Consider the following 243,793-nt stretch of genomic DNA (forward strand, 5'->3'; position numbering starts at 1 on the left):
CAGAGGAAGGGGAGAGGATCTTCCAACTGGCTCCAGAGAGTAGTTTCAAGGTCACCTCCCACCCCCTTGAAACATTCAGAATAACAAGAGCAGTCCAGCTGCTGCCTTGCAACCCAAGAACCCCTGAAAAGTGGGCTGTTTGGGGGTTCTGGGCGGGCTGCTTGTTGAATCCCTAGCCCCTTGTTCTCTCACCTCCAAAGGCAATCAGACTTTGAGGGAGCTCTTCACACCTTACCCATCCCGGGGATGATCTTTGGTTCCCTCTCCGCCTGGACAGAGTGCAGTACAGTCTCTGGCTACCTCCCAGCTCAGACGCTGCTGTCTCTGGGCTGAAACCTTGAAAGGAATCCCAGCTCTGGCCAAGGAAAACAGGAGTCGGGTCCGACTAAGCCAGGTGGCTTCTTTCTCCCCACCTTCTACCCTCCCCCACCACTACCACCTTCTGTAGCCAGTGAGCTGTTTGGGTAACCCCAAGACCCCTCTCCCACATGGCCTGCAGCCAGCACCGGTATTCTGACCAGATTCCAGAACCATGGCCTGCCTGTGGGTCACTGCCTTTGAAAGGATGAGAAGTGTGGGGCTCCAGCTCCCAGGAGCAAACCGGCCTGCCTTCTGCACACCTGGCCTTCCCTCAGCAGGAACCCCTTTTGTGGAGGGGCGGTTGTCCTCCAAGGAGGAGTCCACCCCCTGCCCCCAGGCCCTTGCCTGGTACAGCATCAGGCTCCTGTTCTACAGCTAAAAGAAGACATTTCCTGAACTCTCTTGCCATCCATCCAAGGCCCTCCATGTTTCTCCAGGCCTAACTTCACACTGAAAAGCTGACACATCCTCATCTGCTGGGTTTTGTGAAAAAAAAACTTTCCTACCTTTGTGGCTTCCAGATCCCAAGCTTCGTCACTTCCTCTTCTCCAGATGAAGAACTCCAGTGTCTCACACAGTGTTTCATTCACTGTAGAACAGCGCTGTCCAACAGAAATAAAATGCAGGCCATCAATGAGAGCTGTATCTGTAATTTAATATTTTCTAACAACTGCAATTTTTAAAAAGTCACATTCATTTTAATAATGTTCTCTTTAACTCAATATATTTATATTAACCCAAATGAATATCATCATTTCAACCTTTAATTAACATAAAAAATTATCGATGAGCTACTTCACATTTCTTTTTCATGCTAAGTATATTAGTTTCCTAGGGCAACTATAACAAATGATTACAAACAGGGCGGCTTAAAATAATTGAAATTTATTCTCCTGCAATTCTGGAGGTTAGAAGTCTAAAATCAAGATGTCAGCAGGGCCACACTCCTGCTGAAGGCTCTGGAAGACTCCCTCCTTGCCTCTTAACTCCCGTTGGCTGGTTAGTCCTTGTTATTCCTCGGTGTACAGCTGCGTCCCTCAGTCTCTGCCGTTCTCTCCACACAGCCTCCTCTCTTCCTGTCTCCATCTCCACGGGCCTCCTTTAATGATACCAGCCCCTGGATTGAGGGCTCGCCTTAATCCAGTAAAATCTCATTTTTACTTAACCAATTACATCTGCAAAGACTTTCCAAAAGGTCACATTCTGAGGTTCTGGGTGGACATGAATTTTAGGGGGATGCCATTCAACCCAGTGCAATGTCATATTCAATGTCATCTGGTCCGTAAAGTCTGTGACCCTCTCCCAGATCTGATTTTTGGCTTCTTAGTTCCTGTCACTGCTGTCAGTTCTGTTGTCTTTGGCCCTTTATTTTCATCTCAGTGGCCCTTGGAGTAGGAACGCAGGTAAAAAGAAACAGGTGAGATTAATTTTAATGAGATTCATTTTAATTAACGTTATTGAACCCAATATATCCAAAATACTGTCATTTCAACCTCAAATCAATATAGAAAATGATCGAGATATTTTACATTCTTTTCTTCATACTAAGTCTTCAGAATCCCATCTGTACGTGATCCTTACAGCACATCTCAATCCAGATGAGCCACGTTTCAGGTGTTCCCCAGTTGCATGTGACTAGTGGGTACTTTATTGGACAGCACAGCTAGAGAAGTTAGGAGAAAAGAGTAAGGCCCATGGTGATGCGGGGGACACCCCCAGGGAAGTCGGGGGATTCTCAGAGTGGCATTTCCCTGCCGGCTTCACCACGCGGACAGTCTCTCCTGATTATCTCTCATCTGTGTCCCCCAGTAGTGGAGGGAGGCGATGAAGAATCTCTGAAGTTAATTCAGAGTTACTGCCAGTCTCTTAAACCTGCAAATGACATCTCTGGCACGCACGCTCTTTCTCTCTCTCTCTCTCTCACGCGCACACGCGTGCACGCATGCACACACACACACACATCTTGAGAGCCTTCCAATTTTCTTCTGCTATGCACGGACCTCACAAAAAGTGACTCAACCTTACATAAGAATCTGAGGGGGGCCCAGGAGTATGACTCACTGCCTTGAAATTTCCAGTGGGTTACACATGTCTTCTTAGATGATTTTTTTAAAAATTTATCTTTAATTGTTGTCAAAAGGAAAAAATTTGGTTTGGGAGGCAGATTGGGATGAGAATTGTGCCTCAGGGCAGGCAGGAATAGTTGTGATGGCCGGGAGGGGACTGGCACTGAGGACAAAGCCCTCTCAGTGTCAGGCCTCAGAAGCTTCTAGTGAGAAAGGCGAACTCTTCCTCTCAGGACCCCAGGGCATTTCAAGATACTGAGTGTTACAATTACCTCAAACAGCAAGAATCAGCCCCTGGGGTCTCCAGGAAGCACTTTGATTTGGGGAGGTTTTGTCGATTTCAGTGTCACTCCTGACTAAAGGGCTGCAGTACACTGTAGGGCGGGGGTTCCCAGCTCCGGTCACGCACTAGAATCCTCTGCGGAGCTTTTTAAAATCCCTATGCCCGGTTACACCCCCAACCAACTCAATCAGAACCCCCAGAGATGGGGCTCAGGCATCAGTACTTTCTATAGGTTTCCCAGGTGATGCAATGGTGCAGCCAACAAGGAGATCCTGCCTCTTGCGGTCAGAGAGCCTGGGGCCTTTTACACCAGGTGGATAATTATGGGTAGTAATGCCTCCCTGACTCTTGAGGGTGATTAGCCATTCCCTCAAATTCCAGAGCCAAACAGATGCGGTTCTCCATGGTACTTAAGAGTCTCCTCTTTTCAGTCATGTTGCAAAAAACTCAAAAGAAAGCAGTTCCCTGCAGGGAAGATTGGTGGTCCCCAAGAGCTGGCAGGTAGGCAGCTCAGGGCAGGTGGGCCAGCCTTTGGGAGGGACAGGGCCATCAGACTCTTTAACAGGCAGCTCCCGGGTTAGCCCAGATCTCCCCATCTCTCCCACCCCACCGCAGGCCGGGGGTCCCAGGCCTGCAGCCAAGCCTGCACCAGTGCTTCTCTGGCAGGTCAGCCCAGCCTAAACCTCTGATGGCTCCCTTGGACACAGGATAAACTCAGGGCCTCTTGCTGACACTTCAAAGCCTGCTCACCTTCCCCTGATGTTCCTCTCTCCGGTGTCCATGGACTCTGTCCCACCAGCTGTTCCTTTCTGTCCCAGATGCCCTGCCCCCTCCCACATCAAGACTTCAGTTCACACCCAAGATGTACCAGGTCTTCAGGCATCTCCTACAGAAAGCAAATGACCTCGGCAAGAAAACCCCTTGTCAGCCCACAGTCCAGTGAGGATCTCTGACCTGCGCTTGTGCTGTGCAGAGAACAGGTCCCTGGCTCCGAGATAGGCAATGGGGCAGAAAGAGCCCTGGACACAATCCAACGCACCAGGCTTACCTGCAGGTTCCTAGTGCCTGGGTCTGGCAACCCGCGTGTGACTTGCATAGCCCTGCCGGGACAATCACACACCCCCTGCACCTCCACAGGCAGTCTGTCCTCCTCACCGTTGTGTCAGACTGAGCCTCCGCTCCCAGAACTATAGAAAGGCGGTTGATAACTCAGGTCCCTCCCTCTCCATGTCCAGTTATATACCTATGTCTGAAGTCGTGGGGTTTCATCTTTCGGTGAGTCCATTTCTTCATCTGGAAAGTGGGATAATCACACTTGCCACATAGATTTGTTGTAAGGATGAGGTGAGACAGGTAGAGAACAGTGCTTGCTTGGTACCTAGTCAGCGCTCCCCTAAACACTGCCATAATCTCCATGTGATTATGTGTTTGTAAGCTCTCTTGATTCCACGTTGGATGTAAATGCCATGAGGACAAGGACTTGTCTGCTTCTATGCTGGGTGGCGAGCACATGCCTGGCAGTCAGGAAGGACTCTGAATATCAGTTGACTGGATAAGGCATGAAGTGCTACCTTCCTGTTGTTGTGACTGTTCTCATTATGGCTGATATTATTATTCTTATAAGGTTCTTTTAATAACACTGTTAGGTCTGAAGAAATGGTGCCCCGTCCCTGGCTCTCTCCCTAAGCCACGTGGCCCTGGCCCTCTGCATAGTCCCAGCTGGCTGTGAGCCCCTTTTCCCCTCTAATTTCTTTGCAACCCTCCTCTTTGGGATCACTGCTGTCCTCTGTCACTTGGAAGCATGAACAGGGACAGCGGTTCATCCCTGCAATTCTGCACCCAAGTGGATAGTTTCACAAGGAAGCCCGTTTGCGCAGTCTCGTGAGGGAGGAGCCCCACTAGATGACTCAAAACTGTCCCTGAGCTCCCACTGCCAGCAGCTTTTCCGTGTGAGGGCTGCATCACCACTGCTGTGGGAAGCTGAGGCCAAGAAGGACCAAGTTTGTGCTCCACTCAGCTGGACCTCCCTGGAAATGCACAAGGTGGGCACTCACATCAGCCACACAAGGACCTTTTTTAAAAAATTTAGGTATAGTTGATTTATATTATAATGGTTTCACATGCACAATGACCTTTTTTAAAAAAACATTATTTTTTTTTTATTATTTTTTTAATGGAGATACTGGGGATTGAACCCAGGACCTCGTGCATACTAAGTATGGGCTGTACTGCTGAGATATACCACACCCTGACAATGACCTTTGTGACCCTTTCTTTTCCCACCTCAAATCTCACCTATGCCCTCTCTTTTCCCTCTATCTCCCTGGGGAGCAGGAGTGCAGAGGGGGGGAGACCCCAGGAAAAGACAGTGGAAAGGTGGCCATCTGCACGCCAAGGAGAGAGGCCTCAGAAGAAACCCAACCTGCTGACACCTTGAGCTTGGACTTCTAGCCTCCAGAACTATGAGAAAGAAATTTCTGTTGTTTATGCTACCCAGCCTGTGGTCTTCCATTACGGCAGCCCTAGCAAAGGAACGTAATGAATACCCAACTTTACCCTCCTCCTTCTTGATAAGCTCTAGCTGGTGCACCGACCCCCTCCGCCCCACAAATTGGCCAAACCCCACTGAAAGCCAGAGGATGTGAGAGCAAGTGGGCGTGGTCCATACAGGTCAGCCCCCAGGGAGGAGAGGTGGAACTTGAACCTGGAGGGGCAGGCAGAGGGTATCCCCGACCTGGGAGGGGGGCTTGATTAAATGTACCACAAGGATGGGCAGCCTGGCTTTTGCCACCAGTTTTACAGGTAGGACACAGGATGGTATGGTAAAAGTAGGCCACCTCTTGGACCAAGATTGGGAGAAAATAGAAAAAATAACAATGTTTGGCAAGATGGTAGCTGATTTTTTTTTTTCAAACTTTTCTTTATCACCATGTTTAGGTTGTTTTAGACTAAAACGAGACAATCCAGAGGCAGACTTTTCAGAAGAAACAGCTTAATGTATCTCAGGGAACAGATGTTGGGGGCAGGGAGACCCCAGGGGAATACAGTGGATGAGGGCAGGTGGCTCCCTTGAGATATTATAACCACCATCGAAAGAGAGGGGTCCAAGTGTGCTGTGCACACTAGCCTCCTTCTTGCATATGACAGCCCTGGACTCCATCTCCACATGGGGCACACACAGGGAACAGTTCAGAGGGGAGCTGCCTTAAATGGCCCTCACCCGTCACTACTACCCCAGAGTCCCTGTGGAGCTGCCATTCTTGGCTTGATGAGGTGAGGACAATCAAGTCTGCCTCTGGATTGTCTCCCAGGTGGGGCAGTTTTGACATTGTCCCTTATTAGAAAGCCAGAGATCTCCAGCAGACATCTGTGGAGTTTTCAGTCCTCATCTCATACACACTCAGAAAGCACAAGACATTCCGATACTAATACTAGACAGTAGATACTTAATAATTCACCAGGATTGCCCAACACAAGCTTGCATGTAAAATATCTCATAATTTTAATTCATAGTACATATTCCATGAGGGACAATCACGGGACAGGCACTTCCTAAGATCGCTTTATAGCTGCCTGAGAGAACGCACCTGCCGTTAATGAGCCTCGTCCAGGAAAATGGCTTGAGTTGGAGGGGCAAAGTGGTTGTTACTTGAACATCCTGGGGATGAGTTTGCACCTGAGGGAGTGACTTGCTATACAAAAAGTTAAGAGAATGACATCACAGGGACCGAGCAACCCAGCGAGGGGACCCTCCAACATGGGGAAAAGAACGTAATTCTACTCATTTTTCAGTGAAGCCGGAAAGTGGTGGGGACAATTAACTACTGTTAACAGAAAACCCAACGCAGAGTGGCTTAAACAATCTCATGTAACAAGAAACCACAAGGTAGGCGGGCTTCAGCAAGGGTTAACTTAGCAGCTCAGTGACATCACTGAGGCCGCAGATTCTTTCCACCTATCAGCTATCCTTAGTACTGTTGTCAGCCTCAGGCTGGTAACTAGATCCTTACAGTGGGTCTAGGCACAATATCCAGAGGTACAGGTGAGATCTCCTCCTGTGAGAATGAGATGAGAAATCTTCTTCTGAAACACCCCTAGTAGACTTCCCCCTTATATCTCATTGGCCAGAATTAGGTCACATGTCCATGCCTAAGCCAATCACAGGCAAGAGGAATGGAACCACCTTGATTGGCTTGAACCAATCAGGACCCACCTTGAGCCAAGGATGGGCCCAGCCTGTGCTGAGGAACAAGGCTGCCTGGGGGAAAGCGGACACTTTAAGTGTTAAGTCAGGTTCTGTTAGTGAGGAAAGAAGCTACACTCCAGTGGAAGCCAACTCAAGGAGCTGGCACATAGCAGGCACCAAATCTGTGTAGTCATTTCCCTTTAAACTTCTTGCCAAAGGGCACAGAGCTGTATGTGGCCTGGCCGGAACTCAGATCCACAGAGAGGAGAACAAGAGGGCTAAAGATAAGCTGGGCTTGTTCCCAGTTGTCCCCCAGGACAGCCCCTATGCTGAAAGGCCTCCTTCTCTGGGGAACTGGCTGTTTTGTCATCCCAAAAGTGCAGGCCACAGCAATAGCTTCCTGGAGCAAGGGCTCCCCCCTCCACTCCATGGTGACCCCCTGAGTCCCATCTCTGCCAGCCCAGCTCTCACACCACAGCTGCGTTTTTCCACCTCTTCTGTACAAAATAACTCCCCAAAGTCTGACAGTTTGTCTTCTGTCTGCACTTGATTTATGGCTACAATTACAAGCTTTCCTTCACATGGACCGCATGCCAACAGATACGCTTTGCAAGTCAGCTGCACTGCCATCCCAGCTTCCGGCTCAGATCCCCAGCATGAGTGCTGCAAAGGACCCTTCCCCCCACATTCTGAGATCCCAGGCCCTGCTCCCCACCTCACCACCCAGCCCCCTAGTTGGCTGGGTCTTGGGCTGCCTGGGATGCATCAGAGTTGGGCGAGAAGTTAGGTGATCTCTTTCCACAGAAACTCTAAGACAGGAGAGGTGGCTCTCCCCACCCAATACCCAGCAAGGATGGCTCAGCCAGCAGTGTCTGCAGTCAAGGGGACTGCCTCCCTCACGAGATCTTTACTAGATGTTTCAGAGGGTTCCCATCTTTAAGAACAGGTAAACCTCTGAGCCATGTTTGATTGGTACCCCAGCTTCACTTCTGCCCCTCTTTGCTGCCCCTTCCTAAAGTAACCACTCTGAAGTCCAGGTCTCTGGGTTTGAATCCTGGCTCTGCTTCTTGAGCAATTTACTTATCTCTCTGTATCCCAAGTTCCTTCTCTAAAATGGGGATAATGATAGTACTTACCCCATAGAGCTATTCTTGGATTAAATAGGATTGGACTTAAGTCCATAGCATAGGGTCTGGCGTGTAGTAGGCATTCTCTAAATGTTCACTTGCATCACTATCATCACGGGTGTTTTCTAGTCTAGAGTGACTATTGGGTACCGCTCACGGAGCATCTCAATGCCAGGCATGATGCAGGTTGTCTCGGAGAAGAATCGTAGTGATCCTCACAGCCACCCTGGAAGGTAGCACCCACGTCCTGCAGATGAGCAAAACCAGGCCCAAGGAGCTAGGAACTTGGTCCAAGATCTCACAGCCAGGAAGTTGGAGAACAGAGATTGCAACCCATATCTGGCTGGGCCCACTTTTTCGCTATACCAACTGTCTTGCAACTCCATTTTACCTGAGTAATTTGTGGGGTAGGTGTTTGGGGCAACTGGAGAAATCTGAGATGTGGGAAAGGGACATCACCCAATAAGGACACAATGCCACAGTGCCAGAGGTCAGCAGGCCTCCTGGGGCTCGTGAGGGAAAAAGGCACGGTCTGCAGAACCTTCACGACCTCCCGTGTCTGTGGCTTTTGCTGTCTGTCACCTGGTGCTCCACAGTGATCCTGGGAAACTTGGTAAAAGGAAAACAGTCTCCAGGGGCACCCCGAGGAAGCAGGTTGGGGGCGAGGGCAGCCAGTCAGGGCAGGGTGGGGAGGTGCAGGTGTGGCCCTCAGCCTGGAGAGGAAAAAAGCTCTCTCTGTCCCTTCCCCCTGCCCTCCTGGGCCAATTCAAGGATGTCAGTGGGCTCGAGCACTAGCGGGTGGGCTCCCTCTGCCTGTTTAAAGGACTCGGGGCACCAGGGTGCGGGGCCTTGCGGGCCAGGCCACAGTGGTGCCCAGCGGAGGGCTGAGTCCAGGGAGGAGAGACCCGGGGCCGCGTGCCCTCAGGGCAGAGCTTTCTCCCACTTGCTGCAAGGAGCCCCAGGGGGCTCTTCTTCCCCCACCCCACTCCCCCCAAAGCCTGCTCCTTGCAGACAAGGTGAGTCTGAGTCTGTTCCCGGGAAGGCCACCTGGGCCACACTGGCCCGCACATCCGTCACACCCCCGCTACTTCCGTGCCGGCCTCTGCTTCCCTGAGACTCGCACGTGGCCTTGGGAGAAAGAGGCTCTCTGGCCTACGGCTCTGGGGCCTGACTGAGGAAAAAGATGGTCCTGTGTTGGTTCCTAGGTTTGGGGTCAAAGCTCCAGCCAGCAACACAGAATCCTGTTACTTTTCTTGACCTCTTTCTGTGAGGGGCTGGGAGGTGGGGAAATACTTGAGTACTTCTGGGTCCTCTGAACTGACATCCATCTTCTGGCCATCTCAGTCTCACTGTGACATCGAGAGTGGGTGGTGGCAGCTATACTGGGGGAAAAAAAGAAAAAAAAAACAAGGAGGAAAAGGAAGGTGGCCTGTGACCTTGGTCCTTTGCAGATAGAAAAGGTATGTCTTTGACCCTTGGGAGTGTGCCACCGAAAAGCCCATACACTTCCCTGACATGTGACCCCCCCCAACCCCAACAGCATTTAACTTAATAAGGGGACAAGTCCAAGAAAAATGGAGACACCAGGGGTCAGAGGACAGACTATGGGGAGAGGGGGAGCAGCGGTGATGGAGAAGGGGAGGGAGCATGTGTCTTGCACCCTGTGGAGCTTTTAACAAAACACCTGGACTTAGATCAGATGCTTCCCTGTCCTGTAGTACAAGCTCTGATGACACCGAGGCAGCTCTGACAGGTCGCCGTGTGCCACTCAGAAGACCAGAGGAGATTTCAGGCCTTTGGTCTTTGGGGTGACGATGTGACAGCCAAGGCCAAGGTCCAGCTGGCCAGTGGGAATGCGGGGCGGGTCCTCAGCAGGGGGGATGCGGCTGGGATGCTGGTTTTGAAGTAGAGGCTGAACCTGCAGTAATAGGTGACCATGTGGGGTGGTGTTGGGGCGGGTGGGGCTCTGAAGAGAGAGGAGGGGAGGCCTCCAGGAACACAGTGTTCTCAGGAAACAGCAGTTCCTGTTGTAAATCCTGGCTCCTCTCTCCTCTGACAAACTTCCTGACTCTCAACTGCCTGGCCTCAGTGCTGGCACCTTCTCCGCACAGAGCAGGAGGGGTCCTGGCCACTGTGGGGATCTGCTTTCGGACACTCTGACTCCCTTTAGGCCTAGTGGATGGCCTAAAGACATCAGTCTTTATCCTGAGGGCCATAGGGAGCCATTGAAGGGTTTCAGGCAGGAGAATATGATATAAACGTCTGTTTCTAGAAACAAAAAACAACAACAAAAAAACACTGTAGTGTGGAGGACAGATCAGGTTAGAGCAGGGTAGAGGTGGACGGGTGAGAGAATGGAGGCAGGGAAAGCTATTGGGAGCTATTGCAACAGCCCAGTTAAGAAGCAAGGAGGACTGGACACCATATGATGGGTGGGAAATCAACAGCCACCCCGGGGAGCGGAAACATCAGAAATGGCTGGGAGGAAGGTCGGCCAAGATGCCAGAAACTGGTTAGCTGTGTTTCATGCCACAGGAGGCATCACTTCTGCACACCCAGTGAAGCTGTTCTCAAAGGAAACAAACCTGGGCTTCCCAACACCTTCCCTGCCCACGAGCCTCCCTCCTAGTGCTCTCCTGGAGGGAGAGTCTGTGACCCCAGCCTGCCCAACCCAAGTTAAAACAGCTTTTTGGGTCTCAAACAACCTCTCTCCTTCCTCTGTCTCCAGGCCCAGAGTTCTGGCTCCCGTGACAAGAGGCGGAAAGTCAAGGACCTGGGGAGAGATGAACGGACCCACCCAAAGTCCTGCCAGTCCAGCAACTGCTCATCCCTAGGCTCCTCTGGACCTCAGTCCTCCCCTTAGACCTGTGGTTCTCAACAATGACAATTTGTCAAAGTCCTGAGACATTTTGGGTCGTTGTGACAGGGGTGCTAGTGGCATCTAAGGGGTAGAAGGCGGGGATGCTGCTACACACCCTGAAATGCACCAGATGAGTCCCCACAACACTGAATTCTTCAGCCCCCAAAAGTCAGTGATGCTGAGGCTGAGAAATCCCCGTTTATAACATGGGTGTCAGGGGTGCTCCTGCCCACGGAAGCCAGCAGGAGGCTAGTGCTCAAGCAGGTCTCCCAGGAAGGTGTCCCAGGGATAAAAGCAGTCCTGCCAAGAGCAGGAGCTGGAGTCTGTGCACCCAGGGCGCTGCTGCGCTCAGAGGGGCTGCGACCTGCCGAGGTCCCCCCAGGGCAGGGGCAGGGCCAGGCCTGGAGCCCACCTCTCCAGCCTCTTTGGCCAACCCTCAGAAGACCCCCTGAGTCCCCTCTGAAGGGCTGCACCTGCCTGAGCTTAAGGGGCTCCTTCCCTTCCCCTGCCAGCGCCCCTACTCCAGTGGGCTAGGTGAATTTTTTTCTACTTTGGAACTCACAGCGTGTTCAGCCGTCTCTGACACTGGGCCATGGGGGCCCGGGTAGGCATCCGTCAGGAGCAGCCCAGAGCCCACCCTCCTCTGGCCTGGTTCAGGGTGTTGTGGCAACTTACTCAAAACACATATCCCCCCCCAAAAAAGCAAAGCAGGGCTGTCTCCTGGATATGTGTCTGTCCCACTGTGGCTCACTGTTATTTGTTTATAGACCAAACTGGCCTGCATTTGCTTTCAGTTTAACCCTGCCCACCCCATTCCCCACCCCACCCTACCCCCACCCTTGGGCCCAGGCCCTGTCCAGCCCTCAGACTCCGGAGACCCCTCTGCCCGGCTAACCTCTCCCCCTCTGAGCCCAGGACGCAGATCCCAGAGCCCCACCACAGTGCCTGGCCTGAGTTTGGCAGCATCTGCTGCAAGTTAAGGATACTCAATGGGAAAATGTTCCATCAGATCGGTCGGGCTTGGAGCACAGGCTGGAAGGAGCAGGACTGTCAGGCTTGGAATCTAGCTGCCTGCCTTCTGCCCTGTGACATTGGGCAAGTTCCTTTACCTCTCTGTGCCTGCCTTCGCATCTGTAAAATGGGGATGGTAATAGCAGGGCTGTGGTGAGGACTTCCAGCCACAATGTACTTAGAGCAGAGTCAAGCACTAGGTAACAGTGAAAAGCTATTATTATTATCATGGGCTTTGGTTCTCCTTTGTGAAGCCTGAGCACTGGAGTCCTGGTCTTTGGCTCACCAGGGGGTCTACACAGGGGTGAAGACCACCCCCCTTCCTGGCCAGATCCAAGGCCAGCCTCCCCTACCCCCCCACTGATGCTTACTGGGTGAGCCATTGCTGAAAACGTACAGTTTGTTGGCAAGGTAGGAGTAGGGGGTGGGAGCAAAGACTGACCCTTGTGTCTGGTCCACAGAGTGACTATGAACCTCATTTCCAAAGCCTGGATCCCCCTCTCTGTTTCTCAGGCCAACCCCTCTTCCCACCTCAGCCCCACCTTCCCAATTGCCACATCCGCAGCCCCCCTATGACATTTGTGAGCTTGTCTCCAGGCAGGGAGGAGGGAGCACCCCTGGTCTTGAGGCTGGGGAGGTCAGCCTTCTGCCCCAGGCTTTCATGTTCACCATTTCTTTTCTTCGTCTGCCCCTGTGGATCTGAAATGCACACGTTTCTATGCAAGTTCCGTCTCCTGCCACGGTCCTCAGGGTCAATATACAAGATTTCTGCCTCCTGGTACTATAACTTTGTTCCATCACTTCCCACCCAAGGACGTGTTACTGGACCGCCTTCCATCGACTTCATCCCAGGAAGTGCTGTGCCCTTTTCTCTTTCCCAGTTCCCAGGATTCCTCTCCATCCCCTCCCACTCTCCCCAACCCCAGCACAGCAGTCCTGAGGCCTTTCTTTTATTCCTCACCTTTGTCCTGTGGGCCTGCATCCTCCCCGAAGCTGGCCCTGCTCCCAGAGGTAGGCCTGCTACGATGACCACCTGTCGGGGAGGGAGAGGGCCAGTCTTTAGAACACCCTGAGGACCTTGACGTCAAACCAAGCAATCTGTAGGCCCTGATTTTTAAATGATCTATCATTAATGTTGTTTTTGTTATTTAGCATTTTCTCATCAAGGGGCTCATTTATTCCTTGCAACAATCTGACAGATAAGGCTTCTCTTGTGAGTGGCCGCAGTGGGAGGGGTGAAGTCCAGAGGCTCCTCTATCCACCTTGGGTTCCCAAGGTTTATTAATTGCTATGAAGGATAGGAAACAGGACGGGGAGAAATTCCATCTTCCCTTTCAGAGCAGGGATGCTCCAAAGGCACTGCCTATGGCTATCTTAAAGGTAAAGGCCACATCTCCAGACAAGGAATTCCGCAAGCAAGGCCCTGTCTTCCCTTCTCTCCATATCCCTCAGGTTTGCTATTCACTACATAGAATTATACAGAAAGCCTCTCAGTCACTATTTTTCCTGGCTGACTGACCAGCAGAGCAACCTAGGACCCACCGCTCCCTCTGTCTCTTTCTCTAGTAAGTTCTTTTCTTTGGTTCTGGGAATGACCTGACCATGGGGCCCTGCGGCCCATTGGCCAGAGGAGAATCAGCAAGGCACAGATGGGGCAGCCACAAATCTAGCCCAACACCCACTCTCTGGCAACTCCCCTGCCCTGGATAGAAGCGCGGGTGTGGCAGGGCCCACCCAGTGGTGGGCATTGAGGCCTGTGACTGAGGACAAGGTAGAGGGAACTCCGCCTGTCTCTTCTCCTGATCTCCTCTTCATGTCTGCTCCACCCCAGCCCAGCCCTTTTCTTCCCTCCCCATTGTGAGTCCTGGAGCTTGGAGAGACCAGGTGTGGAAGGTGATGTGGGTATAGGACCCTATATCCACCAGAACTGGTCTCCTTCCAAATCTACCATCCCAGGCCACTGCCTCTGATCTCGTCCTCCTTCTGTCCCTATCAGTAGGGCCAAAGCTAAGCTGTCCTTCAGGACTAACCTTGGATCACAACTCCTCCAGGAAGACTTCCCTGAATCCAGCCATGGTGCTGCCTCCCTTCTCAGAATTCCTAAGGCAAACAGAGTCTGCACCAGAAAACTCCTACCTGCTGTGCGCTCTGGTTATGTATGGAAGACACATGGGGGCTATTCACAAATCTGACTCTCTCTTCTTCTAGACTCCTGGAAGAGGTGAATTCAGGTGGGCCATGTGGAGTCTCACTGCGTTCATCCCCTTTGCCCCTGATGATATTTATCTCTGAGATACCACAGCCCTTCCATGCCCTTGGGCCTCTGTCCCAGGACTACCTGGTACCAGCATCTCCTGTTTTCTGAAAGTTCACTTGGGCCCTTTCAGTTTTATAAGCCATAAAGGTGAAATGGGTGTCTTGTTATTCATAAGAAGTTCTTTGCACCACAACTGGGTTTCTACTAATGAGGTGACTTTTGGGAAGCACCTAAAGATGAGGGATGGTTGCCATGGAAACCAACATGGAGGGAGAGGGAAAGGGAGAATTTTCAGTCCCACCCCGTCTTCCAGGGAGGGAGAGGGGCTGGAGGTTGAATCAATCACCAGTGGCCAGTGACTTAATCATGCCTTTCTAATGAAGCCTCCATAAAAATCCAAAAAAGGACTGCATTCGGGGAGCTTCCAGGTTGGGGAAAAAAAATCACTTCCACTGAGCCAGGCCCTCAACTCTGTGAGGACAGAAGTTCCTTTCTTCAAGACCGCACTCTGTGTATCTCTTCATCTGACTGTTGATTGGTATTCTTTGATGTTCCTTGTAATAAATCAGTAATCTAGTGAGTGAACACGTATCCTGAGTTCTGTGAGCCATTTTAGCAAATAAATCGAGCCTACAGAAATGGGCTCAATTCTAATTTATATCTAGTCGCTCAGAAGCACAAGTAACAACCTAGGCTTGCAACTGGCATCTGAAGCTGGGGCAGTCTCGTAGGGCTGAGCCCTTAACTCATGGGCTCTGACACTGTTCCCAGGTAGACAGTGTCAGAATTGGGTTGAATTGTAGGACAATGGGCTGGTGTCAGAGCACTGCTTGGTGGTGTGGTGAAATACACACACACACACACACACACACACACACACACACACGGTGGAACTGAGTGCTCAGACCCTTGGTAGTAACAGAGCTCCATGTGCCAAAGGGCTGGAGCCCAGGCCCAGATGGACGAGAACATGCAGCCACCTTCCCGCAGAATCACGGGTAGCTACCGACCTACTGACTTAGGTACCTTGTTGCCCAGCGCTGGGGAAGCCCGCTATAGAATGCAGCAGCGTCTGCTCGGAACTGAAGCTTGGCCCCCACGCGGCAGTCTTTCCAGATGCCTCCACCCCAGGATAAAAACTGAAAGCCCCCCTTCCCATGAGACATCTTGACTCCTGGCCAGACAGCTGGTCTCTTGCATCCCGCCCCCCCCACCAATACCCTAGAACATCGCAGATCTGCGGTGAATGCCTGATAAACACTGGTGGCAGGGGAAGGAACCTGATCCTCTGGAAGCGTTCTCAGGAGCAGCTGAACAGAATAAAGCTGCCAGCAAGGACCGGGGCTGCCTCTCCCCTCACTCTCCAGCTCATAGTACAGGGCCAGATGAGAAGGAAGGAGAGGGGGGGAGTTGGAGGTGGGTAAAGGTGATGACAGGGGATGGGTAAGTCACTGGGCCCCAGGTGGTGGGAGGAAGTGGCCACAATTGTTCAAGACCCTGTCTGACTTCTCAGCTGGGAATTTCTGCTCCCTGCCCCTCGATATTTCTCACCCTCAACCCTCCAACCTCACTTTGCACAATCAACAGATTCCTGAAAAGATGCCAGGAAGTCAGGGTTTGGGGGAAATTATACCCTGTTCTGAATGCCCAGTGGGGAATGCTGTGTTGAAATACATCTTCCGTAAATCCTTTTGTAAAGTAACACCTCCTCCCATCACCCTCACTGCCCAGATCAGGTGACTTTCTCTCGGACGCTCCTCTACTTCCTACATTAATGAGCTGCCCCTTTCCAGGCTCACCTTGTTTGGAGACGGAGGCCAGGTTGGGGGGCCCCTCCATCTCTGAGAACGAAAGGGCAAATAATGAGATGCTTGCCCTGAGCTGGCAGGACCTCAGCCCTGCAGCGTGGTGAGTCACAGGCAGTGAGTCACCCCTGCATTGTTTGTGTTGGTCATCCTTGAAGGAATCAGACTGCAGAAGCTGACTTTTCTCATTTTGCTCTGGGCTTGTGAGTTTGCATGTGTGCGTGCCTTTGTGTGTGTGTGTGTGTGTGTGTGTGTGTCCATGCCTGCTTGGACCCCCTTGAGTGCACCTGGGGCAGCATGTATGTGGAAAATCACTATTTCCTAACACATCTGTGGTAAAAATGACTGTCCACCAATCATAAGCGTGTGTCTTAAGGATAACAGGGCCAAGGCTGTACAACATCAGCCTCTGGAAGGATCCCTTAGTGGTGCAGTGGGGAAGTACTACTCCTTGCTCCCCCAAGCAGGGCACCCCTTTCTCCTCTGGGTCACCTCCTCTTACCAGTCACATAAAGTTCGTTTTTGTCCCCCGCCTCCCTCAGACTGAGCTCCTTAAGAGCAACAGCTGTGGCATTTTCATCTTGTACACCTGGCACAGTGCGTTGCATGTAGAGACTGCTCCTTAAATACTTTTGGGCCAATGTCCCAAGGCCAGGGTTGACCTTGACCCTCTCTGTTCCCTACACAGTAAATGAACAGAGCCTTTCCTGCCCTGCATGGACGCCTGAATTCCCCTCTACCAGCAGGCAGGGCTGAGAGATGCTGGTCTCCACATGCGTCCCCAACCCTATCCTGGGAAACGGAGGCAGGAATGTGTCTGTTTTCTGATCTGGGCAGCATTCTAAAGAACGCAAATGTCTTGGGCCTTAGAAATCTCCACAAACATTTTCTATACAAATGTGGGTACATATAAGTTTTTATAAACATGAAATCAAACTGTATGTCCACTCTTCATTGTTTTCACTCAAAAATATATTACATTTTTTCGTGTTAATAAACCTAGATTTATTTTTTCCCCCTTAACAGAGGCACTGGGGATTGAACCCAGGACCTCATGCATGCCAATCATGTGCTCTACCACTGACCTATACCCTCCACCAACTCCAATAAGCCTAGATTTAAAATTTCATTCATTCCTGGTAGTGTTTCCGTTGTGGGGATGCGTCAGGGTTAGATGCATGGGCCCTGTGGTTTGACAGTTAGCTTATCTGTCCTTTTTACATGGAAAACAACACTATGAAGGAGGACCATTCTACCTGCATCTTGACCGATCATTTCCATCAGGCCCTTGTTTATAGTTGCATTGCTGGAGTACATGGTAGGCATTGGGATTTTCAAGTGTTTTGATGCAAACCCTTAATTTCTCTCCCAGAAAAGACTGTACCAATGAAAACCCCTTTCCAGCAGCCTGTGAGAGGCTACATCCCTCACATCTCACCAGCGCTGGGTCCTATGAGCCTGCAAAGGATTTTCAAAGAGTCGATCATTCATAAATCAATTTTCCCCTCCCTTGCTGAAAATATAGTTTCACAGGACAACTCAAACTCCCCAGGGAGGGACTGATATTATTGAAAAGCTTCTACCACGTGCCAGGCACGAGACACGTTCACTCTCATTTAATCCCATGAGGCAGATACTATTGTTCCCATCTTACAGACGAGCAAGGAAAGGTTCAGAGAAGTTGAGTAACTTGTCCAAGGTCACACAACTAGGAAATGGCCAGCGTTAGGCTCTGACCCCAGATCCAAGGACAAGGCCCATGACCTCTCTCTGTATGGCTCCTGGAGACACAAAATAATCTGGCCTTAATCCACGACTTCCAGCCTTGTGCCCTCCTTGACCCAGCCAAGCCACACTTTAGCCATGCTAGTCGCCTTCAAACAGTGGGCACCCTGTATTAGCATAGCCACTGCTTGAGGGTAGAATCAGAAATGATTTTTTTATTGTTTCTCTGTACTTTCTACCATAGCAATATTTTACTTCTTTAACAAAGAAACAGAGAGGATTTTTAATTTAAAAAAAAAAAAACCTCATTGTCAAGATTCTCTTGTACAAAAAAGAGTCCCACACAGTGTTTCCCAATGTCCCCAAATACATGCGCGTGCGCGCCCGCGCGCACACACACACAGTGTGACAACCTGGTGTCGGTGGGCCACAGGCTACAGAGGGGAGGGAGCAGAGCATCTCAGAAACATCCTGTGACTTTCTAAGGCTCTGAGGGAAGGCTGGGGCCAAGCTCACCCACAGTCAATTCTCCCACAACAGGCCACTGGCCTTTGAGGATGTCTCAGAGCTACTGCTGGCCTCTCTCTCCCCCAGGGACCTGACCTCCCCCAACTCAGGCCGGCTGTCTCCAGAACAGACCCTCAACCAGCCAGGCCCTGGGGAAACAGCTGGAACCAAATGACTCCAGCAGCTACAGTTAAATGGCCAGACTTTCCAAAATAAGCAAAGGGAGACTGAGGGAGCCAAGACTGCCAGCATCATCGAGGGAGTCAGCTGAGGGCAGCGAAAGGGGGTGGGGGTGTAGAGGCAGAGCCTGGGAACATGGTGTTCAGGGCAATGGTCTAAGGAAAGGGTAGAAGCTAGGGTATAGGGTGGAGGGCAGGGCAGAGGCTTCCCCCACTATGCTCACATCCACATGCATCTACCAGAATGCACGCTCATGTGGGACTTCTGCAATATATTTAAGGCTTAGAGGAAATGCAGTGTACACTGGTTGGCTGGCTGGCTGGCTGGCTGGCTGGCTGGGTGGATAGATGGATGGATGGATGTATAGCTGGCTAAACAAAGCAAGGAATGCATACATTGATGAACAGTGAATAAATAGGCCTGCGTCCTTTGGAGGTCAATGATACCAAGGTGAATTGAGAGTCATAAAAATGTTCACGCTCATTGAGTCCTTAATTCCATTCTTGTGAATTTGCTCTACGGAAGTAATTTCGAGTCAGACAATTGTTCTGGCCCCAAAAGGTTGTTGCAGCATTGCTTCTAATACAGCAACACCAGAATGGTTTAAATGAGCGATGACCTGGGGCTGATGAGTAAATTATGGTAAAATGTTATATTATGCAGCCATTCAAATGATAACCAGCATGACAGTATGAGGGGAAAAAAGTAATGCTATTTCTGAAATACGTTAAGAAAAGAATCGAAAATATGAAAGTCTATAGAGCTATGTTAAAAATCAGGTGGGAAGGGTATAGCTCAGTGGTAGAGTGCATGCTTAGCATGCACAAGGTCCTGGGTTCAATCCCCACTACCTCCATTAACAAAAATTAAATTAAATTAAGAAAATAAAAAATGAGGTGTTATAAGTATTTTTGGCAGCAAGAACATTCCAGGCTTGGACATTAGATCCATATTTAAAACAACAAAATGTCCTACACAGGAAACTGTATTCAATATCTCATAATAACCTATAATGAAAAAGAATGTATATGTGTGTATAATTGAATCACTGTGCTGTACACCAGAAACTAACACAACATTGTAAATCAACTATACTTCAATTTTAAAAAAAAGGAGAAGATCCGTATTCAAGCCCACTTGCATCTCGGACTCGTCACTCCATGTCTTTAGCTTCAGTTTCCATAGCCCTGCACTCAGGACAACGAGCAAACTCCAACTCCTGGTTGGGAGGCCTGCGTTAGCTCTTCTGGGAGGGCGCTTTGTAAACTTTAAAGTGCAAGTCGCACACCAGTCAATCTCTGGGTTGAGATTAGTAGGAAAGTGAAATACAGTGGTCAGTTTAGAACTGGTACTCAGAGAAGTGCAAATTAAAACAAAAATAATGCATTATTTCACCCATATCAGATTGGCCAAACACCACCAAAGCACAAAAGAAACAAACAAAAAGCACACACAGAACGTCAAGTCCTAGGTACATTGAACCTGAACCCTAGTCGGGCTGCCCAACCTGACCAAGCAGAGCTGGGTAGTGGACATGCAAAGTGGAGCTGTGGGGAGTTATCCTGAGACAGAGGGCTCTGCTGTCCCCTGCTCCCTGGAAAAGGAGCAATAAATTCAGATTCCCTGAGTTTGGAGTACCTGACATGTGTTGGCAACTTCATGGATGTGCACGGATGATAGCAGGTACATATGTAGTGTTCGCTCTGGGCCAGGAAATTTCCAAGAGCTTTCTTATGTGTTACCTTAATTAATCCTCATAACAGCACACTGAGATAGATACTACTACCACACTTCAGCAAGATGAGCACCAAGGCATGCAAGACAGTTCAGCTCGGCCCAAGACCACCAGCTGGTGGCTAGCAGAACCAGTATTAGGAACGCTCACCACCTCTCACACACTCTCCGGGACACACCAGCTTCAGACTCCGGAGATCACCATCCCAACCATTGCAGACCTGGAGGCCCAACGCAGGCATCTCTAGCTCCACTGCAAGGCTCTTTCCAGAGGACGAAACCCCCTGGTTAGTCAGCAGTTGGCCGTTTTTCCCCGGTGCATTGGTGCCTTTGCTGCTCAGGAGCAGCGGACCCATCCTGGACCAACCCCAGGTCCTCGTACCCCCATCCTTTCTCTTCCCAGGCACCCTGGTTCCCCATCTCCAGTCTTTGGATTTCTCAGTTCTATACCCTGATCCTGAGGAGGGAAGCTCCCAACGCCAAGGTTCCCTCCTCGCAAGACTCCACTCCCAGGAGGACTCTTCAGGGGGCAGTCTCATTCCTGAGTCCAGCGGGCCTGGGGCACAGGGTCATCACGGGACACCACGCCTGGGAAAATGACTGGTACGGAGGAACTAGCTCTGTGCCCTGGACAAATAGCTTAGCTTCTCTTACTGTTTCCCCATCTGTCAGGAGAAAGAATGGTATCTGTTTTATTCTGGGGTCTAAGTACCTCACAGGGTTGCAGATGAGGTGAGGAGGCAGCCTGAGGAGTAACAAGGGCCCGACAGCCTGCCACTAGGGGGCTCCCATCTCAGGGAGTGGGGAGCCCTTCTCTGGACTATGGGCTCTCAAGAGAGGACAGGGCTTCTTGGCAGGTAAGGGGAACAGGCCTAAAATACCCCAACAGTATTCTCACTGGCCCTAACCCACAGCTGTTTGGAACTCAGTTCACAAGTATTTCTCAGCTCCTGCTGCAGGTAAAATGGTGTTTGTGTGTTCGGGGCCCTGTGGGGAAAGAGAGAGACCGTGGGCGCTAAAGCAGCAGTCAGTGAACCATCGCCCGCTATGCTGCGCACCAGATTTTTCATATTCACTGCACCCTTTAACCCTCACAGTTGCCCCAAGAAGTAAATATAGTCACCCCCTTTTACAGGCGAGGAAGCACAAGCCATTCCAGATTTTTCCACCCTCCTTCACTATAGTCTGAGCAAACTGAGGGATGGGAACAGGAAGAGATGCTCTCCAGGGACTCGGGTCCCAGCTGAGTCACCTGGCCTGGATGTCCATTTCATACTGCTTCTCTGTTACTCACTGACCAAGAGTATGACTTAATTCCCCGTGGGCGATACCACCAGGCACATAAAGAAATGCGTGATGACTGTGACACAGAAGCTAAAAGCCTCAATTACCCTTCGTGACAGGAACATGGGACATTTTTATGAAGAGAGAAATTTTTACCTTGTAAATTGCACTTGTGAGAAATCAGCCCACGCTACTGGCGAGCCTGTTACATCTTCCACAGCCAGAGGCAGCCTCGCAGATGGCAGGGATCACCCCAGCCTCACCCCTGCTCATTAAGCCCCAGATATATGTTTTGAGAGAGCGCTTAGGGGTCAGCCAGGGCCAGGATCACGCCAGGATAAGCAGCCGGAATGCAGGTACAGTCCTGGCTCTCAGCTGGCCCTGCTGGTTGGTATTGATTGTGGGGGATGGGCATAGGGGAGCGTCTTTAAAAGGTCTTCTTGACGGGTCCCACCCCCAGAGAGTCTGATGTAATTGGTCCAGGGTGGAGCCTGGGCCCTGGTTGCTTTAAAAGCTGCCCAGGTGACTCTGATGTACAGCCAAGTTGAGCGCTAAATAGACCTTATCCCGCCCTGCCAGTTGGTGAATCAAACAGTGTGCTCTTAGCAAGTGCAAGCTGGTGAGGAGGGACCAGAAGTAGGACACGGTTTCTGCCCAGGCTCATTTACATGAAGCCATATTGCTGACCCCCGTCAAACCCTGTGGGCAACAGAGACCCTGCGAGGAGGCCTGGGTGCAGGATATGGTAACTTGGAAAGCAGCAGCTGCACCTGATCCAAGCCCAGAAGCTGAATCTGTTTGGCTCCTACCAACGCACACCGCCACTGTCCCCCACCTTGTTGACACACATGCATGTGTCCTCTCGGTCTTGCTTTCTTGCTCCACCAAGTTTCACCAAATGTCCCAAGTGCAGCAGACCCAGCTGCCTGAGGATCCCCTCTCATTCCACTTACAAACATGTGCTGACTTCCTTGGACATGTACTGAGTACCAGGGCTGCACATTACAGTGGACCTGAAGGAACAGGGACACAGGTGACAAGGCTCCTTTAAGGATACAGAAGTTCTTTTCTTATTTTATTTTGTTTTCATTTTTAATTTTTATTATTATTTTTTTAAATTGTAGTGTAGTCAGTTACAATGAAGGACACAGCAGTTCTTATCACTGACAAGTGCAATCCATTCACGTGATGGTCTGCCTGAGGAGGGGGCCAGCAGAGACTCAAAAGGGTTTCCAGCAACTCATGTCCTTCCAATGAAATCACAGGCAGGTTCCATAGCTTTCCAGTTACTCTTGGGTATAAATAAAGATTCCCATTTTGTATAATAAAAACAGTTCATCTGACAATCAACACCTCAAACTCTAACCCAATTTCAACATCCCCCCTCCCCTTGGTCAGCAAATCAGCCCCGAGGTGGCTCAGGTGTCTCAGGAGATCGTCACTGACTCTCTGGAGGAGGCTCTGTGTGCTCTTCAGACACTCCCCACAGCTGGGAGTCCCTGGACTTCACGATGTCTCCTCCCGAAGCTGACACAACAGCAGAAGCCCTGTTCAACATTTGTTTACTTACCCAATATTCAAACTTCTATAAGTTGTTGATGTTGTTTGTTTTCTAATGAAGGCATTTAAGGATATGAATTTTCATCAGAGTACATCTTATTTTTGTACATTAAAATTTATTGCTCTCCCAACCCTTTAATAATGATAAAAATATTATATGTTCATTGCACAGAAAAGCACTCATTAATTCATTCAACAAATATTTAGCTCTTGGCTCCTGTATCCCTGAAATGGCCACAATGGACACATCAAGAAATACATTAGCACAGACCCTGCACTTGGAGAGCTTACAGTTCACCTGGGCCTCAAAGAGAAATTAACACTTAGGATGTCATCCGATGCAGAAAGATTAAAAAACCCAGAGTCATCCTTTGAGATCCTTCATCTCAAAGCCCAGAGAATTCCAGAGTTCCCATTTCAGAACGTGACTTCTAAAACCAGCATTATCATTGTTACACGTAGCATTACCTTGTGAATATTTTCCCATATCAACAAATATTTTTCAACAAAATGATTCTTAGTATTTCAAGATGTGGACGAATCACAAGTATCTTAAGCATGAAATCTTTAAAGCTGAGAGAGTCCTTACCAGGCTCCCATTCTGTGGGTGTGTGAAGTGGGTGTAAAAACCAGGAAACAGTGAGAAGTATGAATTGTAGAATTCCCCTCCTGACAGCACACATATTTTGGGAAGGGAAGAAAAGTTAAAACCCTGCATTGACCAGACACATCTGTACAAGATCCAGCCCCAGCACTCCATCTGTAGCCCTTTAAGAAGCCACTCCTTCACTAAGCCACAGACGAGGGCTCAGGGGCCCAGCGGGCTTGTGTGACCAGGTGGCCTGGAGGTGATGTGATCAGGACAGCTGATGGTGGCCATCTCCAGACACTAGGTGGCCGGGTCCCCCTTGCTCCTCTGGGTTACCTGAATTATTTGAATAATTACCTCATCTTCTCAGCAAAGCCCAAAGTGGAGGCAGCTAACTTTCTCCTTGTCTAAGGGAAGACAGTGTACTCCTTGGAGCCACAGGGCTGGATCCTTGAATACCTTCTTAATGCAAAGAGTTAATCTGGCTCAAATTCCGTTTCCTCAACTACAGCCAAACTGCTGCTGAAATTCTGGTGTGCATCTTTAATTGGGAGAAGGTATTTTCCCCCTTCCTTTTAATCAGCTCGTAAGTCAATAAGCAACTTGGGCAATAAAGTTCATACTTGGAGAAACCAAAGACTAAATCACCATCCTCATTCACACCCATGGTGGACGGCCTCAGCTTTCAAGAATTTGGTGTTTGTCTTGGAGAAAATGGAAAGTTTAACTGCAACCAAGGGAAAAAGAAGGAAGAGCCGCCTCAGCCCTGAGCTCAGCTTCCCCTGCAGACACCAAAGCGAAGGTAGCAGGACTGCGACACAATCGAGAAACACAGTCCAGGGGAACATAAGTGCAGATGTGTTAGTCTGAAGGTTCTGTGCCATCTTGCATTGCCCCACCGTGTTTGTGTAAGTGAATTCATGGAACCGCCCGCAGATGGCGGCCTCTGCAACTCTGCTCTGTCATCCTTCCCAAGTGATGGCCTCGCGGGTGTTTTAAGCTTTCCAACCAAACTTTAAGCTTCGGGCAGCAACCTTGTGGGTCCTGGGCATTTAGTGTGTTTTACCACCCCCCTACCTACTATCCACCCCCACCCGGGCTCTTCACACAAGCTTTGCTGTGATGAGATGGGGAAGAAAATAAATACATCAAAAATTGTGGTTCCTGCCTTACTTACCAGCCACATAACACAGAGTAAGTCACTTCTCTGAGGCTTGGTTTGCTCATCTGCAGAATGGGGATAGCAGTGTCTATCACGTGAGGTTGTGCCACCTTAAATACAGTTAGTCAAACTGTCAAAGGTTCTGTAAATTTCGTTGCTATTATCCTTACAGTTTAAATGCTAATTAGCCACATGAAGACTTGTACTGTCTCATGGAGAATGTTCATGTCATTCCATTCTCTCTCTGGCAAGTTCCCAAGGAGGAGACATTATAGAAACCTTCTAAAGTAAAAGAATAAACTGCAAATTGATGGAGGCTGGCCCTGGGCTAGGTGCTTTCTCATGAACTTACTTATTACCCCACAACCCCATGAGGTGAGAAATATAATGATCCCCTTTCAGATGGAAAGACAGAGTCTCACTCAGAGTGCTTTTCCATGACATCCTCCCACAAGGTCACCCAGCTACGGAGAAGTCACAGGATGTACTGGTAAACTGATTCTCTCAAGGAGGGGAAAGCATTGGTTGGTAGGGTTTGCCCATTGCTGTGGTGTAAATGCCCCCACCGTGGCTGATTTCACACTAACCAGCGTGCGACAGCTTCAGTGGGCTCCTGGACAAGCAGCATTTGGGAGCAAACTGAGGTTTACTGGTAACGATCCTTTCCCGAGCCCACAGCTAAGATGCTACCCTCAGGCAAAGAATCCCCTGGCCAAGGAAGGACCGAGCTGGCTGAAGTCCCCCTACACATACCCAACTACCTTCTCTGGGGCGGGACCTGTCTGTGCACTGGGGTTTGGGTACTGCTCCGCTCAGCCGCCAAGAAGGAGATGAGTCCAGTCACCCAGGGCCCCTCCCACTCCCATTCCCCAAAGGCAGCGGGGGAGCTGACATACCCGAGGAGAGAAGACAGCATCCTGGGTCACCTGTACTGGAATTACTGGATTAGTAATTGATCCTGAGCTGATGGCTCTGTCTTTATAATTATTACTGTTTTTCACCAACTCTAAGATTTCACTGATTGTAAGCCACACCATTATTTCATTTTCATTCACCACCAAGAAAGAGTGTTGTCAAATTAAAGATGTGAAAATATGAAAAAGTACATTTTAGAATCAGTGAAATATATGTGGGTGTGTATATATATATATATATATATATATATATTCATACAGCTCCCAGCTTCACAGTAGCTCATTAAATATTCTATTCTTTGAAGGCTGAGACTGGGTCTCATTCCTCTTTATGTCCTCAGAGATCCAACAGATTTGATTGAATAAATCCATGCCTACAAGCATATTGATATATACAAGTTATTGAACAGTTACCAGTAAATGTGCCAGACATTTGACATTTAGTTTCCACAGCAGTCCTATGAAATAGGCACCAGGTTATCCACGCTTTACAGAGGAGGTAACTGAAGCTATGAGAGACCACCTAATTCCTGGAATCTTCACTAGAGTTTAAACCCCAGGTCTGAGACTCTGGACCCCACTCAGTACTGGCTCCTGACAGATGCTCAAAAATGCTCTCTGAACTGAACTGCAGAGTGCTGCCCTCCAGGCTGGATGATAAATAAACCAATTTGAGTTCTCTTTAGTGCTCATGTTGCAAAAGGATGAAAATTTCTAAAAGCAAGCTTTTCTCGTGTCTGTTAGGGTTTCAGCTTTCTGTGACTTTTTGAGGAGAAATGAGGGCAGGAGGATTTTCTCAGCTTCGGCAACATCTGGAGGGCTTGCTGGAATCAAGCATTAAGGATTAAGGTTAGGATGTAGACTCCAGAGTGTGGGGCGCTGACAGAGTCGCCCCAACCCCGGTCTTTCCCTCAGAGTTTGGCTCTTTGGAGCTACCCCATTTTCCCAATGAGGGTTGCATCCCATCAATTCCCGTGCCTCTCCGCCCCCATCCCCACACCGCGGCACCCTGTGGGGTGGACTTGCTCCCCTGGAGAGCCGTCCTGATGAAGGGGGTGGGGGCAGGAATCCCTCTTCTCCTGACTCTAACTGCCACAGGGTGGAGAGCTTTCAGAAGGCATTTGTTTGGGGGTTTTTTGGGGGCAGGGGTGTTATTTGTTTTTTAATGGAAGTACTGGGGATTGAATCCAGGACCTCATGCATGCTAAGCACGTATTCTACTGGTGAGCTGCATCCTCCTCCCTTCAGAAGGCATTCGTGTTAGGAAAAGAGAACAAAGTGACACAGAGGTTGATAGAGCCTAGATTTCATACACTGCTCTGGCCCATTCAGAGTTTCCTGGGCCCACAGCAGCACCACCGCCTTGTCCCATCAAGTCACCACTTTCATTGTTTGGGGAAAGGTTAATACAGCCTTTCCCCTGGGGGAGGGATAAATTAGGAGTTTGGGATTAACAGACACACATTACTACATATAAAATAGATAGAGAAACAATAAGGACCTACTGTAATAGCATAGGGAACGATATTCAGTTTCTTATAATATATAATGGAAAAGAATCTGAAAAGAAAAAATGTGTATCTGTATATGTATGACTGAATTGCTTCACTGTATACCTGAAACTAACACTACAAATCAACCACACTTCAATAAAAAAATTTTAAAAAAATACTGCCTTTCCCCAAAGTAGTTCAGTCTGAGCAGTTTTATTCTCTTCAAATTCTTACTTTTTGTTTTTAATGATTTTGTTGTTTTTATTGTGTATTTGTGTGTATGTGTTGGAAAGTGGTTTCTGGTGGCCATTTGATACAGGGGGATTTGAAGAGGAGTCAGCTTTTCATCTTGCTCATGTAAATGATCGTGTGGAAGGGAGGGCAAGTCACATCCAATTAAAAAGACCGTGTGATTCAGCTCTGCCGCTCAGAAATACGCAGAAGCATTTGATGTCAACCTGCCCGCCTCTTGGATTTGAAAATTAAAAGGCTTTTATGCCACCTTGAAGCAAACAAAGCCACCAACCCCACATGGAAGTGTTCTGTGTTTCTGTCAAGTTCAGTGACTCGAACACAATCTACAGTGAGGTCTGTCACCAAACCCGGTTCATCCAAGTATAGCATATGTAATAGGTCTGGGGCGAGTTTAGGGTCTACTTCTTACTAGCTTCATCCATTGTATGCTTTTTAATGTTTTTTATTTTAAAAATTATATTATGGCAATGGGACAGAATTGTTTGTATGGAGAACATTCCATATCGACCATCATTCTTCGGTTGCATCCATCTACTGACTTCATGTTTACATGTCACCTTCAAGGCTTCATCCACACACATATTTTAGTTTCATTGCAATCAGAGTCTGTTGTCACTTAAATTTTCCAAGTGGAGTGAACAGCCCAGTTAGGGCAGCACCACTCACACCAGCACTGGCTCCGCACTGCAACTCCAAACCATTCTCCATCTCCAAAGACCACAGCTACTCTTTCCCTTCATTCTCAGTACCTGACCACACATCTGTGACAGGGACAGTGTATCCTTTAAGTGAAGCGTAGCATTAGGTCTGACACATAGAAGGTACTCGGTAAATGCTGGGAGGAATTGAATTTCCCATTCAGACCTGTCAGATCATTTTGTACGTGACCTTAGACAGTCAACCCACCTACCCACACTCTTCCACTCTTCCTCACCACCTTCCCACTGGAGGAGCAAAATAATGCAGTGATGACTCTGTCTGGGAAATCCACTCAGGTGGAGGGAAATGGGGAGGGGGAGTGAGCTTGAATTTTCCAGGAGGGAAAATAGAACTGACTCAAAAGATAAATAGCCCTTGGATGTGATACCAAAAGCTAGGAAAGGACATTCTGTGAGACACTGCTGCCATCCAGTGGTGCACATGCAAATGACAAGTTTTGTGTCAAGAGACCTTAGGGGATCAATAGGGAAGATAATAAAAAATCTCAGAATCTTAAAATAGACATTCAAAGATCATCAGGGGCAGAGAGTCAATAAATGCTGATTGAGTGGTCCTTCCGGGCCCAGCCCCGGCAGGCACTCAAGTCAGGGTGGTGGTCCGGGGGACAAGAGAAAACAGACTTAGGTCTGTGGAACCCAGGACTCCTTCAAAACAATGCCACGTAGAAGAGGAGCAGACCCCAGTGGAGGGCAGGCAGGCAGACTGATGGGGACTGGAATCTTACTTTAAACCATATCTATCTGGCATTTTAAAAAATACATTATTTCGAATCAATTACACTTCAGTAAATAATAAGAATTAAAAAAAAAAAAAAAAAAAAAAACCCCAAGCACAGGACAGCATGCAACTTCTCATATGACTTGGATATTCGGTTATAACTTGATTAACAGTGAGTAATTTAAGAGCAATTATACTCCTGGGTATTAGAGGAGAAATGGTTACCCCATTCCCATCTCACAACCCACAGAGCTCATAGAATTTATTCACGGGCGCCAGAGCCTGCCCCATGAATGACACCCCCACGATTGCCTGAACTGATTCCCTGACATCCATGAGGCTCCAGGTCTCTTCCCAAGATCTCAGTGTGGACACCTGTTGGGTCTCTCCTCTCAGATTCACCACATCCCCGCTCCACTCCTCTTTGGCTGTACCTCCAGCCAGGGGGAAGGGACACTCAGTTTTTTGGGTCCTGTGGGAGTCCAGCCCCTTAGGCCAGCCCCACAGACCTCCTCCACTGAAGTGCAAGGACTTCCTCACCACCCCCTCTCCCACCCTGGGCAGCAGGGCCTCTTAGCCTTGGCAAGCGTGACCTGTATGTTCTTCCCCAGCCACCCAGTGGGAGGCAATTAAACATTCACGGACAGAAAATGCCCAGTGCAGTATTTCTGGCAACGTAAAGCAAATTCTCTGAAAGTCTCTGAAAGAAGGCTCTAATTGTGAGCACTGCCAGGGCAGCCCCTCAGGCTCTAACACCAAGCAACAGGCCTGTTCTAACACAGTCCCAGAGGTCCCAAGTTTAAAATTGCCATTGTGGTGTTGAAAAGCCTATGTCTTTCAACACCGTTTTTTTTTAAATTAAACTTTGTATTTTGAGATAATTGTAGATAATTCACACGGAGTTGTAAGAAATCATAGGGAGATCCTGTGTACCCTTGACCCCGTTACCCTCAATGGTAGCACCTTCCAAAACTACAATGCAATACCTCCACTGGGATATTGATTCCTGTTACAAGGATCCCTCTGGTGGCCCTTGTACAGCCACGCCCACTCCTCTCCTGCTCCCACCCCCTCCTTAATTCTTGGCAACCACAAATCTGTTTTCCATGTCTGTAATTTTGTTATTTCCGGAACCCTATATAAATGGAGTCATGCAGCGTGTAACCCTTGGGGACTGGCTTTTCTTCACTCAGCATAATGCTCTATTATGAGATCCAGGCTGCTGCCCTTATCAACACTTTGCTCCTTTTGGCTGCTGAGGAGGGTCCCGTGGTATGGACGTGCTATAGCTTCTTTAGTCACCTGTGGAGGGACTTTTCAGTTGTTTCCACTTTTTGCCTGTTACAAATAAAGTCGCTGTGAACATTCATGGGCAGGTTTTCATGCAAACATAAATGTCCAAGAATTTAACTGCTGAATCATATGGTCGTTACAGTCTTAGTTTTTAAGAAACTGCCACATTGTGTTTCAGGGTGGCTGTACCACTTCACTTTCATCATTTCCCCAGTCCGAGTGAAGTAAAGAAAACTCACCTTTGCATTATCTTACCCTCCCGCATTTGCAGTATAACTACCTTACATATTTCCTTGACAAACATTTAGAACCACTTCAGACTGTTATAATCTCTGCTCCAACATAATTTAGAAAATTTGAGAGAAGGAAAGTCTGTTTTATTTACCTATATTTTTATTTACCATGTTCTTCCTTCCTGCTGTTCTAAGTTTCCTTCTTTTATTGTTTCCTTTGTGTTTAAAGAACTTCCTTTAGCCGTTTTTTTTTGTTTTGTTTTGTTTTGTTTTGTTTTTGTTTTTTTTTAAGAGTAGATCTGCCGGTGACAAAGTCTCTTTATTTTTCTTTGTCTGAGAATATCTTGATTTCCCCATCACTCAGAGAGGATCTTCTCACTAGACAAGATTCTGGACTGAGGGTTCTTTTCTTTGGTACTTGAAAACTGTGCCTGCGCTTTCTGGTTTCCATGGTTTCTGATGAGTAAAGTTCTTTTCTTCAAGTTGTCTTTCCCTTATAGGTAAGGTGTTTCTGTCTCGCTACATTTAAGATTTTTTCCTTTGTCTTTGGTTCTCAGAAGTTGGACTCTAATGAGTTTTGGTGTAGTTTCTCTGGGTTTAGTCTCTTTGGGGTTTACTCAGCTTCTTGAATTGGTAGACTCGTGTCTTTTGTCAAATCTCCAAAGTTTTCAGCCATATTTCTTTGAGGATTTTTTTTTTTTTTTTTTTGCCCCAATCTTCTTTTCCTCTTCTTCTGGGACTCTGATGAAAGGAGGAATGTTGGATCTTTTGTGACAGTCCCATGGGTCCCTGAGTCTACCTTCTCTCTGATGGTCAGACTGGGTAAAAATTGATTGCCCTATCTTCCAGTTCACTGAGTCTTTCCTCTGTCGCGTCCATTCAGCTGCTGAGCCTATACACTGAGGTTCTATTTCAGTTTATTTTCCAGTTCCTACATTTCCATTTGGTTCTTCTTTATAATATCCATCTCTTCACAGAGACTTGGGTTTTTAAAAATGTATTCCATACATGTTTGTGATTGTTTGAAGTATTTTTTTATCACGACTGCTTTAAAATCTTCGTCAGATAGTTTTAAACCATCTAATTACCTAAAAGCTAATACAGATATCTGACAGATAGCGTCTGCTTCCTCAGTATCAGCAGCTTTTTCCCTTCAGTTTGAGATCTTGTCTCTTGGTAAGATAAGTGATTTTTTTTAAACTGACACCTGGACATTTTCCTGTTATGCAATGAGACTGGATTTTTAAACAATTATTGATTTATTTATTTATTGGAGGTACCGGGGATTGAACCCAGGACCTCGTGCATGTTAAGCGTACACTCTACCACTGAGCTATACCCACCCACCAAAACTGGATCTTACTCAAGCTCATTTTATCTGGTTTTCTATGACATCACTCCAGCAGGGGAAGGGCAGGGTATTGCATTACTGACAAGTGGAGTAGAAGTCTAGACTCCCCACTTGGCCTCCACTGAAACACAAGTCCAGTAGCTCCTCATTACTGCCAGGTTGGGGTGGGAGTTTGGGTTCACCATGTGGTCTCTACTGACACTGTGGTGGGGGTAGCCTTGTTATCACCAGGCAGTGGGGAAAATCCTGACCCTCCACTAGGCCTCCTCTGACACACCCAGAAGGAAGGGGAAGAGGACTCAGGTGAGGGTGGAACTCCAGATCCAGGTTCCCTGTGTGTTCTCCACAGATCCTATGGGCAGGAGGGTGGCCTTGGTACTGCCCAGGGGGTGGGAAGAATGAAAGTCCCAGCACCCTACTTGGCCTCCTCTGGCATCACTTCAAATATAGGGAGGAGAGTCACCTCATTACAGGCTGGCAAGGACGGAAGTCTCTGCTGGCAGGGCCACAGTTTTCCCAGTGGTGTTTGGCTAGAGTAGAGTAGTTATTGTCTAAAAGTGTTCTGCCTTGTGAAGCTGCCCCTTTCTTCATCGTTGGCTAGAGAGCAGGTTTTCATTGGGGCTTTTTTATGTCTGTGCCTTTTGGCATTTCTGGGTTGCCAGCTTCCTTAGCTCCAAGTCTGGGATATATGAGGCAAAAGACAAACAAACAAAAAAACCCAGAAAGACAGGGAACTCACCACCATGTTGTTGCTTAGGTCCCAAGGCTTCTGTCCAGTCTGCCTTTTTCTCTCCACCTTTCAGAGTCTCCTATGTTTGTTTTGTGCCTCATGCCCTGGGGTTTTGTTGTGCTTGGTTGGAGGAATAGAGAAGTGTGTCTACTCCATTTTCCCAAAAGCAAAAGTCCTGTATTTTTTTTTTTTTTTGATGTCCAAAAAGTTCAGACATAATGTCTCATAATAGTTTCTGCTAATTCCCTGGTGAAATGCTAGATATTTGGTTGAGTCCTTGATATAATGGATTCCCTCTTAAAGTTGAAATGTAATTTAGCTTTTATTTTTATTGGAGATGCTGTGCAAAAATATTTCTGTGTTCCCCTCAGCATCTTCAAGAGAAGCCTGGCCTATGATGAAAGGCTTTTCTCTTTTTCCTCTCTTCCAGGAGGTACTGAAATCCAAAAACTAGACCAGAGAGGTTAGATGACAAACACATAACTAATACCCAAGAAATGAATCCGCAAATGAACAAATGGTAGGTAGATATATAACACTGGTGTGGATTGTGCTATTCTAAGCAAAAATTAAAAAGCACTGATGTCTGGTTGCTCTAGGTTTAGGGAAACTTGTTGGGATATGCTATGGGTCTAGCTAAAGGAAACAGCTCTTTATATACAATGGTGATGAGTATTAATTAGCCCAACTTCCCGAGAACAGCAATTTAGCAGTACTTACCATGGCTTAAAATTAGTCAAACCTCAGTAATTGTTTCCTCAGGAAATAACAGTAAAGATAGAAAAGGCTTTAGACACAGAGACACCACAATGTAATTTTTAACACCACAAACTAGAACATTCTCACTTGTTATCTAAGTTCCTCTGGATGAGAAGGGTCAGCGCAAGATCCAGGGTCTTGGTCAGGGCTCGGGGTCGGGAGGAAGGCAATGGGAATTTCTTCCCTTGCTCACTTTGCAACTGGCAGAACAAAGTGTCACTTCCAAAAAGCCAGAGGAGACTGCGCTTTTTGCTTGGGCCTGGGACACTTTCAGTAATGCTATCTAATTAAATTTTCTGGCAAAGGAAAAATAGTCACCAGACTCAAGGAGAAAACACTGTATTTTCCTAAGCTGGAGAATGCCGTCATAATCTGAACTTGGCCGGAGAAGAAAGGTCCAAAAAGTGATTTCATTCAGAGGGAAAAAAGATGCCTAAAGGGAGAAAGTGACTTTGAATACTGGGAATCTGCCCCTGCAGAGAGGAACAAGGTAGAGCTGGGGGAGGTCACAGCACCTGGGATGGAGAAGGCACATGTAAACATCTGCATTAAGCCAACCAACCCTTCATGTGGTAGGAGAAGCAGCCTCTGTGGACAATATCAACTGCTCTTCCTTTTGTTTCTTCAGTTTTATTGGTCATATATCCAGAATTCATTATATAAATCTTTCAAAATAACTCGATATTACAAGAATAGTTTACAACTCAGCTTTGATTGCACAAATACTTGCCACAGGAAACCATTTTTACAAATACTTATATGTTTTCTTATAAGAATATTTTAAGAAAGAAAATAAGTCTCTATATATCTTACAGCAAATTTTATGCAGTTTTTTTTTCCCCATTCAACCATCATTTCAGGTTTCTTATCACAGCCTTTCCGTTACAGCCAATAAACCTGTTGCTGCTTCTCATTTCAATTACTATTGAGATTCACACTGTTAAGAGTTTTTTGGCTTCTTTTTCTAATCTTTCCTGATCTGAAAGAATTCATGTATTCAGGCTAGATGAGGTCATTTAAACATTACTTCTCAATCTAATGTGTATCAGGTTGATCACTGTGCCTGGTAAAGAATCTCTTCACTTCTCACTTAGGCTAGACCGGCTACTAGTTCATCCCTGCTGTATCAAGCAGAAGGGATAAAGTCCTTACATTTCCTAATAGTTTCTAAACTGCAAAAACAAAACCCTAGAAACGAGAGTTAAATATAAATATTTAGAAAGCTAAAACGTTTGCTAATGATTAGAAGTAGAGAACACTTTTAGATTTGAGGTCTCTCCTAGGTTGAAAGAGACATGAAAGAAAGAAAGTCTAAGATTGTGGCAGTAGTTTTATAAGATATTGAAAAACTGAAAAAGGTTAATGACTTAGGTCAGTGGTGTGTCATTTCCAAAGTGCCCAGAGCAAGTTATTCTTTAGGCCAAGAGCACTTTACAGGCTACTGACCATGTTTACCTGAAGAAACAGGACCCAGTAGGGGAAACATTTGGCATTCACTCCACTCCTTCACTGTTACTGAAAAGTGTGTCCAGTTAGCAAAGCTCATCTTACTTTTCAAGTAGCATGAATTAAAACCAAGAGCCTGGAAGTACTCTTCCGTCAAGTTCCTGAGTGCTCAGCTCCAATAGCCAATATTCTTAAAAGGATTCTTTAATCAAGCCCTTGTCGAATAAGAGATTTAACAGTTCTTGGGGACCACAACATGTCCCATTTTTCCTCTTTTATTTCTCTTGATTCCTCTTTCTCACCCCAGTGTTAACAAATTGCTACAGATTTTTCCCAAAATACCGTAGCAGTGCTTTGGAAATGAGTTATTTTGCATTACCAGAAGTGTCCAGTCACATTACAGTGGGTCACATTCGCATATAACCAGGAGGTGGCCAAATCCCATCTACTGCAGTGACTTTGCAAACTCGGCATAGTCGATGTATCCGTCGTTGTTCTTGTCGTCGTCTCTCAAAACACCATCTATTAACTTGATCAGTTCATCTTCGCTCATTTGTCCCTGTTCACTCCCTTCCTACAAGTTACAAATTTGACAATGATGAGCTGCACCTTTTACTGGAAGTACTTGGTTAATGTCCAAAACAAAATGTCCATAAACTCCTTCAAATGTAGTATGTGGCTACTTCTAGGAATCCACAAACTATCAGATACAGAGTCAATTCACAATAACCCAATTTAGAAATGATATTTGCCACTTAAAAGGCTGATGTAATCAATGGAGGCCCTTGATCATTCCTTTTAAAAATTACTTTTCATCCTTTTCTCATTACAAAAGTAATACATGTTCATTGCAGAAAGCTGAGTCCGGCTTATACAGAATTCTGAGCTTCACAGGTTCCAAGGACCCACAACCCATCTTAAGGAAAAGCTCACAGCCCAGCCCTTCCCTGGGTCAGCTCTGCTAAAGTGGAAACAGTCCACGCTGAACAACATCTCAGGGTCAGAACAAGAGGAAGAAGGCACTGCCCACTAGTAGACCCCATTATGCTCTTAGAGGTGAAGGCATTTCTGCTCCAGAAGCAGGTGTGGCAGGGCTCATGGTGCCCACCACTGAGCTAACGCTGTTCATGTCCTTGGCTGATTCCTCTTCTGCCACTTCTGCGTGCCCCCTTTCCTCTATTGCCACTGCCATCCTTGCCTACCAGGGCTGCTAAACCCCAGTTCCTCTCCCTGACGCCAGTCTCTCCTCGCACCCAACAGTCTGCCTCCCACGGCAAACGCTAGTCATGCCTGCCTCCTGCCCAGAGCTGTCTGCACTCCCCACCGCCTTCAAAGCCAACTCAGATCGGTTCTCCTGGTGGCCAGAGTGAACACATGCACCTCCCCAGTTTTGCCTCTCCTCCCCTCTCGAAGCTGTGTGTGCCAGAGAGGGACAGACATCAGATTTGGAGACGTTTTGGAGACATCTGGATTTCAGTTTTCTCACCTCTAAAATGAAGGTAATAACAAGGCTGGTCCCAGCCTTCTCCCAGGCTGTTGCAAAGATCAAAGGAGATCTCTACCCTACCGGAAAATGCTTTGTAAACTACAAGCACTGCACAGGGTCACCCAGACCCTCAATTATCACCAAGTTCCTCGATCCCTTGGTTCTGATTCACCATTCTTCTCAAATGATACACCTTCTCCCCTGCTCTGCATTTTGAATGTGGCCTGCCTTACAGGTTCTGGTCCTCATCCTCTGATGTGCAACAGAAATGCCTGAGAAACTTGCTAAAGATACAGGGCTCTGGGGCTTTTGCCTCAGCCGGTCACCCTTTGTGAGGACAGCCGAACAGGAAAAGAGGCAGAGCAGAGGGTGAGCAGAAGAAGGAGAAGCAGCAATATTGCTGCACAAGACAGAGGAAGTCATCAGGATAGGGGACTGAATTACCAAAGGGAAGCCCTTCCAAGACGCTGCCCACTGAGTGGCTGCCTGACCTACCTCCTTATGGACATGAGTGATGGCTGTAGAGAGTTCTAGGCCGTCAAGCAAATTATTGCCGTCATAATCATGCATTTTGAAATAATGGAGCTGCAGTTCTTGTGGAGACATCTCCGCCTCTGGTTTGTTGATGACGCCTTCTAGATGCTCCATGATATGCCTAAAAACCAACAGTGAGACTCAGACCACTTGGCAGCTATGCTGGGATCATACCAGTCCTTACCAAATTATAAGGACTCTGCAAAGTTCAAGATCTTAAAGTTTATTCATCCCCCAAAAAACAAACAGAAACAGTGGCAGACCACACTCAAAGATGACAGATAAAGGCAAGGCCATGAAAGGACCAGGGAAGAAAAATTAAACAGTTCATCTGTTCTGCTGGTAAAATTATGGGTGTTTTTTCCTTTTTATTATTAGAGTGTTGTTACAACACTTTGGGGAGCTATTAAATTTGTTTTTTCTTAAAGCAATTCAAGGATAACAAAGTATAGGGGAGGGTATAGCTCAAGAGGTAGAGTGCATGCTTAGCATGCATGAGGTCCTGGGTTCAATCCTCAGTACCTCCTCTAAAAATAAATAAATGAAAGGATAACAAAGTATAATATGTGAGGTTAACTGACCCAGGGCAAAAGTTGCAACAAATGATTCAATGTTTGAATGTACCAATAAAAAGAAGAAAAAGGTCTTGTCAGAGGCAAGAAAACTTAGTTCTATTCTGGACTCTGCCACTACCACTGGCCGTGTGTGTGTGTGTGTGTGTGGGTGTGTGTGTGTGTCTGTCTGTCTGTCTATAATGAAAGAGAGAGAGAATGAATTCAGGCAAGTCACCTACCCTTTTTGGGCCTCAAGATCCTCCATCTGTGATATGATGATGAAAAAAGAATACTTGACTTACAGATGACGATAAGGAATAAATACCATCCTTGAAAAATATCAAGAGGTCATACAAATAGCAGAAAGAAAAAGCTGCAGACAGGGAGGCCGCTGGACCACAGCCCTGGCTGATACGTACTCTTGGTCGTGCACTGTGTTCTTATCCAGGCCCATGCTGCCGGGGTGGGAGAAGCTGGCCCCAGGCTCCTCAGCCCTGGCACCTGGGGCACAAAAGGCCCAGAGCAGGCAGCACAGGAAGGAGGTTCTGAGCAGCCGCAGAGCTCTCATGGTCACCGGTACCTGGGAGGTGGGGAACACAGAAGATGAAGGCAAGAACACCAGAGCTGAGGTTCTCTCAAGGCTTGACACTGTCTGCTCCTGGGGACCCTGGTGAAGGGACAAGGCTGGAGAAGAAGAGGACTGGGCCCAGGCCAGCTCTGCCACCAGACTGCGGGTGACCTTGGGCACTCCAGGTCCCCATCACTCAAACGAGTAGGTCCAAGACATTTCCTGAAGCACCTTCAGAATGCCAAGCAACCCACTGAGCGTTTACAGGGATTTGAAGATTATTTCTGCCTACAAGTAGCTTGCAGTATGGTGAGAGAAATACTTCCTACCAAGAACACTAATAAAGGTGGAAAATGAGGTGTACTAAAGAAAGACAAAACCCTCTAAGGGGTCAGAGAAAGAAATTTCCTTTGGGCGAGGGAAAATCAGAGAAGGTGGGGACACCTCAGCTGGCCCGGGTGGATGAGCGCGCAGAGGACGTGCAAGACTGAAGGACTGAGGGGAGGTGCGAGCAGAGGGGTCCGTGCAGACACGTGGCAAAGAAACTCCAAGTGGTCCAGTCGGGCAGAAGCCTAGAGGGTCTGAAGCAGATGGAACAGCGGGCAGCAGGCTGCAAAGGCTGACTGGGCCGTTCTGGATGTGGCTTTGCACACTAGGCCAAGGGGGCTGACGTTTCCCGAGATAAACGGGAGCTGCTGAGGATGCATGAACGGGAGCTTGGTTTCAGAATGGCTCATCTGACAGCGTGGCGGGGAAGGTATTTCACGGAGCAAGACCAGAGACAGGAGTTGAGGGAGGAGATGAGGCAGGTTAGATCAAGGCCTGCGGCAGTGGACTTGGAATAGAGGACATTAATCCCTGCCTTGGCCATCTTCCGGGGCTGTGACAGAGGCAAGTGACTGAACCGCAGTGAAAGAGCCCTGGAGAGGAGAGTTCCATAGAAATTAGGTTCCATCAAGTACTTGCGGGGTTTGGCCAGACTTGGAATTGTGGTCAACAAGAAGACATGGTCAGCTACACTGCAAGCTCCCCGAGGCAGGAGTGCTTGGTCCCCATCCGTACCCCACCAGGGCGCAGGCAGGCCTTTATTAACTCCTGTTCAACTGAAAGTCCTGGTCCTTCCAGGGGCTTACAGACTGACCTCAAAAAGGAAGGTGAAGACAGCCAGGAGACCTCCACACAACACAAAGAAAAGACCTCACTGACACATTCACTTCCCTGGATAACAAGGACCAGTCGTTTCTAATGGGCCAACGGCAGCCACAAAACCCACAGCAGTGAGAAAGCATGAGGTACTGGTCACGCCCTCGCATACGCCTCATAGAGCTCTGTTCTGAAGCTGCCGCCATCTCGGCTCTGTTCCTGGGGCTGAGGAGGATGGGTGCTGCAGGCCCTCTCACCACCCCAAAAGGCTCTGCGGGGTAGGACCCCAGAAGAATGCCATCCCCACAATGTTTAAGAAAATTTCTCAAACCCACTTGACCTGTCAGCAGTATCTTCCCTAAGGAGACAACAGTCACTTCTAGGGTGCAAAAAAGGAGCACCTAAGCAGCACTGTTACAACAGCCAATACATGGAAACAACCTAAATGTCCATCGACAGATGACTAGATAAAGAAGATGTGGTGTATACATACACTGGAATACAACTCAGCCATGAAGAATAACAAAATAATGCCATTTGCAGCAACATGGATGGCCATGGAGATCATAATTCTTAGTGCAGTAAGTCAGAAAGAGAAAGAAAAATACCATATGATATCACTTATATGTGGAATCTAAAAAATAAAGGCACAAATGAACTTATTTACAAAACAGAAACAGACTCACAGACAGAGAACAAACATGGTTACCAGGAGGGAAAGAGGGTGGGAAAGGATAAATTGGGAGTTTGAGATTTGTAGATACTAACTACTATATATAAAATAGATAAACAACAAGTTTATGTTGTATAGTACAGGGAACTATATTCAATATCTTATAGTAATGTATAATGAAAAAGAATATGAAAAGGAATATATGTATGTATATGTACGACTGAAACATTGTGCTGTACATCAGAAATTGACACAATATTGTAAACTGACTATACATCAATAAAAATAAATTAATTTTTTTCAAAAATGAGTAATCTTACTAATGAATAGGGACATCATAATGCAATCTATCATAGTTAATAATAGAAAAAGATGTTCAGTATATATCAAGAGAAAGAGTAGGCTACAAAATTCTGTAAAGAATAATTCATTGCAATAGTAAACAAAACAATGTATGTATCTTCCTCATACACAAAACAATGATTAAAAGCTATTAACAAAGATTATTTTCTGAATTATGAGATTAGGAGAGATTTTGATTTTTCTTCTCTTTACTTTTCTATTACTTCTAAAATTTCTACTATAAACATGTTTTTTCTTTACAAATATTTACTTAATTTTCAATTCATGCCATAATTTTGTTCCAGTACTATATGGATGGAATAAAAAAGGGCATTCCAATTAACTCTCATCTCTAGAAAATAATTAAGGAACAGCCAGAAACTATACTCCAATTTTACTAAATAAAAGTGTCCGGACTCTGATGAGGCCACTGCCACTCTACCTGGTACCAGAAAACAAGGTCTCAAGTTACTCTCAACAGAGACTGCCCTGATCAGAGCAGAATGACTTGTTCTGAGCACATTCCATAGAGTTCTGGGTCAGGAGGCACCAGAAGGGGAAGCCAGTTCCAACCAAGCCTTTCAGATTCATATGTGTTAATGTCTCCTTCCCCAGCAAGCCTTCTTCAGTTCCCAGTCTGGTTCAGGCATCCTTCCCATATGCTCCTAAGTGTTTCCCTCAGAAGGGTCCTGTCCATCACTTACAACAGCTCTGCATGCATCCTTGACCTTGCTGATTACCTGTTAGTGCCCCCAGCTGGACGGGGCTCTGTGGCATGGGGACCAGATCCACATTCCCAGCATGGGGCACAGTGCCTGGCACAGAGGCTAGTGGTTCTCAGCCTGTGTGCCATGGTCCTTGGGGGTTAGGGGGGATTACCACCTTCACAGATATGTTGCCAAGTTTTGATGTCATTGTAATTGAGGATAAAACATTTTTTGGAGATATTTATCAGATAGTAGAGGTAGGTGGTCACTGGACTCATGGCACCATTTCCTGTAACTATGTGGTTGGATGCTTAGAATATCAGATGGGGAGAGGGGCAGGGAGAGGAAAGAGGTTCTATTCAAATAACACCAAAAAGCAACCAAGTGACTGGCAATACAGTAACTTTGGCTCCAAATCATCCCCTCTTCAAGAGAGGCAGGATAAAGGCCAAGGATCATCCTTTTTGGACTTATCCCATTTTTGTTTGCTGTCACAGTTTTCTAACCATCAGAAGACAACAAAAGCTAAATCTACAAATACAGAAAAGAAACTCCCCCCTACGAGTGCTACAATGAGAACGGGGAATCTGACTGCCACCTAACAAATTAAACTGCTCACATTGAAAAGGAAATATAAGCAACTCCCTTCCGCCAAACACAAGTTGCATCATCTGCAGTCCAACTATTTAGCTCAAGGCCACAACAGAGTTTGGCAGATAAGCCCCAGGAGTTCTGGGCTCACAGGCCTTTGAGAAATTATAAAGGCCAGGCTGGAAGAAAATCCAAAGGAAGAGAGATTTCTGAAAAAGACTTCTGAACACAACCCTCACTTTGAGATCCTTCACAAGGAGAAGCGTCAGGCCGTCCTGGGAGGGAAGCACAGAACAGGGTCAGCAGTGGGCTCCCGCAGTGCCCTGACTTAGCAGGGCTTCCCTCACCGCTCCAGCAGCCTCTTCCAAGCCCAGAGCATTTGCTCCCATTGGTTCCATCTCTCAGTCCTCTCTATTCCTCCCAGGCCCAATTCAAATGTCATCTCGGGGTTCTTCCTGCCAAGACCAACTGTTTCCTCCTCTGACCTCAGTCTGCAGTCTCTCACACTCGCTTGGCCTTAACATATGCTCATATATTGTTCTCCTTTTGTTTTTCTCTTTTCCTCCTCCTGTGAGAGACAGGAACCCATTTTCCGTCTCTCCTTTAGCCTACTGAATTTATCAGCAAGTACTGAGCTGACCTGGGCATAGCACACGTTCATGTCTGAATTAGGGTGGTGGGTCCTGGCACCTTGGTATGTTGTTCCCTATCATAGAGGATCTGACCTAAGCTAGAAAAATAACTTCCCTTCGGAGCCCTCCCACCAGTGGTTTGGCCTGGCCCACCCTCCCTCTCATTGTGTCCTTAGTCCTACTATCATGGAAGAGTTTGGAATCAGCCTTCCTCCCGAAGAAATCACAGCTGCTGTTCGCAACTTCTCTCTCATGCTGGGGCCCTCAGTTAAGAATTCAAACTCAAGGTAGCCATGCTCACCAACATCCAGACATCCTGTACTTGGAGTCAAAGCCAAAGAAAAACTCTGACTGGTACTTCCCCAATTAAAACAGCTATAGTCCTGGACTGAAGGCAAGAAAAGAACCAAGTTCCTAGGCCAAAGAAACCTCTACACAGGTTGGGGATTGAGAACTGGTTCTCAAAAAACGAGCATTTAATAACTTCATCTATTTGTTCATTTGGAGAGCCCAAGGAGCTGCCATGCTTCATTTATACATTTAACTAATTCTTCGCGAACAGCTTGGTACTGAGCTAGGTACTGAGATTAGGACTGTGACAGAGAGTCTCCTATCACACATATTACCACGTCATGGAAAAGAGAGATGAGTAAATAAGACAACTATCGGGTATCACAAAGCCCCAACCCATTCCTGTCTTAACACATGAAGGATTATTCTTGCAATTAAAGGATAGCACCTCAGGCAGAGGAAACATAATGTAACAAACACCTAAGCCTAGAAGTAACTTGGTAGAATTCAGGAACTAAAAAGGGTTCAATATAATTGAAGACAGTATAGTGATGGACAAGTTAGAGTAAAGGAAAAAGAGGGCAGGTGGTGAAGGGCCTTGTAAAGCCCTGTTCAAGAACTTGGATGAGCAATGGGAATCCACGGAAGGGCAGTAAGGCAACGGGGAGAGGGGTCTGGTGACCTGTTCGGATTTGTGTTTCAAGACCATCGCTCTGGCTTTCCATACATAAACTATAGAGGATGGGGAAGGGATACAGGTGACCAGTCCGGAGGCTACTGAGATAGTCCAGGAGAGAGATGACGACGGCCTGAACTAGCGAGAGCAGAGGGACCGGGCGTGGAGAAGTGGGTGTCCCAAGAGAGATTTGTGATGGATTCGATGTGAGTGGGTAAAGAGTGCAGAGGGTGAGAACGACGCCCAGGTTTCTGGCTTGGGCAACTGGGTAGATGGTGGATGCCCAGACAGGGAATACAAGAGGGGAATGCAAGCTGCCCCCGCCCCCGCACAGCCTGGCCAGGCTCACTGGCAGACAGGACGAGTCTGTCGTCTCCCCAGAGGGAGACGGGGTACTAGCGGCAGACGGAGAGTAAGGGCTCAGGGCCGTGCGCAGGTCCGCCGCAGGTCCTCCGAGAGGGCAGAGGTCGGTCCCGGCCGGGCCCACCACGCATTTTAAAACCCCTGCGGCTTTTGCCCCGGGAGAGAGGCTCGGCTGCTAGTCGGCTAGCTTCCCAAGGCTGCTGGGGACCAAGTCCACTTACCCCGGCCGCTCCTGCCTCCAACCTGAGCCCGAAGCCCCGAGCCCCACGAAGGCACTCTGGGATCCCACCCCGCTGAAAGCCACCCCGCAGACCCCCTCCTCCAACGTTGGGTCACAGACCTCACAGGCCGCAGGCCCACCGCGGCTGCTCCCTGGTTCACTCACCCTCGCTGCTACGGGACACTAAACAGCTTTCTCCAGACGCGAAGCCCTCCGGCGTGAGCCTCGCCAGCCCCCGTCCTCAGAAGGCCTTTTCTCGGCCCCGCCCCCTCCCCACCCGCTATGCGCACGCGCGCTCCCTTCTGCCCGCCCATTGGCGCCACGGAGCCCCGCCCCTGCTCGGCGCCTGGCAGTGTGGGCAGCTGGGGTGATTCCACGTGTAACGGGCTCAGGCCCAGGAGGGGCCGGTTGGAGGCTTTTTTTCTGCCTACCTTCCCAAGGGCGACAGTGGGCTGGAGCTGAATTCGGCTACCTGAACCCCCAGGGTCTCGGCAGGTTGCTAGGCAACCCCAGAATCCCCCAGGAAGGGCGAGGAGGTAGGATGCCGAATGTGGTTGGGGCGGGCGCCAAAGCTGGCTTACAGCTCCACCTCTGCCTCCACATTTACAGGTTCCTGGGTTCCTCTGACTGACTGCAAATTGGGAAGATAATAGTGTAAAGAAAAAAATGTTGCTTGCCATTCCAGTTCTATAAGGATCTATAGCCACTGCAGTTGTCCACCCTGAGGCGAATTCAGGGTGGAGAAAAACAGGAAATACTCTGTGCTTTGGGTATATTGGCCCTTAGACAGTTAAGAGCCATATCTAATGGAAAATTTCAAATAACCCCAGGTTCTTGCACCTTCTTATACATAGAAGAGCGCTAAAATCATTAACTTGAGGTATGTATTCTTTGTGACTAGCAGTAATCTTTTGATGCTTGACTACGTTTTTACCCTCAAGAGTTCATATATATCCTGGCTCCTCCGTTACCTCTTTAGAGCAATTCCTCAAAGCTATCTGAGAAGCTGTCTCCTTAGCTGTAGTTCTCAGTAAGTCCCCTAAATAAAGCTTAACTCACAACTTTTATGTTGTGCTTTTTTCTTTCAGTCAGCAATAGGAATCTTAATTCCTCTCCTAATGAAAAGGTCAGAAATGCTGTAGCTGGCCTTGGATCCCACATTTCCAAGGTTGGCCTTTCTGCAGCTTCTGCTTGCTCTATGCAAAAAGCTGCATCATCTGCATACACATTTACTCATATCTGAGTCCCACCAAGACTTTATGGGCAGCCCAGTTCAAACACCATCTTACTTGTGCAGTTTGCGAAATCAGCTATCATTCAAGAGAGGACAAAGCTCTTCAAAAAAAAAAGACCCATTAACAAAAGAAAAAAATTGATAAGCCCTGCATAACTCTGCCCTTATGCTTTTCCTCCTATACAAGACTGTCATTCAGTGAATGTCTATTGACCATATGAATAAATGAATTTGGGACTGTCATTTTCAAAATCCGTTCTCCCATCTGTGTCCATAAAGATACATAATTATTTTTCATATGAGCCTGAACTCAGAAAGGGAGAGACAGGGAAAGAAAGGAAGTGGTTAAGTTAGTAGATGATCCCAGAACCCTCCCTGCAGTCTGCTCTAGTAGATCAGGGCCTCACAAGTTGACCAAGGCCACTGCCATTGACAGTGACACATTCCTCCTCCCACCTTCATCTGAGTTTGAAATCTGTCAACCCTATCCCAGAGAGAAATCCCAGGACCCCAAAGTTCCTGAAGAAAGCCTATTCAAGACTCCTCCTTTCCTTACTCTGAAGTTTGAGTTAGTTTGAGTTAGTTCATTTTCAAGCCCTGCATCTGCCATCCATCCATACTTCCATTTGCTCATTTATTCATTAATTCAGTAACATTTCTTGAATACCTACTATGTACTAGGCACTGTGCTGGGAGTTACCAGAGACATAAATACAAATAAGACACGGTTTCTTCCTTTAACAAGCTCAGTGTCTGATAGATGGATAACACGTTCTCATTCTGTTTAACCAATGCTCCCACTTTTTCTGTGGCTCTTACCCTGTGTCATTTCTCTCTTGAATCACCAATTGCTACTTCTCTAATAGACTATTCCCATTCATTTGTATAATCTTGCTTTCTGGTTTCTTCCCCACAATGCTACTAAAACTGTAATCTCCATGCAATTTCCGTTGTACCTTCTTGTTCTCTGTTACTTGCCTTCTCAGTACTATTTATCACAGTTGGCCATTACTACTTTGAAACATTTTCTTCTCTTGTTTTCTGCTGCCAGGCACTCTTGGTCCTTTTCCCACCTTACTGGCTATTCTTTCTTGGGTTCTTTCACTGACTTCTCATCTTCTAGTCAACCTAGACTTATGGTTTTAGGTATCATTTACAAGCAGTTGACTCCAAAAGTTATATCTCTAACAATGACCTCTGCCTATAAAGTTCTAACTCCTCTAAACAACTTGACATCTCCACATGAATGTCTAACTGGCATCTCAAACTTAACTTGCCCCCCCAATTAATTTTCAACCCCAAACATATACCTCTTTGTTCTGTCCATTTTAGTGAATGTCACCGCCATCCATTTAGTTGTTCAAGCCAAGTTCTAGGAGCTATTCTTCCCCTCTGCAACTTTATTAAGGTATAATTGACATCCAAGAGACCATTGGCTGCTACCTAGACTACTGTGAGAACTTCCTAATTGACCTCCCTGCCTCCATCCTTGCCCCATTCTAGTTTCTGAGAGATAAATTTGTTCAAGCCACTTATAGGTGTTTTATAACTTGTAGCTGAATGCATTTGTAACAGGCAGATAATTTGGTGCCAGATTTAGGACACGAAGAACAGACACTAAAATGTGGAATTGGCTAACTGAAGGTTAAGGTAGCCAGAGGTGAAGACTGTTCCAAATTGGGAAGTTGGTGACCAATTTGTTAAGCAGTAGTGACACTGTCCAACTGCTGTCACTTGCCGGACCTTGGAAAAAACCTACATGCCAACCAAAGTTGTATTGCAGGAGAACTCTCAGGAACAATATAGACCATTTGTGAATGTTGGGGTTTTGTTCTGTGTTTTTTTTTAAAGTAGCTTTCAGCCAAGTCCTTCAAGAGAGTGGCAAGTCCAGATTACAGATAACTGATTTGAAAGCTGAGATTAAAGAAAATAAGGCCTTGGTAAGAGAAGAACATCTTACCTGCAGCTTACAACCTAAGTGGCCAGAGTCCTACAATTTAGAGCCTTGCCGGGTTGAAATAAACAATTTTCTTTGATTATCCAAGCTAAACCCAGCACAAATGGAGACAGTGAAGAGGCAGCTTTATCAGCAGATAAGGTAGAGGCCCCAGGTAGCAAAGATGGACTACAGGTGGCATCTCTATCCACCTGCTTTGTTTTGAATTGCCTCCACTGTGTCAGTTTACTCCAGCAAGAGCATATGGTTGTTTTATTGTTCCCCATTCTCTCCAACACTTCTATCTTTCTCGTTTCACCAGAAAGTGAATCTGTCCTGTAGTTTAAATCACCAGACCATGAGAAGCTACATCTGGACCAGAAAGAGGGACCTGCCGAGTACACAGAGTTCCTGGACTCCAAGCTGTATGTAGGAGCTGGTTGAGTGAGTGCCCCACCGTGTCATATGTGTCTGTGGGAAAGAGGGGTGTGGATGGGTTTGAGGTAACCAAGGAGCTACACCAGGCCAACGCTGGTGAGTGAAAGTGAATAATAGCTCAGTTTCCATTTTCAACACCCTTATCTCCTGTCTGTCTCCACAATAAAGACTGAAAAATGTTAAACACTCACTTCCCCATTTTTTTTTTCAGCTAGATGGACAGGTGACACAGTTCTTGGCAATGAGACATAAGGGGAACTTGGGAAATCTTTTGATTCTCTGATAAAAGAGACAAGGGGTGGGTGCAGACCTTTCCCCTTCCTCCAGCCCCGAATGGGGACATAGCCCCTCAGCTGTCATCCTCAGCCATGAAGGGGAGTGGGGGAGTATTTCAGAAAGGTTGCTCCAGTGCTGTGGGGCCACTGAACTAGCACCAGCAGCTGCTTACTTCCAGGTACCCTGTTATGTGCAGAGAACTTCTATTTGTTTCAGCCACTCTAAGAGAGTTAACTTGCAGTCCAAAGCATTCCTAAGTGATACAGAGGTCAAGCAAGGTGTGGACTCAAATGTGAACTGGATTTATCAGTGGGAGGTCACTAGGGACTCAGCAGTTTTTGTGGAGTTCTTGGTGGTACCCAAAGTACAGTGGGTGGTGAGTGGCTGGTAGGTAAGACGGTACAGCAAGCTTGGGCAAGCCTTTCGAGCATTGGCTACGAGGGAAAGGAAAGTAGCTAGAGGGGGACACAGGATCCAGAAGGTTGTCTTTAAGTTGGAGGGCTTTGTGCATGTTTAAATCCTTTTGGGAAGGAGCCAGCAAAGATGAGATGGAAAAGAGCAGAGTGGACAAAATGGAAAGAAGCAGGTTCTTGAGGAGGCAGGAAAGAATGGATACAAAGCCCAGAGGGGTGTTAGCCTGAAATTTGGGCGGCATGGCTATTTTCTGAGAATGCTGTGATTGGGGGAAGGGCAGGTAGATGGAGTGGGTCAGAGTTTGGAATCATCATTGCATAATTGGGAAAGCAAGCTGCCTAGGGGAGATAGAAGACTTTCTGGCCTGAGTGGAAGGCTCAGATGAAATTGGAGCTTGTTCATGGAGAATGGTACAATCTGCATAATTATTTGCTGGTTTACAATGGTTAATGTGCATTTCTTGAAATTTCATTAAAAATTTTTTTTGCATCTAAGTTACACTTGAATGTGGCTAGAAAAAAATAGAACAGAAAGTTGTCTAATAAAAAACCAAGTTCCTCTCTCTCCATCACCAAATCTTCTCCTGCTTGCTAGCTACTCTTATGACCACATCAGGGTTGAGTAGGGTTGGGGGTGATGGAGTGGAGAGTGGTAAGGGGGATAAGGAGGTTCTCACTAAACTGGTACAATAAGTCGGCTCTTCCTCCCCCTCTGTTTGACTGACATGTGATGCTGATTCACTCACGAGTGCTTCTGCCTGATTCCCTTCAGGAGCTCTCCCTGCAGTTCCCCTGACATGGCAGCACCTCTCTTTCAGAAGGCTCCTGGTCCTCTCTCAATATCTGGGTGCCCTGAGCAGTCCAACAGACACTCTTTGGGGCAGAATCCCTTTAAGATTCTGCCCAAGGGCTCATGATGGGTGTTTTCCAGGATATGGCGAGCTCCATGGGGTCCAGTATGGGACCTGGACATTGGAGAAGTAATACTGAGGGTGATGTCTAGGAAGATGGGCCTGAGAGCATCCTCAAGCCCTCAATCCCTCGAGCTGCAGCATGGTTCAGCCAAAGAAAGCAAGAATTCCAAAGCCCTCTAATGGGGACAGGTGTGAGAACAACCAGATAAGAGCTGGTGATTGGTTGTGACGAGGAGAATACAAAGTAGATTCACCTGACAATGAGAGGCCATGGCAGGACTTCAGACTTTAGCAGCACATGCAGGAAGCCTGGGGGCCGTCCCGTCCTGGGTGTATTTGCTTTCAGAGCCATTCCTCACTCTTCCCCTATAGTGCATTGCATTTCTTAGCCTCCCCTGCCAACTGGCTTCTTGCTGCCTCAGATAACAGAGTAACAGCAAGGGATCAGAGGATGGAAGGAATGAAGAAACTGCCTTTATGGGAAGGGAGAGTCAGTGAGGAATTCCAGGTACTCGGATTGAAATCCACCTAGATTCCACCATTCTAATTCCCAAGGTCCCGTATGTTCTTTTTTTTTTTTTTTTAATGTTATTTTTTGAAGAGGGGTGGTAACTAGCTTTATTTATTTATTTTTAATGGAGGTACTGAGGATTGAACCCAGGACCTCATGCATGCTAAGCATGTGCTCTAACACTGAGCTATACCCTTCCCCCCATATTCATATTCTTTTTCATTAAAGGTTATTACAAGATATTGAATATTATTTTGTTTTTTTAGAGGGGAAGTTTTTTTTTTTTTGTAGGGGGGGAGGTAATTAGGTTTTTCAATTTTACTATTTATTTATTTTAATGGAGGTACTGGGGACTGAACCCAGGACCTTGTGCATGCTAGGTATGCACTCTACCACTGAGCTACACCCTCCCTACTAGGTCCCATATGTTCTTAATCAATGCCATAACTTTCTCATAAGAGACATTCGTTGTGTAAACAAAAAGAACAAAGAGGGTCATAACCCACTGCAGCTGTCCACCAACAGTGCACCCTGAGCAGAATTCAGGATGGAAAATCAGGATGAAACATTGTGTGCTTTGAATATCTGGGCCCCTAGATAATTAAGATGCATATCTGAGGAGAAATTTCAATGACTCCAGATTCTTGCATCTTCCCAGACATAGATATCTGTTCTTTATTTTTTTTAATTAACTAATTAATTTTTGTTAATGGAGGTACTGGGTATTGAACCCAAGACTTTGTGCATGCTAAACATACACTCTACCATTCAAGCTATATCCCCCACCCTAGATATCTGTTCTTTGTGATTAGCAGTAATCTTTTACCAAGATGTATACCTGACCACAGGTATTTCCCAGCCAAAAAATTTATATATATACTGGCTTCTCCCCTGCCTCTTCAGAGCAGTCTCCTCAGAGCAACCATGAGGCAGTTTCTTAGGCTATAGTCCTCAGTAAGTTCCCTGAATAAAACTTAACTCACAACTTTTTTACATTGTACATTTTTTTAAGTCGACAGTTTGTAAATTCATCTTATGTTGTAACATGGGTTCCCATGGTATCAGACTCTGAATCTGGATTTTAGCTGCTTATGTTCAGCAGCTCTAAGAGGAAAGAGATCTTTTAGGACATTTTAAGAGGCTCTGACTGTGATTTGAGCCAAGAATTTTAAATTCAGAGTTGGTGATTTAAAAAATTTTTTTAAACTCTCCATTCCATTATAATGATACATCACTGTTCATACAGCGCATGAGTACTAGAGGATATGTGCAGACATCCCAAGGGTGCCAAGGCACAGGTAGTTTTAGATAAAGATTACTTTCCAGCTTGTCCATTTTCCTATGCACTCTTCACTAAGATTGACTTGCCTGACAAGGACCTACCTTAGAACATCAAGTCACTTGGCCCTTTCACAATCCTGTTCCCTCCCCTCCTTTAAACAATGAAATCCCATCCTGAATCTTACTAATATGCATCATCCCAGGGCATAAAAAGCTCAAGATAACCACAAAGGGGACAATTCAAAATGAGACTATACAAGCCAGCCCCTGGCAGAATTCATGTCAACATTCTAGGAGGGCTGGTTTGGCTGCCAGTCCACAGCACTGATAATTATGACGTGAGTTACATCATGGACTAGAAATGCTATGAGCCAATAATCATGGTAATAAGTAAAACTTGGTTTCCATATACAAGGGTTTGGGCTACGTCACTATAGAAGACGGGGGAGGTAGTTTGTCACTGTGCTTTACATTACATACCCTGATGATCTGAGTGGACGAAAAAACTGTTGACTGTGAACCAAAAGTTTAATTTACATTCAGATTGAGTATTTTTAGGGTTCTTGTTGGGAATGCAGGGCCCTTGGAGATGCCAAATGGCAAATCCAATAGTGTGAAAGAAGCAGCTGGAGTGGTAGGTGAGGAGGACATCCCATCAGGCTTCCTCCACCTCTGGATGGCCTAATGACTCACTGCCACTGTAATAACCAGTATAAACAAGAGTGATTTGATGGAGGCAAGGGGTTGAGTCGGTGCACAGGAAGAACCAAACACCTAGACAGCTCACTGTTGACACTGATGTGATTTTTTTATTGCAGGAAACTCTTGTCCGGGATGGTAAAAGTTGTAACCATCATTTTTTGCAGAAATTTCAAGAAGAAAAACTGTTTAAATAAACTGCAACTTTTCGATAGTTAGGATCCAACCACTCTACTCTCTAAGACTTTTTGAAACTCTTACCTCAAAACCCTCACCTTGCCCTACCCAGCAACCTTCAATTATTGTATCATGATTCTTGCCCGGGTCCTAATCAAGCCCCCTCACTGGAAAAGCTACCTTCAAATAGATCCCAACACTTCATAAATAATCCGACTTTGTCTCCCCAATCTAGATGCTACCATGACTTTGCAGAGTAGTGTTCTTCCTTCCTGTAATAAGAACGAACTCAGACTTGTGTTATCATAAAGCTGTTCTGATGGTTTTTTTCAGGGAGCCACCATTCAGTTACGGAGGCTCACTGAGATCCAGTGGAGACCCCCTTCACCACTGCAGTGCAAGACCCCTGACTCTGAAACAGCGTGCTCCTCTGAGGCCCTCAAGCCCTTCGGGGGTCTTTTGGGCTTCACTAGTGAGAGATGTAAGGCTTGCACTGGGCCTGAGTGCCAATTTCTTTTTTTAAGTCTCCTTTTTATTGAGCTTCCCAGATAATGAGTCCATTTTATTTCTCAGCAATGAGGAATCCTTTAAAGGAATTCTTTGATTACCTGAGTGTACTTGAAAGTCTTTTCTCCTTGGTGGATATCCACCTTATTACTAACCAAGCTACTGTTTGTATCTGTCCTGGTCACTTATTGTTGTGCATCTAGAAGAATAAAGTTTATGGTGAAGAGGGCAGGTGTGGGTCCTGATAAATCTGTCCCTAAGCCAGCCCAGTGAAAAATTTTGTCTCAGGCCACTGATCAACACCCTATGAGAACTTTCCTGAGACTTGTTTTGTCTGTGAGAATTTGGTTCAGCGGAGATCTCTCCACACCCTTCACCTGGTGGGAACTATAAATTCATCAGTTGCAGTTGGATAAGGTCTAGCTGTGAGGCTGAGAGGCCCTGAGCCACGGGATGCACAAGCAACTCTTGACTGACAGTCCAAAGCTCTCATGGAGTTCTCTTAATATAAACCCCAGTCCATGCCTTCCTTGGGCCCAACTTCGGCTTATCTGTATTTATGCTATTGCCCAAATTTGTGCACTTATCTTTCTAAATAGCATCATTTCACCAAGGATAATTCAGAATGGCCCCTATAAGAACTTTTGATATGAAAGAAGTTATTCACTTGAGAAGTGCTTTGGAAGAAAAAGGGAACAATTCCAAACATTCAGTAGTCTTCATTTTTTCGTTAGCATGAGGAAGCCTCCAAAAGAAACTGGATTCCAGAATTACTTCCTTAACAGATTCTTTTCAAAAGAAAAATTAGAACTTAAAACTGTCTTTTAGATACCCCCAAACTGCTACTCAAACACATTATTCCTCTTCTTCCATCCCACGTTTTCCATCTCCTGCTGCTCCATCTCTCTCTCTCTGACCTACCCTCTCCTTCCCTCCTGGCCAGCTAGATACCCCAAACCTCACTTACCTCTTTAAGGTAAATCTCCTTCAGCACAGAGAAAACCTCTTATGGTTAATTTTAAGCTCTGGTTTCATTCTCAGCTGAAGGCCATTGTCAAAGACTCTCCAAGGCTTAGACAAGATAGAACACTGCAGAGGAATTTAGGATAGTTTGAGGGACATATACTCCAGGGTGGCCAGATATATACCACAGTTCATATGTTGCAAAAAGTTCAATGAAACAGTCAGAATGGGAAGACTGCCAACAATGACTGAAAAGACCTTGAATTGCATAGTGATTAGAGAAGGAATTTAGAGAAGCTGCAGGTGTGGGTCAAGGTCTTTTGGAGGCTATCCTCTGTCTTTCCTGTGAAGACAGATTGTGGTCTGATTCAGTTCTTCAAGCCAAAGAGAGAGAAGGCTGACGGAGACTTTAGGGATAGGGACAGCATTCAGTTGTAAATCCTAAAGCAGATGTGACCGTGGCTCTCCCTCTTACCTTTTGTGAATGGCTTCAAACAGAAATTGGGGATTTAATATGCAAGCAAAAAATAGGATGGGAAATAGCCCCAAGGTCAAACCTCCAAAACCTTGAGCTATTTTGAAAGAGCTCTATAACTAAGAAACTAAAGGAAAAAGAAAAAAAAAAAGAAAGTTATCATTGAAGGTGTTCAATTTCCCATTCTACCCTTAAACCCACAAGGAAACATTTCTCTAAAAATTAAAAGACAATCTTATAAATTTTGATTGATATTGAGACAGGAGGGAAGCGGGCAGGGCACAACCATTAAAAGAACGACACAGCAATTAGTACCAAGATAGCAGAAGATTCAACTCCCAGTAGACCTTGAGCTTCATTATATGCTCATTGTAATGTATTAGCATACTAAATGTCACTCCCACAGGTGCCGCGCTGGTTCTGAGGCTAACCATAAAAGGCCAAAAAGTGGGTGATGGCCTAATTCCTGGGAATCCCAGCCCCTTCCCCAAAGTATTTGGAATAATCCTCCCATTTGTTAGCATATGAAGTTACCAAGCCCGCAAAAACTAACAGCCTTGCACTCCACGGCCTCTCTCAAATCTCTTGCCTTCTGAGATACCTACACTCTGTCTATGGAGTGTGCATCTCTCTGAATAAATCTACCTTCACTCTACTATGGCTTGCTCTTAAATTCTTTCTTGTGTGAAGCCAAGGACCCTCACTTGGCGGGGCGCGTCCCAGGGACTCAACCGAGACTTGGGACACGACCGTCTTCTCGTGCCCCATTTTCCTGTATCAATATGGTCACAATAATATCAACCTTAAACCTGAGCACAATTATATAGATCTTCCTCAACCCATCATAAGTTGAAAATATCATAATTCAAAACTGCATTTAATTAACCTAACCTACTTATAGCTTAGCCTCGCCTACCTTAAATGTGCTCAGAATTTAGCCTACAGTTGGGCAAAATCACCTAACACAAAGCCTATTTTACAATAAAGTGTTGAATATCTCTTGTAATTTATTGAATACTGTACTGAGTGAAAAACAGAACAGTCTTCTGGGTTTAGAATGGCTGTAAGTGTATTGGTTGTTTTCCCTCATGATCTCGTGGCTGGCTGGGAACTGTGGTTCACTGCCCTACCCACATCACAAGAGAGGATCTCACCTCCTATCACTAGCCCAGGGAAAAGATAAAAATTCAAAGTGCGGTTTCTACTGGGCTCATATCACTTTCCTACCATCTTAAAGTTTGGAAAGTCAAACCATCATAAATCAGGGACCATCTGGACAACCTTTTCCTTGGAGTCAACAAACTACTCTGTCAGGCGTCTACTAATCCTCACCACACTTTCTGTAGGCCCAGGGCCTAACCAACAGCCTTGAACTTTTAACCAAGGAATGTTCTTTTCTCCTTTGTGACACCACAACTCATTAACTTTACAGCAAGGGATTTACTGTGTGAATGGATTGAAACATTAAGCGCTCTCCTGGTGGCCTCTTCCTTCCAGTCCCTGAGGACCTCCGTATTCATAATGAGGTTCTGGCCATTGTGGATATTGATTTACCAGTACTTTTGCGTGTAAATGAAGCATAGATTGAAGCTCTCTTGTGGGCAAACAATTCTACTGATACTCTACTGAAACTAAACCCCTCAAGGTTCAGACTGACCCACAGAAACCTCTACCTAAACTTGCACAATAACCTGTAAAACAAGGTACTGAAGGAGAAATAAAACTAATCATCAAAAGCCTGAAAGAGAAAGGAGTCTTCATACCTTGTCCTAGTCTTTGTGACACTCCCATCCCCCCAGTCAAAAATCCTGTAGGCAGGAGTATAGATTCACTTAGGTCCCCCGGGGCCGTAAGTAAGTCGCTCTTTGCTTCCCCTCAGAACCAAACTCAAATACTATTTTATCCTCAAGACCTAAGGAAACTGACTCTGTGCTGTACAATTGTAGAGCTATGTTGTGCTTTCTTTGATGTCTCTTTAAATCAAAAGTTAATATTTGTCCTTTTCAGGGAAAACCAGTGACAAACCTGGACCACTATGCCTCAGTTTCTTTGGTGCCTTCCTACTTTTCACAAGTCCCCACCCAGGACCTCCAGAGCTTGAAACTGTCTTGTGATCCTATTCTAATCCAACATGTGAACAATCTTCTGTGTTCCAAAGATGAGGTGAGCTCTAAAGTGGATTCATCTCTCTGCTTACTCTTTTAGCTCAGAGCGGGCATACAGGTTCCAGAGGGAAGTTAACAATTTGTCAAAGGAAAGTACATGACTTAAGACAAGATTTATCCCATGGAGGTAAACCTCTTACTCCAGACAACCAGCTGTGCAAAAGGTTCCCGGCCAACTAAGAGACAGTTATGAGGATTCCTGACTCTCACCGGCCACTGCAGGCAGGGTATTCCCAACTTTTCTGAAACTCCCACATCACTATTTGACTTACCCAAGTCCTTGGTAACCAAACCTTTTCTCTGGGAACAAACATGAACTTGTTTTTTGTGAGTTCAAATGAGCTGTTCAATATCCTCCCATTTGGGGCCTAACTAAACATGATAAACCTCTCAACCTGTAAGTAAATCCAAGATGTCACCAAGCCCTTAACCTCATGAGAATAAAGACAAATAGCTTAGCCTCTTGTAATCCAGTGGCAAGAGCCTCCCACTTAACAGAGGGGCAGCATCTGAACCATTGGCTTGGTTTCAGAGCCTCCTTTAAATCCGGTAGTCCCTCACCACGTACCATCTTTGTTGCTCCCTGAAAATACATTTCTCAGCAAGTCGATTTAGCTCCTGTAAACTTCCTTACTTTCCCTGATATGCTACAAAGTCTGTCAAGTTAGTAGTCTCCCTCACTCTGGTAAGCAATGAACTCAGCTTTGTCTGATCAGCAAGTTATTTTGGTAGCATTTTTGAACTGGCAAATGACAGCAGTCTTTATCAGAATTTGTCCTAAACGTTCACCTGAAAGATTCCAGATTATCAAAAAATAAAAACCACCACCACATATCCTATTGCCATTGATTTTGGCAAATATTACTGATTCAGTTATGGTGGTTCTCAGTTCTTGTTCTTACAGTCTCTTACTCCCTTGTAAAATGCTGAACACTGGTAGGCTGGGGTCTTGTCTCTGCTGGAAAAGAGCAGTGAAGGGGTCTGGCTTGTGTTCCGAAGCACTGAGGGGCAGCGCATAAGTTTTAACCATAATGCTGTGTTCTTCCCTCCCACGCCCTATGCTCACACAGATATTGGTGCACCTGTCAAAGAAACAGGCAGTAATTCCCCTTCAGTTAGTCCCCTGGAGTCTGGCAAAATGGGGGCGGGAATTGGCAAAGGATTGGAGAGAAAAGAGGGAGGAGAGAACATTTCCTGATTGTGTCAGGATTCCTCTTACCAACTCTGCTTTTGTCTGTCCCAGGGCTGACTCTGGGGCAAATCACCAGGTTGTCTTCAGGCCACCCTCACCCAGAGGACACACACAGCTGTCTCCAAATGAAATCCAGTTCTGGTGACCAGCAAGGGCAGCCAAGGGATAACCAAAAGCCAGCTAGAGCAGTTGACAGGAGGAGGCGTTTGTGTAAACTAGTTAACCGCCAGAGCTATCCTCATTGTCCTTCATCTGCCTCCTGGCCTCTGGGAGCTCAGAGCAGCAGCCAAGATGAGGAATTCTGCCCCCCAAGCAAGGAATGGAGCTGCATCTGGAACCTAGAGAAGAGAGTATCCAGGGGGTAGATGGGGGACGGGCAGGAAGGCTGCCTTCAACAGATAACCTGTTGTGGCTGCGCAGGTAAAGGGCCCAGGAGCCTGAGCTCCGCTTGATGATAACTTCCCAAGGTTACAGTTGTCCAGAAGCACAAAGCAGGGTCTCCTGACACTGAAAGCGGTGAAGCTCACTCCCAAGGTCATACATCAGGTAGTGGTTGAGAAGGAAGGTGGATACCTTCTAACTCTTAGGGGTCCAAACTTAAAAGCTTGCTCTGACTCTACCGTCTTCTGAAGTCTTCCATCTGTGCCACGTACTATGTCACTTAAATAGTTTTGGTTTGCTGTTTTGGTCTTGCAGTGATTTATTGCGTGATGGCCTCCATCCCCACACTGGACTGTAAGCCGTCCGGAGGCAGGGCCACCATAACAGATCTCAGGCAGAGGGTGTTCTCCGGCCTCTTCCTTCCAGGCCGCCCTGTAATCCTTTGAACTTCTTAGTACCCTCCACAGCAGCGGGCTAAGCGCTGCTAAGAGCTGTGTACAGCTTTGATCATAGTCTTTAGACATCAGAATTTAAAAATTAGTAAATACCAAGTTGGAGTAACAGTTTAAAACCAGGGCAACAGGATTCCGCAGAGGTCAGCCAGTTGGGGTGGGGAGAGACAAGTTGGAAAGAGGAACTCCGCTCTTAAAAAAGAAAGTACAAGCCTCTCGGAGCAGAGGCGTCCGGAGAGTCGCGGGTCTTGGAACCGGCTGGTGTTGTCCCAAGTAGCCCGGGGGTGTCCCGCAAGGCCCGCAAGGCCTAGCAGTGTGGGACCAGGGCGGCGGCCGGCGGCTCCCAGTGAGGCTCGCCCTCGGAGTCAGGAGCGACCAGCCGGCCGGCCTCTCCCCGGATTTGTGACGTGCCGGAGACAGCCGTAGTGACGGGGCCACCATACAAAGCCGGGTGGTCAGGGCGGGTGTCTCCCAGGCCAAGAGCCCCGATGGGATGGGGAGGGGGCGGAGAGCGAGGCGCCCCCGAGCGCCGGGGCTCCGGACAGCATTAAAGTGAGTGCCGAATCGTCGTCATCCACGGCGGCGGCGCGGGGCTGGCCCCGGTGCGGCCGCGAGCGCCCAGCGCGCGCCTGGCTGCTGTGGCCGCGTTGGCTGCCCGCGCCCCGGGCTCGCCGAGGCCGCGCCACGCCCCCACGGAGCTGGTGCCGCCGCCGGGGGCGGGTCCGCAACCGGCGACGCCCCGGCCCGGGGCGGGGACTGTGGCAGCAGCTGCAGCACCGGCGGCGGCAGCGGCGCCAGGAGCTGCTGCGGCAGAGGCGGAGGCTGCTCCTGGACGCGTCCGGGCCGCGCAGCCGGAGCCCCAGCCCAGAGGCGCGGAGCGGTGCGCTGGGTGCTGCGGTTGCTGCCCGCCCGCCGCCTCCTGGGCCCCCGCTGCCACCCGGGCCCCGGTCGCCGCTCGCGCCTCCGTCGACTCCGCCCGCGTGTGCGCCCCAGCCGGGACGCCGCCCCCGGCCGGGTCTCCACTTCTCGGCCGCACCTCCCATGACAGCGCCCGCTCGAAGATGGCTGCGAAGGGCGCGCACAGCTCCCACCTGAAGATGGAGAGCGAGCTGGAGCGCTGCCGCGCCGAGGGCCACTGGGACCGCATGCCCGAGTTGGTCCGGCACATGCAGACGCTAGTAGTGCCCGGCGGCGGAAGCGGCCGGCGAGCCAGCCCGAACGCAGTGCTCACCTCTCTGGACACCGGTGAGTGAGGGAAGGGGCTGGTTCACGAGCGCGGAGCCCGCGAAACGCGCCTCCTCCTCCAGGAAGCAGGCCCCGACTGCCTGCGGCCGGCAATGGCTGCTTTCGGTATTGCCCTTGATGCAGTGCTGGTCGTAGGAGCAGTCAGGAAGGTTCTTCTGCCCCACAAGAAAACGCACATGCAGGTTGGGTGCTTTGAGGGAAAGAGGTAAACGGGTTTTGCTTTCTGCCCTTTCGGATCATGTGGACTTCTTGGTCTACTGTGAAATAATGATATGGACACATATCAGATCAGGGCACAGGCTGGACTCTTGTGCCGCCCCTCCAACCCCCATTCCGGTTCCTAAACTTCATCAGGTGAAAGCTATATCTCACTGTTTTCCCTCCCTTTCTTTCCCCCTGGTTAAGTTGGCAGTGAAGCTCTGAGCACAGCTGATATGATTGGGGGCTTGACGAGCGTCAGGGCTGGGTAATGGAGAAGTGGGAAAGCGGCCTTGTCTCTCGTCTTGTAAGCCTCAGTTTCCTCTTCTGTGGTTGGACTCTGGGCCCATCTAACCCTGGCAGTCAGTAGCTTTAGCAGTAGGGCTGGTTTGGCCGGCCTGGGATCTTGTGCTGGGGCAGGAAAGCTCCCTGATGTGGCACTAGGGGAACACCCCGCCCCAGTCTCCAACCTCAAATCCTGTTCCCGGTGCCTTCAGCTCAGCCTGGAGAGCCCTTCCTGAGCCTTCTCTTTGTGCACAGCCGCTTCAGAGCCTTTGTGGAAAGAGGCAGGGAGTAGATAAATACAGATATAAAGAGTTTTAAAGACTGCCAGCCTGTGGAATGCTCTGTGGGGACACTGAATGACAGTAACAATAAGTAATAGTTAACACTTAACTAGTACTCACTGTGTGTCAGTGTCCTAAGCACTGTAATCACCTCTTTAATTTCTCCCAACAACCGCATGAAGCAGTTACTCTTGTTTGCCACTTACTGGTAAGAAAACTGAGGCACAGAGAACTTAAGTAACTTGTTGATCCAGCCAGTAAGTGGTGGAACCAGGGTTGGAACCCAGGTTTCTAAGTACATCCTTTCAACCACTTGCACTATTAGCTCTCAAATGTGTGACAAAATCCCAGCTTGAAGAGATGACAAAAATGGATGGGGACGCAGAGGGGTGATCAGAGGGCAATTATGTGTTAGATTGTGGGGCTCAGAGGAAGAGGAGGTTTCAGGAAGCAGGAGAATTTGTACTGGCCTCTAACTGGTGTTGGGAAGGGCAGAGTGAAGGGGAAGGGCAGAGTGAAGAGGAAGGATGGATGGACACTGAAGGGGGTAGGTGGCAGGGATGGACAGCTGGTTCGAGGCTTTGGGGTAGGTCTGAGTGTGGGAGTGAAGAGCACTGGCCACAGCTAAAGATGCATGTTTGGGAGAAACTGGTGAGTCCCCCTCTACCAGGGAAGACTAAATAAATTGCGGGTTCCCCCTCTGTTCCCTGTGGGGGGGTGTTGTAGTGGGGTGGGGCTGGTGAGGGTGGGAATGGAAACTGACCCATGCAGAGGGCACTGGGGCCTGGACAGGGTGTGGGAATCTGAGTGATGCTGGCAGCACCACAGAGAAACATTATGGGCGCAAGGCGGGAACTGGGACCTCCTGGAGTTTATAAAAGAGCTGTACTTCCTAAGCTGTTCTTTAGAGGTCTCAAGGAGGTTGAGTAATTAATTAGTTGGTATCGCAGGACAAAAGGGTTTGGAAAGCCAAAAAAAAGTTAAGACATTGGGTCTAACAGATTCAATATGGTTAAACTGATTTTTTTTTTTTAAATTGCAGGACTTCTTAGAGCTTTTAATATGCTCACCTGCGTGTGATGTTCAAGCTGAGGTTAGGGTATAAACACCACATTTCTCAAACTTACTTTGACCATATTCTATGAAGAATTATTGGGAAACATTGATATGCATAGTTTATAAATGGTATGGTATGGTTATAAAGTGCTTCTATTTAAAGAAACATTTTGAAAACAACCCTGTGGAGAGGGCAGGAATTTTTGTCCTCATTTTAGACACCAAGGGCCAGAAAGGTCACATAATGAGTATGTGGCAGAGACAGTACCCAAACCTGAGTCCCTGCCACCAAGGCTGCTAGTGACAGGGACAAGGGTGGAGCCTGGCTTGGCCACACTGTGAGAACTGACCAGCACAGAGACGGAGGCTGGGGGCAGTTGGGGTCTCTCTTGCCAATTTTTAGGTTTGGTTTTATGAGTGATTTTTCTCTTACCATTAGATCGAGACACACTTATCCCAAAACGCATGCACGCAGGCACGTGCACACATAGACATGAGGACGAAAAACACATGACTCCCGAAGCCCATGCTTAGGGCATTTTTTGGATTTCTGCTATTTTGGTTTTCTCTCCACTAGGTTTCTTAATCACTCGAGGGATCGAGAGCCTGTTTTTTTGAGGAGATGTTGGCGCTGACCCTTCTGCAGCCCAGGAGGGAAATTCTTAAAGTTCTACCTGGCCTGTTAGACTCTTACAGTCAGTGAGTGGAAGCTTCTCCCATAATTTGGGAGAGGGGAGGAAGGTGCTGAGGGAGGAAGCTGAACCCCAGAAGAACCCTGTTTTACGGACTGAGACCTGCCATATCTGTGGGGATTTCCTACAGAAACTAGGTGTAGCTCCCAGAACACGGATTTCACTGCAGGGGCAGGAGGGGAAAACCCGGCTGGAGTGGGAGGCCTCTTTCTGGTCCTGTGGGAGTGAAGGATCAGGAGATGCTCCCACAGAAGGGGCCTCTACCCTCTTTTCCTGTCTGGGGGGGCTGCTGCCTGCCACCTTCCCCGGGGGGAAGGTGGGTGCTACTCTGTACATTTTCTTTCAAACGCACATCCGGTTTAGATTTGGTCAGGATGGAGCAGGGGAACCCCAGGGTGCAGCTGATTGTGATGGGGTTTGTTCATATAAAAAGAAAGAACCTAACCAAGTGATTAAAAAAAAGAAAAAAAATCTTTATGGTGGAAAAATTCCAAAACATCAAAAAAAGTAGAGAGAAGAATGAATCCCGTGTGTCCATCAACCAGCGTCAGTGGTTATGAACTCATGAACAACTTTTTGAGTTAACACCCCGGCCCATCTCTCCCCCACATTGTTATGTTTCAGTATGCATTTATTAAATAAGAACTCTTTTGAAAAATAAAACTACCATATTATTATTATAGCTCCCTGCCCCAATCTAATGATTTAATTTAAGAGTTCATTTGCTAGAATCAGGATCCACATAAGGCCATACATTACATTTGGTTAATAGGTTGAATCTCTCTTTTATCCCCAACTTTTTATTATGAAAATACATTCCCACCACCTGGATTCTAATCTTTTACTATACTTGCTTTATCACGTTTGCCCCTCTCTCCAGCCATCTCGAGTCTCTCCTAATCTCTAGTCACCCTCTAATCTTTTAATTAGTGACTTTATTAAAAAACTGGAGATTGTTCTGAAATTTTTTTTCAGTTGATGTTAGAGAGAGTGTGTTTAAGGCAGGCGGCCTCTCACCAGTTTTGCCCTCCTCCTCCTCTCCCTGTGGTTGGAAGGTCCCCAGCCCTTTGCAGTCTTGTGAAGTGAACAAATGCAGAGACCACTGTGTCCCTACTTGACCCAGTAGGGAAGGGCCTGGTCTTAGTACCTGGCCCGCTGGCTGGATCCAGCTTTCCTGACTGAATTGGCAGGTGGAAGAGAGGGGATCACTACCCTGGAAATACAGGATCTGGGGAGGAGGCCGGTATCATTGAAGTGGGTCCCTGTGCCCTGGTACCTGAGAGAGGTGGGAGTAGAGAGGAAACCAGCCGCCAGAGGCCTCCAGGACAAGGTGGGCAGACTAGGGAGGCCACTAAGTGGGGGCCTCCTTTGGGCCTCTATTAAAGGTATGGGGCTGGGCTGGGCTGCAGGCAGGACCCAGGCTCCCAGAGACTGTTCATTGTCAGTGAGGAAGGCCTTCCTGATGTCCCAGGAAGGGGGAGGCTGGAACACTTGACCCAACCCAAGATAGGGAGTAGGTTTTGGACAATAAGATGATAAAAAGCAATCTGTTTTACTTTTGGAGAAGGACGGAGAAGCTGAGATCCACCTGGATTCTTAATGAACAGCTGACAATCTAGAACTTTTAATTCCAAAATACCTTTCAGTTCCATAGACTGACCAGTTGAGAATAGTGGGATGGAAAATGTAGAGCAGGGAGAAGAGTTGCTCAAGGAAGAAAAGCAAATTCCCAACATCTCCTGGAGTGTGTGGTAAACAAAAACCCAAAGAGACTGAGTGGGGAGTGAAGTGGGAGGGCAGAAAGGCTCTGGAGACAGACCCGCAGTGCCAATTTGCAAAGTAGTCTGAAACTCACAGGTGTGTGACAGTCAGAACTATGCTTATTCCTGCCCTTGAAATTATGATTAGCTTTTAACCTACTGTTTACAGCTCTTGGACTGTTCTTTATTTCCAAACTATATCAGAAGCTCTGTTCTTCATGGGATGTAAGGGAGACAGACTGTTCTTTGGTTGTGTTATGTTTTTGTGGGCTGTGACCATAACAATATTGCATCTTTATTATCATCTATAAAATGGGAATAACTTCTAACTTTTAGAGCCGTGCAGATTAAATGATAGTATTCATTGAAATACCTAGTACTCGGTGGGCTCCCAACAAATCAGTCCCCCTTTCACAGTAAAAGGAACTCTTGTGGTTTAGAGCAGTGCTTCTCAGAAAATCTGTAGTGAAATGTTCTGTTTTTTTAAATTCCTACTCTGTGTGCTCTAATACTTTCTTAAAATACACAAAGTGATTACCCTCCCCCATTTTTTTTTAGTATTTGATTCAGCAGATTCACAATTATTTTGTCACGTGGTTACCAACGTTTCTGAACACGTGCTCTAAATTTCTGCCCACATCCCAAGGGACTGGGTCACAAACAGGCACAGACTCTCCCTACACCATGGACCACACTTTGAGCAGCACATGTTCAGAAGAAACTCCCATTATTTTGAGGAAAGGTATGGGCCCTGGGGAGTATTTGAAGATTGAATTTTGCCAAGAAGGAAGCTGGTTTCTCTTGGCATGAAAGGAAAGCTCTACAGAGCTGTGGGCTGGGCGGTTATGTTGCAGAGGCGGGGCCTGGTGGCCTGATGGCTCGGCTGGTGGGGCGGGAGTTGTGCGGAAGTGCACCTGGCGGCAGAGGGACGGGACCAGCCTGAGAGGCGGAGCCTGGGGAGGGCCGTGGTTCCCTCAGCAGGAGCAGATTTCTAATTCTACCTCAGGTTTTATGCATGCAAAACAGGTTAGAGGAGGACAGCAACTTGCCCATTGGCCCACAGCTCAGTGATGCTCGGACACTCACTTCTAAGCAGCGCACTCCTCCTGAGTGAAATTTAGAAACATGGGAGAAGATTGCCTTTTATTCTTGGGTTGATTTAAATTTTATTTTTGACTAGGTCATATATTCACATGGGTCAACCTTCCAAAGGTACTCAAAAGTAAGGAGTGAAAAGCCTCCCTCTGTCTCTGCCCCCTTCCCTGTAAGGCAGCAAGTTTAGCAGATGTCTGTGTATATTTTTATGCATAAACACACAGTGGTTCACTGTGTGTGCTCTGCTTTCTAATCAGTGTATCTTGAAGTTCATTCCACGACAGCTCATACAGAGCTTCCTCATTCCTTTATATAGTGACACGGTGTCCCTTTTAATGGATATACCATGCTTTATTTAATCAGCCTCCTGTTGATGGACGTAAAAGTTGTCACCTAGTTTTCTGCTATTATGTAACCAACTCTGCGGGAATGACCATATAGGTCAGTCGTTTTATACAGGCCCGAGGAAATCTGTAGGAATGAGATTGTTGAGTCATTGGGGATGTGCAAAAATAATTTTGTTCGTTTTTGGTTTTTTGGGGGGAGGTAATAATGTTTGTTTGTTTGTTTGTTTACTTATTTATTTATTTAATGGAGCACTGGGGATTGAACCCAGGACCTCATGCATGCTAGGCTGCACTCTACCCCTGAGCTATACCCTCCCCTTCAAATAATTTTGATGTATATCACCAGATTGTCCTATAATTTATAGAGATTCTACCACCTTCTACCCCAGCAGTGATGGATGGTACTTTGAACCATCATTTTTGGCCATACCCTCCAATTTAATTTTAAAAATCATGAGGTAGATAGCAAAGGATCCATGAACCAGCTGTGGCATCCTCAGTGGGAACATCTCCTGTGACTGTTCTCTGGGACTTGGGCTTCCGGGATGCTCTCTGTGGGGAATCTCCCTTACGGAAGGAGAGAGCCCCTTCTTCGGGGGCATGCAATTTTAGACCTGTGGCTTTGCTTTGTGAGCAGACTGCAGTAGTCCTGAGAGTAGGAGTGAGTGACACATTCAGGTAGGTCTGAGAATGCCATCCTGGCAGCAGGAAGAGCCCTAGAGGACTTGGGACCCAGTGCACACTCCTGGAGGCATTTTGGGTTGGCACGCAACTTCCTGAGCCTCATGGCTTCCCCATGGGGGAGTGGAAGGGATCCGACTCACTCAGCAGCTACTTGTCAGGCTCCTATATTAAGTGCTGGGCCTGGTCCTTGCTCTTTTTGTGGGGGATGGGCAGTGAGCCAGTCATACCGAGCATAGCCACTTGAGGCTGTCATAAAACCACCCTCAACCTTGCACCCTGAACCTGACCCGGGTCGTCCCTGCTGTAGGTAGCAGGAATATGGTGGCCCCAAGACCAGAGTTTTCAGTGCTGTGGAGGAGGCAGCAAATTAAACCAAGCAAATCACCAGATGGGTGGTGAGGTCTTTGGATGAGCTAACATGAGAGAACTCCAGAAAGTGCCAGTACTGAAGATGTTCAGGGATTTGCCTTGCTACACCAGTAAATCTGCTTCCCGCCTTGTCTCTGCCTTAAAAACAGAAAATCAATTCTGATTACACAGAAATTAGGAGCATGTGAAAATGCATTATTAAGCCACTTCGTATATTTTTCCTCTTCAATTGTTTGTGGGAAATTCCTTCTTGGAGTAAGAACTTATCACCCACAGTGGGACACGGGTGTGACTTTGTCTCTCATTTTAAATTTCAAGATTCTGGGAGTTTGTTCTAAGTCCTGGGAACTCCACCTCCCCAACCACCAAATTACAGAAGATAAACCTAAGGGGGTAGTTTGTGCTGTGACCATGGCGGAATGTCTGTGTTTTTTTGGGGGAGGAGGGGTTTATTTATTTATTTTTTATTGAAGTGTAGTCAATTTAAAATGTTAGTTTCAGGAGTATAGCAAAGCGATTCAGTTATACATACACATACATACATTTTTTTTAAGATTCTTTCCTATTACAGCTCATTATAAGAAATTGAGTATAGTGCCTTGTGCTATACAGTAGGTGCTTGTTGTCCATCTGTTTCATATATGGTAATGTGTATTTGTTATTCCCAAATTTCTAATCTACCCCTCCCCTCCATCCCCCCTCCACCAGAATGTGTTTTTTCTTTAAAGGCTGTTTAAGGGTATGGAAACTATGTCTTTATTTATCTTCTTGGACCTGGGCCATTCAAGTGCTGGGGTGGGGATAGCTGGGTGGGTACGGGAGTGTGGACCAGTCTCCACATCTGCCATGTTTGGGGGACTACTGCCCTCCTGTACCCACTCTGATCCCTGGCCTGGTTTCCAGATGACTTTGGGAAGTTGCTCCTGGCCGAGGCCCTCCTGGAGCAGTGTTTGAAGGAGAACCACGCCAAGACAAAAGACTCCATCCCTTTGCTGGATAAGAATGAGCCGAAGATGAATGAAGCCAGAAACTACCTGAGCAGTATCCTTAACCACGGGACGCTGCCGGTAAGTCCCCATTTCCCTAGCCTGGGGCCTTCTCTCCTCTCTCTCCTGCCTCCTGTCTGCCATTAAATCCTCCCTGGGTCATTTGGTCTCCTGAGCAGTGTGTCTCTTAAGGGTTGGCTCTGAGCTGTTCAGTACTGCAACCATTAGCCTCATGTGTCTCTTGAGCACTTGAAATGTGGCTTGTGAGTATAAAACACACACTGGGTTCCAAAGACTTAGCAGAAAATGAAGCATGTGAAAGATCGTTCATTCTTTATATAGATTACATATCCAAATGATAATATTTTGGATATATTAAATGAAATATATTATTAAAATTAATTTCACCTATTTTTACTGTTTTTAATGGACTAAAAATTTTTACTAGAAAAATTAAAATTATATTTGTGGCTTGCACTTGTGGCTTAAGTTACATTTCTTTTTCTTTCTTTTTTTTTTTTTTTTTCCTTTCTTCTCAAAGTGATTCCTTCTCAGCCCAGGGGGCAGGGTCTGCAAAAGGGTCCCAAGGTACATGGGGCAGGGCCTGGACAGCCGTCTTAACAGTGGCAGCTCAGTCTGGCTGTCGCTTATAAAAAGAAATTAGTTGCAGAGATTTGCTGCTATTTGCAATGCCACTCTCGTCTAAATTACATTTCTGTTACATAGGACTTGGTTGACCCAGTTTGCACTTGGTCCTTTGGCCTCTTGGAGGGTCTCAGGGAAATAAAACCTCAGTGAGTCTATGATCTAGCTAGAAACAGGCAAACCTATGGAGTGGGCTAGCAGCGGAAGTGCTCCATAACATGGCAAGCCAGTTTGAGTCTGTGTGCATTTATTGAGCACCTACTATATGCAAGGCACCGAAGGGAGGTCTAGAGGCAAGGATAGCCACAGCTTTCTTTAGACCTTTACTGCTCACAGTGTGGTCCACCCACCCACAGTACGGGCATCATCTGGGAGCTGATTAGGAATGTAAAATCTGATTCAGAATCTGCATTTTAACAAGCTCTTCCAGTGATTCTAGTGCACATTAAAGTTTGTTCTAAACTACAGCGTATCCTGAGCTATAATAGAAGCATGGGCATGTCGTTAGAGACCCAAAGAGGACATGATTTTTCAAGAGATGTTCCAAAGTATGTATTTACTAGTTTAAATATTTTATTGCAACCTGCTATCTGCAAGGCATTGTGTTATGTACTTTGCTAGCAATAAAGATGAGTTCAGCATGGACCCTGCCCTCAGGGAGGTTGCAGGAATACTAGGAAGATAGCCCTATTGGCAAATTGTCCAAGGTGGACTGTGACACATACCACAGAAGTGGTGTATGTAGGAGGCAAGCCCCAGGGGTACACTCCCTGGGGTGAAGTGGGGAGTCAACTCAGGGTGAAGGTAGTGCTAGAATTGGACCCTTTTAGGGGCTGGACCTTGAAGCGGGCAGGGATACAGACGTACAGAGATAGGACAGGGCGTCCTACGGAAGTAGTGCTTAATCCAAGAGTTCTTCTTGTAAGAATTTCCTTAAAGTACATCAATTAGCAAGAGCATAAGGGATGGTATATAATTAGGTTATAAAGGGACATGGGGGCCAGAGAGTGGGACTGGAACACCAGGCTAAGAAGTGGGGGGGGGCATTTTCTGTAAGCAGTGTAGAGAGAGTATACTGGAAGTTTAAGATTATTGCCTTGGAGGAGGGTATAGCTCAAGTGGTAGAGTGCATGCTTAGCATGCATGAGGTCCTGGATTCAATCCCCAGTACCCTCTCTAAAAAAAATAAAAAATAAATAAACCTAATTACCTTCCCCCTAGAAAAGAATAATAAAAAAATAATAATTAAAAAAAAAAGATTACTGCCTTTAGATTCCTTGGCAGGGATTATTGGTCTGGGAGATTTTGTGTTGGATTAAAATACCTCTGTGACCCTGAGCCTTTCCCTGATCCCCTGGGCCCTCTGGGTCCTCATTTGCTAACCAGAACGGTTAAACTTGATTAGTGAGTCCCAAGCTTTTCCCACCAACACCCATTATAATTTTTTCTTCAGTAGACTCCATTAAATGTTTAAAAATTCTTTTCTAAATAAATGACTCAGGCTTATTGTAAAAAAAATTTACTAAATAAACAAGTAGTTTGAATAGTAAGTGAGAGTCCTTGTTTCCACCCCCGCCTTCACGCCCACTCCCATCTCTAGAGTTAAGCGCTGGTCACCATTTGGTGTGTGTACCACACGCCTCTGGGGTAACAAACACACACACATAGAGAGCTTTCTTTTCTTATTAAAGTCAGAATTCCTATTTGTTAATTTGTTCTTCTGCACTGAGAACATTCCCTTGGGGCTTTCTCCATGCCAGTACCTCACTCTTTGTATTGACTGAATAGTATCCCCATGTATTATTGTGAAAGCTGTTTTGTCTACTATATCACATTTATTAAGTACAAATTTTACAATGCTTTATTGATCAAAGAAACATACAGGTGCCAATAACATTAAGAAGTTCACTGTCAGCTGGGCCAAGTCCAAAAACTCAATGTCGATCAGGCAAAATAAAATATTAAAAGTAGTTGGTAGGATTCTCTTATCTTTTCCCAAAGGCCAGGGTGTGGCTAGGGGGGTGATCTTTCCTGGCAGCAGATGAAGTCTCAGTTCCCACGATCTGATGGGATGAGGAGGAGAGGTGGGTCCTGAGGCATCTCCTCAGGGTAGTTCGGAACCTTCTACTCTCAGTCATCTCTAGATCCTGTACAGCTCAGTCCTTTGGAGATGGGTGAAAACGAGCCTTTTGTCGTAACTTCTGTTATCCGGTGAGTGCCAGGCCTTGCACCGTCTCACTGGTACCTTCTGCAGTGGTGTTTATTATTATCTCCATTTTCCAGATGAAGAAACTGAGACCCAGGAGAGGTTAGTCACTTAGCCAAGGACCACAGTGCAGGACTGGAACACTGGCCTGTTTGTCTCCACGTGCAAGTTTTCATGCTCTTTGCCACTGCCCAGTGCTGTCTTCCTAGTACTGGAGTGGGAATAAAATAATGACTGAGAAACTTGGATTAATGTTGGTGATGTTGCCAACTTTCCTCATTTTACAGGTTTCATTGTGCATTCGTGAAGTATTTCCTTATCTCTTCCTCCTCTTACCTGGGTATCCCGTGAGGTCATTCTTCCCTCTTTATTGACAGAGACAGTGAGGCACAAAAAGACTAGATGACACACCAGATCTGCACAGCAGAGGCACTGTTCTTCCTGGACTGGGTGACTTCCTGCACAGCATCCTTCCATAGGCCAGGGCTCTGTGGTTCCCTGACTGTTGGATTGATAGACCAGGTTCAAATTCAAATGCATGGATCCTGCCGAGTGTCCCCAACTTTCCATTCTGCCAAGTAAGGACATTAAAACAAACAAACAAAAGCAACAGCAAAGTCGTACCATTTTCTACTAACAACACTCCATTTAAAAAAAAAAAAATCTTAACACCGAAACACAAGACAGCTATGCTTAAGAATCAAGGCCACCTTTTTAAATAGTATAAATATAGCTTTATGAAACATTCCACGTTGTCCTTAATTTTTCCCTAGCTTGATGGAAGCTCTGCTGTAAACTGTCATTGGTCCACCGGAAACCACAGCAAGCTACATCCGGTCATCTCGCCCTGAAACCTGTCCTGAGCTTAGCTGCCCTTTCCCCCTTTACCGTGGAACAGGATAATCATAATAATTACTCATGGCCTGTACTTAGCTAGCTCGTTTCTAAAGAAAAGTTCAAAGCTCTTTTCTGGACTTCGCTCTATTAATGGTCTTGGCATTGCTATGATGGAGGTGAGGGGTGGCTGTTTTTCTCTTGCCCTCAGCAATGGGGAAGACCAGGCGAGAATGGGGAGGAAATGTGCCTGTGGCCTGAGGCCAGGGGAGCAGGGATGGCAGAGTTGTTGCCCAGCTTGGAGGGACCATAAGCCACGTGCCTCTGGGAGTTTGTCATCTGTCGCCCTGGACCAGGGTATAGGTGGCCTATTTGGGGAGACTAGCAAATGCCCTTGAAAAATTCAGCCTTTGAGAGTCAATCACTAATCAGCAGGTCAGGCACGCAGGGGTTCAGTGGGACCACTTGGTGGAGGCATTGTAGGAGGTCAACAGAAGGGAGCTCCATGGTAATCAGGGAGGGTTCTAGGAGGAGGTGGGCCTGAGCAAAGCCCCAAAGGATGGTGGAGGATCTGGATAGACTGAGGGGGAAGGGAGGCTATTCCAGATAGGGGGCTTGTGTAAGCAAAGGCAGAGAAAGGACATGTATTTACAAAACTTAAGACCAGTGAGGAAGGAGAATTTGGCTTTGAGGTGTTCCTTTCTCTTCCTTGGCTTCTGAGAGGGCGGTTGATGCTGCGGAGTGGTGGAGGCTTCCCCTAGGGTTACAGGCATCTCGACCTCTGATCTCCCCCAAGAAACCAGGGGCAGCACCTTCCTGTTGGTGACAGAGGCCAGGGTGGGGACCTGGGAGCTCCATGGACAGAATTGATGCTGTGTGGCGGGGGTGGTGCCAAGAGCCTGGCCAAAGGGGTGGGGGGCCGGCTGAGCACAGAATGGAGGTGGAGAGCTAAAAAAAGTAGCCTCAGGGGTAGAGAGTAGGGGGCGGTAGTCGTGGGTGGTGGGAGAAGGAGGAGGCGGTGGCGAATCACTTATAAATGGCGCCGAAGCAGGACCCGAAGCCTAAATTCCAGGAGGGTGAGCGAGTGCTGTGCTTTCATGGGCCTCTTCTATATGAAGCAAAGTGTGTAAAGGTTGCCATAAAGGATAAACAAGTGAAATACTTTATACATTACAGTGGTTGGAATAAAAATTGGGATGAATGGGTTCCAGAAAGCAGAGTACTCAAATATGTGGACACCGATCTGCAGAAACAATGAGAACTTCAAAAAGCCAATCAGGAGCAATATGCAGAGGGGAAGATGAGAGGGGCTGCCCCTGGAAAGAAGACATCTGGTCTGCAACAGAAAAGTGTTGAAGTGAAAACAAAAAAGAACAAACAGAAAACACCTGGAAATGGAGATGGTGGCAGTACCAGTGAGACACCTCAGCCTCCTCACAAGAAAAGGGCCCGAGTAGATCCTACTGTTGAAAACGAGGAAACATTCATGAACAGAGTTGAGGTTAAAGTAAAGATTCCTGAAGAACTAAAACCATGGCTTGTTGATGATTGGGACTTAATTACCCGACAAAAACAGCTCTTTTATCTTCCTGCCAAGAAGAATGTGGATTCCATTCTAGAGGACTATGCAAATTATAAGAAATCTCGAGGAAACACAGATAATAAGGAGTATGCTGTTAATGAAGTCGTGGCAGGAATAAAGGAATACTTCAATGTAATGTTGGGCACTCAACTACTCCACAAATTTGAGAGACCACAGTAGGCTGACATCCCTGCCAATCATCCTGACGCGCCCATGTCCCAGGTGTATGGAGCACCACATCTACTGAGATTATTTGTACGAATTGGAGCAATGTTGGCCTTTACGCCTCTGGATGAGAAGAGCCTTGCTTTATTACTGAATTATCTTCATGATTTCCTAGAATACCTGGCAAAGAACTCTGCAACTTTGTTTAGTGCCAGCGATTATGAAGTGGCCCCTCCTGAGTACCATCGGAAAGCTGTGTGAGGCTCTTACACTCACTTATGTTTGGATCTCTGTAAACACATTTTTGTTTCAGTCATTCTCTTGTACAAATGATGTACTTTGGAAATGTTAGTGTATAACAGAATTAATGTTTGTTTTCTGTTTGATTTTAAACAGAGAAAATAAAAGGGGTTACAGCTCCTTTTTTCTTTTCTCTTTTTTTTTCATTTCAAAGTTGCTACCAGTGTATTCAGTGATGGACAACAGGGAGACACACTGTAGAGTGTTTTATTGCTTAGTTGACAAAGCTGCTTTTGAATGCTGGTGGTTCTATTCCTTTGACACTACGCATTTTTATAATATGTGTTAATGCTATATGACAGAATGCTCTGATTCCTAGTGCCAAAGGTTCAATTCAGTGTATATAACTGAACACACTCATCCATTTGTGCTCCCCTCTTTTTTTTATTGTGCTTAAAGTAAAGAGCCCATCCTTTGCAAGTCATCCATGTTGTTCCTTAGGCATTTTATCTTTGCTCAGATTGTTGAAGAGTGGTGGCTTGTTTCATGGTTTTTGTATTTGTGTCTAATGCACGTTTTAACATGATAGACGCAATGCATTGTGTAGCTACAGTTTTCTGGAAAAGTCAATCTTTTAGAAATTGTTTTTCAGATCTTCAATAAATTTTTTCTTTAAATTTCAAAAAAAATAAATAAAAAAATAAAAAAAGTAGCCTCAGAAGATAGGAGATTTTAGGGGGAGGGTGTAGCTCAGTGGTAGATGGCGTGCTTAGTATGCATGAGGTCCTGGATTCGATACCCAGTGCCTCCATATAAATAAACAAACAATAAATAACATAATTACCTCCACCCTAAAGAGATTTAAAAAAAAAAAATAGTAACAACAATAAAAATAATAAAAAGAAGGTGGGAGATTTTAGAGCAAGTCTGGGCCCATGTCCAAGACCAGGAATCTCAAGCAGGTCTGGCCAGACCTCCTTGGGCCCTGAGGGAGGCCCTGAGAGTCCTCATATGGGGTGGAGACTTGGGCGTAAGGAGCACTTGAGAAAAGAGGGGAAAGAAAGCAGGTTTGAATGCAGGCACTTGATTCTGCCCTTTCACCCACATCTGATAAGATGAGGACGGTGACCCTGCCAGCGTTCTTGCTCCTTCTGGCTTCTGTCCACGCTGCTGCTGGGGCCGTCTCCCCACAGGGATCCTGCTGCTGTGTGTTGGGGCAGGAGTTTCAGCTTCAGGCCCCTCACCTGCAGGGCTCTTTTCTTCCACCTAACTGTATTTTTGTACACGTATGTGTATCTAGAGGACCCCGCAAAATATATAAGCTTTATGCCCCACAAAACTCAGCTGAGTCCCTGACTCCCCATTTGTGTTAAGAACAAGTGCCTGGACTCCTGAGCACCAGCTTTGTGCCGAAGCCTCTGGGGGCTTCAGGGAAGAGAAGTCAGGGCCCAGATGCAAACTGCCTGCAGTCAAGCTGGGGGGCGTAAGACACACACGTGAAAACAATTAGGGACTCACATAATAAAGTCAGTAGGAGCCACAGCGTAGGCCGCGGACTGCAGGTGTGGAGAGAGGAGAGCCATCTACATGTGCTTGAGGGTCAGGGAGGCTTCCTGGAGGAGGAGGGGAGTTCCGAGCAGGGTCTCAGGCAAGTCATCATGGCTCAGTGAGAGGGCGTTCATCCAGGGTATGTGGTGGGGTTGGGGCTGGGGGCCTTGGGGCCAAAGCCTGCTGATGTGGTCCTTGTCCTTTCAGCCGCAGTACATGTGTGAGGCCATGCTGATTCTGGGCAAGCTGCACTACGTGGAGGGCTCGTACCGAGATGCCATCAGCATGTACGCGCGGGCCGGGATTGATGACATGTCCATGGAGAACAAGCCTCTGTATCAGATGCGGCTGCTGGCGGAGGCCTTTGTCATCAAAGGTGGGTGTGGACGCCAACTGGGGCTCCCCACCACTGTGCCCAGCTCCTTACTCTCTGGCCGCCACGTGCCAGGAGTAGGTGGCAGCTAAAGGGCAGCAAAGTTGGGGTGAGGGGGGCCTGCAGGGCTAGTGTTTAATATACCTAAACTCTGGGAGTGCCCAAGCACTGACTAGCCAGGTGGACGCCAGGGTAACCAGCCATGCCAGTGTATGCTGGCTGACAGCAGATGCCAGGCTGGACGTCCGGTCAGAAGACTTGAGTTCTTGTTCTGGCTCTATCGACAGCTAGTTACCCAACTGTGCCCCTGGGCGTATACCTCTTCACCTTTTTCGGCCCTAGCTGACTTATCTATAAGACAAGGTTGTAATACAACCTTGCAGGGTGAACCTTGACCGAGAGGAATCAGTTGTACAACCAGGATGAGAAAGGCTTAAACAATATGCCACCAGTGGTCAGGCTGGCACTAGTGCCTGACATTGGCTACAGATTGAGTGTTTGGTGGTTCAGAGCAGCCTGCCACTCCTCACCGAATTGCTGGGCACCTGCTGTGAGCGGCCCAGGGAGGCGGTGCTGGGATCTAGTGATGGGCAAGTCACAGCCAGTTCCCAGGGCAAGGGATGCCCCAGGGGGAAGCCAGGCACACAGGGTCAGTGATGCAGGAGTTTCATGATGGGGGCTGTGGATGCCCACCTGGGGAAAGAGTGCCCTTGAACTGACCCTGAAGGTGATCCGTGGCGGTAAAAGCCTTACCCGAAACTTCAGGCTCCTCCTTCCCTGGATGCAGGAACCCTGGGATCACAGAGACTGAGGGGTGGCTCTTGGCGACAGTGGAGTCCCAGACTGTGGCCAGGAATCTTGGATGTGTGATCATCTCTTTATCCAGCACAAACCAACCCCCAGGGAAAAGTCTAGAAGTGCATGTGGCCCTGTGGGGATTTGGTATCTGGCATTGGTAGAGTATTCGTCACCTTTTTTTTTTTTTTTACTGTAGATAGGGACATTCTCCCATCTTGTATGTGGGGAAACTCAGGCCCACAAAGGGGATGAACCTGAAGTTACCCAGAGATTTGTGGTGGAGCCAGGATTGGAACCTCCACTCTTTGACATTCGCCTTGGAATAGGAGCCCCTCACTCCCACTTCCCTGTCTCCTTTGGGTCCCAGGGATTGACTGTGACATCTGGCAGGGCACAACCTCCTTTGACCATGGCTGGTGGGGCTTCTTGAGAGCTCTTTGTCCACCCCTGGGTCTCTGGGGTCCCTTTCCCCATTGAGAGACTGTTAAGTCCATCCTGGGAAATCTGAGATTTTCACCCTGGACAGACCCAGCGCCAGCCTGTGGGGGCAGGCGTCCCTCTGAGATGGTCCAGTGTGGGGGGTCTTCTCCTTTTGCTTCTCGTCCCCTTCTCTGGCACAGGCTAGACCTGGAGGTGATCTTCATTTGGCATTTGGGTCTTTCGGGCCTCTCGGAAACTACTTCTGCCACAGACTCCCCGAACCTAACACCCTTCCCTAGGGCTCCTTTGCAGCACTTTCTCCTGTAGACATGGCTCGGTACCTACTGCTCCCTGTCTCCTGCTCTCTACTCTTTCCAGCACGCCTCCAGCTTCTTGGGGGAACACAGGCCCGGTGGTCAGAGGTCCTGCAGGGGAGGTAAGGAGCCGGGTGTCCCCGGCATGGGCTGCTCGGTCATGGGCTGTGCTAGCTCCCTGCTTCCCTCTGACTGCACTCGGCCTCCCACTTGTCTGCCTCCTCTCTGCCTGTCCTCCCTGTCCTGTCACAGTGCCTGTGCCCTGCTACTCGGCATGCTGACCCTGCGTGTGCTTGAGACCGTGCCCGTGGCCTCCAGGGTGTGCATGGTGTTGATTTTCCTGGGTTTGGGGGGACCTGGCGGGGCTCCCCATGCAGAGAATAGGGGATGGGGATGGCGGGTCATTGGTCCTGACTCCATTTACAAGCATGGGGCTTGTCTTGGTCTGCTGGGCTGCCGTAACAAAATACCACAGACTGGGTGGCTTAAACAGTAGGAATTTATTTCTCATAGTTCTGGAGGCTGGGAAGTCCAAGATCAGTGTACCAGCAGGGTGGTGTCTAATGAGGGCTCTCCACTTAGGTTGCAGATGGCCGCTTTCTCGCTGTGTCCTCACATGGCCTTTCCCCCATATGTGGTCATGGAGACATCCCTCTCTCTCTCCTTTCTTGTGAAGCCACTAATCCCAGCATAAGGTCCCCACCCTCATGACCTTATCTAACCCTCATTACCTCCCAAAGGCACCACCTCCAAATACCATCACACTGGGGGCTAGAGCTACAACATGAATTTGAGGGGATACAAACCTTCAGTCCACAGAAGGAATGGTATCAGTGGGAGGCCGCAGAGTTCACAGAATGATGATATTATGCCCTCACTGCTTGCCAGGTATGCCCTCGTTCAGTCTGCACAGTGATGCCCCTGAGTAGGTGTCCTTTTCATTCCTCTAATACAGATGAGGTACAGATGAGAAAGCGAAGAGACTCGTGAGGATGTCACTGGGAGGGACAGAGCCAGGATTTGAACCCAGGTAGTCAGAGCTCGTCAACACCCCATGATGGTGCTGCTCAGAATTCTAGGCTGAAAGGAATTGTGGAAATGATCTGGGCCGAGTCTCATGTTACAGATGAGGAAACCACCGCTGGCCAAAGTGAAGTGACTTACTTGGCCATCAATTGGCTTGTGTTTAACCCCGAGTGCCCCACCCCGAGGCAGCCTCTCATGTTGGGCCCTCGGGAGCCTGCATGTCTGCTCCCCAGCGCCCTGCCTGGCCAGGCTGGTACACCTCAGCCTGTATATCATCTTGCATTGGATTCTGCTCCATGGTCCCACTCGGTACCTTCCAGTGGGACAGGGAGTTTGGTTCTTAGGCACACTTGGCTGGAGGCAGGAGGGCGGGGCTGTGTGTCCTGGGGAGGCCTGAGCGGCCAGGCCTGGAGTCTCAGGAGCAGGCTCTGGGGCTCTTCACCCCCAGCCGACATAAGAACACTCAGCTCACTGGCTTCCCCCTTCTGAGGAGAGGGACTTGGCAGTGTGTCCTCTGAGGGATCACTCACAAGGTCTTAGACTTCCTCTGAAGTTGGGGGGACGTGGATTAGACCAGAGGGTGCTTTTTGCTTCACAGGGGGAGCTTTAGACACCATCCCGGGAGCCTGAGAGGAGGCAGTTGAGGCAGTCTTGGGTTTCTCTTGCCTGAAATGCAGAAACATTACACGCACATATGTGTAAATTGGATGGTGGGTATGGACCCTCGAACTTCTCTAAGGGGAGAAAAGTTATTGTCCCTGTCAAGTTCAGAAATAATATGAAAATGGCATATTTTTCACTAAGATGGAAAAAGAAAACACTTCAGTTCCCTGTCTGAGCAAACTGCCCGCCAGCATCACACCTGGGCTCACGGACCTGGTCCTGCTGGGAGTAGAAGGACTGGACTTTAGGGCCTGGTGGGGGCACCACCACTGCTGGGAGGTGGGCTGGGTCTCTGGCTTTGGAGGAAGAACTTTCCTTCCCTAGGGCCTGCCGCCAGCTCCTCCTGGCAGCAGCTTGATGGGTCTGCCACTCAGAAATAGGCCTGTCCTGTGGCCAGCTGCTCCCAAGTGACCTGCTAACCCTGGGCAGAGTGAAGGGCTCTTCTTCTGCCTATCATAATCCCTTGTTCAGGCCTTTCTTCCCCATTTTTTCAAGCTCCTGTGGTGTACTTTACTTTGATGGTGTCCTCAGAAATGTGAGGCATGGACCCTTACCCTCTGGAACCTGAGCATATGATGGCGGGTGAGGAGATAGGGGTACAGGATTATCACATGTGCACCACCCAGGAGCTTGTTAGTAATTAGACTCTCAGGCCCCTTACCAGACATACTGAGTCAGAGGCTTCGTTTTAACAGCATTCCCAGGTGATGTGTATGCACCTTAACGGTTTGAGAAACACTGCCCTGGAATTCTTGTTGAATAAATATTTGTTGGCTGATGCCTTAACCTCCAGTTAATCTCTGTAAAATGGGAGGGAGTAGTTATGCCTATTCTATGGATGAAGAAACTGAGGCTTGCCCATGATGGTGCAGCCTGTGAATAGCAGAGCTTGGATGGGTGGCCAGTGACTGTCTCCCAGGTTTGTGTCCTGTCTGTGACAGAGGAGCCCTCCAGAGGATGTTGGGGAGCAGATTACAGTTAGCTCTGAGATGCAATCGCACAGACGGGGAGGAGCAGGAGCCCTGAGAAAGGAGAGGTTTTTGGTACTTATTGCAGGGCATAAGGGTGGGCCAGGAGGGAAGGTGCCTTCAGGCACTGTCATTCTGCCCCCTGAGGGTATCTCAGAGAGGGCCCTAACTGGGCCTTGGGGAGATGGGGGTCTTTGGCCTTTCCTGGCCCTCTGCAGCCCCACGTCTAGTGGGAGCTGCTGTCCCTGGTGAAGCCCTGCATCTGTCCCTAGGGTCTGCTTAGTGAGGAAGCAGCCCAGGGGCGGTGGTGTCAGTGGCCGAGTTGTGCAGAAAGTTTGCTTTTCTACATCAATATCAGTCACCTTGGTTTAGAATGGGAAGTCTGTCCCTCTCCTATCCAGTGCCCAGGCCCTGCAATGGCCCCCCTGTGACTTCTGCCAGCCTACTGCCCCCTGACCAAGCATGTCAGTCCAGGGGCAGCCACCATGCTGGTTGCTTTTTTTGGGGGTGGGGGTGGGGAGGTAATTAGGTTTATTTTATTTATAGAGGTACTGGGGATTGAACCTGGGACCTTGTACATGCTAAGCACACAGTCTACAGCTGAGCTATACCCTCCCTCCATTTACTTTTTTTTAACATTTTTTTTTATTGAGTTATAGTCAGTTTACAATGTTGTGTCAATTTCCAGTGTAGAGCACAATTTTTCAGTTATACTCCTTCCATTTACTTTTAAAACAATCTAGGATAATGTGGTGTCGAGGCCCTTCTCAGAAGGCCTGACTCTGGCAAAGCCCTGGGCAGAGCCCTGCTCCTTTGATTCCGTGTGCTTGCGGGTGTCAGACCTGGCTCCCCATGGAACTCGAAGCCCCTCGAGGACAGGGGGTCATTTCTTCCACACCTCTAATCTTCTCTCCCTCTTCTCCCTTCCCAGAGCCCATGTTCCAGATAAATGAGGTCACTCCTGGTGCCCAACCTGATCTAAAAAGTTCTGTCCCTTTGCCTTTACTTGGGTCACTGTCCTCACCGACCATCCCCTTTTTGTTCCTCTGTGTGTAGAGAGCACTAACACTCCCTTCAGACACAGTTCATGTGCCTTCTCTGCCAGGAGACGTCCCTTGGTTGCAGCCACAGCTTACAGCATTCTCTCCCTCCATCACGCTCATTTGGACCTTGGCTCAGTCTCCCCAGTTAGAGGTCAGTATGCCTCTCCTGCCAGGGGTCTGGCGTCTTGTAGTTGTACCCCTCACAGTCCCTGGTCCAGCTCCCACAGGAGAAAGTAAAATTTGCCAGCAGTTGATACAGCAAGCCTGCTGGGGGTGCCAAGATAGACAACTAGGGTCCCTTCTCTTGTGAGAGTGGTGGGCAGGTGAGCAAAGCCTGCTGCTGGTTGATGTGGCTCTGGGGGAGGCAGCCACTCTGGAGAAGGCCCTTAGCCTGCAGTGGCTGTCACAGAACGGATGAGCCATAAGCCAGGTGGCCAGTCCCTGCCCAGTCCCTGTATTCATAGTGTCAGTGAAGCCTGCTGTTTGGACACTGCAGGAAATGGAAACACACAGAGGTGCTGGTCTGTAGTTTAATACCACGGCCTCCCAGGGCAGGACAGCAGACTTGCTGCCCAGCCAAGGTGTCCTGGCCACGCAGCTGCTCAGTTCTGTTCTGTGGGCAGCTCTGTCTCGACCCCTGAGGGGGCCGTTTGTGAATCCCCTCTGGGGCTGCAGCTCCTCAGCTGCCCACTTCCAAGTAGGAGTGCCAGCCTGGGATGACCTTGTGAGCTGAGCCGTCCAAGGCCTTGTCTGCCAGATTTGGGGTCTGTCTGGCTCTGGAGCTCCCAAGTAATAAGCCTTTGGGCGTTGGCATCAGATCATCTCCAGGGGCGAGAAGCTAGAGCCAAAGACTATGTTCACAAAGTCCTTGGATCTAGATCCAGGCCTAGAAGTTTCTGTCCCTCAGCACCAGCCCTGGGGCCCCTCTCAGCACCCCAGCCCTCAGTTTAATGGGTAAACCAAGGCTGGGCCAGGGGTGCACATGCTCTTTGCCCCCAAGCTGCATCTGGTCCTTCAGCAGCACATGAGAGCCACAGTGTGCTTCTCTGTGGGTTCCTGGGGAGATCAGGCCTGATGGGGTCCCATCTTCTTACCTCCTCCAGCACCGCCTTCAGCAGGAGCAGAGAATTTTCAGCTCTAATTGTCTGGCTTGATTCTCAGCTGTCTTTGTTGTCCACAGACGGAAAGGGCCCCTTAGCCAAGCTGCGTCTTTCATAGGGGCTGCGGGAAGTGCAGCTTGCCCCTTTTCGTGGCCCTTACTCTGAGCCCCAATGTAGGCTAATACCCTGAAATGTTCTACCAGGTACCCTAAAACTCCAGCCTCTGTGGCCCAAGGTCTCTCCTCAGGACAAAACAGGCTGCATTTCAACTGGCACTGCTGCTGCTGTGGGTCTGGAATTCCAGGTTCTTACTGAGAAATGGCAAAATTGTCACTCCCATGCCTGGCCTCAGCTCACCCGGTCCTGCACGTCAGGAATATTCCCTCTGACAGCATGCATCTGGGGATCAGTTTCTGTGTAACCAGACTTAGGGTTGTAATGACAAAAATGCAACTGCAACTAGTTGGAAAAGCAACAACCAAAACGGGGAGGGACTAGAAATGTTTGGGCCTGTGTAGCTAGAAAATCATTGGTGTAGGTGGCATCAGGCATAGCTGGATCTAGGGGTTCCATGTGTTGAGCTTTACAGGGTCCTGCAGCCTAGACTCACAACCTCGGAAGGAGAGAGTGCCTCAGGGAAGGTTCTCATTGACCTGGTTGGGTCCCATGCCCACTCTGGGACCAGTTTCAGTGACCAGCATCCAGCTCGCTGGGTTGGTGCCTGGGGTGGGATTTCCACACTTGAATCTTGTGGACTGAGTTGGAGGAATGGTCCCTCAGAAGACAATCAGGGTGCTGTTACCAAAGTAGGTGAAAAGTATGGGGAGCAGAACCCCAGAGCTCAGACTGACTCACCTGAGGTTACATGAGGAGTCACTGGGTCAGGATTTGAACTTGGCTTTCTCTGATTCTGGTTTGGGGCTTGTCCATGATGCCCAAGGAGTATGTGTTTGACCTGGTGTTTTCCAGAGAGGGAAGTGAGTGAGACCCAACTAGTTGTGGGGCCTTCTCAGGTGAGTTGGGAGGCTGCAGATGAGGGGAAGAGGTGCCTTCCAGGTAAAGGAAAAACCCAAACGGAGGCCCCAGGGAAATGGAGGTGGCTTGTTTGGAGTGCAGTGTAGTCACAGCTTTTTGGAACTGAGAGGGGGTGTGCGTGGGAAGGACTGGGAAATTAGGGGGTATTGAGAACCCAGCAGTAAGGCTCAGGGTGTCCCTTTGACTGGAGTTCCAGAACTTTGGTCCTAGATAGCCACACCATGAGGTGTGGCACAGACTGTTCCTCTAAAATTGGGCTCACCTGTTGGTCAGCATGCTGTCTGGGTCCATCTGGAGCAGAGGGGTCTGGGCCCTAGCCTAGGCTAGGCTGTTGTGGATCTAGGTGACAAACTGTCCTCTTTCCTGTTGGTCTGAGTCCTAAGGGGTATCCCCTGCTTTGACGGACATGCAGGATACTTCAGGGCCTGTTCTTTTGACATCTCAAGCCTGACCCACTTGAGCCCCCAAAAGCCCCAGTGTCATTGACCACCTCTCAGAGGGCCATTCTATGGCAAATGACTTCCTTCTCTCCTCCGGACTGTGTTGCTTCTGTTTCTCTGGCACTAGGTCAGCGTGGTAACAGTGTGGGGAGTGACCCCTGTTTCTCCAGCCACGAGCCCTGCCCTGAGCCATTCAGACCTCATTATTGCGACCTAATCTAGGGCTGCTTGTGGCTCTGGACCCCTTGAAAACCAGTGCTGGCCTGGGTTTCAGCCTAGCCAACCCCTTTTCCTTTCACATAGCCTGGTACCAGGGGGGCCACTCTGGGCACACTTGCCTGCTGGCTGACCGATAGAAGATTGGAGAAAAATGGCCCCAGGTCATCCAAAATACTGCAGTGAAATGCTGAGTTGTGAAGGTGCTGTGAAAAGTAAAAATGTAAGAAACATTAAGCAACTATGAGAATTACAATCTGCAAATTCTCTTCCACTCACCCCTCAAGATTTTTCTTTCCTTTTTTTTTTTTTCTCTTTTCTGTTGTCTCTCAGTCTGTGCACCCCCAGGTCTTCTGCTCTCACCCGGGATTTTATGGCTTTATTAAAACTTTCAAAAATAAAAGGAAGAACACCAGGCTGCTGCTGGGGCAGGATATGGTGGGATATTTGGTTTTGGGGTTTTATTAGTTGTGGTATGGTAGGAATTAACTGTTTATTTTGGCTTCCTTCTCAAAGGGGCGTAGGCTGTCTGCCTTGTGTGGAAGCGGGTCAGCACTTTTGGTGCTGCTGCTCTGACCCTGGACTGTGGTCCACAGAGTGAGAGGCTGGCCTCCAGATGGAGAGGAGTGAGCATGCTAGGGTGTCTCGGAAGGAGGCCGGGCGTGTTGTGTGCTCACCAAGCCCTCATCGAGGGCCTGCCTGGGCTGCGAGGTACCAAACAGGACTGGATGATAAGTGGACTCATAGGAGGAAGACCATGGGGCTGGAGGGGAAGAGGTTGGTGTGGTTTCTTGCATCTTCTGCTGGCCACCCTTTCCTCCATCGTTGGAGGCCACCCCAGAGAGCAGTCGGTGTAGTGGGGTGTGGACTATGGACAGGGCTTTGAGGGGTGCATCTGAGAAACGAGCACCAGCACTAGGGCCCATCCCCTGCCTGGGCAGACGGCTATAATTCAGCCGTCGTGAAAGGTGGGTCACCATGGGCTGGCCAGAGATTTGGGAACCCTTGGTGGGTCACTGCGGGTAAGGAAAGACACACGGGGTTGGGGCCGAGAGGACAGATGGTGTTGAAGATGGAAGCTCTGGATCTCGTTGGCAGTTTTAGTGGCAGGTTGTTGGAAGGACTCTCTTCTCCCTGGATGGATTCCCCATTTGTCGTTCTAGGGAAGGGCCAGATTCCTACCTGAGAGGTCACTGTGAACGTAACGTGAAAATGTTTTCTGAGAGTATACGTTCTGCTCTTTATAGTACCATCTAATTTAATTTTCACAGCCATCCTATGCATTGATAGTGATCCCATTTTGTGTTTGGGGAAACTGAGACTCAGATCTCTGTAAACACTTTGAGGTATATCCTTCCAGTCTTTTTCCCTGTAGGTTTATATGTGTTTTTTTTTTAACAAAAATAATTTCATACAGTCATATATCTTATAACTTGTTCTTTAAAGTTAATATTTTATAAACTAGTTTCCAGTATACATCTACATTAGCTTGGTAGCATTTCATGGTAAGAATCCATTGTGGTTTAGCAAACTTGTCTCCTATTATTGAACTTGTAGGTTAAATCTCTCTCTTTCTTAGGAAAAATTCCTAGAAGTAGAGTTTCTGAATCACAGTTTACACACTTTTTGGAGAGTAATACAAGGAGTGCTTTTTTTTCCTTTGGTTTTTTTCAATTGGTAAAATATGACATAAAATTCAGCATCTTAACCATTAAGATTTTTTTTTAAACTGTGGTAAAATAGACATAACAAAATTTATTATCTTAACCATTTTTAAGTGTACAGTTCAGTAGTGTTAAGTACATTCACATTGTTGTGCAACCAATCTCCAGAACATTTCGTCTTACAAAACTGAAACTCCATATCTACTAAACAGCGCCCCATTCCCCTCCCACTAGCCCTGGCAGTCACTGTTCTGCTTTCTGTCTTTATGAGTTTGACTACTCTAGAAACCTCATAGAAGTGGAATCATAACAGTCTTTGTCTTTTTGTGACTGGCTTATTTCACTTAGCATACTGTCCTTAAGGTTCATCCACGCTGTTGCATTTGGCAGGATTTCCTTCTTTTTTAAGGCTGAATAATATTCCATGGTATGTGTAGACTACATTTTCTTTATTCATCCATCAGTGGACACATGGATTGCTTCTACCTCTTTGCTATTGTGAATGATGCTGCTGTGAACACGGGTGTACACATACCTCTTCTAGACCCTCTTTTTGGTTCCTTTGAGGATGGAGTTCCAGCGGAGTTGCTGGATCATATGGTAATTCTGTTTTTAATCTTTTGAGGAACGGCCAGACTGTTTTCCACAGCAGCTGTACCATTTTACATTCTCACAGTTGCCCACTTTTGAGTGTGATTTATGAGGAGGGTTTCTCCCAACCTGGCCTTCAGGCTTCCTCCTTGAGGGCTGAAGCAATGACTTGCATTTCTTCCTCCTCCGCCCCACACCCCAGGGTACCCAGCTCAGGGCATGGTCCTCTCGGGTACCCTGTGCTCTTGGACCAGCTAGGTAGGCAAGAGGTAAGGGGTCCTCCCATCTGGAAAGTTCCATTGCAGAGGAAGCATCATGCTCTCCATCTCTGCATCCAGGGCCCAGGGCTCCACAGGCAGGGCTTCTTGGAAGGGCTGCTGTCTGGGATGTGATGAGTCACTCAGACTGATGAGGCTGGGACCAGCCTGGGTGTTGAGCTCGGGGCTGTGCCAGGATCAGCTTGCCTCCAGACCGGAAGTTCGGAGTTAATGAAAAAGCAAGTGCTCCTCTTGGAGGGGGACCTTCCTTGGCTCGTAGAGCTGGGTGTTTTCACAGAGAGGCCCCTCTGCCAGTGGGAATCGTGAGGCAGTGCCTGGTGCTTCCTGGCAGCCCCTGGCTTCCCACCCTTGTGACAGGGCTGGGTTACAACCACTGGGATCCTTTGGGGGCCCGGCTCAGGAGGAGCCCGTCTCCACCTTGGATGTCGTGTTGTGGTCTGACCACTTGTGCTCAAACACACGGGGCAGAGGGGGAAGGAACCCGAGGGTTGGAGTTCCCAGTAGATTTCCAATCAGATGTTTGTGGACAGGAAAATGGACCTTGGTTTGAATCAAAGTGCAAATATAAGGCAAGGAAGCCCCTTTTTATGGGCAGACTTGGGCAGCTGGAATGTGACCCTCATTAGGAAAAGCCATTGCCCATTGCCAGCTCCAGGAAACTTTTTGGTCTTATGTATGTTGGAGATTATTTCACAGACCAGCACCTCAGTAACTGTAGCCCCTCTACTTTGACCTTCATTAGTTCTTGGAAATCATATTGCTTTTTTTTTTTTATTAAACAAAAGACATTATATTCATTATTTTTAGATAAATTTTCATACAGTGAACAGATCTTAAGTGTATAATTGATCAGTTAGGCAAGTATAAATACACATGTAACCAACACGCCAAATAAAGACAAAGAACGTTTCCATCACCCCAGAAAATTCCCTCAGGTCCTTTGCCAATTGATTCCCTCCCCACCCCCACCCCAGACAGTGATTGGTTGGTTTCTGTTAATACAGATTCTATTTTTTTTTTAACGTCGTATAACTGAAATTATACAGCACATACGTTTTGATATCTGGCTTCTTTTGTGCCATGTAAGTTCTGAGAGATCCATCCATGTTGTATGTATCCAGAGTGTGTCCTTTTGCTTCTTTCTGAGTAGTAGTCCATTGTACAGATATGCCACAGTTTATGAATTCTGCAAGAACCATTTTTTAAATGGAGAGGGAGAAACCCTGCCGGGCTCCACCCTTGGCATGAGTGAATGTATGTGTTCATCTGTATGTCCATCTACCAGGCCTTGCTCAGGCTGGGTGCAAAGATCAACCAGAAATGAGCAGAGAGGATGGCTGCAACATAGGGGAAAGACATACACAAAGGAGACGCAGTTAAAACTTTCTGTTGGTTTTGAAGTCTGGAGACTTAAGAAGCCTTCAGATAAGAGGTGGTTTTGCTGTGAGCTTCCAAGGAGGATGGGATATAGAATTCTCAGAGAAGCATGGTGGAGAGGCCTCTGCTAGGAGGGGAAGGAACCAATGAAGCATGGGGAAGGTGGCGGCCCCGCAGACAGATGATACTGGATTCACCGTTTTGCTGTGGCGAGCCCACCGGAGGCTTGGCACTGGCAGCCTGAACCTGCCAGGCATCTGGCATCGTCCTTCCCAGTTCAGGGCCCAGAGGTGGGGCAGGAGGGGAACCCAGCCAGCAGGAAATCTCTCGGGGTGGGGTGGGGGGCACAGAGCAGATGTGTTTAAACAGTCCTCTCTTTGTCTTCTGGAGTTGGCTGTGCCCTCCTGCCATCTGCACTTGGCTCCCAGGCCAGGTCCCTGAACAGTGTCTCTGTCCCCACCTTCCTGCAGGGTGCACGGGCCATGGTCTGGAGAGGAGGGGCTGGGCCAGCGCCAGTGGTGAGCACTGGGGCCTGCCTTCTCCTGCCTTTTGCTGTGCCTCCTCCTGCTTCAGGCCTCCCCCAGTCATGAATCATTTGGCAGGAGGCACGTTGACAGTTGGTGACCCGGGTAGCGATCCTTGTGTTGAGCAAGGGCCTTCACAGTCTGTGCCTGCCTTTCCCCAGGCTGAGACATCCCGACCTTTGGACCTGTTCACATCTCACCCTGGCAGAGGGCAAGGTCACTGAATCCATATGAGTTGGGATCTAGCCAAGAAAAGCAATAATTCCTTACCTTGTGTTTGTAGAGCACCTTGTGCTGTGTAAGGCATGATCAGGCTTCTCATTTCTTCAGCCAGCCAGTGCTTGCTGAGTGCCTACTGTGTGCAGGTTGTAGGAAGGGAAAGTTGGTAAGGTCAGTGTCTTTAAGGAGCCTACAGTCTGGCTGGGCAAACACATGAACAAATAAGTACAAGAAATGGTGGGGCCGGAATATGTCAAGTGTAGACTAGGGCCCAAGGAGAGAGTGGTTGGTTACATCAGGGTGTATTAGGCAGGGCTCTGTAGAGGAGGTGGCACTCAGTGGGGTACAAGGTGGCTACAAGGTGGACTTTGGGTCGGGGAGGTGCATTCCAGGCAAGAGGAGCGGGAGGTTGGGTGTTGATGCAGCAGGTATGGTGTCATACCGTCAGCTCCGGCTGCTATAACAAAGCATCCCAGATTTGGTGGCTTACACCCAGTAGATCCCTATTCCTCACAGTCCTGGAGGCTGGAAGTCTGATCAAGGCACCAGCATTGTCAGGCTCTGGTGAGAGCCCCCTTCTAGCTTGTAGGCTGCTAACTTCTTCACTTTAAAAAAAAAATTGTTTTTGTTTGTTTTTAGGAGGGGGAAGTAATTAGGTCTATTTATTTTTTAAGTGAAGGTACTGGGGATTGAACCCAGGAGCTTGTGCACATGCACTCTGGCACTGAGCTGTACCCTCCGCCCCAGGCTGTCAACTTCCTGCTGTGTGCTCCCATGACAGAAGGGGTGAGGGAGCTCTCTGGGGTCTCTTTTATAAGCACATTGATCCCTATCATAAGGGCTCCACCCTCGTGACCTAATCACCTCCCCAAGGCCCCACCCCCTAATACCACCAGCTTGAGCATTAGGTTTTCAACATGTGACTCTCACAGGAACACAAACATTCTATCTCTAACGTATGGTGAGAGACAAGGCTGGGGAGGTAACGGGGATGGATCTTGGAGGGCCTGGTATGGAGTGTCAGGAGTTTGGACTTTACCCAGGGGACTCTTGGAAGGTTTTAAGCAGTGGAGTTTTAGAAAGATCAGCCTGGGAGCCATGAGCAGGATAGATTAGAGTGAGACTGGAGGCAAGGAGGCCAGCCAGGAGGCTGAAGTGGTCATCCACTCAAGAGATAAAGCCTAAAATAAGGAGATAAGAGAAAGGAGGGGTAGGGAAGGTTTGAAGGCTTGGTCATCAGTTGGGTGTTAGGGCAAAGGGCAGGAGAGAGTTGAGGATTCTCTTCTTTATTTTTTATGTTCTCATTAATTGATTAATTAATCCATCAATTAATTAATGGAGGTGCTGGGAATTGAACTAAGACCTTGGGCACGCTAAGCATGCCTTCTACCACTGAGCTGTACCCTCTCCCCAAGGATTCTCCTCTTACCCCTTCCTTCTGTCAGTTCATCTGGAGCACCTGCTACATGTAAAGTACTGTTTGGGCACAAAGAGGAGAAAGATCTGGATTCCGCCCACAGAGAACTGCAGGCTAGGACAGCACTCTTCTAGTCAGGACTGTGAGTTGCACATAACAGGACCACAATTTAAGTGGATTTTGACCCCTCCCCCCCCCCGAAAAAAGTAGGAGGGAGGGTTTACTGGTGCAGATACTGGCAAGTTTCAGGGTGTGAAGCTTCAGGCAAGGTCCTCAATGTCTTAGGAATCTGCCCTTTTCCATCATGTCTCATCTCCGCTCTGTGTAGACTTCTTTTTTTGTTTTCATGATTAAGAGTTTAGTCAATCTTTTCCCTGTCTCAAAAAAAAAAAAATCACATAGTTGTTTCATTTACAGCTTTCCTTTCTTAGTATCTTACAGGTTTTTTTTTTTTTTTTTTTGTCTTTTTTTTTGGCTTTAGAGCTATGCTTTAATGGTAATTTAAAAAAAAAATTTAGGGTAGAGCGCATGCTTAGCATGCACAAGGTCCTGGGTTCAATCCCCAGCAGCTCCATCAAAAAAAAAAGTATTAAAAATTTAATTTTGGTAAAAAGCACATAAAATTTACCATCTTAACCATTTCCAAGTGTACAGTCATATTAACATTCACATCGTGTAGTTTCATTTTAAGGAGGGCTTTGGCTAACATTTCCAGGCTGGCCTCTTAGCAGCTTAACAAGCCCAGTGGAAAGGGTGAGAATCCTGGGATTGGGTCTTTTTGGCCCATATTGGGCCAGGTGTGCATGCTGAGCCCATCACTGTGGCTCTGTTGAGGGATCAGGCTCACGTGCCTGCCCTGGGGGTGGGCGGGGTCTCCACCCTGTGAACCACGGGGACTGAGGCTGTGGGATGAGTGCTTAAAGGTAAATGAGGTGCTGTTCCTGAAGGAATGGGAGGTGGATGCCAGGGAGCCAAAACCAGCAGATTTCACTTCAGGCACAGAGAAGCTGAGTGCCCGTAACAGTAGAAACTCTGGTTCCACGGGAGGGGAGCATGTAAATGCGGTGTAATTCCACTGGCTACCGCATGCTAGGGACTGGCAGTCCACAAAGACTCGTATTTTGCTCACGTGGAGCTTTGAGCTACTGGGGGAGAGAAGAACTGAATGTAAATAACTACTCCAGGATGCAGACACGGTGAGTGCCTGGCGAGTGGATGTTTTCTAGCAACTGGGAGGAGGGGTTAGGAATGGTTCTGGGAGGTGCTGCCTGGACCGAGAGGCAGGAGTTGGGCATGGGGTTGCCACAGCGTGGTTCCCCACTGGGGGAATGGGTGCCTGCTCTCGGCCCACTGCTTAACCCCAGCCGCCGCTAATACCATCCTTGCTTTAGCCCCTTCTTCCCCTCCGAGGATCTCCCACCTACCGCTGGCTGCTCCAGAGTCTCCTCAGAGGAGCCCACCCTGGGCCCATGGGAAGGGGTGGGAGTCACAGGGGGCGCCCTGAGCAGGGCAGGTCCAAGGTATTCTCCTCCTGCAGGCCTCTCCCTGGAACACCTACCCAACTCCATTGCGTCCCGCCACCGCGTGACTGAGAGGGAGGAGGAGGTGATCACCTGTTTCGAGAGGGCCTCCTGGATCGCTCAGGTGTTCCTGCAGGAATTGGAGAAGGTGAGCTGGGAATAACAGCCCCGTGGTCATCACTGCCCTTTTTTGAGCACCTGTATCTACTCACACCCCGCCCCCCAAGCCTGTGGGTCATGCCTGTATGAACTGTCTACAGGAGGGCAGTTCCAGGTGTGAGCAGCATACTGTGACGTTACCCTTGTCCCCTTTCTGGGGTTAATAGAGGGACAACAGCAGCTGTGTTCAGCAGAGATACTGCTAACGGTTACTGCGTCCCTGCTTTTGTGTCAGGCACTACTGAGTACTTTATAGTTCTTTACAGTTTAATTTAACCCTCAGACAACCAGCTGGAACAGGTTACTGTTTTATTCCCATTTTATAAGTGAGGAACTCGGGTTTAGGAAGGAGTTAAATAGCTTTCCAGAGCTCAGATAGTTCCTAAGTGATATTGGCAGGATTTGAACCCTGCATTACTTGTGGGGGAGGCTTTGGGGTGGTGCTTAGGCATTCTTTTAGTAGATGTTTAGTAGGTGCTAGATGGTAGAGTAGATGAGGATTGGGTCCAGATGGAGGTGGTCACGAGCTGAGAGACTCAGAGCTCAGGAGCTGTTTGAACCTCACTTACTTTGGCAAATACCAAAACGTCAACCCAGCACCTGTTTTTGTGACGGGCCTTTTTGGAGGAGTCTTCCTCAGGCCAGATCAGTTCCCCTAGAGCAGGGCTTCTCAGCCTCAGCACTACTGATGTTTGGGGCCGGATAACACTTGCGGTGCCACCCTGTGTACTGTAGGATGTCTAGCAGCACCCCTGGCCTCTACCCACTGGATACCAGCAGCCAATCCATGCCCACCCCCTACATTGTGACAACCAAAAATGTCTCCAGATATTGCCACATGTCCGGGGTGGGGGGCAGAGTTGTACCCCTGTTGCGAGTCACTGCCCCAACAGCACTACAAGGCTGGTTTTGATTAAATGATTTTGCCTGGACTTCAGGGGTAAGGAGACGTGATTGGGCGGCTCAGCAGAAACAGGTTTCAAGTGTATTCCCTGGCGAACGTCCACGTGGAGACTTGAGCTGACCTCTGCCAAGGTCACGTGCAGTGTTTCAGGAGCTCTTCACATTTGAATTGCATGTGCTTTGGAGGAAACTGCCCTGAAAAAGAAAGTCTCCCATTCAGCCAGAAGGCCAGGCTTTGGACTCTTAAAAGGAGATTACGGGAGATGAGCTGTAATGGAGTCCAGGCCTGGAAGCAGTGCCTGGGGTCTGAGGGTAGACAAATGGGCCTGATAGCTAGTTATCTTGGGTGGAGGGAGGACAGGCCAGGGAAGCCTGTGTGTTCAGCAGTGCTGGGTGTCCCTCCCAAGACCCAGCCCAACCTCTGAGGATCTAAGAATGTCTCTTATGCATCCTTCAGTTTCTGTAAGATAAGGTGGGTGGCTCCTTGACTTTTTTCCCCTCGAATCAGAGAGGGAGGTGAGGGAGGTGGCATAGTACAGCCAGGCCCATCTTGGTGGGGCTGGGTGACCCTCTTAGGGCTGAAGCTTAAGCAGCAGCTCAGTTAATATAATTGTTCCTCAGCTTTTCCTGGAACCAGGGGTCGCCCAGCCGTTGGGCTGTTCTTAGGGTCCATGGTTATGTGACAGGAATAGTGCAGTGCCTGGCGTCGGGTAGGTTCTCAAGTGTTTGTTAAATAAATGCACCGGTAAGTAGTAGAGCCTGGAATGTGTAGCTGGCCAGACTTGACTTTGAGGTCCAGGCCCAAGCCAGCCTTGTGACCTCCAGCACTTTCTGGGCCTCAATTTCCTCATCTATAAAATGCAAATCAAATCATTTAATCAAAACCAGCCTTATAGTGCTGCTGTGGGCATTTGCACAGGGAAAGTGCTTCAGACATATTTTAAATTAAAGCAAATTAGGTTTAGTTTGGTCTGAGGATTGCACTGCATGCTCCTGAGGTGTCTGAGGACTTGGGTGATGATGGGGCCACTGTCCCTGCCTGGGCTGACCCCGGCCCCTCGGCCTCAGAACTTCTAGACAGTGGCTCTCTCTGTTCCGCTTCCCAGATCACAAGTAACATCACATCCCGGCACCTGAAAGGCTCCCACCCAGTGGACTACGAGCTCACCTACTTCCTGGAAGCCGCCCTCCAGAGCGCTTACGTGACAAACCTGAAGAAGGGGTAGGTGGCTGGCAGCCGGGCGGGACCTGGATGTTTATCTGGGGCTCCGGTGCTGCTGACGTTGGTGGCGCTAAGTCTGGCCTCCCTCTCCTTCGGCCCACATGGGTGCGGGCGCTCTCGGGAGGACCGAGGGGACTGGCCTGTCACACTGAGCTCGTGGGAAGGGCCCCGTTTCAGGAAGCTGCTGAAGCAATAAATCCTGCACGTATTGGGGTGGTTGTCTTCAGAAGACAGAGTTCTGGGAGCCCGACGACAGTGTGGGAAGAGTGAGGGACAGAGAGCTGGACGATCTGGTAGTGGCCACTGTCGCCTGAGGTGTCGGCTAAAGTCATTTCACTTCTCTGGGCCTCGTTCTCTTTAAAATGTAATGGGAAAGGTGATTCCTGCTTATGCCAGCTTTCAAGGGGCTGTGAGATGTGAGTGGAAGTAAGTGTGAAAATAAAAAGGCCTGGAATCATTTTAGGGGTGCAACTGCCCTGCTGGTGAGGTGGAGGAAGCTCATTCTCCTGTGTGTTGGCCGGGGGGCCCTGGGCCCATGAACCATGGTGCCCAGGACTCTTTTCTTAGTCTTTTGCTCCTTGGGGTTACGTAGGGTGCCCTCCCTCCATGAAAAGGGCAGTAGATGCTTCCACCTGGTGTGGGTGCCAGGCTTAGTGTCGTGTTTCATGGGGTGCATTGCCTGGTGGTGGAGGAGAGGAAGGGAGAGTGGCCAAGAGAGCGTGTTGCTGACAGCTGTGGCTCGTCTGCGGTTCTGCAGAGCTCAGTGCCTCCACCGGTCCAGAGACTAGCAACTAGGGCTGCCCCTTCCCCATTGCCCCCTCCTCAGCATCGTTAGCACCTTCTGCAGTCACCGTGGGCTGGGGCCTTGAGGCCATCCGGGCAAGTGGAGGGACTCACCTGTGCCGAGTGCAGCCAGTCACCATGGAGGCTCGGCATACACCCCACCTCCCTCCCAGGTGGAGGTGGGTCAGCCACACAGGTGTTACCTCCTCCTCGCAGGTGAGGAAACTGAGGGTCAGGATCACAGAGCTTTCTTTGCTCTGATTGGCTAGCATCCCTTGAAGGGATTTTTGGTGTGATTTATTTTGTTAAATTTCACTTTATTCTTTTAATTTAACATTTTTTGGAATAGATGATTTTGGCACATTATACCGAATTTAAAAGGTACAAAAGAATAGACAGTAAAAATTTCCACCTCCATCCCCTGCCTCCTGGCTCCTCTGTAGTCAATATTCCTAGTCTCCTATATCATTTCAAGATAATTAGCAGCATATACATGCAATTATGTGCATGTATTCTTCCTTTTTTAAAATGCATGTTCTCCCTTTTGCCTTTTTTCGTTTAAAATATATCTCTTGGAGATTGTTCTACATCAGAGCTACCTTTTCTTTGCACTGCGACGTGCTATTTGTAGTATCCTGTAGGACAGGCGTCCTATAGTTTGTTTACGCAGTTCCCAACCGAGAAACAGATAGGTCACTTCCAGACTTGGGCTCTTTTCAGCATATGCCACAGTCCAGAACAGAATCATACCTGTGTGTTATTTCAGTGGGAATCTGTCTGCAGGGTGAGTTCCTAGTCAGGAAAGTTCTGGGTCAAAAGGTATGAGCATTGGTCATTTGGGTAGATTGCCAACTTGGACCTTGTAGGGGTTGTTTCAGTACCTGTGCCACTGAGATGTGTGAGAAATTCTGCTTCATAAACGGTCATAACATAGTGCAAGCCTTTTTAAAAAATTGAAGTATAATTGATTACAATATTGTGTTTATGGTGTATAGCATAGTGATTCAGTTATACATACGTATATTCTTTTTCATTATAAGTTGCTATAAGCTATTGAATATAGTTCCCTGTGCTATACAATAGGACCTTGTTTATTTTATATATTGTAGTTTGTATCTGCTAATCCCAAAACTCAAAACTCTTAGTCCCCCTCTTCCCCCTTTGATAACTGTTAAGTTTGTTTTCTATGTCTGTGAATCTCTTTCTGTTTTGTAAATAAGTGCATTTGTATCATTTTTTTAGATTCCGCATGTAAGTGATATCATATGATATTTGTCTTTGACTTCATTTAGTATGATAATCTCTAGGTCCATCCATGTTGTTGCAAATGGCATTGTTTCATTCTTTTTTATGGCTGAGTAGTATTCCATTCTGTATATATACCACATCATCTTCATCCAGTCATCTGTCAGTGGACATTTTAGTTTGCTTCCATGTCTTGGCTATTGTAAATAGTGCTGCTGCCAACATTGGGGTTCATTTATCTTTTCAAATTAGAGTTTTCTCCAAATATATGCCCCGAGTTGCAATTGCTGGATCATATGGGAACTCCATTTTCAGTTTTTTAAGGAATCTCCATACTATTTTCCGTAGTGGCTGCACCAAATTACATTCCCACCAACAGTGTAGGAGGATTCCCTTTTCTCCACACCCTCTCTAGCATTTGTTGTTTGTGGACTTTTTAATGATGGCCATTCTGACCAGTATGAAGTGGTACCACATTGTAGTTTTGATATGCATTTCTCTAATAATTAGCAATATTGAACATTTTTTCATGTGTCTGTTGACCATCTGTATGTCTTCTTTGGAGAAATGTCTAGTTAGGTCTTCTGCCCATTTTTGTATTGGGTTGTTTATTTTTTTGTTACTGAGTTGTATGAGCTGTTTGTATATTCTGGAAATTAAGCCCTTGTCAGTTGCATCATTTGCAAATATTTTCTCCTAGGTTCTCATAGGTAGTCTTCTTGTTTTGTTTATGGTTTTCTTTGCGGTGCAAAAGCTTGTAAGTTTTATTAGGTCCCATTTGTTTATTTTTGTTTTTATTTCTATTGCCTTGGGAGACTGACCTAGGAGAACATTGCTACGGTTTATATCAGAGAATGTTTCATAGTGCAAGTGTTTTGATGTTTTATCAATCTTGATTTGTGAAATATGCTATCTCAGCATCATTTTAAATTTGCATTTTTCTTAAGAGTGACATTCATTGGATTTTTATGTTTCAAGAATTGTTTGCACCTTTAAAAATGCATGATTTATCACTCCCGCCTTCCTAGTTTATATAAGTAATAATAATGTTTATAGTGGCAAATATAGAAAATACATAAAAATATAAAAAGGGAAAATTAAAAATCACATTCAGTCTTTAGATCAGGGATTGGCAAATTGTGACCTTCTAGCCAGCAGTCTGGTATGTAAATAAAGTTTTATTGGAACACAGCTTGCCCATTCATTTAGGTATCATCTATATCTATGGGTGCTTTAAAGCAACAGCTGCAGAGTTACATGACTCCAAGCCTAAGATGTTCACTGTCTGGCCCTTTACATACAAAACATGCTGTCCCTGCACTCTAAATAATCACGATTAACATTTTGATGTATGTCTTTCATGTTTTTTTTAAGTACAAATATGCAGGTGTATTTCTTTTCTGTTTTAAACCACAGCAAACATAGTATCTTATGGCCCTGGGGCTCTGTAGCCTCCTTTTTCTACTCAGGACTTGGCTGTGAGCCTCTTTCTGTTCCTGCTCATCTCTCTTCCCCATGAAACTGCTCCCCGTGGGCTCCAGGGGAAGGTGGCCGAGCCCATGCCTACAGGTGGGCTTAGGGCTTGGTGGGCTTTGCGGCTGGGACGCTCATCCTTGAGGTGGGCCCTGAGGGAGGGGAGATTCCTAGAGACAGGAGGAGTTTAGATGGGGCAGAAGAGGTAGGATAAGGCTGAGGATTCTAGGTTGAGGATCTGCAGGAGGGTCAAGGCCAGGTACGTGTGGGAAACAATGGGTTAAAGACTTCCCAGACCCTTTAGAACAGAAACTCCAAGGGGCATGATTGCAGGCAGTAAATTTTCAGGAGGAGGCAAAGGCATGTAAAGTTTTCACCTTAGTTTGACATGGAGCCCTTGTTTGGGGTGCACCTCTGGGGCACCACTCTTCAGGAACCAGTGTTCTCGGACTCCCAGGGGAGCAGCTCTGGCCTGGGCAGCTTTTCCATCCAGCAGGTATCCCCGTCCCATCAGAGCTACGTCCCTTTCGGAGTGTGGGAAGCCCCTGTGCTTCAGTCCTCAATGCCTGGAAGAGAAGGAAGTGGAGTCCCTAGCCCAGAATGGGGAGTAGGCCATGGTGAGGCTGCTCCCGGGAGGCAGAGGTGGCTGAGGTGGCTGTAGGTGGGCGTGGGCCTGGGGGGAGGCAGTCCTGCCCCAGCTGGACCCTGGCCTGGAGGAGGGTCCTTCTCTCCTCTTTCCACTCTGCCCCTGTGTTACAGGAGGTGGGGGTGCTGCCTCCAAATGGTAGGAACAGGTAGAAGGGTCTCAGCTGGGAAACAGGCTCCCTCCCTGCTCTTTCCTCATTTCTGAACACCCACCAGAGCACCTGATTCATCATAGTTACTTAGAAAATCAAAGGCATTATTATCTTTTTGGGGCGGAGGGGAGCAGTGCACAGCTGGATGAGCTGCTGGCTCAAGCTTGAAATTTACACTTAAAAAAAATTTCTCCAGTGCTAGGCCAGGGAGGCAGTGGTGTCCTCCTTTGGGACATGAGGATTGGGAGGCCCAGAGAGCAGAGGTGGTTTACTTCCCAAAAGTGGGGCTGGCCCAAGAGCCCTGGTGCTCTGTGTCCAGGGAGGTGGGGCCGGGGGATGGTGGGGGGAGTCACTGGGACACTGGGCAGCATGCTGCCTCTGCTTTAGCTCCACCATTTAGGTCTTTTTTGGTTACTGAACTTCAGTTTCAGTGAGATGGTGGCCTAAAGGGTTGGTTCCTGTTTTCACTACCAAGGCAGCTGCCACCTGGCTGCCTCTCTCTAGCTGTGGACTGTTGTTGCCCTGTTTTTGCAAATAAAGTTTTATTATCACATAGCTACACCCATTCATTTACATATTAGCTCACCCACAGAGCTGAGTAGTTGTGATTGAGACCAGATAGCTAATGCTAAAATATTTACTCCCTGGCCCTTTACAGAAAAGAGTTTGTTGACACCTGCTCTCCTGTATCCCCCACTTCCACCCCTCACCCCATCCCCGCCCCGCCTCCAACAGGAGGCATCTTCTCGCATCCCAGGGTGTGAGGGTCCAAAGGGAGGGAGGGAGTGAAAAGATGCTTGAGGACTGAATTCAGAGCATGGGAGGTATTGCTGTTAACTCCCTCTCGGCTGAAGTCCCCCTCACCTTCACCCCTGAGGGCCACCTGCTCCCTTCCCAACACTGACTTCTCTGCAGGTGTGATGAGGTTAAGGAGAACTGCAAGGACAGCCAGGAGGGAAGGAAGGAGAGAGCCAGCAATTATCAAATGCCTGCTGTGTGCCAGGCTGGACCATGTGCTCCATGTCCAATACTCTGCAAAGGAGGTCGTGCGACCCCAGTGCACTAGTGAGGGGACTGGGCTCAGAGAGGTTGAGTAACTTGCCTGACCTCCCCCACTGAGATTCCAGCTTCAGATTGTAGTCGGGTATTGAGGGCAGTTTAGGGGATATTGAGGGCAGCTTGGGCATGTGTGGGGTGGGTGGGAGGACAGGGTCCCGGTGATGGTGCTGATCGTTGGTGCCTTGAGTCAGGCTCGCCTTGCTTTTCTGGGACCCTGAGTCACATTCTCAGAGGGTGACTCCTCTTCCTGGAACCAGTCCTGCCCCTCCCCAGAGTGGGCCTGCTTCCTCCGCTGCCGTTGTTCTGCACACTCAGGCTGTGTGTGTGTGTGTGTGTGCGCGCATGCCCATATATGTACTGCTGGTGCCGATCTTGGGCGGAGGCACTAACCGACCATCACCCCTCCAGGAAAGCCCCAGTAACTTCAGTTACTTTTCTGTTCCATCACTTTGTTCCCCTCCCTTTGTCCTCTTGTCCTCCTGAAGCACAAATTTTGGTCCCTAAAGCTAGGATGCTGACTACCTCCCCCAGCTCCCCAAATAAAGAGGAATGGAAATTGGATCATCATTTCTTTCCAAGCAAACAGCCCAAACATTTGAGAGCCTTAATGTGAGGAGCAGTTCCCGGGACATGTGGCAGCAACTCAGCCCCTCTCCCGGTTTCCTGTCCAGCCCAAAGGTGACCCTGGAATGTGACATATGTAAAGCAGCCCTAGGTGCCCGGGTGGGCTTTAAATAATTTCTTTACACCTTTCCTCTTAATAGTAGCTAATATTTATTGAATATGTCAGACAGAATGCTCATGCCTTTATGTGTAATCCTGTGAAGCTGGAACTAACAGTATTCCCACTTCACTGAAGGAGAGGTTAAGTAACTTACCCAGGATCACAAGACTAATAGTGATAGTGCCAGCAGACCTGGTGCTGAGCTGGATCTGTCCACCCCTAAAGCCCAAGGCCATGCTCATTACATGGTCCTGTACGTTGTGGGTTTTAACGACATCCCTTGCCTCCACCTACTAGATGCCAGTAGATCCCCCTGCCCCCAAGTGCGACAACCAAGAATGTCTCCCGACATTGAGCAATGTCCTGGGGTGGGGGTAGGAGGCAAAATCGCCCCCACTTGAGAACCACGGTCTTAGCCCAAGGTTCGAGAGGCAGGATGCAGGCACTTGACATCGGGTCACCTTCTCCAGGGCAGCTCTGAAAAGTCTTTTAAAGGGCTCCAGAGCCATTTCCTGCTGGTTAAATTCACCCCCACTTGCCTGGGCTCTTGGGGTGTTTGGGAAGAGGAAGAAACCCTTCCCTGTGTTCAGAGAGGTCACGGCCTGGAAGGAGGAATGGGGCTGAGGTTTAAAATTAAAAAAAACCCTCCAAGAAGAGCACAGCAATTCATTTCCCCGCTAGCTTCCGAGGCCCCTGAGTGTCCCATCCCTCCAAGAGCGGAGTGAGACCCCCCTTTCAGAGCTCACATCCCAGTGGGGAGCTTATAGTGTAGGAGCCAGATGTTGACATCAGACAGTGCTCTGTGCTGGAGGACAAGGAGGCAGAGAGGTGGGGTACTGCCTGGAACAGGGTGGACTCCAAGGAGACAGTTCATCCTGAGGGTGGAGTGAAGCCCCGGGGATGAGGTGCTGCTGGGTGTTAAAAGAGGTTCCTTAGGGCCTCAGGAGGAGGTGGTGAGACCTGCTTCTGGGCCAGAATCTGAGAAAATGAGCTCATTCCCCTGTGGGCCTGAGTGGGCCCAGCCTCCAGAAGGGCCAGAGGAACCCATGCTGGGAATGGGGTGCTCAGCTTCCAGGGTCCAGCTTGTCCCTCCAGTTAAGGATTAGACATAGCTTAAAGGGTGTGGAATTCTCCACTCTGCAACATGGGTGATGTTTGCTTGGCCTCCAGGCAGAGCTGCCTCTTTAATTCTGAGTTTCAGTGAGGCCTGCCCGGGCCTCCCTCCTGCTGGATGAGTCTGAAACCACTGCCGCCCATTTACTCATTCAGTGTCTGAGGGACACTAATTTTTTCCAAGGGCCTTGCCCTATTGATCCAGCAGTTAATTCCCCGCCGCTGACTCCTTCCCCTTGTACTGTGGCTGATGGCAGGGTTCCTCATCGACTTGGGACTGAAAGCACTGGCATGAAAGTCAGGAGTTGGGGGCCCCTCCCAAAGGGCAGGGACTGGGGATACCTGGGGTCGGCTTCCCCTCACTGCCACCAGAGGGCAGCCGCGGACTCTGATTGGAGGCTTGCCCCAGGCAGTTCCGCCGATACCAGCTGCCCCAGCTGCCAGGAGGAGGCACTGGCACCGTTCTGTTCTTGGGGGAGGGAAGGGGGAGGGGGCATGGCTACTGGACCCAGGTTCCTGGCTGTAGGGGAGGCTTGGTTCTCCTTTGCACCAAGCAGCTCTAGAGGTGGGGCAGCAGGGGTTGCCAGGGGTGATGCAATGCCAGGGAAACTGTTGATCACCCTGACCTCACTAGGACCTAGTCTCTGGGCATCTCCCAAGAAAGAAAAACGTGAGCTGACTTGGCTCCTTACCCTAGAATGGCCAAGAGGCTGTTTGTCTTTGGGGTGGTTTTTCCCTTCCTTCTGCCTAGACCTTCAGAGCCCATTCTTGGCTCTGGGCTGGGAGTGAGCTTGGGCCATGTATGTTGAACCAGGTAGGCTGTATGTTTGGTGCACATTCTTTAAAAAAAAAAAACAAAACAACTTAAAAAATTACTCAAGCAATGTGTGTTCATTATACCAAAACCAAACAATAGAGAAGGAAGTCTGTGTTTTCTGAGGGAGTTCCCCAGGGCTTGGCAGGTTCTGCAGCCTTATGAAAGCACTCTCCCTTTCTGCTCTGTGTGTGTGTGTTTAGGGATCTTGGAAAACCCAGCCTAATATTGGGTATGACTCCATGAGGGGTGTGTTCAAGCAGCAATAATTTTGTATTCTCAGCATCCACCCAGTATCTGCATCTCTAGGGGACAGCAAGAGACAGATGGCTCTAAGGGGCATTTAGGGACCAGAATCACCCAACAGCAAAGCCCAGGAGAGCCTCCTGGTGGTCTGTGTATGCTTTGGGCACAGGGAGACCTCTGAGGTCCATCAGAGAGAGCACACCCTTCCAGCCTCTCTTAATGCATAGCCTTTACTTATTGTTAGTGCCCACCGCCCATACCCCACCTCAGTAGAAAGCTCCCCTTGCCTGGACGTCCTCAGTGCCCTGCAAGGGAAGTGTCACTGCCTTTTTCTGGGGCTGGAAGTGAAGAAGAGAGCTTTAGTTTTTGAAATTGATGATGTGGATCTGAGGCAGGAGGAATAGCTTGATAACTGTTTGAACTTCACCTGACCTTGTCCCCCGAGTCAGCCCTCCAGCTGTTGGGATCTGTCAACTGGCTGTGCATTTCTGGGTCTTTGGCCGGAAACCTCTTGCACACAATTAGCAGTGCCAGCCCTGAAACACAGACTTTCTGGCCAGGGTCATACCAGAGTGTTTAGGTTCTATTCAGTGATAAATTCCATGCGTTTTCTCATTCTCTGTTTCGAATCCAACCAAATCCCCCGCCCCAGCAATTTGTTGAGGACCTAATGTATGCAAGATATTTTGCTAATAAGCTCTTGAATAAATGAAGAGAGTGGCTGATTTCTCAGACTGTGAACTCCATACTTGTGGGGCCACGAGTGAGATATTCATTCACCCACTCAGTCTCTTAATTCTTGAGAACCCAACATTTGGTGTACAGTAGCCAGCATTCGGTATACAGTAGGCACTTTGTACAGACTTAGTCAGTGGAGTCCTGGTGTTCCAATGGCCAGGAAAAGAAGGTGTAACTGTGCCAGGTCAGAAAATACGCATTGTCTTTTCTCGAGAGTCTTTTTGGTTAAAAGGGAGTAAAATCTGACGCCCTTGGGGCCTGCAGTAAGCTCCCCTCTCCCCGTGGGTGAGTGATGGCCTGACAAGGCAGGCATCTGCATGTTTTAGTTTTCGCATTGGCAAGTGAGAATTGACTTACTCCATGCAATTTCTTGAGTGCCTTCTGTGTTCCAAGCACTATGCTCGTAGCTGGGAATACGAAGCTTGCCTCACCACCCTCATTAGAAGTTGCAAAGACTGGATGAGATGAAGTGCTTTAAGAAATCCACTCTGCTGCCTGCTGCTGACCAGGGGCCCGGAGAAGCCTGTGGCCTCCTTGCAGGGCCCACCTGGAGGCCTCCCTGAGATGAGCGGCTCTCCTCCACCCATCCCTGCACGCTCAGCTCTTTCTCTCTGCTGCTGGCCAGCCAGCGTTGACTTGAGTTGGCATCCATGGCTTCCTGGCTTCTCCACACGCAGCCTGATTCTGGGCCAGGGTTGGTTTGAGGCCCTGTTTGGATGTTGTTAAAAGTGGCAGCTTTGCTCAGAAAGGTCAGCGCGAGAGGCCAGAACAAAGAGATCTTTCAAGTTGGCCTCTCACGGGGCTCGGAAAAGCCCAGCAGTACCTGGCAGCGCCAGTGTGGACCGGGGGCAGGATTACTTGGGCTGGTGGGAGAAACCCCGTGTACTGTCCTGCTTCCCAGAGGGGTGAGCCGAGGCGGAGGGCCATTCCCACAGTGCAGAACAGGACAGGCCAGCTGCGAGCCGGGTCTCCCCTTGTCTGGCCCTGGCCACCAGAATCTGTGTTGATTTTTCTCTTTACCTGTGGTCAGTAAAAATTGGGACTTACCCAAAAGATGTCTCAGGGTGATTATTTGCCTTGCTGGAGAATTTGTGGGCTTATTTAGATACCAAAGTCCTTTATAAACTTGAAAATAGTAAAAATATACAACTTTGCGGGCCTAGGATCTTGTTAAAATGCACCTTTCTTTCCTCAGTTGTGTGTGTATTGGGGGAGGCAGGGTCCCTGGGAGTCTGCATTTCTCCCACGCCCCCCGGCGACGCCAGTGCTGCTGGTCTGGGAGCGTGCTGAGCGTCGATGATGTAGAAACTAAAGGCAGACGACAATCCTTGCATCGCAGTGGGATGAAGGGGCCATGGTCCCTCTTGGCCCTGGCCTCTTGGGAGCAGCCTGGTCTGGACTGCCAGGCAGGAGACTGGCAGGTAGCCCACAGAGTGGAAAATCACCCACAGGTCTGCGAGCTGCCGGCCTCCTCCGGGGCAGCCCCAGGGTCCAGCCCACCTCAGCATGTGGCCATTTGGCCCAGCTGCCAGGGCAGAGCTCTCCTGCAGACTGAGTTCCCAGAACCAACCCTTTCCTCCCTTTTCTGGAAGTTGGTGCGGTGTGTGTCTTTTTCCTCTTGCCTGGTAATGGCTGTTGTCGGGTTTTCCCCTCAGCTCGCCTGGCCTGTGGCCTGCTGTCCAGCTCCAGGTTCTTTTCTAAGGTGGAGGCATTGGTGGGCCTGAAGGACTTCTGCTGCAGACTCTCCCACTCAGGCTTGTGGGGGCTCCCAGCCTGTCCCTGGGTGTGGTTTGCCTGCCAAGGAATCCTGTTCTTCTGTCCCCTGTGGAGGCAGGGCTAATGGAAGGAAAGATGGACACAAAGCTGGAGGAGCCCCTCGATTACTTTATTCCCCTCCCCTACTCGTTAGCTCCTGAAATTTCATGCAAAAAAATGTGGCAAACTAAAACATAAGTAATATGATCTTTCAGACCCTAATTAGAAGGGGAAAGGAAAATGACTAATATTCATTGAGCCTCTACCACATGCCTGGTGTGCTTGGGGCTTCACATATATTCATTTCCTGACAGCACTGTGAGCAAATGAGGACTCCTCCTACAGATGGGGAGACTAGGACTCAGGCTACCTTGCTTTTCCTAGATTACAGATTTAGGATCTGGTTGCAAAGCTCGGGTTGTCCCTTCTAGAACCTGACTTATAAGCCGGGGAGCACTAGAAGACACTGGGGATCATCTAAACCAATGGTTCTCAAACTTGAGTGTCATTGGAACCCTCTGGAAACTTGACAAAAATGTGGATTGCTGGGCTTTACATCAGATCTTCTGATTCAGCGGATCTGGAGTGGGGAAGGCTCAGAATTTGCGTTTCAAATAAGTTCCCAGGATGCTGATGCTGTTGGTCCCACTTTAGACCTGTGGTCTAAACCATTGTTTCTCAAAGTGTGGGATGAAGACTTCTAGTGATACACAAGGTGATTTTAAGTGAGGCACAGACTAACTATTTAAAAGTACTTCTCTATTTAATAATTATTGGCAAAAAAAAAAAACAAAAAAAACCTGAAACAAAACAACTAGGTACACCAAATCCATGATTTCAGGTATTTTTGATTAAAATGAGATAGTTACTGAAATAAAAAGGAAGAAGATAAAAAGAAAAGCATTACGCAGAATAATAACACTGATGGTGTACAGCTAGGCAAAAATTATAGATGTGGTGTGCAGATGACCGAGTCTGGGAGATGCTGATTGAAGCTGAGGGCCTGGTTTTATAGAGGAAGGGACCATGCACAACCCACAGGGGTGAGCCCCTCCTTGGGCCACAAGGCCCTCAGCAGCAGTGCCCAGGCGTGAACTGTCTCTGAGGGCCCTGTGATGCCCTGTGCTACCGGCCCCTCCCGGTTCTTCAGCAGTTCTAAGCAGACTAGGGAAGGTCGTTGTGACTCTGACTCTATCCCACAGGTCTTTATCTCCATTCTCAGCCTTATGAACAGGGATCTGAGTTTATAATGTTGGTTGTTTGCACATTTGGGGCTTGCTTGTCTGAAACCAGAGGTTCCCAGAAGGCAGGGAATTGATGTCGTATCTTTTTATGGCTCCAGGCTCCAAAGCTCCCAGGAATCTGTTTCATGCATGAAAGATGCAGGAGGGGCTCACGTGACTGTCCTGGCCTCCACCTTTGGGTTTTCACCCTCTGTGATCTCTCATTTCTTAATTTACTGGCCTGGCAAGCCTCTGCTTTCCCTTGCAAGCTGTGATCCAGGGAACCCCTGGAACAAGTGAGGAGGATGGTCCTCAGACATTTGCGGAACACGCCACATGCCAGGGCTGAGCTTCAGGAACAAGACAGGAGCCCTGCCCTCAGGGGATGCGCAGTGCCAAAGGGATCAGCCTGTAAATGGAGAATAACCGCAAAATGCCATGCTTGCTTCAAAAGAGGAATTAACACAGGGCAAGAGCTATGCAGTCGGGAGGGTCACATGTGGGGAGAGGCCTGGGAAGGCTGCAGGGAAAAAATGATGTTGGAAAGTGATGTTTGAAAACACAAGTTTTTTTAAGGATGAATAGGGGAAGGACCCTTTTAGGCAGTGGGAGAAGTCTGTGCCAAGATTTGGCATTGGTAACTGTGGATGGCTGTTCAAAAGGGACTTGAGTGGCAGGAGATGAGATGGCAGAGAGGCAAGGGGCAGACCCAACAGCACTAGGATGCCGTGCTGAGGGCTCGGACTGGATTCTGTAAGCCTGGGGGCACTGATGAAGGGCCAACCTGGGGAGGAACAAGATGACTTTTGCATGTCAGGCAGAGCCCTCCAGGAGCAGTGAGGTGCAGTTTTTCAAACTCAGGCCACAGCCATTAGTGGGTTGCAAAATCTGTTTAGTGGGCTGCAACCAGCATTTTAAACATAGGAGAGTAGGGGGAGACATAAAATAGAAAATACCAGAGTGGGTTGCATTGCATGTAGTAGAGATAGAAACTTGAGTTTCATGTAAGCAATGTGTGCATATATATGGGGTTGCAATGTCAAATGTAGTTTTTACTATGGATCACACTTTAAAAAGCTTGAAAATGACTTTAAGGCACAGGGGGCTGACTGGAGAGGGTGAGACCAGCTGTCACTGTCGTCTAGGCCCCAGGTGATGCAGGCCAGTCTGGGGCCCTGGTGGTAGGGACAGATTGGTGAGAATGGATTCCAGTGTAGACCAGATGTGGCAGGTGAAGATGGAGAATTTGAGGCTGATTCAAGTCAGAAAGTCTGACACCAGCCCAAAGCACTTGGGCCAAGATAACATCTTGTTTGAAATACTCAGTCTTGGTCCCTTTCTGGTGGTGAACTGGAGGCCTGAGTGTCTGGGGAGGCCATAGGCAAGAAGGAGCCTTTTTGTTCTTTGATCAGTGATGTCCTGGGCCTCTAGGATCCTGGTGTTACAATTCTGACCTTTCATGCCAATTGTTGGATGTTTTTAAGTAACAGTCAAACAGTCCTTCTAGCATCTGCAGGTTTGATGAGGCTGCATTTGTGGGAACTAGGCTGGTAATGACCCTGCCTCTGCTGTCTTCCCACTAGGAACATCGTAAAAGGCATGAGAGAGCTCCGGGAGGTCCTGCGCTCTGTGGAGACCAAAGCAACTCAGAACTTCAAAGTGGTAACACGGAGGAGGCCCCAGGGCTGGGTGCTGGCTGTGGCTGGTTTATTCGGTTTATTCAGGGGTCAATTTTAGTGGGAAACAGCAGAAGTCCTAGCAGGCAGCCCCTGAATCAGGGATGACCATGTGTTGCATGCATGCTTGTCCTCTCCCTGTTGTGCTCACAGCAGACATTGTTAGTCAATCTCAGAGTTCCTTTCCTCTCAGCCTAGGATGTGTCCTCAGCATCCTTCTCATCACAGTGCTACACGTAACCCCTAGCATTAGATCAGAGCTGAAACCGCCTGTCATCCCTTCCTAGCAAGGTGGTGAGCTAATTCTTAAGAGGTTTGTTTATGATCTTAATAGATAACCTTGGCTTGCTTTCCTGCCCCAGTTCCCGCCTGCCTTCTTAGGCTTTTATTCACCCCAAATCAGGGCCACAGCTGCTCTCGCCCTAGAATTTTCAGTCCAATATCAGAAAGTTATCTGATAGAGAGAGCTGCCTGCGCCGGTGGCTTTATGATCTGCAAGGGCCTGTGAACTCAGAGCTGTGCCAGGCTCCCTGGGGCCAGGAGGCAGAGGAAATGCACCTCTTGTCTAGGAGAGGAGCGAGGACAAAAGATAAAGGAGGAGCCATCAGAGGCCAACAGAAGGGGTGGGACAGCTCAATGATGGGGACACAGAGAAGTGAGGGGGCTCCTTGGGAGTGGAGTGGTGGGCCTCCCGGAAGGAGAGTGCATTTCAAGCAGGCAGATTTGGCTGGGTGGTGGGTGGAGGGCCTGCTAGGCCACGGCAGGGGAGAGCCGACAGGTGCCTGCGACTGAGTTTCCCCCTCTGCCAGATGGCGGCCAAGCATCTGGCAGGGGTCCTGCTGCACTCCCTGAGCGAGGAGTGCTACTGGAGCCCCCTGTCCCACCCGCTGCCCGAGTTCATGAGCAAGGAAGAGAATTCCTTCATCACACAGGCCCTGCGGAAACCTCATCTCTATGAAGGAGACAAGTAAGCCCTACCTGCTCTGGGGACCACGCCAGGCTCATGCCATCATACCTGGGGTTTGAGCCCCACTGGTGGCCCCTCTCTCTGCCCCACACTCTCCTCCAGCCACTGCCCAGCTTACTGCCAGGCAGACTCTTCAGTATCAGCAGGAGCCAGATAGACTAGAGAAGAAGGCAGGTCTTTGGGGGTGGAGGATGCGGGGCTCAGGGGATCCTATAAGGCATCCAAAGGCCAAATAAATTAATTGGGGATACCTGCCTTCCCAGTAGTCCTAACGCACCTTATGTCTTGCTCATGCCAATAATGGAAGGTGGGCTCTGTGAGCGGCCCAGCAAAGCTGCTTCCTTGTGCTTCTCTGCTCCTTGCCCCAGCCGCTTCATGCAGTGCTGGGGGCTGGAAGGGGCATTTCCCCTCAAGAGCATCGCAGGATTTCCAGCCTTAGGTCCACTGCAGCCTTTTAGATCCATAACTCCGGGGCACGATAAAGAGCTACCAGTGGGATCCGGTGCCCGTGAATTATGCAGGAGAGGGTCACCTTACCAGGGCAGGTGCTGACTCCGGGGCAGCAGGGCCAGTGTGGCGGGCCAGCGCGCTGGAGCTGGGCTGACGTTTGTGTCTTCCAGCCTCTACTGCCCGAAGGACAACATCGAGGAAGCCCTCCTGCTGCTGCTCATCAGCGAGTCCATGGTAAGCTCCAGGGCCTCCTCCCGGGCCTCCTGCCTCCACCCTGTGAGGTGGGGCTGAGGGGCTTGGGCACAGGCTACCACGTGGGGCCTGAAGCTCATGCTCCCCAATGCCAGAGGTGAGGCTCGTCATGAGATTTAGGTGTGGGCATGGACTGAGCTAACCAGCCCTTACCCGCGGCTGCTGTAATTACAAAAGGTCTCAGCAAGTCAACTGAATGTTGCATGAACAGCTCTGTGCTGGGTATGTGACGACGGAAGAGGGTAGAGGAACGGGTGCTTTCAAGGCAGAGGCGCGGATGCAGAGCCCAGCTCTGCCTCTCAGCAGCTAAGGGCCCTGGGCAGGTCTCCTAGTCTCTGTGAGCCTCCGCTCCTCCCCTGTGGGGCAGCAGGCGCTCACAGAGGTACGGGTGCCTGTGCAAGACGCTTGTTCATGCAGTTCTGAATACTGAGTGGCATCTACTTTGTGCCAGGCCCTGTTCTAGATGCCAGAGATGCAGCAGCAAACAAAAATGGAGAAATCTCCCTGCCCTCATGGAGCTTACATTTTAGTGAGGGAGGTGGGCAGTAAATGAATTCACTACTCAGCTCTTCAGGGTTTCGGTGTCTGAGTGCTGTGGACTCTAAGGCTGAGGGGTAGAGGTGTGCTGGACAGAGCATGTGTGAAATGCTCTTTAGATTGTTTTCTTAAGACCCACTTCTCCTGCCCCAGGCAAACACACATGCACGCAAGTGCCTTGGAGCCTCAGCGAGGGAGAGAGGTGTGGTTGTGTGGTCCAGGGGCGGTGAGATGGGGATGGGTGGTCCGAGGGAGCTGGAGGAGGGGTGGCAGGAGCAGCAGGAGCCATGGGTCCTCTAACTGAGGGGCCCTCTGGAGCTTATGAGCTGAGGACCCCTTGTTCGAGAAGTAAGTGTTTTAAAATGATGTATCTGAGAGCAGTGTCTGAAAGTGGAGTTCAAGAAACTGGGTCCCCCAAACAGCCAGAAACAAATGGTCTTTGGACACCTGGGTCTGTGTGATGCCAGGGTTTGCTTAGAGAACTTTGGTCAGTGGATTGCCTCTGGCTGAGCAGGTCCCCCAGCAAGTAGACAGAAGGAGGGACACTGGTCTAGGGGTGAGAGAGCGTGTCCTTCCTCAGTGCGGCGGAGTCCATTTGGATTTGAGAGTGCCCACGAAGGGGCGTGGATGTTAGGATCCCAAGGGCAGACTGGCCAGCATGGTCCTGAAAGGTCTGGAGAGTGAGTGCTTGGGGGTCAGTGTTTGCTCCCGGGAGGGGACATCTAGCTGGTTGGTTAGCCCGATGTGGAGGTGGAGGTACCAAGTGCCATATTTGATTTTTGTGGGAGAACGGTGTACTTTTCATAACCTACACCCTGCTAATTATGTTAATTATGGAACCTCAGCCATAGACCAGTACCCTCTGGCTTCCCCCTGCACCCCCGTCAGCTGCCTCAACATCTACACCGTCAGGTGAAACTGTGCTGAAGTCACCTGTCTCAGGAAACACAGGTCATTGCGCTCACCTTCTTGTGCTGAGGGTTACAGTGTGGTCTACAGGTTGGAAATAAAAAGGTGAAAATGGGAACATTTCTTAGGTCCTTTCTCTGCCAGGTTCCAAGCTGGTTATCTCATATAGGTAGGCATTGTGTTGAGCCACTTGAAAAACAACCGTTTATTTATTCAGTCTGATACTAATGTGTTCCCATCTTACAGATGAGAAGAGTGAGGTCCAGGACAGGTACATGTCTTGGTCAGTCAGAGTCACACATTAATAATCCTTGCAGGCATGATTCAAATCACATCCGTGATTCAGTGACTGCTCTGATGGTCAATTTTCTCATCTATAAAAGGGCCAGTGAGTAACTTTGAGGATCAAATGAGGCAGGGCTTGGGGAGGGCTTTGTAAACAGGCACATAGCTGTCGGTGAGAATGGTCATCATTTTTCTCCCTGGCAGGGGCAGAGGCTGGGCTCTGTATCCACAGGCATATTCTGTGGCCACTGCTCGATCTGGGTACCCAGGACCAGAGTTCAGATGCCTTTCATTAAAGTTATTCCCTCTGCCCAAACCCTCAAGCTACCCTGTATCTCTAAGTAGAGAATGACCTTTTACTAAAAAGTGGCCCACACTTGGAGCCAAGGTGAATTTTCCTGAATATACAGTTTCCCTCCAGGCAGCTCTTTACTGTTTGCAAGAGGGTGTGTGATCAGCCAGCTCACATAGGCGACTCGGGGGCCCAGGCCGGCTGGCCAGGCGGGTGTCCTGGGAATTCCCTGTGGCATGCAAGGCCGAGGAAGTGCTCAGACGCCGTGTGCACTGTAGCCAGGAGGAGACGCTCTTCCAGGGCTGGCTGGTTGGTTTCTTCCTGCTCACACCCCAGCCTATCACAAATCTAGAAGCTTCAGATATTTGAGGGAGGACGTTGGTGCTGGATGTAGCTTTGGTGTCTTCTACTGGGGCTTTCCACCTGGGGTCTGGATCTGGCCACTGTGGCTCCGAACGGTTTCTCAGAGTGAACAGACCACCTCTGACTTCTCACTTGCCCTTGTTTTACCCCCTCCTTCCCCGCAGGTCCCATTCTCCATCAGGTGTGGTCACCGCTGCCAGCCTCCCGGGCTCCCGCTCTGACCCCTCAACTGACCCCTGAGGCTCAGGCTGGCCTCACGTACCAGCGGGGTTTTCCTCATCTCCCTTTAATGCTGGCTGGGTTTGGCTGCACATGATGGGGAGAAACCTCTAGGAGCAGCTGGCTGCCTTGACTGCTGCTTGGGTTCACCTGCAGAATTCATTATGCCGCAGTAAAAGCTGCTCCAGCACAGCCTGGCCAGGAGGCGTAATCAACACAGCTCTCTGCCTCCAGGGTCGCCAGAGCAGCTGCTCTGGGAGAGGGTGTTTGCAGGTTTCCTGAGTCCATCAGCAGCCCGTATTTTGTGGTTTGGAACTCAGAGAAGTAGCCTGCATGGGGTCTGGGTGTGGGGCTGGTACCTTGGATAGGGTTTTTGCTTCAGGCTAAGTGTGTTGAGAGTGAATGGAGAGTCCTTGTCTTTCGAGAGGCACATAGAAACTTTACAAATGCTTTCACAGAAATGCAAGGAATGTGAGTTATAACTGGCTGAAGAAGATTTGTGTTTTGGATCCAGTTTTGGGGACCAAAAGGGCATTTAAAAATTCATCCCCCCACCCATCCCCACCCATCCATCCATCCACTCACCCAGTTACCATCCACCCATCTGTCCACCCACCCATCTACTCATCTCTGTCCATCCATCTAATCTTGTTTGGGCAGCTACAGTGTAGTGTGCCAGGCCATGCTCAGCACTGGAGATACAAAGACGCATAGTTAAACCACGCCCCTGTCCCAGATGTGGAGTGTGTGTCTAGGGACATGGAAGAAATTCTCGTCCCCAGATCAAAAGGAATTACCTCAATCTGCTGAATCCCAAGTGCATAGTCTAGCTTTTGAAAGAACCGTGTATCAAAACCAGCCTGATTTTCTCAGTTGGGTAACCAGGAGGTACAGGACTCTGCCATTTCTAAAATCCTGCTCTAGGGCATCTAAAATCCAAATCTTTGGGCCCTTGTTTCTTTCATCTAGGGGAGAAGTTGCTGCTGGTGTCAGGCTCTTGGGACCTGAAAGGGCTATGGTTGAGTGAGTGTGGGTGGGTGGGTGAACCTCTGGGGCCTGGGACCCTGCGGGTTAACATACTAACTGCCATCCATGCTTAGTGTCAGGCATCCAGCGATTTGAATCTTGAATTGGACATTCACCACCTGTGTAGCCTGGGCATGCATCTTGCTTCCCTGAGCCTCAGTTCTCTCATCTGTAAAATGGGGCTAATAAGGTGTCCCTTGGAGGGATTGCACGAATGAAGTAAGAAAATGAACACAAAGGTGCCTGGTACATTGTGGATGTCCAAAATGTGTTTGTTTTATCCTGATAAATCCTGGGTTCTGACTTAGCAATTTTTGAAAACATTTCGGCTCAGATTTGGTTGGGAGAAAAATTGGTTTGAGGATACTGTTCGGTTTAAAAAAAATAAGTGCTTCCTGGGCTTGATTCCATCTGGGACTGGGCAGATGAGCACAGATTGTTCCAGCTCCTGGCTCCTGGTTTACTTTAACACGAGGCCCCACCGTGCTGCAGGCTGCGACGGTAAAGGGTCTGTTAACGCTGCCAGCTCAGAACACTCGGAGCAGCAGAGGTGGGAGAGCCTCTCGCCCGTGCTGGCAGGAAGAGCTCTGATTCCTGCTGCAGGAGCCCAGTGCTGCAGGAGGGCGGGGGTTGGCGTGGGCCCGGCCTGGGTCGCTGGGTAGATGGGATGCGGCACAGAGCATGTTATTTCTTGGCTCGGTAGACTGGCAGCTCAAGAGCCGGTGGTAATTATGTCTGCTGTAGAGGATGACAGCATAGGGAGAACATGGCAGCGTCCTCCAGGGAGGGGCAGGCGCCAGGCACAGATGCTCCCATGAGACTCCTTTCTGGGGTGAGCAGCGGGCCCTAAAGCTGGCTCCTTGGCCAGCGGAGAGACTGAGAGCAGGGCTGAGCAGGACCCTGGACACGTGGTCCAAGGAGCTTGTTCTCTGCAGAGAAGCAGCACCTGAGGCCAGATGGAGAAAGCCCAGCCTTGTGTTTTGCTTTGATGCTTCCTAAGCAGAGCCACCCCAGGGCCTCTGATGGTGTGGGCGGGGCTAGTGGGCACTTCCTCAGAGGCACCAGGAGGCAGGGGAGAGCCAGGAGTCAAGTCAGAATATCTAGGTTCTATTCTGGGTCCTAAACCCCCATCTGTGTCTTGAGGAGCCTTTCTGGTCCTCAGTTTTCTCATCTATAAAATAGGACAATAGAACTGAAGAAGGTTGTTGTGAGAATTACGAGATGCCACTTACCAAGTGCTTCACCAGTTAGTTCCTTCTCCTACCCTCTTTGTGTCCAGGACCAGAGAGGAGAAACAGGGCTGGGCCAAGTGAAGGTCCATGCCATCTGCAGCCCTGCAGCCAGCAGAGGGTCCAGACTGGGGCTGGCAGAGGAGTCCCATGAGGCAGCAGAAGGCGTCCTGGACTGGCCGCCGGACTGCAGAGGGGGCTTCGGTGGTTTCATTCTGCCCCTTCGTGAGGGTACTATGAGGCCAGATGAGATGATGGTAGTGATAATTCGGCTCCTCAGATGCATGGCACACACGTAAGGAATGCCTATTTGAGCAAGAACCACTTGGCCTTAGGTGTCCTGTGGGCTGGCGTACCTTAGGAAATGGAGATGCGCTCCAGGGTGTTTTCATAAGGTCCCATATTTGCTTCATGGATGCTTGTCCAAAGACCACAAGTGGGTCATGCTGGATGATGGGGGGTTGGAGAGGAGCACGTTTCTTTGGCTTTTCCTCTTCTGACCTGCTGGGGGCCTGGGGTAAACGTCCCTTAGTCTGGGGAGACTGCCCCTGGGAGGACAGCAGAGGGCCGAAGGCTAGGAGCAGGGACAGCTGCTAAGCCCTGCCTGGGATTAAACGCATGGATTAAACCAGAACAGGACACCCCCAGAGGTGGGGGGCCCAGGGGTTTTGCAGGGGAAAGCAGAGGAGAATAGCCTGCCGTTACTCCAAGACGAGTAAGAAGCACCGTGGTGAGAAGAACGTTTACTCTCTATATTCATGTCTGTCACTGCACCTGATCTGGAGGATTTTCTGGTGAGGACATTTAAATGGCGGAAGGGAAAGAGTGTGGCTGGGACTGGTTCAGGGAAGGCTGCTGATGGAGCTGTGAGCATCGCCTGGCCTCAAGGACGTGCGCCCAGCGGAGGATGGAGTAGCACACCTGGGGCACCCTGGGCAGGGACTTGAAGCCCCCAGAGGGTCTGAGGCCCTGGGCACTGAGGCCTGCTCTGGCACCTGAGCTGCATGGGGATTCCTACCCTGTTGCCAGCCCCCACAACTTCCTTTTTTCTGCTCTGGACCCACCCTACCCTGTTAACCATGGTTATGTACACAGCCGCTGCCCAGCTGCCCTGCATGCAGTGGAGCATTTCACCACAGCCCTGCCCCAAAACCATAGCAACCACTTAGCAAACTTCTGCTTTTGGCTTTCCTTTAGGGACCCACGCTTCCTTCTTGGCACAGGTGCCAAGCCCTGAAGACCCCCTGAGAAGATGCCTCCCCTGCTGTCTGCATGTTGGGGGTGGGGGGTGGTCCCCAGGAGGATGAGATGCTGCTGTGATCCCCTCCTCTGTTCCTGTCTTTCTGACCTCATGCTTGCCCAGTACTGGAAATCCATGCCTCCCTCCCACCAGGCACACATTCAGAGACATTGTTCTCTTAAAGGTCAAGGTCTCGGGCAACAGGAGGAAGTGTCCACACCAGGCCCAGAAATCTTTCTCTTTCGAATGTCACCTGCAAGTGCTGTGTGCGGGCCTGCCCCAAGAACTGATGAGCCAGTGGGGCGTGCGGGGGCCAGAGTGTGTGCCCAGGGTTGGGAGCGGATGCGGGGGGCCCAGTGGTGGAAGGAAAGGATACCTGAGTTAGGTTGGAGGAGCCAGGAGACATCCATGTTGACAGAGGCAAACACAGACTTGGTGAGGAGAGGAAGCTGTAGGGAAGGACTTGGGAGCTAGTGGAGAGGAGAAGCTGGCTAAGTGGGCAGGCCCCCTGGCAGCCACAGAAAGGAGCTAGGACTTTATCCTGGGCCGGGGGTTGGGAGTTGGGGTCTGGCAGGGACTAGTCTGGGAGGACAGGCCAGCCAGAGATTGTTGCTGACCATCCTTTGCATGAGACTAGTCCACATGGGTGGGTCCTGAGGTCCTGGATGTGCCTGGCAGGCTTCCCCCCACGCCCTGCAGAAGAGCCACCTGTGCAGGCTGCCCGCCCTGCCCCCGTTCCATCAGGACCCCCCCCCCCCCCACCAGAGCTCTAGGGCAGTTCTGCTCAGTCTGTGCATCGTGTGCTGCTGCTGCTTCTCGCTTCCGTAGCCCCTCCCCAAGGGAAGGAACTGTGTCTCCATCCTCTCATTCCCTAACTGCCCCCCCCACCCTCATTGCTGCCTGGTGGGGGCTCCCCCTCCTGGCCCCACCCTGGGAGACCAGAGCTGGGGAATTGCTGGAGGTGGAGGAGTGGGGAGGTTCCTTGCCAGGGGCAGAGTGAGTTTTGTGTTCCTCGGTGAAAAAGCTCCTGCCAAGGCTCTCCTTAGAATTTCGTCTCTCTTCCTGTTGGTGCCAGTGTGGGTGGATTTCGCCAGGAAGGAGGGGGATTTCTCTGCCTCTTTCCCGCTCCACTCCTCTCCCTTAACTCTTCGGAGCCTGACCGGCTCTTATTGACCAGGCTGGCACCAGTGCTCAGCCTTTCTGGGCATCTCCTGGCACCCCCGGCACCCTCTCCTGGGGATGGTCCATGTCCATCAGGGTGATGGGCAGCTCTTGCCTGTTGTGCCTGGAGGGGCAGCCATCAGGACCCCTGGCCACTGGCCTGCCATACTGAAATGCCTCTGTGGGTGAACCACATCCTTGGGTCTCATAGGCATTTTGCCTTCTAGAAGTCTCTATGGAACCCACTTCAGGCCTGCACAGCAGGACACATCCAGAACCGACAGTCCAAAGGCTGCTGAGCTTCTGCCTCTGCAGCTATCACCCTTGCGAGCCTCAGCTCCTGACCTGGAGAAGGAGAGGATAGTAGTCCTGCCCCGAGGGAGGTGGTGAAGACAACCTGTGGACACATTGGTGGGATCTGACCAGTGAGATCTGGGTCTCCTGTTTAGCTACTCCCGAGTCTGAGTGCTGTCCCCAGCGTGTGAGTGTACAAGATGGGGTGTGACCACAGGCCACAGAACAAGAGGGCCCCCATTTCCCGATGGGGAGATTTCAGGCTTGGTGATACAGGGCTCCCCCCTTGAATTTCGCACTCCTAAAGCTCATTTTCCCTCACCTCCTCACTCTCTGAGCAGCCGCCTGGCAACTCTGAGCTAAACTCCTGAGTATTGGATGCCAAGCCCAGAGACCTTGGGTTGTGGGGAGATTTCTGGGGAGGGACAGAGAGGAGAGAGTTCTGTGGTCAGAAGAATCTGGGCTGGACACAGGGGTGATGGGAAGGAGGTATGGGGGGTCCTTATCAGAGGGGACTTGGGGGACCTGCAGAGGAAGAGAAGAGGGCAGAGGGGCCACTGCCAAGGCTCCTATTCTGTGAGTCAAGCTGCAGAGCCACTCACCCAATCTAGACAGTTCCAGATAATACCTGCAGCTCTTTCTGTGAGTGGATGAGAGCAAACACACAAGGAGCTGTTCCATGAAACAGTTGGCCTGTATCCTCCAAGATGCCAGTGTCCTGGCAGGCAGAGAAGGGCTGCGGGACTCTGAATGAAAGGAGACTCAGGTGACGTGACACCTGCACGCTCGGCGTGATCCCGGGTTGGATCCTGGGATGAGACAGTACCAGAAAGGCCGTCAGTGGGACAGGCAGCAAAATCTGAATATGAGCTAGTATTAAAGGATGGAAATAGCGGTGTTAGACTTCCTGAATTTGGCATTTCTGTTGTGGTTATAAGAAGAATGTCCTTTTGTATTTAGGGGTGAAGGGCCATGTTGCCTTAACTGACTGGTACTACTATTATTATCATTAGAGAAAGACAGACAGACAGGGCACGTGTGGTCAGTGTTAACAACTGGGTTTACTGCTGTGGGACTATTCTTGCGACTTTTATGTAGGTTTGGGATCTTGCAGAATAAAACATTGAAAACCAGAGACATGGGTCCTCAGGACTGGTCTGTCACCCCAGCCTGGGCTCCGGGGGGAGGGTTTGCTTGCTCTCTTTCATGGGGGTGGGGAAAGGAGTGTGGCCTGGGTCAGTGGCCAAAGAGTGACAGTCACTGGGTCTCTGAGGAAGGGGCCCTGTGGGGACAGGCACACAGTCCTCAGCCTTTCCTAAACTGTGTCTCCGCGCAGGCTACTCGGGATGTGGTGCTGAGCCGGGCCCCGGAGCAGGAGGAGGACCGGGCAGTGAGCCTGCGGAACGCCGCGGCCATCTACGACCTCCTGAGCATCACGCTGGGCAGGAGGGGGCAGTACGTCATGCTCTCCGAGGTACGGCCCCCCCACTCCATCCCCTAGAGTCAGGACCCCACCGAGGATGTCAAATGGAGGATTGTCCTCCTCCACTGTCCCTTCCTTGCCTTCACCAAGGGGTACAGCTCCGTTCTTGGGAGGGTTCTGAGTCAGGTGTGTCGGGAGCCTGGATCCCCTCCCATCCCTGCTGGACAGAGCACCCCTGTTGTATTGGGCAGACCCTGCTGGGGCAGCGCCTCATGTGCTGGGCTCTCCGGGGTGTGGGGACCAGGGGCACGGAGCTGCCCCTCTCCTGCCCCCTGCCCACAGTGCGAATGGCACTCGCACATTTTACAGCGTTCAGATCTGGGCAGGGATCAGGGGTGGCTCTGGGCCCTTGGCTCCTTGTGCAGGTGGCCCTCTCAGCAGCAGATGCTCTCTCCATGTATTTGGGGGGGCTCCCGAGAGGAGGGGCGGTGACACCTGCTGAGCCCCTGCTCACACCAGGCGTTGTGTTAGGTGCTTCCAGAAGATACCTCCTTTAATGTGAGGGGGGATAAGTGGTCTCTCAAGTTCACCAGTGAGGAAGGTGGGGCCGAGAGAGGTAGGTTTCGGCCCAGGGTGGTGCAGGGTGTGCATGTTGGGCCATCGTGGGGGAACCCAGGCCACCGAGCTCTGAAAGTGCCTGCTGTCGGGTCCTGTACCCCTTACCTCTGTCACCCTCACCCGCCATGACCATGACCACGTAGTGCATCCTGGCCTCACATGCTGGCTTCTGCCTCTTTCACATGGAACCACTTCTGTTGGGGACTGTCAGATCTCACAGGCTGCCCCTGACTTGTGGTGGCCCAGGATTGAACAGGCCCGGGGAGCAAATGATTTTTCTCCAGGGTTGTAGAGGAGAGCAGAATGAAGCCTGTACTTTTGGGTGATGTTCTGTCCACGGGCTTTGAAGTCAGTCTGCTTTGCCTCTTACCGGCCCTGTGACTCTGGCAAGTCATTCAAGCCTCAGCTTCCCCATCTGTGAAATGGGGGTAATTAGATAACCCACCCCACACAGTTGTTGGGAAGAGTAGATGAGTTAATACACGTAGAACACTGAGAATGGTGCCCAGCACAATGGTAAGAAGAAATGTCAGCTGTTACTATTTTTATTGGATGTTCACATTTTGAAAGCACTTTCACAAATCTCATTTCACTCACTTGTATCCATCATCCCATGAGACATTCACAGTTAGGAAGGTGGGAGCCGAGGGCCAGAGATGGCGAGAGACTTGCTCCAGGTCACATAGCATGCCAGTGGCAGAGACAGGTTATTCCTGGCGTTTTCTGACAGGAACCAAGTACAAGCCTCTGGCAGCCTCCTGTGGGAAGCGACTTGGGCAGTGATTACCCCGGATGGGTATGGGGTGGGCTGGGGGTGGGAGGACCCTGGAGGGGAGGTGCTGACCATCTCCCTCTCCCCAGTGCCTGGAACGAGCCATGAAGTTTGCCTTTGGAGAATTTCACCTTTGGTACCAGGTGGCCCTCTCCATGGTAGCTTGTGGGAAGGTAAGACTCAAGGTGTGCTGGGGGCTCTAGTCTCTCCCAGAAGTGGGCAGAGGGTGGTGCAGTGATTCAGAAATACTGTCCAGCAGCTGATTTTAGTCTCCAGGAGAGTGAGGGGCACGGGAGGGTCACACACAGACCCCTGTGTGAATCTGGTGTCTACTTGTGAGTTACGAGTGTGCCGGGTATGCAGGTGTGAGTCCATGGGTGCTCTTCTCTGAGCATATGTGCATGTATACGGGGGCATCGTGGCATTTCTATCTGTGAGTTGGTTGGTGTGACTACATGAGACAAGCATGGACGTGGGTTCCATTGTTCCACTTGGGCTGCAGCTCTCTTCCTGCCCACGGGCTTGGTGTCAAGAAGGAACCTTCCCATAAATCCGGGACTTGCCTAGGAGGGAGGGGTTGAAGGGTAGAGCAGAGCAGAGCAGAGCCCCACGCAGGAGTCTGGGGGAGCACTGCGAGGTGGGCGTGGTGGGGTGATCAGGAGTTCTGCCCGGAGCAGGGCTGACCTTACCCCCATCTCCTGAGCTGCATTTGCTGTCTACCCACCCAGCCCCGTCCCCACACCCCTTGGTTTTCCTCCGATGAGAATCACGCTTACATAAGCCTCTATTCTCAGCAATGGCATGAAAGGAAAACCTTTCCGGAGCTGGGTGCTGAGGGTGTTGGGGCTGAGGATGCTACGAGTGCAGGAAATAAGGTGGCATGGGCTCACAGATCGTTCTCAGAGCTATAAACACCCACAGCCCGTTTGTGGGGCTAAGGGAATTCCTCCCCCAACCCATCTGTGCCACCTGCCATTTCGAGCCTCGCAGCCAGGGCCCTCCTGGGCTTGCCAGCACCTCCTCCACGAATGGAGGGTGTGCTGGTCAGGTCCTGGTAAGGGAGCAGGCAGAAGAGCAGGTGCTGCAGCCTGATAGGTGGGAAGGGACTGGGGAAATAAAGCCAAGCATCAGGTGAGGAGCCTTCTCTGCACCCCCCTTACCTTGCTAGGCATTTGTCTTTCCAAACCTCTTCCCCTTCCCCCATCACATTGGCCACCTCCTAGGGCATCCTGAAGTCATGCCACAGTGTCCCCTAGCTCTGTGCTCAGCAAGGTCTTGTCCAGGCTCAGGGAGAGTTCAGACATAGATAGGGCGAGACCTAGGGCAGGGGCAGGGGTCAGGCTGGAGCTTACTGGAGCCTGGCCTGCAACAGCTTACTGCCTCTGGGAAACAGAAAATGCCTCTAGTCTTGTAATAGTGCACATGGATCAGGAGGAGAGGCCCAAGGCCAGGACAATGGTTCTCACCCTTCTGTGGGTCATGGACCCCTTTGAGATGCTGATGAATGATGGGCTCCCCTTCTCAGAATAATGCACTGCACATGGAAGTTAGCTTTAATTCCTGGGGGTGCTCCTGGAAGCCCCCCGTCTTTGGAGATGATGTCACATTAGCCTGGGAGGTCTTCAACCTCCTTACTGAGAAGAGCCAGGCTCAGAGAGGTCCAGATGCAGCCTGGCACATCCCAGGATCCGGGGTGCTGGTATCCCAGCTCAGCTCCTTCCCAGGCCAGCAAGGTGGGCTCAAAAAATGGACTTTTAGGTAGGAAGTTGGGGTGATCAGTGAGTTCCTCATGTATGAGGCCCTACAGGCTAGAGACACTGGATTACACCCATCCCTGCATTTGAAGCAGCAGGAGATTGTTCTGGAAGTACACTCTCCACTCTCCACTCCCCACTCCCCCAGGAACCCTGCACACCAGATCAGTCTGCCTGGTTGGCCCAGGCAGCCCTTGGAAGGGTGGACAGACCTCACCTTTGCCAAGAGCCTAAGGTGGGAGTCAAGGTTCTGTACCTACAATTGTGCATAGAAGTTCTTCTAGAAGGTGAGGCCAGGTAGATATAAATATATCTGGCACCTCAACCTGCAGGAAGAGAGAATGAGTTCCATGGCATGATTTAGGTAGCTCCTTCTCCATCTCTTCGGCAATCACGTTGGCTGTGTTGCTAGGTAACCAGCATGACAAAAAAAGAAAAAAAAAGAGCTGCAGCTCCGACTGTGGAGTCCTCAGATGGCTCCTTAAATAGCAGTGTTTTGTGGTCGGGGAGGAACGTGGAGGGTCCGGGCTAGAGAAGCTGTATTTCCAGGGTGCAGAGGTCAGCAGCCAGGAAAGGAGGCCAAGGCTTGCTGGGGTGCGTAGGCAGAGGGTACTGTGAGTGGCCTTCACAGGAGAGGGTCTCTCTCAGAAGATGGGGGTGGCTGCCCTCACTCCAGCCCAGGCCCAACACCCCCTGCAGTCTCCCAGCCTCCCAGCTGGTCATATACTAACAGTCTCTTGGTCTCGGCCTCATACCCTTGTTTCCTGAGAGAGCAGTGGGGCAGGGCTTTGTCCTCTCTCCCCATCCTTTCTCTGAGCACCCCTTCCTGCAGTCACCCCCCAGCCCCCAGCCCCATGCTTGGTACAGAGCAAGCCCTCAACCTGAGCCCTGAGCCCAGAGCCCAGGGAAGTCTGTCGTGTCTGGGCTGAGAAAAGCTCTTCCTCTCTCAACAGGGAAAGGAGGAAGAGTGAGAGACAGGCAGGGGTCCAGGGTGGGCACAGACCAGTGGGGCCCTAGGCCTGCATATCCCAGTCCTCACACTGTGCTGTGGACAGGGGAGCCCTCCAGAGCCCCCGTTTTCCTCAGCAGGGCCGCCGGAGTGGTTGGGGAGGGTGAGAGCTAGTTAGTGATGGGGAGTTCAGTCCACAGTACAGCCCTGCCTGTGGGAATTGTAGTTACACACACTTGCTCCTGCCTCTGTGTGTGTGTGTAGCGGGGAGACAGAGGCCTCCCCTCTGGCCAAAGCTGTCACTGCAGAGGCAGGATAGGGCAGTGGTTACAAGCTTAGAGCAGACTGTTCAAACCTCAGCTCAGCTACTTATGGGCAAGTGTGACTTCAGACGGGCTACTTCTCTGCATTTCAGTTTCCTCATTTGTAAATAGGGACATAGCACCTGCCTCATAGGAGAGCTGTGAAAAGTAAATGGCTTAATATTTATCAAGCACCTAGAACAGGGGTCAGCAGGCTTTCTGTAAAGGGTCAGGTAGTAAACATTTTTGACTTTGCAGGCCAAACAGCCTCCGCTGGGAACTACTGCACTCTGCCTTTGCATCAGGAAAGCAACCGTAGACAGTACCCACATGAATGGGCATGGCTGAGTTCCAATAAAACATTGTTTACAAAAGCAGGCAGAGGGCCAGATGTGGGCTGGGTTTTGCTGACCTCTGACTTTACAACAGTGCCTAGTGCCTAGTAAGACGCAAATCAGGGTTAGCTGGTGTTCTTCTCATTATTGTGATTGGTGATGGGCCTGCCCGGCTCTAGTGCTTCCCCCTGGCCCTTCCTCTGCGCTTGGGCATCCTCAGCACGGCTAGTGTGGCCCCATCTCCATGGCTTGTCTCAGGCTCTTTCCCGGCCAGCTTTTATGTTCCCCCCACTCCCCACCACCAGCCCTGCATCCATGTCCCTAAATAGGTTTGTCCTCATCTTATCGTCTTTAAACCAAGGGTGTTGAACTCAGAGGTTTGAGGGAGCCCCTTTCTAAACCTCTAACATGTCTCTGGTTCACATTTGGAGTCCTTTTGAAGAGCTTCCCTCTGCTGACACCTTAGCTCTTGTCACATTGTCTCTGGGCAAAGGTCACAGACTCCTTTTTCCAGGGTAGGAAACTGAGACCCAGGAGGGACTTGGCTGCCACCACTGCCGGGGCTCCTCCCACCTGGCCTCTTCCTGGCTTTGGAGGAGAGGTGTGCAGAGCAAGGGCTGATTGCTTGGGAGTTGCCCCCACTGTGAACTTGAGGCATCCAGTCTGTCGCAACCCAGGGCCGTGAGTGACAGTGTTGCCTGCCATTTCTCCTGCAGTCATCCTATGCTGTGTCGCTGCTGCGGGAATGTGTGAAGCTGCGGCCCTCTGACCCCACCGTGCCCCTGATGGCTGCCAAGGTCTGCATAGGGTCCCTGCACTGGGTGAGTGAGCTACGGGGTCAGAGGTGGGCAGGGCCCAGGTCCTGGCAGCCTCCTGTGGCAGGTGGGCGTGAGGTGGGGGTGGGTGCATCTTGCCGTGTACGTAAGGGGTGGGGGGAGCTGCGAAGCAGACAGGCCTGCGGGGGAAGGGGTGGAGAAAGGCTTCTGAGAAAACTCCAGCCGCTGTCCTCTAATGCAGAATGGTGCTGGGTTGTAAAGTTCAGTCTTGAAATGTCTCCAGGGAGCCAAATGTAGTCAAAAGTCCAGATGCCCCCACCCGCCCAGCAGTGGAAAGTAGGCAGGACCTCGGAGTTACCTGGGCTAGCCCATCTTTCAGAGTCAAAACCAGCTCTGGGCAGAATGGGAAGGCATCCTCTTCTGTCGGCCTCAGGCCTTGCCTCAGTGCTCTCTCCGCCCCACAGACTCCCTCAGCTGCTGCTCCAGGCCTGGGCAGGGTGCGTCTCGAGGCAGGGCCTCTACATGGATGTCTTCTCTCACTGGGAGCTCCCTTGCTGACTTTCCTAACTTCCTAAGGTCCACGTCAGCCTCCTGATGTCAGGGGTGGTCCCATTGCCACTCTCTTGAGCAACGTAGAGCACAGAACAGTGCACATCTCTCTCGCCTGTCGGCTGTCAGCCCACCCACCTCTCCTCTCTTCAGGCTAATAGGCCCAGTTCCTTCATTGGCCCAGGAGTTTCTCCCATATATGGTCCTTCCTACCCTCACTGTCGTGGGCCCAGCTTGTTCCAAGGCAACAGGGGCCCAGGTGCATACTTCAGGCACTTTAGAATTAGCCTCTTCCACTCCTCCAGCCCTGGAGATGGAGACTCTAAATTCTAACCCTTTCTGCCTGAGGACCCCCTCTCTCCTGAGTCCCTGCCTCCCTGCCAAGTGGGCCTCATCCCCTCTCTGCCATAGTGCCTCCCTGGCAGGAGAGTGTGGAAACAGCACCTTCCCCTCTGCTCCCTGGTCCTCAGGTCCCCATGTATGAAGTGCCCTTAGGGCCCTGCCTTGGCTCCTCCGAACTGTGAATGATGGAGGAGGGGGAAGCTTGGCTTTTGACCCCAGGCTTTGTGATGTTGTTCTATAAGATTGATTTGCAATAGGCTCTAGGTGTTTAGATGAGGCAGCCTGATGAGGTGGGTAAGAGTTTCACTGTTCCTCATATGTGTCATAAATGACAAAATATGGAAAGAGCTGGACGGCTCAGGGAGGCTTCTAGGAGGAGGAGGCCTTGGCCTGGGCTCGGAGGCCAGCCAGTAGAGGGCCTTTTCGTCACAGCTTGCTTTCCTCAGCCCCGTGATTAGCAGGCAAACTCCTTGATCCTCAAGTATTTTTAGGGAGACTGTTGGCATCTTGCACCCTCGAGGGTAGGGTGCCGTTGGGATGTGTGCAGTGTATGGGTGCTGGCAGAGTAGAGACACCCAGGCTGAGCACGTGCAGCAGCAGGTGGTGGTGTGAGCCAGAGGATACAGGGGGTGGGCTCACTGAGCCCGTAGCTCACACCCCTGTGTGTTCCCAGAGCTCCTGAGAAGGGCCTTAAACTCATCACTGGGATGAGGCCCAAATACCCACTGAGGGTGGGACAGGGAGAAGATCTGTGCTCCCATGAGCTGCCGGCTCTGAGGTGGCTGTGAGTCCACCCAGCCAATGGCCACCCCTGCCAGGAAGCCCTAAATTTAGGTCTTCCCGCTGTGGAGGAGCTGTTTCCCTCAGCAGCATAATTACAGTAATTATGTGCATTCAGATTACATGGTAATAAAATTAGGATCAAATCAGTCCAAATTGAAATCAGATGAGTTAGGGGCAAAGTAATCAATGACAACATAAATAGAAAAGCCCAAAAGGAGACTTAAACATGCAGGCTTGTCATCAGAATCGGAGAAAGATGAGTTGTTTAACCTCAGCAAAGAAGCACATTTGGGTTTGGGGGCTGGTTTGAGCCAAAGTTTAAATTGGGCACAGGCTAGAGCAAGGTCCTGCTGGAGGACTGGGGGTGGGTTCCCGGCAGCCTTCACTGCCCTGGAACCTCACCTTCTGTACCTCCCTAAAGCCCCGTTTATACTTGCCTCGGACACTTGGCACATGGCATTGTATTTCTCATTGCATGTGTTTCTTGAAGATAGGAACTAGCTCTCCTTCTGGAAACCCCAGCCCAGATAAGGTGGGTTAAGAGTTTCCCTGTTCCTTATATGTGGCACAAATGACAAAGTATGGAAAGGTCTGGACAGCTCAGGGAGGCTTCCAGGAGAAGGAGGCCTTGGACTGGGCTCAGAAGCCAGCCGGTAGTGGGCCCTTCCAGCCCAGAGTTAATGCCTGGTTCTTGTTGGATAGATCCCACTTGCCAATGAGCACAACCACTAGGCAACGAATTCTGCCTTATGGTGCCTTTCCGTCTAGATGGGGAGCTTCTTCACCTACTGTGTCTTACACCCTGAGTCCTTCTCCCCCACAGAGAACCCTGCACATAGCAGGTGTTCAAATATATCTTACAGAATGACACCCCCACCAGCTGGCTGCAAGGGAAGGTGAGGGAAGCCTACATCTGGTTCATGGTTCTCCCTGGCCCCCAGGGTTGGTGCTGGGCCGAGAGCAGGCCTGTGGGTAGCCAAGAGCCGCCTGTTCTAGGAGGCCAGGAAAGGGGCGGCCCACCACTCTGTCCTCAAGGCCTAGAGTAGGAGGAATGGGTCTGACTGGTGGGCACATTGGTGCTGGTGCTCGGGATGGGGCACAGATCCTGAAAGGCGTCTGACACCACCTCTATCTCCAGCCTTCACAGCTATCTGGGCTCATGTCAGCCCCAGCAGGCCCAGCCATTGGCCAGCCAAGCCCCATGAGCAAGGGATGGAGATCTGGGGGTGGACAATTCGGCCTAGGTTGCAGGAAGGGAGGCTGAAACTGGGACATTGGAAAAATGAGTTGTGCTGAGTGAAACCAGACTAGGTGGCCACGTGGCCAGAGGCGGAGCACCTGCTGTCCCTGCACCCTGTCCTCATGCCCAGAGCCAGTGTAGGACGCCCCAGGTTGGATTTGGGTCTGAGAGCAGGGTTGCCCCTGGGTACGGGTGGGTGAGGAGGGAGCCGGGCAGAGAGACCTGCATGGTCACCTGCTGGCTGTTGAGGGGTTTGCAGCAGGATGGGTTGCGTGTGAGAGCACTGGCCCCACAGCTTAGCCTGAGGTTTGCCCAGGTTGGGGAGGGCATCCCGGGCTCTGACCTGGTGATAGCTATGTGGCAGCCTCTCACCTCAGCATGGCCAGCATCTTGCCAGGGTCCCCAGCTGGTTATTTGGGGCAGAATATCTGTAAATATTTTTTCATATCCCTCCGAACACCATTAGTTCAAGTTCATTTAATTTAAAAAGTTAAAACCTTTCTAGGAGGATAGGAGATGGGGATGCCATGTGTGCTGTGTGTCACACACAGCAGGAAGGGAGGCTGTGGAATGGAAAAGCAGGCTGTACTCATCTGTGGAAAGGTCTGTGGTGCTGTTTCTCAGCCTCTTCCCCTAAGGATTGGTCTAGGGTGGTGGAAAAAGTGCAGGCTTTGGAAGCTGAGAGGAGAGGAAATCCCTGCCCTCCCACTTAGAAGCTGTGTGACTTCGGGTGAGTAACTGACCCACCCTGTGCCTCATCAGTAACCTGGAAACAGCCACAGTTTGCGGGGTGGCTGTGACCACCAGAGCTGAGGCATGTACCTAGCACATGGGAGGTAGCTGGGAAATGGCAGCTGTCCCTGTGACAGCCCCTTCAAAATAGCTGCCTCTCACACAGGGCACGCCTTTATGCTTTTGCCTTCATTTTTCAGATTCAGGGGTGGAGAGGGCCAGGAAGATGGATAAAGTATTTAGGAGGCAAGGAAGAAAGAATGCCAGCTCTCCTGCCACTAGCTTGTGGAAATTAGAAAGAGTGCCTTTTCCTTCCAGGAAGAAAAAAGTGCGTTTTCACTAGAGCAGATAACAGCAGGTCCTGGGCCCTAGGGCAAGCGACTAAGGAGAAACCGGAGGGGCTGTTTAAACAGAGCCCTGCAGGCTCCGACATGACCTTTCTCTGGTTCTCAGGAGGGGAGGAAGAGGTGAGGATTCCAGGGGGACAACCTCTTTGGCCACTGCAAGATGAGCGCGGCAGGCCGAGCAGGAGCAGAGTGCAAAGCCAGGAGCCTGCCTGTGTGGGGACCAAATTAGGAGAACTGGAGAGATGCAGGAACTTGGAAAGGCACGGGAACATTTTCCTTACTTATGAAAAACAAAAGCAAAGAGTCCAAATGTTACATCCTTCCATGCATCCTTTTCCCAAAGGGTCAGAGAGGAGGAGAAATGCAGAACCACAGAGGGCAGCCACGAATCAGGTGGCTCAGATAGATTGAAATGTAGACTCAGGAGACCTGAGTTGGAAGCTCGATTGGAAGCTTCTAGGTTGGAAACTCGATTCTGCCACTTACAAGCCGGGTGACCTTGAATCGGTCCCCTAAAATCCTTGTGCCTCAGAACCCTCTGTTATGAAATACCCGTTCCGTCATGTGGCTACAGTGCTGTGACATGCCAGGTGAGCACCAAACCGCTGGAGAATTGCGAGGGAGGAAGAGGGGGAGGATCTCTACCTGGGTCTTGTGGCGGTTACATGGCTGCCACAGGTAAAGGAAGTATTAAAAAGCAGCATAGGAGGAGAATGGTTGAAAGCTTTGAAAACCCCTCCCCCTAGAAGTATTTTGATGAGCAGGAAGGGCCCAGTGCTGTAACCTGAGTGAATCTTGCGAAAGCAGTGGCCACAACCCCAGAGCCATCAGCTGTTAACTTTGGGGGCCACAGGAGGAAGTGCTGGGAGATGGGAAAGGGCAGAGGAGGTCCTTGGTGGGGAGAAAGACAGCGAGGGTGTTGTAGATGGGCAGGTGCTTGGCAATTCAGTCAACAACTTGCTTTTCCGAATATATGTATGTATATGCACGACTAGGACGTTGTGCTACACGGCAGAAGTTGACACATTGTAACTGATGGTATTTCAATTAAAAAAAAAAACAACTAAACTTACTCTTTTCACATCACAGGTTGAGGCCCATTAGCAGGTTGTGAAGTAGAACTCTTTTTAAAAATGGAAGTAGGCAATCAGAACAGGATAGGAAACATCCGAGTGTATTACCCACAATAGACGTGAATCTTGTAACAAGGGTAGGTGGGTGGTTACACATATGTATGTCCCAGACCATGGGGAGGGGTCAGAGAGTTTGACTGACCCGGCACAGCTGCAGGGACCCTATTATCCTTGTGTAGAGTCAGTCCTTTTCTGGGACTGAGGGTCAGGCCAGAGACAAAAGGCAGACAGTACTATCCCCTCTCTGGATTCCAAGAGGGTCTTTGATGCCACTTCCTAATTTGTCAGTGAGCTCATGTAGCTATAGGGGACAAGGACTCTCCTCTCTAGACGGCATTCGCCCCATCTATTAGCATGGGACTTAAAAAAATTCTGGGGGATTAAATTAATTATAGGTCTAAAATTACAACTAATAATAATAGTAGTTACATTTGTTCAAGCACTGGTCTGAGCGTTCTCATGTTATTATCTTATTCCGTCCCCCCGAAACCCGATGGGCAGACACTTGTTATCCGCATTTTACGGAAGAGGGAACTGAGGCAGAGCAAAGTGAAGTGACCAGCCCGACATCACACAGTTAATAGCCAAACTAGGATCTAAGCCCAGGAAGTCCGGCCCCCGAGCTTGTGTTCTTAGCTGCTAGGCTGCCCTGCTGTCTGCGTGGAAAACTCACTCACGGGTGTGGCACTGACTCTGGATTTGGGTGGGATTCTCGTACTTCAGAACAAAAGTGGAAAAGCCCTATTTTAGGATTTCCACTCTTGTCTTAGATGAAGGGGAATTGTGCACTATATATATATTTTTTAAATATGCTTTCTGTTTCTAAAATATATTTTTATATTTAAAATACTTATATATTTGGGGTTTTTGTTTTTGCTCTGACAGCATTTTTCTCTTTTGCTGGCTACAGCACCCATGTATAAACGTATTACTACTGTATATTATATTGTATATTGTCATATTTGATAGAATCGATTAGACTTCTTTTCCTTTGCAATCATTACATTGACTGCATATGCAAACAACTGTTTTGTGGTAGGTAACTGAAATCAAAATAGTATTGGCCATGTAGGAAAATGGTCCACTGAAGCCTTGTGGGTTTGATTTGAGACAAATACCAACACTGTGTTTAGAGACCATTTTAAACTACGTGGACAAGGCTGGCAAGTACTGGTCAGGGAAAGCTACTAACCTGGGGTCAGAGAGGACCACAAGCTGGACAAGCTAAGGTTGTATGTTGTCACATTTTAAAGCTGAACGGTGGTGAGCTCTATTAATCAGAGTATGATGTGTCTGAATAGGAGAGTAACTTGCCCCTGTTTGCCAGTAATTGCTCCGCTTTGTTCCTGGCACCCTCTCTGCATGGGTTGCAGGAGATAGAAGCTGGCATTTGCTAAGGAGAAGGACATGGCCATGAGGAGAATGTATATACATGGAGTGCAGTAGGTTTCTGGATTCTATTTCTAACTCGTATTTGGTGGTTTATTAAAAAAAGCTCGCGTCTGTTTGAATAGGTCATAATGACACTTATAGACAGTTGGAAGACGAGAAGTGGCAGATTAGGAAGTGGGCAAGGGGCTGTTTGCTCACTTACCCTTCCCTTATTGCCTCCAGTACCCCCTCAGCTATGCAGCCTCCTGGACAACCCCAGCCAGGTGTTTGCCCCTCTCTTGGGGCTCCCATAGCCCCAGGCCAGCACCACGCAGCAGAGCCTTGATTAAGAGCCCCCTTGCCCTGCGGGGCCTGGCCCTCCTTAGTGTCGGCTCCCAGGAGTTCCATGCATACTCATCCAGGCATCTGCCTCCTCCTCACTGGGCCTCCCCAGCCAGGCCAGCATAGAGCCTGGTGCTGCAGAAGACTCAGTGGAGGTTTGTAGGGAGGAGCGGTTGGAGTAGGGGGGAGGTGAGGACCTCTGGGACACAGTCTGTCAGGCACTGAGCCTGTGTCAGAGGGCTTGTCCTGTGCTTGCCTTTCAACCTGGCTCTGACTTCAGGGCCCCACAGCCCTCCTGAGTGCTGCTGGCCACATGCTCCAGGAGATGGATCTCAGTGTCTATAGCCTGCGTCCGCCCAGACAGCCGTGACTGGGCAGCGGGCAGCTGTGGGGTTTCCTGAGGTGCTGCCTCCCCCCAGCCCTGAGACCTCAGGCCTGATGGTGTTACAGGCCCAACTCCCCAGACTCCCACATCCTTTCGGTGACCAGTCCACTGATCTGGAGGTGGCCTACTGCCCAGGCTGGCAGCTTGAACTTGACCGTGAGGGGGCTGAAAGGCTGACCTTGTCAGGGATGGTGGTAGGGCCACAGGGATTCAGCCCCTCTGGCAATCTGTCTCTGGGCTGTTAGCTCACCCGTTCTGCCTTTCTTGTACTTTGGGTGCCTCTCTTCTCTATAGCTGGAGGAGGCAGAGCGCTTTGCCATGACGGTCATCCACCTTGGGAATGGAGTTCCTCTCCAAGGGCACTCTGGCTGGGGTACCAGAACCCAGCATAACTTTTTGGGCCTCTGTGGCCCACACAAGGAGGCCTTGACATTGGGCGGTGGTGGGGCTTTGTGTGTGAATCATTCAGCCCCTTGCTGAGGGTTGTACCAATCACTGTTCTTAGTGATGCTGCCACACCAGGCACGTGGGCAGATGACACTCCTGGGTTGTGGGGGTGGCTTCTGGAAGGCCTGTGGGCCAGCTGCCCACCCCCACTCCCCACCTCCCAAAAGGCCTGACCACCCTGGGTGCCCCAGGGGGCTCGTGAGGGCTGCTTTGTGTATCCCCTTTTCATGTCACGTGTTGCATGTGATGTGTGCACATGTGACCAGTGCCAGTTGGCCCCTTTCCAACTGGAACAGTCCCTCCTGCTCCCAGGACAGAAATAGCCCCAGGCCTTTTTCCCCTGAAAATTTGGAGCTTCCCCCGGGTCAGGGAGCGAGCTCAGAGCCGGAACCTTAGTAGCAGCCCGCTCCGCTCTGCTCCACAGGGTTGGCCGTGTCCCCGAGGCCCAGTCCTCAAGCCCTGCCCACCCCCGATCCCGGCTTCCCTCTGTCTGCTGAGCAGGGCAGGGACAGACACAGGCACTACCGAGGAAGGAGGGAGGAAAGGAGTCAGCACAGACTGGCCTGGCCCCGGGTCCATGCTCTCAGCAGAGCAGCTGTTGGAGAGCCAAGGTCCCTGGAGTGAGGGCAGCCTTCCCTGTGAGAGGTAGCACCCTGTGACCTTTAGCACAACCCCTCGTTGGGGGGAAAGGTCCAGAGAGTTACTGGTAGAAGAAAGGTAATCCTTGCATTCTGTGGCTGTGTGGCCTTGGACAAGCTGCCCAGCCTCTCTGGTCAGGTGTAAGGAATTGCAGTTCTGAGGGCCGCAGGCTGGTGACTGGATAGCTATCCTCCCCAGTAACCTTTGCCTCTCTTCTCTACAGCTGGAGGAGGCAGAGCGCTTTGCCATGATGGTCATCCACCTCGGGGAGGAGGCCGGGGAGTTCCTCTCCAAGGGCTACCTGGCTCTGGGTCTCACCTACAGCCTGCAGGCCTCTGACGGTGAGTGCCGAGGCCTGGGAGCCTCTGCTGGGGCGACTCAGGCCTCCTGATGGCCTCCCAGTGCCCACCCCCCAACACACCTCCATCAGCTTCTCTGAGATATATGTGCATGTGCACGCGAACACACATACACACCCTTCAGTCCATCCTCGCTCTTGCTCAGACTTCACCAGCCTCAGACACCCTGCCTTCATGGGCCCAGTTCTTTCTCCCTCCCAGCCCCAGCTCCTGGCCTGGCCCACGCTGACCTCCGCTCCCGTGGTGCTTGTCATCTTGAGATGCACCACCAGCCCTGACCCTGCAGTGTCTTCCTTCTGGTTCACCTTTACCCTCAGCACCACTGTCAGCTTCCCTTTCAGTGCATGGCATAGAGCTGGGTACACAGCAGGCATTTAATTAAATGGTGCATGGGTTCCACTCATGCTGCCTGGAGCCTGGCATTCTCTCCCCAACCTCACCAGCTCAGCTGTGTGTCCCCTCAGGGGTCAGCAGCCACCTGCCTCTGAATCTTTCCCTAGCTTGAGGGAAAGGGAGGGATGGGCCCCCACCCAGACCCAACCCGGAATGCTGATCAGCTCCCACCCACACCCCCCAAATGCCAGCCCCCAGGAGCAGGCTTCAGAGGCCCCACACAGTGAGAGGTAACCACAGCTAGCACTTCACAGGAGGGGAGGGAGGGGTGGCGGGGCCCTGCTCCTTGTTCTCTAGTGACAGTGGTTGCTGTTTCTTCAGGATATTAGTGAGCCTCTGACAGGGAACCTTGGGGTCTTCACACTCTGGTCAAGTGAGGGGGATCATGAATCCCTTCATCAAAATCCAGTTTGCTCAGAGCAAGAGACCTGCCCTGTGCCTTTAACCCTCTGGGATTAAAGCCGTTCTCTACCCCGCCACGTATACGTCAGAAGCAGGATTGCTTTATAAGCTGGGGACCTCTGACATCTATCCACACCTGGTCCTGCCAGCAGCATTCCGACCTGGTCTGGCTGGAGCCTGGGACGACAGTAATTTTAAAGCTTCCCAGGGAGTTCAGCACCCGCTAAGGCTTTTAATGCCTTTCCTACTGCATTTAAAGTCAGGTTCAATTTACCAGAAAGGTGCCAGGTTTGGATTAAAGCAAGAAACCTCGTGGAGAAAGTATGATAGAGGTTTCTGGTGGGCTAGGAGGAAGGGATTTAGTATTCAGTGGGTTCAGACACCCTGCTAGGGTTGGTAAAGTTCTGGAAATGGATGGTGGTCATGGTTGTACAACATGGTGAATGTTCTTAGTGCCACTGAATTGTCCACCTAAAATTTGTTGAAATGGTTAAAAGAGGAGAAGCCACATGAGTAAGGAAACCCAAGGAGGCATGTGGCCAGGACAGAGGTGGTAGCTTTTCTCTCCAGGTGTGGGCCTTTGGAAGGGTCAGGTTGACCCAGGTGGCAAAGAAGGTGAAGGAGAAGAAGGACCTCTTGTGCCTAGAAGCAGGCCAGGAGATTGGGGCCAGGGGAAGGCCCATACCCTCTACCCTGGTAACAAGGGCAGAGGGTGGCACCCGTTTGGAGCTGCTTGAGTGCAAGCACCTGCCAGGCAGGGTCCCGTGGGGCCTCTCCCCACAGAGCTCTGTGCCCCAGATGGGGTGGGGCTGGTTTGGCCCCCTCCAGCAGCCCCTCATGGCTCTGTCTCCACCCTCTCTCCTGCAGCAACTCTGAAGTCCAAGCAAGACGAATTGCACCGGAAAGCACTGCAGACGTTGGAGAGGTAAGGAGGTGCCTCATTCTCACATTTTCTCAGAGGACCCTCTGGCGTGGATAGAGCAAAGATTTCTGTCCCCATTTTATTGCCCAGCAAACTGAGGCTCTCAGAGCTCACATGGGAAGCAGGAAACCAGCCTTTAGGGTTGGGTGGGCAGGTTGAGGGCTCCCCCGAGGCTGGGCTCCCCCAAGGCTAGGCTCCCGCCCTCCCTGAGCTCAGGGCTCTAAAAGGGAACAGTACCCCTTTATCGCTGTGATAATTACATGAAATAAAGGGAGAATGCACCTTGACCTACCAGTAGCAGGGGCTCCAGAAGGGTGTTTGTCTTTTCCCAGCCCCTCCACCAGTGAGGCCCTCCCTCCCTCGGGCGTCCTTGCTGAGCCCCTCTCCACCACAGCCCCCTGAGCTCCCTCCCCTCTCCTTCCTCTGGCCCATCGAAGGGCTCTTCTCCCTGAGCCCTGTGTGTTTTGCTCTGTCAAAGCACTGGTGGGAGCTGCTGGTTGGGGGCCTGCCCCAGACTCAATATGCTGGCTTCCTTGGAGCATCCAGCTCCCCTCTCAGGCAGTTTGTTCTCAGACCCAGTGAGGTAGGAAAGTCCTATCCCAGCCAACTCCTTCTAAGCTCCCAGGGCCAGAGGACATTTCCTCCCTTCTCCCACCAGCTTGTCATTCCTGTGCTTCTTTCGCAGAGGCTGTTCCCAGCCCCTCCGTCCTCGGGGGTGTTCTCTCCTGTCCCACAGTGGAGCGGGCAGGCTCCAGGCTCTGTACAGGCCAGACCCAGGCCAGAGGAGAGGGGCTTCCCCACCCTTAGTCCTACTCTCCCAGACAACCCCCACCTCAGCCAGAGCCAGCCCTCTTGGAGCCCATTGCCCCCTGCCGTGGGCTGCCCTGATGCGTTCTGCCCCAGCCGTCATCTGCTGGGCACCCTTCAAAGCAGGGGTGGGCGGAATCCCTGACATTTTGCCCCTTGGTGCCCAGCACGGGCTGGCATGCTGGAAGCCCCCATCACTCACTGGTTGATCAATCCTTGGTAACTGACTTGCTGCTCCCTTTCCCCATTCAGAGCCCGGCAGCTGGCGCCTGGCGACCCCCAGGTCATCCTCTACGTGTCCCTGCAGCTGGCCCTTGTCCGCCAGGTGGGTCCTCAGAATTCCTAACACACGAGTCCCTGGGGCTGCTGATCTCCTAGCCCCACTGCTTTTACCAGCTGTGTGACCCTTTGCAAGTGACTTGACCTCTCTGAGCTTCTATTTCCTTATCTGTTATGTGAGCATTCATACTCCACCTCACAGGGATCTAGTAAGAATTAAGGCTTAAGTCAGCTAGTGTGGTAAAGCCCCTACCCATGGTGGGCACATGGGAGGGGGTTGTTCTCTGCTCTCAGTCTGCCTACAACATGTCAGTTGAGACATGACATGAAAAGTTGACAGGTGACCACGATAAACATCTGTTTGCATCCTTGCCTTCTGCTGAGCTTTCCCCAGGGGTCTGGGGGAGCAGAGTGATTGGTACATGGAGCTGTTTCTGCATGACCCAAAGCTTTTCCCTGACCCTGTGGATGCCAACATCAGGCTCGGCCTCTGGGGCCTGATGGGAGCCTCCCATTCTCTGACCACCTTTGCCCCACTGGGGCCACCCATGGTTCTCCAGGCCGACCTGCATCCTTCCCAAGCTGAGCAGCTGAGTTGTCAGTTTGTGGGACCAGGCAATCACCCACCCAGCAGGTTGCCTTTCAGAAAAGAGCAAGGGCTCCCATCCCCCAGGCTCTTCCAAATTGCTGATGTCACATGTGCTCGGCCTCTCAGGCTGGTGGTTTGTGCACACACCTGGCCTGTAAAGCAAGACCTCTCAGTGGCCTTGACCTGGTGAGTGTGGACCCTGGACTGCTTGGGGACAGCAAACAAGCCAGCATGGACCCGGGGTGGGCTCCAGACTGTGCGAGAGGAGTCACCAGAGCCCCCATCTACTTGTGGTCAGGGTACAGGCAGCCCAGCTAACGAGGTGCTGCTGCGCCGCACACTGGCCTGGGGGAGCCCTGCATCTGACGACGAGGGCGCCATTGGCCCTGTTTTACACCTGAGGTGCTGACTTTCCTGAGCTCAGGAACTGGAAACTGGCCAGGCCAGCACAGTGTCTGCTCCAGAGTCCACTCTGACCCAGTTAAGAAACCCCACGTGGCTCTAAGTATCTTATTCCCCTGTCGCATTTGGAAACAGGGCACTTGGAACCTTGTCCACCGGCCTGGCTATTGGTTTTACTGGTTGGTGTCAGCTTCTGGCCCCTGGTCTGGTCATTAGGTAGTTCGGGGAACTGTGGTCCCCCAAACTGTTCACCTTACTGTCTGCTTCACCTTTCCCTCAAGCCCTGTGTCAGCCTGGCTCGTCCCCTCCCTGCCCCTTTACTGTGGGACCCCTTCCCTCTTGCCCCACACCTGAACCCAGTGCCCATGTCCACCCTGCCCTGACGTGTCTCTTCGTGAGTCACGCTCTCTCCCTCTCCAGGTCCTCCTGTCTCAACCATTTTCCCCCAGCAGCCCTGTTGACCTTCCCTCAGCCATTCATTGCTTCTCTCCTTTCCTCTTGCACCCATCCCTCCCCATGGTCATGCCATACCTCTCCCCAGTCGCTCCATCCCTCCTCTGCCTCCAGGCGGCCACTGCCTGTCCCAGCCCGCCACTGCCTGTCCCAGCCCCTGTCCCACTGTGCCCCTGGCTGCTGACTTCCAGGTCCTGGAGGAGGCACTTGGTACCTCTCTGCCTGTCTCCCTAGAAACATCAGTCTACTCTGGTGCTCCCAGGAGTATGGACACAGAGATACTTGAGACCACTTTATTTTTAGCCTCTGTAAAAGAGCCAGTGCTTTGCTTGCCAGACAAGTTCCTGATAAACCTCTGGTGATACATTTTTAAATATCTTTAATTATTCAGCCACCTCTGATGAATGGCATCTGTCCTCCCAGAGAGATGGCTAGGCCAGGCCAGTGGAACCTGGTACCCAGTTTCCTTGAGGACCCCAGAAGTTGGTAGCCTCAGGAGGGTGAGGGCTTCTAAATGAATTCTAAGCCAGTCCTGCCAGCTTAGGTCTCTGAGGCCCTCCAGCCCATCCTGCCCAGAGCATGCACGGCTGCTGATTTGGACATGCAGCCCAGGATGATGGGGTCCACTCTGGAGAATCACCAGGGCAGGAGTAGCCTTGGGGAGACTCGGGCAAGGCGAGCTGTTGGCCCATAATGACCCTGGCTTCCTCCTTTACTTCCCTTGACCTTTCCCCATGGGAGGACTCTGGGCCTGGCATTAGTGCCCACAGCCAGTACAGAGGCCAGATGGAGACCAGGCAGTGGCCAAGCCCCAGCCTACCTGCACTGTAGGCCCCTCAAGGAGCATTGGAGAATGGAGACCAAGGATTGGTAAGGAGCAAGACTTTCTGAGAAAGACTCTGGATGCTCCTAGGAGGACAGGGCCCTGTGTAGATAGAGTCACAGGAGCTGACACGATCCTCGGGCCTGAGCACCTGAGAGAACACATCCCTCAAGACTGGAAAGAAGAATCTTACCTGTTCGTTAGTTGCCTGAGTTTTGGAGGCTTGAAGACAGAAACTCACATTTTCAAACACATTTGGTACTCAAGACAATTTTACCTGTCTCACCCTCTCAGCGACTGTCATTTTGCAGCATAAGAACTGCAGCTCAGAAAGGTGAAGTCCTCTGTCCTGGGTGCCAGCTAGGAAGTGGCAGATCTGGGATCCATGCTCCTTCTGACCCCGGAACCTAAGCTCTTGCCACTGTGAGCCTCTGAGTAGGAGGTGGCATTTATCTGTCGCCCCATCACTGCATGGACAGGTGCAGAGCAAAAATGTGTAGCTAACGGGCTGGGTGCCCTGTCCTTTTAGCCCCCGCTCCTCCAGTTTAGGGAATAGCGCCGGCTTCCCGGGCCTGCCCTGGGGCAGCAGACCCTTCCAGCGTGTTATTTGAGGGTGTATTTTCTCACCTGAGCCCCAGTGCCCAGGGTCTCACTTGAGTGTGCCGTGCCCTGGTTGCTTGGCTCGTGGCCCCACAGCCCCGGGGAGAGGCACAGGCCTTGGAGAAGGTCGCTAAGCTGGCAGCTTTCTCTGGCAGATCTCCAGCGCCATGGAGCAGCTGCAGGAGGCCCTGAAAGTGTGCAAGGATGACGCCAATGCCCTTCACCTGCTGGCACTCCTCTTCTCCGCCCAGAAGCACTACCAGCATGCCCTGGACGTCATCAACATGGCCATTGCCGAGTATCCAGAGAACTTCAGGTGAGTTCCCTGTGGACCCTGCTGGGCTGGGGGGCTGGCTGTGCACACCCCGCCTTGCCACGTCGCCAGCCAGCACACACTGATGGAGCACCCACTGCAGGCACACTCCCTGGCTGGAGAGCCAGAGTGGGGCGAGGACTGGTGGGGTCAGAGCATGGCACTGGCATTCCTTTCTATGCCAGGAGGGGCCATGTAGGGAGTGGGGCGCTCTCTGCAGTAACTGTGTGAACCACTGAGGAAACTGTGCTCCAGTACATGTTCCATCCCACCCTGGGCTCCTCATTTGAGCCTCATGGGGACACTAAATTGTGGAACCTAATCATAACCCTGGCACAACCAGCCAAGGATGGGATCTAACACTGGCTGCACAGGTGGAGGCAAGTGACCCATCCTCCTATGGCCGGGCAGGCCATGGGCAGGCGGGGGGAAGGGGTTAACTTCCTCCAAGATAGTCCTGGCCTCTCCCTCAGTCTCTGTGTGGAGCAGGGTTCACGCTGCACTTGGCCCACACAGTGGTGCTTGGAGCAGGACTATACACAGAGGACCTACTGCCACCCACCCAGGACACTGGGGAACAGGAGCCTCACTGGGCCAGCTGTGGCAGGAGGGCGCACTGCTCGGTGACAGGGAATGAGAGGGATTTCTGCCCTCCTCCCCCGGGCAGGTGATACTAGGGGTAATAGACTTAGTTTCTCTGAATCCTGTGATTCCAGGGTGTGGGGCCACAAGCGCTCCCACTCCCACTGTGCCCCACCTTAGGGTCTGAAGGAGGGCCATTTAGAACCAGTCAAAGGCTTTCCTGCTTTGGACTGCAGGAGGGAGCACAGTGCTGGTACCCAGGGAGGTGACTCATGCTAGCAGCAGAAGCAGGTTCACAAAGAATTAGGGAAACTGGTGGGAGCCACAGACGTAATCGGTGATGGAGGGAAGCTGCAGGCCGCCCGGCCCAGGGAGGAGAGCCCAGGAGTCTCTCTTGTGTATCCTGCCCAGCAGGGGCGGCGCTGACCCTGAGGCCAAGGCTCAGGCTTCCCCGCACTTTTGGCCTCCTTAAGAGGACGCCTCCATGGCTGTGCTTGTGAGTTTTGCTGGGGATGGCTTCCTGCCTGTCAAGGCTCAGGCAAGGTGCTTTGGGAGTGACAGCGTCCTAACTGTAAGCTCCCCAGTGTGTCCTGCTGAAGAGGGAGCCCCGGGGGTAAAAGGCCAAGGGCAGGTGTTCATCCTGCAGATCAACCCTGCTTACCCTCATCCAGACTGACTGCCGGCTCGCAGCACCCTGACTTCTGACCCACTGACCTGGCCCAGGTGGGTGCCAGCTGCTCACGGCCAGGTGTAAGCAGAGGCAGTGCGTGGCGGGCGCCACATAGCCAGTTCTTTGTGTTCGGGAGACAGCCCTGGCTCTTGGCCTCAACCCTGTACTTGAAAGATTATTAAAATCGAAATCAGTTCACTTTAAAAGATAGGTAGCTTAGGGAATGCTCAACATGGATAAAACAGTGTGTGTGGATGAGGGATTAGTTACCTTGTCTCATTAATCCCAAGTACAATACAGTGAGACTTACTGTGTAGAAATTTATTTTTTGCTTTTATGAAAATACACGAAGGACAAAGGTTCTCTTCTTCCCGTACCAGTTACCTGACTTTCCAAAGCTCCGTTCTCATGCTGCCTCTGGCTTTGTGTGGGCATGTGTGTATGTATTGTCACTTAGGCTTCTGTAGAAAGAGAAACTGTCACCAAAAAAGGGTTAGAATCCTAGAGTGGGGAGGGGGTCAGAGTGTGTGTCACAGAAGAAATGAGAGGCTAGGCCAGGCATCAGACGTCATTTTTCAGCAAGTCCTTTTTCCGAGTGAAATCTTATCAGTAAATGGAGACGTAAGCAGATGGAATAGAGCTGCCCCATGGGAGCCAGGCAAGGGGGTCCACACGCTGCCCCCTGGCCCCACTCCAACCCCATCCCAGTGGAGGAGGCTCCCAGTCCGGCATCTCCCATCTGACTGCGCCACGTCTCTTCCTAACTTCTGGGCTGCGTACTTCCTACTGGCAGAATCATATCCCTGGCCTGATGTGGGGAGGCTGACACCACTTCCTCACAGTCTGCTTGAGCCCACGCTCTGTGAGGCACGGTGGGAGTGGGGTTTGTCTGGTACATGGGGGCAGCGCCTCCCAGCCCAGCCTGAGGGGTACCGCCTGCCTCCCGCTGTCTTTCCCCCTCCTCCCGGGCTCTTGGGCTGGTGTGGGAGTGTCTTCTCCGTCTTCTCCCAAATGCACTCCCCACCCCACCTTTCTTCCCTCCTCATTCTGGTGCCAACTCCTTCACCAGGAAATGCTTCACTCACCAAAGCATCTTCATGGGGATGTGGGGGAAGTGGTCCTTGCTGTGAGGTTAGTGACCCCCTAGCAGGCCTGTGGGTGGACTTCTGGGCTTCCAGGAATGCCTGGCCCGGAACTATGACATTTGCACCTGTGTGCCTGCATCCATGGAAATGGCTTTCAGCAGAGCCTCAGAGGGGTCCTACACCCAAGAAAGGTGGGAGGCCCAGGTGCAGATTGTGCTGCTGGTCAGTGTGTAGGATAACTGCCACTCTGTGTCCCTAGTTCTGCAGGCAGGAGCCTTCTACAGGGGCAGCCTCTGCTGTGGGAATAGCACTCCCCAGTCCAGCCCCACAGAGCCACTGCAGGGGTCTCCACAGCTCTTGGGGCCTGGGGTCACAACCCAGGGAAGGACAACATTTGAGTCCCATCCCCAGAGGTCTCCTTGGGGTTCCTGTGTTTCTCTGCCACTGCAGAGAGGCCTCCTGTGGAGCATTTGGGAACCAGAGCATCCCATTCCCCAGTGGTGCCTCACTGTGTGAAGTCTGCCTGTCTAGGGGTGGCAGGGAGAGAGAAGCAGTAGCAGGGTCTTTATCTCTGAGCCACTGCGAGCCCCTCACCTCCACGACCATGCGGAGCTCTGTTCTGATCTGAGCCAGCCCTTCAAGGCTGCAAAACTAGCCAGTAAAAATATCGGGGGCTTCTGGCTTCCAGAACTGTGAGAGAACACACTTCTGTTGTCTTAAGCAAAAAAAAATCACCTTCAAAAAAAAATACATATACATATTAATAGAGTTGCGTGTGGGGGTGGAAAATCCACCTGCTACATAGCACTGTGTAGTGACCCTAGGGCGTGAGCACAGCTCACAGTTGCAAATAAGTCAATACTTTTCCCCATGGATGAAACCCAGGGATTAGCAGGAAATGTCACTGAGTCCATTACCGGTCAGGGATCACTGAAGAATGTCATTGCTCTTCAACTGAAACTGCCTCCTGCTTCTCCAGCTGCTCCCTGCTTTGGGAACAGACTGTGTGTGGCTCCAGCTGTTGCCACGGCAGTTCATTAAACCTTTGATTCAATAAATATCACTGCACCTAAGCAAAAAAACCCAACCCCCTTCACCCTGACCTTGGCATCCCCAACAAGGTCTGTATTTTGGGCACTTAAAGGCTGCTGGTCTGGGTCTGTCTGCCACCCAGCGCCTTGCCGACAGCTGCCCCAGTGGCTGAGACCTTGTAGAGACTCTTCCCTTCTGCAGAGGCTGCCTTAGTGAAGGAGAGGGCGGTGGGCCAGTGTCGGGGTTGGAGGAGGCCTGGCACAGGGTGGATGCTGGTGGGATGCTTTCCTGGTGAGCTTGTCCCCATGTGGGGGCCATAGTAGGTCCCTGCCTGTCACTTACCTGTGCTACCTCCAGCAGCTTGCTCCTCCTTCCTGTGCCTCCATTTTCTCTTCTGCTGAGAGAGTGACATCTGTCCTGCCTCCCTCTGCCTCCTAGGTCTATTGTGAGACTCAGACAAGAAAAGATTTCACAGCTGGTTTACAACTGCATTCAAGGACAGCAGTATAGGGGGTCTGGAAGGCGCCCACAAACAGCAGAAGACCATAACGTGGGACCTGACAGGGGCAGTGCACATGGTGGGCCTCGGGCATCCTGTGCACGAGGGCAGGGGAAGCTGTGAAAACGTGTTTAAGCTCCTTAGCTGCACAAGAGATCACCATTCTTCTGGGCAGTCTCAAGACTCCTAGAGAAAAACCCAGCTTTCGTGGAGTTGACTTAAAAATCCTCCTGAATTCACGGATTAGACAGCAAAGCAAAGAGGATCTTGATTTCTGTGCTGTTGGGGTGACCTTTAGTTAATGGAGCTCAAGTTTAAAAAGGCAGAAATGTGATGAGACAGAGACTGATGGCCCTGCAGGGACAGTGTGAACCTGGCACAGTGGGAACCAGACGCCCAAGCAGCTTCCTTCCGGAGGGCTTCCGACTAAGCCCTGGACACATGTGCTGGCCAGGCTGTTGCTGGCCAGCTTGCAGGGGGCCTCAAGGGGGCAGCAGGCTCCCTATTTGGACATGGGTTCCCAGCCAGGCCAGGCCTCGGAATGCAAGAGGTCCCATGGCAAGTGCAGAGATGCCTTTGCTGGTCCCTTCTCATTCTGGGATTGAGAGGCAGCTGGGAGGCCCAGCTGGAGAGGGTCACAGGGAACAGGCCACTGATAAGCTTGGTTCCTGAAGCCATGGGCTCTGTGGGGTGCTGGTTTTAGGTAACAGATTCCTTGTGCTTTAGTCAGGCTGCTTGGAGGAAACGTCGCCATAGTAACCAAACAACATTCCGGGGCTAATGATGGGAGCTTTCCAATAACTAGTCTGTCAGTCACTGCTCCCACCCCAGGCCTGGCAGCCTGCCAGACTGGTTTTGTTGAAAGTCCAGGCCATCGGGCTGGGGCTGTTGACAGAAGAGCAAACCATTTTGCCCTTCCCCTCCCCACTGTGGCAGGGCCCGCCTCCCACCCCTCTTGGGAGTTTCTGCCCTGCCCAGCTCAGGTCCTGGGGCACTTGGGCGAGTCCTGGGGGAAAGGATGTCAGAGCCCCAGGGGGCGCTCTCCAGTGCAGGAACTGTATGGCCCTCTAGACAAGCCAGAGCTTGCCAGTTGTAAACAAATGGAACCAGTCATAGCATCTCCCCCAGGAAACCTGGGCTGTTTTGGATAATGTTTTGAGCTGATAACTAGGTGTTAGCTGGAGCCAGACCTTGACTGAGTCTGAGTCTGGTGAAGGCCAATGTTGGCTTCAAGGGCACCACTCTGATCTCTACCTGGCCTTCCTCACCTTGTTCTCAGGTTGCATTGTGATAAATTTCTAATGGTGCCTTCCACCCAGCAGAAGCGATCAGAGTCCTGGGGCTTCTGTTAATATCTCTGACTTAAACCCAGTGACTTGTCGGAGATCAAAAGGACGCTTAAAATACCAGCCCTCCAGTGAGGGGGCTGGGATCAGAGGTATTAGCACAGACGTAGTTTATCACTTTGCCAAGTTCATTAAACATTTTTGGCTGCCACAGCCCCTGATGGGGACAGGAGCCACGGGGTAAACTCACAGGCCATGTGGTTGAGGGAAGTGTAAAGCCAGGCATAATCACTGGCACCGGCCTGCTCTTCCCAAAGGTCAGTTCCTCATCGACTAAGCCAGCCTGACATTCAGCATTTCCCTTCGCTGGTTGTTCTGGGGAGCCTCCTGTGGTCTTACTGCGTGTGACCCTGCTGTCAGATGGCGTCCTCCGATAGGAAGGTGGATAATCTAGGTTGTTTTGTTTGGGGAAGAGGAAGGAAAAGAAATAAAGGTGATTTGCGGGGTTTTTCCAAGAGGAATTCTTTGTTTTACAGTGGTTTTAGCCCTTTGCTCCCCGATCCTCACTCCCTGACCTCCCTGCTATCAGAACGTGTTGGAGGTAGGCACTGTGGCCTGGGGCCCACGGGTTTCCAGCAGGAGTGGCCCAGCCCTGAGACAAAGCCTTTCTGCCCCTGGGATGGGGCCCAGGAGTTGCATCCGTGCCCGTAAAGTAGAGCTGGACTCCCCTTTGCAGTGGTGGGCAGTATAACACACCAAGAAGCAAACAGCTTGTATAACAGGACACCCAGCCCTGGCTCTGTGCCAGGCTCTTCTCCGAGCACTTCACATGCATTAACTATTTAATCCCCTCAGCAACCCCTGGGAGGTAGAGGAACTGTTGTTACTCCCACTTTCCAGATGAGGAAACGGAGGCAGGGAGGACATGAGTAAGCAACCATACTTAACAGGGGCTAGGTCAGTAATATCCGATAGGGCACACGTGGACTGATCCCTCTAGCAAGTTCTAGACCTTTTATGTACTTTGTTTCTACATGGCAATCCCCCCGAGCTAGTGATACTACCATTCCCCTTTTACAGATATGAAACTGATGCTCTGAGAAGTTAAAATGACTTCTCAGGGGCTCACATGGCTAGAAGAAGGGAAGCTGGAGTTTGAACTTGGGTCATCAGACTTGGATCCGTTTTTCCGGAATGAGACCCACTTCTTGTAGAACCCCACGCTGTGCACAGGCTCTGGCTTCGTGGCTGAGGAGTTATACTTTCCAGAGGCGTGTCTGCCTGACTCAGAGAATAGCCTGCTTTTTCCACTCAATTATGTGTTTTCTATAAAAATAGAACTCTTTATTAAAACTGCACAGCACAGCCATCAGCTGGAATTACTAATTACTGTCCTTTAAAGACAAAATACCTGCTTTGGTCCACTCACCATACCTGCTGCCACCCCCTCCCCCACCTCGGAGGGCTCCCTCGATGGCAATGGCGGGGCACACAGGTGGGGCAGCAGGACCAGGAAGAGCGGAGAGTTTCCACAGGACGCACTGCGGCTTTGCTTCCTTGATTCCTGGTCCTGGGGACCCTACAGCTTTCCAGGCCTCAGTCCTTGTGACTCAGCTTCCTTCTTCTGTTACCCGACCGAGATTTGTTAAGTGACATTAGGTGAGGCACTGGGTATATAAACATAGGAAATACATGGTCCCTGCCTGAGTGTAGAGTCTTGTGGAAAAGACCAGTGGTGATGGAGCAATCTCAGGGTGACAGCTGGCCTCTCCTGATGGGTGGCATCAGGGCTGGCTGCCTTTACAGCTTCTACTGCCCTTAGTCCTCCGACAGCTGTCTGTGGTGGTGCCATTACTATCCCTGCTTTACAGACAGCCGGTAGAGCTCAGAGGGGCAGGAGCTTGTGCTAGGAAGCAGCAGGGCCTGGAGGTCTACCCACATTGTCTGATGCCAAAGGCCATGTTTCAGCACGACATCCTCCTGTTTGATGGGGCATGAATCAGGGACCAGAGGTGGCTCCCTCTGGTACACAGCAGTTACTGTGTTCAGGTGTTTATTGCTCATGCTGAGTAAATTTTACAGGGAACTTCCTTCAAGGAGCACGGAAGTAAAAATGTGGACCTGCTGTGCTTGCCACCCACACAGCCCGTGTCCCTCTCTGCAGCCAACTCTGCTCTGCCAGCATCCGCCTGCCACCAAGAGTGGGGTGCTGGGGTGAGGAGCAGGGGCAAGACGCAGGGGGAAATGATTGGAGGCCCTGGGTATGGGAGATGGACAAGGTGACCTCTGACCCCAGGACAGTGCTTGCTTAGCCAGAGCCATTGTTACAAAAATCCCCCATTTACAAAATACTTTTTTTTTTTTCAAGTTTTTGGAAAGGCTCATGCTCACGCAGTTCTGAGGAGGCCCACCCTAAGGTATTTCCTCTTCAGAGCAGTGGAAAGAAATGATTTGTCTTGGCCTCAAATGGGAACAGCTCCAAGTCTTAATCTTTTTGACAAATAATTAACAGGCTGATCCTGCCTCAGGAGTTCAGGCCAGGCAGGGACTGGGAAGAGAGAGAAGAAGGGGCAGGTGCCAGACCCACCCATGCCTCCCCCGGGAACCTCCATCACCAGCCCCTGGCCAGAGCGATCAGGAAGATTGGCAAAAACCAGATCTGCAGTGACACACGAAGACACTGACCTCACTGGTCTCTGTCTTCCTCATGGGAAGAGTGCTGGCCCAGATGCAGACAGACTCTGCAGGGCTGAGAGAGTTCACAGTTTGGCAGGAGCTGGTTCTGTTTAGGTCCCATGAGCGCCTGTCTGTGGCCCCGAGTGCTGACCTGTGCAGGTGACTCTGGAGATGGCAGGTCCCCACCTTGACCAGAGCAGTGGTAGATGAGGTGTGTGGTGAGGACGGTGGCTGAGAAAGCACTGAGCCTGGGTGTAGGGTAGCCGGCGTGGGCTGCCAAGGCTCTGGTGGCAGCCAGGGAGGGCATGGTCTCTTAGAGGGTGGGCTCGTGGCTGCACCGGGCCTCTTGCTAGCAACAGGGCACACGTGCCTCAGCCTCTGGACTGTGGAGAGTGCCAGGACCCAGGACTCTCCTCCCCGCATCCCCTGCAGCTGGGACAGAGGTCATGGCGTTTATACTGATCCTTGCTCCTTCGCCTTCCCCAGAGAGAATAATCACTTTCACATCTGCCTTCAGATGCAATGGCGAGGAGACAAAGGCATTTGGCCTTAAAAGACCTCCGTGTTTATTCTACCTCTTAAAAAACAGAGAGTGCTTGCAAGAGGGGGTCACAGCTGAGGTTGCTTTGCCCTGATGCAGTTGGCTGTGGGTCTGTCCATCCTCTCTGATCCTCTTCTTTTCTCAAGCCCATCTTGGGTCCCAGGGTCTATGAGGACCACCAGCCTGGCTGGATAGGCCACGAAGCTCTGGGGCTTTCTGAGAGCCTGCAGAAGCATCTGGCCTGGACACTGCTCTTAGGAGTCTGCTGGGCCTGCATTTTTAGAGATATCTCTTCCTGAAGCCTCGGTCAGGCCTGTGCTTGAGGGCTTACTACAGCTGTGGGTTTCTCAGCTGCTGCCTCTGGGTCATCACAGTTCATCCTGCAGGAGTCCCTGGGGCAGACAGGGCGGGAGACTTCACTCCTATTTCACAGGTTTGGAACCTGTGACAAGCCCAGCTGGGCGGCAGCAAAGCTGAGACTTTGGCTCGGGTTTCTCACTTCGGGGCCAGTGTCTGTCCACTGAATGACATCCGTGCCGGGTCAGGACAGCAAGGTGGCCATTCCTCCCTGGAATAGCTTTTGTCAGCAGCTTGGAGGGCTGCTAGATTCCAGTATCACAGGCTTTCCTGTCTCAGAGACGTGCCTCTGTTGTGCTTTTGGCTCTGCCTGGGTGGCCGTCCTCTGGGATAAAGACCCCCTAGTCACAAGAAGCCAGGCACCTCCGTGTCACGTCCAGAACACCCTGTTCCTCCCCAGGTCCTGTGAAATTTTGTTTCTGGGCAGCTTAAAATGGCATCAGCCAGCACTCTGCTTGTTGGCTGTGTATTACTGAGGTATCAAGTGAGCAGACTCCTTGCCTGCCTCCTAGCCAGGACCCAGCAGCGGGAAGTGGTGCTGTCAGAAGTCAGCTCTGATTTAACTTGGATTGTGAGACCCAGGACATGGCTGGCTGGTTGTCACAATGCACATTTTCACAGTAGTAAGCAGACACCGTGTGCTCAGCTCTGTGCCAGGCCCTGGGAAAGCAAAGAGGACGCTGACGGGGAGGGAGGTGGGGCCCTGTCCCACAGGCACTCACCATCCACGTGGGGACACATGGCAGGACACAGGACAAGATAAATAGTAATTTAACCATCTACAGTCAGGACTGGCCACAAGCTGTTTCTAGAGTATCTGAATTTGAAAATGCTTGATACGAGCTTATCTTCATCATTAAACACATAAGCCTTTGTGGCAAAAAAGAAAAATGTGAGAGGGAGGTTGTAATTAAGTGCTAACTGAAGATTGTCCTGAATATTCCAAGAGGGACAGGGTGGTCACACTTCTCAGAGGAGGGCTGGAACCGTTGGATTAAAATAGTAGGTTTTTTAAGTCTCAGAATCCTTTCTTCAGATCACATTTTAGACTCATTTAGCATATAAAACAGGTATGGTAGCAGCTGGGCTGGTTGAAGCGGGTGGGCAGCCTGGGCTTGCCGCCTCTATTCCCCATTCCCGCTGCCAGCGGCCTCCCCACGGCCCTACCCAGGAAGCGCAGTGTTCTGATGAGGCCGTGGCCCGTTATGTGGGCCCCACCAGCCACAGGGCACCCTGGGACTCTGCCAGCCTTCTCATACCATTATTTAAAGAACTGGACCACCCATCCTGGCAGATGGGATGGAGGGGGTCTGATTGTCTTAGAAGAGCGGTGAGGAGTGGAGTTGTTTGCTGACCCCTGTTGCCAGGTGGGAGAGGGTTCAGCGGTGCATTAGAGGCGTGCTCACTGTGTGCGGATGACCACATCCCCACGACATAGTATGGGCCACCCTGGAACGGGGCTGTGTGCAGCCCCCTGTGGGGACACACAGAAAGTCAGGGTGACATCTGGTTAGCAGTTGAGCAGATGTCAGAAGGGAAGGGTGAGCCCCAGAGGGGCGAAAACGTGAAACAAAGCACCGATAAGGCCAGGAGCCCGTCCTGCAGTCCAGGGAGCTGCTGACACCTCGTGAGCAGCGCGCAGGTGCCCAGGGTCACGGGGAGCGGCGGCAGGAATGGAAGGTAGCACACAAAGGTGTTTGGATTGATGTCATGGACAGTCGGGACAGGGCTCCTTGTTGAGGAAGGTTCTTCTGGTAGCGCTGAACAGCAAGACCAAGGAAATCTCAGGAGCTAGTCTGAAACCTCCCAAGATTTGGGAGTGAAGGATCCGACCAGAGGGTGACAGTTGGAGCGCTTGCCTCAGCCCAGAAAGGATGTGGTTGGGTTGAGAAATTCCACTCTGGGTCACTCACACTAATGGAATGTCAGCAGCCATGAGGATAAGAAGCCAGCGTTGGTAGAAGTCACTGTACTGCCAGCTCAGCTTTTTTTGGCCACTTCTGTTCCAGGCACACGGTGTGGTCAGGGATGCAGGGAGCAGAAGCAGGAAGAGCCCTGGTAGAGAGGGGCTTGCTGAAGAGGAGATGTGTCTGGGAAGATTTGGGACCAGGGGAATGCTGGTCCTCCCAAGGAACTGTCCCATGAGCCAGCCCCCAGTCGCCCTGCCCAGGGGCCTTTGCTGTTCTGGCTGTAGACTCAAGAGTAGACTGAGCGTGGATGTCCCCAGGAAAGGGCTTTTACTCACATCAACACCTACCCTTCCAGCCACAGGGCCCCCCTCCGCCCCCGTGCTTCTCTCCCCTCCCCAAACTCCCAACCACATCCCACCCCACCCTCCTTTTCATCAAGCACCAATCCCGGCAAGACCCCTTATCTGTTCTTCCCTTGCACTGAGTCTGATCCTAAAATACAGCACTGGATTCTCTGGGCAGTTTGTCATTTTCAGCCCTACCACCTTGAAGGCAGAAATTGTCTTCTACTTCATGTTCCTAAAGCAGAGGCTCCTAGTACTTGTGGAGCGTTGGACCTTTTGAGAATCTGGAAAAGTGGAGTGGGGATGGCTGGGCCTGTGTCCCCAGCAGCTCCCACTAGGGTACTGAGACCATGTTCCTGCCCATGAGGAACACCGTGAGGAACACTCTTTCTGCCCTCGGGATCTTGTAGGCCAGCGGGACGATTCATTAGTGAATGTTCTAAGAAAGGCACAGGGCATCCTGGGAGTCTGGGAGGGCTTCCTGGGGGAGGTGGGTTGTAAAGTTGGGCTCTGGGGAATGGATGAAAGTGGAGAGGCGTGGCCATGTGGGGATGGGGGAGGACCCTGTGAGCAGAGGCAGAGGAGGCACATGGCATTTTTGAGGGAAAATGAGGAAGAAAAATAACACTTGCCCAGAATTTAAACCCCGTCCTCTGAAAAGAGGACCAGGGTAAACTTCATCATATTTATTTTCTACCAGCAAATCACAATCTGAGAAAAACATGGTGCGAGAAGAAAGGAATAGTGAGGCCATCAAAGTCCTTTGTGAGGCTGGAGGCCCAAGGCCCTGACTGAGGGGGAAGGTCAGAGGGGAGAGTGTCCACATGGAGGCCTGGCCTCCCTATACGGGCCTGCCCCCTGCTGCAGCATCGGTCACGGGGACGCACCCTCTCTCCGTGCGGAACTCAGCTTTCACAAGGGCCTGTGTGCCACCCTCAGGTGGTCCAGCAGAGCCACCAGGCAGCTGTCAAATTCAGGGCCTGACACATGTAGGTTTGCCCAACAGCAGCACCAGGAATGAAAGGGCCTCACTGCTCACCACCCAGTGAGAACCAGGAGTCCCAGCCTCGTTTGACCCAGCGCCTCGGACAAGTTCTCTGCAGGCTGCCTGGATAGCTGGTGTGCATCGGTGTGGCTGGCAGTCCCTGTGGTAAAAAGACGGCAGTAATTCCATAGTCGTTGGTAAATAGCCACTGCCTTGACCACCCCCCCCCCCCCGCCCAGGACCCCAGACTCCTCAACCACTAAAGGTCTAGCACTTGGCACCACTGCCCATCCAGACCCCGCCCTGGCCCTGGCGAGCCAGCCTTCTGTTGGTCTCTGCTGTGTGCTGGGTGAAGTGAGGCAGTTATCAGCCAGTCCTGTGGTCCTGCCTCCTGCGAGGACCAGCCCTGTCTTCCCAGCTCCTCTCAGGGCCACGTCCCCACCATTCTTACCCCAGAGGACTTCAGGTTTTGGGGTTGAAAGAGATTCTGAAGTTGCTGTCTCCCTTTGCACAGTAACTGTGTTCTTAAATGGTGACTGAATAGAACTTCATGTAGCTTTCATCCGGTGAATGTATAAGGGTAACTAGCTATTTTAGGCTATTCACTGAAGAATCCTTTGATAATGTAAAACCTGACTGTCCTCATGGATCCAGGGTCAGGAAACAAAGTTTGCAGTTCAATTTAGGAGATATTATTTGAGCACCTGTCATGTGCTAGCAAGGTGGGAGCAGAACTCTGCTCTTTCGTGACCTTTTCACCAGTTCCTTGCTGAGCCTCATTCCTTGAGTCAGTTTCCTTCTGCGTCTCTCGTATACAAGGCCCCATCGTGGCCCTAGGGGCCGTGTAGGTGAAAAGATTGCCCTGTGTTCAATGAGGATGCTGCAGAGCTGAGGTTGAGGAGGGGAGGGGCAAAGAAAGCAAGACCGGTAACCACCCTGGACAGTGCTTCAGGGGGTGGGTGGGAGAGTACGTGATCAGGGGACAAATGTGTGAGCGATGTGGACACTGACCAGTGCAGAAGAGTACACGTGCTTTGGGAAAGAGGATGGAGAGACTGAGGCACAGAGCACATGATCCAGGGGTGCAGCCAAGGCTGCCCTGCTTGTGGGCATTCTCCCTTCTGAGGCTTGCAGATGTGGGCTGCTCTGGTGGGGCAGAATCCTTTGGGGTCCCACCCTGGGAGGAAAGCCAGAGGACAGGGGGCCCCCTCAGGGGCGTTCTGACTGCTGCTCTCCCTCCCCACAGCCTGATGTTCACCAAAGTGAAGCTGGAGCAGGTACTGAAAGGCCCAGAGGAAGCCCTTGTGACCTGCAGACAGATGCTGCGGCTGTGGCAGACCCTGTACAGCTTCTCCCAGCTGGGGTGAGTGGCTGGTCACAGTTCCTCGGGTTGCCAGAGGGTGGAGGACAGACCTGGGAGGCAGTGGTTGCCACGGCAACAGCCCACAGCTGAGTGGTCACGATGCCTGGTGGGTAGGGGCGGTGAGAATGAACAAGAATGGGACCTAACCCTCCTGGGGCCTTTGACAGCCCTGTAAATCACACCTTTAGGGACATTCCTCTGGGGATTATAAGAGGCTGTTGGGCTCCCAGAGTCCCTGTGAAAATGCAAACACCCACGAGAGTGTGGTCCCCAGAGGCCTTGGGGAGATGACACAGCCAGCAATCCCAGCAAGGGGAGGCCCCGAAGTCATCCTTCAGCCCTTTCTTTGCAGGCCTTTGGGCCTGGAAGATTCCAGGGCCCAGTGGGACCGGTGGGTGGAAACTGCCAGAAGGAGGCTCTGGGGTGAGGGACTTTTCAGAAAGAAACTGGGGAACCACCTGGCAACTGGGTGATGTGAGGGTGAGGGCCAGTCTCCAGTGTGAGGGGGACCTGCATTTAGATGCCCCTCTGTCTGCCACTCACAGGCTGTGACACATCAGGCAGATGCACAGTCTGGCTCCCTTTGGGGAGAGGAGCTGTCCCCAGAGCTGGCAGAGAGCTCCTGTTCGCTGGGTGGCCGGTTGCCTGCTGTCCAGGCGGTCCTGGTGGGACCCCTCTAAGCTGAAGCCTGCTCTCCTGGCGTGTAGGGCTTGGCCTTTGCCTCCCCTCTGGAAGCAGCAAGCAGAGCTGTGGGACTGCCAGGTGCTCTCAGGGTTGGGGCCGTTGGGTTTGTTTGGGGGGATGGTCTTTTCAAGTCACAACCCACACCCTTATCTCTGGGGAATCTCTAGGCAATTCCCCCACCCAGGGTGGAGCAGGGCTCAGCCTGGCCGGCCACCTAGAGACGAATTGTTGGGACCAGAGGGTGGGTCCAGTACCTAGCTTTCCTAAGAACAGGTAGCATTCTTTCTAAACATGGAGCCCCAGAGCAGAAACTGTGGCTTGTAAAATCTGGTTTAGGGCAGTGAAGGATCAAGGCCTGAAGCTCTGGCCTGCCCTGCCCTACCCAGCCGGCCCCACCTGCCACCTTCCTCTGTCTGCCTCCTTCCCATGCTCTGCCTGGGCCAGCCCACGCTGGCCCTCGGCGCTGCTCAGATGCTCTCCTTCGGGGAACCTCCAGCACATCTGGGTCTTTGCTAAATGCTCAACTTGGACTGCCTCCTCTCTCTTCTGTCCAGGTCTTCAGGGTAGGGGCCGAGGACCAGGTGATGAGAGGTCCTGGAAATGGGCTATTTCTAGAGCCCTAGGAGAGCCCCCTTCGGGGACTGGGCTGGAAGGCAAGAAATATCTGTGGATCCGCTCCAAGCCGCACGTGTTGGGCACCTGCCCACATTGTCTCATTTAGTCCTCACAGTGACCTTGTGAGGTTGAGGTTGACATTCTCATGCTCATTAACACCACACAATAACCATGCTAACTTCTAGAAGAGAGAGCTAAGATCTAGAAAGGTTATGTGGCTTTGCTGAGTGTCACACTGTTGAGGAGGGCGGCCCTCAGTCTTTCCCCGGTGTCCCTGCACGCAGGTGCCTCCCGAGAGTGGGAAGAGAGTGAGAGAGGAAGGGAACCAGCCCTGACCCACTGTGTTTTTGTGGGTGGTTTCCTCTCATGTCCATGAAGATGGCTGGGCACCCACAGGCCCAGGTCCGGTTGAACCGGAGTTAGGATGGCAGGGATACCCCAGCCCTGGCATTCTTTGTGGGGCCATTGTCTTCATGCTCCCCTGAAGGGAGGAGGCTTTTGGCCCTTGGCTGGGCCTGCCTCCTCCTCTCCTGCCCTTTCTGCCTCAGTCCACTAAGCTTCCCCAGTCAGCAGGTTCAGGGCTGCGGTTCCTCCTGGCAGTGGGCAGGGGCTGCCTGGGGGCTGTATGTGCCCCAGCTGTGCTGCCTCCCTCAGCTGGCGGCTCCCTCACGTCCCACTCTTGGCAAAACAGGAGCCTCCCTAGCCGTGTGGGAGCTGCAGGGACCTGGGGAGTTGGGAGGTGGTGTTAGGATCGCAGTGCTTGTTTATCTGCCACCCCAGGGTCCTCCCCTCTGGCTCCTCCAGGGCCAGCCCAGGGTAGGGGAGCCTGAGGCAGGAGTGGCACCTGGGCTTCCTTCCCTTGGCGTTGGGCTGGAGGGGGAGGCTGGTCTGCAAAACCAGGCTTTCCTTGGAAGCCAGTCCACAGTGCCTACTGTGTGCCCAGCTCTCTGCTAGACACTGACAGGGCAGAGAAAGCTAGGAGAGGCCTCCCTCTGGCCTGGGGCAGCTTCTGGCCTCACCCACTTCGGAGGAGGAAATAGGAGAGAGTTTTTCATCTTCGCTGTACATGATGCAGGGTCCACACTGACGGAGAGCAGGGAGGGAAGGCAGCATGAGGGCAGGGGAGCTACACAAGGCCTCTAGATGGATAAAGAGCCCTCGGACTGGATTCTAAAGGATTGGGGTTTGGGGCGGACTGAGAAAAACAGTGAGAACATTCTTGGTGGCAACAGCATGAGTAAGCGTGTAGCTTTGGAAACAAATGTGACAGTGTAGGGACCTGCGGGGAGACTGATGGCCCCCAGGCACAAAGCAGGATGTGTGTGTTTGTAAGGGAGGGGGGAGTAACATCATGCCAGTTTAGCCTCTGGGGCAAGCCCGGTTCTTGAATCCCAGGCCTGAGCTCTGATCTGTCCTGCTGCTCTGCTTCTCTCCCTCCTTCCTAGTGGTCCCGGCTTTGGCTCTGATCTTGAGCTGGAACTCAGGCTCAGCCCTAGAGCCTGCCTGATGTAAGGCTCCCTCATTCCTCATTCTCCCTGCCAGCCCTCCTCCTCACCAGGCCTTGGCCCTCCCTTGTCTTCCAGGGGCCTGGAAAAGGATGGCAGCCTCGGCGATGGCCTCACACTGAAGAAGCAGAGTGGCATGCACTTGACCCTGCCCGATGCACACGACGCAGACTCCAGTAAGAATGTACCTTGTGGGCAGTCATCCGTGTGAGCCCACGGTGCCCTCCCCTCACCCGACCAAACCCACCCTACCTCTGGCCGGCTGCTGTCCAAGGGCCTGTTTAGCACAGGCCTTAGGCATCTTTAGGGCTGATCTTGGCGGGACAGCTGCTGGCCCTGGGGCAGGAAGTGGGCAGCTGGAGGAGGCAAGGGAGGGACCCCACCCCCTGTGTAGGGGGTGAAGAGAATGCAGAGATGGGGGTGGACAGATGGCTGTGGAGCCCAGAAACCATTTCCCCTTAGGCTAAAAGCTCAAGGCCAAGGTCTGCTATGATAATGTCCTTAGTAGATCAAGTGGAAAGGAATGGGCTGAGCTTATATTTACAGCTCTAAGCCGGAAGGTGACTGTTGTTTCCTGGAAAAACTCATCCTAACATCCATGTCTTGTGAAATTCAAAACAAGTTCCAGATCTGCAAACTTACGTGTTTTAACCCAGGACCTGATTAAAGGGGATACCTTCCTCAGAAACAAAGCAGGAGAATTAGTCACAGGAGTGGAAGCAGGAGGGAGTTGTGTTTGGAAGCATTGCTCATCTTTTCCATTTCGGTGGCTGCGATCCAAGTTGCGCCTTCGTTGTCAAGTGATGGAGCTGCTTTCCAAAGCCCGGCCCAGCACCTGCCTTGAGAGGCATGTCTGAGGAGCGCCAGGCTGGACATGGAGCTGCTAACTCCGAGGAGGCAATGGTGACGGAGGGCGAAGCGTCCTTGCAGTTAGAGAGGGAAGAAACCGGACGGAGTTATCAGGACTCCACATACGCTCACTTTATAAACTGAAATCATCTGTGTTTTGCCCCGAGGTCTCCTGAGTTTATTGGAGCCATTACTGCCTCAGAGAGAGAAGTGCTCGCATTTCACCTGCATGTGGATTGTAAATGTCAACGGCTTATATATCCTGAACAGGGACCCATGTCACTCAACTGCCATGAGGAGAAATTCTCCAGGGGGCACAGGATCTGGCCTGAGCTGCTCCCTAAAGATCCTTCTCAGCCCAACCTCAGATGGGACCTTCCTATAAAGAAGTAACGTACACTTGTGAAAACAGACAGTAACCACAGAAGAGGAAGAAAGGAAAAGCCGTCCATCATTTCACCACCCAGATAAATGGCCTTCAGACTTTCAGAAGCATGCTCATATTTTCTTTTTTATAAAAATGTGATCATACCCTTTTGCAATCTGTTTTTTTCCACTGAACTGTACAATGTCAGCATCTTTCTGCATCGATACCCCTATTTATACGTTATTATTTTAATGACTGCATAGTCTTAAATGATTACACTCTCTTATTTTTAATCAGTCCCAGTTGGTGGACATTCAGGTCATTTCTGTTTTCAGTATCACAGGCAGTGATAGAATGCCCACCGTTGCCAACATTCAAGGTTTTTTCCTTAGTGATTGACTCCCAGAAGTGGACTCACAGCCTGATTGCCCTTCAGAAAGCTCCTCTCCCAGAAAGCATGGGTATGGGGTGGCTGCTTCCAGCTCTGCAGCTCAGCCCCTCCCAACTTGCTCTGCAGGCTCTCGGCGGGCATCGTCCATCGCAGCGTCCCGGTTGGAGGAAGCCATGTCAGAGCTGACCGTGCCCAGCTCGGTCCTGAAGCAGGGCCCCATGCAGCTATGGACCACGCTGGAACAGATCTGGCTCCAGGCTGGTGAGTGTCCCCAGCCCCCGTGACACCCACCTGCCTGCATGCCACCAGGTTTTTGGAGCTGTGTCCTGTCTTGTGGAAAGGAGTGTGGGGCTGGGGGGACCCCTGGGAAAGATCACACAGGCTGCAGTACTCATGGAAAGGCCTGGGAATCAGGAACCAGGCAGGAGCTCTAATTCCAGCTATTTCTTCTTTGCTTGGCTGGAGCAAATCACTGAATCTGTCATTTGGCGGGTTTCCTTTCCACTAAATGGTGATAGTGCCTGCCTCCCTGGGAAAGGTTCTCTCATGGCAAATACAAGTGTAAGGGGACTTGAGGGAAGGTTGCACAGACATAGTCTTAGTCTCAGAAACAGGCTGCATCCTTCTTCCTTGCCTACCTTCTCCTGAGTAGAAGTAGTTATAGGACTCAAATCCCAAGAGCCCATGGGATAGCAAGAGAAGAAGCAATGTGCTGGTCCCCAAGAAAGTGAGGTCTGGTGGTCGAGTTCATTGAAAGCAGAGGGCTGGTAATAATGGGTCGCCATTCAGGTAACAATCTCTCTTGATGGCTAATCGGCACCATTGCCACGGTGGAGTTTGAGCATGTTAGTGTCAGGGAGGCAGGCAGCTTTACAGTCACACAGCTCACTTCCTGCCTGTCCTGATCTAAATGAGCTAGTGCATATCAAGCAGTCAGCACTTAGCAGGTACTTGGCCAGTGGTGCTGGGCTTCTGTCCTACCCACTGCAGTGGTGGTGACAGTGACAGCAAAGGCAGAGGGGTACCAACTGCAGTGAGGGTCCTCGGTGCTCGGCTAAGGGATGCTGAGGAGTGACCCCCGGAAGTGATGGAAAAGTTTAATCCAGTGGTGGTGTGAGAGCCAGATCAGAGTGAAAAGAGAGAATCAAGGCAGAGATGTGCCTGAATGAGATAAAATGGCAGCAGCAGCGGGAGAAAGAGAAAGATGATAGGATAAGGGAAATCCTAAAAATGCTCCAGGCCAACATGCCCCCTTGCTCCTCACCTTTTTTCTGATTACCCTCCTCTCTGCCCCCTCTCCACCAAGTGGGTGGTGCCAAGAACCCCCAAGAGGAGATGGAGAAGAGACTGAGATAGATATTCCATTCCTGAGACCTATGGATTTTTCAAGTCGGAGTTAGAATTGCTTGTGACTGAGAATCTAAAGGTTCCCTGCTGCATGGATTTCACATATGGACACATTAGTATGCAGTACGCCCCCACTCTCCCCTCCACAGGTTCTAAATCTAGGGGGAAAAAAATTGGACCAGGATCCACAGAAAGACTAGACTGGGAAGCATGTTAATAATGCAGACACTGCCCCAGTTAGCATATCAGGCTCCCTTAGGAGGCTAGGATGTGTGGGGGCTGTGTTTCACGGTCAGCTTGTTGCTTCTGAGGTAGGAAGAGGAATGTTGAAAAATCCAGAGGGATAACAAACAAGGCCTCCTCTTAGGCAAAGATGCTTCTGTCTCCTTCCAAGACATGCAGCTGGAACAGCTCTCAGTGGGCACACTGGCCCCCCCCCCAGGCCTGGGATGCTGCCCCCACACCGGGGGGCTTGGCCAGCTTCAGGGAATGGATCAGTGTGAGTGATTGGTTTTGGAATTGTATGTTGCCTACTCTGGAGCTCCCAAGACCTTTCGTTTTAATGATTTGCCGTGTTTACTGCTCTCAGCAGATGACAGGGTTTCTGTGTTTCACAAGGCTGCTTGCTTTCTCAGAGATGCTGCTGGATGCTGGGGATGCTAGTATGTTCTGGTGACTCCACGTAAGGTTAAAGGCCTTCCTGAAGCCCATAATTAGACTTGGGAATTTCAGTATAAACACGCCCTTCAATAATTTGCACATTAACCTCTCTTCTCTGGACATTATCCTGGATGTTTAGCCCACACAGAACTCTGAGAACAAATCCGAATGCTTGGAACATGGTGCCAGGGAAGGGCTGGGCAATGTGGCATTAGGAGACAGGTTTGGCGGGGGGTGACTAATCCAAAATAGCAATGGCTTCTAAAGGTAAATACTTCTTTTTTCTCCTGTAATAATTCAGAGATGGCAGCCTTGGCTGGGATGAAGGCACTGCTCTCCTGGTCTGGAGACCCAGGTTCCTTCTGTTTTGCTGGCTCTGCTCTCACTGGGGTGTCACTCTTGTCCTTGTGATCCAAGGTGGCCCTCCACCACACTCACATTCCAAGGCATAGCTGGGAAGAGTGGGAGAAGGGGACACCCCCTCCCTAGAAGGACATGTCCTGGAATTTGCATATGTCACTTCCCCTCATGATTCATTGGCCAGAACTTAGTCACATGACCACACCCAGCTGCAAAGGACTCTGGGAAATGTCATTATTCTGGGTGTCCATATGCCCTGTTAAAAGTTAGGGTATCTGTCATTACAAAAGGAAGGAGGGATCGACTGGTGAACAGTTGCCACAGCCAGAAAGGGAAGCCAGAAGATGTCCTAGGTCTTTGGTTCTGAGCATGGAAGGATTCTGGAGAATCTCACTCCTTGAGCCCTCTCCCAGCCCCTAGCGACCACCATCACCAGCACACATGTGCTGAGCACCATTGAATGAAGGTCTGCCTGGAGCAGATGACCAAGGCAGTAACTTCTCCCTAAGCCCCCACCCACTGCCTGGCCCAGGCTGAGTATTGTCATCAGCACTCCCCATGCCCACCCACCCTGCCTGATGATTCCACCAGCTGCAGCAAATTTCCAGGAAGGGAAAACTGTCCCCCTGTATCATTTTGGAATGAGCTCACCCCCCCTGGTTTAGTTTAAGATAAATCGCATCCCATTCTGTTTTGGCAGCAAGTCCCATCACTAACCCACTCTCAGGTTGGGAAATGTATCGGTCCTCTCCCAGCCCTCGTCCTCCTCCCTCCCTCTTCAAGCCTCCCTCTCATTCCAGTCTGATGTGAGAAGCAGGGTCACAGAGGGTTTCCAGAGATGAGTTTCAAAAATGTTACTTCTTTGGCAGTGGGTCCATGTGAAAGTGGGAGAGGCCCCCAGCCCCACAGATGCTCCAGGATCCTGAGTGTCAAAAGGCACTTTAAAGAGCAGGATGGCCCACCCTCCCCCTCACTGCAGCTCGCATCTCTGGGAGCTGAGGGAGATGCTGTCGGAAGAGTTCCCCTGCACTGTTGGTCCTGGAGTGAATCCCGAACGGCAGATTGACATGGGCCGGGCACTGGCGTTTTAGGTGGCCCTAGAGACAGAATCTACCCCTGCTGTAGGCTGGGCAGCCTGGGGACCTGGGGGGGGGGGCGGTCAGGGTTGTGTTTAAGGAGCATATTTATTATAAGATTATAGTCAAGGCAGAAGTTATGTCTGACCCTGGGTCCCACGTGCTCCTCTGACTTAATGGATTTCCCTCATTCCTCCTCATTTCTTCCGTTATCTTCCTCCCTTCTCTCCCGGCCCCCCGCCCTTCTCCCTCTGGCCTTCTGTGCCTGCTTCCCACGTCCTCACCTCCCTTGCTCCTGCTTTCCCTGCTTCCCTGCTCTCTGCCTGTCACCCCCTCCTCACTCCCAGGACAGGAAATTTGGAGCCCAGGCCCCTACAGCCTTGATGCCCATGTGGCCTGAAGCAAACAGTGCTCCGGTTGGGTCCCAGGGGTGGAGGCTCTCAGAGCAAGCCAAAAAGTCCCTTCAGACCTTTGGATTCTCTGTGTTTCTCTCCTGGTCATTCTCCCTTCCACTCCACCCCACCCCACCCCACCCCTCTGTCATTCCTCCCCCGCCCTCCTCCACCCTTCCTTCTTTATTCTGGGCCTCCTTATGTCCTGAGGGTTTGTTCCATGGGCAAGTGCTGTTTTCTTTAGGGGAAAGTTTAGGGGCTCAAGATGGATTCTTTTGAAGGCCTAACCTCTCCTGTCCTGAGGGGCTTCTGTCCTTTTAGCTTGGGTGACCCCCTCCTTTCTGGGGTTTCAGGGCTTCTAGGAAGCACAGCTCACCTGGGGAGGCTCCCAAGAGGCTATTGGTGTGGCCTGGGCCCTCCCTCACCTTGCTCCTCAGCCCAGGATGAGCCGATCAAGGACCTCCTCCCTGTAAAGAGGGCTCAGCATTGGCAAGGTTGGCAGAAAGGATAGAGCCAGCTCTGGGTGCAGGGTTAGATCAGGATGCCTCAGAAAAAAATAATAAGAGAGACTGTTGCAAAGCTCCAGGGAACAGATGTTTTCCATTTGGAGCCTGCTGAGAGAAAGCATGGAGGGGGCGGGTGGAGATGGAGGGAAGAAAGAGAAAAACCGAGAGAGACCAGAGAGGAGGTCGGGAGCAAGCAGAGCAGAAGACAAGAGAAGTGGGAAATCAGAAAGGAAGGAGAGGGAAGGAACTGGGGATCAGAGGGGGCCTCTGCCACTGAGGGCCACAAAGCCCCTGTTTGCTGGAGTGAGGACTCGACCATGAGAATTCAAGGAAAATCCAGTAACAGTGATTGCTCCTCTAGCCCTGGCCAAGGGAGTCCGGGATGGGTGTGGGCACCTCCGGGCCCTGGCAGCCAGGGCTGGGAGGTGGAGGGTTGGGCAGTGGGCGGGCACAGTGCCACGCCGCTCCTGCTGCAGCCCAGGCCAGCTGTCTGGGGAGCACCATGTTTGGTAAAACAACTGTTCAGGGACGCTAAGGCTAGGAAGAAGGGGTGCATTGCAGCCCTCCCAGATGTGTGAGGCTGTGTGCAGGTTAGGGGCCCCATTCTGGAGGCTGGGCCTGCCAGGGGCTGTCTGCAAGGTGGCCAGGAGACCTCGGGAGACCTCACTTCTCTGGCTCTGTTCTGTGTCATCTGGTTTCCTGCCTAACTGGTAATGAAGTCCATCAGAGCAAAGCAGCCCTACCTATTTTTCAGGCATGTTCTCTGGTGTGTGGCCAGGACAGGGCCCAGGGCCCTGAGGAAGGTGGGGGCTGGAGATCCCTGTAATTGAAATCTATTGACGTGAAGGCACTCTGAGAAGTTCCCAAGGGAGGGACCAGGGACAGCCTCCAGAGATGGGGCTTGGGAGAGAGGGCAGCAAGTTGTAAACAGCTTAATGAGCTGTGCCAGGACCTGGTGGGCCGGTGGGCCAGTGGGCCAGGCCTGAGGCGGGCCTGCTGGGGCAAGGTCTAGGGGAGTGGACAGCCTTGCCTCTGAGCTGAGCTCCTGGCGATGGAGGAAGCTGCCACGGGGCTGGTGCAGGACAGGCCTCCCCACCCCCAACACACACCACACACTTCCTTCTTTCGGCTTCTGCCTTCTCCTCCAGGACCCTGAAAGTTCTGCCACCGTGGGGCCCAGCCCTCTGGGTCGGCACAACCTCCCTTCTCTCTGCAAGTCCAAGTGCCTCTATGCCTTCAGGCCCCAGCTCAAATGCCACTTCCCCCAGGAAGACTTCCCTGACTACACCAGCACAGCTGACCTGACCCCCACCTGGGTGCACGGAACACTCAGAGCTGGCACTTGTCATTCCACTGCCCTGGGTCCCTCCAGTGGTTTGATGGCTCAGCTGCTCCACTCCCCCACCTCTGATCTTTCTCCCTCTCCAGGGGGGGCCAGGCACACAGTACTCAGCAGCTGGACATGGTGCACTCAGGTATGAAGACAGCCTGCTGGGAGCCCCAGGTGGCAGCTCTAGAAGGGGGCATAACAGCGGAGCAGAGAGAGCTCAGGCTGAGACAGCCAAACCCCTGACCCCACCTTCCTTGCAAGGCCCTGGGTTCAGAGCCCACCCCTCCTGGCCTGGCCTTCCTGAACTTTCCGCCTTCGGAGTCTCCATTTCAGGCTGTCTCCGAGGACAAGAGCCTGTGTTTTCTCTCTTTCACCTTATCATGGGAGCCTGGCTCCTCTGTGTTCAGTTAATTCTCTGATTCTCCCCGGTTCTCATCTCCAGTAGAGAGTGCCCGTCTCAGAAAGCCGTCGGCAGTATTTTAGAATGTGGTGAGCTACTTTGCTTACACAGTGGACCTTAGGTAATGTCTGCGCCGAGTACCCCAGTGCTGTGTGCTATAGTCGGGGCCTTCCTGAGGTCTCCTCCCTGCTTCTTGTTGGAACAAGATGGGCTGCCTGGGTTCTCCACCTCTTTCTGGGCGCTTCCTTTGGGAAGTCTGTTATCCACGCTCTACCCCAGACCTAATCTGAACTAGTGGAACCTCAGCTCTTGGCAAAGTCACCAGCCAGGCTCTGCTCGCCCTTTGTGCCCCCTCCCACCTGTGTGGTACACCAGCCCCAGAAGGGGCAGCCAAGCTGAGGGCTGGGTGGGCTGCATGGCCCCTCGAGGAGCCGCGTTTCTGAAGGTGCCTACGGCAGGTGGGTACCTGTGTGGCGTGGGTTTGAATGTGTGTTTGTGTGGGCTGGCCCAGGGTTGGAGAAACTGCCGCATGTTGTACTGATTAGGGGAGGAAGGCAAACTGGTTGTGGGGCAAATCTTTCCTGCCTGTTGGAGGAAAGCGTGTGCGTCCCCTGTTCTCCTACATGCAGCAGACAGTCCAGGGTTTGGAGAGAGGCTAGGAGCTGCTGGGGAGCCCCTTCCACTGCAGGACTAGGGTGAGGGCCTCCCTCTCTCAGCCTGGTGTGTTAGCCTGGGGTGCATGAGGGTACCTGCTTCCCTCCCAGACACATGTGGAATAAATGAGAGAAGATGCTTCCGGTAAGTGCAGGCGGTTTTGTAGTTGTTACCAGCACTCCTTGGTGTGAACCCCACCCTGCCCATTCGCACGCACCCCCTGGGCCTCCTTCCTCCTCATCCCCCCACCTGTCCCTGGCAGCATCACCTGGCTCCCCTCTTCCTGATCACGCGGGTGGAGTTAGCTGTTTGGTCTGCCGCCCTCCCTGGAGAACCACGTCTGTGTCCAGTTCGCTGTCCCCAGACACATGGTGAACAAGTGGAGTGATGGGACACTGGAAAAAAGTCAGTCACCTGAGTAAATGCTTAGCCGCAGGAGGACCCCCCCACCCCACCCATGTCCCCACGGCCAGGCTCTGAAGTCAGACAGCCCAGTGCAAACCTGGCTCCGTCACTGCCTCTCCCCGTGGCCTTAGGCGAGTTCCTTATCCTCTCTGTGCCAGTTTCCTCCTCTCTGAAGCGGGTGATAGAAGTGCTTGCTCTGTGGGGTTTTGTGAGTGTTGGCTGAGATGGTCTGTGTGGAGCACGTAGCAAAGGGCCTGACACAGAGCGTGCGCTCTGAAACTATCGCTTGGTTTCTCAGACCTCACCCCAGAGCAAGCCCATCCTGGGCTATGACTCAGTGGGATGGTTTCCATCACCCAAGACCAGTTCCTGAACTCTGGGGGCTGGAGGTTGTTCGTGGGAGGGGGCCACTGCCTCTGACTTCTCCCACCACCTCCCCTGCCTTTCTGGTCTTGCAGCCGAGCTGTTCATTGAGCAGCAACACCTCAAGGAAGCGGGCTTCTGCATCCAGGAGGCGGCAGGCCTCTTCCCCACCTCGCACTCGGTACTCTACATGCGGGGCCGGCTGGCTGAGATGAAGGGCAGCTTGGAGGAGGCCAAGCAGCTGTACAAGGAGGCGCTCACGGTGAACCCCGATGGCGTGCGCATCATGCACAGCCTGGTGAGTCAGCCCCGCACCCCCTCAAATGCCCTGCAGCCACTGTTCCCTGGTGTCTTGGGGGAGTGGCTTCCTCCCTGCTCTACTATCTTTCTTATAGAAGCAGACCGTTCCCCTTCAGAGACTGTCTGCGTTGACGAAAAAATCTAGGAGGATTGGCTGTTACCTTTTGCTGTGTTTCTGTAAGGCCGTCTAGCCCTAGAGGTTGTCACTGTTACACATCAGATCCTTGCCCTGGAAACGCTAGACAAATACCAAAATGCCTTTTTTGGGGAGGCCTCCAGGCCCTCTCTAGTCACTGGGCTGCCTCCCCCATTTCAGAGGAGCTCCATGCCTCCTTGTGGGATTCAGGTGGTATCCTGGAACAGGCTGTCATGTCAGGCCCAACTTGAGCACCCTTTGAGAATGGCTCCGAGGGTGCCAATAGGGGCTGGCAGCCCCTAATCCTAGGACGTGGAGCCCAGGAGTTGGGTGCCCAGGGCTCAATGACTCTCCTGTGGGAAGGTTTGGAGGCTGGGGGCAGGATATTGGTGCTCTGGTCTTGGCTTTGCCATTCTCTTCCTGGGTGATCATGGGCAAGTCATCCCCTTCTCGGAACCTCAGTTTTACTTCCCTGTGCAGTGGGCATTCTCTGGTCCAGGGAACACCTCTCTGACAGGTGGTATAGCAGACCCCAGGTTTTTCTTTGCCTTCTTTAGCTGCTTTCAGAGAGGAGATACCAGGATAGGTGTAATGATCTCAAAGCGTACAGGCCTGCATTCGCACAGTGATTTTTGAGGTATCATTTAGGAGCCCACAGTTAGCGACACAGTCCTCTCCTGTTGCGGTCTGGGTTCCACATCAGATGTCCCACTGTGGGAGCTCTTTGAGGAGAACTGTCACGAGGGCATCACTGATGTCTGCCATATGGAGAACACAGAAGCATCCGGACAATGGCTCAGACAGCTGAAGGGTTGTCGTTGTTGAAAGGGGTCTGATTTGTTTAGGAGTAGAAGCTAAGAAGAGTTGGACGTCAACTCAGTTATCAGGAAAAATGGTTGAACTCATAGCATAGTCCAGGCACAAACTCAGGAATCACCTGGTGAGGATGTCGCCCAAAGAATGTAAATATCACGTGGGAGAGGAGCTCGACCAGGTCATCTTTACAAGGTCCCTGCTAACCCTGAAAGTCATTAAAAACAGGCCAGAACAGAGATTCCCTTTTCAGCCCTTATTCTCACTGCCCAACTTCTTAAAGGATTTCTGGCTCAGGCCCACGTGAGCGAGTGGTCAGAGTCAGGGAGAGGAAGCCCGCTCAGTGGCATCACACCTCGGCCCAGGTTCCCCTCCACGTGGCTCCCATTGCCTTCCAGTCTGCTTAGCAAATGTTTGGTTTTTGCAAGCCTCATCCTCCTTCCTCCTGCATTTCAGATATTAGCTCCTCTGATAAATGCCTCCCGGGAGGTCACATCCAGAAACTTGATTAGGGAGCTGGTGGGGAGGATGTGGGCTCTGTCCTCAGGCCTGCAGCCAGGCAGACGGCAGCTTCCTGCCATGCTCGTGGACTTGAGCCTGCCGTCTCAGTGCTGAAAACCTGACCAAATCCAATAACGAGTACAATTTTGAAGCAGCAGTGTACCGTTTTTCATTTATGCTTATTGTTTGTAGGTATTTTCTTGAAACTGAAGCAGTTTCCAAGGGTGGGTTTCCATGGTAACTGAATAGCTGTCCAGAGTGGCTCCCTACAGTTGTTTCTGAAGTGGTCCCTTTTCTCTTCCCGGGGTGCCTTGCTGATTTGATGCAATTGGAGCAAGGACTGCCCACTGTTAAAGTGACAAGCAACCAGAGGGGCCAGTCGGCTCCAACGTGGGCAGTCCAGCCCCTTCTCACCCTCTCTTCTTGCCAGCATCCCACACGTATGCATAAAGAATAGCACACTGCAGGCCTGGGGAAGATTTACTAAGCACTCTTTTCCCAAAGACAGGCAAACACTTTGGCGTGCTGATCTCCAGCGTTCCCTGATCTACGTGTCTTCCCTGTACTGGCCTTAGATTCAGGACATCTGGGATCTAACCATGGCCCTGGCCCTAATTCACTTGGGTGATGTAGGAAAAGATATGCTTGACTTTCATGCTTCTGATGTCTCCGTTTGTAAATGAATAATACTCTCTGTATTCCTAGACCAGCACTGTTCTAATCAAGTGAGGTGATGCACGTGAAAGTGCTTCTAAAAGCCTGCAGTGCAGTGTCAGAGAAAGCAAAACACAGCACGTGCGCTACCATGCCCCATGCTTCAGTCCCTCACCAGTGACAGGCATCACTAATCAGCACTTTTGCCCACCGATCACAGATGGGACTTTAGGATCTTTTTCATTGTGGTACTACGTGATGGGAGCTACTCTACCCATCGGTCTAAGCTTGCACTTCTGTAAGGGATTCATTGTAAAAATAGTAGAGAATCAGAGAGAGAGACATAGCAGTTGTCTCAGCTTTGTGAACTCCAGAGGTTGGTGCATCCTTGAAGAATTATCCAGAGCAAGGAATATGGAGGTGAACCGGTACCCCTCCCCACCTTAGAGTCATTGCCAAGGTAGGTTCCCAGGGAGGACATCCTGGTCTTATCACACCCTGTGGCTCTGTGAGGACATCAGCCTCTGATAGGTACAAGGAGAAGGGGATGCATGGCCACCCAAAGCCTGGGCTGGAAGAGCTCTGGGTCCCTCAGTGAGCCCTCTGATATGCTGGCTGAGTCCCGCTCTCTGAGGTCTGGGGAGAGGAGGGCAGAGCTAGACTCAGCTGGGTGGGTGCCACTTTCTGCCCTGCATTTCTCAGGGTGGGATGGTCAGATACCAGGAGGCTGGCCTTAGGGCCTCTCTGTGGCTGTGTACAGGAGATGGGACAGGAGATTTAGAGACCAGCTGAGAAGAGCCTCTGGGAGGGAAGGCTGTTGCTTTCAGGACCCTGGTTCAGGCATCCAGGAACATGAACTTTGGCTCAGAAGTATGTTTTCTGCTCTCCCTGTCCTGCTGCCCTCCTGGCCCTCGGTGTAGGGGGACATAGGTTCCGGCTCCACCCTGGGCTCAGCTTAGGCAGGAAAGAGACACCTCCTTAGCAGTGCTGTGCCAGCAAAGAGGCCCCACTGTGCATGCAGCAGGGTCCCTCCAAGAGGATTCTGTGCTGTCAAGCTCTGGTCTCGCAGGCTGCCTCCTCCATCAGGCTCAGGCTCAGGCATGGCCAGGTGGCTTCAGGAGACTGCCAGAAGTGGAAAGAAAAAGGCATGTTCTCTGCCAATGGAAATGCCCAGTGAAAACCCAGGAGCAGGGCCTGATGGTCTCTGCCAGCTCAGTCTCCAGGTAGGTGGAAACCATACTCACTCAGCCTAGGTGTTAAGAACTTAGTTTTCTGGTAGAAGAATCTAGTTAAGAAGGAGAAACCTGAACTTTGCCTGCCTGCCCCCGAGGAAACCTGAGAAAGGAAGCAGGGTCCTTCCCAAGATCAGCAGAGGAGTTGGCCCTCAGGTGACAGTGCTTTTCTGAGGCGGCTCCAGCAGCTTGGCTGAGAAGGGACCTCCAAGGGACCAGGTTTGCCTGGGGAAGGCAAGGAGCCCAGGATTGACTGATGGAGTCAAGTCACTGAGAGCCCTCCCAAGAAGGGGTTCCTTTGAGGTCACCTGACCTTGATGGTGGGAGGATCACACTAGCCCTGGCCATGACTGACTCACTCTCCCTGCTCTCTGCTGGGCTGAGTTGGGAGGGTGGGTGCTTTGGTGCAGCCTGTCTCACTGCAAGTGACAGCTTGAAAGCCTCAGCCAGGAGTAGGCAGGTGTGGCTATGTCCTTGCACCTGTGTCTGTGGGTGGCACCCCACCCTCCTCTCCCAAGGACAGATGCTGGGGGTAAAGTTTCCTGACCCCTCTCTGGCCAGGCTTCCCTGCTTCTCACTGGCCCCTGCCCCTGGTCATGCTTTCTTCCTGAGACAGAACTCCGGGCTCCTACTGCCCAGTCTCCCCAGAATGCTTTCCTTCTCAGGCAGCAGTGGGGGTACTGCCTTGCGTGAGCTTAGGCTCCTGTGATGTGGTTCCCATGGATGTGATTCCTAAAGCAGTCCTGGCCATGTGATCCGGCCTAGTCTCTCTCCAGATGCCCCTGGAAAGACAGTGTTTCTGTCATCCATTGCTCTCTGATGAGAGCTGGCGATGAACTATTCCCTTGTAATCTTTCCTTGCTCACAGAGTAGCTGTTGCTAAGTGGGTTTGGGGATCAAAGGTATGGCCACCCGCAGATGGCTCCAGAGCCTCTTGCCTCCCTCTCTCCAGACTGGGGCATGCCACTCCAGTCCCCAGAGGCTTCCCACTACCCTCACTCTCCCTCCCCAGCTTGGACAGGGCTCTGCCCCATCCAGCCCTGAGGTTCTGGGTAGAGCCTTTTGCTCCCGGAATCCAACCAGAAGGCTCTGCTCTCTTAAGGTCCAAGACGTGAACTCTGGCTGCACAGAGCTTCCCCCACCCTGCTTCCCTGACTGGCCCCATCCCCAATCCTGGAGAGTGGGACAGACTGGAGAGGTGACTCACCTGAGACAGACAACCAGCCCTTGAGTTGTGGGGGCACTTGGAGATTACTTCCCTTCGCTGGTCAGTTTCTCTTTTATCAAATGGGGATAGTAATTCAGGCCTTTGTGACCTTAAGGGGTAATCTTAGGGCTCAGATGAGCTGGGAGTTGTGAAAAGATAAACCAACATTAGGTATTTTGGGTATCATTTGAGTAGCAGACGTGGTGGTGGGTAGCCTGAGCCCTACCTTTGACCGGGCAGCTTGACCTCACTGCTGTTGGGCGAGGGTCATGGGCCCAAATCTCCTTGTGCTGTTGGGTGGCCTATGGTGCCTGCACGGTGCTGAGAAAGCAGGAAGGGGGTGCTGAGCAGGGACCGGGGACCTCAGCTGCCTTTGGGGTCGCCTTTGGCACTGGTTTGCTGGGAGGGTTTTTAAGCCCCCAGTGTCAGAGCTGGCTCGTGCCTGGAGGTTGGAGCACAGCCTTCGAGTCTGACTGACCTGGACTTGGGTCCTGCTTTGCCTGTACTCACTGTTTAACCCTGGCCACGTTCGTCAACCTCTCAGAACCTCAGTGTCCTCGTCTGTAAAATAGGAATCGTGATGCCAAGCACCTAGGGCTCTGGTTAGAATGAGGTTTAAGAATTTTGTAAGCGAATGGCCCAGGGGCTGGGGTGACTTGGACATTTTTCATTTTGAAGTGGTTTTTTTTGCACTTTGTTTTGGGGGGAAGTAGTTAGGTTTTCTTATTTATTTCTTTATGGAGGTACTGGGGATTAAACTCAGGACCTCATGCATGCTAAGCATGCACTCTACCACTGAGCTATACCTTCCCCCTACATTTTTCATTTTGAAGTGTGGCACCCAGGCTAGGTTCAGACACTCTTGGTGTGCAGAGGCAAGTGGAAGCTCAGAGCAAAGGCCCAGACCACTCCATTCTCTCTGGGCCCACCTGCGACTCTGGCCTGGTGCCGAGGTACAGGACCTCAGCTCCAGCTGGCCTGTGGATGGGAGAAGAGTGTGCAGTGTGAGGCCAGGCTGCCCCGAGCCGAGAGTGAGGGCAGCCAGCCCAGTGGGCTCGAGTCTCGGTTGAGGGGGATCTGAGACCCACTCTTGCCATCTCGTACGTGGGGTGAGACTCTGCAGCTAAAGGGGTGTGCTGGGCCCAGAGGCTGCTAGAGAGGAGGGGCAGGGATGGCCAGGCCCTGGCAAGGCCCCGGATGGTCCTGCATTCTGGCTGGTAGTTGAGTTAGGCTGGTTCATCCTTTGCTTCCTGACTTGAAGAGCATCTGAGATGTGAAACTCAGTGCCCGGCCTTCTGGATGTTCCCTGACACTGGATAGTACAGAGAACAGCCAGGTCTCTGGTTCCAGGACCTCCACCTGCTCCAGGCTGCTCCCCACTTGTTGACTTCCTGAGCTGGGGTAGGGGCTCAGAGACAGCCTGAGCGAACAGGGGGGTCTTGCACTGTGCTATGTAAGTGTGTGAAGAAGCTGTGTCCACACACAGCCTCTCATCAGTGGGGTCTGTGCCTGCCCCACCACCTCTAGTCGGGGCAGAATATTGCTTGTTTGGCAGGAAAATTCAATAGGAATGTCTTGGTGTGGTGGTTACATGGTAAGTTCTCTCTTCCTTGTCCATCCCTAGTCCTGCCTGAGGTCTGCATCCCCTGATGGGAAAGTGGAGGGTCACCGGGTTGAGGGGGGAGGTTGCCCAGGCATCCTGTCAGCGTGGGCCTCACTGTCCAGAGGCCCCTCCCCAGCCCGCCTCATTCCCCGGCTGGCACAACCCCAGCACCTACCCTGAGCCCACATCCCAGGCTCATGAGGGTAGAGGTGGGTCCCCCTGCCTCTGACCCAGGATTCTAGGTGAACTTTAGGCTGGCAGTGGAGTCCTGAAACTCTAATGAAGTGGATAGGAAGCTGTCAGTGTCACAGACTCAGGTTAGAGCCATAGTTCAGCACTGGTGGCTTCATTTAGCCCGAGAGTCAGGGGTCGAATAGACTCATGTCTGGAGGCTGCAGCAGAGTCCAGCCCTTTCCTCTTGTGCAGAAGGCCAGTATACCCTCTGCCTCCGCTCAAAGGGGAGCATCTCCCAGGGGGCCCCGTCTCATTGCCCAGTCCCAGGGTGTTCACTTCCAGAACCCACAGTCTAGAGGCCTCGCTGCAGCCTCCTGGCCCCATGGGCCTGGCCATGCTCCAGGGTGAGCAGAGCCCCCAGATGGCCCAGAGCCTGAAACCCATGCTAGAAGGCTGGAGCAGGAAAGGTCCAGCTCCCTGCCTAGAGGTGGGGCTGGCAAGGGAGCCCCTCCAGGCTGTGACTCACCCTCTCACCCAGCCTGTGCTTGTCCCTGAGCCTGGCTGTGGGCCTCTGAAGACACACACCACCCCCAGCCGGCAGGTCCACTGGTGTTTTCCAGCACTCACCCGTGGAGGCCCCAGGAGGAGGAAGGCCGGCGTGAGTTCTTGCCACATGAGAAGCATAGCCACCCTGCTACCCCAGAAGACCCCCACCTAGCCTGGGCTCTCTCAGCAGGGGCCTCTTCCTATGAGAGCTGAGGGGAGCTCTTGGGGGGAGCTGTGAGCCAGATACTGGGGGTATCTGGAAGGAGCTGTCCCCACCCCCACAGGGAAATAGGACCAGCCTGTGGCCTTGGGGCTGCCCCAGCTCCAGAATGGATGTGGCGATGTGTGGGCTAAGTTCTCATCCTGGAGAGATTCCTTATTCCCAGTCTGGTTGGACAGGTTGAGGCTGACACACCTGGGAGAATCCCTGGTGCGGGGAGAGAGCCTCAGCTTGGCGGCAATGTGGGCCTCGCTGCAGGGTGTGTCGGTGCCCTGGGTGGGTGAAGGGAGGCAGCCTTCCTTGGCGCAGCCTCAGAGGTGGCCCCTCAGTCCCCAAGCAGGGGGCTCCAGGGACCGGGAGGCGACAGCAGCCCCCTAGCTGATTCCCAGCTTCCCAGCTGGAAAGGCTGTTACAGAATCCCAGGAATGCGCCTTGAGCATAGAAAGAAAATTCCCAAAATAACTTCTATAAATACTTGAGGGGAGGGGTGGGGAGGGAGCTCTCAGCCTGGGCTGCAGCTGGCCTAGCACTACGGGCTGGCTGCTTCCCAGGGCAGCCCTCCCCACTGAAGAAGAAAAAGCTAGGACCCTCCTGCTACCCCTCTCCTCAGGGGGACAGTGTCCAGCACAGATTTAGTGAGATGGTATGCAGTGGTAATTCAGAAAAAGGCAGGCAGGACCCTTCTGCCCCTTCATCCCCATCCTAGGCTGCAGCCCCTGACCCCACCTGTACTTCTGCAGAGAACCTGGGTTCCTAACAGGGAGGGGTTTCCCTCAGGGTCTCCATACAAACCAGAGACCAGACCCCAGCGAGTGTGAGGCCCCTCAGGCTGCCTGCCTTTGTGGCAGGTCACTCAGTACATGGAAACACCCCTGCTGTGCCTGATTTTGCATCTAGGAACCCCCCACCCTGCTATCCTGTGGGGACTAGTGAAGCAGGCAGGAGCTAGGGTCCCTCAGTCTAGGAGAAATGGGGCAGGGATGGCGTTAGAGAACCCTCAGTAATGAAGCACAATCTCAAGGTGCTGGTGTGGGCAGAAGGTGCAGTCCACCAGGGAAGGCTTCCTGGGGCAGCAGGGTACCAGGCAGGTGAGAGGGGGCCAGAGGCTCACTTCTCCCTGAGCTCCAGGAAGGGAGGGAACAGGGAGTGGATGATGTTGGGAATTTCTGGGGGCTTTCCCCATAGCCCCGCTCCTTCCTGAGCAGCTGTAGTCACCCCGGCCCCATTATAGCCACGATACTTCATAAGCAACTTGCACTTCGTTCTAATCCCCGTGGGACTGCACGGCTGTGGCGTCTCCCAGGTCAGGTGTCAGAAGCTGAGAGTCACTCAGTGGGTCTGGTCTCCTCTCTCTACGTGGGTGCAGAGTAGGGAGGGGTCAGCATGGACTTTGAGATACGGGTTCTGTGTTCCCACCATCTCCTTGGGGCAGCTGGGGTTGGGGAGCTGCAGGCACAGGGCCGGGCCAGGGGCAGAGCAGGTGAGACGGTGCATCTTCCTGGGGCGGGGCCCCACCCAGTTGTCAGGCAGCAAACAGCTCCAAGTTGCTACCAAACATGAACTGAATGGGCTGGTGTCTCGGGCAGGTGGCAGCAGATCCTGTTACAGGCCCTGGGCCTCCAGGCCCCAGCCTGACCCCGGTGTCTCCTTTCAGGCTCTCAGGTCAGCACCCCAGGGTGTGGGGAACGTGATCCAACCCCACCCCAGCCCCTACTCTTCCCCCAGCGGAAGCCTTGCCCTCCAGCGAAATCAGCTCTTCTGCCCACTCCTCCCCAACCCAGGACCCTGTGCTCTTCCTGGGGTCGCCTCCATGTGCTGTCTGCCCACCATGCGTCCCGCTACACAACTGCAAATTCATCCTTGCAGAATCCTCATGCTAACCTACGAGGAAGGGCTGTTCTATTCCCCAGTTTACAGATAAGGAAGTAGCAGCTCAGAGAAAATAGGCCACTTTCTCATGTCACAGCCCTGTCAGTGGCAGAGCTGGGATTCTAACCCGGGCCGGTCTTCCTCTACCCACAACACGCAGAGGAGCCTGCCGCAAACCTACTAAACAGAGGAAGACCAACATACACACACACACACACACACACCCTGTTCAGCCACCGACATACCTGGCTCCTCCCCACACACCTCCATATGTCTTGAGATCAGGGATTTTCAAACTCATTGAAAAGAGTAGCCCTCTTTCCAAACAAGATCTCAGGTAGAAGTTCACTAGAGCCAAAGTGGTATGTAAAAGCCACTGCAGCCCCGCCCCCGCCCTGGGCCGCCTTCCCATCTGTCCTGTTGCTCCGCCATGGGCAGCACTAAGGGCTCAAACCTTCCATTTTTGGTGCTTAATTTTGGTGTCTGGCGGCTTGTTGTCTCGCCTTCTTACCCTCCTCCCTGCGGGCCCTGTTCCATCATGAATTGCTCAGGGTCCAGCTCCCAGGCCATGTGGGCAGAGCAACTTGGCCTGGAGCCCTGCTGGCCAGACTGGGCACTGACTGCCCTCTGGTCCTGAGCAGCCCTGAGTCAGCACTGCTCCTAGCTGGCCAGAGCCAGGGACCCTGCCTGAGGCTCCACCCAGCCCCTGCTTCTCCTGTTCTCCCCCATCCATCCCTGTGGTTCTCTGGGGACAGCTTCACCCTGGGATGAAGAGCTCCCCTGCCTTTCTTGATTCCTGGCCACCCGAGGGCCATCCAGTGCCTCCAGAGGGGCGGGGGGGGCTTTCTTAGGGCTTCCTGAGTGCCATCTCTCCCTCTTGCCTAATTGGTCGTGTTCCAGGCCCTCAGAGGACTATGAAGTCAGGCGTATGCATCTTCCCTGGTGGGGTCTCCATAGCAACAAAAGGCCTAGCTCTGCGGAGTGCGGTGAGGAGGAAAATGTTCCAGCTAAAAATGTACACGGTCGTCAGTGGGTGGGCACCCAAGGCTCCAGGCACATAGATGGCAGCTCCCCACCCCAGTCTTGGCCCCTGCCTGTCCAGGAAGTTGGTGATGTTCAGACTTTACCTCGTATCTTTGAGCAAGAGGATGGCCCCCTGTGCTGCCATCCTGTGCCACCTTTGAGGGCTGGAACACAGATGCAACAGTGCAAAGCAGCCTTTCTAGGACTGGAGGCCAAAAGGGGGTCCTCGCCTCTCCCTCTGATCACCACCCTGTCCCCCTGCCTCCCCACACCCTTCCCAGTGTAGGTGGATGAGGATGTAGAGAGGACAGAGTGCCAGTTTCACTTCCCACCCTTTTTGTGACAATTCCTGTCACTTCCTCTGTCTCTCTGGTTGTTGAAGCCAAACATCAGGGCCAAGCTTCCTGGGCAGCCCTGACCCCTCCCAGGGGCCCCCCTTTCGCCCAGCATCCACCCCTGGTCCCCGGCCATCTCACTCTCCTCCTGCGACTCTGACCTGCCTGTCCAGGCTGCGGTGAGCTTTAGGTCCCAGGAAGCCCAGCCACTGATGCGGGCACCAGAGCTGCCCATCCAACCCCCACAAGCTTGCGGTCCTCCCTCCGTTTGGAGAGTCCCAAGCCAGTAGCATCCACTCCTCAGTCTCACTCGTCGCGGGGGAGGACAGTGCCACAGTGCAGCACAAGGGCGTGGGGTGACAGGCCCGTCAACTTGAGCTCATGCATGCCAGACACCGTTCAGAGGCTTTGCACATACTGACTCATGTGAACTTAACCCTAGAGGTGGGCATGGCGGTCTTTGCCATTTGCAGCTGAGGAAAGTGAGGGCCAGAGACCGGTGACCTGCCCAGGTGTTAATGGAGCGACCCAACGCCAGGTCTGCTGACTGGAAGGCTCATCCCTTGGGGCCAGAGCTCCCCCAGTGGGTGACCCAGGATGCTGGGCTAGAAGCAAGGCTGGGATGGACACAGGTGGGATTTGCATGGGTCAAGGGCATGGTCACTTGTTCCTTCCAAAGCTTGAGATGTAGGACCCTCTCTGGCCTGTTTCCCCAATGGCGAGGATGCCCCTGTCCCCAGACAACCCTCACTCACCCCACCCTGTGTTTGCTCCCCAGGGTCTGATGCTGAGTCGGCTGGGCCATAAGAGTCTGGCCCAGAAGGTGCTGCGGGACGCCGTGGAGAGGCAGAGCACCTGCCATGAGGCGTGGCAGGGCCTGGGCGAGGTGCTGCAGGCCGAGGGCCAGAGCGAGGCCGCCGTCGACTGCTTCCTCACTGCCCTCGAGCTGGAGGCCAGCAGCCCAGTGCTTCCCTTCTCCATCATCCCCAGAGAGCTCTAACCCTGCTCGGCAGTGGCTGGGAAAGAGGGAGGGAGGGAGCTGCCCAGCATGGGTGGACAGACAGGCAGCAAGGAGCGTGGGTCTGGGGAGGTGCAGGGCCTCAGGGAAATACATCTCTAGGGAACACTTCTACAGGCTGCAGCCCTAGTTCTCCTCGCCTCCCCCACCCCGCCCCTGCTTCCCTCCAGGGCCAGCTGGGTCTAGGAGCTGCTCAGCTGGAGCTGGGTGGACCAGGTTTGCATCAAAAACAAATCCCTTGTTCCTTGGGACTCAGACAAGCATCATGGTATTTGTGAGCAAGGAAGTAGCTGGGAGGCCACATGGCCTCCCCAGTGTATCTGTGGCTCATCTAAATGTGCAGTAAGCCTCTGAGCCCCTCTCGACCCCCACCCCTCCACCTAGAAGCCCCTGTACTGTACCTGTCACTCTCCTTCAACTTCCCAGACCCTGGATTTCCTGGCTTTGCACAAGCTTTAGTCTAGAACCTCAGCTCTCTGCTCTCCCATGAGCGGCCCTTGGGCAGGGCCGAGAGGGTTCTCCTGGGTTCCTGCCTCAGCCCCTCAGGAGACAGTCTGCCTGAACCCTAAGTAACTTAGAGTCATGGTGACTGGACTTGTTCCCCAAGAGCACTGGTGGAGGAGTCTCACAGCTGTTCTTCACCCCCTGCCCCAGGCCTCTGTCTTGGGGAGCCCCCTGGCCCTCGTCTCACACCTTACTCTCAGGTCAGGTCCAGGGCAGTCCTGGCTTGAAGAATCTGCTGGCAAGTGAGAAGAGAGGGCAGACCTCTGGGTCCTCTCCCAGGTTTGGGGCCACGTGGCCTCCCAGCTAGCATTGCCCCTCTTTGTGTGTTGAGGCCAGTTGGGCCCCACTCTGTTCTTCCCCTCTGTTGCCAAGTGCCTTTGGGGCCTCTGGTGTCTGGCCAGGGGCACTGAGCTCAACCCTAAGCTTTCAGTTCTGCCCACCCGCATCTCCCTGGAGACGTGCCCCACCCAGCAGCCTCCTGCGGCCCTAGGCCTTAGCCCCCAGGACTCAGGATCCAAGCATGGCTGCTGGACCAACCCAGCCTTTCTAATGCTTTGCATCAACACCTCATTCCTAGAAGCCTTACTTTTCGGGGAAATGGGTACAATGCCGATCCCACGGGGCGTTATCATGTGGAGATGGGCAGTCTGTAAGATTGGCCTTCATACATCTCCACCCACAACCTGTTTTCACCTCAGGCTTTCTTAGGTGACACAAGCACCGACTACCACTCTGGCAATTGGCTTCCCTCTGTCTGGGGCCAAATGGGGACTGTGATTAGAGACCCAAGGAGGAGCGAAGCCTGGCCCCTCTGGTTGAGCAGGCCTTTGTGTACTGACAGCCTTCTCTGCAGGGGTGCTGGGGGGGGGGGTGTCTCCCCTGCTGGCTCCCCTAGCCTTGCTGCACGATGCTCTCAGAATTCTCCCGAGGAAGTCAGCCCCCACGGGCCTATCAGGGAAGTCCTTTTTTATCTGCACTCTGGGTTTTAGTTTTAAAGCTCCATTTGGTACATCTCTCATTTGAAGGTGTGGGGAAAGGTCGGGCGAGGGCTGCCCTGGTTTGTCAGAGCCCCATTTGTTCCTCGGAGGGGAGGGGCCATTGGAGACCCACCTGCTCCCAGCACTGGCTCAGCACTGCACAGCCCCAGTGCCTCCAGCGGGAGCCTGCACCTCCTGGCCTTCCCCTCCTGGCTGAGGGACATTGCAAGGACAGCAGCTCCTTCACCTCCTGGTTGAAGGATCCCTGTATGTGTATGTGTGTGTATAAATATATATATAATAGAGATATATTTTTTCTGGAATTCTATTAGAAAAAACTAAATAAGAAAAAGCAAGTGCTGTTGGTTTACCTTGGGATGGCCAAAGATGTTAGTAGTCAGTCCTTGGTAATAGGAAAAGGCAACAAATGCATTTTGACTTGAAGCATTCCATAGAGGAAGCCTCTGAAGGTTTCTCACAGCTCGAAACAAAGGTCTTGAATAAAGAGACCCTTGAAGGGAAAGTAGGTTTGTGTGAAGCAGTGTGTTCATTTATCTAACAGTTACCCCTGGAACAAGCCTTGGCTGAGCCTTGGAGAGGAGGCAGTATTGCTGGAGGAGAGAGGCCTGGGAGGTGGTGAAGGCGGGGGTGGGGGTACACAGAGGGGAGGGGACACCCACTGGGGAGATTGTGGTGAGGCTTTGGGTGACATGGCTCAAGCCTGGAGGTGGGTGGGAGGAGGCAGAGGGGTCCAGGCAGAGCCAGCTGAAGCGGGCCTCATTCTGGCCTGCCTTCTTCCCCTCAGGTGGGCCTTCAGAGCATTGCCGGAAGAGGCCGGGCCAGACCTGTCATCTGAACAGGAGAGCCCCTCCAAGGGCACTGCCAGTGGCACATCTTCCCCCAGGGGGAAGATCACGTCCAGATTAGCCACCAGCTCTGAGAAGTCCGTGCCAACACTCCTAAGTTATGCCGCATAAGTATGTGTGACATACTGGACGTGTTAGAAGACGCGCTTCTTCACGTGCCCCGAGGCTGCACCCACCCACTTGGAAGACGTTTGTCCTGAAGGCTGGCCTGGACAGAGCTGCCCACTCAGCACCCTGGCCTTCTCCACCCCGACCCCCCAGCCCTAGTCTCGGTGACAATTCTGCTGTCCTCGTGAGGAAGGGCCCTTCTTGGGGCTGTTGGGTGCCCCGCTTCTCTTTCACAGTGATACCGTTTTTTAGAAAACACACAGTCTTTAGTGATTTAACAATATCAGATTACTGGTCACACACCCTCACGCCCAGCTCACGGCCCCCTCGTGTGAGAATTAAAGGTCCTTTAGGCTATTGTGGTGTCACTTGTCTGCCAGCCTGGGAGAAGGGTCTAGAACAGCTCATCCTACAGGGAAGAGGACAGAGGGAATGTGCATGGAGGGAGGCGGGGGAGGCCTTCTGTTCCTGAGGAGGGCTTTGCTGAGCTGAGCTGACCTCAGGTTGGTCAGATGTTGGAAAGTGAAGCAGTGGTGGAGACCCAAGCGTTTCCTGACCTCCAGTTCCCCATCTGCAGACCCCTTATTCACACACAGCACAAGCCCTCACTGGAGAGGGAGGGGGCCAGCTCCATGTCCAATGCATTGCACCAGAATGAGGGCTGGGGTTTGGGGATAAGACTCGGGGTTGCACTGTCACCCCCGTGGACCTCCAGCCCACGGCCCTTCTGTATTGATAGTGTTTATCTGCAGGCACAAGTATGAGTGGAATTTCAGCTGCCACCACCACCCAGACTCCTTTCTGTTACCAAAGTACTCATTGTTGCATTCACACCCCTCACCCAAGCACTCAGATGTCATCACCATGCAAGTATTTCTTGGCCTTGATTGGGATGCATCCAGCCGAACAAACCTCCCCCAGCCCGTGCCACCAGCTCTTAATGACAAACCCCAGTCAGCGAGCCTCACACACAAGGACCTGTGAGACCAACCCACGTGGTGCTGACTCAAAGGATTCTAGAGGCTAGTGAGGTCCTAACACAAAAATATCCTGCTATCCGCTGCCAGAGATTCCTTTGACTCTTCACCAACCTCTTTCAGTTGCAAAAAGCAGAGACCCACTGGAGGTAACTCCAGGAAAGAGACAAGGGGAAGTTCCCTGGACCCCTAGGGCAGGAACTGGGGCCAAAGCAGCCGTCCATTGACTTTGCTGATGGAATCAGCACCCTGCCTGAGCTCAAAGGCCCAGCTCTATCACTGGCTGGCCCTGTGCCCTTGAGCAAGTCACTTAACCTCTCTGTGCCTGTCTCCTTGTCTGTCAAGTAAGAATAATCCTAGAATAGTACCCACTTTGTGGATTGTAATGATTGCAAAAGACATGGAAAGAGCCTGGAACAGTGCCTGGCCCGTGGTAACCGCGCGATAACAAGATACGTGTGTGATGATGTCTGTGCTCCACCTGCTCCATCCTCCTCTCCCTGCCGGCTGACTTTGCTCACTCAGAGAGGCTCCCATAGGACTACGTTCAGCCCACACACACCCTGATCTTCCACCTACAGTAGCGCCACAGCAACCCTCCTCTGCGCATCTTAGTTTAGAGTTTTAGATGAGAGGATCCCCTTGGTCACATTCGTTTTTCCACAGGTCACTAAGCAGTCAGCTGTGACCAGAGGGCACAGGCCTCAGGACACAAAATACGGCTGCTTGAGCAGCTAGAGTTCTGGGTGAGCAGTAACCAGGCCCCTTCTGAGGCCCTGCTTCAGTCCATCATCCCCTCAAGCCTTGCCCTCCCGGGCAATGGGTCCAAGGCAGGTCCCTCTGGAGGAACTCACGCTCCCTTGAGCACCTACCCCTTCCCCCATTATCGTCACCTTATGGTGCACTCATAGGGGCTCTGTCCTGCCTCTTCTCTTGATGACAGTGACAATGCTAACATTCTCCCTGCACTATGTTATGTATAAGGCTCTTAACTTACTTGTAAATTCTCCTATGTTGCTCGTTTGGTCATCAACATCCTAAGAAGTGGGTTTTGTCTCCCTGAAAGGTGATGAGATCCTGGTGCCTCCACTCACAGCCTGGGATATGGCAAGGCCTGAGAACCTAGGTCCTCACCCACGGAGCCGGCACCAGCTCACCGGCCGGTGGGAGAGAGGCAGGATGTGCCCATCACGGAGGCAGGATGACTCGTCTTCTGGGGTACATGGACATGTGTATCACCAGGAGTCCTCTGTGCAAGTGTCACAGGGGCAGACAGAGGTCCAGAAGCCCTCCCCCTCTGCTGGCAGCTGCACCCCACAACTGGAGGCCCACGCTTCCAGTGGAGAAATGACTGATGTTCAATGCTGCCTGCCACCCTCGCCCCTTCTGCAGCTGGAGAGGAGGTTCCTTAAACAGAGATCACTCAAGAAGCTGCAAAGTCCTCCGAGAAGCAAGCAGGTTTTAGAGATGCCAGGCAGCCCAGAAACAAGAAGAGGTCACCGTGGGAGCTCTGCGCTGGGCCATGACCCCACTGCCCACCAGCTGACTGGACCACAGATTCAGAACCAAGTTCCTCCTCTGTGGACTGGCCCACAGCCTATGAGGTGACCTGGGCACCCGAGGCAGAGGCTCCCCAGACTGGCGGTGACCGTCACTGCTCGCTTACCCTCTTACTCATTCTCCTCCCCTCTTAACTGTCTCTTTGGAATTTGGCAAGAAGTCAGTCATTGTGGACCTCCTTTAAAACATATTTTTTTTTGAACCATTTGAGAATAGAATGCATAAATCATGCCCTTTACCCCTTAATACTTTAGTGTGTTTTTGCCAAGAACAAAGGTCCTTATCTTGCATAACAGCAGCAAGTAAACAAATGAGGGGGGTTAACCTGACAGTAATTCTCTGCTCTCCCATCCATATGCCAGCTTGTCAGTACTGTTCTTTGGAGCACTGTCTTCCTCCAGCCCAGGATCACAGATTCCACTTAGTTGTCACATCTCTCTCGTCTCCTTTAATCTGGAAACTCTCTTTGCCTTTCACGACACTGACAGTGCTGATAGCTGCAGACGGTCTGGCCTCTGCCGTCTGAGTGTGAGACAGAGAAAGAGGGAGGCAGTTGGTGGTGGGAGCAGAGGCTGAAAAGCAGCAGAAGCCAAAGTTCAGAGAGAAGAAGGGAGAACAGCTGACTGGAACGGGCAGGAAGACAGAAGCAAAAACGCAGAGGAGGTGAATCTCCGTAGGACAGAGCTCGCCAATCAAAGGAAATGGGTGCCCGTTTTCAGGGCAGCAAAAGATGACGGAAGCACGGGAGCTCCAGTCTATCCTGGATGACCTTTCCAGCTCCTGCAGCCTGACTCTGAAGTCAGGACTCCCACCTGATTCCTCTCACATTCCTTGCAGTGACCCCCTGACAACTTAAGGGACCCTGGGTGTGCCTTTTCCTGGTGGCCCTGCACATCCCCCGAGAGGCCACCCTCTCCTTCGTTCCCTGGGTCTCCTCTCCACGTGCCCCCCTGCAGACCAGCCTTTTGGGGGGCATGCACCAGGGCACCCACCTTTGGGAGGAGGGGCTCTGACCAGAAGCAAAGGGGCACAGGCAGACTCAGTGAGAGCCCATCTCACAGGGAGAAGTCAAGATGCAGGCAGGCGAGGCGGCCTGCCCAAGGCCCCCAGGCGTTCTAGAACCTCTGTCTAGCGCACTCCTCGTGGGACACCCACCCACCAGAGGAGGAGCATGTACACTGAAATGGGGGTCAGAATAGGTGTGGGGGGACACTGCAAAGAGGAACTGGCCTCAGGTGTCAGCTGTGACACCTGAGCCAGTCCTTTGTCTGCATAAAGGTCAGAGAACAGATGACTTCCCTAGCAACCTGTCCTCAGGTCCCAACAGCCTGGGCAATCTCTGTAACTGTGAGCTCAATCACTTCAGCTTGGGCCCAAAAGGAAGAGGCTACTGCAAGCTCCCTGTCACCTGTCTGGTGCCCAGGAGCCTGCTGCTCACTACCCCACCCCACAACAAGGCCCCCGGCTCAGTGGCCATGGGTGGCGGCACCCTACACAGTTTACACCCCCCGCCCCTGAGAGCACCCTGCCAACGGTGCAGGGGCTTCAACAGCCTGGCCCAGTGCAGGCTGGTGTTAGCCCACAGAGGGCCCTTGCGGTCAGGGCCCTCTCCTCCATCCAGACAGCTCCTCTTTTGAATTGGGAAAAACACCCTCCTGGGTCCTTGCCCTCTCTCCTTCCTCCTGTCAATCTGCCAGGTCTCCTGTGGCCTCAGTGACCCACGCCCTCCCATGTCCACTCCACTCCTGCAGGGCCTCTTCCCAGAATTTAAGACCCAGTCCCAGTTCCCACACCTTCCAGAAGTTTCTCTCCTTCCTCCCCACCTCCCATCACTCATCTCATGGGGCCCTTGTGCTTTGTCAGAACACCCAGGCTGGCACAGGCCCTGAGGGTTCTGCTTCCTGGGTGCAATCCCCACATCCCACACGCCCGGGCTCAGCCACACCTATGTGTGCCCTCATGGGGGGGGGCACCAGCTGGGCTCTAGGGAGGCTCTCCGGCTACTGGGAGGCTTGGGGTACAAATGTGGAGTGAGGCCACCTTGGCCCCATCCACAGGCTGACCTTAGCCTTCCCTCTGGCCCAGCCCACACACCATCCCAGCGCTTGACCCTGGTGGTGTCTGCGACGGGGCTCTGCAGAGAGGCCTCAGCTCCCGAGTCTACATGGCTGCTCAAGGACAGTTGGTCTCAATTCATTATATTTTCTTAATAAAGTTACACATATGCTTAATCCCACCCTATAAATTATTTAAGAAATACATACACATCATCACCAGTAGGATCTTTATCTACACTATAGATATGTGAGTCATTAAACACAACTTTCCAGAAGCTTCATTTCCATTTCCATGTAAGATAGAGCACATTTAAAATTTTGGAATAACGTGGCCATTGGAGATTTTATCTGGAGCCATAAGCATCATTTGTAAAATATTAGGAGAGTTCTCTGCCCACCCAGTCCCATTCCCCATCATGTCACTTTTATCATGACTGCTTTTTAAGTGACCTGTAGAGAGTTTGTTTATAATACCTTATACCAGCAATCTTAACATCAAATCTCCAGGAATGATTTCTAAATCAGTACTAAATTTCTTTACCTCATCTTTTTAGAAACTTATTTCATCAGACAACTTTTGTCAGCATCCAACACCAAAAATGGCTGAGGTTATTCAAGCTAACAGCCCTTCCTTAGACAATTCTTTGTGGTTCAAAATAATCAAACTTCCATGATATAACAGACTTTATGAAATAAAAAACACCACAAATAGCCAAAACAATCTTGAGAAAGAAGTACAAAACTAGAAATATCATACTCCCTGCCTTCAGTCTATACAAAAAAAGCTGCAGTATCAAAACAGCATGGTACTGGCATTAAAACAGACACATAGATCAAGGGAACAGAACACAGAGCCCAGAAATAAACACACACACTTATGGTCAATAAATCTACAACAAAGGAAGCAAGAATATACAATGGGAAAAGACAGTCTCTTCAGTAAGTGGTGCTGGGAAAACTGGGCAGCTACATGTAAAAGAATGAAATTAGAACATTTTCCCACACCATATACAAAAATAAATTCAAAATGGCTTAAAGATTTAAACACAAGACATAATAAATCTCCTAGAAGAAAACATAGGCAAAACATTATCTCACATACATCTCAGCCATGTTCTCCTAGGGCAGTCTACCAAAGCAATAGAAAAAAAAGCAAAAATAAACAAATGGGACCTAATTAAACTTACAAGCTTTTGCACAGTAAAGGAAACCATAAGCAAAACAAAATGACAACCTACGGAATGGGAGAAAATATTTGCAAATGATATGACCAGCAAAGGGTTAACATCTAAAATATATAAACAGCTCATACAACTCAACATCAAAAAAAAAAAAAAAAACAAACCCTGATTAAAAAATGGGCAGAAGACCTGAATAGACATTTTTCCAAAGAAGATATACAGATGGCAAACAGGCACATGAAAAAGATCTTCAGCATCACTAATCACCAGAGAAATGCAAATTAAAAGCCCAATGAGATATCACCTCACACCTGTCAAGATGGTTTATCATCAAAAAGAACACAAATAACAAATGCTGGCAAAGACATGGAGAAAAGGGAACTCTTATACACTGTTCCACATACTGTGGAAAATAGTATGGAGGTTTCTCAAAAAACTAAAAGTAAATGACCCAGCAATTCTATTTCTGGATATGTACCTGAAAAAAATGAAAAACACTGATTCAAAAATATATATGCATCCCAATGTTCATAGCAGCATTATTTACAGTTGCCAAGATATGGAAGCCACCTAGGTGTCCATCAACAGGTGCATGGATAAAGATATGGTATATACACAGAATAGAATACTATTCAGCCATAAAAAGAAAGCTTGCCATTTGCAACAACATGGATTGACTTGGAAGGTATTATGCTTAGTGAAATATGCCAGACAGAGAAAGACAAAAACTGTATGATATCACTTATATGTGGAATATAAAAAATAAACTAGTGAATATAACAAAAAAGAGACTCACAGATATAGAGAAAAAACTGTGGTTACTAGTGGGAAGAGACACCAGAAGGGTAGGTAGGGGATTAAAAGGTACAAACTGCTATGTATAAATTATGTATATGGATATACAGTACAACACAGGAAATAGAGCCAGTATTTTATAATAGCCATAAATGGAGTATAACCTTTAAAAATTGTGAATCACTATGTTGTACACCTGAAACATATAATATTGTACAAACTATACCTCAATTTACAAAAAGACTATATAAAGTTACTCTATTTCCTGAAGGATAATTGTGTATCTTGGAGCATAATGATATATATCATTCATTGAGCATCTACTATGTGCTAATACTGCACTAGGCACTGGGAGATTCACAGATGCCCCAGTAGATCCCAACTTTATGATCTTGGAGCCCACAGTCCAACGCTGGTCTCAGGAAAGGATCTAGGGGCTGCTGGAGCACTTAGGAGAGGCACCAACCAGCTTGGGCAAGACTGGGGAAGGTGTTTGCAGTTAGCACATGAAGGGCAAGGAGAGAGTAGTATTTCAGGCAAAAGGATGCCTCATTCCCTATCCCAGCTGCAATTTAGATAGCTGGTGTGGAATACTGAATAATGTCCCCCCAGAGATGTCTGTGTTCTAATCCCCAGAACCTGTAAATACATTCTCTCACATGGTAAAGGGACTTTGCAAATTGATTAAGTTAAGGGCCTCGAGATGGGGAGATTGTCTGTACGATCCAGGTGAGCCCAGTATAATAACAAGGATCCTTACAAGAGGAAAACAGGAGGGGCAGATTCAGGAGCAGATGTGATCGTGGAAGCAGGAGTTTGCAGTGATCTGAGGAAGGGACCATGAGCAAAGAATGCAGGTGATCTCTAGAAGCTGAGAAAGACAAGAAAGCAGATTCTCCTCTCAGAGCTTCCAGAAAGAGGCTCCTTCTGGAATCAGCCTGCAAACACCTTGATTTTAGCCCAGTGAGACTGACTTTGGGACTTCTGACCTCCAGAACCATAAGAGAATAAATTTGTGTTATTTCCGTAGACTGTTGCTTAAAACTTGTTACAGCAGCCATGGGAAACTTAATACAAACAGTTTGGTTAAAGAGCTACCCTGAGCACAGGGTTGGGCACACAGGGTCAAAGGGTAGTCTGCCGTCCAGCTCCCGTGCCCAGACCAGGAGGGGTTGAGGATTAGAAGCCTAAACAGGCATGGCCCATGTTTCTAGGTGTCCCCTCTGGCCCTACTGGATAAAGGAAGTTCCAGCAACCTCCTTTCCCCTTGATGGCCTTCAGTTATCATGCAGGACCTCTGAGCCCTGGAACTTCAGAAAGGAAGCAAGGGGACAAAGGCCAGTCCTCATCAAGCCCTGATCTCCGTTTGTGACCACACAGCTCCAGCACACTGCCTTTCTGTCCCACCCTGTCCCCTCCTGGGCCACTCGGTTCCATTCCCTGCCTCCTGCCCCCGCCAAGCCCACTCTGGTGATCAGAGATGCAGCGTCACTGGGCCTGAGCCCCTCTTCCTGCCCACAGTTCTCGGAGACTAAGCCACATCCCCACCCAAAGCGGCCCCGCTGCTACCTCCCACCCCTGGTTGGGCTTCTAGGAGGGTAACACCTGTTTCTGAGCTCTAATACAACCAGGGGTGTTGTCAACGGGCAACAAGGAGCACCTGCTGGGAAACATCTCCACACATGCATCGCCCCCCCACCCCCACCCCGGGGCCTTCCCTTCCTCTGGCTCCTCCTCCTTCCTGACTTCTCCCCCAACATCCGAGCCTCCATCAGCCCTGGTGCCTTCTGCCACTCAGCGTTGTCTCTTCTCTGGGAACACGGCACATGAGCTGCATCTCTGGCATTGGCCCCAACAAGCCCACCCAGCCCCTGCAGCCGTGAATTCAAAGCCCAAATCCCTCCCTTTGGGCCTGGCAGACTCTGCACGCCGACAGCCCTGCCCTTGGCCAAAACCACAGATCTGTGAGGAGCCCAGCCTAGTCAGACTGGGTTCCTGCCCGCTGACCTCTCTACGCAGAAGGACCTCCAGCGGTAGCCCTCCAGGAACTCGCTTCACCCAGACCATCCGGCCCAGGGCCAACCTCGTCTCTTAGGACTCAGCCAGGTGCTTAGGCCAAACTCGTCCTCACAGCTAGAGAGCCACTTCCTGGGGCCACGGCCCTGTCTTCTTAAACCTTTAGGGGTGGGATAATTACCTGTGGCCCCGCCCAGACTTATTGGTGATTGGTGTCTTCATACCATTTCAGCAGCAGTTCTCAATCTTGATTGATTATTGGAATCACCTGGGGTGGGAATGGGCCTGGGTTGGAGGAGCACTTAAAAAAAAAAAAAACTGAATTCTACCCCCCAAGAGATTTTGATGTGATCTGCCTGGGAGCTGCCAGGCACCCAGTTTTTTGTTTTTGTTTTTGTTTTTGTTTTTGTTTTTGTTTTTGTTTTTGTTTTTGTTTTTTGCAGGTCAGGGATGGGGAAAGGTAATTAGATTTTTATTTATTTTTAATGGAGGTACTGGGGATTGAACCTAGGACCTTGTGCACACAAAGCACACACTCTACCACTGAGCTATACCCTCCCTGCCAGGCACTGAGATTTTTAGTCTCCCCAGGGGATTCAAAAATATAGCTTAGAACAACTGATTCTGAACTTGTAGAATTTGAACTGTATTTTCAAGATAATAGGGCTTTCAAAGTAATCCTAGGTGCAGGGACCGGAGTCCAGGCAGCTCTGTGTGGCATCGAGGCAGGTGGCATCGAGCAGGTGAGAGGTGATGCTGGAGACAGAGTCGGTCACCTGAGCAACCTGTGGCCTTTGGCCTCCAGGTCTGGAAAGTAGCCCCTGTGGGTCCAGAGAGCAGTGAGGGTGAGAAAAGAGGGAAAGAGAGGAGAAGAGGGGGAAGAAGACAAGCTGTCCCCAACAGTGCTGTGACTTCTGACATGCTCTGATGTAACTGAGAGGGAATTGCACATGGCAACAGCAGAAGATATTTGCAGCCAAGAATAGCCATTCCCTTCAGTTGAAGCCAAATTCAGAGGGCAGTTGGGGTGTGTCGGTGGGAGGGGAGAGGAAAAGAGGGATGCTCCCAGAAGCCAGGACAGGGCCTTGAGGAGCCAGTGTCACAGCGGTCCATGGGGGAGGGAGGAGGGACCCTGCAGCGAAGATCCCTCAAGGACTTGGGATAAACACTGCATTCCCTTCCAACTGTGGGGCTCTAGGCCTTTTCTAAGCCTGTTTGGACCTATCACTGGATGCACACAATACCTCTGGCTGCTGTGTGTTAATATCCCAATTTCAAGGTTCAAGCTCAAAGTCAACCCAAGTCTGTCCAGTCTCTCCACGTTGGAAAGGACAGAAGGAGGCCCTGCTCTTCAAATACCATCCCAGTTTTAGACTCATGGCAGGAAAAAGCCACCCAGAATCCCTCTGATCTCTTTGGGAAAGCCTCTTCCTACCTGTATGGAATACTATAAAAAATACTGCAATATGTCAAAGAGGAGAAGCAAAACACTCCTCTTCTCCACCCCGCCCCCTGGATCCTGCCAGCCTCTCTGCTAGTACCTCGGGCAGAGTCTCTGTCCCATCACCCAAAATCACAAAGGAGAGGGAGGGCTGCATTGGAGGCAGAGGGCAAGACTGGTCAGGGCAAGACAGGGCCGAGGGACTCCCAGCTCCAGAAAGAAGATGGAAGTCACAGTAGCCAAGGGCAAAGCAAATGGACTCAAAACACAGGGGTGTCCGGATGCCCTGCACAATGTTCTCCAGCGGTTCCACCTCCAGATGAAGTCTTGACAGGCCTCCCAAACCTTCTTCTTATTCTGAAAGGGTCTTCATTTTTTCCTAGAACACTGGGGAGCTGCCCTCCACCCTAGCTACATACCCAGCACAACTGGGCCTCTGCAGCTTTGTCTGCACCAAGGGTCTAGGCCCTCCTGGCCACAGCTGGAGGGCCCAGGGGTGGACCCCCGACCCAAGCTGGCCAACTCAATTCTCTCTCCTGGGAACCTGACCCTGGAACCAAGAGGGGCTGTTACATCCTTTGAGGGCCTGGGCATAGGAAATGATGTGAGGAGAAAGCTGCACTAGACCTATGCGTGGGAGGAGGCAGGCCTGAGGGAGAAGCAGCGAGGAGACAGAGAGGTGGTGCCTGCCCGCCGCTGGCTCACACCGCCATCAGGGAGATCCTCCTGCACATGTACAACACAGTCTCCCTCTCACCCTTGCAGAGTGAGGGGTTCCTCTAACCTGCCACCCACGAGCCCTAGCAGACAGGATTGCCCCTCACCTGGCTCTCTTCCTAGAACTGCTTCCCTGAGCACCAGGCACAACCTGAGACACTGCTTCCTAGAGAGAACACCTTCCATCAGAACGGCCAGCCTGACCTTCTGCTCCTGCAGGGGATTTTGACCCACTTGGAGAAAAAAACTGGGAACTGTGGGCCCTGTGGTCATCTTCTGATCTAAGTGGGACAAGAGCCACCACCCTCGAGGCATCTACCTGATCTTCTAAGGGGCCGTTTTCTGCTCTGCAGGAATGCAATGCAGGGAGTTTCTTCCACACACGTGAAACTTGGATAAATCCTGTGGTATGATGGCTTGCAGCCAACACCCATTTTCTTTTTTCTTTTTTTTAATGGAGGTGCTGGGGATTGAACCCAGGACCTCGTGTATGCTAAGCACTCACTCTACCACTGAGCTATACTCTCCCCTCTTCCAATGCCCATTTTATAATGGTGCTTACGTTCTAGAAAAGAGAGGAAGGCGTTTTTCTTTTTTTTTTTTTTTTGAAGTATAATACAAGGATTTATATTAGGCTTTTTTCAGTTTTTCCTTTAGTTAAAAAAAAAAAAAGATTCTTCCTATTACTGATTAACAACTCAGGAATCTCCCCATCCTTTGTGAGACTGTCTGCCCAGCATCAGGTCTGTCTAGCCGGAGCTCCCTATGCCCGACTGACTGCGTGGCCTGTGATCTGGGCCTCACTCAACCCCTCTCCCACCCCTACTAACACCCTCCATGCTAGGTGGGCCAGGCTCCCTCTGTTCCCCTCCAGCAAATGTTTCTTCCTCCTTTTGCCCAAGCAGGGCTCCTTGCCCTCCAACTTCCTTGACTCTCCTACAACCTTCCCTAAACTCAGTCACGTGCCTTGTTCATCTTTGTTTTGCCCTCCACTCCCCAACCCCAGCCCAGCACCAGGCACGGAGCAGATACTCAAAATATTTTTGTTGACTTGAAACCACAAATGCTCATCGAGTTGAATCAATATTGTTCTTTTAAGGGAGTTAAGAAAGAGAAAGAACCATCTGTTGGGATCCTGTCAAGCTCAGGTTGGCCTTGGTTGAATGCCAACCACCCCCCACCAAGAATGTCTCCACAGGTCCATGAGAAATTACAGCCCCAGTGCGGGGGAGACCCAGCTGGAGAGCCCGAGGCCGCACAGAGCACTGCCTGAACAAACCAGGGCCCAGCTGGGACGCTGTGAGAGCCGCCCAGGGGCCAAGCCTCTGGGGAGACACCCTTTGAGAGTACACAGAGAGAGCATATAATTTGCTGTTCAAACCAGGAGACTTCTGAGAGCAAACTGAAAATTTTGCTGGGACTAGTCCAGATGAGCAGGCTGGTTGGTCACCCTGGGGCATAGATTATGGTCTGTGGTCAAGCCCTCCTCAAGAATAGACAAAATAGAGTTTTCTAAACATAAGAACTTACTAAAACTCAAAGTAGCTTAGGGCCAAAACAGGTTTATTTTAAAAACCAATTGTGTTGTTGAAGAAAAGGCTATGTTCTCGGCCCATTTTGGTTATGGTCCGGGACTGCTTGGGAAATTGTGCTGAAGGTGTGTATGCTCCTGGGCCCGGGGTTTTCTGAAAACAGAGCAGAAAATAGGGAGTGATGAGATAGAGATACCCCAACCTGGAGCCTCCTGAGCCAGGCTGTTGGCTCAGACAAGGCCGCCAGATCCCCACGGAGAGAGACGAGGCCCACACCGGCCTGGGCTGAGGCCTGCTGCACCCCTGAGTTGCAGCTGCCCACGGGGCTGTGGTATGCTCCTTCGGCGGCTCTCCCCAAGGCTGCAGAGAAGCCAGATGAGCAAGTGACAGCTCTAGGGGAGGCGGGCTCACCTGCATGTCAGGGCACACCTGCTCCAGGGCACTCTGCCCAGGCAGTTCTTGTCCCTGGCAATGCCATGCACCTCCCCCCAACCCCAGTGACCTCAGTCTAGTGGTAGTGGATTGGAGAGAGTGGATTCTGAACCTGAGAGGTTGACCTCAAAAGCCCAAACTCGAGTGTTGGTCATTTCCTCAGTAGGAGAGTCAGGTGCTTCTCCACCAGGGGCTGCAGGTGGGCCTCCGGGCTGGAAGTATTCTCAAGGGACTGACGAGTTCTAATTTTTAAAGTCATGTTTTCATTTTGATGAAATTCTTTAAAAAATTATTATCATCAATTATTTGAACAAAGTTTTTCTTCTGTACTGATAGGATGCCAGTGAACACCATGCTCATGGATGAAGACTTCGATTTCGTAGGTCAGTGTTGCCCATGCTGGGGTGCACACACATTTCTGAATGCCCCCAAATTTTTTATTAGAGAGACACTGGTGTCTCTGCATACAGTTAAGGGAAGAGTTTTTTTGTGGGGGAGGGGATTAGGTTTATTTATTTTTATTTATTTTAATGGAGGTACTGGGGATTGAACCCAGGACCTTGTGCATGCTAAGCATGTGCTCTGACACTGAGCTGTACCCTCCCTGCCAAATGAAGGGTTTTAATGTCAGACAGGCCTGAGTTCTAGTCCTGCCACCAATGGCTCCCAACACCTCACCCATCCAATGAGGTCCTGAGTTTCCCTGGGGGCCCCCCCAGGGACAGACAAGCACCACCAGGCTGGCAGCAAGTGCTCCACACGTTAACCACCACCACTATTATTATTCCCTATTATCACCTACTTGTCATTACCATCCTTCCCTGCAGTTTGTTTTCTCTTCAGGAGACAGTGAGAGTGGAAACAGGATTACTGAGAGCGTGGGCTGGAGCGGGCAGCCCAGAGTGGATGAGATCAACTGTTTGCAGAAGTTGCTTTAAATGACAGGAAGTTTCCCTTGCCAAAAGCAGGAGAGCAGCCTGGAAATCTAATCAAGTCCTGGCCAGACGTCAAAGGAAGCTGAAGCCTTCATTAGTGCTGTTACCGAGGAAGGAGGATGCGTGCGAGTCCTGGAAGGCCAGCCCCCAGAACAGGAGGTTCGTGGGCCTGGGCCCCACAAGACCACCCCTCAGGAGGCTGCTAGTTGTGGCTCTCAGACCTTGAGAACATCCGGCTCTGTCCCCCTGCCCTGATTTCACTGTCACCAAGCAAACTTCTGGTTGTCCCTGGCTTCCTAGAGAGTTTCCTCCGGGGGAAGATACTTTGCAGAGCAGCGGCTCCAGACACCAGCCCTCTTGGTGGACACTTGTAAATTAATACCACACCTTCTGGCTTCCCCCATCAGTCTCCTGGGATTTTGGTTAGCATGACTCCAACTTCCTGAGGAAACTCAGCCTTGTGAGCACTGACAAAATCCTGTGTTTGGATCATGAGGGTGCTACTAGCGTGTGAGGATCTGCTGAAGGGATCCGCTAGCCTCCTGCTGTGGGCCTGTGGCAGGGTCTCCCCGGTATTCCTGTAGAGAAAGACCCACAGCCGCCACACTGCAGCTGGCAGCTCTGAGCGAGAGCTCGAAGGAGATGGTCTGGGACACCTCAGGTAGGGCTGGGGGAGACAATTTGCAGGCCCAGACAGTAGCAGCACCAGCCCTCTCCTACCCACGGCCCCAGTTGCTCCCACCCTCCCCGATCCCCCTGGGGTGGGCCCATTTTCTTACAGGCAGAATCCAGGTTTCTGTCTCCCCAAACATCTCAAATAAGGCTACATACCAGTGAGCTTGGGGGACTTTCAGACCGGGGTGCAGGTTGGGAACATGAGGCCATGGGAATTAAAATTGTCTTGCAGCATTAAATATACAAACAAAAAGCCCAGCCACTATTCACAAGCTTTTGCCATTTTTCTTGGTCTTGTCTAGGCCTATTGAGGCTCTCACACACTCCCAGAACTCATCATCTTTGTACTGAGCCTCTTCCTTGTCTGTCCCGAGCCCTTGGGGGCAGGATGATGGCTCAGAACTGAATGGTCCCCTTTGGTTCAATAATAATGCTTCTGCTCTTTTTGCTCCCAGAAGCCACATACACAAATAATGGCACTTCTGGAAGGGTCGGGGCAGCCCCTGCCCATGGTTGGCCTCATTTCTTTAAAGGTGTTTCCCCACAAAGCATTCAGGTCATAACACTGATGGCTAATTACTGTGCTGGCTGTTCTCAACTGGGTCCATAATTCAGCTATGGAATTCAGGCCTGGAGTTACTCTGAGCCTGAAGCTGGCCAAGGGCTTGCTGAATGTTTGAGCTCTGTACTATCTGCTGTCTTAACAAGCAATTATATATATATATAACAATTCTAGGTGTTTATATATATACACACATATACAGAATTGCATATAATTATAATACCTCCATCTCACCCCCACCGCCCACTCACCCCATTCTCCACATCCCAGCCACAAAACCGACAACCATCTCTATCTTTTAGAATACTTACTGAACAGGCAGGCAAGAATCGAGGTACTCTGGATTGAAAACAAGAAGTAACAGAACTGGCTGAAGGTATTTTCATATTATAATGCCCTGGTCCTGGGCCTTCATGCTGTAGAAAAATAATTTTAAGTGTTTTACAATTACTAATATTTGATATATTTTTATGCTGTGTTTGTCCTCCACAAAGAAACATATTAATCAGTGTGATATGGCAGCAAAATCCCTGGACTGGGGCTCGGAAGACCTTATTAAGGTGCGCTCTGGCACAAGTCACTGTGAAATAGGAACAATACCTGCTTTATCTGCCTTGGGATGACTGTGAAGACTGGAGAGGAAGTGACCTGCAGTCCCCAGTCCCTGCCCAGATGCCCTCCCCACTGCCAGGCCCCCTGTCCACACCAGCAGACCTCACTCATTCCTGTCCCTTACAGACATGCTGCTCTGACCTATTAGCTTTATAGAGCACACTCATTCTTTCATATACATGTAGTATTTATTATCTTAGTCTAAAAAAGAGGATATTCACACCAATTCACTGACATAAGGAGAATGCTGTGAGATTAATACAAACGGATGAACACAATTTTAAAAAGACAAACATCCCAGCAGAAAGGTTAGCAAGAGGTAATTCACAAAGAGGAAATTCAATGAGGAAATTGGGGGTGGGCTTTAATGTCATTAATAACCCAGTAAGTTCTAATTAAAACAACGAGATACTTTTTGTGGGGGTCAGGAAAGAAGGAAAGAGAGAGAAAGTGAGAGAAAGGGAAGGAGGGAGAAACCAAAACTTCAACCACAGCGTGGACACTCCTACATGACTCTTGTGGAAGTATTCATTTGATACTGGAGTATAATCCGGCAAGGTATGAAACAGTTGAAAAACATATATACCTATCCAAAGGGAGAGAAAGAAGAAAGGAGACAGTTTACAGGATTGTTGCAGGAATCCAGGACACAAATGGGTCCTGAGCCCAGATATGGCAGGGAAAGTGTTAACACAGCCCAAACACCACAGTAGATGAGGTACACAAAATGTTAACTTTCTTTTTTTTTCCTAGCAATTCCCTTTTTTTCCTCTCCCGTTTTCAAATACCTGTGCTATTTGACAGAAATGAGTCTTTCCAGCACAATGTCTTGGATCTGTTTCTAAACAGCACAGGAACTAGGAAGAGTGGGTGAGTGTATAGAATGTCCAGGATCTGATCCTTTCTGAATGGGTACCTGGGGGCTCTGTCTATGCAATACGTATTTGTAAGGTTTTTACCACACAAAGTTAAAGACAATATACATTTTTATTTTGACATAGCAATTCCATTTTTAGGAATTCTTCCTAAGAAAACAATTAAGAATATGTGCAAATATTTGACCACAAAGACATTCACTATAACATTGTTTCTAAAAGTGGAAAATTGGAAATAAATGAAATGACCAATGACATGTGCCTGGTTAAATATATTGTGATTTTTCCATCCATCCAGGTTGATGAATTTTTATGGCCGTTAACACCACTCACAAATATTGTTAAGTGAACAAGGCAAGCTTTAAAAACTGTGCGTTAAAAAACTGGAAACAGAATGTTCACTAACAGTAGTTTCCTCTAGGTGGTCGCATGTTGAGTAAAAATAAACTTTTTTTTTTTTTTTTTGCTTATTGGCAGTTTCTAATTTTTCTACCATGGACTTGGGTGCTCTTGAAATACAAAATAAAATTATATCGAACATATAGATAAATGAATATGGAAGCTGGGTAAGTGAAAAGGAAGGTCGTAGGGAAAAAAGATAAAATGAGCAACAAGGTTAGAACAGAAAAGTATCCTGTGAGATCCTTGTAACAGGTGAGACTGAGCCACAGGTTAGCCCAATGGACTCGGCAGAACAAGCACCCAACTGCAGACCCTCCCTGGGACTTAAGTACAAGGCTTTCAAAATCCTGTTCTCCTGCGGGCGGCACAGCAATGTAATTAGGGCTGCCATCCTCAATTACCCACCACGGATGGAGGCTGTTATTACCAGCCAAGCACAAATCTGATCATCAAGGGATGAATGTGCCTCATCTTTTTACAACCGATGGCGCAGAGATGAAAACAGCAATGTTTTCAACCTGCTGCACCCGTGGGACAGAGATCGCCAAAGGGACAAGGCTCTCTGTACGGAGTGACCTCTGCACTCCCACCGGAGAAGTCCGAGCCACCACAAGAACACAGGCATAGAAAGTCGGGGGCACCTGGAAAGGAACAGTTTGTGCAAAGTCCCCTTGGTTTGGCCACAGTAAATGCAGTGTTCTCAAGCCAGAGTGATGGCTAGTGATGGCTGCTGAGGGCGCTCCCATTGACTCCACGCCTATGCCAGCTCAGCCGTCTGTGGGATGCTAAGAAACGCAGCACCCTTTCCCCTCGGCCTCATGTAGCTTTAATTTCTAAGCTTCCAAGTCACGAGCAACTTGAGAGGCCAGGTGCCAGGCCCAGTGAAGCCCTGGTATGTGCCGGTGCCAGCCAGCAGCCTCCCTTGTGCTTGGTCACCTGAATCAAAGGGACTAAGACTTGTGGCAGAAGGAAACCAATGAATGCTATTTGCCCCCATGTGTCACATGGGGACATTAGGGAAGTGGATACAGGCCCCTGTTCATATTCCAAAGCCACAGGAATGCTGTTCTAAGTGAGAAGTAATGATTGGGCCAGGGTCCTGCAACAGGTAGGAAGCAGCTCGAGCAGAGGCCCCGCTTCCGCCCCGTCTGAGGACGGTGAGTGGGAAGAACTGAAAGGAGGGAAGGGGACTCAGTCCAGGATGGCTCTGAATGTGTGTCAAGAAATGGGCCAAGTTCAATGGAAGGGTGTTTAAAACAAGGACAGGGAGGTGCAAAACAGAGGTAGGAGGTTAAGAGGTACAAACTACAATGTATAAAATAAGCTACAAGGATCTATTGTACAATGCGGGAAATAGAGCCAATATTTTATAACTATAAATGGGGCATAACCTTTAAAAATTGTGAATCACTATATTGTACACCTGTAACTTATATAATATTGTACATGAACGACACTTCAATTTTTTTAAAAAAGGACATTTAACTGTGTCTCTCATTTACTGGTGATCCCTGAGTGCAATGCAGAGCTCTGGCCCACATTAGGTACCCTGTATGGGTGAAGGGTGCCAGCAGCACTAAGCATCTCTTGCACAAATCAAGACGGACTATTTCTTAAACTTTGCTATTGTGAGGGCCATGCTTTGGCAACTCTGGGTTTCCAAACTAAACTCTTCATGGGCAATTGGCAGTTGGTGCTGATGAGATGATCAGATCTTTCTCTTTCCTTTGAAAAAGTCTTTTTAACTGAGCTTCAACTTGAGGACAACTTTAACCAACAAGAGCTGTAAGGATTACATAGATGAATAAACATTATCTTTGACCTCAGAGGAGTTTATAGTCCAGTGAGGGACACAGGCAGAACCAAAAAAAAAACAGCATAAAAGGAAAAATGAAGCTGTGAGGAGCTGGGAGGGTGCTGAGTGAGGGCAGAGCTCACTGTATGGCTTCAAGATTCCAAACCAGGCCCTTGTGTATCTGGCCTGTGTCAGCTAAGTGTGATCTCAGTGGGGTGTTACACAGGGCAGGAGCTCCCTACCTACTGCAAAGCACAGGTCCTACTCACTTTTCTGGAGTGCTCTGGGGACCCTGTCATACCATAAAGACACACCATAGACTTGATCTTGGACTTCGTGACTTATTTGGTTTCAGCTTCTAACGTGCTAACGCTCAGTACCGTCACAGGACTTTTGTAAAAGCCCTGCCTCGCTCCTTCACCCCTCACTGAACACAGTCCTCCTCCAGGGCTGAGAGGATGGCACAGCTCAGGGATTGAAAGGTGCCAGGTGCCTCTGGAAGACTCTGTGAGAGTAGATGAAATGACCCCAAGATTTTGTGTATTGAATTATGTCCTCCCCAAATTCATAAACCCTATGAATTTTTTTGTTGTGTTGAATTATGGTATCCACCTGCCCACCCCGCCACAAATTTTTAAGTCCTGTGAATTTGGAATTCCTAGTACCTCACAATGTGACCTTATTTGGAAATAGGGTCACCCCAGGTGTAATAAGTTAAGATGAGGTCATTAGGATGGGCCCTAATCCAATATGAATGGTGTCCTTCAAAAAGGGGGGATTTTGGACACAGAGACACTAACACGAGGAAAACATCATATGAAGATGAAGGCAGAGATCTACAAACCAAGGAATGCCAAAGACGGCCAGCAAACCATGGGAAGCCATGAGAGAGGCAGGGTACTGAGTTTCCCTCACTCGGAAGGAACCAACACTGCTGGCACCTTGATCTTGGACTTCTAGCCTCTAGACTTGAGACAATAAATTTCTGTTGTTTAAGCCACTCAGTCTGTAGTCCTTTGTTATGGCAGCCCTAGCAAATGAATACATAAGAAATATGTAATGAATATGAATGAATAATGAATATGGCTCATTTCTTCATTTAAACAATATACAATGCGCCAGATAGTGTGCTGGGAACTGGAAAGACAGTGGTGTACGACTGTCTCCCAATCTCTGTTCTCCTAATTCCTTAGTTAGGACAATTTTTAACTGAGCACATGTCTACCCAGAACAAAGATAAATTTCTCAGCCTCCCTTGCAGCTAGGTCTGGCCACGTAGCTAATTTCTGGCCAAAAGGATGGAGGTGGAAGAAGTATACACAAATTCCAAGGAGCATCCTAAAGGAGGGGCAGCTTGTCCATTTTCCCTGCCCTCCAGCCTGCCAGCTAGTCCCGTGCTCTCAGCTCTCTGGGACCTTGGGAATGGAATCCGTACTTAGCAGAGCAGCACACAGAAATCTGATGCTGCAGAATTGCCACACTAGCCCTGAAGTGCCTCCTGCAGGGACTTTATATAAGAGAGAAACAGGTTCCTATCTGGTTTCTAGTATTGTTATTAGGAGTCTCTGTTAGTGGCAGCAGAACTCATTTTTTTTTCTTTTAGAGGGGATTGAACCCAGAACCTTGTGAAAGCTAAGCATGCACTCTACCACTTGAGCTATACCCTCCCCCCAGAACTCAGTCTTAATTGACAAGATTGACATGTTTCCTCCTCTCATGGGATTTACATTCTAGTAGGGAATGTATACCTTACAAAAATATGACAAATGTGTGGAGTATCACACAGAGGACATAGATGGTGCCATGGGAGAGTATGTAAAAGGGAAACTGATCTGGTCTGAGGGGCCTAAGAAGCCCTTTAAGGAAGTACATTTGAGCTGACATCTAAAGAACAAGGAGGAAGAGTTTTCAGGGCAAAAAGGCTAGAGGAAGGGTCTGTGTAGGAAGCAGTAATGAGAAGGATTAGGGAAGACCAAAATAGGCAGGGCCTCAGAGCCCCAAGGAGGATGTTATTCATTCTAAGCCTATTGGGACAAATTCACTGCATCAAAAAACTAAAATAAATAGTGCATAGGTCCCATTTGTTTATTCTAAAAGCAAGAATAAACAAATGGGACCTAATTAAACTTACAAGCTTCTGCACAGCAAAGGAAACCGTAAGTAAAACAAAACAACTTACAGAATGGGAGAAAATTTTTGCAAATGGAACCGACAAAGGCTTGATCTCCAGAATATATAAGCAGCTCATATGACTTAACAAGAAAAAAACAAACAACCCAATCCAAAAATGGGCAGAAGACCTAAACAAGCAATTCTCCAAGGAAGAAATACAAATGATCAATAGGCATATGGAAAAATGCTCAATATCTCTAATTATCAAAGAAATGCAAATCAAAACTATGATGAGGTATCACCAGTCAGAATGGCCATCATTCAAAAGTCATGAATGCTGACATGACAAATGCTGGAGAGGCTGTGGAGAAAAGGGAACCTTCCTACACTGCTGGTGGGAATGCAGTTTGGTGCAGCCACTGTGGAAAACAGTATGGAGATTCCTCAAAAGACTAGGAATAGACTTACCATATGACCCAGGAATCCCACTCCTGGGCTTATATCCAGAAGGAACCCTACTTCAAAAAGACACCTGCACCCCAGTGTTCATAGCAGCACTATTTACAAAAGCCAAGACATGGAAACAGCCTAAATGTCCATGAACAGATGACCAGATAAAGAAGATGTGGTACATTTATACAACGCAATACTATTCAGCCATAAAAACCAACAACATAACACCATTTGCAGCAACATGGATGCTCCTGGAGAATGTCATTCTAAGTGAAGTAAGCCAGAAAGAGAAAGAAAAATACCATATGAGATCGCTTATATGTGGAATTTAAACAAACAAACAAACAAAGCATAAATACAAAACAGAAACAGACTCATAGACATAGAATTCAAACTTGTCGTTGCCAGGGGGATGTGGGGTGGGAAGGGACAGACTGGGATTTCAAAATGTAGACTAGATAAACAAGATTGTACTGCGTAGCACAGGGAAATATATACAGGATCTCGTGGTGGCTCACAGTGAAAGAGAATGTGACAACGAATGTATGCATGTTCACAGATAACTGAAAAATTGTGCTCTACACTGGAATTTGACACATTGTAAAATGACTATAACTCAATAAAAAAAAAAGTTTAAAAAAAAAAGAAAGAAAAACAATGCATAGGTTCCTGGCCAAAAATATAGTTAGGGACCTGGAATTCAACATACTTACAAACAATCACCACTTTGTTGTTTTTTCACATGTGTGAACACTAAGAATGCTTTTACGATTGAATTGCAGATGTAAACTGTTAAATGTCACCCTTGTATGTCCAATCTTTGCAAGTCCTCAGTTTTCTAAAGTCTTCCTGTTTGCAGGCAGGCGTGCTGGTCTTCCAGGGCGCCTCTCCAGCCTGGTCTGAAGCAGGCTTAGCGGACAGTCTCTATTGTTGCCCACCGTGAGTTCCCACGGACCCTTGGCACTGCCAGAGGGCTGCCCCATCCCTCTAGCTCCCAGCCTTCATTCACATACCTGAGTGATCACAGGTTTTCACTGGCCCATTCTCTGTTCTCTAGGTGACCCAGGGGACAGAAGAGGCTCCAACCTCATTAGAAATCAGGCAGAGCTTCTTCTGCCGAAACTTGGGCAGAGCTGGCTATTCCTAGTCCTGGTTACAGCCATTGGTCCAGGAGCAGGCACATGACCATCACCCGATCAGAAGAGTCTGCCTTTTCACACTCTGGTGGCTGCCAGTGGTCATCTTGCCCAGCTCTTGGAGAGAACATGTCCAAGAGATGGAGGAAGGTAACTCAGTGGCCAACATGCCAGAGGCTCTGTGCACCAATAATTCCACCCCACTTTTATGTTTTCATTTTTTGCTTAAGCTAATTTGGGGTGGGTTTCTGTCACTTGCAACTGAAAAATCCTAATACATTCTCTTCCCTGTTCCCGCTGAAGACACTGTTGTAAGAAAGGAGCACAGGAAAGTCTTCACACTCACAGCCAGACAGGGACTCTGCTGATGTTAATACCATTGGAAAAGTCGCACAGATTTTTTTTAAAAAGAAAAATTGCCAGGATGTTGTTTTCTTAAAAACCCTAGTACATCTGTAACTATATTTGAAAGGTTATATTTTCCAAAACATGTTACCTACAAGTGTTATATTTTCCCAAAAATATTACCTATGCATCTTTGAGGAGACTGACTAACTAGGACCTCCTATCATCATCTTCAATTTTAGATTCCATTCAAGCAGACATCATTTGTTTGGCTTTGGCTTTTTTTCAGTCAAGCCACGTTTACTAATTATTTTCTGCTCCTCGTGGAATTTTAAACTATCAGCTTAGATTTTTTTTTTAGTTTATTATTTTTTAATTTTTTGGGGGGTGGGTAATTAGGTATTTATTTATATGGAAGTTCTGGGGATTGAACCCAGGACTTCATGCATGCTAAGCTTGTGCTCCACCACTGAGCTATACCCTTCCCTTAGTTTTTAATTGAATTCCTTAAATGCAGAAACAACTGAAATGATTAAGCATTCTTTCATAACACTAGTTTTAATGCAGAGGATATGCCACAGATCTGCTATCCCCTTTTCAAACTTCCATCAAATGTGACTAAAACGGATACATCATGTAACGCATTTGCATCTGCACAGGTTCTTTCCTGTTTATCTGATCCTTTCCTTGTTCTTTATAGATTTGTCAGGTTTTAAGAAATACAGAAACATCTTGAAATACTTCTGACATCAAATAAAAGAAACCCACTTTTTCATTTGACATTGTAAGGTTATAGTCCCACACTCAATAAAGATGCACATGTCTCATTTTTCACTTTATATACAACTGTGAGAAATAATACTTGGGAAGAATCTGCTCAGCAAATCATTGTTGGAAACCTCAAAGCATAGGAATGACTGAGTCCTAATTACTACTAAGTGGCACTATTTTTATTGAAGTAACAAAATATTTTTATGTTGACCATTTTCGTGGCTCTTTTCCTCAAACACTAGCTATTTTTCTGAGTTTTAAAAACTATATTTTGAAAAATTATAAAAGCAGTGCAAAAGAGAGAAAAAAAAGTAAACAACCCTCCTTAATCATAACACCTCAGCATCGCCACTGACAGCATGTTGGTGCCTTCCCTGGTTTTTTACACAAATAATTTTTCTTACATTGTTTTAATCATGATAGATATGCCAATTCATATCCTGCATTTTTCCACTACACATTGGACCATAAACATTTTTGGTGCTATTTATAATTTTAACAATAATTGTTTTATTGCCTGTAAAATATTCCTCTGTGTGGATATCTAACATACTTTTTAAATTATTTCCTTCTGCTGGATATGAAATTGTTGCTGCTATAATCTTGCTATTATAAACAATCCCTTGGTGATATTTTTTGTATAGAGGGGTATTTCTGTGTATGAGATTATTACTTTAGGAGGGTTTTCTCACAATGGAATTAGTGGGCTAACAGATATAAACAATTTTGATAGCGTAATACATACTGCCAAACTGCTTTCCAAGGGGTTGTATTGGTGTGACTCCCACCAACAAGAGACAAGAAAAGCTGCCAAGTAGGTATTGGGGGGAAAAGATTTAGAAAAATAAACTCTTCCTTACTCTTTACCCTAATTTTTTCAAGTGAGAGGAGATGGATGTATGTGGCCAGTTTGCCACACTGAACAGGAAATCATGTATTGCTTTAAGAACAGAAAATATAACCTTTAAATTCAATTAGCTGTTATGACCATAATTACATAAAGCAAGGATGTTCAAATTGCACAATACCAGTTTAGCCCACAGAAACAGGAACTCTATTTAACATTCACTCTTGCAGATTTTCCCTGCAACTACACTACTTCACATTTATGTCCAAATTGGATCCTCTCATAAGAATCAACAGACTTACCTATTTTTGAGGAAAATGTTGGTGAAAATTCCCAACAGAGCAACTCTTTGTGAATCTTATTTTTTTCATTTTTTAAGATGCTTTTATGGAATTAACTTGAGGCCAATGTCTAAAATAGTAACATATGTTTTGTGCACAGAGTGAATAGTTAATAATGATATAGATATCTAAAAACTGCCCCCCTCCCATTTCTCCCTCTCTTCAGTTCTTTCCCTTTATCCCAGGTGCCCTAATTCTTGTTGTCTCATCTACATTTCTGGGAGGATGATGGGGGAGGGAAGAGAATTTAATAAGTCACTAAGACTTTAGTATGAATTGAATCAATACAGTTCTCCTAGGAGCTTTTTACTTAAAAGAGGATATATGAAAAGGAGAAATACCTGCCCTCCCAAGACTTTCTGGCAGTTAAATCAAGAGTGACACATCTCCTGTCTCAGCTTTTAGGCTCTCATATCAAAATCCCCACTATGGTACACCTGAAACAAACACAATATTATAAACCAACTATACTTCAATTAAAAAGAAAAAACAAAGGGAAAGAAAAAAAAGAAAAAAAATCCCTACTATGGTGTTACGGCATCTGCAAGGAATGGAGAGATAAATACAAATTTCTCTTCTGGGCCCCTTAAGTAAAGAAGGCCTCATGGAAAAGCCTTTGGAGCCAAAAGCTGAGAGTGAGGGGGGAAGCCCCATAAAAAGACCAGCAGGACCCCCAAGCAGGGCTACTACTCTCAGACTGGCACCATCCAGTTCCCTGGCCCAGAGGCTCTATCTCACTTTTTGCCTCTGAAATGGCTTACTTACCCCTAAAATTCTATTGGTTCCCTGAGCTCACTTCTGATTGGTTATTTCCTTCACTTCTGCTTGGTTATTACTCTCACTTATGATTGGTCCACTTCCCTAACTTCTGATTGGTCCATTTTGTAGTACTTCATTTGCATGGAGCTTACTCCTAATTGGTTATTTCTCTCACTCCTGATTGGTCCATTCTCTCACTCCTGATTGGTCTATTTCTACAAAGCTTGTTCCTGGTTGGCCAACTTCTGTTATACTTTATTTGCATATGATGTTGCAAACTGTAAAACTGACAGCCTATAAAGGCCTGTGTAAACCTACAGACAGAGTCCAGAGCTTGGAGTGTTACCTCCTCTGAGCCCCCTGGCATAATAAACCTGAGTTCTCCAGCTCTCTAGTGCTGCTTGGTCTCTTGCCAGGATTCAGGTTGCTGTCACAACTGAGCTGAAACACCAAGCTATAACACCGAGCTGTAACACATTTTTTCGCATCAAGAGGACAACCAGCGCTTTGGTTTCCTTGACTTTTGCTCAGGATCTGCACTCTGAAGGGAGAGGTATGGGTATCCCTCTCCTCACCCAAGGCCTTTTCTCCCTTCCGGCCCTTATCTCCTTCCTCCACCTGGAGTCAGCACTTGCTCGGACACTTATAAGAACATGCATCAGAAAGGTTTGGAGGTGGTTGCTGGAGGGAAGAACCTACCTGTGCTTCTACCAACAGATAATCTGAAGCTGCGTCATCAGTGTCTAATTTTGGGTGTCATGTTTCTAGTGGTGCACGCTAAGCCACGTGGTCCCACCCAATCAGTCGCAGGCACTGTGAAACAGACTCTTGGGTAATGTGTGTAAGTTTGTGTGTGCTTATCTGTGTACATGTTGGGTGGGTTGTTGACTTTGGAGTGTCAACGAGGGGGCAGGGAGAATAATGATCAAATGTCTCATTTGTCTTCGAATGCTCAACAATGCCCCCCTGGCATGGGGCCTCACACACTTAGCCACCCAAAAAAGATTTGTAGACTAGGTGACAAAACTTCCACTGAAGTCAGCTAGACTCAGCTGAGTCCAGCTTTCTACAGAGGTTTTGCGAAGGAAAAACCAGAAGTTCTAACACCTAAAGGTGGCCCAGGGAGAAATATGGCCAGTGTAGCAAGGCTCTCAGCAGGAGCCTAAGCTGTAGCCATCCATTGTAAGGATCTTCAAAGATCACGGCCTAACAGGCAGGCTGGCAGGTGGACATCCCAGGACTTAATGTCTAAAGACATTAAGCAAGTCACTTGTTCATGCTCACTCATGGACAGTGCAGCTTAGAGCCTAGGTTCTGAGGTCACCGTAGACTGGGTCTAAGCTCTGGCTCTACCTTGGGCAACTGACTTCCGTTACCTAACCTAGCAGATAAAGATGATCAATTGCACCCCACTCCATTGCTGTAAGAAATGAATGAGACAGGATATGTCAGTCACCCAGCACCATGCCTGGCACCAGAAAACACCTGATGAATGAAAATCATCATCATCATCAAAGCCTAATAAAGTAGGTAAGTACCCCTCCAGCTCTGAGAGTCCCTAACAGTTCTGTGACTATGATGTTTATTTCCAGGACAATTAAGCTGAATGATAAAAGTGATCAAATGAGTTTTCAGATAAAGGTCTAAGGATTAATGCATTTATCTCAAGAAGTTGTGAGATAACATTTTCCTAGCAAGCATCATTTCTTTACCACACTCACACCAAGTGCCACTATCTCCCACTGTTGGGATCAAAGGCCACTTGCTCTCCGCAGTTCACAGATTTGTGGGTCTAAACCAAACCCACAAGTCTGCTCTGGGAATGGAAGTTTAGGACTGACATGAATCACAGCCCTGGGCTATTTCTTTGTCTTGGAACATTTTCCATGAAAGTATTCTTTTCACTTTGTTGAAAGACAGGATGTTCCAAATCAGTGAATCACTTTTATTTATAAAATGTAATGGATGAGGTGACATCAGTGAAAACGGCAGAATAAGGATCTCCAAATATCTTCTTCCCCCATAAAAGCAGTGAAAACAAAAGCAAAAGCGATCAGAACCAGCCGCTCTGTGCTCTTTCACATACCAGGCTGCTTAGGGAAGCCCACACTGAACTAAAGCCAAATTAATTTTAATTGAGTCTGTTTACTAATAGTAAACAAAGGTAAACAAATTGTTATTAACTCATGGCATTCATCTAAAGCATGCATTTCAAAGGAAGTACGGTATTACCCAGCGGGGGGACAAACTGATGTCCTGACTGCTTGCTGCCAAAGCCAACTGAACACATGAGTTTATCTTCATTCCTCCCTTGTCAAATAAAAAAGGCATTCCTGTCTCCTCCCCGCAGACACACACACCTGTACACACACACACATACACAGAACCAAGAGAAGAGACAACAGTCAACAGAGATCATATATTTGGGGAAGATGTGAAGCAGTTTGGAGGAACGGTACCTGACGTAGCAGGGTGGAGAAGGCTGAAGCCCAGTGCATGGACAGGGCCTGCCAGTGAGAAGTGGGCTGATTTGCTCCACAGAACCCAAGAAAAGCTCAGGAATTTTAGGCATTAGGTACTTGTGAGGTGAGGGTGAGGCTGAAAGCAGAACTGGTTGAGCATCTTTTGCCTGGGTCCCTACGCATCTAACCCCCAACAGTCAGTTACCTATTCTTCCCACATCCTTATGGGAGAGAGAGGGGTTTGTTTCCAGGGAGCCTGCACCAGAGATCTGGACCCAGGAGCCTCAGGCACTGTGAGAACTAGAGCCTTAACTGGACCCAGAAACAGGAATTAAGAGAACTTCTAGACATATAGGTGGCCAACAGGCACGTGAAAAGATGCTCAACATCGCTAATTATTAGAGAAATGCAAATCAAAACTACAATAAGGTAGCACCTCACACAACTCAGAATGGCTATCATCAAAAAGTCTACAAGTAATAAATGCTGGAGAGGGTGTGAAGAAAAGGGAAACTTCCTGCACTGTTGGCGGGAATATAAATTGGTGCAGCCACTATGGAAAACAGTATCCTTAAAAAACTAAAAATAGAGTTACCATATGATCCAGCAATCCCACTTCTGGGCATATACCTGCAGAAAACTCTAATTCGAAAAGACATATGCACCCCAATGTTCACAGCAGCACTATTTACAATAGCCAAGACATGGAAGCAACCTAAATGTCCATTGACAGATGACTGGATGAAGAAGCTGTGGGGCGGGGGGTGTATATACACACATACATACACACACACACACACACACACACACACACACACACACACACACACACAATGGAATACTACTCAGCCATAAGAAGAATGAAATAATGCCATTTGCAGCAACATGAATGTACATAATAAGTGAAATTTAGTCAGACAGAGAAAGATAAGTATCACGATTTCACTTATATATGGAATCTAAAAAATGATACAAACAAGCTTATTCACAAAACAGAAACAGACTCACAGACACAGAAAATAAACTTATAGTTACCAAAGGTGAAAGGGAATAGGGGATAAATTAGGAGTTTGGGACTAGCATGTACAAATTACCATATATAAATTAAACAACAAGGTCCTACTGTATAGCACAAGGAACTATATTCAACATCCTGCAATAAACCATAATGGAAAAGAAATGAAAAAGAATATATACATATATATATATACACACACACACACATATGACTGAATCACTTTGCTGTACACCAAAAACTAACACAACATTGTAAATGAACTTTACTTCAATTTTTAAGTTATATAATCAAATCTAATACTTTTTTCCTCTGCAATTCATTCATTGCTGTTATTTCAGAAAATCTGCCTTATTCTAAAATTAGATATATACTTCCCCTAATTTTATAGTTTCAAAAGTACTGAATTCTTTAATCAATATGGAGTTTACTTTAGTATGTTTATAAAGAATCTAATTTTTTCAAGTTAATTAATCAATTATCTAGCACAAAATATCTCTCCTTTACCCTACTGCTTTGTCACACCATCCTCATCAAATATAAAGGTCTTCTATATTCTAGAATCTGTTTTTGAGCTCCATTCAGTTTTCTCAATTTTTCGTTCATATGTTTACAATATGTCTTTTGTCTCCTGAGATTCTGGTTTCTAGTTACAAATAAATAACAATAGTCCATCAAAATACTCCAAAATAACTTCTTATTTTCTTATTCTTTCTTATTTTTTGGCATCCTACTGATTAGTTACTTATCTAAAAGAGCTCATATTTATCAACTATATGTACGTGCACTTGAAAATTTTTAGAAACAGGAAAGCATTTTCACATTTTTGAAAGGAAAGAAACTAGTAATATTTTTTCCTCCTGCTGTTAATACAGTAATCTATTGAATATCTCTGATGATTTTAATAATTAATTAATCTAACAAATACTATGTGCCAGCCATTTTTCTAGGTGCTAGGTACACAGGATAAAAACAGACAAAAATCCCCACCTTCGTGAAGCTTACATTCTAGTGGGGGAGACAGATAAGAAGATAGCTAAACTTTTAAATGTAGTATATCAGGCTGGAGAAAAATAAGCTAAGAAAGTGGGACAGGAAATACTGAACAGGTGACTAACTACGACCTCAGTGAGGTCATATAAGTCAAGACCTAAAGAAAGTTGAGCTTTTACTTTTCTTCTATAACTTGACACAAATGGGTTACTTAAGTGGAAATCCCCAGCGTATCTTCAGATATATTTTAAGTATATCTTAAGTCAATTAGATTAATCATTCATTGCTTTTCTACTGTGAAGAGCAAAATGTTAATCTTGATATATCAAAAGGAATCACTGCATATTTTACACATCAAATTCATCATGAGTTCATGGTCTACAATATACTTACGGGAGTGAAGTAGCCTGTCGGAAATCTTTGAACTGTAGAACGGAATGTGAAGCTCCTATATTAAAAAAAAAAAAAAAGATATGATTTTCTAAATCTATTTTTTAACGTGAGGATCTTTAACATATTCTCTCTCTCATTAAATATTTAAAAATGCGAATCTGGACGTGATGGGCATGAATTAGGTTTAAAAGTCATTAGTGTTGGCTGTTAAGTATGTAAATAGAAAGGCATGAGCAAAATTAGTAAAAGCAACTTAATAAGTATGTAATTACCTAGAAGCATGCTTGGGAACTGGTGCAGGAAGGAGATCGTACTGTCCTGGAGAAAGCTTAACTGACTACACAGAATGGACAAGGACACAAGTATTAGATTAGCATAGGTCTCAGACTCCCTTCATTTTATTATCTGTCATTTGTAATCCTTTATTTTATGACCATACAACATTATATAATTTCTTTTCTTTTCTTTGTTTTTTAAATTATTTTGTGTGTGTGTGTGTGTGAGGGGAGGTAATTCAGTTCACTTATTTATTTATTCATAAGAGGAGGTACTGGGGACTGAACCCAGGACCTCATGCATGCTGAGCATGTGCTCTACCACTTGAGCTATACCCTCCCCTCTATTTTCTATTTTACTAGTGGAAAAGGTACATTTTCAAAGGCAGAGCTTCAAAACATACAACAGATATTCACTTTTCATGATGAATTTTATGACAGTATGCCTCCAGTGGTGTGTAGAAAAATGCTGTACAATTGATCACATTTTAAATATACTAGATTCAACAAACCCAACTGACCACCATTAATGAGCCTGCTCTGTTGGTAAAGAACAGTGCTGGGTGTGGTGAGGAATACAGGAGTGAGAAGGCATTTACACAAACAATTCGAATATAAAACATGTCATCAATACTAAGATAAATATAGGAGATCTGGGGGATAGGGAGAGATTAAACTCAGCTGGGTGGCCCACAGCAAACGTCACATACTCAATGGCAAAAAGCTAAAAGCTTTTCCTCAAAGGTCAGGAATAGGACAAAGGTGCCTGTTTCCCCATTCTTATTCAACATGGTACTGGAAGTCCTAGCCAGAGTAATCAGGCAAGGAAAAGAAATAAAAGGCATCCAAACTGTAAAGGAAGAAGTAAAATTGTCCCTGTTTGCAGGTAACATGCTCTCATATATTAAAAACTCTAAAGACTCCAGGAAAAAACTGGACTAATAAGCAAATTCAGTCAAGTTGTAGGATACAAAAACAGCATACAAAAATCAGATGAGTTTCTATACACTAACAATGAACTATCTGAGGAGAAATTAAGAAAACAATCTCATTTACAATATCATCAAAAACATAAAATACTTAGAAATAAATTTAACTAAGGAGATGAAAGATCTGTACACTGAAAACTATAATATATTGACAAAAGAAATTGAAGAAGATACAAATAAATGGAAAGATATCTCATGTTCACAGACTGGAGTGTCAGGAACTGGTAAGCACAGAGAGTGGGATAGGTGAAGGAAGGGAGGGTGGGAAGGAAAGAGAGTGAGAAGCCAGGGGAAGACTGACCTGACCGCACCTCCACAACTTCCTACATTCAGGGAGCTGGTGGGGAGGAGTTGTATTACAAAATCCTGAGAACCCTCCCAGAAATGGACAATCTCTTCCCCCACCCCTTATTATTTTAAAATCAGATTTAAAAACACAATACTGCCTTTGTTGGAAATGAGGCATCCATCGCCTGGCATTGTCTGCCATGTGGAAACTCAGCTATTATATTTCACCCTGCAGCTGCCTTTCACACATTAATACACAATTCTGATTGCAGAGGCAGCTTTTTTGTGGATTCAGCGATAATAACAGTAAATACAAATTTTATGATGGGATACACACAATGTCCTGATGCACCTGGGCCTTGTTAATTGCTCACTTGACATAATAAACACCAAGGAAACACGGGTATTTTTTATTATTATTACTGTTATTACACCATGGGAGCATAGAAATGTATTTTAAGCAGGGGGCCTTTTTTGATTTTGATGACGATTACATGGGGGTTTGCTTTCTACTTACTTTACTCTGCCTGTGTGCTTTATGCTCCTTGCTCTCTACTCATACGTGTGCCTTCCCCCAAGGCACATATACACACGTACACAGAAGGAAAGAGAAGAAAGATAACTGAAAAGTGAAAAGAAAAAAAATCCCTTAAAGCAGCTGTTTATTCATCTATACTCAGCAATCGCATAAGATTTTTAACGGAAGCAATCATGGACAAACTCTTAGACAGCATTTGTCTAGAGAGGAATATTGGTTACCTGTAGCCCCTGTTTGTCCTACTTCACTTGGCATTGGCCGTTCTTTGCCCTTTAATATAGCTGAGAGAGGACTGACTTTTTCCACAGAGCGTTGAGCAGTCAGCTGCCTAACTGACTAAGAGATTGCTTCTCTGTGCAAAGCTGAACTCGTCACAAACTGAGTGGCTCCGTCATCCTTGGATCTCAAGGAACATATATGTGTGTATATAAATAATAATGTGTCAAAAAATAATGTGTCTATGTATATACACATATACACACATACATACAGTATATATATATTTTCCCCTAATTCCTAAATGCTTCCTGTTTCTTTTTTTTTTTTAAATATGAAATGCTTCAAGAATTTGCATGTCATCCTTGCACAGGGGCCATGCTAATCATCTCTGTATTGTTCCAATTTTAGTATATGTGCTGCTGAAGTGAGCACTAGTTCTTCATTTGTAATGTAAGGCTTAGAGAATCTAGACAATGTACCCATATAAATAGCTGATTCTAGTAATTAATGTTTCAATCCATGTTGAGTAAGCCCTCAGAAATTCTGCAGTAGCTTGGAGTCATAAAAAATTGACAGGATGATACTAGTGTGGATACTTAATTCAGCTATGTTGTACCAACTCTATCAAGGTCAGAAGACTGGAATAAGTGAAAAAAACATCCACACCTACTCATTAGGCTCTTGGTTTGACAATATTTTGAGAACCCAGATCCATAAGTAGGCAAGACAGAAGGAAACAGATTTTTCAGTCCTTTAGTAGTCCTATTAGAATAATCGCTAGGTGAATGCAGCCAAAAGGCTGGCAGGTCCAGAATTTTCAGGCACTACTGGTAGAAATTTCATCAAGTGTATCTTCTCTCTGAGAAATAGTCTCTTGCTTCACATGGAAGTATCACTGACTCACCATGCAGACTTCTTATGGTCTGAGAAACAGACGACGTAGGCCTTTCTCAAGAAGAAGCTTGCCTGATGATACCAATGATATTGTTCTTAATTTTATTAGCACTCTGTAATTTTCATCAGCTCCAGGTGAACTAAGAATTATGTGAGTCCCAGTCCCTGAGACAAGTCTTCTGTATCCATCTTTCAAAATTTATTTTCATTTGCCACTCTCTTGACAGCTTTGCATGTGACAATCAGTGCTTTGCCTTGCAGTTACTCTTTGAGAGTTCAGCCTCAAATAATACTCACTTAAATGAGCCAACTTTGAGCATCATTTTTTTTTTTTTTGCATTTAAATGCACAATACAGGGTGGGAAGGGACAGACTGGGATTTCAAAATGTAGAATAGATAAACAAAATTATACTGTATAGCACAGGGAAATATATACAAGATATTGTGGTAGCTCATAGCGAAAAAAAATGTGACAATAAGTATATGTATGTTCATGTATAACTGAAAAATTGTACTCTATACTGGAATTTGACATGACATTGTAAAATGACTATAACTCCATAAAAGATGTTAAAAAATGGAATATATAAACAAACAAACAAACAAATAAATGTACAATGAATCATTCCATCTTATCTATATTTTGCTCTTCATCATCCCAAAACTTAAGTCTTGGGTTCCTTGCAGTATCACCTGCCAGCCCCTCCTTGGGCACAAAGTTTCTCTCTGTTGGTACTTTGCTCAGTGAAAAACCATCCTGCTGAAAATTCCTTCAGCTGTTACTTTACCACGGAGCACTTTGCAAATTAACATGTCTTCATAGATATCATGATCATAGCTATGAACACAGCTAACAAAAATCACTGAAACGGCCAGATTTTCTCAACCTCCGTCTCCCAATCAGTTATTCAAGGAATGTCTATTGAATATATTGTAATGGATCCTTGGATTCATTCTCTGAGTTACTAGGGGCGCCTTTCCAGCCTGGCTACCTCCTTTTGACCTAAAACAGATATTGAGAGGTGGGGGAGGCAGAATTGCCACATTTGTCTCCATTCACATGCATGTCATCTAAGGCAATACTAAAGCTAAGCTGGACAGAAATTTGAGGCAATTTTAAATTTGTCTAATTGTGATTTTCACTGAAATGTCCCCAATCTAGGAAGTGAAAAGGGGAAGGTTTAAAATGGAAACTAAAAAGAAATAAAATAAGAGAAAAAATATCAGTTGGAAAAAATTTTGAGTTCTTTACACATGAGATAGGAAAGAATATCACTTGCACACTGAAAACAAGTCAAAATCTGTAGAAAGAAAAAAAATTAAGGGTAAGTCTCCTTGCCCCCTACCTAACTCCCACTTCCCAAATGGAAACCATTGTTAATGATTGTATAAATCTCTATCAAGAAAAAAAGGATCCCTTTAACATCATGTATATATTTGTTTTCATTTATATGAATGAGATTATGCTATAAATATTGGTCTGTTCCTTGATTTTTTTCATTTATTAATATACCTTGGAGATGCTTCCAAACCAACATATGTAGATACATCTCATTATTTTTATTGGTAGCACAGTATGCCATTGTATGGATGTACCATTATCTAACTAGCTCTCTAATGAAGACTTGAAAGACAGGGAGTAAGCCATGCAGATTCCTGGGGTAAGAGCATTCCAGGTGAAGGAAAACCCAGCGCAAAGACCCTGGGGTAGGAGTGGGAATAGCAAATTCAAGATGCAGCAAGGAGGAGACCAGTGGGGCAAGAAGAGTGAGGGGAAATGTTAAGCAATGAGGTCACAAATTAAGCCAGTTCACCATCAACCTGTTGACCTTGAGAACAGCCACTCAGAGGTCATACCCACTATCACAAAGCCTGAACCCAGAGGTTCTCAACCAGGAGTGGTCATCTGTTTGTTTGTTTTTGGTTCCCCTCTTCCCCAGGGGACATTTGCGCAATGTCTGGAGAGAGTTTTGGTTGTTAACAACTGGGAGGCGGGATTGCTAATGGAATCTAATAATCCAGAAATGCTGCTAAACTTCCTACAAAGCACAGAACAGCCCCCACCACAAAGAATTATCCTGTCCCAAAAGTCCATAGTGCCAAGGGTGAGAAATCCTGAATTCAACATAAAATGGAGAATTCAAAAAAGGCAGTTGGATATACAAGTCTGGAGCTCAACAGAGTAGTCTGGGCAGGAGATGTGTATTTGGAAATCATGAACAAATAAATGGTGTTCAAAGCCTTGAGACTGAATGAGATCAGTGGGGAATGAGTGCAGATAGGGCAGAGGTGTGTGTGTGCCTGGGGGACTGAAAGGGACAGGGAGGAAGGGCTGAACTGGCCAAAAGGCTGAGAAGAGAAAACAAGAATGAGGATTGAGGAGGAGGTAGCAGGGGGTTAGGAAGATGTGAGATAAAGCCACCTAGGACAGTGGGAGAGTAAACAGACTAGGGAATTCCATTCAGCGTCCATGGGAGGTGAAGAATTTAAAACGAGACTAGTCATTCAGCTACAGTTACAAAGTTCGCAGAGAGATTTGACCAGGATTGTGGCTTTGCCAAACAAGTAAAATAAGCCACCAGGGGCCATGGAGTGGAGGGTGTGTGTAGGGAGTAACTCTAATGATTAACTGTGGAACTTAAGCTTTGAAAGTAAGAAAACATCAGAAAGTTGAGAGGCAGAGAAAAGGCAATAGTGTAAGTAGATAGGGTAGGGGGGTCCCTGGAGAAAGAGAACCAGGCATGGCTTTCTTGACATAAGAGAAGCCATTTTGGCCTAAGTCATTTTGTGATCTAAGTGCTTGTCCTTGAATAGGTCTCCGTAATTAATGATCTTAAAGTGAGGGAATGCAGAACAAAGGAAAAGCAGTCAAGAAACAACAGTTCAGTGATAAAAGAGTCGCAGCTCCTCCTCAAGGGATATACGTAACAATCTGATAGTCTTTGAGTTCTGCTGGGACTAAGGTGCCCACCCAGATGGAGGTTGGAATGATAATGCTAGCCCTCCTGACTTCTGTCAGCTAAAGCTTGGACTCCTTCAGTCTTTGCTCCAATTCTATGCTGAATTCTCCTCTGCTCAAGCTCCTTCATGAATATGCATATACCCTCAGCTTAAAACTTCCCCAATTTTGCTGTTGGGGAGACACTACTTTGGGCAAGAGATTTATGTTCTCCTTACTTTGTAGCAAGCAATAAACCCTTCCTTTTCCTGATTGTGACTTGGTCTTTGGCTTGACACCCACCAAGAGGCGAACCCAGTTTTCAGGTAACAATAAGATCAATGGATTGTAGACTGGGGGGAACGGGAAAACTGCTGAGGCTGGGATACTACAGTGAGTGAGGGAGGGTGATTAGGAGAGAGTGATCAGAGTGGGATGCGTGCAGCTGAGATTATGAGGGTTGCAATGATTGGTGTTGGAAAAAACCTAAGGCGTGAGTGATTGAAGTAGAGGAGAGTTTATGAAACTGAGAAGCCAGAGGTTGGAAAATCATCACTATGTGTGTACTGAAATTATGATGGCAGTAGTGCAAAGAGTGACAGGGAGCAAAGGGAGCTGAAATCTTCCAGAAATAAGGTGGGGTTTCTAATAGTGGAGGATTCTAACCCCGGAGAAAAAGCAGGTCATAAAACTACACAACGGAGAGAGATGGCCCCCCTTTTGCACATATGTTCTAAAATAAAAATATATTATTTCTCTGATAAGAAAAAAATTTACTGTAAAAAGTGTAGGTCCATATCAAACACTGTTTGGAAAAAGCCACACATTTAAATACATACATACACACACGCGCACACGTGCACATATATAGATACATGATAAGATTCTTTGATTCAGATTCTCCAGTTGAGTTACATGCTTCAGAATAAAGATGTTAAAAATAGTAAGAACTTTCTTACCAATAAAGAGTAGCACTAACGAGGTATAATGTAAATATTCTATTAAAAATTGGGGAGCTACAGAATGTTGTTCTATCTTAATAAACAACATGAAACATAAACTGTATCTACTCAAAATTCAAATTATTATTTTACTAAGTTCTGCTATCAAAAAAACAGGATAATGGTTTTATTGGTGAGTAAAAGTGTTACATCTGAATCTCTCTCCTCTTGTGAACATGTTATCATGTACCTTTGAAATAGAAAATTAGGAAAACATTTAATTCTTCCAGTTTCTGGAGCTCCAATCTTCATGGGAAGTGAAGAGAGAGAGGAGAAAGAAAAGAAACAGGAAAAGTATGTCTTCAGAAGATTTTATCCACCCCTCTGGGTAAGTCAAATTCTTTTGGTTTTCTAAAGCTTTAAATGTTGCCTAATACCAACTATCTATGTTTTCTCCTTTCAACAGTGGGCCTTGGCCTACCCTCAGAAACCCCTCAAAGCCAGAAGAGAGAAAGCAGGAGGGAAGGAAAGTGGCGGAGGCTGAGGCAGAATGATTTTGCATTGCCAGAACGGTTTCATACGTCACCTGGCTACCTGACACCAAGCCATAAAAGTCTAAGTATAATTTAGTGCTTGCATTCAGCCACTGAAGCAGACAGGATAAGATTTACCCAATGAACATTTATCATTCTGTTCTGCTTCAAAGCCATAATTTGCAAAGCCATAGGAAGGGTTCATGGGTTGGATCCAACATATGCTCATTCTGCTGAAGATTTCTTGTCCATCCTAATAATCCCAACCCCTTCTATTTAACTCAACCTGGAGAGGCAATGCAGCTTCTCAGGTTATCACCAGGTTATTCTGATAAGGTTGTGAAGACTGATATTATTGTTAGTTCCTTTATAAATGGGAGATATTAAGGCCCAAGGCCTCAAATAACAAAGTCCAAGTTCCAACTCTGGCCTTTGAGCAGGAACAGTGCTCTGCCCTTCCCTTGAAATCCACCCTTGGGCTCCACCCACTGAAACCCTGCCCCTCATTCAAGGTCAGAGGCACAAGGGACACTGGAAAGAGCACCAAATTTGGGCTCAGAAACCCTCAGTTAAAAGTATTGCCTTGCCTATTTATTGGCCTCTGAACCAGTTACTGACTCTATTCACCTCAGTTTACTCATCGGAAAATGGGGAAAATATCCGTTTTTTGCCTATTTCAGAATGCGCGGAAAGAATAAACAGGAGAATATGGGGGAAGCTGACGGTAAACTATGAAGAGCCACATGGATGTTATATATCATCCAAGGTCCAGCTTGAGTCCTACTCAATCCAAGGAGCCTTCTAGCCTTTCAGTCCCACCCACCCTGAGCTCTCCTCTGGCAGTTCCTGCTACATTATTTATCTCAGCACTTGATCTGTTTGCTCTTGAATTGTTACTTCAATATTTCCAAGTCAGGAACGCCTTCCCTCCACAGAGCCTGGCCCAGGGCTGTAAGCCCAGCAGGGCTCTATGTTCTCAATGTCACACACAGACTGGAGGTACAGCCTCACTCTCCTGGACCACAGTACTCATTTCTACAAGAAATTCTTGAAAAAGCTTCTCGATGGTATATAGTTATACTCACGCTCTAATAAGGGTACTTAACTACTCACTGAAAGGCTGAGTTTTCTCTTTAAAAGTACACCAAATAAACTGCTTAAAGAGACCAGAAGCATGGCCCCATCACAGATAAGACCCCGAGCTGGGGGAATCCTGCCAGGAGTCCCCAGAGAGGGGAAAAATTTTTTTGGCCCATGTATTCGCTTTAGGTTAAAGAGGTCTCACAGGGAAAAATCTTGCTGGACATATTTGTAAACGAGGCAGCCCTTTGTTCCATTTCTGTAGGAAATAAGGCCTCCTACAGGTTTTCAATTTCTCCTAGGAAAAATACTCTCTAAGCATATAGAATATTTCCCCCAGGGCCTCTTGGTATCTTTCCCACCCAAAGCCAGCTTCTGGTAGTGCCTTACCTGATCTCTGCAAACCAGTGTGCTGGCGCTTGACCGTGGTTTGGCTTTAAACGAGTAAGTGGCCATTCGCTTATTTAACAAGTCCAAGAAGTCAGGAGGCATGTACTGAGGGAGGTCATTTGGTACTGGATCATTTCTTTGCACAAGAGATGGTTTCTTCCTTCCTTCATTTTTAAAACTATAGGTTGGTATCACTGGATTTAATAGAGATTCTTCAATAAAAGTTTTCAAGTGGTAGGTTCCAGGGTTAGGGGTTTTCTGTGAAGAATTGACATCATTTTTCAGGTCAGTGTATAAACAGGTATCATCTCTTAAAGCATCATTCTTGGAAAGGTCACTCTTAAGTAACATTTCTCTTTGTTCTATAGTGTAATAAAATTCTATCAAGTAGAGTAAACACTCTTGACAGAACAATATTTCAAGACAATCACAATTGTTTATTTCCTTTCTGAGACAATTGCTAAATTATAGCAAAAGAGGTATGGCCATTTGAAGTCATAACTTTTTAAAAAGTAACTTCAGAGATACTTAAGCTTGAGATTCAATTTGACTATGAATTTCAGGCCTCTTGTGAGACCCCTCAGGGTAAGTTCCGTGACTAAGCAGAAGAAGTTATTCTACTTCTGCTTAGTAGATACTGCGGGTTTCTCTCTAGCCCTCAGGTGGGAAGCTACAAGATAATAACACAAGACTGAGGATGAATTAGCAGAGCGTATGGTCTAGTTAGTCCTATAAGAGGTTTGGTACTTTCAAATCATAACCACAATGCAACTGAATGGCCAGACCTGATAGCTGAGTCACCGCTGCTTTTGTAGCCATCTTTCCACTGAGCACTCAGCTCAGTTTCACCATTAAAATTAATTCAATGCCAAGAAGGCTTTGGCCCTTGGGGCTCCTGTTATACAAGGGTGTGGATAGAAAATATTTCTGCCTTATAGAAACAATGTCCTTTAGAGAGGGATCAGTCATTATTCTTTCATAAATAACCAACTTGCCTTCGAATGTTGACCATGTTAACAAAAGCTATCGTAGGCTCTATACCATCTAAGTAAGATTAAAAACCGAAACCAAACGCCGTTCCTGAAAGCATGCTTTTTTGTCCTTGCATAGTCTCATCAAGATCATAAGCTAGGTTGACTTTATCAAGATATTCTCTAAGACACCTAGATTCCTAGAGTTGTTTTACTTCTAAGCTTTTACTGCATTCAAAATTTAAAGTTAGTTCTTCAGTCATATACTGATAGATACTAAAATTGTAAGCATGAAATGAGGCCTATGCAGACTTCAACGATGGTTGTTATCTTACAGCTAAGTGTTACTGACTTAAAAGGTAAGGCTGACTAAAATACTAATAGGAATAAGAACAATTTGAATAGCAAAGAATAAAAATACACATACTGTTAATGCTGTCCTCCACCATCCTTCTCTTTCAAAAGATGATGTCTTCTGAGTTGGTTTCTATTAATAACAAACATAAAATGTGCTTATTCATTTGAGAAATGATCTCTGGAAGTTACATATCACTTATAAAACATTTACTTGAAGAAATTAATACCTGCCCCAAACTGGTCAGCCTGAACTAAAATAAAAGCTACAAAATGATAAATTTTGCCTGTGACATTTCCTTAAATTGCTATTTTATGATCTTTAGTGCTTTTTAATTATCTATATACCCTTTGGGCAAATTAGAGTAATAAACACCCCTATCTCATAGAGGTGTCATCAGAATAATTAGTGGTGACAAAATCTGGTGCTCTTAGGAAGAAGAGTTCTGTCAATCCAAAATTGTATTAGTATAATTGTTATTTAGATTTATGGCTCAGGGAGCTCAAGGTAAAAATGTAGAGCCATCAAATTAATGTGCTATGGTGATATGGCAAATGTTGACAACTGCCATTTCTTGGATTTATATATGCTATCCAATATGCATCACATGAGCCAGCTGTGACCTGAAGAGGCAGAATGATGGAGGAACCAGACAGACTTGGGCTTAAACTCCAGCTTGGCCACTAGTTAGGAGCGCTAGGCAAGTTAACCCTTGAGAATCTCAGCTTCCTCTTGGGAGTACAAAATGAAGGCACCAGGGCTGGCATGAGAACAAGGCATCATAAAGACCTATACACATAACCAGGGTTCAGTAAAAGGTAGCTTTTATTTTTAACATCTCATCTGCCAAGTTAAGAAGCAGATTATTTTGATATTCCTCAGTTTCCAAAGACGATCTTGTCTTCCATAGTAACTATTTATTATTCCCACATTTGTTTCAGCCTCACTGTCAACACAGTTGTTTTAGCTTTTTCTTTGAGGGCTATTTCCACTAGGTAAAATCATTAAAATACAGAGTTCTAGTTTAATTCAGAGTGTGTTTGTTATTACTACAAAATATAGGTTATCTCAAGCAATAAGACATTAAAAATAAGAAACTAATCAGTAAACTGATATAATTCACCCTTCCTGTCTAGCAACTTATATCCACTTTACTTATAAGTACCCCTGGGCTTTAGTTTTACTATGCAATACATGCATTTCTCTAAAAAAGCACTGTTTCATACACACTGCTAAGTCTGAATTTCTTCCTATACATTCCCTTTATTAAATTTATATTGAATCTTCTCTAAATGTGTTGTTGCACATTTATAGTCACAGAAATCAAACTTTTTCAGGCAGGTCAAGACAGGTCTCCACCTCTACCTGGGACCAGGGAAATGAGCTGGAAAGAAGGGAGAAGTAAACATGTAGCATCTAAAGGAAGGTAACAGGCAACTGCTTGTTTTGCCCAAGACAGGTGATCTAAACTTTACCTACCTCCCACTTCACATTCACTGTAGGGATGAATCACTTTATACAAAATAAGCTAAACATCCCTTGCCCAAATTTATTTAAAAATTAAAAGAAAGGTAGTTTCAAATATTTTTATACACACTAGAATAGGAAGCAGAGCAAAAATGTGTCCAATAGACTAAAGAAAGAGAAACTCACTCTCTTGGCAGACAGAGGGGAAAATGAAAGAAATCTGATAACCCTATTATGGCCGTTGTCCAGCGCGATTAGTAAGTAGTAGGAAGGAAAGAAAGAGCAAATGGTAAGGATAAGGGAGAACGAAGGAAGAGGAAAGAAAACGAAGTGGCACTCAAATACGGATCAGGAAAAGACTGCAGGTGTAGCTGTGAGGGCCGGGAGAGAAAGGAAGACCCAGAGAGGTGAACGGGGCCGGGATTAGAAAGAGGTGGGATTTTGGGCGGAGGAACCAGGTGACAGGAACGGTGTTGGGGCTGGGGGTGGAGGGTAATGTTCAGGGAGGAAGGCGGTCCCAGGGTCAAGGAACCACAACCGTCACGGCTCACGTCTTCCCTTACTGCAGTGGAGGTGACGGTGATGATTCGTTTGTCCATGGCGTCTCCTCGCTCTCTAGGCCGAGGCTGGCGTCCGGTTGCCAGAAGGCGCCTCGGGCCGCCAGCTCCCGAGCGTGCGCAGAGGGCCCGCCAGATTTGTCTCCAGTGGTGGGGGAAGGGAGGCGGGCACACATTCGGAGGGCCCGCTAGAAGCCTCGCACCAAGGACATCGCTGGAGACTGTTTCGCACACGCGTACTAAGAAAATCTACAGGGTTCTGGAGTCACCAGAGAGCCCTGGGGTAAGTATCTGAGCCAAGGGAGGCTTATAAGGGCTAAAATGTCCCATGGGCTCTCTCCATCAGCCCTTTCCCCAAATCACTTCCATCCCATACCCCAGGCAAGGAGACAACATGCTTGGTAAGCATACTTAGATTTAAGGCAAAAGTCGGCCTTAACACCACTTTCTCAGATTATTTCTAATTGTTTTTTTAAATTGAAGTAGAGTCAGTTACAATGTGTCAATTTCTGGTGTGCAGCACAATGTCCCATTCATGCATATATTTGTTTTCATATTCTTTCTCATTACAGGCTATTACAAGATATTGAATAGTTCCCTGTGCTATACATAAGAAATTTTTAAAAATCCACTTTTACATATAGTGGCTAACGTTTGCAAATCTCTAACTCCCAAATTTATCTCTTCCCACCCTCTTTCCCCTCTAAGATTGTTTCTAAATTCCTCCACATGGAAATTCTGGGACTGTCACTTCTCTTTGAGAAGTGGAGTGAGCACTAGACCCAACAGGCTGTGAAATCACGGACCAACCTTTACCATCTGTAGACCCTTTTCATTTTTAACCTCTCTTGGCTGTAGCTTCTTAAACTATCAACATTCCCATCTTTAAGAACAAACCATCCTCTCAACCTTACCAGTTCCATTTTATGGAGTATCTCCTGTGTTCCAGATACTTCACATATATTAAATCCTCAAACAACCCTGGGAAGTAGGTATTAATCCTACTTTATGAATGAGGGAACAGGCTTCCTTGGACAGTTTAGTACAGCTGACTGAATCGCACAGCAGTGGCAGAGCCAGAGTCCAAATCCAGATATGACTCCAGTACCTCACTGTCCACTACACCATGGAGTTTCTGCTTCCTTTCACAAACTTTGAAGAGTAACGTGGACTCAATTCTTTTGTCACTTCCCGTACTTTCTTAGAACCATCTTAATCCAACATGTGCACATACCTTTCAGTTAAAACTACACTTGCTAGTCAGTGATCCAGTTGCCAAATCCAACAGTTTTCAAGCTCTTAGCAAACTTGACCTCCATCACTGCTAAATTGATTACTCCACTCCCTCATTTTTGAATCCCTCTCCTCCCTTGACTACCAACCAGGATTTGAAAGTTGACTTCATTTGCTTTGCTATAATCTATTGTGCTTCTTTGTTTATAAAGAGGTGGTAATTGGTAACCACTTGGGGTGATTATGAAGACTGACTTGAGTGAAATGTTTGAACTGTGTTTAGCACAGTGCATTCAGTATAGATTATCATTGTCTTTAGGACACAAGCAAAATTTACAATCTGGTCTCATCTCCTTCCCCTCATTAGAACCTCATGATCTGATGTATACTTGCAAATCTTAAACATGCTACCTTCACACTTCTGTTGTCTCCCCACATGATAGCCCTTCTGTTTGAACTGCTTATTCCCTTCTTCCATGGCCTGGCAAACTTGAAGGGTCAACTCCTATTAGGCCTAACCCCTCAAACCCCAAAGAGGTGCCTATCTTTATTGCTGGACTCATTGTGACAAATTGTATCTCCCCTAATATTAAATATATCCAAAACACAAGTTTTTATCTTTATTCTAAATCCTTTGAACACAGAATAATTTAAATATTTGTTGAATGAGTAAGTTTTCCTTTTATAAATAAAACCAGAGGATGGATTATAGCAGTGCTTTCCCAAAATTGTGCATACACAATATCTGGAGATATTGTAAAATAGATACTGATTGAGAATTTGGGACAGGGCCTAAGACTCAACATTTTGAACAAGCACTCAGGTGACTCAGTGACTTTTTGAGTAGCAAGAGACAGGACCTCATTAGATTTCTCTTAAAATACTGGGAATTCTAAATTCATTTAACATAGACTTAAAAACAGAAGGGGTTTAAAAAAAAAAACAGGGAAAAAAAAAAAAAAAGCCAGGCACCAGGTTTGAAACCGAGAACTGAAATATTAAGACCAAGATGCAAATAAAAAACAGAACTTTCACAAAAGTAAGTGATTAAGCCAGTCCACCACTGTGCCTCATTTCATTGTCTTCTTTTGGCTGAGCCTGTAAAACTGGCTCAGCAAACCAGGGACTGGTACCTTAGAGACTATGCATGATGAAAGATACATTGAAGTCCAGAAAGCCATACAAAGTGAAATATAAGGGAACATCTAGATGAGAAAATAGTTTTGAGTATCTCAAAAATAGAAACAGCATGGGTCAATGATTTCAAGGACTTTACCAATAAAACAGACTAGTAAGTATATAGAATAAACAAAATGTCCCCTTAAGAAAATATTGTCTACCAATGACATTCTTCCCAGAGCTGGAACAAAAAATGTTAAAATCTGTATGGAAACACAAAAGACCCCAAATAGCCGAAACAATCTTGAAAAAGGAGAATGGAGCTGGGGGAAATCACGCTCCCTGGCTTCAGACTATACTACAAAGCTACAGTGATCAAAACAGTATGATACTGGCACAAAAACAGACACAAGATAGAAAGTCCAGGAATAAACCCATGCAATTATGGTCAATTAATCTATGACAAAGGAGGCAAGAATACGCAATGGATAAAAGACAGTCTCTTCAATAAGTGGTGCTGGGAAAACTGGACAGCTACCTGCAAAAGACTGATATTAGAACATTCTCTAATACCATATACAAAAATAAACTCAAAATACATTAAAGATCTAAATATAAGACCAGATACTATATAACTCCTAGAGGAAAACATAGGCAGAACACTCTCAGACATAAATCACAGCAATGTATTTTTTGAACCAGCTCCTGGCATAATGGAAATAAAAGCAAAAATAAACAAATGGGATCTAATTAAAGTTAAAAGCTTTTGCATAGCTAAGGATACGATCAACAAAACAAAAACCTACAGGATGGGAGAAAATATTTGCAAATGATGCAACCAACAAGGGACTAATTTCCAAAACATACAAACAGCTAATACACCTTTGTATCAAAAACAACAAGCAACCCAATCCAAAAATGGGCAGAAAACCTAAACAAGCAATTCTCCAATGAAGATATACAAATGGCCAATAGGCAAATGAAAAAATGCTCAGCATCATTAATTGTCGGAGAAATGCAGATCAAAATTACAATGAGACGTCACCTCACACCAGCCAGGATGGCCATCATTAAATACAAACAATAAATGCTGGAGAGGGTGCGGAGAAAAGGAAACCCTCCTACACTATTGGTGAGAGTGTAGGTTGGTGCAGCCACTATGGAGGACAATATGGAGGTTCCTTAAAAAACTAAAAATAGACTTACCATGTGATCCATCAATCCCACTCCTGGGCATACACCCACAGAAAAATAAAATTCAAAAAGACACCTGCACCCCAATGTTCATAGCAGCACTATTTACAATAGCCAAGACATGGAAACAACCCAAATGTCCATCAACAGATGACTGGATAAAGATGTGATACACACACACACACATATATACATACACACAATGGAACACTATTCAGCCATAAAAAAGAATAAAATAATGCCATTTTCAGCAACATAGATGGACCTGGAGATCGTCATTCTAAGTAGGCCAGAGAGAGAAAAAATGCCATATGATATCAATTGTATGTGGAATCTAAAAAAAAAAAACCAAAACACATATGAACTTATTTATAACTTGGATGATTGACTTCTTAAATGTGTAAGCACACTGGACTGTCCTTATGATTGGATTACAGCATTCTGTTCTTATTTTGTGGTTGGCTTTATTCCTTTGATAACTATGTAAGTTTAAAAAGCTAAAGCTCTAATCTATTCTTAAAAACAGTGATTAGTACATACATGTAAACAAACAAAAAAAAGTGCAGTATACTGTATTTACATGCAACATAATGAATATGTGCAAACTATAATAATTTACCTAATAAAACTGAAAAAGGAGGAGGGGAATATTGTCTTGCATAGTATCACTGAGAAAAGTTTAAGCAGGTTACCATAACAGCAGTTTTAAAAAGGGAGGATGCATTTCTCTTTGAGAATACAAGGCTACACTAAGTAGAGATCAACAGTACTTTCGCTGTGCATCAGATCTTGAAAAAAAATTCTAGGTGAAATACTTCCTATTCTAGGATTATTTTTAACTGCAACAGTGAATAGCTTTGGTTAGAATTATCTGAAAACAGACATGCTACAGATAGTATTGAGAAAAAGAATGATCAATTACCATGATCTCCTGCTAATATAAAACAGGTAATATGGTTAAGATTTGAAAATAAGGTTTTAAAATTATAGTTGATTCAAATAAGATTATGCAGTACTTACTGTGACTTTTGCCAGAATTACAGTAATATAAAGTAAGCAACAGGACACAAGAAAGTACCCCCAAGTGTTTCTCCCTTTCCACCTTGTTATCAACATTACTTCAAACTACTGGAACTGGAAAAACACCAAGAATAACTTTGCCCAATTCCCTCATTTTACAAAGGTCAGAACTGATTTAACAGCTTAAACACTTATTACAAATGCCAAGAACTATGCTAAGTGCTTCACTTAACGTTATTGTAAAAACCAAGTTAAAAACCAGTTGAGTAAATACACCCATTTTATGGGTAAGATAACTCCGGCTCAGGTAATACCGACCTCTTCAAGGTTATATACAGCAGTGATGTGAATACTGCTGCAATAAAACCCCAAAGCCCATGTTTAGTATTCTGGAGATTACTGTGCCTCAACAGCTAGACACAAGAACCTTTTCCCACCAAATGCCATGTTTGGCCTTTCTTTTGACTACACTCCTACATGTAATGAAGTACTTCCTATCTGACTGCCCACCTATTATGTAATACCCTGTTAGGATTATCAATGCCTGTAAATTCCTTTGTCCCATCTAAAATATACTTAACTCTTTTCTTTCACTAACCATCCAGTTTTCTATTTTCTGGTAGAACTAAATAAGAACAGGGGTATTAGTCAAAGATGGGCAGTAACCTGCCAATTGCCCCCTGGGAAATTAAAAACCTCTGGCTCTAATAATCAAGTAACAATTATACTTAAATGTCTTAATCTTGGCTCTGCTTTGCTATGGGCTCTTTCATTAAGTACGTAAAACATAGTCAGAAAAACAAAAACCCTGATAATCACCCTTTTGAGTAGCTCAAATTATAGAGAAAGCAGTGGTTTAGAAGTAAGCAAAAACTAAAACAAGGTTTAGCTATTGCCAATCCACTACTAAAGGTATCTTTTTTGTGAAACACGTTGCAGATAGATAGGCACAACTGAATTCTGTTTTATGGTAGTATAAAAAAGCCCTATGGGTAAAAACATTAGAAAACAGAGGTAAAACATAATTACCCTCCATTTGGAATTTTTCTTTTTGTATTTTTAACAAAAACATTTAAATCATTGCATGGCTAAAGTCAATGTGGATAAACGGACAACAAAGTTGAAAAATATATTAAAGTAGGCAACACTAAACACCACCTTATGCCAGTTCCACAGTAGGTATACTTAACAAAAGGTTTTTCAGTCTTTCACTTAAACCTTTTTAAGTAAAATTTAAAAACGAAATCTTAAAATAGTAAAAAAAATCACTTAGATCTAAATTATACCAAGTTGAGACCATTTCTACATTTGATTCTCAAAATTATTTGTCCTCAAGTTAAATGACTCAGATTCAGAGCAACAGTTGGGTAAATTGTAATTTTTTTTATTGGAAAACAAATATACAACTTGGAATGGATTTGAGGCAAATTGTGCCATACGCAGATTTTCAATAAGTGGCTAAAACAAAGTTTAAAAAGCAAGTAACAATAAAAGAAAATGTTCCTGGTACAGGACCAGCAGTACAAAAAAATAGTGTACGAGTACCTGGATAAAACACCCGTTTTGCAATAGTGCAACTTTTAAGTACATATTGTTGACTGTCCGTAGTCCACGCAGAGTTACAACTCCACACTTCAACAACAACATGCTGACAGTTCCTAAAGAAAACTACTTGGAAAAAAAAGGCATAACCCAGATGTTCCCTCATTTGACCAACTCCATCTAAGTTTAGATGTGCAGAAGGGCTTAGATATATCCAGAGTAAGCCACATGCAACATGTTACTTGATCAATTTTCTAAAATAAGGTTTCAGGACAATGACAGTAAGATAAGGGAAGAAAACATGGAGGAATGAAGTCCTAATTACTATACATGCATATTTTTTTTGACAGTAGGGGAAAACCTTTTACAGATAAGTTACAAACAAAGAAAAGGCAAATAAACAATTTTGTACAAGAAATTTAACACATTCTGTACAATGTCTTCTTCACTTTGCTGTCATCATTTGTACAAACTCTGAAAAAGAAGTACACAAAATGTTGAGTCAATGGCAAAAGTCAAACAAAGCCAGTAACATTTACTCAATCACTAAGAGTCTCCATTTCCCTTTTTTTCCTCAAAATTATCAAAAGTACAGAGGAAAGCTAGTTTACTGCCAAGGCTGGATCTTCATATACCAAAATTATTTATGATTATAAATAAACCAAATTAATGCTTTAGATAAGCTATTATAGATAAAAAGCAATTTTGCTTAGTTCATTATCACATGGTAACTTTGAACTGAAGCATATGTAAACACTTTCAGATTAGAGCTAACTAAAGGGAAGGAGACTCCCAACAAAAGAAATAAAATCATCTTGATTTTGAGGACTTTGAAATAAAATTGAAGCTTTTCAAAATATTCCACAATTGGAAACAAAAACTATTTTACCATAGACTTTAATGTGCTTATGACATCACCCAGGAATCTTATTAAAATGTAGATTCTAGGTAAAGGGGTAGGGCCTGACTAAATAGTTCTAAAAAGTTTGCAGGTGGCAGTGATGTTGCCTAATCTGTAGACAACACCATGAACAGCAGGTTAGTAACTACCAGTAACTGTTTTGGCATCTTCATTTGGGGGGGGGGGGGGGCACTAATTTTGACCTATCAGATACCTAACAAGCACGTCTAACCTTAAAGTCAAAGCACAGAATAAGGTGGTGAGAGTGAAAAACTTACCTTCATAGTTTACTTGACCATCACCATCAATATCTGCTTCCCTGATCATTTCATCAACCTCTTCATCTGTTAACTTTTCTCCAAGGTTTGTCATCACATGGCGAAGCTCTGCTGCACTAATATAGCCATTGCCATCCTAAAAAAATTTTTAGTAAAATGTCTAAGCAGAATTATAGACTTAATGAGTTGGAATAGAAGTTTGTACCAGACTTCACCTTAGAGAGCAAAATATACTCTAGAAATGCATACAAACAAAAGCAAAGTCTACAAATAGTTGACCTATAAATTAAATGTCACTGAGTCAAGCAGGATATCCTATATTGAAATCACTTTTTCTTAGTTCCAAGATAAAATGATGCCACAAAATCAATGCAATATATATGTTATTAGGAAATCTCCATTTATACTGAATTCTTAAAAAAGCTTTTGCTTGATATTCAAGTATGTTGGTAAGTCATCAAAAAGCAAGTCTTCAAAGATTATGAGGTCTTGGTATCATTTCATCCTCAAATTAAAATTTAACAAATCCAATCTTTAAATACTTACCTTATCAAACACACGGAATGCTTCTCTAATTTCTTCTTCACTGTCTGTGTCTTTCATTTTTCTTGCCATCATTGTCAGAAATTCCGGGAAGTCAATTGTGCCGTTACCTGAAATGGTTTGTTTAGTTGAAACATTACAACAGAATTTAAATGCCACTTCAACTCCCCGCTTCCAAATCCTAAATTTAAAAAGACTCACCATCAGCATCTACTTCATTTATCATGTCTTGTAACTCTGCTTCTGTGGGATTCTGCCCAAGCGACCTCATTACAGTTCCCAATTCCTTTGTTGTTATAGTTCCATCACCATCCTTGTCAAATAGTGAAAAGGCTTCTTTGAATTCTATTTGAAAGAGAGACCACAATCCAAATGTACAGGTTAACAACAAAAAAACGTAGCCTCCTAAATGAAAAGTATTAATTACCTCTCAAATTAAAGATATATATAGAGATATGATCTAAAATGGGATTTTGATTCCTGCAGGATTAGGCAGGAAAACTTCGTGGTATTTCAGACATTTTTAGCTAATCATACGTTCATGCTGATCTACCAGGAATTTTTTTTTATCTAAAATCTTACAGGGAACACCAATACCTAGACCAGTTAAAAGTCATATTATTCTGGGTTGAAAGATGAAAAGAATCAATCCCCAAATGACTGGCTTCTCTATTTTCTGTTAAAGCTACTCTATGGGACACAATTCAAAATTACAAATCTAACCTACACTTAGAATAGAAAAATAAGACCAAATACAGATTTCTATACTGTAACTATGCCATTTGCAGTAATCCTCAAAGTTAAAATTAAGTCTATTTAGTCACCTACTAAATTAAAACCAAAAAACTAAACTTCATAACAATATGCAGTAAACTAGTTTCCTTTTCTAGTAGAAGGGACTATCACCAAACAATCTATGATAATGTTAACAATGGAATTATCAAGATATGAATGGCCAATTTTAGCTAAGTGCTCTAATACTGAAAACAAAGGTAATTTAGACCTTTCTTCAGAACATAGGACACCAACCTTGTAATAGAGTGAAACACATTATTGCCTAAGATCTTTAAGATCATCTTATGAAATTATGTTGCTTTTAATTCACCACTACATTACACGAAAAGCTACTGACGCAATAGTCCAGAATACCTGAATACAGAGGAACTAAACCAGAGATTAAATTTGGTAGCGCAAGGGCATATAAACGAGCTAATAATAAAGCTAGTACTTTCCGAGTAAGGTACTTTCTAAAAGATATTAGACTCTATCAGCAAGCAAATACAAAAGCATACAGCACAGAAACTAAAAGCAGACGTGGAACTCAATTGCCTGGGCTAAAAAATTCCAGTTCTGCTACTTACTAGTATGTAACCTTGGGCAAAATTTACTAAACCTTTTCCTCTTCAGCTTCCTCATTTTTGTCAAATAGGGATATTTGTACCTACTTCCTACAAGAATTAGTACAGGTAAAGGTTCTACCTTACACTGCCGAAGGCTCTTGCTCCTAGATAGATGTCTTCTACATGTCGATGTGACCAATTTCCTTACCCTTTTTTTCTCTCCTTGGCCATTTCATCTATGTCCACTTATAACGAAGACTTCTATCTTACGTCCACTCTCTCTCTTACATAATGCCTTTAACATAATACCTCTCTCTTAACATAATACCTTTATTTCTGACTTCCTACAGGACACCCTCCCTGGCTGATCTCAAGCAAGACATGAACTGTATGCACCCCCAGCAACCCTAGAAACGCAAGCAAAAGCCGCTTTAATTCTTTCCCTCTGAAACATGTCAACAGCTCCTGTTGAATTCTGCTATTTAAATACTGCCCAATTCTTTTTCATTTCTATTCCCAGTATTTTGGTTCATAGCCCTATCATCTTTTATCTGGACTATCATAATAGCTTTCAAATAGGTTCTTTATTTAAAATTACCCATACAACTACCTGGGTCCTACCACCTTTCTGGTTTATCATGTTACTTTCTTCCGCTTAAATTCTTTTAATTGTTTAGCTTTAGACCAGGTATCACTGACTAGCTGTAGTCTGCCATGCTCCATGGTAAGTAGCATAATTCCATTCCACTTAAGTATTGCTTGTTTTCAGAGGAACTCACCTGGTATCAGAAGCTTAACACCAAACTACTGCTTGATCTCATGAAAATATACAGTACTAACCAAGATCAACCCAATGACAGAAATAAATCAGTTAAGTCCAACAAATAGCAGAATTTGATGAAAACATCTTCATTTTATTCATTTTTTTAAAAGGGATATACAAATATATAGAAATACATAAACTATTAGGGTTTGAACACATAGCATCTATCCACAGCTATAACGTAGGCTCTAAAAAAATTAAAGAACTTAAGAGATTCATATTTATTTACACTATATTCTCTGCTATAATACTTAGCTAGAGGATCACTTACCACCACCAAGTGCAAAAATTCACAACGTGTAACTAGCTATAATCAATATATGATTTAACTTAAAGACAAATCCTGTAAATATGTACATTTATGTTCTAAATTTCAAGAAGTTAACTCAAAATGTTTGCTAGAGTAAGTTAAAGGCAGAAAATAAAATTGTACAAATGCTATAACCACTGTTTACATTAAGGATACAAAAAGAAATAAAATATTTTAAAGGTCAACGTTTATTCCAAATCTCTGTATTTTTACACTAAGAGAGGCAGAAATCCTTGTAAAAGCTCCTTGAAATAAGAATAAACTCAAAAGTACAATTTAAATTCACCTGCCTTTATAGCTTACCACCTATGCTTCAGAACTAGTTTAATCTTCATGTATAAAAGCATATTATTCTAAATAGTAATTCCCAGGAATGACTTGAAATATAAACCCACGAATCAAAACCTCAACTGATAATAAGATAACAACAGGTCCTGAATGTCATGGAACAACTACCTTCAACATAACTGATGGAACCTCTCCAAATCCCTTCTAGCTAAGTTTAAGTTGAAACTTTTAGAAGTAGTATAATTACCTGTTTTACTTACTCATTAGCAACTCTAGGATTCCTTTCTAATTGTTTGCTACATAAATTCATAATTTCATTAAAACATGTTATCATGAAACAATTACAACAAAAGAAAAATCAAATGCCTGTTTACCAATTACTATTTAGAAAATTCTGAACTTAACAATCCCGTAAAAGTCACATATCGATGTTTGTTGAGTAAGAATAGTACTTTTTTTTAATCGAGTAAGTTTTATCCCTACACTGGACTTCAAAAGTTTAATGAAGGTTTAGGTGCAAATTTCTTAAAAAAAGAAAAATTATTTTACATTTTTCCTTTATTAAACACTAAAAACTAATGACATTGTGGCAGTCATCAACAAAATTAACTTGTTACTGATGTCACACTAGACTGTCCTGTTCTCTTTAATGCAAACATTCTAGTAACCACCTGAAGAACAAGCATACTTCTTTCTAGACCAAGTTATTTACAAGTGGAATTTCAAGTCTGTAGTAATCATTATCATATGATGATAAAACTAGCTTAAAAAATACCTTAATATTTTCAACACTGCATTTATGTATAAAACTTGTTAACTTTTTTAAACAAGTAGGTCTAAGATTCTAAAATGTTACTGTTACCAGTTACAATTTACCAGATTGAAAAAAAAATCTTGCCTTCACCTCAAAGGTGGACACACTAAAACATACTAAATTTAAAAGGAAAGGACTTTGAGAGGGGGAATAATTCCTAGGATAGGGTAGGTACTGTTCTAGAACATTTTCTGTGTGGCACACCTCTTTGAAAATTTATCTATTCAAGAAATATTTACTCAGTCTTTACTGTGTGGGAGGTACTGGGGATACAAGAGGAAACAAAAAGTTTCCTGATCTCATAGGGTTTTTATTTTAGTAGCATAAAAGCTTTGGTTTCTCTACCTTAAAGGTTCATTAAAACCTGGGGTCCAAAGAACAATTTTTAAAAGCCTAGGAAAAATCAGCGTAGGGAGAGAACCTAGAAGAGCTTCCTTTCCCTCTCACTAGAAACCTAATTGTGTGATAGAAGCAAATGAAAAGACAATTTACCTTTAAGACAATGTTCCAATGAACTACAACAGTATTCTTTAAAAATGGTATCAGCCACTGAAAACTAGATCCTTTTGTATTTAACATAGACAAGCTAGTTTTTAAAAAAGAACTGCATGTGTGTTTGGGAGGGGAGTAAAGAGCATCAACTATGTGACAGGCACCCTGAGTAATACGTTTTCTACCCTAAAGTGAACATGCTGTGCTGTGTAGAATTACCTGACTGGAAACACCGAGAAATGAAAGGCCAAGAAGACAACGGGTATATTAGAAAAGGTTAAGAATAAGACACTGGAAATACATAGCTTGAGTCAGCTTTTTTCCCCCCTTTTCAGTTTTATTAGGTAGAATTTATTACAGTTTGACTGCACATATGCTACATTGCTGAGCCAGTTCTTTAAGGAAACATTACATAAAAAACTGAATTTTACATTTCATTGGCATACTTATAATAGTTTAAATGGACAAAGAAATTATTTCCAAAGCTCTACTTGACTACTTCAACACACAATACATGCAAATTCACCAATCCTAAAAAGCAAATCCCAAATTTAAGTCAAATGCAGTAAGAAATACAAATAAAAACTGCTTAAAATTAGTCCTTAATGCTAATAGCTTTCTACTTTATACAGTCCCATCAAATATATAGCTGAGTTCCAACTGGGCTTTTGAGTTTTCTCTACTACCAAAAAAAAAAGCTTTAGTGTTTTGAAGCACTTGAAACTCCTTGCCTACCAAGAAAATGTGGCAGTTAAAACTGTTTAATACTTTTGCTGTTTCTAATCAAAGTCAAGGAATCAAGTTTGAAAAGCATTTCAGCACTGCAACTAAAAAACAAAACAAATCACCATTTAGCATGTTTCCCCATTCAACATTTTCATGTTAACTAGCCATCTCAAAGTATTAGAATAAAATCAAAAGTATTTAATGGCATGGCATAATGACATGACATCAGGTTTTATGTAACAGTTTCACATACTTCCACGGGAAACCAAAGGTTTACAAAATTTAAACTCACTTTAGTAGCTGTCACTGCTTTTTAAGATAAAATTCAAATTACTACATCTATAAAACAGAATGCTAAGTTTTGGATCTAAGTTTTCCACTAGAGAAACAGTTATTTCCTGATTGACCATATATGCAATTCTAAGGTTAAAATATTAGCAATTTAAACCAAGGTAAATTCAACATTCATTTTCTGATTCTACAGTTTGAGTTACTTATTACTTACTAATTGGCCCTTTATTCTTAGGAGACTGATTTGGAGTTGCAGGGTTAGAAACAGCCCAGAATCAATGTTTTAGAGTAACATAATCTTCCAGAAAAACTAAACAAAGACCACCCATAACAGGCTCAAAAGTATATCCAGGTAAAACCGAAACCTGTCTTTAATTACAGTTAGCGCCACACATTTTTCACAGGCAAGTTTACCTTCTCACTTGGCAAAGCAGGTTCAATTACTGCATTACATTACACTCAGTAGTTACCATCTACTAGGAGATCGAAGTTAATTCTGTCATACAAATACCTCATTTTAAGAATGGTTATTCCATTTATAATTCAATAGGTAAAAAATCTAGCAAAGTTATTTCTCACCTGCAATCTGCTCTTCAGTCAGCTGGTCAGCCTACAAAGAGATCATAGAGGTAGGTAAGTGACTTGAGAGTATTTAGCCTACCGATTACAGAAACAAGCTTAAAAATTTTCAGGGTTCACCATGTCCCATAAACTTTATTTGGTCCAACATTCCTTAGTACCAGCAACAAATACAAGTAGGCAGAAAATGCAGACATCTGGTTTATCTTCAAAGCTAAGCTATCTTGCCCCCAAATATAAGTTACAAAAATATTTCAGAATATGCTTGAAAGTCTAATTTTATACAAATTTTTAAAAAAGCAAATTTGGCATACTAATAAGTTTAACTGAAATTATTATTCTGTTAAAGCAAAGATAGATTCAATAGAAACATTATTTCCTTTTTCCAAGTTAAGATACCTAAGCTGAAGCTCACCTTCCTCAGGTAGATACAAACCTTTATTACCAGAAATCTCCACTGAACCAAAAATAACAAAGATTACATTTAAAATTCCCCTACAAATGGTTAAATATTTCATTTGGACATGAATGTGATTTTCCATACCTCAAAAAACCAAGTATTACTAAGTAAAACTTCCATCTATCAAAAAGATGAAAATCTAAGCTGTCCTGGTTAGGGCAACATGAAAGTTAACAGTTTTTACTCCTCCTCACCTACCATGCAAATACAGAGCATCTAGAATTCTGAACACTTGAACTACATTATTTACCACATAATAGTCCAGCTATCCATTTTCTCTTGATGTTTGAAAGAAGAGTGACTTATTTTTGCTTTAAAAAACACGGTCAAAAAAACAAAAAACCCAAAAAACACAAAACACATGTTCAAGCATTTGCCAAAACCCCACTATCTTCACAATAACCCTTAATGGTATTATTATACCCTATCTTACAGATGGGGAAAGAGAGCCTCAGGTTAAATTTCAGAGAGTGGGAATACAAAAACCACTGACCAGTAGAGTGAGGATTTAAACACTGAAGTGTAAGACACATCCAATGCCTGTGAGTCTTAAATTCAGAGCACATCATAATATAATAAAGATAGCTGCAAAACAACAAGGCTCCTTGTTCTTCACGTGGCCTTCATCCTTGGACATTCTACTGCTTATTGCTACATATACCCATGAAGCAACTGCTTTATGTGGTACTGAGAGGCACTAACAAGAAATAGCCTATCTAATATTCCTTCCTACAAGAAGTCGAGTGTACTGTAAGTAATCCATTCATTTACTGGTATGAAAAGAATAAACACTGCCCGGTTTCATTCATTTTAAATGAACACAGTTCGGAAAAGGATAGCACCTTAATATAGAACAGCATCTTATTTTCTCTAGAGAACAGCATGAGAACATTTGAGAAGGAACCCAGAAAGCAGAAATTTCTTCCTCTGATCAACAATTCTGATTTGACCTTAATGCAAACTCAACTTGTGGCTATTTAAAAAAAAGAAAGCCAATAACCTGGTAACTTAAAATTGAAGAGCCAATAATTTAGTTCAAATCAACAAATTTATAAAATAAAAATTATCTACTTTTATTCTTACCAATCCAAATCCTCCACCAAGTATTTGGTGTAAAATCACAGATTACTTTTCCCTAGGAGTAAGATTTAAAACATAGCAAATTCACTGCGTAATTTTTACTCTGTTAGAAGTAACAGACAATTTACTTCTAATTCCATTCTGCAGGACTTCCATCATTTCTGAAAGAAGGGCAACACGCCTTGGTGGAAGAAAAAAGCATGGTGCTTTGAGTCATCACTGGGCTAGTATCCCAGCTCTGCCACTTAACAGCTGTGTGACCTTGGACATGTAACTCAATCTCTCATAGTCAACTTCATCTGTAACACACAGTATTAATAACTACCTTGCAGGATCACTGTAGAGATTAAGTGAGAAGCTATGTAAAGGGCTAGCCCAAAGAGGTCAGTGATAACTATTTCACATAAATTAATCAAAGAACATACAATGCAATGTTAAATACCAATCTGACTAGTTCAACTTCCACACAGAAGGTAGACATGCAGGGCATTATCAAGCCCTTTACAGCAAACTTACTATGTTCCATGTTAACTTTAAGATGAGAAAATATATTTCCACAAACTGAAACCACAAGGTGCAAGCCCAGAGACAGATGTAGCAAGAGAAATCTGTTTAGGACTAAAAACGTCAAGCCAAATGAAGTGAAGACACTGTAGTATGTGTGAGAGCTGAAGAATTAATTGCTATGTGCAGAAAGGAAGAAGTGGTTTTTTTTCTCTCAACTTGCAGGGGAGGAGATTTTGGAAAGATTCATTAATATAAAAGATGAGAAGGCCTTAGGAAGAAAACTTTAAGTCACAAAGCCTAAAAGAGCTCAATTTTGCTTGGAATGTTTCAGAAAACATGACAAAAAAAAATTTTTTTTGTATTGAGTACTAACCCAGAGTTCAAGATTTGAAAATAAACTTTACAAGCAACATTCAGATTAAAGCCTACTAAAAAGTAAGAGCACAAATCTCACAGTGTAATTTGTAAGCCTTTTCTGGACATGCAAATAAATTTGGTTCTTATTTCTGTCTGCAGAGAGTGCCATTTTCTTAGTAGAATAACAAGAATTATACTTTTGGGAAAACTCAAGCTCATTAACATGTGTTAATCTCAGTAAAGTGAAGAATAATTCACTAGAGAGATAACTAGTTCTTACTCCTTTATTTCTGCAAATATTGATTTAGTCCTTCCTACTGTTCTTGTCAACTCTAGAGAAAGCTTCCAGGCATTAGTATATTCAGGTTCTACTCCAGACCACTTGAACTAGAATCTGCATTTTGAAGAATCACAGCTGATTTGTTAACACTGAGAAAAAACACTGAATCTACTAATCTGCACTACATGTGTTATCTGAAGGGAATGCATTATGTACGTATTAAGTATTTCCTAAATGGCTTTCAAAAGTAGGTAATGGATACTCTGGGAGCTTATCTAGTAAAAGATGGTATGAAAATAATCCAAAATTCTAAACTGAATAAATGTTTAAGTCCATAGGCTTGAAATGGAACAAATTTCTATCCTTCATTCACTCCTGTTTATCCCTCACTGCTACTTAGATACAACAAAGGCTTCACACGCAATTTTTTTTCCTTACTATTTCAGAAATCGGGGTCTTTGTTTTACCTACATCAAAAGGAGTCTCTAAATGACTTCAGTTGAGTTAAAAGATGCCTTTAATTCTGATAGAACAGCACTTAGCATATAGCATCCTGGCCCAAAAGAGAAACCACTAGAACAAATTACTTCATAAAAATTGCGACCTTTACTCAAGGCCTAATTTGATCATTCTAGCTGAATCCAGAACCGTCTAGATTTTAATAGAGCCATAGTTAATTTCTTCCGTCTAATAAAAACAAATCTCCTTGCTGTCCTAATGGAATGATTATTTATTAACACTCAAGTGACAAAATTTTCCACCTCTTCGTATTTTTCACTTATTTAATCACTATGGCCTCAAGTCTTAAAGTAACCCCTCCTCTTTCAATGGGCATGTATTGACTATATGTAAACAGAAGAACCATGTGAGCAAACTTATTCCACTTCCACATCAAATAAATATTCTTTGACTTGATGACTAATTTTAAATCTTAAGATCCTGGGGCTGGGTATAACTCAGTGGTAGAGCACATGCTTAGAATGCGTGAGGTCCTGGGTTCAACCCTAGTACCTCCATTTAAAATAATTTTAAAAATAAACCTTAAAAACTTGAAATTATGAAGCTACCTGAGGACAATTTCCAAATTGTCAATTTAACAAACTAAGCTGAAAATCCCCAAAACATCAATGATGCAAACACAAAACGAAAAAACTGCAAGAGCTTGCTCACTTAAAAAAAAAAAAACGGCCACACTTTACCATTGGCAAAGGGCCATGAAAGGGTAGATACAAACTCTGGGCCTCACCAAGAAAATCCATTGAGCTCTTAATTCAATTACCAGGAAAAAACCTTGCCCTTCACTTAAGAAATTAAAAAAAAAAAATTTTCCCAATTTAGAACCTCGATGACATGCCTATAATGTACACCGTTTCACCTAGAGAGATGCAACCAGCATATTCAAATTTAGAATAATTAAAAATACCAAGATGGAACGAGTGAAAAAAAAGTGAACTCCTCTCCCCACACCCATACAGGCTGGAGGTTTCAGTTGGCAAGGATTCCCACCTCCTGTTTAAGATGTCACCTTGCCTCCTGGACACACCCATCGCCTGTAACCACTTGGCAGGAGGAACCACAAAATGAGTATTGCAAATTACCGCTCTCATTAGATTTTTTTTTAAACAGGAAAGAACAGGAGTTCCGGTCTCAAGTCACAGGAAAATGCTTTTAAAAATTAGCCCCCCAATATACTCTTACATCACGACAGTCATTGGCAACCATAACTGTACAAATGAATTAAACTGCACGTTGAGAACATCTGGCACTTTCTCTACGGAGATACGAGTTTCAAGGGGGTTGGAGAGGGGCAATACTTTGTGGGGTAGTGTTTAACATTCGGCGTGCACTTGAGTACTCAAGAAGAGGACCGTGACCCTTCTCAAAGGCATCCTTCCAACTGTTACAGGTTAAGACTGACTTTCACAACAGATCGGCCGTCACTCGCGCGCTGGCTTTCGGTAGGTGGTGAATAGGAAACGCCTTTCAGACCCTAGCTGGAGCCGATGGCTTTCTCTTACAAGATGCGTAGTGCGAGGCTGCGCCTGACCTCTCACATAAAGCTATTCCCTTCAACGACAAAGTCGCTTTAAAAGATTTTTTTAATGAGACGCCCAGCCTGAGCGTTGGAATTAGACCCCCAGGGATTGATGGAGTAGAAAGATAAAGATTCACAGAGCTTCCTTCGCGCCACCAGAGGGGGATGGGAACCGGCCGCGGCCGCCCTCCCCCACCCAAGCCCCAAGGGTCGGCCCCGCAGCGCCGCAGGCTGCCCAGACCTCCGCAGCCCTGCAGGTGCCAGCGTAGCAGCTGGGGAGCGAGCAGAACCGAGCCGGGCGGGCTGGCGGCGACTCCGGCCCCGCGCCCGCCGCCCCGCCCCGTCCCGTCCACGGCCGCTCCCCTCGCCGAGCGAGCTCGGCCCAAACAGCGCGCCCGCCCGCCGCTCGCGCGCCCCCCGCCCCTTCCCGGCACGCGGGGGCTGCGGGCTAACGGCGGCGCGGGCGCTCACCCGGGGCCTCGCGCGCTCCCGCCCGCCCCCTCAGCGCATGGCGGCCGTGAGCGGACAAAGGCGCTTTCCGGCGCCCGCACCAACGGTCCGTTGGGCTTTTGAATCCGGCCCGGGGTTGACCTTTCGAGGTACCCGACCCAAAGCTTATGCGCTCCCGCTCCCCTCGCCCTTCCACCCTCGCCTCAGGCGAGTGCCGGGTTGCCCCCGGCCCTGACTCCATCCTCAGCCAGCCCGGCCCCTGAGGAGATAACGCAGCCCCACAGGGAGGGAGGGCGCCTGGCCCCAGCACACTAAGGGACACCTCCCTGAGGAAAATGGGGGTGGGGGAGCACCTGCGACACAACCGCCGCGGGCGCCCCCAGCCTCTTTAGTGCCAACTCCCTGGCGAAGACCACTCCTCGAGAGTTCGAGGGAAGCTAGCTCCCTTTCTTTCATCAATTTGCTTCAGCCTCTTCCCCCTATAGGCCAAGCGCCGGCAGCTTAGCGACGCACTCACCATGCTGCAAGCGCTACCGGTCTCTGGGACGCGAAAACACAACCACTCAGCTCGCTTCCTCCACTCGGACTAATTCTCCTCCTCCGCCCCCAGCGCCTCATAAACACCTCCCTCCGCCAGATCCCTCCGCCACACGCCAGATAACGGAACATCACAAACGAGTCCCGGCCAACCCCCTCCCCTCCATCTCTTCTCGAGACCCCTTTATCCTCAGTTAGGTGGCCGACGATGCAAAAAATAAAGGAGAGTGGGCGAACGGATGACGTAAGTGGACTTCATTCCCCAGTGAGCGGTTGAAGGGCCGGTGGAGTCGCGCCGGAGGGGCGCTACTTTGCGGCGCGGAGGAGCATCGTAGTAGCAATGCGAACCCCGTTGGTCGTTGAACCGGCCTCTGATTGGCTGGTTCGTACCTGCAATGCGTCACCAAGGTTCGCAGCCGCCGCCGAGACGCGGTGCGGCTTCTGCCGTTGCTGCTCCGGCCGCGCTGTCCTGGCAACTGCGCCAGGCGGCGGAGTTGCTTACCTTGCGCTTGTCTGGGGAGTCACTCATCCTTCCCTCACTCACACATTTTCCCGCCGCTTGTGTAAGGGTCTGCGAAAACACCTTAAGCGGATAAAGAATAAAGCTGAAAGATCCAAGGAAACCCGTACCTCACGCTCAGCTTCTCATCCTCGTATTTTGGTCTCCTGGAGGCCTCACCCTCACCCTCACCCATTTCACTCCCTCACAAAACCCATGAAAATCTGGGTAAGGGCGAATGCAGTTGCCCAGTTACTTATCCGAAAGAGTCTTCCGCTTGTACTTCCCCTTCGTCTTCCTTGCTGGAGGTAATTTACCAGAAAAAAAGAAAGTCACTCAAAAACCGCAGTATCCAAGATTCCGTGGGATTTATCACTCCCAATAGCCCTTGATAATTGTCGAATAATAAGGTTCTGGCTTGGAGTGAGACCTGGGTGTGAATTTTGGTTGGGCAACTTTCTTAGATGCATGACCTTGGATGAGTCATTAAATTTTTAGCCTCATTTGTAAAATGGAGCTAATACTACCTATCTTGAAAGATTATTGTAAGAATTAGAATCATAAAGATTAGAGTTCATGTGAAATGTAAGAGTATCTGGCACAGGGTAGGCACCCAACAAGTGGTTACTATAATAAACTCGTAATACATATGATTAGTGAATTTCATAATGAATTTGCCCTTTGGGACCTCTAACCTCTCAGATTTAAATAAACATTTTTAAATCCACAGAAAAGTTAGCTCTTTAGAATTGGCACCCTTGTGTGCTGTTGGTGGGAATGTAAAATGCTACAGCCACTGTGGAAAACAGTATGGCAGTTACTTAAAAAATTAAACATAGAATTACCATATGACCCAGTAATTCCGCTTCTAGGTATGTATACCCAAGAGAACTGAAAGCAGGATGTTGAAGAGATATTGGTACACACATGTTCATAGCATTATTCATAATAGCTAAAGAAAGCAGCCCAAATGTCCTTCAGTGGATGAATGAAAATTATACATTTTTGGTTATGTACAATAGAGTATTATTCAGCCTTAAAAAGGAAGGAAATTCTGCAGTATACCACAACATGGATGAACCTTGAGGATGGTACGCTAAGTGAAATAAGTCACAAAAAGACAAATACTGCATGATTCCATTTATACAAGGTACTTAGACTAGTTAAAATCACAGAAATAGAAAGTAGAATCATGGTTGTCAGGGGCTGGGTAGTTATTGTTTAATGGGTGTAGGTAAGAGTTTCAGTTTGACAAAATGAGAAGTGTGATGGGGATTGGTGGTGGTAATGGTTGCACAACATTATGAATGTATTTAATACCACTGCACTCTTCACTTTGAAATAGTTAAGGTGGTAATTTTATGTGCATTTTATCACACATGAAAACATTGTTTTTTAATTTTTTGAACTATTTTCTGTAGAAAACTTTAGGTAAAAACTATTTTCTGTAGAAAACTTTAGGTAAAATCTATCACAAGTAGAGAGAAAAGTATAACAAACCTCCAAGTTCCCATCACTCAGCTTTACCAGTTAACAGCATTCTGTCATTCTTGTTTCATATACTTTCCCCAATTAAAAAAGAAATTAACTCCTTGGTCCTGCTCAAAATAAGCAAGGGTGTGTATAACCTAGAATATTTAACAAGGGAATAGTGATCACCTACCATGTGAATTCATTTGAATATAGTGTAATTTTCACTGAAGGTGGGGCTTCTGAGGCACAGAGGAGAGGACCTTAGCTCCCCACAGAGGTTCCAAAGAGAGTTCCCAAAGAACATGGCTGCTAAATTGAGTCTGACATGATAAATGGGCTAGGAAGAAGTGAAAAAACAGGGAGGAAGAGAGAAGAAAGTTTACGTGAAAGAAAGAACAGAACTAAGGTCCAGAGGCACGGAATTGCATGGCACAGTGAAGGAGCTGCCCGCAGTTAGGCATTTCCAGGGCCCAATCTCAGGAGAGGGTGCTGGGAGGTTAGAAAGGAACTAGGGATTTGTGCTCACAGTTCCTCAAGAAACTTGGTGGAACCGCTGTCCCGAAAGAATCCTCTTAGGCCACATCAAGGCTTTAGAATTTCCCAGTAAAAAGCACAGGTGTGTGGACCCTTGAAACTTGGAAACAGTATTCTCAGTAAGCCAAGGTGAAATCTTGCCTCCTGAGAACACCTTCCTGCCCAGCAAGACCAAAAGGTGTTCTCTAATAGCGGTCTGCACCCACCTGGAAAGCCCCAGCCTTAACCTGCTTTAAACAACTTAGACATTTTCTCATGCCATCTAAAGTATTTCCTTTATTAGGCCAGAGATGGATCATCTTTCTTTCAGTTGTGTAAATGAGACAGAAAGTAAGTGCTCTTTCAATTAGTATTGGCAACCCTGTGACCTCCCTTTCAGATGAATGACTATTCAATGAAAACTCAGGACCCCAAGCTTCTATTGTCCTTGCTAATGTGGTGATGTAATGATGGGGGAGAAGGTGGGTTTAATTAACTTTTCCCACAAATGAAATACACTCTATCATCGAGAATGTTACTTAAAAGTAGTTGCCTCTGCTTCAGAATGGAGCTGAACCACAGAGCCCTAAGGCCACCATTCCCTTACTCTGCATTCTGGTAGCTCCCAAATCTTTCCAAGATTTTCCTCAGAAATTTGTCTCTGATTCTTCCTCAGATGGAAGAGCCATTAACAAATTTTTCCTTCAGGTTCATTACTAAAAATATTCTCTCTTTACACAATACCCCATCAGTGTGCAGTGCTTTTACAAATGAAATTTTTAATAATAGGAAATTGAATGACAAAATGCATAATCACCTCTTTAAGAAAATGAATTTTTAAGAGGATTGATGCATAACTGTATAACAAATTCGAGCTTAAGTTTAATATACAGGTGCATGCTTAGATACGTATGTATTGAATCAAAGAGCTTTTAAGCAAATATTTGGTAATGAAATATATCTGTTAAAGAGAATACAGGAAAGTTCTTCCTGATTTCTTAGGTTGAATTTCAGTCAGACCTCTCTTGCAGAAACTTCCTTGCTGACCTCTCCAAGAAGAGAAAGAAAATTATTAAAAAAAAAAGTTAAGACTTTTAAATGGCATTTAAAGCCCTTGTGGCTTTTGTGTATTTGAGACCGTTCCAAATCAATTTATTTATAGAGCATTTGTCTTCCACAAGATGACATACAGTGCAGCCTGACTTTGGCAACTGCCAGCTGGGAAGCAAAGCTGGTGACCACCATCACATCAAGGCCTAGAAGGTGGCTGGTTTCTCTGTTTTCCCCTCCTTATTGAACCACAGAGCCCTAAGGCCACCATTCCCTTACTTTGCATTCTGGTAGCTCCCAAGTCCCAAAACGATCCATCTCTAGCCGAGTAAAGGTGAGATCTGACAGCTTTCTACCTTTGTCCATCTTGGGAAAAATGAGAATGAACTTCCTCTCCAGGCTTTAGTTCCTCAATTTGCAGAACAGAGATAACACAAGCCCCATCTTTTGACATTTGCTTTCATAGGGTCTGTCCTCCAGCTAGGGTATCCAGCTGTGCTCTGAAACAAAGGCAGAGCAGCATCACAGTGGCATTCTTTTTTTTTCTGGGGTGGGGGTGTGGAGGCAGAGGTAATTAAGTTTATTTATTTATTTTAACAGAGGTGCTGGAGATTGAACCCAGGACCTCACGCATGCTAAGCACATGCTCTACCACTGAGCTATACCCTCCTCCCCACAGTGGCATTCTTGATTATGGGCCCTATGTGATTCTGGACAGGTGAAAAAATTAAGTCCTAAATACCCTAAGGCATTGACAGTATGCATCAACTTCTCTCCTGTGCCTCTAGAATGGTACTTGTTTTGTGCCAACCTTGAGGTAATTGAGAAAATAGTACTCAAATGATTTTCTTGTTTGGTGGTTCAGCTAAGAAGACCTGGTTGAGAAAGTAAGACTACCCCTTTCCAGGATGATGGGGCAAAACAGAGCTAGAATGAGAATCCAACCAGGTCATGAGAATGTCTTGCCCACAGCATCCTCAGTCTGATGAGTAAAGAGTAGCAAAAGAACTGGATCTGCCAGACCTCCTGAATGGACGTATGCTCGTATACACACAGGAAAAGTTGAAGGTCATTAACTTTGATATTGACACTCTGCCATTTATTCAACTACTCATTCAAAAAAATTAAGATGTTAATTTAGGGTGACTAATCATATAGGTTTGCCTAGGATTGAGGGGTTTCCTGGGACATAGGACTTACAGTGCTAAAACCACACAGTCACAGGCAAACCAGGGTGTTTGGTTACCCTGGAAATCATGACCACTCATTCAATAAATCCCAATATTTATGTGCTTATAAATGTGCAATGAGAAGAATGAGCTATGAGAAGACTGACCCCCGAAGCACATAGGAGAAAAACCTAATGGTCAAGGGGAAGACTTCCTAGAGAATGTGATCCATAGGAATTTGAGTGAAGGTGGAGAAAGAGGAAAAGGTGTTTGAAGAAGAGAGAAGAAGCGCAAAGGAACAGGGATATTGTCAGTACCACCATCACCTCTAGCATCATCACATTAACAGCCACTGGTGATTGGGTGCTCACCATGGGTCAGCTACTGTGCTGACCACTTGATGTACGTTGTGCATATTACTGACCATTCCATTCCTCTTGAAACACTCTTCTTGCTTGGCTTCTAGAACACCTCTCTGCTAGTACTTCTTCTACCTCTCTGGCAGTTTCTTTGCAGGCTCCTTGGCTGGCTCCTTCACCTGTTGCTTTAAAGATGGCATGCCTCCAGGTTTAAGCACTCCATGGCTCTCTTCTTTTGTGACTTTTGACACCTGCTGTGGGCACCCTCCCCATTCCCACAGCAGTGGTTCTGCGCTGATGACCCCCAAATATGGATGGCCAGATCAGTATTTTCAGCTGCTCAGGCCCACCCTAACATTTGTGGGCCTCAGTCAGGAGTACAATTGGAGGCTTACACAGCGTATGTTAAATGTGTTGAAGTTATACATCAAGCTAACAAGTAAAATATGTTCGAGCCTCCTACTTTGACAAATAAACTTTCATAACAACCTGGAAGGCTGTGGTCAGTTGTAGAACTTCAGATTTCCACACCAGATCGTAAAGTGTGAGGAAGCCATCCTCTAGCCCACGGCCCACCATTTCTCCTCACACGTGTTGTATGTGCCTTTGTCACTTGGCTTTTGATAACACTCAGAAGAGCTTTACAAAGTCTAAGTTGTCTTATAAATATTGAAATCTTTTTTTATCAGAGAAAGTGGCCAGGAGGATAATTCTGATCTTCTTATGTAAGTTATTATTCAAATCAGTTTGAAAATGCTAAATATGTACTTAGTCAAATATAATTTTCATCTTCCTTGGAATTTTTTAGATGTCATTGTACAATAACTGTTGATACAATTTTTAGATTGTATTTTTTCTCATCTTACTTAGAGAATTTATGGTTCAGACTATATTGGCTTGATGAAATTAAGAATTAAAGCAATTAATCACCACATAATTAAGCTAAAAAATGTGCTTTCAACTTTGAATGGTTTCACGGAAAAGAAATAATTGATTAGATAGAAATTATCTCAAGCATCTTTACTGACCACAATGCCATGAAACTGGAAATCAACAACAGAGAAACAAAGGAGAAAAAAAGGAAAGCATGGAGATTAAACAATATGTTATTGAGAAAACAATGGATCAATGAGGAAATCAAAGCTGAAATTAAAAAATACCTTGAGACAAATGATAATGAAAGCACAACCACTCAAAACCTATGGGACACAGCAAAGGCAGTGCTAAGAGGGAAGTTTATAGCG

General features: G+C 48.3%; 4 protein-coding genes, 2 non-coding genes and 1 pseudogene across 11 annotated transcripts; 2 read left to right on the forward strand and 5 right to left on the reverse strand.

Annotated features, from left to right (window-relative positions):
* Positions 1–33,766: 33,766 nt before the first annotated feature.
* Positions 33,767–58,038, reverse strand: MCFD2 (multiple coagulation factor deficiency 2, ER cargo receptor complex subunit). Of its 4 annotated transcripts, none has more exons than XM_045504876.2 (4): positions 56,596–58,034; positions 37,601–37,761; positions 36,589–36,748; positions 33,767–35,181 (listed from the first exon to the last, which is right to left on the reverse strand). In XM_045504876.2, the coding sequence occupies exons 2-4, from the start codon at positions 37,747–37,749 to the stop codon at positions 35,053–35,055; spliced, it is 438 nt and encodes a 145-aa protein (XP_045360832.1). In that variant the 5' UTR covers positions 37,750–37,761; positions 56,596–58,034; the 3' UTR covers positions 33,767–35,052. The 4 variants fall into 4 exon arrangements, with proteins under 4 accessions (XP_045360832.1, XP_010966043.1, XP_045360831.1 ...); XM_010967741.3 differs by lacking the exon at positions 56,596–58,034 and adding an exon at positions 43,553–43,666; XM_045504875.2 differs by lacking the exon at positions 56,596–58,034 and adding an exon at positions 43,508–43,633.
* A 150-nt stretch (positions 58,039–58,188) lies between these two features.
* On the forward strand, positions 58,189–175,212 carry TTC7A (tetratricopeptide repeat domain 7A). 3 transcript variants are annotated; one of them, XM_010967740.3, is made up of 20 exons: positions 58,189–58,646; positions 66,317–66,480; positions 73,827–73,995; positions 89,623–89,753; positions 91,774–91,889; positions 105,443–105,521; positions 106,345–106,502; positions 107,123–107,186; positions 116,096–116,233; positions 117,662–117,745; positions 121,629–121,733; positions 130,222–130,339; positions 132,020–132,077; positions 133,134–133,206; positions 136,183–136,343; positions 149,554–149,670; positions 152,553–152,650; positions 154,208–154,342; positions 161,670–161,872; positions 172,966–175,212. In XM_010967740.3, exons 1-20 carry the CDS (start codon positions 58,463–58,465, stop codon positions 173,185–173,187), a joined length of 2,577 nt encoding a protein of 858 aa, XP_010966042.1. In that variant the 5' UTR covers positions 58,189–58,462; the 3' UTR covers positions 173,188–175,212. The 3 variants fall into 3 exon arrangements, with proteins under 3 accessions (XP_010966042.1, XP_045360829.1, XP_045360830.1); XM_045504873.2 differs by lacking the exon at positions 161,670–161,872 and having other exon boundaries at positions 172,966–173,136; XM_045504874.2 differs by lacking the exons at positions 58,189–58,646; positions 66,317–66,480; positions 73,827–73,995; ... (1 more) ...; positions 91,774–91,889; positions 106,345–106,502 and having other exon boundaries at positions 105,500–105,521.
* LOC105079028 (mortality factor 4-like protein 1 pseudogene) lies at positions 71,052–72,173 on the forward strand (annotated as a pseudogene).
* A 613-nt stretch (positions 175,213–175,825) lies between the features above and the next one.
* On the reverse strand, positions 175,826–218,962 carry STPG4 (sperm-tail PG-rich repeat containing 4). Its single transcript, XM_010967742.3, is given in 8 exon segments — positions 175,826–187,987; positions 187,990–188,089; positions 190,852–190,956; positions 205,852–205,906; positions 206,124–206,188; positions 214,938–215,195; positions 216,336–216,395; positions 218,294–218,962. Coding segments are annotated over 8 exon segments (699 nt in total). The 5' UTR covers positions 218,330–218,962; the 3' UTR covers positions 175,826–187,967.
* Positions 184,733–184,805, reverse strand: TRNAT-UGU (transfer RNA threonine (anticodon UGU)). The gene has a single exon. It is a non-coding gene; the product is annotated as a tRNA-Thr (tRNA).
* On the reverse strand, positions 208,486–208,592 carry LOC123612071 (U6 spliceosomal RNA). Its single transcript, XR_006719244.1, has one exon. It is a non-coding gene; the product is annotated as a U6 spliceosomal RNA (small nuclear RNA).
* A 5,254-nt stretch (positions 218,963–224,216) lies between the features above and the next one.
* Positions 224,217–237,593, reverse strand: CALM2 (calmodulin 2). The gene is made up of 6 exons (XM_010967743.3): positions 237,467–237,593; positions 231,781–231,811; positions 226,319–226,462; positions 226,121–226,227; positions 225,575–225,710; positions 224,217–224,869 (listed from the first exon to the last, which is right to left on the reverse strand). Exons 1-6 carry the CDS (start codon positions 237,467–237,469, stop codon positions 224,841–224,843), a joined length of 450 nt encoding a protein of 149 aa, XP_010966045.2. The 5' UTR covers positions 237,470–237,593; the 3' UTR covers positions 224,217–224,840.
* Positions 237,594–243,793: the final 6,200 nt, after the last annotated feature.

The sequence above is a fragment of the Camelus bactrianus genome, chromosome 15 (assembly GCF_048773025.1).
Source record: "Camelus bactrianus isolate YW-2024 breed Bactrian camel chromosome 15, ASM4877302v1, whole genome shotgun sequence".
NCBI classification, from domain to species: domain Eukaryota; kingdom Metazoa; phylum Chordata; class Mammalia; order Artiodactyla; family Camelidae; genus Camelus; species Camelus bactrianus.

Bases quoted from the DNA above. Each gene is read 5' to 3' on its own strand.
- MCFD2 (XM_045504876.2), bottom strand. From the start codon at position 37,749: ATGAGAGCTCTGCGGCTGCTCAGAACCTCCTTCCTGTGCTGCCTGCTC. The intron at 36,749-37,600 runs GTACGTATCAGC...GTTGGTTTTTAG, and splicing joins AACACAGTGCACGACCAAGA to GCATATCATGGAGCATCTAG. The intron at 35,182-36,588 runs GTAGGTCAGGCA...TGTAACTTGTAG, and splicing joins TCACTCATGTCCATAAGGAG to GAAGGGAGTGAACAGGGACA.
- TTC7A (XM_010967740.3), top strand. From the start codon at position 58,463: ATGGCTGCGAAGGGCGCGCACAGCTCCCACCTGAAGATGGAGAGCGAG. The intron at 89,754-91,773 runs GTGAGCTGGGAA...TCCGCTTCCCAG, and splicing joins TCCTGCAGGAATTGGAGAAG to ATCACAAGTAACATCACATC. The intron at 121,734-130,221 runs GTGAGTGAGCTA...TCTTCTCTACAG, and splicing joins GCATAGGGTCCCTGCACTGG to CTGGAGGAGGCAGAGCGCTT.
- CALM2 (XM_010967743.3), bottom strand. The intron at 226,463-231,780 runs GTGAGAAATAAC...TCTTTCAAATAG, and splicing joins GACTGAAGAGCAGATTGCAG to AATTCAAAGAAGCCTTTTCA. The intron at 224,870-225,574 runs GTAAGTTTTTCA...CTTCTTTTTCAG, and splicing joins TGGTCAAGTAAACTATGAAG to AGTTTGTACAAATGATGACA.